Source organism: Phaethon aethereus (assembly GCF_964289735.1).
Source record: "Phaethon aethereus genome assembly, chromosome: W".
Classification (NCBI taxonomy): domain Eukaryota; kingdom Metazoa; phylum Chordata; class Aves; order Phaethontiformes; family Phaethontidae; genus Phaethon; species Phaethon aethereus.
In genome coordinates, this window is record NC_138581.1 from 37,354,071 (window position 1) to 37,597,087 (window position 243,017).

Below are 243,017 nucleotides of genomic sequence, written 5' to 3' on the forward strand. Positions count from 1 at the left end.
ACTAGTTAACAGCTGTTTGTGTCAATATTTTTATCAAATTCATATGCTACTTAATATGAGTACATTTTCGTCTCGGGGGGGATGACGACAATGACAAAACAAAACAACATCATCCTGGTTTAATTTAAAAGAAGCAACAGTGGAGATGAAAACAGCATCTTCAATATCAGAATATTGTTCAAGGAAAATGGTGACAAAGTCTGTCTAAAAATGTTAGATAAATAGTGTTTTCCTTAATTTTCAAGATAATAATTTTCTGGACTTTGAGGATGGAGGGATTTTTTTTTACAAAGTTTTTTGTTTTAATTACAGCTTGCAGAAAACAGCTTTCATTGCAAATTATCTTTGCAGAGAACTTATGATACAAGATTCATTTGGGGATTTGTATGATTGCTTCAGAATATAGGTGCAGAGATGGCCTGGCCATATAAATCCTGTCTCCTGGATTAGTAGCAGTGCTTTCTTATTGGCAGTTAATGAGGAAATTCTGTCTGAAGGGAATTATTAGGTAACAAACTCTAGGGTGGATTTTTCCCCTTTCTTTTTTTATGGAAGTTATGAAATGAATGAGAAGGAATTTGGTTCGTATTTGGAAGGTCTTGTAAAAATGTAAATGAAAAGACATTTTATGGTTTTTGGGGGGACTACCTTCTCCCAGAGAAATGCTGCAGAAATTTATTTTTTTTGGAAACTTGGAACTCTTCTATATAATATTCAAAGGTCAAATAGTTTTAATTCTGTTTTGGGCCTTGTTTGTGTTGTCTTTCAGCCAGCATTTTCCAGTGCACAGTAGTGACTTTTTTAATTTCCCCCCTGGTTTTGCTCAGTAGAAACAGTTCCTTTGTTGAGCCAAATATGGGTTCTTCCACCCTGTGTGCAGAGAGACAAAAAACCACACAGAGCCGAGATACTTGCTTTTATTCCAAATCTGCGCAGAGCTGGGTGCTAGGTGGTAGGCCCACAAAGCTAGCATGCCTCAGTTAACACACAGAAAATATTTATACACTTCGAGCAACAGTTATCAGTATTTTTTAAAAGTTGGCTCCATTACCCTTGTTCCCATTGGTTCTCGCAAGCCTTGTCTCCACTTAAAGTCACAGCGTCCTTCTTTCTTCCTAGGCATGCTCAGTGAGGAAGGGGCTTTTGTGAGGAGGGGGCTTTCCTCGCCCAGGGGCAAGTTTCTATTATGCCAATTATATGTTAATTATATGTTAATTAGGATAGTTCACTCAAGGTTCAGTAGTTGTGTTCCTTTTGTGATTATCTTGTTCCTTCCCTCAAGGTTGCACCTTGTTAACTGCTCACAAAGACTAAACAATACCCCCAGCTTCATTCCTTGCATGCCTTCAACAGATTCCCCTCTTTGAGACTTATTTGAAATATTGTTTATTTCTCTAAGTCTCACTTAGATCTTTTCATTTTAAAGTCCCTATCCTTGGGAGTCTTCAGAATTTTCCAAAATTGCTCTATGGTTTCTTCTCATTGCCATATGTCTTGCTGGAAATTTTTCTATCCTTTATAGGAAAGGTTTTAGGTCTGAGGAGTTTACTTTCCTCTGTGGTGAGCATGTCTACCTTGCATTAGAGCTATTTGCTTCATTATGAGCCAAACCTTAAAGTACAATATGATTATAAGCAATATACGTAAACATGTTAGTGGCAATAAGATCACAATGGGATGTCGCATGACATCAGAGGAGGGTTTCCCACCATCTATGTTCTCCATCTTTCTTCATTCGGTCTAAAACATGATGTCTCTCTTCTGCCTCATGGTGAACTGTGATTCAAGTCCTTTGTCCATCATCTCAGGTACATCCCAGCAACTGGCGTAGATCCTTATGTTGTAAAAGTGTTTTTCTTTTACCAGAGTGAGATTCATCCCAATGGGAGTAGGCAACAGATTTTTAACTAAAGTATAATTGAATTGTAACAGCTGATAAGACATAATAGAAGCTGCACAGTTAAACTCACATCCTATAATGTTAATAGTTACAAACACAAGTATTGGAATTTTCTTGCAAATTTGGCTGTGTTTTCCCAGATTATTTTTCAAGTTTCAGTGGGTAAGGTGCCATCTTCTCCTTCTCTTACAATTGCTGCTATTGTAGATTGCACCCACAGTTGAGCTTGGATGCCACTAAGAGCTAGAGAAATATTACTTTGAGCTACACCAAGTGCATCTAGGATTAATTGTTGATCCTTTTCAGTAACTCTTTCCCATTGAGGTAATATTTTAGATAAAAGCCACTGATGAGTTCCTAAAGCTGATAGGGAGGACCATAACAGATGTTCTAGTTTGTTTAGATCATGTGTGGCCGTACTAAGTTTGTTTGCAAGTATTTCAGCATTTATGCTGTTTAAGACTCCCAATCCTGTCCCTAAGGTACCAGTAACATCTCTCTCTGCTCGTTTTGAAGGGTAAGGCTCATGTAACCATGCTAACCACCCTGTATAAGATGTACTTAGGAATGATGAACTGGTTAGTTTAACTGCAGAGAGATTAATTTGCATTAATAGTTCTACTCATTTGAGGGACCATGATGGGTTAAACATCACTTGCTGTCATCCTACATATCTGATTCCATATGATCCAATTTCAGAGATCAATGGGCATATACTTTGTGTGGTTGTATAAGTAGCAGTATGAGGTTTAGGGGTGTTAGCATGATCTTTAAGGATAGTCCGTTTCCATTATCTTTCCCTGTACCTACCCATAAGCATACTACTGCCAGAGGTGTGTTGTTGAAGAAGCTAATGTTACAGTAGGGGTGTGAAAAGCAGCTTTCCCTTTCCTTTGATTGAGTTTGATTCATCATTTTGATGACTACAGAGGCGTGTCCCTTTAGACAGTTTGTCACATTACATTCAATAGAGATTCTATCACGTGGCTGGTGTAACAGAAATAAGGTACCTATTTGGTTTTGTCATTATACGATTACCAGTGATTGTTAGTGAAAGGTTTTGTATTGGCTTTCCCATTGTTCCTGTGTTTCCATCAACTCTGATCACATATGGTATAGCGTGTCTGATTAGCAGTAAAAGCAAGAGTATCTTCATTAATATTCTTATTGTCATTGTGATTTAGTTTGAAAAGATCAGTGTTACCATAAACCATATTATAACTATAAACAGTTCATTAGCCCATAGAGTTTTTAGAAATTCTTAGCTTTAGCGCTCCTTTTGGTACAGATGGCCACTGTTCCTCTGGTGGAGCTCCCTTCACTCTCATGTAGTGGATCCAGGAGCTGATCCCTTCTACATTTCTTTTAGTGGTTCATCCTTCCAGGTCCAGATGTAAACCCAATCTCCAGGCGTGATGTACTGAAGAGTCCAAAGGAAGCGGAGCCCGCTGATTGAGATACCTGTATAAAGAGGATAATACCCACGAGAGAGATAACAAATAATGTTTGAAAATTCCTTCACCTTTAATGTGAAATTCCTTCACCTTTAATGTGTATCTGATCACTCCAGATACCCACCTCATTGATGGGATATAGTTTTCCATATAATATTTCAAAGGGGCTTATTCCTTCTCTCACTCATGGAGTGAGCCTAATACTCATCAGGGCAATTGATAGGATATCTACCCATTTAAGCTGGGTTTCTTGACATGCTTTGGAAATTTGTGTTTTAAGGTTTTGATTCATTCTTTCTATCTTCCCACTAAACTGTGTTTTCCAAGGGGTATGTAGACCCCATTTCAATTGCAGGAATCTCAACACTCCTTGGATTATTTCTGAAATAAAATGAGGTCCATTATCGGACAGTAAGCCCACAGGGATTCTGAACTGGGGAATGTCCTGGTTTCAGCCGCGAGAGGTTGGAATATCACCAGAAGAGGAGGTGGCGCGTGCTGAAGAGGCTCCACCATATAATAAACTGCCAGAGAACGAAGGGCAATATGCCCTGTTTACTGATGGGTCCTGTCGTATTGTAGGCAAACATCGAAGGTGGAAAGCTGCTGTATGGAGCCCTATACGACGAGTTGCAGAAGCTGCTGAAGGACAAGGTGAATCAAGTCAGTTTGCAGAGGTGAAAGCCATCCAGCTGGCTTTAGATATTGCTGAACGAGAAAAATGGCCAATACTCTGTCTCTGTGCTGACTCATGGATGGTGGCAAATGCTCTGTGGGGGTGGCTACAGCAATGGAAGCAGAGCAACTGGCAACGCAGAGGCAAGCCCATCTGGGCTGCTGAATTGTGGCAAGATATTGCTGCCCGACTAGAGAATCTAGTCATAAAAGTACGTCACGTAGATGCTCACGTACCCAAGAGTCAGGCCACCGAAGAACATCAAAACAGCCTTCAGGTGGATCAGGCTGCTAAGATTGAAGTGGCTCAGGTGGATCTGGACTGGCAACATAAGGGTGAATTATTCATAGCTCAGTGGGCCCATGATACCTCAGGCCATCAGGGAAGAGAGGCAACATATAGATGGGCTTGCGATCGAGGGGTGGACCTGGCCACGGACGCTATTGCACAGGTTATCCATGAATGTGAGACGTGTGCTGCGATCAAACAAGCCAAGCGGTTAAAGCCCCTCTGGTATGAAGGACGATGGTTGAAATATAAATATGGGGAGGCCTGGCAGATTGACTATATCACACTTCCACAAACTCGCCAAGGCAAGCGCTATGTGCTTGCCATGGTGGAAGCAACCACCGGATGGCTGGAAACATATCCTGTGTCCCATGCCACCGCCCGGAACACTCTCCTGGGCCTTGAAAAGCAAGTCTTATGGCGACATGGCACCCCCAAAAGAATTGAGTCAGACAATGGGACTCATTTCCGAAACAACCTCATAGACGCCTGGGCCAAAGAGCACGGCATTGAGTGGGTGTATCACATCTCCTATCATGCACCAGCTTCCGGAAAAATTGAACAATACAAGGGACCGTTAAAGACTACACTGAGAGCAATGGGTGACGGGACATTCAAACATTGGGATAAACATTTAGCCAAAGCCACCTGGTTAGTCAACACTAGGGGATCTACTAATAGAGCCGGCCCTGCCCAATCAAAACTTTTACGTACTGTAGAAGGGGATAAAGTCCCTGTGGTGCACGTGAGAAATATGCTGGGGAAGACAGTCTGGGTTACTCCTGCCTCAGGCAAAGGCAAACCCATTCGTGGGATTGCATTTGCCCAGGGACCTGGGTGCACTTGGTGGGTAATGGTGCAGGATGGGGAACTCCGATGCGTACCTCAAGGAGACTTGATTTTGGGTGAAAATAGTCAATGATTTGAATTGTATTATGTTAATTGTTACACAATACAGTATGAACTTAGTACTATGGTTGCTATCTACCATATCAATGGCATTACAGTAAGAATCACCCAGACTGATGAAGAATGAGCTTCACTGAAACCAAGCAACATGCAGCAGTGATGGGACCAGAACGGGCTTCAGTAGCTTGCGCCCAACATTTCCCTCGAGATTGACATCTTCAACCTGCAGATCACAGACATGGACCGTGCCAGATGACAATCCAACACCACATACCATCTCCCCTGCCCTGAGAGACTGCTATGATGGATGAAGCCCGGAGTCATGGAGTGACTGAACTCCACAGGCATTTTAAAGTGATGGCCCATGGACTAAGAGAATGGTATCTGTGTGTGTATATATTAAAAGACAGGAAGAGTAATAATGAATAATTGGAATGTATTGAAAAGTATAGGACCCGAGCATGACGCAAATGGTGTGGAATAAGGGGTGGATACTGTCCTGGTTTCAGCCAGGATAGAGCTGGTTTTCTTCACAGAAGCTAGCGTGGGACTGTGTTTTGGATTTGGGATGAGGAACTGTTGATAATGTGCTGGTGTTTTGGGTTGTTGCTAAGCAGTCAAGGACAGTCCAGCTTCTTGTGCTGGCCTGCTAGCAAGGAGGCTGGGGATGCACGGGAAGCTGGGAGGGGACACAGCTGGGACAGCTGACCCGGACTGGCCAAAGAGATATTCCCTACCATCCGACGTCATGCCCAGTACATAAACTGGAGTTAGCCGGGGGGCGGGAATTGCTGCTCAGGGACGGGCTGTTGATCACTGGGTGGTGAGCAGTTGCTGTATTGGGCATCACTTGTTCTTGTACATTCCTTTGTTGGTTTTATTATTGTTGTTTCCTTCTCTCTTTCTGTCCTATTAAACCGTGTTTATCTCAACCCACGAGGTTTTTTTCCTAATTCTCTCCCCCGTCCCACTGTGGGAGGGGGAGTGAGCATGCGGCTGCGTGGTGCTTAGTTGCCGGCTGGGGCTAAACCACGACAGTCCTCTTCATTCTCAGGAAACCACTGCTTCACAGTGGAAAATTTTATGCTATATTGAGGTACTTTTTAGGCTCAATTCTACATTGTCTTCAATTTCTACCAACATGAGATTTAAGAACACCCCAGATGCTCCATATTTGAAAAAAACCCAGATTATCTTGAAATAAGCAAGAAGCATTGACACCATTGCTACTGCTGTCAGACTGAGCACTATTCTTCTGTATACTTTTGTGATACTGACGTGTGGAAACAAACTTCACAACTCAAAAGAGTTATAAAGCAGGTATGTTTATTACGGTGCTGGGTGCAAGGGGGATCGCTCCTCCTAACTTGCACACCGTTTTGGCGAGCAGGCAAATATTTATTACACAAAAGCATACATATTCATATAAGTATGCAATACAAAACATATATATGAAGTGAGGCGGAGTAGTTCAAAAGGTTTGCGTCAGTAGTTTATGTTATCAATGATCTGTCTCTGGTGGTCCTCTACTTCTTCTGGGATCTTATCTTCTTCTTTTGTCTTTTAGATGAACTTCATTCATTTACCCATGCTTTCTTCTTAATTGATGATTTCAACAGTTGTTAACAAGTTCTACCAGGTTCTGTGATAAGACTGTCATTGTAGTTCCTGTTATTACTTCCTTTGTTTAGCAAGTCAGTCCTTGACAAATATCAATATCTAAGTGTTTAAAAGCAGATAGTTATGTCTCTATATCAATATTGGTTATAAATATGGCATTGATTCAAACAAGCATGCTTAAGACCTAATAAACAGAACTCACTAAAAAAGGGCATGGAACATGAAAAATATCTTGAAAACACTAATATGTCATTTTTCCTCTTTAAATTCTACAGAAAAGGAGAAAGGACAACATTTATGAAATGAGTTTGGTGTAAAGTGAAATGTTTTCATTGTAAAATTAAAAATAAATTCACATGAGGCAGATTCTTTCATATCAGATTCATCAGTTCTGGAAAAAAAAAAGTTTCATCAGATCTGATCCATACAAATTTTCAGCACTGTTCATTAAAGCAGGAGTTAAGAAGGACACATGCTTCTCAAAAGCAAACACACTGGAGGTGTGTGACACCAACACCCTTGGAGGTGGTGACGACAGCATATCCAGCCTTTCGTTTTCCTTCTTGCACAAAGCTGCTTCCATCTGTAAATAATTCCAGATCAGGATTTTCCAAAGGTTTGTCTTTCAGGTCCAGTCTACTGGAATAGACTTGTTCAATAGTTAACAGGCAATCATGTTCTAAATTTCCTGTTGGATTTTCTGTTGATAAGAATATTGCTGGATTAACAATCAGTGTGGTTTTCAATTTCACATCATCTTGTTCCAGTAGGACAACCTGATACTTCAGCATTCTGCTGGGGGATAGCCAGTGACCCCCCCCTTTTGCTCTAGAACAGCTATTACCATATGTGGTGCATACACCACCATCTTTTGACCCATAGTAAATTTTCGAGCTTCTTGGATCAGCAATACTGTTGCTGCCACAGCACGTAAACATCCTGGCCATCCTTTACTCACGTTGTCAAGTTGTTTAGAGAAGTACCCCACTGGTCGCTTCCAGGATCCTAGCTGTTGTGTCAGCACTCCAAGAGCCAGATGTTGCCTTTCATGTGCAAACAACTCAAAAGGTTTGGTCACATCAGGTAATCCCAGAGCAGGTGCCATCATTAATGCCTTTTTCAGTTCTTTAAATGATCTCTGACATTCAGGTGTCCAAGTCAGATACCGAACCTTGGATTCCTTTAAAGCCTCATATAGTGGCTTTACATACAATCCATAATCCAAAATCCAAAGTCGGCACCACCCAATCATTCCCAGAAAAGCTCGCAATTCCTTCAGGCTACTAGGTTCAGGAATTTGACAAATAGCTTCTTTTCTTTCATTTCCTAATCGTCTTTGTCCTTGAGATATTTCAAATCCCAAATAAATCACTGTTTCTTTTCCTATCTGGGCCTTGTCTCTGGAAACTCTGTATCCTCCTTGGCCCAGAAAATTTAGTAAACTGATAGTAATTTCAAAACATTTTTCTTTACTTTCTGCCGCTATCAGAATATCATCCACATACTGCAAAAATGTGCCTCCCCCTTGGTTCTGTTTCTTCCATATCTCTAATTCCGTTGCCAATTGATTCCCAAACATCATAGGGCTATTTTTGAATCCTTGTGGAAGTACAGTCCATGTTAATTGGGTCTTTCGACTTGTGGCGGAGCTCTCCCATTCAAAAGCAAATATGTTTTGGCTGCCTATATCTAGAGGTGTGCAGAAGAAGGCATCCTTTAAATCTAGTACAGTAAACCATTTATGTTCCTCTTTTAAGGAAGTCAGTAGAGTGTATGGGTTAGCCACTACTGGGTGTATGTCTTGGACTATCTGATTTATAGCCCTTCGTGGGATTGCCTTTGCCCAGGGACCTGGGTGCACTTGGTGGGTAATGGTGCAGGATGGGGAACTCCGATGCGTACCTCAAGGAGACTTGATTTTGGGTGAAAATAGTCAATGATTTGAATTGTATTATGTTAATTGTTACACAATACAGTATGAACTTAGTACTATGGTTGCTATCTACCATATCAGTGGTATTACAGTAAGAATCACCCAGACTGATGAAGAATGAGCTTCACTGAAACCAAGCAACGTGCAGCAGTGATGGAACCAGAACTGGCTTCAGCAGCTTGCACCCAACAATTCCCTCGATATTGACATCTTCAACTTGCAGATCACGGACATGGACCGTGCCAGATAACAATCCAACACCACATACCATCTCCCCTGCCCTGAGAGACTGCTATGATGGATGAAGCCCAGAGTCATGGACTGAATGAACTCCACAGACATTGTAAAGTGATGGCCCATGGACTAAGAGAATGGCATCTGTGTGTGTATATATTAAAAGACAGGAAGAGTAATAATGAATAATTGGAATGTATTGAAAAGTGTAGGACCCAGGCATGATGTAAATGGTATGGAATAAGGGGTGGATACTGTCCTGGTTTCAGCCAGGATAGAGCTGGTTTTCTTCACAGAAGCTAGTGTGAGACTGTGTTTTGGATTTGGGATGAGAAACTGTTGATAATGTGCTGATGTTTTGGGTTGTTGCTAAGCAGTCAAGGACAGTCCAGCTTCTCGTGCTGGCCTGCCAGCGAGAAGGCTGGGGGTGCACAGGACGCTGGGAGGGAACACAGCCAGGACAGCTGACCCAGGCTGGCCAAAGAGATATTCCCTACCATCCGACGTCATGCCCAGTACATAAACTGGAGTTAGCCGGGGGGCGGAAATCGCTGCTCGGGGACAGGCTATCGGTCACCGGGTGGTGAGCAATTGCTGTATTGGACATCACTTGTTCTTGTACATTCCTTTGTCGGTATTATTATTGTTGTTATCATTGTTGTTTCCTTCTCTCTTGCTGTCCTATTAAACTGTTTCATGTCAACCTGTGTTTTTTTTTCCCAATTCTCTCCCCCATTCCACTGGGGGAGGGGGGAGTGAGCAAGCGGCTGCATGGTGCTTAGTTGCTGGCTCAGGCTAAACCACAACAGAGTGCTAGAGGTAAATGGAACAAAAACTAGCTAACTGGTCATAAGTGGTGATAGGATGAATGTGTGTTTTAATCTTTCAGGAAATGGGTATGTATCTCTATGGCAAGTTAATGGTGAATGAAGATGAAAAATAACAAGAACTTGCCTATAAATGCTGTGTCCTTCGCTGAAGCAGTGGCTGAGATATCGTTCTGAAAAGGTGATTTTTTTTTTTCATTTAAAACCCTGATTTTACCTCATACAGAATGAATATGCATAGCTGACTAAACAGTAAACTTTGACATACCATAGGATTTCACAGAATCACAGAATCACTGAATCACTAAGGTTGGAAAGGACCTTCAAGATCATCAAGTCCAACCATTAACCCAATGCCACTATGCCCCCTAAACCATGTCCTGAAGTGCCACATCCACACGTTTTTTGAATACTTCCAGAGATGGCGACTCCACCACCTCCCTGGGCAGCCTGTTCCAATGCCTGACCACTCTCTCGGTGAAGAAATTTTTCCTAATATCCAATCTAAACCTCCCCTGGTGCAACTTGAGGCCATTTCCTCTCATCCTTTTGCTGGTTACCTGGGAGAAGGGATCAACACCCACCTCACCACAACCCCCTTTCAGGTAGTTGTAGAGAGCGATAAGGTCTCCCCTCAGCCTCCTCTTCTCCAGATTAAACAACCCCAGTTCCCTCAGCCGTTCCTCATAAGACTTGTGCTCTAGACCCCTCACCAGCTTCGTTGCCCTTCTCTGGACAGGCTCAAGCACCTCAACATCCTTCTTGTAGTGAGGGGCCCAAAAGTGAACACAGGATTCGAGGTGCGGCCTCACCTGTGCCAAGTACAGGGGCACAATCACTTCCCTACTCCTGCTGGCCACACTATTGCTGATACAGGCCAGGATGCTGTTGGCCTTCTTGGCCACCTGGGCACACTGCCGGCTCATGTTCAGCCAGCTGTCAACCAGCACCCCCAGGTCCCTTTCCATTGGGCTGCTCTCCAGCCACTCCTCCCCAAGCCTGTAGCATTGCATGGGGTTGTTGTGACCCAACTGCAGGACCTGGCACTTGGCCTTGTTAAACCTCATTTGTGGATGCTTCACACAAGAAATAACTTTTGTTTAATATCTTGTTTTTAAACCCAGCTGCTGGAGCACTGAGTTAGATGCATGTAGGCACTAGCTGAAGAGCATAGAGGGGCTTTGTAATGGCCTGTACAATAGGCAACTGTAAGTCAGAACAGCCAGAAAAGGCCAGGCTCCACATGCAGTTGTTTTCCATTCTGTATTCTTAACTCTGTTTACAACACATCTTAAACAAAGTTGCTGTTGTGTGAGAAGCAGTCCTGTTTACCAAAGTTGCATGTTGACTTGACAAGTAGTACAATTTTTGAAAAGAATCTGCACCCATAATGGAATTATGAAATTGTGCAGATCTGTATCGTGTGAGAACAATTTGATAATTTAAATGATTTTGTGCTAAGTGTAGTCAGGTCTTTGAAGATGGAATATGAGGTAAGAAGAGAAACCTTGACAGTAAGAATCTGCTTAATGTCATACACAATCTAGCTTGTTACTGAAATTAATGCAACAGAGAAAATGCAAAATTGCAAGTAATATTCACAAAATAGAGATTGCTGCAGGTTATAAACTGGTCATTTGCAAAGATAGTCTCCATCTTTCATTCTGTTTGAATAGCTTGAGATAACCTTACATTATTTGTACATGTATGTTTAACACATAGCCAGTTAGGATTGATATGAAGATCTCTTCCAGTACACCATACCTCAGATTTTTGCCTAATGATATAATTCATCTGACAGGCTGATTGCCTTGGGTGTTCACATACCTTTATAGTTGATTTGTGATATCAAAATTCAGGCACCTAATTTAGCAAAATCATCATTTTGTAATCAGTACTGAGCAGGAATCTTAATTCTCTCACATTCAAGTCTCAACATGTAGGCAGTGCTTGATATTCAACGTGAATTTGTGACATTTACTTTATTTATATGGACAATGGCAGATACCATGAAAACAAATTTGTTTATGAATAGTCCTGTTCTGTATAGACAAGAACCGTGCCTGCCAGGAAATTGTGGTCAATGTGGATTAGATTGTAGAGGAACAGGATGTCAGCTGGGGGGGAAAGGGTCACATTCTAAAAACAGGCAGGGCTATAACAAGACTCTTTGCTTATGCACTTCCAGTTATCAAGAACCCACCCAAATTAGAGAGTTACATTCAACATTTCTGTAATCTGGTAAATGCTTTTTAAGTGTCTGAAGTGCAATGAAGGCCATAAAGATGCAGATGCAGTTTGTTCTTTACGTGGTGCTGTCTCCCTATAGTTACTTAAATATTAAAATGAAAATCAAAATTTCTACAAATTTCTGTTGGTAAGTATCTAGCATAGGAAAATTACATAAGATATGTGTTAGCAATAGTCTAGAATTTCTGGAGGAGAAGGGGAAGATGAAGGTGTCTCCCCCGTAGATTGGCTCTCCGAGTAGAAAAGGTAAAAAGTGTAATTATTAATAGTTTCTGAGAGATGGCTCCTGAACTACAGAGATGATGGCAATGCTGAGTACAAATACCAGATTAGTTTCACAACCCGCCATTTTATCATATTATAAGCCGGTGTTACAAAGTATAGCAAAATGATAACCTTGACCCACTTCCCAGAGATGATAAACAGCACAATGGGGAACATATACTGCAAGTAAGGTGTTACATAACACAACCCTGAGAACAAGCACAATAACTTTGAGAGCAAATAAATCAACATTGTGACCAGCGACTGTCAAACTGATATAATGAATGCTTATAACAAATTTGTTCTTAACATGCTGTGGTCAGGTTTGTCATTAACTCAACCTGTCGAGCCTCACGTTGGGTGCCCAAAAGGACTGTCGTGGTTTAACACCAGCCAGCAACTAAGCACCATGCAGCCGCTCACTCACTCCTCCCTCCGCCCAGTCGGGTGAGGAGGAGAATCGGGGGAAAAAAGGTAAAACTCATGTGTTGAGATAAAGACAGTTTAATAGGACAGCAAGGGAAGGCAAAATAATAATAATAATAATAATAAAATTAACTCTCTCCCAACCAAAACCAGGACACCCTGCATGCCATGTCACCTGTGGAGATACTGTCCTTTCAATTCTTTGAGAATGCATAGAGTTTTGTTCCGTGCTCGCTCCTGCAGGCCAGCCTCTAGTCTATCTGGAGTTTCCTTTGGAATTGGCCTTTTTCTGCTCAAAGGGAAGGGAACGGTACCCGTAGTACGGCACTACGGCAGTACCCGTGCCAACTTTTGGTTTTATCTTCAGGACTATGGCAAGAGCCCGAGCAATTGGGATGGTGCACCTACCTCGGAACTGGAATTCTGTGTACATGAATTGCAGGGAAAAACACATCCAAAAAGGGTCTTCCAGGAAGATTACTGCTCCAGTTGCCTTCAAGCATTTCACTAGACACAGTATAAGGTTTAGAATTCCTCTCCTCCTTCTGATACTGATCCATAGATGTATGTTCTTTTCTTTTTAAATCCCACTCCTGGTACCATGTTGAAGAGACTTCAGGTTTGTCTTTAGAGGAAGCAGGTAATGAATGCTATGATCAAGAATAGGGGGTCCTGCCTCTGGCCAGGCAGACAAAAGGCAAAACTGGGTTTACAGGACTGTATGAATTTGATGGCCTGGCACATCAGACCCAAGGAAATATAAGGCTTTGCTGGACAACTGTGTACACTGTACCCTAATGCTGTAAGTATACAAGGGGGAAAAACACATCTGGACTTCTGGAGTTACAGAACAGTTGTCTGTGTTGGAAGATGAGGTGAGTCTAACAGGGAACTAGTCACAAAAGCATCCTATTGTGACCAGTCTCATTCCGTGTGTATCCTTGGCAATGGCTATCTCAAAAGAAGGCACTTCAAGGATTGAAAAGGGTACCGTGGGCCTGTAGGAGTCAGCCTTCAGTGTAACCCAGGGTCAATACTGGGTCCAATCTTGTTAAACAATCATTAATGATCTGGAGGATGGAGCAGAGTGTACCCTCAGTACCACTGCTGAGTACTCCAGTATCAACCATGCTAGAACTCCAAGATGAACTGGAGTCAAAAGAAGCCGAGTGGTATGCCACAACTGATATTGCCAATGCATTTTTCTCTGTCAGTCTCCACTCTCCATTAGACTTTCGCACTGGCCATATGGGGCTGTTAAAGGGTGAGCGAGTCTTGCTGAACACTCCTTGGCTCTCCAGCCGACGAATCAGCTCATGGATGGGGATCAGGGAGTCTCTGTTGGTGCGATATTGCTGCCAGTGCACTGTTGTGGTAGCGATCGGCACCTGTTGTTCTTCGACCCTCAGCAACCCTGCAACAGAAGGGTCCTCTGAGAGACCAGGCAAGGTGGACAGCTGTTTAATTTCCTCCGTCTTCAAGGCAGCTTGTGGTGGGTTGACCCTGGCTGGATGCCAGGTGCCCACCAAAGCCGCTCTATCACTCCCCTTCTCCGCTGGACAGAGAAGAAAGTATAATGAAAAACCTATGGGTTGAGATAAGGATAGGGAAAGATCATTCAGCTATTACCATCAGGGGCAAAACACACCCGACTTGGGGAAATTAGTTTAATTTATTACCAATCAAATCAGAGTAGGATAATGAGAACTAAAACCAAATCTTAAAATACCTTCCCCCACCTCTCCCTTCTTCCCCAGCTCAACTTTACTCCTGATTTTATCTACTTCCTCCCCCCTGAGCAGAGCAGGGGGATGGGGAATGGAGATTGCAGTCAGTTCATCACATGTTGTCTCTGCTGCTCCTTCCTCCTTATGGGGAAGACTCCTCACACTCTTCCACTGCTCCAGCATGGGGTCCCTCCCACAGGAAACAGTTCTCCACAAACTTCTCCAACGTGGGTCCTTCCCACAGGCTGCAGTTCTTCATGAACTGCTCCAGCCTGGGTCCCTTCCAATGGGGTGCAGTCCTTCAGGAACAGACTGCTCCAGCGTGGATCCCCCACGGGGTCACAAGTCCTGCCAGCAAACCTGCTCCAACATGGGCTCCTCTCTCCATGGGTCCACAGGTCCTGCCAGGAGCCCGATCCAGCGCGGGCTGCCCATGGGGTCATAGCCCCCTTCGGGCATCCACCTGCTCCAGTGTGGGGTCCTCTACAGGCTGCAGGTGGATATCTGCTCCACTGTGGAGCTCCATGGGCTGCAGGGGGACAATCTGTGTCACCATGGTCTTCTCCACCAGCTGCAGGGGAATCTCTGCTCTGGCACCTGGAGCACCTCCTCCCCCTCCTTCTTCACTGACCTTGGTGTCTGCAGAGTTGTTTCTCTCACATATTCTCACTCCTCTCTCCGGCTGCAATTCCTGTGTGCCATTTTTTCCCATTCTTAAATATGTTATCACAGAGGCACTACCACCATCGCTGATTGGCTCGGCCTTCGCCAGCAGCAGGTCTGTCTTGGAGCTGGCTGATATTGGTTCTACCAGACTTAGGGGAAGCTTCTAGCAGCTTCTCACAGAACCCACCCCTGCAGTGCCCCCACTACCAAAACCTTGCCACGCTGTCACCAAAATCGGGAATAAACCTCGTAACACCAATGTAGTGTTAAAAGGCAGGCATTCTTTATTCACGGCACCGGGAACACGGGGGATAGCTCCTCCCAAATCGTGTTCACTCAATCAGTTCAAAGATCAAACATTTATAGGCATATGATTACAAGATTAATACATATTCATCAGGTTTCCATACAATGATTGGTTAAAAATTCTTTGCCTAACATGTAAATGACTACGCATGCTCACTATAATTTCTTGAGATTTTACTTCCTTAATCTTTTGCGTCAGAGGGTTTCTTGAGTGGGTGGTCTCTGAGTCGGTGGTCGCGATCTCCCCCTGCTGGAATTACCTTTCCTACAAAGTTCACTTAAGCTTGGCAACATTAAATAGACCTTCACGGGCTGTCGGTCCAATATGCAATCATTCACCCCACAGTCCTTTGTTTTAAGACAAGACTATAGAATGAATAATTACCTACCCACCAGACCGTAGAACTGACCAAGGTGTTCCTTCTTTCTGACTGCTCACTATTAAAATAAAACATAGTACCATGATCACAATGTTACACTTAACTCCTTGATAATTAAATCAAGATGGGAAGGGTTAGGTGGGTTCTCGAGCAGCATTGCTGGTGCATAACACTGGTGCGTAACCTATTCCTATAGTTACATCTTTTACAACTTATTACTAACCTATTTTCTAATTATCGTTTGATTCCCCCATCACCTTGGTTACAACACAAACCTAATACATAACTATACCAAAAGCCCACCGGTACCCTTTTGGGTCCCTGAAATACCCTCTCCTGAGGTAGCCTATGCCCAGGATGCACGGAGCCTCTGGGCCAGTCACAATGGGGTGCTTCTGCCACTTGTTCCCAGTTAGGCTCACTTCAGCCTCCAGTACAGTCAGCTGTTGGGATCCCCCTGTCACTCCAGAAATACAGATGGGTTCTGCCCCTATATGGCTTGATGGCATTAGGGTACGCTGTGCACCAGTGTCCACTAGGGCCTCATACTCCTGTGTGTCTGACATACCAGGCCGTCTAATCCATGCAGTCCAATAAACTCAGTTAGCACTCTCCTCCACCTGGATGGTGGCAGGACCCCTCTAGCCCTGGTCATAGAATTCACTACTCACTTCTTGTAAATATGAATCAGAAGTCCCTTCATTAAGATCAGGAGTAAGCCCTTCTACTCTGTCTGGGGAGCTGCCTGCTACAAACTGGAGTGGCAATTTTCCTGGAAAAAAACCCTTTTGTGATTGTTTTGTCTTGCAGCTCAATGTATCCATGCCTCTAGGGTCACGGTAGATTTTCCATCCCACTTCCTCATGTCCTCTCCATGGTCATGCACATAAAACCACAGGGTGGCCCATGGTGCATACCCACTGTATCCTCTCTCCTGAGCAAAGGAACATTTAATCCTAATAGCTGAGATACTGGTCCGTACAGGTGTGTCACCGAAATCGGGAATAAACCTTGTAACACCAATGTAGTGTTAGAAGGTAGGCATTCTTTATTTTCAGCGCTGGGAACACGGGGGATAGCTCCTCCCAAAATCGTGTTCCCCGATCAGTTCAAAAAATCAAACATTTATAGGCATATGATTACAAAATTAATACATATTCATCAGGTTTCTATACAATGATTGGTTAAAAATTCTTCACTCATTATGTAAATGATCAGACATGCTCAGTTCAATTTCTTAAGATATTACTTCCTTGATCTTTTGAGTCAGAGGGTTTCTTGAGTGGGTGATCTCTGAGTCGGTGGTCGCGATCTCCCCCTGCCGGAATTACCTTTCCTACAAAGTTCACTCCAAGTACAGCGTTTTGTCAAAAACATGACAGACCGTTGGCTCAGGGTAGTGAATATGCAGCTTATCGGCTCCATTGTACCTTCGAGTTCTCTATGTCTCACAGAGCCTGGCCGCGGTGTCTCCACTCCACTCCACCCTCCGTACAGTTTCTCCTAGAGTCAGCACACCAAGCTCCCCTGGTGTGGCAACATCTAAAGTTAGAGGCCTAGGGAACTCCCGTGGAATGGATTCCTTGCATACCAGCCGCACTACACCCTGGATGCTTCTTCAGTGCTGTACCTTTCTTTAAAATATGGATATAAGTAAGCAAAGTTCACTTAAACTTGACAACACTAGACCTTCACGGGCTGTCGGTCCAATAAGTAATTATTCATTCTACAGTCTTTTGTTTCAAGACAGCAAAATTACATTTCATCGAACCATTGACTAGGCAGAACTGACCAAGTTGTTCCTTCTTCCTAGCTACTCATTATTAAAACAAAACATAGTACTATGATCACAATGTTACACCTTAATTCCTTGATAATTAAATCAAGATGGAAAGGGTTAAATGGGCTCTTGAGCAGCATTGCTGGTGCATAACCTGTTCCTATAGTTACATCTTTACAACTTATTACTGACCTACTTTCTAATTATTGTTTGATTTCCCCATCACCTTGGTTACAGGTGGGGGGGGTAGGACATATCCTCTTTGAGTTGCTGGACCACTTTCTCCACAGCCAAGACGAGGGAGGAAGAGAGACTTCCTTCGTGTTTCCGGAGTTGGCCTGCCAATTCATCCACCAGTTGTCCCTCTCCATCTTTCCAGGTCATTACTGCCAATGAATGGGCATACAACGATGGTTCACTCCGTACAATCTTCCGCCACATGGATCATGTGCACTGGACTTCATCTGGGTCTTTGGATAACTGCTAGTCATTCAGATCATCATAAACCACCTCCAGCACAGCTAATTCCCTCAGGTACTGGATACCTCTCTCCATGGTGGTCCACTTGCCTGGGTGACACATAACATCTTCCTTGAAGGGATAGCTTTCCTTCACACCTGACAGGAGTCGCCTCCAGAGGGTGACGGCTTGTGTCCCTTTTCCAATCACTTTGTCAATGCCCCCTTCCCTAGAAAGGGATCCCAGCTGCTTGGCTTCCCTACCCTCTAATTCCAGGCTACTGGCCCCATTATCCCAGCATCGGAGCAGCCAGGTGACAATGTGCTTGCCTGGACAACTGCTGAAATCTGTTTGCATATCTCGCAGCTCACTCAGGGATAGGAATTGGGTGGTTATCGCCTCATTTATGATTCTTCCTCTTCCTGTTCTCTGATGGCCCTGATTTAGTCTGCCTCATCCACTTCTTCCTCCTGCTCCCTCTTAGAAGCAGCTTCTTCATCCCTTACTAAACGAGCTGACTTATGCTTCCAAGATTTCTTCTTTTGTACAGGGGCAACTGATACCAGGAGGGGTTGGTTCTCTGGTTCGGCTGCAGCGCCTGTCAACGGGGCTGGAGTAGCCACTGTGCCTGTCGTTGGCTTTGGAGTAGGCACAGAGCCTGTCGTTTTATTGTCAAATCCAGGGACCTTCTCTTCCCCTTGAGGGTATTGAATAGTGTTGAACAGGGCTAGGTAGGCATGGGCCAGGCCCCAGCACGTTGCAGTGATTTGTGTGTCTCTGGAATTGCCAAGGTGACAGCATACTTCTTCCAAATACTTCACTAGTTTTTCAGGATTCTGCACTTGTTCAGGACTGGAGTCCCAAAGCACTGGAGGTGCCCACTGTCCTAGGTACTTGCCCATACTATCCCACACACCCTGCCACTCATAACTATCCAGACTCAGGGTAGATCTCTGGGTGATATTCTTAAATAGTTGTTTAAATTTAAACAAAATTTGAAACACATTCAGGAGTAGGAGCAACAGGAACATGGAGAAGAAACCAGGACAAGTACCCAGAAGGGAGATCTCTCTAGATTTGTAGACCTACTACAACAGGTTTTGGAGAAGAGCCTATCAAGAATACACAAATATTCCTTTATTGTAACATGGTAATAATTTTTACTGCTATTTCTGCTGCCAGAAACATCACAGAGAAATGCTTTTAATATTTCTCCTACTAACCCCTGGTGATGCTAAGATTTCATTGACCCAAGATATCAAAGGAAGGATTATGTGACTGCTAAAATAATCAGCTAACATAAATGGTTACGCCTCAGTTATTTATGTTTTCCAGAGGCTCACTGTGACCAAGAACACTTAAAAACACACACAGACACACAAACACAAATGTCACATGCACAAAAACTACACATGCACATATGCTACTGTGACTCAAGGTAGTTCCTTAGTACAAACAATCTGGGTTTTATCTTTGCTGTTTGGTGATATAGCCATTGCAATTAGCAGCTGCCAAGGACTCTTTGAATGATTTTATGCACTTTGGTCAACATAGGAATCACTGAAATTAGATTAACCTGTATTTTTTTTTTGCAACTTGTGTGTCAAATTCAAAAACTAATATAAAATTAGCTGGAATGGGTGAAGGAGGGAGGGGCAGGGTTAATTTGAAGCTAGAAGTGACCAGCCATCATTCTGGTGATGGGATGGGACTGAGGGAAAAATTAAGATCAGTATTCTTACTGTCTTGTTAACTTTGCCATAAATGTCAGACCTTCTGTTTTTGAAAATGTTTCTATACCCCTGTGCTGCTCCTTTTGCACAGTGATTTATCAAGTATAGTTCCTCTCCTCCAGGAATGTAGTACTCCACTGATCACGAGACATCTTAATTGTTCCTTTCAGAGAATGAATCTTTAAAATTCAAAAATTTGTGAACATATTTCCCTTGTATGCCACTGTTTTATATCAAATATTTTTTAAAATGTGTAGTTTATCCATTGCACAGAAGTTCAAAGTTAATTTATAAACTTAAAAAACCCCACTCTGTTTCCTCTTTTACAGTAAGAGAAGCAGCTGAATGTGGTTAGATAACGGATATTAACAAGAAAAATTAAACATGAAAATCACTTTTTTTAAAGTTCCAGTACAAAAAAATCTGAAATAAGAGCCTGCCCAAATGGTGACTTCAGTCCACAGAATACAACTCATATTTACACCACTACAGTCCCTGAGCTCCCCACTTTGAGGCACAGTGTCACTACCTGAATTATGGGACAGTCAGCAACTTCTTTCATATGCAGCAAGAGTTAGTAAATTGTCCAAGAACATGCTGAGTTACTGCAATGGCTTCTAATGCAGTTACACTCACAGATGTCTCATTTCACAGATTTTTCTTGCAAAGGCCAGCAAGGGAAACTAACCTGTTTTTTGCTTTTTCTTTTGTGTAAGGGAAAGAACCCAGACCTGAATAAAGTTCTTCCACAAGGCACCCAGAATTTAAATGTTTTGTAAGACTTGAGTAGTTCAGTCAGTACTGTTAAAACTACATGGCAAATCAAGACAGTAAGATATTCCACACATCGCAAATATGACCAAGTTTTTGGTCTCTCAAAGCAATATCCTTTTCTTACTTTTTTTTAAATAGTGAAAAAAAAAATAGTTTAGTTCTCCTACTACAGCTTTTTGCAGTCTGTCTAAACAGTATTAACATGAGCAAGAATTTGAATAACGATTTATAGAATCATAGAATGACTTAGGTTGGAAAAGAACCTTAAGATCATTCAGTCCAACCATTAAGCTAACACTGACAAATCAGCCACTAAACCATGTTCCTAAGTGCGGGAGACGGATGGACTTCACAACTCTATGAGAGTTATATTCCGAAGCCGTTTATTGCCTTGTCTGACTCCAATATATATCATAATTTTTGCTTAGTCACTGCACACACACACTCATGATTGGTTACAACTTGTTACACACATTATTGCAATTGGCTAGATACAAAATATCACACGCTGTCCATGCGCCTCTCACACAGTCAGGATTCGCTGCCTGCAGGTGTCCACGCGCTCCTTTGCTTCCTCTTAGTTGTTTACCACAGCTCCTTCTACTCAAGGCCGAGCCGTGCAGATATCCAGCTGTTTACCAGCTTCTCAATGCCACAGCTCCTTCTCCTTAAGGTCGAGCCGTGCAGGGTGATCCCAACATCTCCCCCTTTTTGTTTATCTATAAACAAAACCTGATGGATCATTCGCAACCCAAGGACTGTGAGGAAGATGGACCATCTGTACATTCTTGTATCGTCCTGTGCCGCGAACTCAGCCCAGCAGTCGGTAGGTGCCAGCTTTACGTGGGCGTCCCCACGGAGGCAACGGTGGCCTTGCCGTACACCTGTCCACTGCCCTTCGGGAAATCCCGGTATTTATACATTTGCCAAGGAACGAGTTTCGACACACGTGGCCAGCGAGTGTCGGAACACGCCTCGGTTGTCACCTTTTAACACAGGGAGCCTATGGCGCATGCGCCCGCTGGCCAGACGTGCTGCACGCGCCACAGCCATCCCGTCTATTGGTTCGTAGGCTTTGTTCACACGGCATCTTACCATAATCCAGCAGTCACATATCAACTATGCTTAAGCCAATAGCAGAATGTTACAAGGCAAACAATTCTAGCTGTACTACTCCTAGCGATAGAAGCTACTTCTAGTGATGGAAAAAGTGCTTGTATAAAGCTATGAAAATCAATATTATATCTTACCAAAGGATTTGTAGTTATAGAGCACTTTGCCTTAAAAGCTTTCCATGTTTGTCTAATGATACTGCTAATTTCAGTGTGATTAATTATTTGCAAATTAGGAACTAGGACGCCCATGGTACAGTCCCCTGACCAGTTCCCGGGCAGCTGTTTCCCAGCCCATTGATCTCCACACAGCCACCATAACCCTTCTGGCAGATTGAAAAGGGATTGCCTGGGGAGGAAAGAGACAGACAGAAGGTGTCTTGTCCTGTTTGGTTTGCTAATGTTACCCATACATTTTCTTTTGGCTGAGGTGGCATCCAGATTGCAATGACACCTAACAGTGTCAAGATGTGTCCGACGATGATGATGGTGACTGTTCCACCCATGGTTTTACCCATTTTGCGGGCACCCAACGAGTTCCAGAATCTGTAATGACACAAGCATAACCTCGTCCCCAGGTTAGCAGTTGAAAAGGTCCTTCCCACATATTCTTTTCCAAATTTTTAACTTTTACTTGCACATTTTGTGTTAACTCAAACAGACTTCCTGTCATTCCTTTTACATGTTTCTCCTTCTGCTAGACGCAAATAATTTAACACATATAAGGCTTTATTCAAACGTTCTTGGGGTGGTGTGGTAGCCTCTCCCCCTTTTTGTTTTTGCATTAAACACTTCAGGGAATGATTCATTCGTTCAACAATAGCTTGTCCAGTTGGGGAATGCGCTATTCCAGTAACATGCGTCACTCCCCATTGAGCAAAAAATCTTTGGGTTGACTGGGCTACATAACAAGGACCATTATCGGTTTTAATTTGTAGGGGTATACCATGGGCTGAGAATGCAGCTCGCAAATGCTTTTGTACATGCCTACTAGTTTCTCCTGTTTGTGCAGCGGCCCAAACTACTGCAGAATAGCAATCAATTGAAACATGAACATATTTAAATCTTCCAAAGTCAGCGACATGTGTCACATCCATCTGCCATAGTTGTAGCGAATGCAATCCTCGGGGACTAACTGTAATCGCGATTCCTGGGCCTATTTGTTGACAATCAGCACAAGTCTGTATAATAGCTCTAGCGTCACCTGCACTTAGATTAAATTGTCTCGCTAAAACTTTGGCAGATTGATGGAAAAAGGCATGAGAGGCTTGTGCTTGACCTAAAAGGTCCAGGGCAGGTCCAGCCCATACTGCGGCAGTCAGCCGATCAGCTCTTGCATTTCCTTCCACCAATTCCCCTGGAAGGTTGGTATGGCTGCGTATATGCATAACATAATAAGGATGTCGTCTTTTCTGCAATAAAAAACAAAGCGTTCTAAATTGTTGATATAGCTGTTCCTGCTGTACCTGTCTGAGGATTGAACCTTCCAATCTTTGGAGAACTCCAACTACAAATAAAGAATCAGTAATTATATTCACAGGTTCTTCAGACCATAATTTAAAGGCTTCAATTACTGACTGTAGTTCTACCTTTTGAACTGATCCCGGCACGACAAGTACTCGTTCTTTCCATTCTCCATGCTCTCGCCATACTATTGCTGCCTTGCCTGTTTTCCCACCACAATCCATTAATACCGTGGCACCTTGAACTGGATATTGACAACACTTTGATTTTTCTTCTACTTCATGGTGGTGGTTTTTTTTTGTTTTGTTTTGTTTTGTTTTGTTTTTTTTTAAGGTAAACATTTTGTGTGATGGATAATGAATCTCAATGTCACCTTCAAATCCTGCTAATGCAGTTTGCAAGGGAACAGGGTGCTGCAAAGCCCAAGTCAAATATTCTTGTTGTAATGGTATTAAAATCATTTTCGGGTCCTTTGCTGATATATCAATAATTCCGTTGCACCCTTTCATAATCAAATTTGCAAAACACTCTACTTTCATGGTGATGGTTTTTCTCTGCTGCTGAGGCAAAAAGACCCACTCTAAAATTCTCAATGGGTCTGCTTTTGATTCTAGCTTTGTTATCCACTGTATTATAAGCGCATAGGGGTGTCGCTCGTGATTGATTACTGCCAAAGTGATCCCTATCGAGGGGTCTATCCTAGAACTAAATGCTTGAGTCACCTTTTCAGAAATGTTTGCTACTGCTTCCCAGGCTTCCTTGGTCAATTGCCGAGGAGAGTTTAACCTGCTATCCCCTCGCAAGAGCTGAACCAAGGGCTCCATATCTTGGTTTGTGATCCCACAAATAGGTCGAATCCAATTAACGTCTCCTACCAATTTTTGTACATCATTTAATGTTTTAATCTGAATTCTGAATTCAACCTTTTGGGGGGTCACCGACGTTTCAGTGATCATCCACCCCAAGTACCTCCAAGGCGCTTCAGCTTGTATCTTTTCTGGCACCACTTGCAGCCCACTTTGTCTTAAAAGCTCAATGAGCTCCCCGATCATTTCTTCCGGATTTAATTGATCACCGGCCAACAATATGTCATCCATATAATGCTAGATGAGATATTGAGGCCACCTTTTTCTGATTGGCTGTAAAGCCCAATTTACATAAATTTGACACATCGTGGGCGAATTTTTCATGCCTTGTGGCAATACTGTCCAATGATATCTTTGCATGGGTTGTGCCTTGTTTGTACTTAGGACTGAGAATGCAAAATGTTTGGCATCGTCTTCATGCAGAGGGATTGTAAAAAAGCAATCTTTGAGATCTATAATCAAAAGCTTCCAATACTTCAGTATCATACAGGGAGATGGTAGCCCTGGTTGCAAGGCTCCCATGTCCACTATACCTTATTGACTTCTCGCAAGTCATGTAATAGTCTCCATTTTCCACTTTTCTTTGGAATCACAAAAACAGGTGTGTTCCAAGGACTAGTGGTTGGCACAATATGGCCTTTTTCTAGCTGTTCTTTTACCAAATCTTCCAGGTGGGCGACCTTTTCTGCGGTCAGCAACCATTGATTTACCCACACTGGATCATCGGTTTTCCATTCCAGTTTGAGTGTTAGTCACTCCTCAATGGCTGCTCCACAAAATGTTCAGGAGTGATACTTAGAACACAACTCATTTGTCACAAAACGTCTCCCCCTAGCAAATTGATTGGGGTCGGAGCTACATATGGTTTTACTGTTACTGTATACACATCTGGGTTCTTACATTGCAAGAGTACTGAACTTTGCATGGTATTAGAGACGCCTCTGACCCCAATCAACCCATGGGCTGGATTATGTGTTGGTCAGGTTGCAGGCCAGTCCCTGCTGGAAATAATGGTTACATCTGCTCCCATATGTATTAGCATATGACAACTCCATTCTTTTGGGTCTGCTTGGTTGTTGCAAAAAGTCATTTTTAAGGTAGGTTGTTGTTGCCTTATTTCGAGCACCCAAAAAACTTCTGGCAGATTGCAAGTTACCCAAAAGTCTGTATCCCCCCAACTCTGTTACACTGTATACACCGCGGGGAGAGCGTCTTATTGAAATATACTCTTTGATTCCCTGCAAAAGAAATGATACATTTGTGACAATAATTACAACGACATAGAACAAACTGACAACACTGTTTTACAAATATGGTATATTGAAGTTCCTGCTCTTGAACGTCCAGGGAGTGCCGCTGAGACAGTCAACGAGCCATCATTTCCCATACAAAAGAGCAAAAGCGTCAGCTGGCGATACATTGGAGTCGGACTCCACGTCCATGGGATGTGTGACAGATCTTCTGGTCTTACCGCTGGCCGTACCAACCTGGCCGGTACCCACTTCGCTCCGTCCCCTCCCCCTACTGTGGGAGGGGGAGTGAGCGAGCGGCTGCGTGGTGCTTAGTTGCCGGCTGGGGCTACACCACGACAAGCTCCTTCTCCTTAAGGTCGAGCGTGCAGGGTGATCCCAACACCTAAGCACCACATCAACACATCTTTTAAATACCTCCAGGGATGGTGACTCAACCATTTCCCTGGGCAGCCTGTTCCAATGCTTGACAACCCTTTCGGTGAAGACATTTTTCCTAATATCCAATCTAAACCTCCCCTGGAGCAACTTGAGACCATTTCCTCTTGTCCTACCGCTTGCTACTTGGAAGAAGAGACTGACACCCACGTTGCTACAACCTCATTTCACGTAGCTGTAGAGAGCGATAAGGTCTCCCCTTAGCCTCTTTTTCTCCAGGCTAAACAATCCCAGTTCCCTGAGCCACTCCTCATAACACTTGTGCTCTAAACCCTTCACCAGCTTCCTTGCCCTTCTCTGGACACTCCAGCACCTCAATGTCTTTCTTGTACTGAGGGGCTCAAAACCGAGGTGTAGCCTCACCAGTGCTGAGTACAGGGGCACAATCACTTCCCTACTCCTGCTGGCCACACTATTTCTGATACAGGCCAGGACGCTGTTGGCCTTCTTGGCCACCTGGGCACACTGCTGGCTCATATTCAGCCAGCTGTCAACCAATGCCCCCAGGTCCTTTTCTGCCAGGCAGCTTTCCAGCTACTCCTCCCCAAGCCTGTAGCGTTGCATGGGGTTGTTATGACTGAAGTGCAGGACCCGGCACTTGGCCTTGTTGAACCTCATACGATTCGCCTCGACCCATCGACCCAGCCTGTCCAGATCCCTCTGCAGAGCCTTCCTACCCTCCAGCAGATCAACACTCACGCCCAACTTGGTGTCGTCTGCAAACTTACTGAGGGAGCGCTCGATCCCCTCATCCAGATCATCAATAAAGATATTAAACAAGACCAGCCCCAGTACTGATCCCTGGGGAACACCATTTGGGACTGGCCGCCAACTGGTTTTAACTCCATTCACCACAACACTTTGGGCCCAGCTGTCCAGCCAGTTTTTTTACCCAGCGAAGAGTACACCTGTCTAAGCCATGGGCCGCCAGTTTCTCCAGGAGAATGCTGTGGGAGATGCTGTCATAGGCTTTACTCAAGTCCAGGTAGACAATGTCCACAGCCTTTCCCTCATCCACTAGGTGGGTCACCTGGTCATTGAAGGAGATCAGGTTGGTCAAGCAGGACCTGCCTTTCATAAACCCGTGCAGGCTGGGCCTGATCACCTGGTTGTCCTGTGTGTGCCCTGTGAGCGCCCTCAAGATGAACCACTCTATAACCTTCCCTGGCACCGAGGTCAGACTGACAGGCCTGTAGTTCCCAGGATCCTCCTTCTGGCCCTTCATGGAGATGGGCGTCACATTGGCAAGCCTCCAGTCTTCTGGGACCTGCCCTGTTAACCAGCACTGCTGATAAATGATGGAGAGTGGCTTGGCAAGCTCCTCCACCAGCTCCCTCAGTACTCTCGGGTGGATCCCATCCGGCCCCATAGACTTGTGAGTGTCCAGGTGGCATAGCAGGTCCTTAACTGCTTCCTCCTGGATTATGGGGAGTTTGTTTTACTCCCTATCTCTGTCTTCCAGATCTGGAGTCTGGATTCCCCAAGCACAACTGGTCTTATTATTAAAAACTGAAGCAAAGAAGGCATTAAGTGCTTCAGCCTTTGTCACTTTGTTTCCCCTTGCATCCAATAAAGGATGGAAGTTGTCTTTAGCCTTCCTAATGCATTTATTTAAACATTTTTTTATTGTCTTTTACCGCCGTAGACAAATTAAGTTCTAGTTGGGCTTTGTCCCTTCTAATTTTCTCCCTGAATAACCCCACAATATCCTTGTAGTCCTCCTGAGTTCAGGTGCTTCTTGCTGCAGTAGTTCCTATAACATGCAACTCAAATCATGGGTTACAACAGTTTAAAGGTATTTCCATTACAATTTCCACCCCTGAGCCCTTTGGACTGGAGCATAGGATTTAACATTGCAATGAACTCCTCCCCTTGCCCCTGCTCCGGCTTGGATGTATCCACAGTCTGCTGTCCCTTCCATAAGCCACAGTCTCTCCAGGGGTATATCTGCTGCGGCATAGACTTATCAACAGTCACAATCACTTCTAGGTGCACCTGTTCCATAATGGACTCCTCCATGGGCCACAGTGACTTCAGAGATATACCTGCTGCGGCACAGACATAACCAGGGCCACAGATGCTTTGAGATATACCTGCTCTGTCATGGGCTTATCCACGGCCACAGACGCTTTGGGGTCTCCTGCTCCCACATGGACTTGTCCACAGGTCACAGTCCCTTCGACTCGAGTTCATAGTGCAGTTCCAGCCTGTCCAGTACAGCAGCACAGAAAAAGCAGCAATGCCCTGGCCATCTGCCAGCCCAGGTGCATTGCCATTGCTGCTATCAAAACATTCCCAGGCACAGCAGTGTAAGGTGATAAGTAGTACAGCAAGCAGCGAAAGCATAAAGCCACTAACGAGCACTAGACTCTAATATACAATAAGGAAAGCAAATCCATGGCAAGCACAGGAGCCTCACAATTAGTAGCTAAACTGCAACAGCAGCTATAAATTCTATCTATCTAGCATACTCCAATCAAATCTGTTGTTATCTCAAACCCTTCGTGCCCCATGTTGGGCGCCAAAAAGGACTGTCGTGGTTTAACCCAAGCCGGCAACTAAGCACCACGCAGCTGCTCACTCACTCCCCCACAGTGGGACGGGGAAGAGAATGAGAGGAGTAAAAGTGAGGAAATTCATGGTTTGAGATAAAGACAGTTTAATAAGTAAAGCAAAAGCCGTGCACGCAAGCAAAGCAAAACAGGGAATTCATTGACTATTCCCCATTGGCAAGCAGGTGTTCAGCCATCTCCAGGGAAGCAGGGCTCCATCACGCGTAATGGTTTCTTGGGAAGACAGATGCTATAACTCTGAACTTCCCTCCATCCCTTCCTTCTTCTTTGTCCCAGTTTTATATCCTGGGCATGACGTCATATGTTATGGAATATCTCTTTGGCCAGCCTGGGTCAGCTGTCCTGGCTGTATCCCTTCCCAGCTTCCCGTGCACCCCCAGCCTTCTTGCTAGCAGGCCAGCACAAGAAGCTGGACTGTCCTTGACTACTTAGCAACAACTCAAAACATCAGCACGTTATCAACATTTTCTCATCCCAAATCCAAAACACAGCCTCACACTAGCTTCTGTGAAGAAAATTAACTCTATCCCAGCTGAAACCAGGACAATAACAAACATCCTAGGCAGTGAATGTCTCGATTTTATAAAGTTCATAGTGACTATAAATACATGAAATTTAAACTGAAAGCTCAAGCTGTCCTGGTTTTGGCTGGAATAGAGTTAATTTTCTTCCTGATACCTGGTATAGTGCTGTGCTTTGGAGTTGGTATGAGAACGATGTTGCTCATACACTGAAGTTTTAGTTGTGGCCAAGTAGTTGTAGTGCTTATACTAAGTCAAGGACTTTTCAGATTCTCATGCTCTGTCAATGAGGACGTGCACAAGAAGCTGGGAGGGGGCACAGCAGGGACAGCTGACCCAGAATGGCCAAAGAGATATTCCCTACCATATAACGTCATGCCCAGTACATAAACCGGAGTTAGCCGGGGGCAGGAATCGCTGTTCGGGGACGGGCTATCGATCACTGGGTGGCGAGCAATTTCTGTATTGGGCATCACTTTTTCTTGTACATTCTTTTGTCAGTATTATTATTATTGTTGTCATCATTGTTGTTTCCTTCTCTCTTGCTGTCCTATTAAACTGTTTTTATCTCAACCCATGAGTTTTTCCTGATTCTATCCCCCGTCCCACTGGGGAGGGAGGAGTGAGCAAGCGGCTGTGTGGTGTTTAATTGCTGGCTGGGGCTACACCACAACAATTATCATTATTATTTTTCTTTTTTTTCACCATTGTCCTAGTAAACGGTCTTTATCTCAACCCACGAGTTCTACCTTTTTTTTCGCCCAATTCTCTTCCCATCCTGCTGATGGGAGGGAGGGTGAGCAAACAGCTCTGTGGTTGTTTTAGCTACCTGCTGGGTTAAACCGCAACAGTCCTTTTTGGCGCCCAACATGGGGCACAACTGCTTTAGATAACAGATCGGACAAGAGCACGTTAGAACAAATTTGTTATATGCATTCATTATATCAATTTGACCATCACTGGTGACAATGTTGATTTAATTGCTCACAAAGTTGTGCTTATTCTCAGCATTGTGTTATGTAACACCTTACTTGCTGTATATGTTCCCTGTTATACTGTTTATCATCTCTGGGAGCTGGATCAAGGTTATTATTGTTCTGCATTTTGTCACACTGGCTTATAATAATAATAAAATGACTGTTTGAGAAATTAATCTGGTATTTGAACTCAGCATTGCCATCATCTCTCTAGTTTGGGAGCCATCTCTCGGAAACTATTAATAATTACACTTCTTACCTTTTCTACTCAGAGAGCCAATCTACGAGGCACACACCTTCCTTCACCTTCTCCTTCTCCTCTGGGCTAGTTACAATAGCTCTTGAGAATCTTGAATATCTTTGGGATGTTCAAACAGGCATGTTCCTGTTGTTCCCACTCCTGAATGTGTTTCATGTCTTGTTTAAAGTTAAATGATTATTTAAAACTACCACCCCATCTGCTACTGGTGCTTGGTACAGATGTGGGCACACTACGGCTACTCAAACCCCTGCAACAGGCACTGCGGCTACTCAAACCCCGGCAACAGATGTTGCCCATGAACCAGAGAAGCAACCCATGCCTATACACAAGAAAAAAATCTTGGAAACAAAAGTCAACTCATATGGTAATGGATGCAGAAGCATCTTCTAAGAGAGAGTGGGAGGAAGAAGCATACTGATCCACCAGTGAAGAGGCACACTACTCTGAAACAGGGCCATCACGAGAACAGGAGGAGGGAAAGGAAGAATTATCCACTGCCCCCTCCCCAAAAAAACTCAGCAGGAGGGTTCCTCCTTTTCCTTGGATGAAGGGGAAGAACTCATAAAAGAATCACAGAATGGTAGGGGTTGGAAGGGACCTCTGAAGATCATCTGGTCCAACCCCCCTGCCAAGGCAGGATCACCTAGGGCAGGTTGCACAGGAACGCGTCCAGTCGGGTTTTGAAGGTCTCCAGAGAAAGAGACTCCACAACCTCTCTGGGCAGCCTGTTCCAGTGCTCCGTCACCCTCACAGTAAAGAAGTTTTTCCTCATGTTGAGGTGGAACTTCCTCTGCTGTTGTGGTTTAGCCCCAGCCGGCAACTAAGCACCACGCAGCCGCTTGCTCACTCCCCCTCCCGCAGTGGGACGGGGGAGAGAATTAGAAGAAAAACCTCGTGGGTTGAGATAAACACGGTTTAATAGGAGAGAAAGAGAGAAGGAAACAACAATGATAATACCAACAAAGGAATGTACAAGAACAAGTGATGCCCAATACAGCAATTGCTCACCACCCGGCCATCGACAGCCCATCACCGAGCAGCGATTTCTGCCCCTCGGCTAACTCCAGTTTATGTACTGGGCATGACGTCGTATGGTAGGGAATATCTCTTTGGCCAGCCTGGGTCAGCTGTCCCGGCTGTGTCCCCTCCCAGCTCCCCGTGCACCCCCAGCCTCCTTGCAAGCAGGCCAGCACAAGAAGCTGGACTGTCCTTGACTGCTCAGCAACAACCCAAAACATCAGCACATTATCAACAGTTTCTCATCCCAAATCCAAAACACAGTCTCACACTAGCTTCTGTGAAGAAAACCAGCTCTATCCTGGCTGAAACCAGGACAGTATCCACCCCTTATTCCATACCATTTACATCATGCCTGGGTCCTACACTTTTCAATACATTCCAATTATTCATTATTACTCTTCCTGTCTTTTAATATATACACACACAGACACCATTCTCTTAGTCCATGGGCCATCACTTTACAATGTCTGTGGAGTTCATTCGGTCCATGACTCTGGGCTTCATCCATCATAGCAGTCTCTCAGGGCAGGGGAGATGGTACGTGGTGTTGGATTGTCATCTTGTCGTTGCTCAGGGCCCCATTTAAAATCGTTCTTCTTCCGGGTCACTTGATAAAGAGGGCTTACAATCAGACTGTAATTTGGAATATGCATTCTCCAGAAACTCACAACGCCCAAAAATGCTTGTGTTTCTTTTTTGCTAGTTGCTGGAGACATAGCTGTTATTTTGTTGATCACATCCGTTGGGATCTGTCGACGTCCATCTTGCCATTTTATTCCTAAAAACTGGATCTCTTGTGCAGGTCCTTTGACCTTGCTTTGTTTTATAGCAAAACCAGCTTTCAGAAGGATTTGAATTATTTTCTTCCCTTTCTCGAACATGTCTTCTGATGTGTTGCCCCATACGATGATGTCATCAATGTATTGCAGATGCTCTGGAGCTTCACCCTGTTCCAGCGCAGTTTGTATCAGCCCATGGCAAATGGTAGGGCTGTGTTTCCACCCCTGGGGCAGTCGATTCCAGGTGTATTGGACACCACTCCAAGTGAAAGCAAACTGTGGCCTGCATTCTGCCACCAAAGGGGTTGAGAAAAACGCGTTAGCCATATCAATGGTGGCGTACCACTTGGCTGCCTTTGACTCCAGTTCATATTGAAGTTCTAGCATGTCCGGCACGGCAGCGCTCAGTGGCGGCGTGACTTCATTCAGGCCACGATAGTCTACTGTCAGTCTCCACTCTCCATTAGACTTTCGCACTGGCCATATGGGGCTGTTAAAGGGTGAGCGAGTCTTGCTGATCACTCCTTGGCTCTCCAGCCGACGAATCAGCTCATGGATGGGGATCAGGGAGTCTCTGTTGGTGCGATATTGCTGCCGGTGCACTGTTGTGGTAGCGATCGGCACCTGTTGTTCTTCGACCCTCAGCAACCCCACAACAGAAGGGTCCTCTGAGAGACCAGGCAAGGTGGACAGCTGTTTAATTTCTTCCGTCTCCAAGGCAGCTATACCAAAAGCCCACCGGTACCCTTTTGGGTCCTTGAAAGACCCTCTGCTGAGGTAGTCTATGCCCAGGATGCACGGAGCCTCTGGGCCAGTCACAAGGGGGTGCTTCTGCCACTCATTCCCAGTTAGGCTCACTTCGGCCTCCAGTATAGTCAGCTGTTGGGATCCCTCCCCCTGTCACTCTGGAAAACCAGATGGGTTCTGCCCCTATATGCCTTGATGGCATTATGGTACATTGTGCACCAGTGTCCACTAAAGCCTTATATTCCTGTGGGTCTGATGTGCCCGGCCATCTAATCCACACAGTCCAATAAACTCGGTTGTCCCTCTCCTCCGCCTGGCTGGAGGCAGGGCCCCTCTAGTCCTGCTCATAGTACTCGTTACCCACTTCTTGTAAATAGGAATCAGAAGTCCCTTCAAGAGGACCAGAGGTGAGATCAGCTCTTCTATTCTTTCTGGGAAACTGCCCACTGGAAAGTGGAGCAACGATTTTTCTGGAGGAACCTGAACCCCCTTTTGTAATTGTTTTCCCTTGCAGCTCGCGTACTCGTGCCTCTAGGGTCGAGGTAGGTTTTCCATCCCACCTCCTCATGTCCTCTCCGTAGTCACGCAATTGAAACCACAGGGTGGCTCGCGGTGTGTATTCTCTGTATCTTCTCTCTTGAGCAGAAGAGCGCTTACTCCTAATGGCTGAGACACTGGTCCGTATGGGTGGAGGGTAGGGCATATCCTCTTTGAATTGCTGGAACTCCCGGGACAGTTTCTCTATAGCAGAGACGCAGGCCCGTAGGGAGGAAAAGAGACTTTCTTCGTATTGCCGGAGTTGGCCAGCCAATTCATCCACCGTTGGTCTCTCTCCGTCTTTCCAGGCCGTTACTGCTAATGAGTTGGCATATGATGATGGTGCACTCCGTACAAACTTCCGCCACATAGGTTGCGTGCAATTGACTTCATCTGGCTCTTTGGGTGATTGTCCATTGTCCAAGTCACCATAAATCACTTCCAGCACCGCTAGCTCCCTCAGGTACTGGATACCTTTCTCCATGGTGGTCCACTTGCCTGGGTGACATAGAACATCTTCCTTGAAGGGATACCTTTCCTTCACACCCGACAGGAGTCGCCTCCAGAGGCTGAGGACTCGTGCACCTTTTCCAATTGCTTTGTCAATGCCCCCTTCCCTAGAAAGGGATCCCAGCTGCTTGGCTTCCCTACCCTCTAATTCCAGGCTACTGGCCCCATTATCCCAGCATCGGAGCAGCCAGGTGACAATGTGCTCACCTGGACGACGGCTGAAATCCTTTCGCATATCTCGCAATTCACTCAGTGATAGAGATCGGGTAGTTACCGTCTCTTTTATGAGTTCTTCCTCTTCCTCCTCTTCAAGCGATGACTCGCTCTCTTCCCTCTTCCATCCTTGTGATGGCCCTGCTTCAGAGCACTCTGCATCCTCACTCTCTTCCTCTGGCTCCTTCTTAGAAGAATCTTCCTCCTCCCTTACTAAACAAGCTGACGTCCCCCATACAGGGATGGGCTGGTTCTCTGGTTCAGCTGCCACAGTCTGAGTAGCTACAGTGCCCCCGGTGGGGGTTGGAGCAGTCACAGTGCCTGTCACATTGTCATCAGATCAAGAGAGCCTCTCTCCCCTTTGCATAGTGTTAAATAGAGCTCGGTAGGCATGGGCCAGGCCCCAGCACGTTGCAATGATTTGTGTCTCCTTGGAACTGCCAGGCTGACAGCATACTTCCAAATATTCTGCTAATTTTTCAGGATTCTGCACTTGTTCGGGAGTGAAGTTCCAAAACACCGGAGGTGCCCAACGCCCTAGGCATTTGCCCATGCTGTTCCACACACCCTGCCATTCATAACTATCCAGCCTTGGGGTAGATCTCCGGGTGATATTCTTAAATTGCTTGCCAACCTTAGACAAAACCGAAACAATGTTCCCCAGAAGTAGCAATAGAGGTATTTTAACTACCCAAGGGTGTTCAAAATACTGAAAAATTATTGTGATGAAGGAGGAAACGTTATGATAGAGGGTAGCAAAGGTACCATTCTGCATTTCCTCCATAAAAAGCCTTTCAGAGACAGAAGTATGCGGGAGAAGGATGGACTTCACAACTCTATGAGAGTTATATTCCGAAGCCGTTTATTGTCTTGTCTGACTCCAATATATATCATAATTTTCGCTTAGTCACTGCGCACACACTCATGATTGGTTACAACTTGTTACACACATTATTACAATTGTCTATATACAAAATATCACGCATTGTCCACGCGCCCCTCATACAGTCAGGATTGCTGCTTGCAGGTGTTCCTGTTTTCCTCGCTTCTTCTTAGTTGTTTACCACAGCTCCTTCTACTCAAGGCCGAGTCGTGCAGATATCCAGCTGTTTACCAGCTTCTCAATGCCACAGCTCCTTCTCCTTAAGGTCGAGCCATGCAGATCAACGCCACAGCTCCTTCTCCTTAAGGTAGAGCCATGCAGGGTGATCCCAACATCTCCCCCTTTTTGTTTATCTATAAACAAAACCTGATGGATCATTTGCAACCTAAGGACTGTGAGGAAGATGGACCATCTGTACATTCTTGTATCGTCCTGTGCCGCGAACTCAGCCCAGCAGTCGGTAGGTGCCAGCTTTACGTGGGCGGCCCCACGGAAGCAACGATGGCCTTGCCGTACACCGATCCCCCTGCTCTTTGGGAAATCCCGGTATTTATACATTTGCCAAGGAACGAGTTTCGACACACGTGGCCAGTGAGTGTCGGAACACGCCTCGGTTGCCACCTCTCAACACAGGGAGCCTATGGCGTATGCACCCACTGGCCAGACGTGCTGCACGCACCACAGCCACCCCGTCTATTGGTTCATAGGCTTTGTTCACACAGCATTTTACCATAATCCAGCAGTCACATATCAACTATGCTTAAATTAATAGCAGAATATTACAAGGCAAACAATTCTAGTTGTACTACTCCTAGCAATTAAAGGTATAAAGCTATGAAAACCAATATTATACCTTACCAAAGGATTTGTAGTTATAGAGCACTTTGCCTTAAAGCTATGAAAACCAATATTATATCTTACCAAAGAATTTGTAGGCATAGAGCACTTTGCCTTAAAATCATTCCATGTTTGTCTAATGACAATTCTCAAATTAGGAACTAGGACGCCCATGGCACAGTCCCCTGACCAGTTCCCGGGCAGCTGTTTCCCAGCCCATTGATCTCCACACAGCCACCATAACCCTTCTGGCAGATTGAAAAGGGATTGCCTGGGGAGGAAAGAGACAGACAGATGGTGTCTTGTCCTGTTTGGTTTGCTAATGTTACCCATACATTTTCTTTTGGCTGAGGTGGCATCCAGGTTGCGATGACACCTAACAGTGTCAAGATGTGTCTGACGATGACGATGGTGACTGTTCCACCCATGGTTTTACCCATTTTGCGGGCACCCAACGAGTTCCAGAATCTGTAATGACACAAGCATAACCTCGTCCCCAGGTTAGCAGTTGAAAAGGTCCTTCCCACATATTCTTTTCCAAATTTTTAACTTTTACTTGCACATTTTGTGTTAACTCAAACAGACTTCCTGTCATTCCTTTTACATGTTTCTCCTTCTGCTAGACGCAAATAATTTAACACATATAAGGCTTTATTCAAACGTTCTTGGGGTGGTGTGGTAGCCTCTCCCCCTTTTTGTTTTTGCATTAAACACTTCAGGGAATGATTCATTCGTTCAACAATAGCTTGTCCAGTTGGGGAATGCGCTATTCCAGTAACATGCATCACTCCCCATGGAGCAAAAAATCTTTGGGTTGACTGGGCTACATAACAAGGACCATTATCGGTTTTAATTTGTAGGGGTATACCATGGGCTGAGAATGCAGCTCGCAAATGCTTTTGTACATGCCTACTAGTTTCTCCTGTTTGTGCAGCGGCCCAAACTACTGCAGAATAGCAATCAATTGAAACATGAACATATTTAAATCTTCCAAAGTCAGCGACATGTGTCACATCCATCTGCCATAGTTGTAGCGAATGCAATCCTCGGGGACTAACTGTAATCGCGATTCCTGGGCCTATTTGTTGACAATCAGCACAAGTCTGTATAATAGCTCTAGCGTCACCTGCACTTAGATTAAATTGTCTCGCTAAAACTTTGGCAGATTGATGGAAAAAGGCATGAGAGGCTTGTGCTTGACCTAAACGGTCCGGAGCAGGTCCAGCCCATACTGCGGCAGTCAGCCGATCAGCTCTTGCATTTCCTTCCACCAATTCCCCTGGAAGGTTGGTATGGCTGCGTATATGCATAACATAATAAGGATGTCGTCTTTTCTGCAATAAAAAACAAAGCGTTCTAAATTGTTGATATAGCTGTTCCTAAATTGTTGATATAGCTGTTCCTGCTGTACCTGTCTGAGGATTGAACCTTCCAATCTTTGGAGAACTCCAACTACAAATAAAGAATCAGTAATTATATTCACAGGTTCTTCAGACCATAATTTAAAGGCTTCAATTACTGACTGTAGTTCTACCTTTTGAACTGATCCTGGCACGACAAGTACTCGTTCTTTCCATTCTCCATGCTCTCGCCATACTATTGCTGCCTTGCCTGTTTTCCCACCACAATCCGTAAATACTGTAGCACCTTGAACTGGATATTGACTACACTTTGATTTTTCTTCTACTTCATGGTTTTTAAAAAAGGTAAACATTTTGTGTGATGGATAATGAATCTCAATGTCACCTTCAAATCCTGCTAATGCAGTTTGCAAGGGAACAGAGTGCTGCAAAGCCCAAGTCAAATATTCTTGTTGTAATGGTATTAAAATCGTTTTTGGGTCCTTTGCCGATATATCAATAATTCTGTTGCTCCCTTTCATAATCAAATTTGCAAAACACTCTACTTTCATGGTGATGGTTTTTCTCTGCTGCTGAGGCAAAAAGACCCACTCTAAAATTCTCAATGGGTCTGCTTTTGATTCTAGCTTTGTTATCCACTGTATTATAAGCGCATAGGGGTGTCGCTCGTGATTGATTACTGCCAAAGTGATCCCTATCGAGGGGTCTATCCTAGAACTAAATGCTTGAGTCACCTTTTCAGAAATGTTTGCTACTGCTTCCCGGGCTTCCTTGGTCAATTGCCGAGGAGAGTTTAACCTGCTATCCCCTTGCAAGAGCTGAACCAAAGACTCCATATCTTGGTTTGTGATCCCACAAATAGGTCGAATCCAGTTAACGTCTCCTACCAATTTTTGTACATCATTTAATGTTTTAATCTGAATTCTGAATTCAACCTTTTGGAGGGTCACCGACGTTTCAGTGATCATCCACCCCAAGTACCTCCAAGGCACTTCAGTTTGTATCTTTTCCGGCGCCACTTGCAGCCCACTTTGCCTCAAAAGCTCAACGAGCTCCCCGATCATTTCTTCCGGATTTAATTGATCACCGGCCAACAATATGTCATCCATATAATGCTAGATGAGATATTGAGGCCACCTTTTTCTGATTGGCTGTAAAGCCCAATTTACATAAATTTGACACATCGTGGGCGAATTTTTCATGCCTTGTGGCAATACTGTCCAATGATATCTTTGCATGGGTTGCGCCTTGTTTGTACTTGGGACTGAGAATGCAAAATGTTTGGCATCGTCTTCATGCAGAGGGATTGTAAAAAAGCAATCTTTGAGATCTATAATCAAAAGCTTCCAATACTTCGGTATCATACAGGGAGATGGTAGCCCTGGTTGCAAGGCTCCCATGTCCACTATACCTTATTGACTTCTCGCAAGTCATGTAATAGTCTCCATTTTCCACTTTTCTTTGGAATCACAAAAACAGGTGTGTTCCAAGGACTAGTGGTTGGCACAATATGGCCTTTTTCTAGCTGTTCTTTTACCAAATCTTCCAGGTGGGCGACCTTTTCTGCGGTCAGCGGCCATTGATTTACCCACACTGGATCATCGGTTTTCCATTCCAGTTTGAGCACAGGTCGCGTTTCAATGGCCGCTACCGAAAACCCTGCGGATCGCTAGAGAGTGATACATTCATTTGACTCAGTACATCCCGCCCAAGCAAACGTAATGATAATGCGGCTACATAGGGTTGTACTGAACACACTAGCCCTTCTGGATTTTCACAGGTTAGGGTTGTTATGCTCTGTTGTGTTGCAGAAAACCCACCGACCCCTACAAGTCCGTGAGCTGGAGACTGAGCCAGCCAGCCTGGCGGCCACTCTCACTGACTGATTATGGTCACATCAGCTCCTGTATCTACTAACATATCGATGGTCCATTGTCACGGTTGCATGGTGGGGTCAGGATGCCTAAACTTCATTTTCAAAGTCGGTTTTCTTCTGCTGATATCTAATGCTAGAAAGATTTCTGGTCTTCCTGTTGAGCCAAACCCCCCATTCCCCCTCACTGATTGTGCTGCCTGAGGTACAGAAGCAGTAAAAGGCACCAATTGGGCAATACGTGTGCCTGCAGGAACCGCAACAGGAGGAGATGGAGTCCACAACATTACTTTGATGGTTCCCGTATAATCAGCGTCAATGACTCCAGGGAGAACAAAAAGTCCCTGCTTTGTTGCTGAAGATCGTCCTAATAACAAAGCACTCAATCCATATCCTAATGGTCCATTCGCATTAGTTGGGACATCATAAACTGATGTGTCCCATAAGGTAACTTCTACTGTTGTTTCCACGTCCATTCCGGCGCTCCCTCTGGTTTGGGCGCTGAGGCTTGCCAAGCAGCCTGGTGGTGCTTCCCATTTGTGTCATCGCGCGGGGTGCCTTTGCGCTCGGTCGCCCGTTTCCCAATTTCATACCATCCCAATGATACTTTGAACAGCATTCGGAGGCTTGGTGACCAAATTTTTGACATCGACCACATGGTGCTCCTGCTGGGCCTATTCCTTGCTGAAAGGGTCCTTGTTGGAAGGATTTATGACCTGTCTCAATCTGCCTAGGTCCTTTCCTTGTGGCCTTGCGCTGAGCTCTAAAATGGCCTGTTTTTCCACAATTAAAACATTTTTTCTCCCCTTTTCCATTTATAAATGGCTTAATTGCTGCTGCAAAGGCACTTGCGAGTGTTTCTGCCTGACGTGTGGCAGAGCCTACTCTGTTGCAGGCTTCTACCATTTGTACTAACGTTGCTTCTTTTGGCAAAGCTAACAAAATTCTTTTACAATCTACATTGGCATTTTCTACTGCCAAATTCAACAACACTGCTAGTTTTGAGTCTTCATTGGTATACACCTTATTCAAAGCGTCTCTCAGACGATCAACAAAAGACATATATGGTTCATCTCTCCCTTGTCTAATTTGAGTGTAAGATGGTTGCCTCTTTCCCTCCTCAGGGACTGTTTGCAACGCATTCAACGCTAGTCGCCCAACTAATTGCAAGGCTTCTAAAGGCAGCCGAGCTTGCAAGCTAACATCCACAAACGGTCCCTGGCCTGTCATTTGTTCCATAGTAATGTTCTGGAGTGGATCGCCGTCTTGACGCTCCAGGTTTCTCAGGGCTTCTTGCATACAGAGTTTATACCATCAGTCTGCCCACAATAACCTTTGGGTTGGTGTCAACAACATATCTATCATCTGCCGACAATCCCATGGTGTAAGAACCATTCCCGTGATTATGTTATCTAATAGAGCTTGCGTGAAAGGTGATTGCAAACCATAATTTTGTACTGCCTTCCGCACTTCCTTAATCAAGTCCCAATGAAATGGGTCCCAGCGATTGGGCCCGTGAGGCTGTACACTAACAGGAAATGCCATCGGTAACTCTGTTTCCTCGTCTTTCATCGCTCCTAAAAAAACGTCTTTCCACCGCTCCCTAGGGTCGCCTTTCATTCTAGGCTCTTGCCTCCCTATAGTCTCTACAACAGGCTCTTCTCCTTTGTCGCTGCTATCAGGCAACAGGGGCCGTAAAGGTGTCAGGGGCTCGGCTGAGGGCTTCAAATCTACGGCTTTCAATCGGTTAAGTCTGGGTGGTTTCGGGGGTGGTGAAGCCCGCCCCATCAATCTTTCACACGAGCACACAGGGGAACACTGAGTACATTGTTCTGGGCAGCTTTGTCCCGTCTTGCCCTCACATATATCATTGTAGACCTGTTTCTCTGACTTATCTGATGCAGCCAGTTCACCCTCGGGAGGTGCAGTCGGAGTCTCTGAAGGTCCTGGACCCTCTGACTCGGATAAAAAGGGATTGGTTGAAGGCGGTTTAACAGCCTCCTCCATACCAGCTGCAGCTTTTCTCTCTGCTTTCAAGGTTTTTAATGTGATTAAGATCAATTCCCATGCCGTCACTAACTGCGGCGGTTTTATCTCCATTCTCAATATGCTCCCATAACATTTTTCCTATCTCCTCCCACGTCTCTGCCTTAAACGCCACAGACGGATCGGAGGGGTACCCTTTCTTTTGGCACCAAATTAGGAGCCTTCTAAGTGTATATTCATCATATTTCAGTCCTCTCTTAGAGAGCATATGCAGCAGGAGTCTGACTATCGCCCCTTCTTCATGCGATGTGTTCTGCCCCATGCCGCCCCGGTTGCTCACCTCACCTCGCTGGGTGCTTCTCCGTTGCAACGTATTCCATTTTCTTTTTCCTTGCGTCAGTCCCGCTGACTGCAATTCTTCCAACCGGGCTTCTCCCGCGGCGTCCTCTGCTCTCGACCAGTGTTCAACGATGAGATCCCAGAGATCGTATCACGTCGGGGTCACCAGTTGCGGGAGAAGGATGGACTTCACAACTCTATGAGAGTTATATTCCGAAGCCCTTTATTGTCTTGTCTGACTCCAATATATATCATAATTTTTGCTTAGTCACTGTGCACACACTCATGATTGGTTACAACTTGTTACACACGTTATTGCAATTGGCTATATACAAAATATCACGCGCTGTCCACGCGACCCTCACACAGTCAGGATTGTTGCTTGCAGGTGTTCCTGTTTTCCTTGGTTCCTCTTAGTTGTTTACCACAGCTCCTTCTCCTCAAGGCCGAGCCGTGCAGATATCCAGCTGTTTACCAGCTTCTCAATGCCACAGCTCCTTCTCCTTAAGGTCGAGCCATGCAGGGTGATCCCAACAGAAGTATAATTGCTAATCGTCTCCACAAGAGAGCAGCCAAAATACAGTAACGGCTTTAGTACAGAGCTCAGATGATACCACATTAAGCTCAAGGTCAGTATTCTAAAAACAAATCTCGCAGGCGAGACATTGCTAATCATCGCAGAGTACAGCAGCCCGCAAAAACCAACACCGATCCTTAACATGTACAGCAAAGATGAGAGCATCACGCAAATCAAATAAACTGATATTGTGACCTGCAACCGTTATTATCTCAAGCCTCAAGCCCCACGTTGGGCGCCAAAAAGGACTGTCATGGTTTAGCCCCAGCCGGCAACTAAGCACCACGCAGCCGCTCACTCACTCCCCCACGGTGGGACGGGGGAGAGAATCGGAAGAGTAACAGTGAGGAAACTCATGGTTTGAGATCAAGACAGTTTAATAAGAAAAGCAAGAGCTGCGTATGCAAGCAAAGCAAAAAAAGGAATTCATTCACTACGCCCCATGGGCAGGCAGGTGTTCAGCCATCTCCAGGGAAGCAGGGCTCCATCACGTGTAATGGTTTCTTGGGAAGACAGACGCCATAACTCCGAACATCCCTCCATCCCTTCCTTCTTCTTTGTCCCAGTTTTATATCCTGGGCATGACGTTATATGGTATTGAATATGTCTTTGGTCAGCCTGCGTCAGCTGTCCAATCTAAACCTCCCCTGGCGTAACTTGAGGCCATTTCCTCTCATCCTATCACTGGTTACTCGGGAGAAGAGACCAACACCCTTGTCGCCACAACCCCCTTTCAGGTAGTTGTAGAGAGCAATAAGGTCTCCTCTCAGCCTCCTCTTCTCCAGACTAAACAACCCCAGTTCCCTCAGACGCTCCTCGTAAGGCTTGTGCTCCAGACGTCTCACCAGCTTCGTTGCCCTTCTCTGGACACGCTCCAGCACCTCAACATCCTTCTTGTAGTGAGGGGCCCAAAAGTGAACACAGTATTCAAGGTGCGGCCTCACCAGTGCCGAGTACAGGGGCACAATCACTTCCCTACTCCTGCTGGCCACACTATTTCTGATACAGGCCAGGACGCTGTTGGCCTTATTGGCCACCTGGGCACCCTGCCGGCTCATATTCAGCCGGCTGTCAACCAGCACCCCCAGGTCTTTTTCTGCCAGGCAGCTCTTCAGCCGCTCCTCCCCAAGCCTGTAGCGTTGCATGGGGTTGTTGTGGCCCTGCACTTGGCCTTATTAAACCTCATACAATTGACCTCTGCCCATCGATCCAGCCTGTCCAGATCCCTCTGCAGAGCCTTCCTATCCTCAGGCAGATCAACACTCCCGCCATTTTGGTGTCGCCTGGAAACTTACTGAGGGAGCACTCAATTCCCTCATCCAGATCATCAATAAAGATATTGAACAAGACCGGCCCCAGAAGTAAGCCCTGGGGAACACCGCTTGTGACCGGCCGCCAGCCGGATTTAACGCCGTTCACCACAACTCTCTGGGCTCGGCCATCCAGCCAGTTCCTCACCCAGCGAAGAGTAAACCCGTCTAAGCCACGAGCCGCCAGTTTCTCCAGGAGAATGCTGTGGGAGACGCTGTTAAAGGCTTTACTAAAGTCCAGGTAGACAACATCCACAGCCTTTCCCTCATCCACTAGGCGGGTCACCTGGTCATAGAAGGAGATCAGGTTGGTCAAGCAGGACCTGCCTTTCATGAACCCATGCTGGCTGGGCCTGATCCCTTGGTTGTCCTGCACATGCCCAGTGAGCACTCTCAAGACCAACCGCTGCATAATCTTCCCTGGTACAGAGGTCAGACTGACAGGCCTGTAGTTCCCAGGATCCTCCTTCCAGCCTTTCTTGTAGATGGGCGTCACATTGGCAAGCCTCCAGTCGTCTGGGACCTCCCCTGTTAACCAGGACTGCTGATAAATGATGGAGAGTGGCTTGGCAAGCTCCTCCACCAGCTCTCTCAGGTGGATCCCATCAGGCCCCATAGACTTGTGGGTGTCCAGGTGGTTTAACAGGTCCTTAACTGTTTCCTACTGGATTATGAGGAGTTTATTGTGCTATCCATCCCCATCTTCCAGTTCAGGGGGCTGAATACCCTGTGGATACCTGGGCTGGCTATTAAAGACTGAGGCAAAGGTGGCATTAAGTACCTCAGCCTTGTCCTCGTCCTTGGAGACAATGTTCCCCGCCATATCCAGTAGGGGATGGAGATTCTCCTTGCCTCTCTTTTTGTTGTTAATATATTTGTAAAAACATTTTTTATTATCCTTTACAACTGTGGCCAGACTGAGCTCTAGCTGGGCTTTTGCCTTTCTAATTTTGTCCCTGCTTGACCTAACGAGATCCTTGTACTCTTCGTGAGTTGCCTGCCCCTTCTTCCAGAGGTGATAAACTCTCCTCTTTTCCCTGAGTCCCAGCAAATCTCCCTGTTCAGCCAGGCCGGTCGCCTTCCCCGCCAGCCCTTCTTATGGCACATGGGGACCATCTGCTCCTGCGCCTTTAAGATTTCCTTCTTGAAGACTGTCCAGCCTTCCTGGACCCCTTTGTCCTTCAGGACTGTCTCCCAAGGGACTCCCTCAACCCGTGACCTGAACAGGCCAAAGTCTGCCCTCCGGAAGTCCATGGTAGCAGTTTTGCTGACCCCTCTACTTACTTCCCTCACAACCGAGAATTCTATCATGTCATGGTCGCTAAGCCCAAGACGGCCTCTGACCACCACATCTCCCACCAGTCCTTCTCTGTTTGTAAACAGCAGGTCCAGCAAGGCACCTCCCCTGGTGGGCTCACTCACCAGCTGTGTCAGGAAGTTATCCTCCACACACTCCAGAAACCTCCCAGATTGTTTCCTCTCTGCCATGTTATACTTCCAACAGTTGTCCGGTAACTTGAAGTCCCCCACAAGAACAAGGGCCAGCGATTGTGAGACTTCTGCCAGTTGCTTATAGAATGTCTCATCTGTCTCTTCGTCCTGGTTGGGTGGTCTGTAACAGACTCCCAGCAAGATATCTGCCTCATTGGCCTTCCCCCTCATCCTTATCCATGTCGTGACCACTTCAGCCAAGGCTACCCCCAACCTTTACGTCCGCAACCAGTCCTCCTTGTTTGTTAATATATGGTCCAGCAGCACACCTCTCCTCGTTGGCTCCTCCACCACCTGCGTCAGAAAGTTGTCATCAATGCACTGCAGGAACCTTCTGGATTGTGTGTGCCTAGCTTTGTGGCCTTTCCAACAAATATCTGGGTGATTCAAGTCACCCATAAGCACCAGGGCATGTGATTTTGAGGCTACTTCTAGTTGTTCGTAGAAGGCTTCATCTACTACTTCTTCCTAGTCTGGTGGTCTATAGTGAACACCCACAACAATATCGGCCATATTAGCCTGCCCCTTGATTCTTACCCATAAACTTTCAACAGGTACTTCATCCCCCCCAGGCAGAGCTCAATACATTCCAGTTGTTTACGTTCATAAAGAGCAACACCGCCTCCTCGCCTTCCTGGCCTATCTTTCCTAAACAGTACGTAGCCATCCATGACAACGTTCCAGTCATGCGAGCTATCCCACCATGTCTCTGTGATTGCAATGATATGGCCCTGTGACCGCACACAGATCTCTAGTTCTTCCTGTTTATTCCCAATGCTGCGTGCGTCAGTGTACAGGCATTTCAGGAAGGGAGTCGATCGATTGTCACAGATAATCTTGATGTTATTATCACCCTCTCCCTTCGCATCTAGTTTAAAGCCCTGTCAATCAGCCCCGCTATCTCTTGGGCAAAGACCCTCTTCTCCCTTTGAGAGGTGTCTCTCGTTTGATGCCAGCATTCCTGGTGCCGTGTATGCCATCCCATTATCAAAACCCCCAAAATTGTGGCGGTAACACCAGCCACGGAGCCATGTGTTGATGGACTGGATCCTCCTGTACCTTCCAGTGTCACTGCTTTCAACTGGAAGGACGGAAGAAAAAATAACCTGTGCCCCAGATTCTCTCACTAACCGTCCCAAGGCCCTAAACTCTCTCTTAATTGTTCGTGGACTACAAATTGCTGCTTCTTCTCCACCCACATGGACAATCAGTAGTGGGTAGTAATCTGTGGGCCTCACTAAGCTAGGAAGTTTCCTAGTGACGTCCTTAACCCGGGCTCCAGGGAGACAGCAGACCTCCCTGTGAGGAGGGTCTACGTGGCATATCGGACCCTCTGTTCCCCTCAGAGCAGAGTCGCCTACAACTACAACCCTTCTTTTTTTCCTTTTGTGTGTGGTGGTGATACAGGCAGTAGGCCTGTCTGACTGTGTAGACAACTCTGGTGTAGCTTGCCCGTCATCCACGTCCTCATTTGGCTGTTCTTTCTCAACCAGAGCCTCGTACCTGTTGCTCAGAGGCACCTGGGGGGGGCAAGGTGGGCACGAGGGGGTTTTGCCTGCTGTCCCTACCATGGACTTGCCTCCACTGACTCTTTTCATTTAGGCTTCTGCCTTTGGCTTGACAGGGGCAGGATACAGAGGCCCCTTGATCCTGGGTGCTTTCTGGTGGGTGCTCCCAATTCTGTTTCAAGGAGTGCAGAGCCTGGCTCCACCAGTCTATCTCCTGTTCAGCCTCCCTAATGCTCCTCAGCCTTTCAACCTCCTCGCGCAGCTCTGCCACCAGGCCGAGCAGGCCATCCACCTGTTCACAGCGGACACAGCAGTTTTCATCACTGCCACTTGTTGCCAGTGCAAGGCTCTGGCACTCCCTGCAGTCTGTGACCTGGGCAGCTGCATGTTTCCATGGGAGTTCTGTCTGGGTTCCCACATCCATTCTGGCAGGTGTGGAGATCACTGCCTTCCGCCTGGCCATGGCTGAGCTCTCCCGCGTGCCCTGCTCGCACTAACGGAGAAAGTGCTTATAGCAAGAAGGCCACTGCTTCGCTCCTTGCCAACTGGGAACTTACTGAACTTACCTCTTGCACTAGCAGAGCTCTTAGCACCCTGCCCGCGCTTCCTGCTGCACAAACTGCAACGCCTTGGGTGTGACGCCCCGGATATACCCTTGCGACGAGTGAGGGAAGGCAAGCAGTCGACTCAATATGAGTGATAAAGCAAGCTTCAACTTTATTGCAAAACCTTACACATATTTATACACTAAGTTCTACCTTATGCATACTTGTCTTACAATCATTGGCTTGGCTCTAAAGATTGCATTATCATACTCCTCCTACTTGCGGTTACTGCTACGTGGTCCGGGTTCCATCCTGTTTTTCTTATACAGTGCTGCTTCTTAGCTGTTTACCACAGCTCCTTCTCCTCAAGGCCGAGCCCTGCAGATGTCCAGCTGTTTACCAGCTTCCCAGTGCCACAGCTCCCTCTTCTCAAGGCCGAGCCGTGCAGATATCTAGCTGTTTACCAGCTTCTCAATGCTGCAGCTCCTTCTCCTTAAGGTCGAGCCGTGCAGAGTGATCCCAACATCCCCTCTCACTACTTGTTCGCTTGGTGCGCAGCGACCTGGTCACTGTGCTCCCTTGGGGCTTCTTTTATGAGGGGGGGTGTGGTCTCGGCAAGTGACCGTTAGGCGCGTTTACACCTGGTTTGGATCTGCCGCCGGTGGTGCCGGCTCCGCTCGTGCCATGTCAGCAGCCCGCCCACAAGCTGCTGGCCGCCAGCACAGGCGTTCCGCTTTCCCAGATTCAAAAAGCCCCAAAAAGAGCTCTCTGTTGGCCTTTTTTCCCGATTTTCCCTTCCTCGGTGCAGACTTACATACACTGGAGCTGGTCTCCTCGGCAAGTGACGGTAACCACCCTATCTCTATCCCTGAGTGAACTGCGAGATATGTGAAAGGATTTCAGCCGTCGTCCAGGTGAGCACATTGTCACCTGGCTGCTCCGATGCTGGGATAATGGGGCCAGTAGCCTGGAATTAGAGGGTAGGGAAGCCAAGCAGCTGGGATCCCTTTCTAGGGAAGGGGGCCTTGACAAGGCAATTGGAAAAGGGACACAAGTCTTCAGTCTCTGGAGGAGACTCCTGTCAGGTGTGAAAGCAAGCTGTCCCTTCAAGAAAGATGTTATGTGTCTACCCAGGCAAGTGGACCACCATTCGAGAGAGGTATCTAGTACCTGTGGGAATTAGCCGTGCTGGAGGTGACTTATAATGACCCAAATAACACAGATCCAGAGGAAGACCAGTGCACATGACACGTGGCATACTCAGGAGAGTGAATTTCAAGGAGCCAAAAGGGTATCAGTGGGCTTTTAGCATAGCTGCTTTGGAGATGGAGGAAATTAAACAGCTGCCTGCCTTGCCCAGTCTCTTGGAGGACCCTTCTCTTGCAGGGTTGCTGAAGGTCAAAGAAAAATAGGTGCCAAACGCTACCACAACAGTGCACGGGCAGCAATATCGCACCAACAGAGACTCCCTGATTCCCATCTATAAGCTGATTTGTCGATTGGAGAGCCAAGGAGTTATCAGAAAGAATTGCTCACCCTTTAACAGCCCCATATGGCCAGTGCGAAAGTCTAATGGAGAGTGGAGACTGACAGTGGCCAGAATGGAATCACACCGCCACTGAATGCTGCCATGCTGGACATGCTAGAACTTCAATATGAACTTGCAGTCAAAGGCAGCCAAGTGGTATGCCACAATTGCCATCACTAACGCATTTTTCTCAATCCCTTTGGTGGCAGAGTGCAGGCCACAGTTTGCTTTCACTTGGAGGGGTGTCTAGTACACGTGGAACCGACTGCCCCAGGGGTGGAAACACAGCCCTACCATTTGCCATGGACTGATCCAGACTGCACTGGAGCAGGGTGAGGCTCCAGAGCACCTGCAATACATTGACGACATCATCATATGGGGCAACACATCAGAAGTAGTTTTCGAGAAAGGGAAGAAAATAATTCAAACCCTTCTAAAATCCAGTTTTGCCATAAAACAAAGTAAGGTGAGGGGACGTGCACAGGATTTAGACAGATTTTAGGAATAAAATGGCAAGATGGATGTTGTCAGACCCCAATGGATGTGATCAACAAAATAACAGCTATGTCTGCACCAACTAGGAAAAAGGAAACTGTCCTGCTTTCAGCGTGATGGAGCCCTGCTTTCCTGGAGAGGGCTGAACACCTGCCTGCCAATGGGAAGTAGTGAATGAATTCCTTGTTTTGCTTTGCTTGTGTGCGCAGCTTTTGCTTTACCTATTAAACTGTCTTTATCTCAGCTCATGAGTTTTCTCACTTTTACTCTTATGATTCTCTTCCCAGTCCCACCATGGGGGAGTGAGCAAGTGGCTGTGTGGTACTTAGTCGCTGGCTGGGGTTAATCCACAACAGTGCTTTTTGGTGCCCAACATGGGGCTCGAAGGGTTTGAGATAACAACAGATTTGATTGGAATGTGCTAGATTGAATTTATAGCTGTTATTGCTCTTTAGCTATTAATTGGCAGGCTCCTGTGCTTGCCATGAGGCTTACTTGCCTTACTGTATATTAGAGTCTAGTGCTCGTTAATGGCTACTTTTTGCTTCTGCTTCTGTCGCGAATGAATAATTTAGGCCGCTTAAAGAATCAACGCTGAAGACATCAGAAAGCGAATGATTTTAATATAAATTTGTAAAAAGCGCGACTTCACAGAATTTGATTGCAAGGTCCACTCTATTACTTATTCAACATGGAAAAGGTATACAGAGAAACCAAATTACAATTAAATTGGAATGATTTACTCATGGATCGAATCAGGTTAATGTGTATATTGAGGAGAGAAAGTAGGGGAGACCCTCCCGTTGAGTCACGAGGTTGAGAGTGAACCGAAATCCACCCCTAGTCACAGACTTGGTCAACGGTTTATGACTAAGGTTAGGTAAGGGAAGTAAAGGAGTGCCCTCCCGTTGAGTCACAAGGTTCAGAGCGGACCCCCTTGCTTTCTTAACTCCTTCTCAGAGAGGAGTCTAGGTGTGGCTGAATCCACTCCTAGTCCCAGACTTGGTCAATGCTTTATGACTAAAGGGATAGAGTATCAGGGATTCTGGTGTGGTGATATATTTTCTGCTTGGTGTAACTTTAGGATGGCAACAATCTAATACAAAACAACAGCAATTAAATTCACTAATGCTATTGAGTTAAATCACAGTATCAAATCATATAAAACTTAGCAGCATAATCACCCTAAAACTTACTAAGATTCCTTAGTCACACACACACATATAGGTGTAGAGATAGAGACACATAAAGAGATGTAGAGAAAATATGTACAAAAGTACCTATTAAATATCCCCCTCAAATTTGGTCAAATACATCGAATGCTTTGCATTGCTCAACGGGTGAACAGTGGAGCCTCTGAGCTGATCACAATCTTGAAGTTTCACAGACTCTGAGAGGCATCCCCCTCAGAGGGAGGTGCTGGTCGCAGCCCGCTGTGGTCCAGGAGAGCTCAAAAGGTCTCACTTGGGACCACTTTTTATAGGACTGGGAGATGATTGACTTTAGGCATCAGTGAGTTTCCACAATCCAGGCAGGTGGTTTCTCAAGTTTTAGCAGTAAGGCTGCCAGGATTGTCTGGAGATAATTGATTAGTTCTGTTCTTGTTCTGTACCTTGTTTAGGCGATCGGTTCCTGATACACTCAGTGCCATTCTCCTCCCTGGCTACACAAGAGTGCTTGGAACAGTGGACGGGTTCTCAGCCACCAAACCCTTTGTTCGGAGGCCAAGGATTGTCAGTAAACTTAGAGTGGCCCAGGTACAAGGCGAGGCGGGGCGGTGGGATGGGTGGATGCACCACCACAGCTTCTTGCCGTACTGCTGTACTGCTGATCATCTTACTCCACAGTGCCTGGGAACATTTTGATAACAGCAATGGCGATGCGCCTGGGCTGGCAGATGTCCAGGGCATCGCTGCTTTTTCTGTGCTGCTGTACTGGACAGGCTGGAACTCCAGTGTGAACTCAAGTCAAAGGGACTGTGACCTGTGGATGAGTCCATGTGGGAGCAGGACACCCCGAAGCATCTGTGGCCATGTTTATGTCTGTGCTGCAGCAGGTATACCTCTGATGGGATTGTGGCATAAGGATCAGTCCATGCTGGAGAAGGTACATCTCGAAGCGTCTGTGGCTGTGGATAAATCCATGTTGCATCAGGTACACCTTGAAGCATCAGTGGCTGTGCATGAGGTCATGCTGGAGCACCTCAAAGTGTGTGGCCAAGGATAAGCCCTTGACAGTGCAGGTACATTCCTGGAGGGACTGGAACCATGGGTAAGGCCACACTGCAGCAGTTCCACTTCTGAAGGGACTGTGGCTGTGGGTAAGGCCAAGCTGGAGCAGGTATATCTCTGAAGTCATTGTGGCCCATGGAGGAGTCCATTTTGGAACAGGTATACCTCGAAGTGACTGTGACTCTGGATAAGTCTATGCCGCAGCAGATGTGCCCCTGGAGAGACTGTGGCTCATGGAAGGGACTGCAGACTGTGGATAAGTCCAAGCTGGAGCAAGGGCAAGGGGAGGAGTTCATGGCAATGTTAAACCTGATGGTCCAGTCCAAAGGGCCCAGGGGTGGAGACTGTAATGGAAGTACCTTTAAATTGTTGTAACCTATGATTTGAGTTGCATGTTATAGGAATTACTATAGCAGGAACCACCTGAATGAATGGAGGACAAGCCTTACAAGAAGCAGTGCAAGTGCAGCAGTGACCTGACCTGAGCTGGCTTTGGTGCCCAGTAACTCCATGCAACACACCATCTCTCCTGTGTTGAGTGATCACCATAAGAGATGGAGCCCAAAGTCATGGACTAAATGAACTCAATGGACATTTCACAGACATTTGTGGACATTTCACAGACATTTTACAGGGGTGGTCCATAGACTAAGGGAATAATATCTGTGTATTATATCAAAGGATGGGAAGTGGTGGTTAATGAGGTTGTATCGGATAGTGTGGTACCTGAGCATAACGTAAATGGTATGGAATAAGAGTTGGATACTGTCCTGGTTTCAGCTGGGATAGAGTTAATTTTCTTCACAGAAGCTAGTGTGAGACTGTGTTTTGGATCTGGGATGAGAAAATGTTGATAACGTGCTGATGTTTTTAGTTGTTGCTAAGCAGTCAAGGACTGTCCAGCTTTTCATGCTGGCCTGCCAACAAGAAGGCTGGGAGTGCATGGGAAGCTGGGAGGGGACACAGCCAGGACAGCTGACACAGGCTGGCCAAAGGGATATTCCATACCATATGATGTCATGCTCAGTATATAAAGCTGGGGAGAAGAAGAAGGAATGGTGGGGGGACGTTTGGAGTTATGGCATCTATCTTCCCAAGTAACCGTTACACGCGATGGAGCCCTGCTTTCCTGGAGATGGCTGAACACCTGCCTGCCCATGGGGAGTAGTGAATGAATTCCTTGTTTTCTTTGCTTGCATGTGCAGCTTTTGCTTTACCTATTAAACTGTCTTTATCTCAACCCACAAGTTTTCTCGCTTTTACTTTTCTGATTCTCTCCCCCGTCCCACCATGGGGGAGCAAGCAAGCGGCTGCGTGGTGCTTAGTTGCCGGCTGGGGCTAAACCATAACAACCAACTTGCAGGAAAATAAGCTGGTTTTGTGTATCCTTTCAATTTTTTGCCTCTCACGTTTTCATTACGCAAGGTCTGCTTCAGCCCTATGCTCCACATACCTGCCTTATATTGGCTTTGGCATTAAATAAGGTCATAGGGTAGCAACTTCCCTGTGTTTTGCAGAGTAGCGCACCTACTTGAATCTGCCACCTAAACCTCTCCATTCCTCTAAATAAATGCCCCACCCACTGAGTGCCCTACTTGCTACCTTGCATATGGGTTTTACAGTCCAGTGGTAGCGGTGTGCAGCAAGGAGCCACTCTGCAGGGCAGCCCCTCTGTAGAGTGCCTGCACTTGGGAAAGGACCCAGTAGCATGAAACAAGCCCTGCTCACTCCTTGCTCTCTCCCCCTCCTCAACACTGGAAGAAAGAGAACTGCTCGAACCAACTTGTCAAAATAATATGGCTAATAATCCCTGATCTCCTTTAATGGAAAGCTGTTCTGTATGGCACAAAGGAGCAAATGAGGGATCTATAGCACCAATCTAGGAGCACAGGCATTTTCTTCTACAGAGAGCTGCGGAGAAATGCAAATTCAGAGCCAACAAGTTTCTGTGCTCCTCCAGCACAGCAGCAGATTCTCAGGGGAGGGCAATCTAAGTTCACGGGGAGCTGCAAAGGACAGCAGCAGTAGCAGCAGTCCTTTCGCTCCAAAACCTGGAGGACATCCTGGCTCTAGCAGACCTTGTCATATTCCACAAAGGGCTTTAGTTTTATAAACCAGTGTCATCTTCAAAACAGATTCTTTTCCAAAAAAGTGCTTTGCCACTTCCAGGACTTTAATGTGCAGAAAGGGAGGAAAGTTAAGCTGAAAAGTTTTTAGAAAATCCAGACAACACTGAGTCTGTGTAATGATATAACTCAATTCATGCATTTGGAAGAAAGTAGGACATTCATTTTCGTGATCTCTGCCACCAGACCTTGCAGAAAAAAAAGCTGAGTGACATGATCTCTTTGGCCCACTGAAGGAGCAACAAATTTATTAGAGATATAGGTGTGAGAAATTAAAAGGAAGCAAAGCAATGCAGGCTTATTGTGTCTTTCTTTCATACTGCTAATTCAGTATACACATCGCTCCTACATGTCTCAAAAGGGCTTTATACACTATAGCAAAGGCAGAAGAAAGAAAAAAAAAAGGTGTGCAAGCACATATGTGTATGTGTGTGTGAAATAAGGATAAAAACAGAAAAGTCCAAGAAATGAATCCAGTGAGCCAGAAATTTTACATTTACTGGTTCTTGAAAGCAAATAGATTTTAAAGGATTCCTCTTCCTCCCCCTCCCTCCTCAGGCCTAACATTTCTCAAAAATATTAAATCCTCTTGAGATACAGTGTCAGATTATAATTCAGCCACACAGTGACTCTAATAGCCCTGACAAAAATGTAGATACAACTATGAAACTGGTGCTGAAACTATATTAAAGCCCTTGAACCGGAACTAAAACTTGTTGCCTGGTTAGAAGCTGGCAGATTTCAAGCTTGGCTTAAAAACAAAAATCTTTTAAAACTATGCTTAAACAACAGACATTTTGTCAATTCCTCTCCCCTCCCCATTCTCAGAAGCCAGGTATATGTCCCATACTAAGGCTAAGGCAATATACAAGATGGAGCTATATCACTGAAACCCTCTTAATTTTCTTAATTCCTTAAAAATTAAATACATCACATGAATGCTTGCTTTCTTTCTTTCCTTCCTTCCTTCCTCCCTCCCTCCCTCTTTCATCAAGGTACCACATGTAGATAAGCTATCTTCCACCTCCAGCTTCTCCAAGAAAATCTTCCTTTCTTATCCCCACTTACCCTGTGTCATGCTTTAACACCAGCTGGCAACTAGGCTCCACGCAGCTGCTCGCTCACTCCCTCCTCCCTCCTCCCGGTGGGGTGGGGAGGAGAATCGAAAAAAAAAGGTAAAACTTGTGGGTTGAGATAAAGAGAGTTTAACAGGACAGCAAGGGAAGAGAAAATAATAATAATAATAATAATAATAATAATAATAATAATAATAATAATAAAAAATATACAAAATAAGTGATGCACAATACAATTCCTCACCACGTGCTGACCAATGCCGAGCCAGTTCCTGAGCCATGGTCACCATCCCTCCCCGGCCAACTCCCCCAGTTTATATACTTAGCATGATGTTATATGGTCTGGAATATCCCTTTGGCCAGTTTGGATCAGCTGTCCTGGCTATGCCCCCTCTCAGCTTCTTGTGCACCTCCTCACTGGCAGAGCATGGGAAGCTGAAAAGTATAAACACTACTTAGCAAGAACTAAAACATCAGTGTGTTATCAACATTATTCTCATACTGAATCCAAAACACACCACCATACCAGATACTAGGAAGAAAATTAACTCTATTCCAGCCAAAACCAGGACAGTATCCACTCCTTATTCCATACCATCTACATCATGCCCAGGTTCTACACTTCCCAATACATTCCAATTAATCACCACCGCTTTTCCCGTCTTTTGATATATACACACAGAGATATCATTCCCTTAGTCTATGGACCATCCCTCTAAAAAGTCCGTTGAGTTCATTTAGTCCATGACTTTGTGTTGGGATCACCCTGCACAGCTCGACCATAAGGAGAAGGAGCTGTGGTGTTGATCTGCACGGCTCGGCCTTGAGGAGAAGGAGCTGTGGAAAACAACTAAGAAGAAGCGAGGAAAACAGGAACACCTGCAAGCAGCGAATCCTGACTGTGTGAGAGGCGCGTGGACCGCACGTGATATTTTATATATAGCCAATTGCAATAATGTGTGTAACAAGCTGTAACCAATCATGAGTGTGTGCGCAGTGACTAAACAAAGATTATGATATATATTGGAGTCAGACAAGACAATAAACAGCTTCGGAATATAACTCTCATAGAGTTGTGAAGTCCATCCTTCTCCCGCAACTTTGGGCTCCATCTGACATAACAGTCTCTCAGGTCAGGAGAGATGGTGTGTGGTGTTGAATTGTTGCATGCTGAAGCCAGTTCTGGTTCCATCAAAGCTGCTCGTTATTCGGTTTCATTAAAGTTCATTCTTTATTAATCTGAGTGATTCTTACTGTAACAACATTGATATGCAATATAGCAGCCATAGAAGAGATGCCATGCAGTATTATACAGGAATTAATATCATACAGTTCAAATTCTTGGCTATTCTCACCCAAAATTAAATCTCCTTGAGGTACACATCGGACTTCCCCATCCTTCCGCATTACCCACCAAGTGCACCCAGGTCCTTGAGCAAAAGCAATCCCACAGGTGGGTTTGTCTCTGCCTGAGGCAGGAATAACCCAGACTGTCTTCCCCAGCATATTTTTTATGCTCACTACAGGGACTTTATCCCCTTTTACAGTACGTAAAAGTTTTGACTGGGCAGGGCCGGCTCTATTAGTAGATCCCCTAGTGTTGACTAACCAGGTGGCTTTGGCTAAATGTTTATCCCAATGTTTGAATGTCCCGTCACCCATTGTTCTCAGGGTAGTCTTTAACAGTCCCTTGTATTGTTCAGTTTTCCCAGAGGCTGGTGCATGATAGGGGATGTGATATACCCACTCAATGCCGTGCTCTTTGGCCCAGGTGTCTATGAGGTTGTTTCGGAAATGAGTCCCATTGTCTGACTCAATTCTTTCGGGGGTGCCATGTCGCCATAAGACTTGCTTTTCAAGGCCCAGGATAGTGTTCCGGGCGGTGGCATGGGGCACAGGATATGTTTCCAGCCATCCGGTGGTTGCTTCCACCATGGTAAGCACATAGCGCTTGCCTTGGTGAGTTTGTGGAAGTGTGATGTGGTCAATCTGCCAGGCCTCCCCATATTTATATTTCAACCATCGTCCTTCATACCAGAGGGGCTTTAACCGCTTGACTTGTTCAGCTACAGTGCATGTTTCAGATTCATGGATAACCTGTGCAATAGTGTCCATGGTCAAGTCCACACCTTGATCATGAGACCATCTGTATGTTGAATCTCTTCCCTGATGGCCTGAGGTGTCATGGGCCCACTGAGCTATAAATAATTCACCCTTATGTTGCCAGTCCAGATCCACCTGAGCCAATTCAGTCTTAGCAGCCTGACACATCTGATGTACTTTTGATGTTCTTCAGTGACCTGACTCTTGGGTACGTGGGCATCAACGTGGCGTACTTTTACAACCAGATTCTCAGGCCGGTCAGCAATATCTTGCTACAGTGCAGCAGCCCAGATGGGTTTGCCATCCATGAGTCAGTATACAGATAAAGTATTGCCCATTTTTCTTGCTCAACAATGTCAAAAGCTAGCTGGATGGCATTCACTTCTGCAGATTGGCTCGATTCCCCTACAACTTCAGCAGTTTCTACAACTTGTCATATAGAACTGCACACAGCAGTCTTCCATGTCCGATGCCTTGCCACTGTGGTGGTTTGACCTAGGCAAGATGCCAGGTGCCCACCAAAGGGGGCTGAACAGGGAGATGTTGCTGGGACACAGGGAAAAGAGGAGAGTTTATCACCTCTGGAAGAAGGGGCAGGCAACTCACGAAGAGTACAAGGATCTCATTAGGTCAAGCAGGGACAAAACTAGACAGGCAAAAGCCCAGCTAGAGCTCGGTCTGGCCACAGTTGTAAAGGATAATAAAAAATGCTTCTACAAATATATTAACAACAAAAAGAGAGGCAAGGAGAAACTCCATCCCCTACTGGATATGGTGGGGAACATTGTCTCCAAGGACGAGGACAAGGTTGAGGTACTTAATGCCTTCTTTGCCTCAGTCTTTAATAGCCAGTCCAGGTATCCGCAGGGTATTCAGCCCCCTGAACTGGAAGATGGGGATGGAGAGCACAATAACCCACCCATAATGCAAGTGGAAGCAGTTAAGGACCTGTTAAGCCACCTGGACACCCACAAGTCTATGGGGCCTGATGGGATCCCCCCGAGAGTACTGAGAGAGCTGGCGGAGGAGCTTGCCAAGCCACTCTCCATCATTCATCAGTAGTCCTGGTTAACAGGGGAGGTCCCAGAAGACTGGAGGCTTGCCAATGTGATGCCCATCTACAAGAAAGGCCGGAAGGAGGATCCCGGGAACTACAGGCCTGTCAGCCTGACCTCTGTACCAGGGAAGATTATGGAGCGGTTGGTCTTGAGAGTGCTCACAGGGCATGTGCAGGACACCCAAGGGATCAGGCCCAGCCCGCACGTGTTCATGAAAGGCAGGTCCTACTTGATGAACCTGATCTCCTTCTATGACCAGGTGACCCGCCTAGTGGATGAGGGAAAGACTGGACATTGTCTACCTGGACTTTAGTAAAGCCTTTGACAGCGTCTCCCACAGCATTCTCCTGGAGAAACTGGCGGCTCGTGGCTTAGACAGGTTTACTCTTCGCTGGGTAAAGAACTGGCTGGATGGTCGAGCCCAGAGAGTTGTGGTGAACGGCGTTAAATCCGGCTGGCGGCCGGTCACAAGCGGTGTTCCCCAGGGCTCGGTTCTGGGGCTGGTCTTGTGCAATATCTTTATTGATGATCTGGATGAAGGTATCAAGTGCTCCCTCAGTAAGTTTGCAGATGACACCAAGTTGGGTGGGAGTGTTGATCTGCTGGAGGGTAGGAGGGCTCTGCAGAGGGATCTGGACAGGCTGGATCGATGGGCTGAGGTCAACTGTATGAGGTTTAATAAGGCCAAGTGCAGGGTCCTGCACTTTGGCCACAACAACCCCATGCAACGCTACAGTCTTGGGGAGGAGTGGCTGGAGAGCAGCCTGGCGGAAAGGGACCTGGGGGTGCTGGTTGACAGCCGGCTGAACATGAGCCGGCAGGGTGCCCAGGTGGCCAAGAAGGCCAACAGCATCCTGGCCTGTATCAGGAATAGTGTGGCCAGCAGGAGTAGGGAAGTGATTGTGCCCCTGTACTTGGCACAGGTGAGGCTGCACCTCGAATCCTGTGTTCACTTTTGGGCCCCTCACTACAGGAAGGATGTTGAGGTGCTTGAGTGTGTCCAAAAAGGGCAACGAAGCTGGTGAGGGGTCTGGAGCACAAGTCTTATGAGGAGCGGCTGAGGGAACTGGGGTTGTTCAGTCTAGAGAAAAGGAGACTGAGGGGAGACCTTATTGCTCTCTACAACTACCTGAAAGGGGGTTGTGGCGACGAGGGTGTTGGTCTCTTCTCCCAAGTAACCAGCGATAGGACAAGAGGAAATGGCCTTAAGTTACGCCAGGGGAGGTTTAGATTGGATATTAGGAAAAATTTCTTCACTGAGAGGGTGGTCAAGCATTGGAACAGGCTGCCCAGGGAGGTGGTGGAGTCACCATCTCTGGAAATGTTCAAAAAACGTGTGGACGTTGCCCTTCGGGACATGGTTTAGGGAACATGGTGGTGCTGGATTAATGGTTGGACTTGATGATCTTGAAGGTCCTTTCCAACCTTGGTGATTCTGTGATCCTGTGAAAGACGCTCTATCACTCCCCCTCCTCAGCTGGACAGGGGAGAGAAAATATAACGAGAAGCTTATGGGTCCAGATAAGGACAGGGAGAGATTATTCAGCAGTTATCACAGGTAACACAGACTCAACTTGGGGAAATTAGTTTAATTTATTGCCAATGAAAATCAGAGTAGGATAATGAGAACCAAAACCAAATCTTAAATCACCTTCCCCCTCCCTTCTTCATGGGCTCAACTTTGCTCCTGAATTCTCTACCACCTCCCCCCCGAGTGGCACAGCGGGATGGGGAATGGGGGTTGTGGTCAGTTCATCACACGCTGTTTTCTGCTGCTCCTTCCTCCTCAAGGGAAGGACTCACACTCTTCCCCTGCTCCAGTGTAGTGTCCCTCCCACAGGAGAGAGTTCTCCACGAACTTCTCCAACATGAGTCCTTCCCACAGGCTGCAGTTCTTCACAAACAGCCTGGGTCCCTTCCATGGGGTGCAGTCCTTCAGGAACAGACTGCTTCAGCATGGGTCCCCCATGTAGTCGCAAGCTGTGCCAGCAAACCTGCTCCAGCGTGGACTCCTCTCTCCATGGGTCCACAGGTCCTTGCTCCAGCTTGCTCCAGCGCAGGCTGCCCACGGGGTCACAGCCTCCTTCGGGCATCCACCTGCTTTGGCATGGGGTCCTCCATGGGTTGCAGGTGGATATCTGCTCCACTGTCGAGCTCCATGGGCTGCAGGGTGACAGCCTGCCTCACCATGGTCTTCACTGTGGGCTGCAGGGGAATCTCTGCTCCGGCACCTGAAGCACGTTGTCCCCCTCCTTCTTCACTGACCTTGGTGTCTGCAGAGTTGTTTTCACATATTGTCACTCCTCTCTCTGGCTGCAAATGCTGCTGTCATGGTTTAACACCAGCCAGCAACTAAACACCACACAGCCGCTCGCTCACTCCCCCACTGTGGGACGGGGGAGAGAATCGGAAGAGTAAGAGTGAGAAAACTCTTGGGTTGAGATAAAGACCGTTTAATAGGTAAAGAAAAAGCTGTGCACACAAGCAGAGAAAGTAATTCATTCACTACTCCCCATCAGCAGGCAGGAATTCAGACATCCCCAGGAAAGCAGGGCTCCATCACACATAACGGTTTCCTGGGAAGACAGACACCATAACTCCAAACGTCTCCCCACCCCTTCCTTCTTCTTTGCCCCAGCTTTATATACTGAGCATGACATCATATGGTATTGTTGAGAACACCTTGCAAGGTGTCCTGGTTTCAGCCAGGATAGAGCTGGTTTTCTTCACAGAAGCCAGTGTGACACTGTGTTTTGGATTTGGGATGAGAAAGTGTTGATAATGTGCTGGTGTTTTGGGTTGTTGCTAAGCAATCAAGGACAGTCCAGCTTCTCGTGCTGGCCTGCCAGCAAGCAGGCTGGGGGTGCACGGGGAGCTGGGAGGGGACACAGCCGGGACAGCTGACCCAGACTGGCCAAAGAGATACTCCCTACCATCCGACGTCATGCCCAGTACATAAACTGGAGTTGGCCGGGGGGCGGAAATCGCTGCTCGGGGACGGGCTGTCGATGGCCGGGTGGTGAGCAATTGCTGTATTGGGCATCACTTGTTCTTGTACATTCCTTTGTTGGTATGATCATTGTTGTTTCCTTCTTTCTTTCTGTCCTATTAAACCGTGTTTATCTCAACCCACGAGGTTTTTCCTAATTCTCTCCCCCGTCCCACTGCGGGAGGGGGAGTGAGCGAGCGGCTGCGTGGTGCTTAGTTGCCGGCTGGGGCTAAACCACGACAGTCCTTTTAGTGGCCCCACGTTGGGCGCCAAAAGGGACTGTCGTGGTTTAGCCCCAGCCGGCAACTAAGCACCACGCAGCCGCTCGCTCACTCCCCCTCCCGCAGTGGGACGGGGGAGAGAATTAGGAAAAACCTCGTGGGTTGAGATAAACACGGTTTAATAGGACAGAAAGAAAGAAGGGAACAATAATGATAATACCGACAAAGGAATGTACAAGAACAAGTGAGGCCCAATACAGCAATTGCTCACCACCCCGTGATCGACAGCCCGTCCCCGAGCAGCGATTTCCGCCCCCCGGCCAACTCCAGTTTATGTACTGGGCATGACGTCGGATGGTAGGGAGTATCTCTTTGGCCAGTCTGGGTCAGCTGTCCCGGCTGTGTCCCCTCCCAGCTCCCCGTGCACCCCCAGCCTGCTTGCTGACAGGCCAGCACAAGAAGCTGGACTGTCCTTGACTGCTCAGCAACAACCCAAAACATCAGCACATTATCAACAGTTCCTCATCCCAAATCCAAAACACAGTCTCACACTAGCTTCTGTGAAGAAAACCAGCTCCATCCTGGCTGAAATTCAGTCTCACACTAGCTTCTGTGAAGAAAACCAGCTCTATCCTGGCTGAAACCAGGACAGTATCCACCCCTTATTCCATACCATTTACGTCATGCCCAGGTCCTATACTTTTCAATACATTCCAATTATTCATTATTACTCTTCCTGTCTTTTAATATATACACACAGATATCACTTTCTTAGTCCATGGGCCATCACTTTAAAATGTCTATGGAGTTCAGTCAGTCCATGACTCTGGGCTTCATCCATCATAGCAGTCTCTCAGGGCAGGGGAGATGGTATGTGGTCTTGGATTGTCATCTGCCTACGGCCATACTGCCCTGAGAACACCCGATCTCGTCTGCTCTCAGAAGCTAAGCAGGGTCGGGCCCGGTTAGTACAGAGGATACACACCACGAGCCACCCTGTGGTTTCAATTGCGTGACTACGGAGAGGACATGAGGAGGTGGGATGGAAAACCTACCTCGACCCTAGAGGCACGAGTACACGAGCTGCAAGGAAAAACAATTACAAAAGGGGGTTCAGGTTCCTCGAGGAAAATCGTTGCTCCACTTTCCAGTGGGCAGCTTCCCAGAAAGAATAGAAGAGCTGATCTCACCTCTGATCCTCTTGAAGGGACTTCTGATTCCTATTTACAAGAAGTGGGTATTTCAAGGACCCAAAAGGGTACCAGTGGGCTTTTGGTATAGCTGCCTTGGAGACGGAAGAAATTAAACAGCTGTCCACCTTGCCTGGTCTCTCAGAGGACCCTTCTGTGGTGGGGTTGCTCAGGGTCAAAGAACAACAGGTGCCGATTGCTACCACAACAGTGCACTGGCGGCAATATCGCACCAACAGAGACTCCCTGATCCCCATCCATGAGCTGATTCGTCGGCTGGAGAGCCAAGGAGTGATCAGCAAGACTCACTCACCCTTTAACAGCCCCATATGGCCAGTGCGAAAGTCTAATGGAGAGTGGAGACTGACAGTAGACTATCGTGGCCTGAATGAAGTCACGCCGCCATTGAGCGCTGCCGTGCCGGACATGCTAGAACTTCAATATGAACTGGAGTCAAAGGCAGCCAAGTGGTACGCCACCATTGATATTGCTAACGCGTTTTTCTCGATCCCTTTGGCGGCAGAGTGCAGGCCACAGTTTGCTTTCACCTGGAGGGGTGTCCAATACACCTGGAATCGACTTCCCCAGGGGTGGAAACACAGCCCTACCATTTGCCATGGGCTGATACAAACTGCACTGGAACAGGGTGAAGCTCCAGAGCATCTGCAATACATTGATGACATCATCATCTGGGGCAACACAGCAGAAGACATGTTCGAGAAAGGGAAGAAAATAATTCAAGTCCTTCTGAAAGCTGGTTTTGCTATAAAACAAAGTAAAGTCAAGGGACCTGCACAAGAGATCCAGTTTTTAGGAATAAAATGGCAAGATGGACGTCGACAGATCCCAACGGATGTGATCAACAAAATAACAGCTATGTCTCCACCAACTAGCAAAAAAGAAACACAAGCATTTTTGGGCGTTGTGGGTTTCTGGAGAATGCATATTCCAAATTACAGTCTGATTGTAAGCCCTCTTTATCAAGTGACCCGGAAGAAGAACAATTTTAAATGGGGCCCTGAGCAACGACAAGCCTTCGAACAAATCAAACAGGAGATAGTTCATGCCGTAGCCCTCGGGCCAGTCCGGGCAGGACAAGATGTTAAAAATGTGCTCTACACGGCAGCCGGGGAGAATGGCCCTACCTGGAGTCTCTGGCAGAAGGCACCAGGAGAGACTCGAGGTCGACCTCTCGGGTTTTGGAGTCGAGGATATAGGGGATCTGAGTCCCGCTATACTCCAACTGAAAAGGAGATATTGGCGGCATATGAAGGAGTTCGAGCTGCCTCAGAGTGGTTGGTACTGAAGCACAGCTCCTCCTGGCACCCCGACTGCCGGTGCTGGGCTGGATGTTCAAAGGGAGGGTCCCCTCTACACATCATGCGACTGATGCTACGTGGAGTAAGTGGGTCGCGCTTATTACACAGCGGGCTCGAATTGGACATCTTAATCGCCCGGGAATCTTGGAAGTGATCATGGACTGGTCAGAAGGCAGAGATTTTGGAATATCACCGGAAGAGGAGGTGGCGCGTGCTGAAGAGGCTCCACCATATAATGAACTGCCAGAGAATGAAAGGCAATATGCCCTGTTTACTGATGGGTCCTGTCGTATTGTAGGCAAACATCGAAGGTGGAAAGCTCCTGTATGGAGCCCTATACGACGAGTTGCAGAAGTGGCTGAAGGACAAGGTGAATCAAGTCAGTTTGCAGAGGTGAAAGCCATCCAGCTGGCTTTAGATATTGCTGAACGAGAAAAATGGCCAGTACTCTATCTTTATACTGACTCATGGATGGTAGCAAATGCTCTATGGGGGTGGCTGCAGCAATGGAAGCAGAGCAACTGGCAACGCAGAGGCAAGCCCATCTGGGCTGCTGAATTGTGGCAAGATATTGCTGCCCGACTAGAGAATCTCGTCATAAAAGTACGTCACGTAGATGCTCACGTACCCAAGAGTCGGGCCACCGAAGAACATCAAAACAACCATCAGGTGGATCAGGCTGCTAAGATTGAAGTGGCTCAGGTGGATCTGGACTGGCAACATAAGGGTGAATTATTTATAGCTCGGTGGGCCCATGACACCTCAGGCCATCAGGGAAGAGATGCAACATATAGATGGGCTCGGGATCGAGGGGTGGACCTGACCATGGATGCTATTGCACAGGTTATCCATGAATGTGAAACGTGTGCTGCGATCAAACAAGCCAAGCGGTTAAAGCCCCTCTGGTATGAAGGACGATGGTTGAAATATAAATATGGGGAGGCCTGGCAGATTGACTATATCACACTTCCACAAACTCGCCAAGGCAAGGGCTATGTGCTTACCATGGTGGAAGCAACCACCGGATGGCTGGAAACATACCCTGTGCCCCATGCCACCGCCCGGAACACTCTCCTGGGCCTTGAAAAGCAAGTCTTATGGCGACATGGCACCCCCGAAAGAATTGAATCGGACAATGGGACTCATTTCCGAAACAACCTCATAGACACCTGGGCCAAAGAGCACGGCATTGAGTGGGTGTATCACATCCCCTATCATGCACCAGCTTCCGGGAAAATTGAACGATACAACGGACCGTTAAAGACTACACTGAGAGCAATGGGTGATGGGACATTCAAACATTGGGATAAACATTTAGCCAAAGCCACCTGGTTAGTCAACACTAGGGGATCTACTAATAGAGCCGGCCCTGCCCAATCAAAACTTCTACGTACTGTAGAAGGGGATAAAGTCCCTGTGGTGCATGTGAGAAACATGCTGGGGAAGACAGTCTGGGTTACTCCTGCCTCAGGCAAAGGCAAACCCGTTCGTGGGATTGCCTTTGCCCAGGGACCTGGGTGCACTTGGTGGGTAACGCGGAAGGATGGGGAAGTCCGATGTGTACCTCAAGGAGACTTGATTTTGGGTGAAAACAGTCAATGATTTGAATTGTATTATGTTAATTGTTCAGTATGACATTACTACTATGGCTGCTATCTACCATATCAATGGTATTATAGTAAGAATCACCCAGACTGATGAAGAATGAGCTTCACTGAAACCAAGCAACGTGCAGCAGTGATGAAACCAGAACTGGCTTCAGCAGCTTGCACCCAACAAATCCCTCGAGATCGACATCTTCGACCTGCAGATCATGGACATGGACCGTGCCAGATGACAATCCAACACCACATACTATCTCCCCTGCCCTGAGAAACTGCTATGATGGATGAAGCCCAGAGTCATGGACTGACTGGATAGCTGCGTGCCTGTTTTTTTCCCCTTCTTAAATACGTTATCCCAGAGCCGCTACCACCGTAGCTGATTGGCTTGACCCTAGCCAGTGACGTCTCCGTTTTGGGGCCAGCTGGCACTGGCTGTATCGGACACAGGGGAAGCTTTTAGCAGCTTCTGACAGAAGCCACCCCCCCCTCCCCCCCCCCAAACCTTGCCACACAAACCAAATACACCTGGTCAGGTTGAATGGGAACAGGAGCTCATTGGTTCCTAATGAGAAGCACAGGTATTTTCCCAAGCTGAAACTTGAATAAGAGGTTTCCAACTGAAACTGGCCTCTTGCTCACTTTAGGTTTCTTTCTCTCATGTTTGTGTACGTACAGGTGTGTGCTGCTCCTAGCAGTTTTCCTGGAGACAGCTCAGTAAAGAGCACAAGGCCTGGCCTTCAAAGATGCAGATTTCCGTTGCAATCAAAAGACAAGGAAGTGGGGGAAGGGTGAGGAAAGGAAAGAGGATCCCCTACTGGTGACAGTGACCCTGGAAAACCCTGTCAATGCACCACTATGTAATTTCACAAAAAGCCTCTCTGGTGGTGAGGTGTGTACGCCGCTCCTAGTGCTGGGGTTTTGTGGCTCGCAGCCCTGCCGGTGGAGCCCCGCTGCCGGTGCACAACCTCTGCAAAACAGCCCCTCCTGGAGAGAATGGCACTGACAGTGCCCCCAGGCTCGGAGGCTTTGCCCACGGCCGCAGCCCCGGGCGTTTGACGGATTGAATGGAAAGATGCCCGGTGCCCGCGGGCTTGGCGGTCCCGGTGTGGTACGGGACACAGTACCGGGAGAGACCTCCTCCGAGCACGTCCCGCGGCTTCCCCGGCAGCTCCGGCAATGCTGCCCGCGGCGCGGAAAGAGAGGGGACAGCGCCCCTCCGCGCCGTCCGACGAAATTGTTCCAGGCTCTCGCTCGCATGTTGGGTTCGATCCCGTCTCGTCCCGTCTCCCCCTCGACTTTTTTTTTTTTTAATGAACACACATCGGGCGCGCCTTAAAGCCGCGCTCCTTCGCTGCCGCGCAGCAATTCGCCTGCTCGGAGGCAGCTCCCAAATAGCCATCCCGGGCCAGGCGCGGAGCCGCGGCGGGCGAGTTTTCCTCTGTCCTCCGCGCGAGTGCGCCGGAAGGTCTGCCTGGAGCCGGGCGCGACGGAGCGCGGAGTGGAGCGTCCTCTGTGCTGTCCCCGCTTCCCGCGGCTCCTCCGCGGGGAGCCGCGCTGGGAGCCAATGCGCGCAACTCCAAGGCTGGACGGGAACGCGCGCAGCTGTAACGGCAGCAATTAATGGTTGATTCGCAATGAAGAGACGGGGAGGAGCAGTGCCAAAAAAAGTAAACAATTCTCTATAGTTTAAGAAGTGTTTAGCGCGGCCAGGCAGGCTTCATTTCATTAATTTTTACACTAAAATATGTTAAAATTGGCTGTCCTCCGGTTTCACTTTTAAAGAATGACCCCTAAGTTGAAACAGGCTAGCTACTGTGCGGCTTTAAATCCCATAATCTTCCACTGTTTTTCAAACTGGACAGGGTGTTTTTATTGCAAGGAACTAAGTCACCTTTTTAGTTAAAAAATAAAGTCAGAGTGAGAAAAATCTGACACTTCCTACCGCAGTATTCACCACCCTGTCATTATTTCTGCAAGCCTGGGAAATCACCTTGGACCTCCTAGTATTTGTTGCAGCTTGAGGCCAAGGTGCCCCTAAAAGGATCTTCTTTTACGGGCTTTAGAAATCGTTTAATGCTGCTTTTCTTCCGTTTTCCCCTCTCTTTTTTAAAAGAAAAAAAAAATCTATATATGGATCGCGACAAAGTTCTGGGCATGTATTTGTCTAAAAGCATCCCGAACGAAAAAAAATCTTGAAAAGAAAATTAAGCAGAAAGGAGGGAAGGCATTCCTTAATGGAAGTACTGCATGCAAAGAAGGCTGGATCTCTTTAAGGCTCCCCCTAAAGCTGGTGATGCACACACAAGGGTTGCCTGCCTGGGTGGTCTCTCTACTTTGGTGAGCTGTTGCTAAGCAGCTAATAATAGTCATGTTTGCTGAGTAATTTCTACCCTCCTCGAGCCAATCCACCTCGTAGAAACCCAAGCCATCTGACAGCTCCAGGGGCGGGCTTTCAGCTCTTTTTCTCTCTGTCTCTCATTTCCCCCCTTTCACTCCTCCTCATCTAAATGGAGAGTCCTTTTTTTTTTTTCTTCACCTCATCTCTTGAGCCGAGGGTGTTTTAGCTCGGTTCTGCTGCGCACATACACCGGGGAAGAGCGTCAGGCAGTTGCCTGCCCGCTGCCGCGGGGCAGAGCGCGGAGCTTCACCGGCCCTGCGGCTCGCGGGTAGTACCCGGACGCTGAGGCAGTATGGTGCAGCGCGGCGAGACAGCGCAGCAGCAGCAGCTGCAGCCCGCGCTGCCGCCCCGGCGCCGCTGAGCGCCGCCGCAGACAGCGGTTTTCCGGAGATAGCGGCGACCAGAGGAAGTGTTTTCAACGGGAGTGGAGGAAAGCGCAGCGGCAGGGGTCGCGTCTGCCCACCCACCCTCCCTGGGTGCGGGGAGCAGCCGCTAACACCTTGGGGACCGCACGCGATGTGGCAATGGGAGGCGCGGGGTGCGACTCGACAGGAGCGGCCGCGGCGGCAGCCACCACCCAACGCCCCGCGTGAAGGGGCCGCGCAGCGGTGGCGGCAGCAGCAGCAGCCCGCAGTCTGCAGCGCCGCCAGCCCCCCGCGGGCCCCGCCGCGCTCCGCGGGTCACTATTGGGCTCCGGGCCCCGCCGCAGTGGCGGCAGCAGCACCAAAGGCAACTCCCTCATCCTGCTGGCAGTGGCGGCAATATGGCCTCAGCCGTTAGCGTGTTGGATCCGGAAACGAACAGCGGTGCGGGGGGCGGCGTCCACTCCGGCCGGGCGGCGAGAAGCAATAGCGGGAGGCGGCGAAGGACCGGAGGGAACCAGCGCGCCGCGGCGCCCGACCGGGAGTATCTGCAGCGACCCAGCTACTGCGATGCGGCTTTCTCCTTGGAGCAGATTTCAAAGGTGCATTCAGTCTCTCAGACCTTTTTCAGAGCTATAGATATATGGTAGTACTATTATTATGGGGGAGGTGTTTTCTCGTGGGGGGTGGAAGGAGGAGATGGAAATGAAACAACCACTAATAAAATGCTGGGAAAAAGAGAGGGACGTCTGTGACTCTTCAGTACGGGAGAGAGTCCTCTCTTTCCCTTCTTGTATATGTTTTTCCTGGTGTGAGTTTGTGCTGCGGAGCGCTCCTCTAGTTAAATTTCCCGGAGGCAGTTTCACCTCTCTCCCGGCCTCCCCCGGGTAGTTTGTGGCCCGCTCTCGCTTTTCCTCTCCTCTCTCCGCTTCCTTTGCTTCTCTCTATTCCCTCATAGCACTCCGTAACTTCATTAACACCGGTTTCTAACCGGAAAAGGGGAAAAAATGAGCGGCTGCTTTCTTGGCAAAAGGTTGTGCTTTTGCGAAATTCTCTACCGAGTGCCGAAAACGCGCCTACCCTCAGAGGGGAGTTCTCATAGCAGAGAAAGTTTGTAACGTTTACCCCAGCGTTCGGAGGAAAAGTAAAAGTTGTAAATAAACTAGTACCGTAAATCTTCTGTGCCGGTCGTACCGAGTCTCCCCTGGCTCACTGGCTTTATTGTTAGCGTGGAAACGTCGGAGGTGCAGGAGCGTGCTGGAAGTCCGACTCGGGAAGGGGAACGGTCCCAACTGCTAACGTCTGCGAACCAAAATATATTCAAAATAAACAACCTCGAGAGACAATGCCTTTCTGCAAAGAGTATTTCATTTCGTGGAGCAGATGTCTAGGCTTTGTAAAAAGGGGAAAGGCAAAAAAATCCATGTGTCTGCCTTCTTCCGTTCACAAATATTGTCGTAATTTACAGATGGCTGCTCTGTTTCCTAATTAAGATCGCACAGTGTCTCCAAACTCTATGGAAATGAATTTTTTATGATCTTACAGCACTGCTTACCATGTGAATCATGCATTTACTACGAAGTTGTGCTAAGGGCTGGGAATGGGAGAAATAGCAACAAATTCCTACAAAGTAGTTTTCCTTCACCATCAACATCCCTCACTGCACCCTCCCTGCCATCAGCCCTTTAGAGGTCTAATGAGAACAGGGAAGGGGACTTATTTTTTTTCTTGACAGGCCTGTTGAGATTCATCAACATAAGTTATTTCTCACCTAGAGCCATGAATCTTGCCAGCATGAATGAGTGTGTTGCAACCTGAACTGGTATCCGTGACTTGAGTGCAAGACAGTGATGGGCAGCTTAGGCAGGGAGCAGGTGCACACACACAGTTTCATTTATATGGATTTCAAGCAGTGATGGAATCCCAAACCTGTGTGGTGGTTTAACAATAGGATGGTTACCAGCAGGTACGCATCTTGGCCTACAGGAATACTTAATGGTGGTTGCAAGCAGCTCAGCTGAGCAATGGGGTGAAGGCCCTTCATGAAGGACAGCATTATTGTCCTTACTCCAAGGGATACAGATATGAGCATTTATGTATAAATAACTGTTCTGCTTGTGTTAGTGCTTGGAGGGGGGGCTTTCCCCATATGTCCTCTTGGAATAAGTGTGCCTTGCCTGTGTCAGTGTCTGTCCTAGCCTCTTAACTACTAACCTTTCCTTGCCTTGTAGGGGAAAGCTACTGGAAGGAAAGCACCACTGTGGCTGAGAGCAAAGTTTCAGAGACTATTATTTAAACTGGGCTGTTACATTCAAAAAAACTGTGGAAAGTTTTTGGTTGTTGGCCTTCTCATATTTGGGGCTTTCGCTGTAGGATTAAGGGCAGCAAATCTTGAAACCAACATGGAGGAGCTGTGGGTGGAAGGTAAGTCTGATATCCCCTTTTTTCTGGTGCTGTTCTTCCCCACATTGCCCCTTCCACCTCAGGAGGTGGATAAAAAGAGCTTGAGTGTCAGAGACTTTAAGAGTGTGTGTGTGTGCACGTGCATGCATGCATGCATGTGTGTATACATATGTATATAATTGACCTTCTCCATGCTTAGGAGGGCCTGCTGACTGGGAGCAGTGCTGGCGGTCAGGGGAAGCCTACATAGCACTGGCTGTGCCCAGCGCTGTGATATTTTGCGGGGGTCTGTGAGGCTGGTGAACACGAGAGAGCATATAGTTTGGGAAGGGGCGGGCAGCAGGGCACGTGGCTCTGGGCAGCACATACCACTTCACCCTCCATGGAGGGCTGCAGGACAGTGGGCTGTGTGCTCTGGGTGAGTGCCTGGCCTTGTCGCTCCCAGCTCTATCGCTTGTCCACCCTCCAGCCCCTTTCTCTGGACATGAGGGCTGCTGGCAGCAGTGTCTTTCTGGCCCCGCTGCCAGAGACGGGAGGCTGTGCTGCAAGGAGGTCCTCCCTTCGCCATTTTGGGAGCACATATGCCCATGACAGGCCATGAGGAGCACAGCCTAGAGGGGTAGGTGCCTATGTGTGGTCCTGTTTTTTTGGACATCTTTCAACTGTGGGGGAGAAACATTTGTCTCAAGGTTTAATAAAAAAAAAAAAAGACTGCTGAAGTCATCTCTGCAGGTCATATGGTCCAACCCCCCCTGCTCAAGCAGGGCCACCTAGAGCCGGTTGCCCATGACCATGTCCAGATGGCTTTTGAATATCTCCAAGAAGGGAGATTCCACAAACTCTCTGGGCAACTGGTTCCAGTGCTCAGTCACCCTCACAGTGAAAAAGGGTTTTCTTATGTTCAGACGGAACCTCCTGTGTTTCACTTTGTGCCCATTGCCTCTGGTCCTGTCACTGGGCTCCACTGAAAAGAGCCTGGCTCTGTCTTCTTTGCAACCTCCCTTCAGGTATTTATATTCATTGATGAGATCTCTCCCTGAGCCTTCTCTTCTCCAGGCTAAACAGTCCCAGCTCTCTCAGCCTTTCCTCATATGTGAGATGCTCCAGTCAGTCCCTTAATCATCTTCATGGCCCTTTGCTGAACTCTCTCCAGTATGTCCATGTCTCTCTTGTACGGGGGAGCCCAGAACTGGACACAGGACTCCAGGTGTGGCCTCACCAGTGCTGAATAAAGGGGAAGGGTTACCTCCATTGACCTGCAGTTGGAACCTGCTGTGTACAACACGGGGCAGTCCATGATCTCCTACAGAGGTCTCCCCTGCAGCACACCCCACCCACCAAACCCCTGTCAATTATTTCAGTGCAGCTATTACATTCTAAATCACTGATAGGTCTCTGTCAAATTCTGTCTTGACAGGTATTCACGTCATTGCTCAGGGTTGATGCTCATTGCTGAAAAGCTCATGCATCAAAAGAATAACTTAAGTATTTAAAATTCCTCTTTCATCTTTAAGAGTTTTAACGCAGTGAAACTCTAGTTTAGTCTAGAATAGTGTGACTATTCTTCAGTCACTGAGAAGGTAAAGGGTGAAACCTGAACTCATTGAAAGCAGTGGCAGAACTTGGAATTACTTTAGTGTAGCCAGGCCTTCACCCAGCATTTGTACAAAACTGTACCAGACTAATACATGACAATTGCCCCCACTCTACATATTATGGGAAGGGCAAGAGGAGGATCTTGTTCTGTAGAACTGGCACTCCCCCTAAGTTGTAAGAACATGGTTCCTTTTGCCTTTCAAACTTCAGAGGAGTTTAATTTACTTGAGGCTCCAGAAAATTAATCTTCATTATTATTTCTAAACTTATTGTGCTGTGGCTAATGTCTGTGCCAGAATGTGCTCTATAAATCCTTGTTTGGAAGGGTCTATTTCCTTTTCTGTTGGAACATGTATGCTTAGACAGGGCACTGCCTTGGTTGCACCATTCCTTTCTTCTTCTCTCCTGAGCTTTGAGTGAATTCCTGCACCCTGGGGATGTTGCTGGTTATGAACAGGTTGAGATGGGCATTTTTGTAGTACTAGAGAGCCTGGAGATTTTGATGCATAAATCCAGGAGTGAAATAGAACAGTTGAAAGCCACATTACTTTCTTATTCCCTATGCCACTGCTGTTGAGCAGGAACAGAGGGAATGTAGGTAAGCAGTAGGGCAGGCTGTTGCTGGAGTTGTGGTGCCATGTGGAAGTATTGAGTGATTTGAAGTCTGCTAGTTCCTATTACTTGTTAAGTGGACTCTTTTGTAGAGAGTGGGCCTTCCTTTCTCATTATTCCTCATCAGACACTGGGTTCAGACAAGAGTGAACTCTCAAAGCCGTAGACACTCAAACTTAATTTCAACAGAGAATGCATTAAGAAAAACTCCTCACCCTGACTCCATCTATTTTCATGATTTATCTTTTCTGTGGGAAGAGATGGTCCAACAACTGTTACTAAATAGTATTTGTGGTGGCTCCTCAGAAAGGTAGTAATACCCACAATGTTCTTGACTGGTCAACAAATTTAAAGGATATTGCATAAAAGTGAGTGTTTCAGTTATGCATAACTGTTAGGAGGCTCCAAAATATGACAGCTTCCAGGTGTATGAACTGACTGATTCCTTTGTTTAGATTATGCTCCACAGCAGATGCCTAGATTAGTGCTGGCTGGACAAAACTATGGGAGATTTGTCTGGTTTCCACAATGCCATGTTTATATTTCATTTGGATTTCTCCTTCAAAGCTGACCTCCCTATGACCTGTTGGAGTTGTGTCCACTGGGATGCTAATTTTACCGTGTCTGCAACTGCTTTCCTTTTGGTGTCTAATGGAATATGTTCTCATCTTGATACTCATGGATTTTTATGCATGACTTGTTAACATAACAGTGAATTATGCACTTCAACCTATGAGCAGTCAGATAAAACTCTGCTTGCAAAGTTTTCTGCCCCACAGCTAGCTATTTAAGAATATTCCGATTGGTTAAAATACTGTTTTGATTATAGGCCTTGCAGTACTGTTCTTTGTCAGGCTTTTTCTCCTGTGTATAGAATTAAGTTCAGTCTTCCAGCCTTTGCACAGTGTTTTTTCTCTCCAAAGGTGATGATGTGGCTATACATGGTCCTAGCTGCTCTTTTTGGAGTTCAGTAGGAGCTAAAGTGCAGAATTTTACTGAGCAGTTCATTATTCTTTGTCTATCCCATGTGTCTACCCTACAGTTGTATATATTTTATCTTCCTTATTTATCTTCAATATGCCTTTGCTTCATTTCTCTAATCACTCCAGTTTTGTACTATGCAGGAAGTCTTTCCCTATTTGTGATTGTTAGTAATTCTATCTGTGAAAACCTGAAGAAGCCAGTAAAACTCCTTAATGGCTAAGTGACAGTTCTACAGTAAGGAGTGTAGTCTCCTGTCAGAGTTTAGAAAGATATACATACACAACTTCCGCTATTACTAGTAGAAACTATGAGTTTCTACTGTTAATGCTTTACTGAGGGAGCAGACTTCTGAGATGGTGCCTCACAAGAGAAAACTCAGTGCTATGGAGTATGATTTGGAATCTCCATCCTTGGAGATATTAAAAACCTGACTGGACACAGTTCTGGACAACCCACTGTAGCTGACCCTGCTTGAGCAGGGGGGATGGACTAGATGATCTCACGAGGACCCTTCCAACCTAAACGATTCTGTGATTTCTGTGTACTGAAAATGCATAGTATCTTATAATAGCCACTTTATTTCTCTGCCCATGAATCAAGAGGGAGAACAGGAAAATGTTTGGCTCCTGTCTTGCATGATCTCTGCTATTTATTTTTCTGTTTACAGTATGCTAAATATGAACAATGAATGCCAGATGTTCATCCTTGTTGTTCATCCAGTGATGTTGACTTGTAATAATTTTGACCCATTGTGTATTGTAGGGTCTTACTAAAAATAGGTGGGATGGAATGACAAGGAATAACTTTGAATTCAGAATTTTTTTTTTTTAAATCTTATTCGTAGCTGTATAAACTTTTTTCTTTAATAGGAAGGTTTAATAACCATAAATACTATTTTCTTGCGCTTTTTTCCTGTTATTTTTATTCAGCATCACCTCAGTTGCTGTAAACAACCTTAATTGGCCAGAAATAGCAGTTTTCTGAGATAAAAAGCCCTGTATAGAAACTGCTGGCCATATATATTTTTTCATGTATGGGAAGATTTTAATTTTGTTTCAGAATTAATGTCTTGGCTTTAACTTCTGCTTGTTTTTTTGAAAACTTAGTTGTTTCAGTCCTTGAGCAAAATATGAGGTAAGGGAATGAGGAAAAACATGACTCCTTCTACAAAGATGCTGATCCTTTAGAGAATTGTACAGAACTTCATTCCGGCTTCAAATATACAAGTCTTCGTTGTATATTTGAAATATCTGTATATTGCTCATGTGCAAGAAAAAACTGATATTTTAAGGCACTTGTATGATTCCCTTCACCCCCCAGAATCATTGCTTAAGGGCTTCTGGCCTCTAGCTCAGGAATCCTGCCCAAAAATGCCAGATGTATTACACAGTCAAGTATTACAATGTAGTGTTCTGTGCCATGAGATCAAGGTGGTCCATCTATTTTAAAAAAAGAAAAGAAAAGGGGAAAACCCACACACTCTGAAATAGGCACAGTAGTTGTAGTGTTATTTGTGTGTTTGGCTGCACAGACAGTATTTTGGAGCTGAAAGAGTGAAAATAAATTAGTGCTTTGAACTGGCAGATAATGATAACTGAAACAGATGCTAGAAATTGAGATATGGCTTGGCTGAGTCTGCTTAATTTAGTGAAACAGGCATGTAATATGTAAAATATTAGAGAAAAGTAAAGACCTTCACCATGTACTCACGCACATGGAAGCAGAGTGGACAAAGGATGGAAAGTAGGGAAGGCAGAGGCATAGGGTTCTTCCTGACCTCATGCTGTGTAATGGAAAGACTGAGTGTGTTACTGCATCTTCAAGAAGGAAATCTTAAAGGCGCAGGAGCAGGCGGACCCATGTGCCGTAAGAAGAGCTGGCGGGGAAGGCGACTGGCCTGGCTGAACAGGGGGATTTTGCTGGGACTCAGGGAAAAGAGGAGAGTTTATCACCTCTGGAAGAAGGGGCAGGCAACTCACGAAGAGTACAAGGATCTCATTAGGTCAAGCAGGGACAAAATTAGAAAGGCAAAAGCCCAGCTAGAGCTCAGTCTGGCCACCGTTGTAAAGGATAATAAAAAATGTTTTTACAAATATATTAACAACAAAAAGGGAGGCAAGGAGAATCTCCATCCCCTACTGGATATAGCGGGGAACATTGTCTCCAAGGACGAGGACAAGGCTGAGGTACTTAATGCCTTCTTTGCCTCAGTCTTTAATAGCCAGTCCAGGTATCCGCAGGGTATTCAGCCCCCTGAGCTGGAAGACGGGGATGGAGAGCACAATGTACTCCTCATAATCCAGGAGGAAGCAGTCAAGGACATGCTAAACCACCTGGACACCCACAAGTCTATGGGGCCTGATGGGATCCACCCGAGAGTACTGAGAGAGCTGGCGGAGGAGCTTGCCAAGCCCCTCTCCATCGTTTATCAGCAGTCCTGGTTAACAGGGCAGGTCCCAGATGACTGGAGGCTTGCCAATGTGATGCCCATCTACAAGAAAGGCCGGAAGGAGGATCCTGGGAACTACAGGCCTGTCAGCCTGACCTCTGTACCGGGGAAGATTATGGAGCGGTTGGTCTTGAGAGTGCTCACAGGGCATGTGCAGGACAACCAAGGGATCAGGCCCAGCCAGCATGGGTTCATGAAAGGCAGGTCCTGCTTGACCAACCTGATCTCCTTCTATGACCAGGTGACCCGCCTAGTGGATGAGGGAAAGACTGTGGACGCTGTCTACCTGGACTTTAGTAAAGCCTTTGACAGCATCTCCCACAGCATTCTCCTGGAGAAACTGGCGGCTCGTGGCTTAGACAGGTTTACTCTTCGCTGGGTGAGGAACTGGCTGGATGGCCGAGCCCAGAGAGTTGTGGTGAACGGCGTTAAATCCGGCTGGCGGCCGGTCACAAGCGGTGTTCCCCAGGGCTCGGTTCTGGGGCCGGTCTTGTTCAATATCTTTATTGATGATCTGGATGAGGGGATCGAGTGCTCCCTCAGTAAGTTTGCAGATGACACCAAGTTGGGTGGGAGTGTTGATCTGCTGGAGGGTAGGAGGGCTCTGCAGAGGGATCTGGACAGGCTGGATCGATGGGCAGAGGTCAACTGTATGAGGTTTAATAAGGCCAAGTGCAGGGTCCTGCACTTCGGCCACCACAACCCCATGCAACGCTACAGGCTTGGGGAGGAGTGGCTGGAGAGCAGCCTGGCGGAAAGGGACCTGGGGGTGCTGGTTGACAGCTGGCTGAACATGAGCCAGCAGTGTGCCCAGGTGGCCAAGAAGGCCAACAGCATCCTGGCCTGTATCAGGAATAGTGTGGCCAGCAGGAGTAGGGCAGTGACCGTGCCCCTGTACTCGGCACTGGTGAGGCCGCAACTTGAATACTGTGTTCAGTTTTGGGCCCCTCACTACAAGAAGGATGTTGAGGTGCTGGAGCGTGTCCAGAGAAGGGCAACAAAGCTGGTGAGGTGTCTGGAGCACAAGTCTTATGAGGAGCGTCTGAGGGAACTGGGGTTGTTTAGTCTGGAGAAGAGGAGGCTGAGAGGAGACCTTATCACTCTCTACAACTACCTGAAAGGGGGTTGTGGTGACAAGGGTTTTGGTCTCTTCTCCCAAGTAACCAGCGATAGGACGAGAGGAAATGGCCCCAAGTTGCGCCAGGGGAGGTTTGGATTGGATATTAGGAAAAATTTCTTCACTGAGAGGGTGGTCAGGCATTGGAACAGGCTGCCCAGGGAGGTGGTGGAGTCGCCATCTCTGGAAGTGTTCAAAAAACGTGTGGATGTGGCGCTTCAAGACATGGTTTAGGGGACATGGTGGCGCTGGATTAATGGTTGGACTTGATGATCTTGAAGGTCCTTTCCAACCTAGTGATTCTGTGATTCTGTGGTCTTCTGGATATAAACATTGCAGAGCTGTTCTTGTCTTTAGTTAAATATCCTTTGGTGTGTATTAACAATTAATTACCTTCCAGTGTGCTTATCTTCTTCTGATTCAGTAGTGAATATAGGAGGTTTATTTGCACATTTTTCCATTTTATATATGAACATGTAATTTCATAACACTTAAAAACTAGTTGAAAGGAGATTCCGCAAATCTGACCTGAAAGGGCAATTGCCAAGGGTGATGCAATAATCAGATTTACATTTGGGTTATTGGACAAATCTCTGAGTTCCTGTAGCTTCCATGGATGTGTGCAGAGGGGAAAGGAGTTATAGGAAGTTATTTGTATGTGATAAATTATATTTAAATAGCTACAGGAATGTAATCCCAATGCAGATCTGAGTGCAGTCTCCTTAGTAAGATAGCCAGAAGAAAAATAAACTTTAGGAACCAACTCTCTGTTGCCCAGAGAGGTGATAGATGCCCAGAATGCCTGGAAACATTCAAGGTCAGGTTGGACGGGGGTCTGAGCAACCTGATCTAGTTGAAGATGTCCCTGCTCATTGCAGGGGGGTTGGACTAGATGACCTTTAAAGGTCCCTTCCAACCCAAATTATTCTATGATTCTATGTTTAAGTGGTAAATAATAGAAAATATGATACTCTAGTGCAAGTTATTAAGACCGTGAAGCAAAATAAAACTAAAATGTGTTTATTATGACTATCAACTGTAGATAAAAGCTAGCAACTCGAGAGAATTGTGATCAGGCCTAAACATCTATCTAGAGATTTGGGGAAATAGGATGACCTTTTTTATTCCTTTTTTTTCTTTTTTTTTTTTTTTTTTAATAAGGTACAGTTTCACATGGCTGGCAAAAGAAATCTTTCCCCCTTTTTGTTTCCCACACCAATTGATTTATCATTTTGCTTGCAAGCAGACTTAGAATGTTAGGGCAGGAACACACTCATTTTTTTTTCATAACTTTTTTGTTAAGGACCAAAACCAGTTGACTTGAATAAATTTTTCTGTGGTCTGAATGAAGCCAGCAGCATGGAAAAATCTTGCCACTCAGGTCTATCTGAATGTACATTTCAGCCACACAGTAAGCTGTATTGGTAGGCAGTGGACTGCTAAATACAACCGTTTTTCACAGCAGAGTGTTAGACAGGTGATTAGCATAATTAGCACAGAGTAGGCTATACATATGGTAATGTTAAGTGTGTAAATGCCAGCTGCGATGTAAAATTTATGTCAGGGGATGACAGGGCTGTGCGAAAGTATTGTGTTACAGCTGCAGGTCAAAGCCTCCACTGCTTTACCTCCTTTTCCTGTGTTGGTGAATGTGCTAAACTAAAGAGGAAGACAGGCAGAAGTATAACAGATAAGGCTTTGCACAGAACTGGGCAGTTCAAGAGGGACTGCTCTTAAAAAAAAAAAAAAAGCTTCAAAACTACGCACACACACACACACGCAAAACAAACGTTCCCCTATTTCACTATAGATTTTTTTTTTGCATCATACAGGCTACAAATGTGTTCCTGTCTTTGTGTGATGCCCTTATGATGGGGGGAGGGGTATCTTTGGGGAAAAAGGTAAGAGTTTGGTAATTGTGTTTTAAGGAACAAAAACAAAAAATTGAATTCTGCTGCTCCTTTCTGCATTCCAGCCCACAGTTTCTTTTTTTTGTCTCTGTTACTTATTGTACTTAGGGTCTAGGAATTAAATAGCCTTGAAAGTAACAGCATTATATGTAATAAAATATCAACAGTGCAACAATCTTCAAGTTGCATGACTGGTTTTAGAGTAAGTGCCAAAAGTTCCTCTGTGGTTTTGTGTGTGGGTTGCTACACTTATTCCCCAGGTTCCTCCCACCTCCTAAACCACTAAATTTTTTATAAATTTAAATTTACTAATACAGATTTCTTGTTTAAGTAATACAGCATTGAAGTGTACACATCTTTTTAAACAGCTGATGGGGAAATCTGTACATTTCTTTTTTGCCATAAACTGTTCATTCATATATTTCACATTTGCAACTTTTTTCTTTTGTATTGTTTTGTAGTCAGCTATAAGGAGTGGTGGTGTTGACAGAATATAGTTCCCACCACACTGACCTTGTGATGACAGTTCCTCACAGCTGCAGGGAGTCCTTATGAATCAACCCCTAATCCAGATAATCCTGATCGCAAAAAAATCATGAAAGTGGTTCCTGGTGATGTGTGTTTCCCTGCACAGACGCGGTGAGAAGAAAGTGTTAGAAATAAATCAGTCCAGAGTGATGATTCTTCACAGGCTGGGGGAGCCCGAGTGTGAAGCTGGGGGCTTCCATTGTGTTCTGCCCCATGCGGCCTCAAGTGGAAAGACAATGAAAGGAGGGCTCGCTGTATAATGGTGAAAATAGTGCTCAGTGCCGAGAGGTGATGTCAACTCCACAGAAATTGAGGGAAAGGAGCTGGGGTTAATGTTATGCGACAAGCTGAATGCACTCATAGAAAGCGTATATTGCAAGCACTGACACTGCCTTTATACAGATTTTAGGAGGTCTTAACTAATTGTACAGAAATCAGTTTAGTAAAATCTCTAGTATTTTATGTATACTTGCTACAGCAGGGGCATTTTTCCTCCTATTTCTAATAATTTTGGGTTTAAAGGGAGAATAGATCAATTTTGTAATGTGGTAGGATTGGTAGTGAAGTAAAATTATCTGAATGATCAGGCTAGCCAAAAGTAGAAAGTTTTGTGGTGTTGGTTTGTTCATTCGTTTAACTTTCTTTTCCAGTTCTTTGTGTTTTAGAATAAACTTAGACATATGGTCATACTCTCAGTATATCTGACAGAAATTTCTAATTACAGTCATACACAAAGTCAAATGTGTTCTTTACTACTTGGTATGAATAGCAAGCAAACTAAGAGAAATGGACCTCTTGACAGATGCAGACTATCTTGGGAGCTGGTGGCCAGTAAGAAATATTGAGATGGGGGGACCTGTGACAGGCAGCAGGTTCAGTGCTGGGAGGAGCAGTGACCTGACCTGATTGTCTCCAACAGTGAGAGCAGTTTTGCTTCAGTGCAAAGCAATTCATAAGGAAGCTTACAACAGATGGTACAGCAAGCAGCTGGTAGGGAATACTTGGAAGAAACTGTACCCTGTTAGTTTTAAACTAACTTTAACCATGTTAGTTTTGATAACCAACAGTTATTTTTTTACCAACAGAAACTGTAACCATGTTAGTTTTGCTGTCTCCTAAAAACACCATTTAGGAAATGGTATCCCCTAAAAGGTTCTGGATAACAAATTTGTCTTAACTGTTTTCTGTTCCTTTAAAAATTTGTATTCAGATTTTGTGCTACTACATATACAGATAAAACTGTGCCATCCCAGGAGTATAGATGAAAAGGCTTAAAAAAGCTGCTTTTAATCACACAGGAAAACAATTACATATTTGAGGAAAAGGCATGGAGAGGTTAAATGAAAAGTTGGATCTCGAGGAAAACTGACATCTATGGAACAACACAACAAATTGGTTTTAACGTATTACCTAGCAGACGCTCTTAGTCAAGTTAAAGTAAGTTCAAACAATTATATTGTGGAGGGTTTGACCTTGGCTAGATTCCAGGTGCCCACCAAAGCCATTCTATCACTTCCCCTCCTCAGCTGGACAGGGGAGAGAAAATATAACGAGAAGCTTATGGGTCCAGATAAGGACAGGGAGAGATTATTCAGCAGTTATCACAGGTAACACAGACTCAACTTGGGGAAATTAGTTTAATTTATTGCCAATGAAAATCAGAGTAGGATAATGAGAACCAAAACCAAATCTTAAATCACCTTCCCCCTCCCTTCTTCATGGGCTCAACTTTGCTCCTGAATTCTCTACCACCTCCCCCCCGAGTGGCACAGCGGGATGGGGAATGGGGGTTGTGGTCAGTTCATCACACGCTGTTTTCTGCTGCTCCTTCCTCCTCAAGGGAAGGACTCACACTCTTCCCCTGCTCCAGTGTAGTGTCCCTCCCACAGGAGAGAGTTCTCCACGAACTTCTCCAACATGAGTCCTTCCCACAGGCTGCAGTTCTTCACAAACAGCCTGGGTCCCTTCCATGGGGTGCAGTCCTTCAGGAACAGACTGCTTCAGCATGGGTCCCCCATGTAGTCGCAAGCTGTGCCAGCAAACCTGCTCCAGCGTGGACTCCTCTCTCCATGGGTCCACAGGTCCTTGCTCCAGCTTGCTCCAGCGCAGGCTGCCCACGGGGTCACAGCCTCCTTCGGGCATCCACCTGCTTTGGCATGGGGTCCTCCATGGGTTGCAGGTGGATATCTGCTCCACTGTGGAGCTCCATGGGCTGCATGGGGACAGCCTGCCTCACTATGGTCTTCACTGTGGGCTGCAGGGGAATCTCTGCTCCGGCACCTGAAGCACGTCGTCCCCCTCCTTCTTCACTGACCTTGGTGTCTGCAGAGTTGTTTTCACACACTCTCACTCCTCTCTCTGGCTGCAAAATGCTGTGTGCTGTTTTTTTCCCCCTTCTTAAATATGTTATCACAGAGGTGCTACGACTGTTGCTGACTGGCTTGGCTTTGGCCAGTGGTGGGTCTGTCTTGGAGCCGACTGGCACTGGCTCCATTGGACACAGGGGAAGCTTCTAGCAGCTTCTCGCAGAAGTCACCCCTGCAACCTGCACAACTACCAAAACCTTGCCACGCAAACCCAATACGTATATTCATATGTTTTTAAATCATTAGGCTTAGACCTTGAAGCCCATTACATGCTTTGCTCAGAAGAACTCCTGGAAACTTTAGAGCAATGAAGCTGGTGAGGGGTCTGGAGCACAGGTCTTATGAGGAGAGACTGAGGGAACCGGGGTTGTTTAGTCTGGAGAAAACAAGGCAGAGGGGAGACATTATCACTGTCTATAACTACCTGAAAGGGGGTTGTGGCGAGGTGGGTGTTGGTTTCTTCTCCCAAGTAACAAGCGACAGAGCAAGAGGAAATGGCCTCAAGTTGGCCAGGGGAGGCTTGGATTGGATATTAGGAAAAATGTCTTAACTGAAAGGGTTGTGAAGCATTGGAACAGGCTGCCGAGGGAGGTGGTGGAGTCACCATACCTGGGGGTATTTAAAAGACATGTAGAGATGGTGCTTAGGGACATGGTTTAGTGGTAGGCTTGGCAGCGCTATGTTAACGGTTGGACTTGATGATCTTTTGCAATCTAAATAATTCTGTGATTCTATGATTCGGTCATTTTCAATATGATTGAGGATTTTGGCCTGCTATTAAGAACTCATGAACAGGGCGGGCGAACAGGGTGTGGCACATCAGTTTGCCCGGCAGTTCGCGCAGGCAGGGTGTGCAGGGAAGGCGTGTGGGTGGGGCACACTCCCCCGCCCCTGGCACTAGAGGCTTTCTCAACGAGTGGTCATCAGCCTCCCAGAAGAGGCTCAGCCATGGTCTCCACTTGGCTGAAAGCTGTGGCCAAAAGAATGTGGCGACCAAGACAGAGCTCCCACTCAAGCATGCGTCTGTCCAGGTGCAAAGAGTGCCTGAGTCTGTCACTTGTGCCGGAGGCTAGTGGAGACAACACCTGTGTGTGGTGTGATCAGGTGAATGATCTGCTCAGCCTGGTGGCAGAGCTGAAGGAGGAAGAGGAGAGGCTGAGGAGTATCAGGGAGTGTGAGAGGGAGATAGATTGCTGGAGCCACGCTCTGCCATCCCTGAGGCAAAGGCAGCAGGTGGAGGCTCCACAAGCAGCAGGGAATCCCCTGCCCTCTTGCTGCTGGGCAGGAGGAGAGGGCCTAAGAGACGAGGCGGAATGGGAACAGGTCCCTCCTCAGGGTACCAGGCGAATCCCCTCCCGGCCTCCCTCACCGTCCCAGCTGCCCTTACACAACAGGTATGGGGCTCGGGAACTTGAGGGCCAGGCAAATGAGGACTTTGATGAAAGTCCATCCAGGGGGTGCCTAGGGTGAGTCAGCCAGCCCCATGCATCAAGACTTCCTCTGCTAAGAAAAAAAGGAGGGTAATTGTCATAGGCGATTCCCTTCTGAGAGGAATAGAGGCCCCAATATGCTGACCGGACCCAACCCACAGGGAAGTCTGCTGCCTCCCTGGGACCCTGGTGAGAGATGTTACTAGGAAACTCCCTGGTTCGGTTCGGCCCACTGATCACTATGTGCTGTTGGTTATGCAGGTTGGCAGCGACGAGGTTGCGCAAAGAAGTCTAAAAGCAATTAAAAGGGACTTCAGAGTGCTGGGGTGACTGGTTGATGGAGCGGGAGCACAGGTAGTGTATTCATCAATCCCTTCAGTGGCAGGGAGGAATGCTGAAAGGAACAGGAAAACGCACCTGGTTAACACGTGGCTCAGAGGCTGGTGCTGTTGGCAGAATTTTGTTTTTTTTGACCATGGGGCTGTTTACGCGGCACCGGGCCTCCTGGCAGCAGACAGAGTTCAACTATCTCCAAGGGGGAAAAGGATTCTTGCTTACGAGTTGGCGGGGCTCATTGAGAGGACTTTAAACTAGATTAGAAGAGGGAAGGGGAAAAAACAGGCTCCCTAGAGATGAGTCTAGGGGTGGCATGCTGATGCTGGGAGTCAAATTGATAGCACAGCTCAAGTGCATCTATACCAACGCACGCAGCATGGGCAGCAAACAGGAGGAGCTGGAAGCCTTTGTGCAGCGGGACAGCTATTACTTAGTCGCCATCACAGAGGCCGTCTTGGGCTTAGCAAACACGAAATGATAGAATTCTCGATTCTTGGGGAAGTAAGGAGGGGGGTCAGCAAAACCACTACCATGGACTTGCGGAGGGCAGACTTGGGCCTGTTCAGGTCACGGGCTGAGAGAGTCCCTTGGGAGACAGTCCTGAAGGGCAAGGGGGTCCAGGAAGGCTGGACAGTCTTCAAGAAGGAAATCTTAAAGGCGCAGGAGCAGGCAGTCCCCATGTGCCGCAAGAAGAGCTGGCGGGGAAGACGACCGGCCTGGATGAACAGGGAGATTTGCTGGGACTCAGGGAAAAGAAGAGAGTTTATCACCTCTGGAAGAAGGGGCAGGCAACTCACGAAGAGTACAAGGACCTCTTTAGGTCATGCAGAGAGAAAATTAGAAAGGCAAAAGCCCAGCTAGAACTCAATCTGGCCATGGACGTAAAGGATAATAAAAAATGTTTTTACAAATATATTAACAACAAAAAGAGAGGCAAGGAGAATCTCCATCCTTTATTGGATATGGCGGGGAACATTGTCTCCAAGGATGAGGAAAAGGCTGAGGTACTTAATGCCTTCTTTGCCTCAGTCTTTAATAGTCAGACTAAGTATCCTCAGGTTATTCAGCTCTCTGAGCTGGAAGACGGAGACGGAGAGCAGAATAAACTCCCCATAATCCAGGAGGAAGCAGTTAAGGACCTGCTATGCCACCTGGACACCCACAAGTCTATGGGGCCTGATGGGATCCACCCGAGAGTACTGAGGGAGCTGGTGGAGGAGCTTGCCAAGCCACTCTCCATCATTTATCAGCAGTCCTGGTTAACAGGGGAGGTCCCAGAAGACTGGAGGCTTACCAATGTGATGCCCATCTACAAGAAAGACTGGAAGGAGGATTCTGGGAACTACAGGCCTGTCAGCCTGGCCTCGGTACCAGGGAAGATTATGGAGAGGTTCATCTTGAGAGTGCTCACAGGGCACCTGCAGGACAACCAAGGGATCAGGCCCGGCCAGCATGGGTTCATGAAAGGCAGGTCCTGCTTGACCAGCCTGATCTCCTTCTATGACCAGGTGACCCGCCTAGTGGATGAGGGGAAGGCTGTGGATGTTGTTCTGCCTGGACTTTAGTAAAGCCTTTGACACCATCTCCCACAGCATTCTCCTGGAGAAACTGGCGGCCCATTGACACGGAAGTCTCGGACACGACGCGTACGACCAATATAATCAGGTCAATGCCGTTTATTGTCTTGTCTGACTCCAATATATATCATAATTTTTGCTTAGTCACTGCACACACACTCATGATTGGTTACAGTTTGTTACACACATTATTGCAATTGGCTATATACAAGATATCACGCGCTGTCCACGCGCCCCTCACACAGTCAGGATTCGCTGCTTGCAGGTGTTCCTGTATTCCTTGCTTCTTCTTAGTTGTTTACCACAGCTCCTTCTCCTCAAGGCCGAGCTGTGCAGATATCCAGCTGTTTACCATCTTCTCAATGCCACAGCTCCTTCTCCTTAAGGTCGAGCCATGCAGGGTGATCCCAACATCTCCCCCTTTTTGTTTATCTATAAACAAAACCTGATGGATCATTCGCAACCCGAGGACCGTGAGGAAGATGGACCATCTGTACATTCTTGTATTGTCCTGTGCCGTGAATTCAGCCCAGCAGTCGGTAGGTGCCAGCTTTACGTGGGCATCCCCACGGAGGCAACGGTGGCCTTGCCGTACACCGATCCCCCTGCTCTTCGGGAAATCCCGGTGTTTATACATTTGTAGAGGAACGAGTTTCGACACACGTGGCCAACGAGTGTCGGAACACGCCTCGGTTGCCACCTCTCAACACAGGGAGCCGATGGCGCATGTGCCCGCTGGCCAGACGTGCTGCACGCGCCACAGCCACCCTGTCTATTGGTTCGTAGGCTTTGTTCACACGGTATCTTACTGTCGTGGTTTAGCCCCAGCCAGCAACTAAGCACCACGCAGCCGCTCGCTCACTCTCCCTCCCACAGCGGGACGGGGGAGAGAATTAGGAAAAACCTCGTGGGTTGAGATAAACACGGTTTAATAGGACAGAAAGAAAGAAGGGAACAATAATGATAATACCAACAAAGGAATGTATAAGAACAAGTGATGCCCAATACAGCAATTGCTCACCACCCTGTGATCGACAGCCCGTCCCCGAGCAGCGATTTCCGCCCCCCCGGCCAACTCCAGTTTATGTACTGGGCATGACGTCGTATGGTAGGGAATATCTCTTTGGCCAGTCTGGGTCAGCTGTCCCGGCTGTGTCCCCTCCCAGCTCCCCGTGCACCCCCAGCCTGCTCGCTGGCAGGCCAGCACGAGAAGCTGGACTGTCCTTGACGGCTCAGCAACAACCCAAAACATCAGCACATTATCAACAGTTCCTCATCCCAAATCCAAAACACAGTCTCACACTAGCTTCTGTGAGGAAAACCAGCTCTATCCTGGCTGAAACCAGGACAGTATCCACCCCTTATTCCATACCATTTACGTCATGCCCAGGTCCTATACTTTTCAATACATTCCAATTATTCATTATTACTCTTCCTGTCCTTTAATATATACACACAGATATCACTCTCTTAGTCCATGGGCCATCACTTAAAATGTCTATGGAGTTCAGTCAGTCCATGACTCTGGGCTTCATCCATCATAGCAGTCTCTCAGGGCAGGGGAGATGGTATGTGGTGTTGGATTGTCATCTGGCACGGTCCATGTCCATGATCTGCAGGTCGAAGATGTCGATCTCGAGGGATTTGTTGGGCGCAAGCTGCTGAAGCCAGTTCTGGTTTCATCACTGCTGCACGTTGCTTGGTTTCAGTGAAGCTCATTCTTCATCAGTCTGGGTGATTCTTACTATAATACCATTGATATGGTAGATAGCAGCCATAGTAGTAATGTCATTCTGAACAATTAACATAATACAATTCAAATCATTGACTGTTTTCACCCAAAATCAAGTCTCCTTGAGGTACACATCGGACTTCCCCATCCTTCCGCATTACCCACCAAGTGCACCCAGGTCCCTGGGCAAAGGCAATCCCACGAATGGGTTTGCCTTTGCCTGAGGCAGGAGTAACCCAGACTGTCTTCCCCAGCATGTTTCTCACATGCACCACAGGGACTTTATCCCCTTCTACAGTACGTAGAAGTTTTGATTGGGCAGGGCCGGCTCTATTAGTAGATCCCCTAGTGTTGACTAACCAGGTGGCTTTGGCTAAATGTTTATCCCAATTTTTGAATGTCCCATCACCCATTGCTCTCAGTGTAGTCTTTAACGGTCCGTTGTATCGTTCAATTTTTCCGGAAGCTGGTGCATGATAGGGGATATGATACACCCACTCAATGCCGTGCTCTTTGGCCCAGGTGTCTATGAGGTTGTTTCGGAAATGAGTCCCATTGTCTGACTCAATTCTTTCGGGGGTGCCATGTCGCCATAAGACTTGCTTTTCAAGGCCCAGGATAGTGTTTCGGGCGGTGGCATGGGGCACAGGGTATGTTTCCAGCCATCCGGTGGTTGCTTCCACCATGGTAAGCACATAGCGCTTGCCTTGGCGAGTTTGTGGAAGTGTGATATAGTCAATCTGCCAGGCCTCCCCATATTTATATTTCAACCATCGTCCTTCATACCAGAGAGGCTTTAACCGCTTGGCTTGTTTGATCGCAGCACACGTTTCACATTCATGGATAACCTGTGCAATAGCATCCATGGTCAGGTCCACCCCTCGATCCCGAGCCCATCTATATGTTGCATCTCTTCCCTGATGGCCTGAGGTGTCATGGGCCCACCGAGCTATAAATAATTCACCCTTATGTTGCCAGTCCAGATCCACCTGAGCCACTTCAATCTTAGCAGCCTGATCCACCTGATGGTTGTTTTGATGTTCTTCGGTGGCCCGACTCTTGGGTACGTGAGCATCTACGTGACGTACTTTTATGATGAGATTCTCTAGTCGGGCAGCAATATCTTGCCACAATTCAGCAGCCCAGATGGGCTTGCCTCTGCGTTGCCAGTTGCTCTGCTTCCATTGCTGCAGCCACCCCCATAGAGCATTTGCTACCATCCATGAGTCAGTATAAAGATAGAGTACTGGCCATTTTTCTCGTTCAGCAATATCTAAAGCCAGCTGGATGGCTTTCACCTCCGCAAACTGACTTGATTCACCTTGTCCTTCAGCCACTTCTGCAACTCGTCGTATAGGGCTCCATACAGCAGCTTTCCACCTTCGATGTTTGCCTACAATACGACAGGACCCATCAGTAAACAGGGCATATTGCCTTTCGTTCTCTGGCAGTTCATTATATGGTGGAGCCTCTTCAGCACGCGCCACCTCCTCTTCCGGTGATATTCCAAAATCTTTGCCTTCTGGCCAGTCCATGATCACTTCCAAGATTCCCGGGCGATTAAGATTTCCTATTCGAGCCCGCTGTGTAATAAGCGCGACCCACTTACTCCACGTAGCATCAGTCGCATGATGCGTAGAGGGGACCCTCCCTTTGAACATCCAGCCCAGCACCGGCAGTCGGGGTGCCAGGAGGACCTGTGCTTCAGTACCAACCACTTCTGAGGCAGCTCGAACTCCTTCATATGCCGCCAATATCTCCTTTTCAGTTGGAGTATAGCAGGACTCAGATCCCCTATATCCTCGACTCCAAAACCCTAGAGGTCGACCTCGAGTCTCTCCTGGTGCCTTCTGCCAGAGACTCCAGGTAGGGCCATTCTCCCCGGCTGCCGTGTAGAGCACATTTTTAACATCTTGTCCTGCCCGGACTGGCCCGAGGGCTACGGCATGAACTATCTCCTGTTTGATTTGTTCGAAGGCTTGTCGTTGCTCAGGGCCCCATTTAAAATCGTTCTTCTTCCGGGTCACTTGATAAAGAGGGCTTACAATCAGACTGTAATTTGGAATATGCATTCTCCAGAAACCCACAACACCCAGAAATGCTTGTGTTTCTTTTTTGCTAGTTGGTGGAGACATAGCTGTTATTTTGTTGATCACATCCGTTGGGATCTGTCGACGTCCATCTTGCCATTTTATTCCTAAAAACTGGATCTCTTGTGCAGGTCCCTTGACTTTACTTTGCTTTATAGCAAAACCAGCTTTCAGAAGGACTTGAATTATTTTCTTCCCTTTCTCGAAAACTTCTTCTGCTGTGTTGCCCCATACGATGATGTCATCAATGTATTGCAGATGCTCTGGAGCTTCACCCTGTTCCAGTGCAGTTTGTATCAGCCCATGGCAAATGGTAGGGCTGTGTTTCCACCCCTGGGGAAGTCGATTCCAGGTGTATTGGACACCTCTCCAAGTGAAAGCAAACTGTGGCCTGCACTCTGCCGCCAAAGGGATCGAGAAAAACGCGTTAGCAATATCAATGGTGGCGTACCACTTGGCTGCCTTTGACTCCAGTTCATATTGAAGTTCTAGCATGTCCGGCACAGCAGCGCTCAGTGGCGGCATGACTTCATTCAGGCCACGATAGTCTACTGTCAGTCTCCACTCTCCATTAGACTTTCGCACTGGCCATATGGGGCTGTTGAAGGGTGAGTGAGTCTTGCTGATCACTCCTTGGCTCTCCAGCCGACGAATCAGCTCATGGATGGGGATCAGGGAGTCTCTGTTGGTGCGATATTGCCGCCGGTGCACTGTTGTGGTAGCGATCGGCACCTGTTGTTCTTTGACCCTGAGCAACCCCACCACAGAAGGGTCCTCTGAGAGACCAGGCAAGGTGGACAGCTGTTTAATTTCTTCCATCTCCAAGGCAGCTATACCAAAAGCCCACCGGTACCCTTTTGGGTCCTTGAAATACCCTCTGCTGAGGTAGTCTGCCCAGGATGCACGGAGCCTCTGGGCCAGTCACAATGGGGTGCTTCTGCCACTCATTCCCAGTTAGGCTCACTTCAGCCTCCAGTACAGTCAGCTGTTGGGATCCCCCTGTCACTCCAGAAATACAGATGGGTTCTGCCCCTATATGGCTTGATGGCATCAGGGTACATTGTGCACCGGTGTCCACTAAAGCCTTATATTCCTGTGGGTCTGATGTGCCAGGCCATCTAATCCACACAGTCCAATAAACTCGATTGTCCCTCTCCTCCGCCTGGCTGGAGGCAGGGCCCCTCTAATCCTGCTCATAGTACTCGTTACCCACTTCTTGTAAATAGGAATCAGAAGTCCCTTCAAGAGGATCAGAGGTGAGATCAGCTCTTCTATTCTTTCTGGGAAGCTGCCCACTGGAAAGTGGAACGACGATTTTCCTCGAGGAACCTGAACCCCCTTTTGTAATTGTTTTTCCTTGCAGCTCGCGTACTCGTGCCTCTAGGGTCGAGGTAGGTTTTCCATCCCACCTCCTCATGTCCTCTCCGTAGTCACGCAATTGAAACCACAGGGTGGCTCGTGGTGTGTATCCTCTATATCTTCTCTCTTGAACAGAAGAGCGCTTACTCCTAATGGCTGAGACACTGGTCCGTACGGGTGGAGGGTAGGGCACTCCGTACAAACTTCCGCCACATAGGTTGCGTGCAATTGACTTCATCTGGATCTTTGGATGATTGTCCATTGTCCAAGTCACCATAAATCACTTCCAGCACCGCTAGCTCCCTCAGGTACTGGATACCTTTCTCCATGGTGGTCCACTTGCCTGGGTGACATAGAACATCTTCCTTGAAGGGATACCTTTCCTTCACACCCGACAGGAGTCGCCTCCAGAGGCTGAGGACTCGTGCACCTTTTCCAATTGCTTTGTCAATGCCCCCTTCCCTAGAAAGGGATCCCAGCTGCTTGGCTTCCCTACCCTCTAATTCCAGGCTACTGGCCCCATTATCCCAGCATCGGAGCAGCCAGGTGACAATGTGCTCACCTGGACGACGGCTGAAATCCTTTCGCATATCTCGCAATTCACTCAGGGATAGAGATCGGGTAGTTACCGTCTCTTTTATAAGTTCTTCCTCTTCCTCCTCTTCAAGTGATGACTCGCTCTCTTCCCTCTTCCGTGCTTGTGATGGCCCTGCTTCAGAGCACTCTGCCTCCTCACTCTCTTCCTCTGGCTCCTTCTTAGCAGAATCTTCCTCCTCCCTTACTAAACGAGCTGACTTCCGCTTCCAAGATTTCTTCTTTTGTACAGGGGCAACTGATACCGGGATGGGCTGGTTCTCTGGTTCAGCTGCAACAGTCTGAGTAGCTACAGTGCCCGCCGTGGGGGTTGGAGTAGTGGCAGTGCCCGCCGTGGGGGTTGGAGTAGTGACAGTGCCTGCTACAGACGTTGGAGTAGTCACAGTGCCTGCCACATTGCCATCAGACCCAGAGAGCCTCTCTCCCCTTTGCATAGTGTTAAATAGGGTTCGGTAGGCATGGGCCAGGCCCCAGCACATGGCAATGATTTGTGTCTCCTTGGAGCTGCCAGGCTGACAGCATACTTCTTCCAGATATTCTGCTAGTTTATCAGGATTCTGCACTTGTTCGGGAGTGAAGCTCCAAAACACCGGAGGTGCCCACCGCCCCAGGCATTTGCCCATGCTGTTCCACACACCCTGCCATTCATAACTATCCAGCCTTGGGGCAGATCTCCGGGTGATATTCTTAAATTGCTTGCCAACCTTAGACAAAACTGAAACCATGTTCCCCAGAAGTAGCAATAGAGGTATTTTAACCAGCCAAGGGTGTTCAAAATACTGAAAAATTATTGTGATGAAGGAGGAAATGTTATGATAGAGGGTATCAAAGGTACCATTCTGCATTTCCTCCATAAAAAACCTTTCAGAGGCAGAAGTATAATTGCTAATCGTCTCCACAAGACTGTAGCCAAAATACAGTAACGGCTTTAGTACAGAGCTCAGATGATACCACATTAAGCTCAAGGTCAGTGCTCTAAAAACAAAATTCACAGGCGAGACATTACTAATCATTGCAGAGTACAGCAGCCCGCAGAAACCAACACCGATCCTTAACATGTACAGCAAAGACGAGAGCATGATGCAAATCAAACTGATATTGTGACCTGCAACCGTTATTATCTCAAGCCTCGGGCCCCACGTTGGGCGCCAAAAAGGACTGTCGAGGTTTAGCCCCAGCCGGCAACTAAGCACCACGCAGCCGCTCGCTCACTCTCCCTCCCACAGCGGGACGGGGGAGAGAATTAGGAAAAACCTCGTGGGTTGAGATAAACACGGTTTAATAGGACAGAAAGAAAGAAGGGAACAATGATGATAATACCAACAAAGGAATGTATAAGAACAAGTGATGCCCAATACAGCAATTGCTCACCACCCCGTGATCGACAGCCCGTCCCCGAGCAGCGATTTCCGCCCCCCCGGCCAACTCCAGTTTATGTACTGGGCATGACGTCGTATGGTAGGGAATATCTCTTTGGCCAGTCTGGGTCAGCTGTCCCGGCTGTGTCCCCTCCCAGCTCCCCGTGCACCCCCAGCCTGCTCGCTGGCAGGCCAGCACAAGAAGCTGGACTGTCCTTGACGGCTCAGCAACAACCCAAAACATCAGCACATTATCAACAGTTCCTCATCCCAAATCCAAAACACAGTCTCACACTAGCTTCTGTGAGGAAAACCAGCTCTATCCTGGCTGAAACCAGGACACTTACCATAATCCAGCAGTCACATATCAACTATGCTTAAGCCAATAGCAGAATGTTACAAGGCAAACAATTCTAGCTGTACTACTCCTAGCGATAGAAGCTACTTCTAGTGATGGAAAAAGTGCTTGTATAAAGCTATGAAAATCAATATTATATCTTACCAAAGGATTTGTAGTTATAGAGCACTTTGCCTTAAAAGCTTTCCATGTTTGTCTAATGATACTGCTAATTTCAGTGTGATTAATTATTTGCAAATTAGGAACTAGGACGCCCCTGGTACAGTCCCCTGACCAGTTCCCGGGCAGCTGTTTCCCAGCCCATTGATCTCCACACAGCCACCATAACCCTTCTGGCAGATTGAAAAGGGATTGCTCAGGGAGGAAAGAGGCAGACAGAAGGTGTCCTGTCCTGTTTGATTTGCTAATGTTACCCATACATTTTCTTTTGGCTGAGGTGGCATCCAGATTGCGATGACACCTGATAGTGTCAAGATGTGTCCGACGATGACGATGGTGACTGTTTCACCCACGGTTTTACCCATTTTGTGGGTACCCAACGAGTTCCAGAATCTGTAATGACACAAGCATAACCTCGTCCCCAGGTTAGCAGTTGAAAAGGTCCTTTCTCCTTCCGCAAATAATTTAACACATATAAGGCTTTATTCAAATGTTCTTAGGGTAATGTGGTAGCCTCTCCCCCTTTTTGTTTTGAGCGTGTTTATCTAACAAAGCTCATTCATTGGGTGTGTAAGACACTCGTTTGAATTATTAGCTAGCCAGGCATTCCTTACTACCTTTTGAACCATTCCTTGTAGACAGTGTAATAAACACGGTACAATAAGCATTATTATTAAGATAACAAGTAGTAAAACGAGAGGAAAACCCATTCCAACACTTTCAAACTGTCCGCCGTATTTCCTAACTGCACAATCAGTCCTAGTGGATGTTTCTGTTCCCCTCCTGAATTAACTATCATAAGTGAGATACTGTCAGTAGGTGATCATCTGTGAGCACAGGCTGTTGCTATCTTCTCAGTAATTTTCTGCAATGCTTGCTGTTGATCCTCGTCCAGTTGACGACGCTCTGGAGCCTCCACTGAAGACCCCAGGAGCGGCATCAACGGCCTCAGATCATCATTAGTAACTCCGCAAATATTTCAAACCCACTGTATATCCCCCATTAATTTTTGGACATCAGAAAGATTTTCTATTTTTGAATTAATCTTTATTTTTTGTGGGCGGACCTCTCCACTGGTAATAATCCAGCCCAAATATTGCCATGGTCCCTTCTTTTGAATTTTTTCGGCACTATTTTTAAGCCCCGTTTTTCTAACTCATGCCCTAAGTGCTGTAAAATGTGGTCTGCATTCAATTGTGTCCCTGCTATTAGTATATCATCCATATAATGATACATTATTAAATCTGGATACTTTCTCCGCACTGGTTCTAGAGCCCATGCCACAAATGTCTGACACATCGTAGGTGAATTTTTCATTCCTTGCGGTAACACTACCCAATGATACCTCTTTGCTGGCTCTCCTTTATTTACCGATGGTATCGTAAAGGCAAAGTTCTCTGCATCCTCAGCTGCTAAGGGAATGGTAAAAAAGCAATTGAAATATACTCTTTGATTCCCTGCAAAAGAAATGATACATTTGTGACAATAATTACAACGACATAGAACAAACCCACAACACTGTTTTACAAATATGGCATATTGAAGTTCCTGCTCTTGACCGTCCAGGGAGAGCCGCTGAGATGGTCAACGAGCCGTCATTCCCCATACAAAAGAGTGAAAGCGTCAGCTGGTGGTACGTCAGAGTTGACTGCGTCCGTGGGACGTGTGACAGGATCTTCAGGTGTTACTGCTGGCCGTACCGACCTGGCTGGTACCCACTTCGCTCCGTCCCCTGCCCCTCTGCCAAGGCCTCTTGTCTCATGCCTCGCCAATGTTGGGCAGGGTCGTATCTTGACTTCGGTGAAGGATCACCCCAGGCAGCCCCCTCCTGTTGCAGCACGGGCGACCAGCGCTCATGTTCCAGGTCAGGAGGCGGGGGCCAAGGAGGACTCGCCACCTCCGTTGGTTGCGTTAGCGGAGGGGGGGTGGGGTGTGGGGGGAGGCGGGCAGGGGTCGCTCGTTCTCATCATCCCCAGCTCGGCCTCCCTTCTCTCCTGAGGTTGTGGCAGCGGCAGCTGCTGCCGCCGCTGTCCGCTCTAATTTTATCGCCTTTATAGAGTCTTTGACTAATCGCCAGGTTGTTAACACTTTCACAGCCGTATGATCCTCTTTAGAGGCTGCCTCAAACACCAATTTCCCTGCTTTCTCCCAGGTAGGTCACTCAAAAGCTGTTGCAGAGTCTGCTGCTAGCCCCTGGCTCTTCAAAACAGTCTCGAATAGCAATCGCCACGTTGTTGCTAGCTCCGCTGCTTGCCCATCTCCTTTCGAGACTCGCCCCATTGATCTTTCACACAGGGGAACATTGAGTACATTGTTCTGGGCAACGTTGTCCCGTCTTGCCCTCGCATACATCATTGTAGATCTGTTTCTCTGACTTATCTAATGCAGCCGGTTCACCCAGTGCATCTGGCACCTCAGGAGGTGCAGTCGGAGTCGCTGAAGGTCCTGGACCCTCTGACTCGGTTAAAAAGGGATTGGTTGAAGGCGGTTTAACAGCCTCCTCCATATCAGCTGCAGCTTTTCTCTTTGCCTTCAAGGCTTTTAATGTGTTTAATATCAACTTCCACGCCGTCACTAACTCTGCGGCGGTTTTATCTCCGTTCCCAATATGTTCCTATAACATTTTTCCTATCTCCTCCCACGTCTCTGCCTTAAACGCCACAGACGCATCGGGGGGTACCCTTTTCGGCACCAAATTAGGAGCCTTCTAAGTATATTCATCATATTTCAGTCCTCTCTTAGAGAGCATATGCAGCAGGAGTCTGACCATCGCCCCTTCTTCATGCGATGCGTTCTACCTTTAGTTCTTTTAATGTCTCTAGGATCAACCTCCAGAGCGTTGTAAATTTTATACTCTCTTTGTTGCTTGTGCTGACTTCATTCCTCAGTGCTGCACCAATTCCTTCCCAAATCGGGATCTCAAAAGCCTCATTTACTGAGGGGATTAGTCCTTTTTGCCGCGCCCATACCAATAATCTTTTTAGGCCGGCTTCCTCATACTGTACACCTCTCTTTGAGAGGATATGTTGGAGGAGCTTAACCACTGCTTCTTCCTCTTTTGTTAGCGTGGACCCCATCTCCTCCCCAGCCGCTCACCTGATCAGGGCGAGATTCCAACAGTTTCTTTGGTTGCGCTAGCGACTTCCAGGCACTGGGGCAGTGCCTGCTATGGCTGGCTTCTGCACCCCCTTTGCTGTCTCTTCTGCTCCGGGAAGCATCGACGAGAGGGTCCCTGTTCGGGCGCCACCTGACGCGGAAGTCTCGGACACGACGTGTACGACCAATATGATCAGGTCAATGCCGTTTATTGTCTTGTCTGACTCCAATATATATCATAATTTTCGCTTAGTCACTGCGCACACACTCATGATTGGTTACAGTTTGTTACACACATTATTGCAATTGGCTATATACAAAATATCACGCGCTGTCCACGCGACCCTCACACAGTCAGGATTCGCTGCTTGCAGGTGTTCCTGTTTTCCTCGCTTCTTCTTAGTTGTTTACCACAGCTCCTTCTCCTCAAGGCTGAGCTGTGCAGATATCCAGCTGTTTGCCAGCTTCTCAATGCCACAGCTCCTTCTCCTTAAGGTCGAGCCATGCAGGGTGATCCCAACAGCCCATGGCTTCGACAGGTACATTCTTCACTGGGTAAAGAACTGGCTGGGCGGCTGAGCCCAGAGAGTTGTGGTGAATGGAGTTAAATCCAGTTGGCGGCCGGTCACAAGTGGTGTTCCCCAGGGCTCAGTTTTGGGGCCAGTCTTGTTTAATATCTTTATCGATGATCTGGATGAGGGGATCGAGTGCTCCCTCAGTAAGTTTCCAGGCGACACCAAAATGGCGGGAGTGTTGATCTGCCTGAGCATAGGAAGGCTCTGCAGAGGGATCTGGACAGGCTGGATCTATGGGCAGAGGCCAACTGTATGAGGTTTAATAAGGCCAAGTGCTGGGTCCTGCACTTGGGTCACAACAACCCCATGCAACTCTACAGGCTTGGGGAAGAGTGGCTGGAGAGCTGCCCAGAGGAAAAGGACCTGGGGGTGCTGGTTGACAGGCAGCTGAACGTGAGCCGGCAGTGTGCCCAGGTGGCCAAGAAGGCCAACAGCATCCTGGCCTGTATCAGGAATAGTGTGGCCAGCAGGAGGAGGGAAGTGATCGTGCCCCTGTACTCGGCACTGGTGAGGCCGCACCTCGAATCCTGTGTTCAGTTTTGGGCCCCTCAATACAAGAAGGACATTGGGCTGCTGGAGCATGTCCAGAGAAGGGCAGTGAAACTGGTGAGGGGTCTGGAGCACAAGTCTTATGAGGAGCGGCTGAGGGAACTGGGGTTGTTTAGTCTGGAGAAAAGGAGGCTGAGGGGAGACCTCATTGCTCTCTGCAACTATCTGAAAGGCGGTTGTGGTGAGGTGGGTGTTGGCCTCTTCTCCCAAGTAACTAGTGATAGGACAAGAGGAAATGGCCTCAAGTTGCGCCAGGGAAGGTTTAGACTAGATATTAGGAACAATTTCTTTACTGAGAGAGTGGTCAAACATTGGAACAGGCTGCCCAGGGAGGTGGTGGAGTCACCATCCCTGGAAGTGTTCAAAAAACATGTGGACGTGGCACTTCAGGACATGGTTTAGTGGACATGGTGGTGTTGGGTTGATGGTTGGACTTGATGATCTTAAAGGTCCTTTCCAACCTTAATGATTCTGTGATTCTGTGAATGTTTTCTTAAATTACTGAAAAGTAAAAAATTTGGCTTTGCTCCTCAGCTGGTGTAAATTGTCATAGGACCATGAACTGTTAGAGAGTTACAAGTCTATACTAGCTGTAGACCTTCTCTTTGATTTCCAGTATATATCAGAGTCTAGTGTCCTATATTTCTTTGCTGCTGCACCCAGAAAAATTCTATAGTTCGGCTTCTCTACCAAAAACTGTGGCTCAACTCTGACCTGAATGGACCATGTCTTTGAAAGAAAGGATACTTTACTCTCCATATCCATTCATTTTGCAATCTCTTTGTTGAAAACAAGGATACCAAGTGTGATGGTGGTTTTCTATAATACGGACACCTGCCCACTAGGAAGTAGATTGAGACCATCAATTCATTTCACATGAGATACTAAGTAGCTGTCAGATTTTAAACAACTCGTGGTCACTATTGTTCCTGGTTGGATTGGAACTAGTGACCCAGGGGTGAATAGCTCATGTCCTGTTACTAAGAACATGTGTCCCAGCTCAGTTAGCAGCTACTGATTTTTATGTTTAATTGTAAAGTTTGAATTACATGTACAAGTTTTGTCTGGTTTGTATTCTTGTGCATTTTCTTGCTTCTTATATTTTTTTAATTCAGTTTGTACAGTTCTTTTTTTTTACTGCACTTTTTCATCCCAGTTTCTCAACCCAGAGAGGCACCAAGTGCATCCAAAATATATAATTATTTTTTTAGCTATAAATCTTTTTTACCTCATCAGAAATAGAATTTTTCTGCCTTTAGGTAATACAGATGTGTACATGTAAAATCATCTTTTATTTGATTTTTAGAAATAAAAGGTTTTCACCCTTGAAGTTGTAGAGAAAGATTCCTGATATGAGGTGAGGCAGCTGTTGTTGGACTGTCTTCCTGAGTCTGCAGACAGCTTTGTGTCCTTGTCACTGCCCTGAACTTTGTCAAGCTGTGACAAAATGTACACTGATCTTTGATGTCTGGTTTTATTTTTGCTATTTTTAACCATGTTAGCATTAATGAAATTTCTAACAGCAACATTAGAGTCATCCCCAGCATGTGTGAGGAATGTAACTTGTATCATATGATGGGTTGGGAAATAAAAAGTAGTCTTTGGAAGTGCTTTGGTGTTTTCTGTAACTTTATTTCATTTGTTGCAGGCAGTCTTTTTTCCCCTCTTTTTTAAAGCAGAAACTAAGAATCTTACATTATCTAATTCTTGGTGTGACAGAAATGGTTGAGATGGTCACGTTGCTTTTCCTAGAAGCCAATGGTGCTAAAGAGAGATCGGAGGTGGTTAAATCTTCATATTGGGATATGATGACGTTCTAGGCAGATGATGTCCTTTTTTTGGACCTTATCGGGGGGGGGGGGGGGAAGTATAGTGTCCATCTGGATGCTGGGAAAGGAAACGGTAGAGTGCAGGCTGTCTTAACCTGGGCAAGCACAACTGTTGCCATTACAGGTGAACTATACATATGTGGATATGTGTATTAAGCAGATAAGTGCCATGCAAGAGAACGTAAATGCAGCATGAGACTTCTGACTGTCCTTAGTCCAGTGCTAGCATAGATCATGTTTAATTACATGATAAAGATTATCTTTTTTCATTGACCTGTTTCACAGCCCATTGAATGATTATGTAATCTCTTTAAGACACCAGTTGCTTAATATTAGCTCCTGTAGTTCATCATTGCTAACTGACGTGTTTGTGGGGGGGAGTTGATAGCTCAATTTCAGGCACACACTATTAAGCCTTTATTTTGCACAATAAAATGAGTGGAAAAATCAGTGCAGGTAGCAAAAACATTAGAATATAACCCTGATGGACTTGTGAGATCTGTCCTTAGTATTGTTAGAATATCAGAACATATGTTATAATGTCTTACAATCAATAGTTAATAAATTCAGAGACTGACCATGTAAACCAAAATCAGTTCTGACTCTACAAGTAAACAGCATTTTTAAGAAGCATACATGCCAACTAGTCCTGTTTCTTTTACTGAATAACCTTAAATTTCAATTTAAGTGTTTTGCAAGTCTTCCAGACTAGCAGTTTTACCTCTGTACTCTGCCAGTCAGACCTAGAGAAAGTATTGTTTAAAATAATTCTAAGGAAGGTGCTGTCTTACCTGTTCTTCTGTTAGGAAAAATCAGGTTGCTAACTAATACTGTCTGTGTGCAGCAAAACTATATACTGTTTGCTGACAAAGAACATGATGAGCAGCACACACAAACTCAGATATCCAAGAGAACCCAAACACAGAACTCCCTTGAGATCAACAGGAAGCTTTAAATCAAAAGGCCATTATTTTTACATGCCCAATAAGAGGCAGGGTAATCTTCATAACCTGCCAGAGAACTTCAGCTCTTCTATCTTGATTTCTTTTTAGGAGTTTTCAATCCTGTGTGATCAATACTTGGCTGTTATATTTTGTTGTCATGTAGTATGTGCTCCTTTATCAATACAAATGGAAATTGTCATTGATGTCATGTGATGAGATTGCCTTCTGTTATGTGATAGATATAAACTTTTCTAATCCTGGTGCACACTTAGGACAAGGAGCTGAAGCTGTGGCTGTCTGGTTTATCTGTATATGATTGTAATGGACTGAAACTAGTTTTGTTCTGCTGATTTTGAGAAACACCAATATACACATATAATAGAGATGGCATATAGGAACAGTACAAAGAGAGACTAAGTGAGGAAGTGGAGCAGAAGGAAGCCCTTAGCAGCAGTCAAAGTTGAGAAAGACATACTATGTACAAGGCTGGGAAGAGAGGTAGAATAACAGACACCCTTCCTGGTTACCATTCCAGCAGGGAGAAGGTGCTGAATGGAGAGAAGGCAGGGTACTTGCCTACTGTGAAGTGCTGGAGGTAGCATGGCATAGGAGAGGCTGCATAGTCTCCCTGCAATTCCAGATTGGTTTTGTCTTCCTCTGCACACTTCTGCTTTTTGGGTTGGATACTAAAGATTAAGTCTCAAGTGACTGCACTGGGGTATATTTCTCAGTCTTTGCTTTTATATGGTTACCAAGTCATGAAGGTGGTGGTAGACATTATTTTATTCCTCTCTAGTCCCATTCTAGTGATAACAGGTATCGCAAATTGCATATGTTGCCTGCATTGGGCATTGCTCCAGCAGTAATTGAAACATTATAAGGGGCACTGATCTACACATCTGTTTTATCCAAAAGAGTCAGTATCCTTTTGTGATAAATGATTTAGTCCCAAACAGGATTCCAATTTAAGTTTACAATTTATTAAGCGAATAGAGGCAAGCAAACAGCGCTGGGTGCGCTGGGAGTCTCCGCTCCACCAAGACGCACGCGGTACAGTTCCTGTTCTTGGTTTATATCCTGTCTGCCAATACATATTCATGAATAGGCGTGTCTTCTTTGGAGCATGCCCTCTTCTCCTTCTAGAGTCTTCTCGAATCTTCCTCAGCGTGATCCTGTTTGCTAATACATATTCATGAATAGGTGTGTCTTCTTCGGCGCATGCCCTCTTCTCCTTCTAGAGTCTTCTCGAATCTTCCTCGGCGTACCCCCAGGATGACCCCAAACTTTATGCATGCACTTTACAAGTTTCTCTTTACACAATACTATGTGGTCAGTGGTCAAACTGGTTTGAGCTGATATACCAGCAAAGTAGTTTAAGTTTCTCCTGTAAAATACCCCTTTTTATGGTGCAGGAGAAATCCATAAAAGTACAGGTGGTTACACTTCATCACACGAATCAGATGAACATATTTCACAATCCCCCATCTTCTTTATAGTATTGATTCGTGTTTTCATTTCCAATCAAGTACTGCAGATATCTGCATTCCTTGTATAACCGAGTGGATTAATCTAGTAACAATCCCCCACATATCCCCAATACAACTATCCCGATTTTAGTAAGCCAATCACCACCCATAAAATCTCCCCAAAATTCTCCTAGATTGACTCCATTCCAAGTTTGTCTCTCAGGAGGCCATTTGTTATACACCTGGAATTCTAGTCGCTCTCCCCGATTTATGGGTAACAGGAAAAAACTATGTTTTATTGTTCCAATTCTTTGGCAAATATGCATATGCTAGCTTGCCACAAATCCAATAATGTCCTTCAAGAGTTGGCCAACCATTTGGTATTACAGGTACGGGCTGTACAATTAGAAAAGGTCCTCAGTTTTTCCATTTTTACCTCTAAGTTAGTTCCTACACACTTCTGGGGTAAACCCCAGCTGGACTTGTTCCAATACTGACTACAGTTATTTGCCGTAGTCAGAGTCCAAGGAAGTCACCCCAAGTAGAACTAGAAGAGGTCCGGTCAGGGCCATAGTGATCGGCGGTCACAGCCCGAAGGGGTTGCAGCCCTTGGCAGACCCTTTTTAAGCCGCAACACCAGTTCCCCTCCGGTCTTGCCCTCTTCCTTCCTTTAAGGGGGTGCTTTCTTAGTACCCAAATTAATTGAGAGAAAAAGAAAAACTACTTGCCAGAATCCAGCACTGCTTGTGAAGGCCAGAGCTTTGATAGATCAGTGGTTTGTCCAGACCTGAGCAGTTGCCCGAGCCTGGCGATCCTCTTTATTTGCAAGGCTTTATGGCTACAGAAAACTGCCAGTTAGCGTGCAACACTAATCTTACAAATACACACCACCTTCTACACAAAGGACAAATTCTAGTTCCAGCTCCTTTTTCGAGGTTTTATTTTGCCAACAACTCCTTCCAATTATACTCGTTTGGAGTACCCATTGTTGTTTCCTATTACCCTTTCCCATTGTTTTCCAAACTTGGGGATTACTTATATTGCTCTCCATAGCTTCCCATGGCCATCATTAACCTCGATTTGTTCCACCACAAACGTAACAATTAGTTATATTCAATGACTTAGCAATGTTTTCAGCAAGATTTACAAATAGATTTTTAGCAACTGTGGGAATTTCATGTTTTGCTCCTGTTTCTATTACAGGAGTAGCTGCGACGAGCGAGGGAAGGCAAGCAGTCGACTCAATATGAGTGATAAAGCAAGCTTCAACTTTATTGCAAAACCTTACACATATTTATACACTAAGTTCTACCTTATGCATACTTGTCTTACAATCATTGGCTTAGCTCTAAAGATTACATTATCATACTCCTCCTACTTGCGGTTACTGCTACGTGGTCCGGGTTCCATCCTGTTTTTCTTATACAGTGCTGCTTCTTAGCTGTTTACCACAGCTCCTTCTCCTCAAGGCCGAGCCCTGCAGATGTCCAGCTGTTTACCAGCTTCCCAGTGCCACAGCAACCTCTTCTCAAGGCCGAGCCGTGCAGATATCTAGCTGTTTACCAGCTTCTCAATGCTGCAGCTCCTTCTCCTTAAGGTCGAGCCGTGCAGAGTGATCCCAACAAGTAGCCGCAATAAAATTCCCACAGCAGTTTAGTCAGATGTGACTTTCCACTCCTTCACTGGACCTTTCACTCGTGACACATGTGTCCATCCTTTTTCAGCAGTTCTCACAGCTGTTTCTGTAGTTAATAAAACAAGGAAAGGTCCTTCCCAGAGGGGAGATAGGTTTCCTTCTTTCCATGTTTTTATCAGAATTTTATCTCCTGGTTCTAACTGATGAATTGCAAATCCTAAAGGTGGTGTTTGGGCCACCATCCCAATCTCTCTTAATTCTTTGAATCTTTTTCCAATGGTAATTATATATTGTTGGATACTATGATCCTCAATTACATTGTTCCCCAGAGGCATTCCTTGAAAATAAGGCATGCCATATACCATTTCATATGGTGATAATCCAGTCTCACTGTACGGTTTAGTTAAACATTTCATCCAGGGCATTTGTGTAAGTATTTTATCCTCCCTACCTTAGGCAATTCAGTGAAATCAACTTGTACTTTCTCAAAAGGTCTGTAAGCTGTTTTTCTCCCTCCCGTGGCTGCTTGTCAAAACACTGTCTTATTTACCTTTTGACAAGTTAAGCAACCTTGTGTAATTTGCTTTGCTATTTCAAAAATTCCAATACAACCAAATTGTTTAAGAAAATGATCACTTAACGCTTTTGTACCCCAATGTGTTTGCGCATGCAAACGTTCTAAAATGTGTGCCCTGGTCAGAATCAACGTACTGGATTATCCCATATCTAGGTATCAAATGTTCCAATAAAATTTTTACCACCATCTGTGCCGTCCTATTTTCTCCAATTTTGTTTGTTCTTCTGGCGTAAACTTCTTCTCTCTTTCCTCTCGTTCTTCTTTGCTGGTGTCCTCCTTTGTTTGTATTACATTAATTTTGGCAACTTTAGTCCTCAAGGCTGCTTCCTGGGCCTCTTTATCTGCTAAGTTATTTCCTCTAGTTCGGTAATCTAATCCCTTTTGGTGTCCCCTCACATGTACCACTGCTATCTCCTTTGGTTCTCTTAACGCTTTTAAAATTTTTACTATTAATTCTTGATGTATTAAATTCCTCCCTTGAGTATTAATCAAACCTCTTTCTTCCCAAATTTTTCATATCCCCATTTCCTCTTCCCTTCTACCACTCGGGAGGAGCCATCTATAAACAGCGCTTCTCCATTTTCCAACTCAGCATCTCTTAAATCTGGTCTCACCTTTGTCTGGGTCTCAATTACCTCTAAACAGTTATGTTGTAATACCTCTGATGGTTCTCCAAACAAAAATTGTGCTGGACTCTGAGCAGAAGTCACCCTCAGTTCTAAGCCAGGGGAGTCTATTAGTATTGCTTCATACTTTAGGATTTGGCTGTCCGTTAACCATTTTTCTGCTTTTTGTTGTAAAACATTTCTGACATTGTGTGGGGTATACACTTTTAAAGGAGCACTAAAGGTAATCTTCCTAACTTCCTCTATTAATAATGCTGTAGCAACCAAAGCTTGGAGACAAGCAGGCCATCCTCTGCTTACTGGATCAAGTAACTTAGAACAATACCCCACGGGTTTTTTGATTCCTGCCCAGTCTTGAGTAAGAACTCCATATGCTGTCTGGCTTGATGTATTCACAAAGAGATAGAAAGGTTTTTCTAGATCTGGGAGGCTCAATACAGGTGCTCGTATTAATGCCTTTTTTACTTCCTCAAATCTCTGATCATCTTCAATAAACCATTTAAGTTGGTTATTAGTTAATTTTTCATATAGGAATTTTACTTTTTCACTATAATTTTCAAGCCATGGTCTACAATATCCTAATAATCCCAGTATTTGCCTAATTTCCGTTTTAGTTTGTGGGGGTCTTAAGGATAGAATCCCGGATACCCTATCAGGATCTAACTTCTTCCTTCCCTTACTCAGCCAATGTCCTAAGTATTTTACTTCTTGTTCTACAAACTGTAGCTTTGATCGGGACACCTTTAATCCCTTTTCCCCTAGAAAATTTAACAATTTAATGGTGGCTTTTCGGATCCCCTCTTCAGTTTCTCCTGCTACTAATAAATCGTCCACATATTGCAATAATTTTACCTCCTTAGGTATTGTGAAATCTTGTAGAATTTTTTCTAAAGTTTGTCCAAATAGATTTGGTGACTCTGTAAACCCTTGTGGTAACACAGTCCATCTTAATTGTTGTTTTCGTCCTGTTTCGGGGTCCTCCCACTCAAAGGCAAAATAATCTCTGGATCCCTCATCCAGAGGACAGGCCCAAAAAGCATCTTTCAAATCTATTACACTATACCAAGTATGTTTGGGAGATATATGACTCAATAAAGTATAAGGATTTGCCACCACAGGGAATTTAGTGATTGTTCGCTGATTTACAGCTCTTAAGTCCTGCACCATCCTGTATGACCCATCCGGTTTCTTTACAGGAAGACATACATGGTTCTAGGGTTCCTTTTTCCAGAAGTCTGTCAACTACAGGTTTTAATCCTTTTCGACCCTCCATAGGTATAGGGTATTGCTTGATTCTAATTGGGCGGTGCGGATCTATTATTTGAACGCTTATGGGGTCCATTTTTATCTTTCCAGTTTCCCCTTCCTTATACCACACTGAGGGGTTAATAGCTTCTTCATCCCCTTGTGTTAAAGTGTATAATTTAACCTGCAATTTGTCCCCTTGACTCTGAATGCTCAAGATTAACTTCAAAATCAAATCCCTTCCTAATAAATTGTATTCCGCTTCAGGGAGCAAAAGTAAATCATTAAGACAAATTTTCTTTTCTGTTTCTACTTCTACATCTTTCAATATATTTACTTTAAAAGGCTCTCCTTTTGCTCCTACTACTGACATATAAATCTTCCCTTTTTCTATTCCTTTTGGAAGTTTTTGAACGGCTGATTTTTTTGGCCCCTGTATCCACTAAAAATAAAACTTCCTCTTTATGGGGACTAATTAATAATTTTATCCACGGCTCTGTTGATGTTTAAGTCCCCAGAAGATATAGCCCCTGACACCCGTAATCTTCTTTGAACATTTTCTATATCCTGTCCCCGCTTCTTCTGAACATGTCCCCTCTTGTTACAGTAGTAACAGACAGGAATTGTAAATCTTTCTCGATCTTTTGCTTTTTGTTTTTCTTCATCCCTCCTAACATAGACTTTCTGGGCTTCTCTAAGTAACTCCCCTAATCCTCTTTCTTGCCAATCTTCCAATTTTTCTAATTTCCTTCTTGTATCCCCCCCCAGGATTTAGCTACAAATTGTGTTCTAAGGAGTGCGGTCCCAGCCACTGTATTCGGATCAATTCCAGAATACATTTGTAGGTTTTTCCTCAACCTCTCCAACCATTCTGTTGGAGATTCATCTTTAGTAATGTTTTGCCCTCGGGGAACCGCTTCCCTTATTCCCTGTATGATTAACGTTCTCAAATCCCTCATATTTTGTCTTCCTTGGGGTTGTTGATGATCCCAGTGGGGATCCACATTTGGCCATTTCTGTTCTCCCGGGGGTCCTGCCTGATTCTGTCTTTCCCAAATTCTCATTCCAGCTTGTCTAATCATTCCCCTTTCCTCAACAGTGAATAGGATCCCTAAAATGGACTGTATTTCTTCCCAGGTATAAGTATTGGGGCCTAGGAATTGGTCCAATTTTTCAGCTACTCCGAGGGGATCATCTAATAGGGTCCCCATTTCTTTCTTGAAATTTCTTACATCTGTGGTATTTAATGGGACTGCCACAAACCCGATGCCTCCCTGATTGCCTCCGAGGGGTACTTCTCGTAAGGGATATAGAGAAGCTCCCTCAGATACAGCAGTCCTACTTCTCGTACATGCAGCCAGAGGTCGATCTAATTCCGGTGCCGTTGGTGGTGGAGGTAGGGGCAACGGTGGTACTGGTAGAGGTACTACAGCCACCGGAGGGGGAGCCGCCGCCAAAGATGGATTATTAGAATATGGAGGCGGTAGGTTATCCAGTGGCTCCCATTTATCATCTTTTTCCTTTTCACTTTTCTCCTCTTCTTCTTCCTCAAACTTTTCATCTGTTCTTAATGTAAGTATTGAGGCTGGAAAAGGATGTAAAGTTCTGTCCCATAATCCTGCATAATCACTTTCCTCCTGACTAAAAGGTTCCTTTGAATTAACATATATATTTAAGGCCTGGCAGACCTAGTCTTCAAAAGATCCAAAAATAGGCCAAAAGACATGTGGTCTCAAAGGTTCTTTTGGCCATTCTACCATACAATATTGAACTAATTTTAATTTACTTTTTCCTTTTCTGGGGCCCCTATCATTCCAATTTTTAATTATTATTCCTCATGGACTCTCTAGAGGTATTTTTAGTAATTCGCTCCCTTTCTTCTGGTCCTGGGTTCTCGATTTTGTCTGACCCATCTAGGAATTTTTACTGTGGCGATTCCTACAGCCCTTGGTTACCAGTAAGAGTGTCTTGCAGGGGATTTAGGACCTATCACCCACCCACGAATCCCATAGGAATCGCTTCGGTCCTTCACCGGCCAAGTCCCTCGCGGGAGATGGGAACTGCGGTTAGAAGACCTCCACAATCGCTTCGGAACTAGGTTCCGTCTCAGTCACACTCTTACACACACAGGCAACCGAATCCCACCCAACCGAACGGTATACACCTTAAATACTTACGACTCCGTCGTCTTCGTTCGGATCTTCACGCGCAGAATTACGGGCAAAATAAACTGCTGCAGCCAGCAAGGGAGCTCATAAAAAAAATCAAATTCTTTGCTTGCCCCTATTCAGGTTCAGGATGGCGTTAGTCCCGACCCGACCCGATGAGGAGCCACCAAATGGTGGGGCGCCCCTCCTAGATCAAGTCAGAATTCCGGAACCAAGACCATCCCGGATGAGCCCCCAATTGTTATAAATGATTTAGTCCCAAACAGGATTCCAATTCAAATTTACAATTTATTAAACAAATAGAGGCAAGCAAACAGCGCTGGGTGCGCCGGGAGTCTCTGCTCCACCAAGACGCACGCGGTACAGTTCCTGTTCTTGGTTTATATCCTGTCTGCTAATACATATTCATGAATAGGCGTGTCTTCTAATACATATTAATGAATAGGCGTTTCTTCTTCGGCGCATGCCCTCTTCTCCTTCTAGAGTCTTCTCGAATCTTCCTCAGCATGATCCTGTTTGCTAATACATATTCATGAATAGGTGTATCTTCTAATACATATTAATGAATAGGCGTGTCTTCTTTGGCGCATGCCCTCTTCTCCTTCTAGAGTCTTCTCGAATCTTCCTCGGCGTACCCCCAGGATGACCCCAAACTTTATGGATGCACTTTACAAGTTTCTCTTTACACAATACTATGCGGTCAGTGGTCAAACTGGTTTGAGCTGATATACCAGCAAAGTAGTTTAAGTTTCTCCTGTAAAATACCCCTTTTTATGGTGCAGGAGAAATCCATAAAAGTACAGGTGGTTACACTTCATCACACGAATCAGATGAACATGTTTCACACTTTGGTGGGATGAAATTTATATGAGTTGTCCACTGCTATTAGAGATATGATTCCAGTGCTTTGAGTTGTCAATGTAAAACTGTGGGACCAGACTGCTCTAATGATACACATTTACAATACTGAAAAAATGGAAAATGTGGTGTCTCTCAAAGTAGAAGTGTGTTCTCTCCCCCCCCAAGTCTCAAATAGAAACACCTTAAGGACCTAGACTTTAGAAGGGGGATTCTCCTGAAAATTTTGCCCTGTTCAGGCACCTCAAACTGATCACACAACTTAGGCTCCAAAACCAGTAGGTACTTCTGGAAATTTTGGCTTTGGTTTCTCTAAGTCTTCCACGTTGATGGGCGAATATTTTCATCCCAAGTGTTTGGCTCCCTGGAATGTTCCTTTTTATAAAGAGCTTGTTCTCTGTTAAACTATTTGTACTGCAGTTGTACACAAGGGAGCTATTGAATAGTTAGTAACAGTAGTGTTCATATCCAAAAAAATAAAAACACCTCAGGCTATATGTTGCAAGTCCAGTAGCTTGAAATGGAACATTGTAAGGTGTCCTGAAAAAGAAATAATTTAATTCATAGAATCATAGAATCATTTAGGTTGGAAAAGGCGTGTAAGATCATCAAGTCCAACCGTTAACCTAGCGCTGCCAAGCCTACCACTAAACCATGTCCCTAAGCACCATCTCTACATGTCTTTTAAATACCCCCAGGTATGGTGACTCCACCACTTCCCTGGGCAGCCTGTTCCAATGCTTGAGAACCCCTTCAGTTAAGACATTTTTCCTAATATCCAATCTAAACCTCCCCTGGCCAACTTGAGGCTGTTTTGTCTTGCCCTATCGCTTGTTACTTGGGAGAAGAGACCAATACCCACCTCGCTACAACCTCCTTTCAGGTAGTTGTAAAGAGCGATAAAGTCTCCCCTCAGCCTTGTTTTCTTCAGACTAAACCACCCCAGTTCCCTCAGCCTCTCCTTATAAGACTTGTTCTCTAGACCCTTCACCACCTTTGTTGCTCTTCTTTGGATGTGCTCCAGCACCTCAATGTCTGTCCTGTAGTGAGGGGCCCAAAAACCGAACACAGTTGTTGTGCTTTAACCCCAGCCAGCAACTAAGCACCATGCAGCTACTCACTCCCCCATGGTGGGGTGGGGGAGAGAATCAAAAGAGTAAAAGGGAGAAAACTCATGGGTTGACATAAAGACAGTTTAATAGGTAAAGCAAAAGCTGCACACACAAGCAAAGCAAAGCAAGGAATTTGTTCACCACTCCCCATGGGCAGGCAGGTGTTCAGCCATCTCCAGGGAAGCAGGGCTCCGTCACTCGTAATGGTTTCTTGGGAAGACAGACGCCATCGCTCCGAACGTCCCTCCACCCCTTATTTCTTCTTCATCCCAGCTTTATATACTGAGCATGATGTCATATAGTATGGAATATACCTTTGGCCAGTTTGGGTCAGCTGTCCCGGCTGTGTCCCCTCCCAGCTCCCCGTGCACCCCCAGCCTTCTCGCTGGCAGGCCAGCATGAGAAGCTGGACAGTCCTTGACTGCTTAGCAACAACTAAAAACATCAGCACGTTATCAACATTTTCTCATCCCAGATCCAAAATACAGCCTCACACTAGCTTCTGTGAAGAAAATTAACTCTATCCTGGATGAAACCAGGAGAGTATCCAACTCTTATTCCATACCATTTACGTTATGCTCAGGTACCACACTCTCCAATACAACCTCATTGACCCCCCCCTTCCCATCCTTTGATATAATACACAGATTATTGTCCCCTTAGTCCACAGACCACCCCTGTAAAATGTCTATAAAATGTCCACGAATGTCCATGAAATGTCCATTGAGTTAATTTAGTCCATGACTTTGGGCTCCATCTCTTATGGTGATCACTCAACACAGGAGAGGTGGGGTGTTGCATGGAGTTACTGGGCACCAAAGCCAGCTCAGGTCAGGTCACTGCTGCACTGGCACTGCTTCTTGTAAGGCTTGTCCTCCATTCATTCAGGTGGTTCCTGCTATAGTAGTTCCTATAACATGCAACTCAAATCATAGGTTACAACAATTTAAAGGTATTTCCATTACAGTCTCCACCCCTGGGCCCTTTGGACTGGACCATCAGGTTTAACATTGCAATGAACTCCTCCCCTTGCCCCTGCTCCAGCTTGGACTTATCCACAGTCTGCAGTCCCTTCCATGAGCCACAGTCTCTCCAGGGGCATATCTGCTGTGGCATAGACTTATCCACAGTCACAGTAAATTTGAGGTGCCCAACGTGGGGCACAAAGGGTTTGAGATAAAACCAGATTTGATCGGAATGTGGTAGATTAGATTGAATTTATAGCTGTTATTGCTGTTTAGCACTTAATTGGCAGGCTCCTGTGCTTGCCATGGGTTTGCTTTCCTTACTGTACATTAGAGTCTAGTGCTCATTAGTGGCTGCTTTTTGCTTTCACTGCTTGCTGTACTGCTATACTGCTTATCATCTTACTCTGCTGTGCCTCACACTAGCTTCTATGAAGAAAATTAACTCTATCCTGGCTGAAACCAGGACAACAGTGTTCGAGGTGCAGCCTCACCAGTGCCTCATACAGAAGGATAATCACTTCCATAGTCCTGCTGGCCGAACTATTTCTGATACAAGCCAGGATGCTATTTGCCGCCTTGGTCATCTGGGCACATTGCTAGCTGAGTATTCATCTGGCTGTCAACCAATACCCCCAGGTCCTTTTCTGCCAGGCAGCTTTCCAGACACTCTTCCCCAAGCCTGTAGCGTTGCATGGGGTTGTTGTGACCCAAGTGCAGGACCCAGCACTTAGCCTTGTTGATTGCTTGCGAACAACTAGACAGCAAATTAGCAAGTAATTACTTTTGGCTGTCACTCATTGCCTCCTTTAGGATCAAGATATGCTAGTGTAGCTAAGGTCATACTTAATCCTAAAACTACTCAGTATGAAATGGACTGAATTTTCTAGTAGCAGGTTCCAGATTTTTTCTAAGCATGTTAATGTAATGCCATGTAAATGTTGAACATTAATCATGAGAAAAGTATAGGTAAGAAAAATACATTTGAGGTAGAAATGAATAAATGAACCGAATGACCCAATAAATTCAAAATTTTTCATAAGTCAGTGGAAATCTGTCAGTCAGAAATTGTGCCAATGAGAATTATAAATAGTTTCACACTTGTGTCTTTGGAAGGTGCATCACTTATTCCCTCAGCAAGTCTGCAGATGACACCAAGCTGAGCAGTGCAGTTGACACGCCTGAGGGAAGGGTTGCCATCCAGAGGGATCTTGACAGGCTTGAGGGGTGGGCCCATGTGAACCTCATGAAGTTCCACAAGGCCAAGTGCAAGGTCCTGCACCTGGGTTGGGGCAATCCTCAATACAGAGGCAATCTTCAATACAGACTGGGGATGAATGGATTGAGAACATTCCTGCAAAGAAGAACTTGGGAGTACTGGTGGATGAAAAATTGGACATGAGCCGGCAATGTGCGCTTGCAGCCCAGAAAGCCAACCATATCCTGTGCTGCATCAAAAGAAGTGTGGCCAGTGGGTTGAGTGAGGTGATTCTCCCCCCTCTACTCCGCTCTGGTGAGACCCCACCTGGAGTCCTGCATCCAGCTCTGGGGACACCAGCACAAGACATGGACCTATTGGAGTGGGTCTAGAGGAGGGCCATGAAAATGATCAGAGGGCTGGAACACCTCTCCTATGAGGAAAGGCTGAGAGAGTTGGGATTGTTCAGCCTGGAAAAGAGAAGGCTCCAGGAAGACCTTATTGTGGCCTTTCAATATATAAAGGGGGCTTCTAAGAAAGATGGAGAGAGACTTTTTATCAGAGCCTATAGTGACAGGACAAGGGGCAATTGTTTTAAACTGAAAGAGGGTAGATTTGGACTGGACATAAGGAAGAAATACTTTATGACGAGAGTGATGAGACACTGGAACAGGTTGCCATCCCAGTGAAGTTGTGGATGTCCCATCCCGGGAAACATTCAAGGTCAGGTTGGAATGGGCTTTGAGCAACCTGATCTAGTTGCAGATGTCCCTGCCCATGGCAGGGGAGTTGGACTAAATGATCTTTAAAGGTCCCTTCCAACCATTCTATGATTCTATGATCAGTGTTGTGCCAGTGTATACTAGAGGTGAACAGTTTTGGTTTTCCGAGTGCTTCTCACTTAGATGCACCAAAACATTCTGTGTGTTGGCTGGGTGTCGTGGTTTAACCCTGAAAAAACACCCCTCAGTCTCCCCTTCTCTAAGCTGAACAAACCTACTATCCTCAGCTGCTCCTCATAAGTCACGCCCTCCAGTCCTTTCACCATCTTTGTTGCCCTCCTTTGGACATATTCTAATATTTTTATATCCTTCTTATATTGTGGAGCCCAAAACTGCACACAGTACTGGTGAGGCCACACCAATGCTGAGCATAGTGGGACAATCACTTCTATCAACACAGCAGCAGTACAACAAATATGATATATGGGTTTGCAAAGTAACTTTCAATCTAGAATATAATTTGATATGGAGTATGCTATTTGATTTGAATTTGCATTTAGTTGTGATTAATGTGCATATACTCAAACACTTAAGGCAAAGTCTAAGTGGTTTTAGGGTTTAATTATTGATGTAAATTAACAATAGCTTTTTTTTGCCATACATATGCAGTCTTATTTATTGTATATCCTGTCACTGTAATAAGATGGTTGTTAATAAGTTGTAAGGGGAATCTAGGTATGGAATTTATACTTTGCTTTTTATTTTTTGTTACTGTGGGCTGTTCATTGTTACATGATGTGAAGGAGGTAGTGCCACATATGACAGGGTGAGAAAATGGTTGGAGTGTGTTGTAGAAATACTTATTTCTTCAAAGAATTCTTGAACTAAAAATTAAGTGATGCTTTGTGCCAGAATGACTATAATTGTTGAGGGCCTGATTCTGACAGCTATATCCACGCTGGGGCCTAGCTTCTTGTCTGATGGTCCCATTGGCCCCAGGGGGGTTATGGGTAGAGTGAGGGTCCAACTGATTGAAAATGTATGTCCTAGGCTTGTTCAGACTTGAGAATGTCATCTCTCACGCTGACAACTGGTTACAGGTCAGTCTTCCATTATGTGGCCTAAGAAGAGAGAGATTTACATGTATAGTTTCTATTCCCACTGTTGCAGAACCAAACTTTAACAGTAATTCAGATCACCAGTGCCAAGGTGACTAGAACTGAAGAAAATGTAACAAATTAGACCAGGTCTGTAGCTTGGACCTAGCAGAGCAATAAAGTTAAGAAATTTTAAGGGATGGGAACTATATTGGTGGTGGTCTTGTTCTCCTCATCTGGATGTGGTCTTGATTCAGCTAATGGGCTGAATTAATTGAACCCCCTCCCACATGCATTTTCTAAAGAGACTATAGGGGTGGTTATATAAAGTATATCTACTCTAGCTGAATGCTTTTTTGTAAGTGGGAAGATAATTTTCCATTCTTATGTAATTTTCTCTGGCAAGGCAAGTTGAATATGGCTCCATCTAGAGTCTGTCTCCTTTGCAATCTCTCTCTGCCTTTTTCTTTTTTTTTAATCCATGGTTTGATATGGAGCATACCTGCTCAGCTCATGTGGGTTTAGAAACAGATGTTGTGTACGAATTATCCCCTGCATCACACCATGTTATGCAGGTACTGGACCACTAAGGCACATTGTTTCTAGATGGTCCTTTCTGCTACACTCTGTTGCACTCAGGACTGCATCTCTTTATGTGAATTTAATATTTTTTTACTTTATATAAGGCTGAAAGAAGTACTGAAGTACTCATGCTCACTTACTCTTTCCCTCTTCCCTTTTTTTAACTGAAGAGAAACATCCCCCTTCTGCCTTTGCAAAATTATTTAGAAGAGTGTAAATTGAAGCCATTTATCTTGAAATGTACTATTGGACCAGACTGTTTATACAAGTGAAAGAAATTGTAACATAAGAGTATTTGATTTGGTCCGCAAGGAAAAGGTTTTCTGTTTTTTTTACGTATGGAATATTGGTTCTAATATAGAAAAAACATGTTGTTTAAGAGGCTCCAATTTGCATATCAGTGTTTTAGTGAAGTAGGAACAATGGCATTTTTTTAATGGGGAATATGTTTTTTGTTACACTGTTATTTTGTTACAAAATAAATTTGATATTAGATTTAGAGCTACGCTGTAATCAGTTTGAGGTAGAATGTTCCATACACATGGTAAAGATTTTCTGACCAGAAAATGCTCATCATGTGAATCCAGAATAAGCTGTTATTAGCTAATACAAAGCTGTTAATATTTATCCATCAGTTGGTGGCCGAGTGAGTCTGGAATTAAATTACACACGGCAGAAGATTGGAGAAGAGGCCATGTTTAACCCCCAGCTCATGATTCAGACTCCACAGGAAGATGGTGCTAATGTACTAACAATAGAAGCACTCAGACAGCACCTTGACTCTGCACTTCAGGCCAGCAGAGTAGATGTTTATATGTACAACAGGTAAGGAGAAAAGCAAAACTTTTCTTGATCATCTAACAGCTAGAAAGTGGACAGATGTTTCCTTGCATATATTTTTAATGGATAGCACTTCAGAATCTTTCCCTTAGAACTGTGTTTTGATTTGAATGTCCCTAATTACTGATGCTTGAAATTGTGGCATGATAGCAGTGACCAGCTGACTTTTTAACAAATAAAATGGTATAAGAGGTGTTGGATGAGATTCTGAAAATGTACCCTTATGAACAGTGCTACAGTATCCAGCATTTTTCTTGGTAAAGAAGTGATAACTGTGCTCTTAAAAATAGGACTTTATTGATGGGATTCCTAACAATGAAAAGCCTTCCAGTAATTTGGGTTTAAAGGGGAAATGCAAATGGAAGAGAAATGGCAGCAGGTGGAATTACTGGGCTATTTAATAACAGATGCAATCATAGTAGAGTTGACCTTCAGAGTGTCTGTGTGTACATACTGAGGGTTGGGAGTTGTCTGAAAAGCAGGATATAAGAGTTGTCCAACAATAAAAATACTAAAAGTGCACCTTAATGAGGCACCAGTTTTGGGCTAGTGAGATCTCTCCATGACAAGTGGTTCCTCCAGGGTTGCTACTTATATGATGATGTGCCTAGGGATGCTATCTACGAGGCATGAAGCCTGCTGTCTTTCAGCACATCTTTTCAGCACATCTAACTGATGCCTAAATGAACTAATACCTAGGCTCCTGCCTTGTCTAAGGTGCTGTAAGTCACTACAGTGGAAGTTATAATACAGCTGAACAAGGAAAACAGAAATTCTAATGGTTTCTTTTCTCCTACTTGCATGAGTTAGAGCTAGTCTGAACCTGAAGCTGACTTCTCTCGTGTCACTGAGTGCTATCTTAAGTCACAAGTGGTCTTATTTATATAAAGACACATTTCTGTCCCTGTTAGTTGTGTCAACTAACCTATTAATCCAAAAGAAGCTCCATTATTTTTAATGACTTTTACAGAGACTGTTTAGCATAAATGAAATAAATATTTCTAGTTATAACTACAAAAAAAGAAAGGCCTTTTTTGTGAGGTTGTGTTATACCTACACTGAATAAAATTTGTCTTTCTCAGTGATTCACTACTTGAGGCCACCATGTCTATGTGAGTTGCAATTTTAATGTATGTTATATTTTAAAAATAACTTTTCAGTAATTGTGAAAAAAACTCCAACAACAAAAACTTATTCTTTATATTTATTACAGACAATGGAAATTGGAACACTTATGTTATAAATCAGCAGAACTCATCACGGAAGCAGGTTACATGGACCAGGTAGGCAAAACAGGCATTTGGTTATAAGCATTTTATATTCTCATGATTCAGCTTGTGTTGTTTAGATTATATTGTAGTCTGACTGTGTTTTTTTCCCCTTTCTGACTTTGACAGATCATAGAATATCTTTATCCTTGTTTAATTATCACTCCTTTGGACTGCTTCTGGGAGGGAGCAAAGCTACAGTCAGGAACGGCCTATCTATTGTAAGCATGCTGTTTTTATAACTTTCCAGTCTGTCTGATTTTAGTAGTAAAATGATGCATGATTTTGAGTTGCATCTCATTGCTTATTCAGATTCTGGCTTAACTAAAAAATAAATAAATTGTAGTGTCTTTGCAGAAAAGACACTGTGGTGGGTTGACCCTGGCTGGACACCAAGTGCCCACCAAAGCCACTCTAACACTCCCCTTCTCAGCTGGACAGGGGAGAGAAAGTATAATGAGGAGCTTGTGGGTTGAGGAGAGGGAGAGGTCAGGGAGGAGTCATTCAGCAGGACAGGGAAAGATCATTCAGCAATTACTGTCATGGGCAAAACAGACTTGACTTGGGGAAATTAGTTTAATTTATTACCAATCAAATCAGAGTAGGATAATGAGAACTAAAACCAAATCTTAAAACACGTTCCCCCCCCTTCTTCCTGGGCTCAATTTCACTCCCGATTTTTTCTACCTCCTCCCCCTGAGTGACGCAGGGGGACAGGGAATGGGGGTTGTGGTCAGTTCATCACACGCTGTCTCTGCCGCTCCTTCCTCCTCAGGGGGAGGACTCCTCACACTCTTCCCCTGCTCCAGCATGGGGTCCCTCCCACGGGACACGGTCCTCCACGAACTTCTCCAACGTTGCTATGTCTAATAATTAAAGAAACCAAAGATATCTTTTATGGCTGGTTTCTCACAATTTGCAAGTGTGATATTATATGCTCTACATCATTCAAAGAGTTAATTGTTAATCTGTGCAGGCATTTTCTGTTAATTATGCAAGAGTTAGCATTTGAGTTATTGTTTCTGACCTGGTTTGCACGTCTCTGTGAAAGCAATTTGCAATGGCTAATGTTTAGTGTACAGTTTTAGATGGGGAAATAAGGGGGGTTGTATTTTCTCGTTGGGAGATTTCAAATAAAGAATTAAGCCTTGTTAAGCAGATACAGTGTGGTTTGAATCACAGAATAAGGCAGCCAAAAGCCTTTGTAGTCTGCCAACATCACAAATTCAAAAGTGGGGGGTGGGAGATGTGACACTGATAGGGATGACAGCCATAGTAGCAGGAAAGCTTGATGGTTGGTAGTCAAGCAGCCAGGGCATTTGCAGGAGCACAGAATTGTTATAGATAAACAAAGATCAGCTACATTGATTGATTATGTTTGCAAGATGATTATTAGACTAGCAAGAAGTAATCTGATACTATGTGAAAGGATTTCTTTCTTCAGCCCCCTCCCTTCTTTCCCTCTCCCCTCCCTCCAAATTCTTTGAAGCAGCAGTTGACTGCTTTTTTGTTATTTAGGTGTGTGATGGTTTGTTTTATTTGGTTTGTAAATTAAAGTGTTTTTAACATGTGAATTAACATGTGAATATTCCCTTTCATACAGTAAATTGGTATATAAGTACTGACTATTTTTGTTAAAATCACCACAGGGCTACAAGAAAAGTATACATAACAAATATAATTAAAACATGCATTTCGTTTTATGAAACAACCTTACCAGAAAGGGTTATAGCTTGTAACAGAAAACAACCTCATCATTTGTGCAAATACAAATTAAAAAATTATGTTTCAGTATTTATTTTGTCTTTTTTTGTCATTTTTCCCTGATTTCTATTACAGAGGGAAACCTCCTTTGCAGTGGATCAACTTTGACCCCTTAGAATTCTTAGAAGAGTTAAGGAAAATAAATTACCAAGTGGAGAGCTGGGAAGAAATGCTGAATAAAGCAGAGGTTGGTCATGGTTATATGGATCGACCTTGTCTGAATCCTGCTGATCCTGATTGCCCGATCACAGCTCCCAACAAAAATTCCACCAAAGTAAGTTTGCTTATCTTTCTGTAGATCTTTTCAAGGGAGGCTCTGTATGTGTGGTGAGAGAAAAGGGTACCACTCCCTTCCAAGTAATATATCTTTTATGTTCTTCAGTGATTTAATTTTTCGGTTCCTATTATATACCATTAGTCCAGAGTCACTAACTTTCCCTCAGCCTGTGATGCAATATTAATCACACATATTTAGAGTGAGATTACAGTTCTCAGCTACTGGCTGGATGTGGCAATGTGGTGACACACCATTTCAGCAGGCAACATGCCTCAGGCAGACGCAATCACTCCTGGAATATGGCTGCTTCTGTACACTGACATCATGCAGCAAAGTCTTCCTTCAAGTAGAGCCAGTTTTGTTGACCCAACTTTATATATCCCTTTCTCAGTCACACTAGACTTTGGAGAAGTTGCTGTTTGGTGAACAAGTATTGGGATAGTTTGTCTACTCCATTTGTTGAACACATTTCTCTTTGTAGACTACCTAGTTGATCTTCAATATCTGTTATTTCAGTACACTAGGTGTTGATTTAGGATATGAGTTTGAAGTTGTGCAACTGATGAATTGCTTTAAAATTTTTTTCTAGCCTCTTGATGTGGCTCTTGTTTTGAGTGGTGGATGCTATGGACTGTCAAGAAAATACATGCATTGGCAGGAGGAATTGATTATAGGTGGTACAGTCAAGAATAGTTCTGGTAAACTTGTCAGGTAAGCAAACAAATGTTTACAGAAAATTTTAAAATTTTTCTTTGTTAGGGTTTGGGTTTTTTTTGGCAGGGGGCCAGATCATGCAAAATCAACTGCCTTTTGAAATCTGCGAATTATGAGTATTATGAACCCTGGTCTAGGAGGACATCCCTGATGAGGACAGAATTTAAAAGAGTGATTAGACAGTTGTTTAAATTTGAGGAGGTGTCATTGCTGCCTACTTCTAACCTAAGAATGATAGTGTACATTGCTCAGAAATAATTTTTTTCCTGGCAACTTTGTTTTTTTATAGTGTATGTATAAAGCATTGAACAGTATTTAAAATGAACAATTTTGTGTTTTTGAAATATGATCAAAGGAAAAAAGGGGGAAAATCAACTTTGGTAATGTGCCCACTCATTTGACTTTTCTCAGAATTCCAAAATCTCTATTGAACTGTTTGTTTAGGGTCAATACAGAGAAAAGTATATTCTTTATGTCACTGTATCTTGAATACTTTTTTGACTGATGAAATAAACCCCTTTGTTTCAGACTTCTTGAAGAAGTCATGGAACACTGCACTTCAGGGAGGAAACCCCTTGAAATAGAACTGTGTTAAAAAAATAGGACATATAAAAACATTTTTTAGATGTATACACATCTAAATCCAAATTTATATTAAACTAAAAGAAGTACAATTCTCACATATTTAATACAGATAATTTTACTAGAACTTTTGATATGTATTTTGATGTTTTTTACATTGACACTAAATATTGTTTAATTTCTTACTAATTTTGATTTATTCTGAAAAAGTGCACAGAAGTGTCTTCTAACAAATAGCCAAAGACTTTATTCTTGGTGAAAAATAAAACAGTTCCTTAAGCTTCTAAAATTCTTGGATACAGTTACATACTGTGGAAATTTACGATGGATAATTATCACCTTTTGTGTATTCTTTGCTGCTTGTCAGGTGTCAGAAGTTTAGTCTGGCATTTCTTTCTAAGGGATGAAAAAGACAAAGGTCTTCAAAAGAAATTTCCAACAGCATTTGCAAGATCTCATAGGAATAACTGTTCCTGTGTCCTCCTCATAGCAATCTGTCTGTCAGTCATGATCTTTATAACTGATTTGTAGGGTTACGTTCTTTGCTCCTGAAACTGATCCTATTGAAAATAATGACAAAACTCTCACTAATTTCAGTGAAAACACTTAGCCTCAACACTATATAGACCAATACAGCTGCACCAGATGCACAGTAGAATTATTATACTCTGTTCAATTTTAATGTCAACATGTGGCCTATATCAAGAACTTGTGCAAGCTCCTATTAGGCTCTCATTTGAGCCTTTATGCAGTGAAAAATCATTTCCTGAAAATGCTTATTTTATGCCTCTTTCTCCTCTCTCTTCTCTTCCTGTTATAGTGCCCAGGCTTTGCAAACCATATTTCAGTTAATGACTCCTAAGCAAATGTATGAGCACTTCAAGGGGTATGAATATGTTTCACATATCAACTGGAGTGAGGATAAGGCAGCAGCAATTCTGGAAGCCTGGCAGCGGATGTATGTTGAGGTAAAATTGAAAATAACCTAGATATCTTGCTTTAAAGTTTTACTAAGATCCACTGCCTTTAGTCGTGGCTTTTTATAGTATTTTCTCAAGGAAGAAGCTTAAACTAGAACTGAGTGTTGTCTCCTGGTTTTAATGTTATCCTTGCTCTGTAACAGACTATTTTAAAAGGCTGATTTCTTCTTTTTTTTAATTAAGAAGCTGCTTGCTTATTCACATATAAGAAGCCATGAAGGTTTTACTGTTTGCTGGACCTTGGATTAAAGGCAAAACTCATACAACAGCAAATCAATGGCAGAGTTATGGAAAGAAGAAACCTCGTTTACATTTCAGGAGTTAAGTTAAATGTTTTGAATGAGCTGTGAATGCAGTGGCCTTTCCTGGAGGATGCAAATTCTTGTTTGATAATCAGTAGCTTGCAGGAAATAATTACCAAAAATATTTATTTCATGTAACATCAGTGAAATCTCTTGTATAGGGTGTGTGCTTTAACAGGAACGTTAAAGGCAAAAGTAGTTGATTTCAGATATGTGCTGTAGAAGATGATAATGGGCTTTTTCTTTAGCCACACAAAGTTTTATTTTTCTTTCCATAGGTTGTTCATCAAAGTGTTGCACAAAACTCTACTCAGAAGGTGCTTTCCTTTGCTACAACTACCCTGGATGACATTCTAAAGTCATTTTCTGATGTCAGTGTTATCAGAGTAGCTAGTGGCTACTTACTAATGGTAAGAAAAAAGTTTATTTAATTGACTCCTGTAGTATAGCAGGGCTCAAATGGCTGCCTTGTTGTTACCAGTCAACAGTCCAGAACATTTTCAGAATACTTAAAATAAAAATTGCAGTTTGTAAACATTTTCCTCAGGGTTGTCACCTATTCCTCTATGTAACATCTCTGATGTGTCTGTTCTGTTCAAAAATGTTTGTAAGCTGTGTATGTTGTTGGGGGGAGATAGCCGATAGAGAAGGATCCATTCTAATCCAATCCCTGCTTTGCTTTCAGCTTGCCTACGCCTGTTTAACAATGCTGCGGTGGGACTGTGCCAAGTCTCAGGGTGCTGTGGGGCTGGCAGGAGTCTTCTTGGTTGCTCTCTCAGTGGCTGCAGGATTGGGTCTGTGCTCATTGATTGGAATTTCCTTTAATGCTGCCACAACTCAGGTATTAAGGAGCCATAAGTCTGCTGCTAAATTACAAGAACTTTGTTAGTAAATGAACACATCTGAATCAATCTTTGAGGAAAAACAAAAGCTGAGAAAGTATTTTGATGTTTAGATTTTTACCTGTGTCTTTCTCCTGTCTAGTAGCTTGTGCTGTGAGAAATTAAGAGAACATGCTGCCAAATGATTTTAAAGAAAAAGGCAGATATCTGCAGTTTGTTTAATTATGTAGATTCTAGGATATTTGTTTTTCCCAATATGAGTGTAAGTATACAGTTGTACATAAGAAGATGCAAGTTTTGTCCTTTACATCTGAATATATCAGGATGTTCATCTCCTAAAAATATTTTGAAAATAACTTGAAATATTATCTGATATTCTTTGCCTACCAAAAACTTAAATTACTTTTAGTAAGTTTTTGTACCTATAAATGGTATACTGCAAGTTCTTCATCAGTCTTTCAGAATAAAAGTTAATAGCTGTATTGCATCCTACTGATTTTCATTTTAACCTTGGATTTGTGTTCAGAGTGTAGTGTAAAGGTTATTTTGATTAGCCATGTAATGACTAGTTGCATGGTAGATCATAAGAATAATATAAAAATGTTCTTGGTTTTTTGCTTGTTTTGTTTTTCCCCCAAGGTTTTGCCTTTTCTTGCTCTTGGAGTTGGCGTAGATGATATATTCCTTCTGGTACATGCATTTAGTGAAACAGGGCAGAATAAGAGAATTCCATTTGAGGTAATGACAAAATGGGGAGTTGGGGGGAAATAAAAGAATAAAAGAAAAGAAAAAGCCTCATATAGGAAAATATGTTATACCTAGAATTAGTAATGATTTTTTAAAAAATCTTTTGTTCTAGAGATCTTTGTCCTAGGGCCTGGTTTTCTTTCCTTTTATTTATAATTAACCATGACATTCACATTGACATTATGAAGTCTAAGATCCTCCTCACTTTTATAATCCTTTCCTTTTATTGACCTTTTTATTCTCAGTCCAAAGTTCCATATCCAAAGCACAAACCTTTTAAAATCAGTATATATTTGCCAGTTCTGTTTTGTACGAGCAATGTCTTCCATGTGCTCTTTCCAGCTGGTTCGACATGCAGACACTACACACTCGTGCTATAACCTCCACATGCTCCAAAATAACCTACTGCGTTGCGAAAGGATCCTGTGTTTGATTCTCTCTGATTTTTTGTGTGGTTCCTGGGGTTTTTTTCTTACATGCTTCTTCAAGACATTATTCATCTATGCTGTTAATGCATGCTTATTTTGTCTGAAAAAAGTTGAGAACACCAAGTGACTGCACTGATACAAAAAAAATCCTACTTAATAACTGATGTTTTTGATATAATGTCAGTATCCATTTAGCTTTGAGTTTTGAAGGCAGTGTCAGCTTTGATAATGTTTGTTACCCTCAAAGGATGTAAGCACTTCATATGTCATTTGCTTTTCTCCTGGATAGTGTATGTAGTATATTGTTTACTCTTACATATTCTCAAATGCACACTTATATTCAGAATTTCCTTATAATAGTTTTCACTGTTACCATGTTATATCTGTAGGATGACCCCTTCATTTGCAGGACATCACCTTATTCACTTGACTTGTCCAATACATCATTTGTTTTGCAGGATAGAACAGGTGAATGTTTGAAGCGAACAGGAGCAAGTGTAGCCCTTACATCTATCAGCAATGTTACTGCTTTCTTTATGGCTGCCTTAATCCCTATTCCTGCTTTACGAGCATTTTCACTCCAAGTAAGTTTTTATGTTGTTTTGTTAGCTCTTGTAGATGATGTCATCATGGAAAGTGAATGATAACTGTTAGTGGTAGTGCTAAAACAGGGCTTCTGCAGTTCACTGAACCAATATGTCATCCTTGTTTACCATAGTTCTTGGTGATAACTGTGGAGTATTAAGGCACGGACTCTGGCGGGGATTCAGGCCAAAGAACTTTATTGTTAGAAAAGCTTGCTTTTTATACAAATACAGCCCGTTCACGTGCCTAAAAGTGCTACCCGATTGGCTATTGCTTTAAGTCCACGCGACTCTCACAGAGGCAGGACTGGTTGCCTCTGTATGTCCACGCGCTCCTTTGCTTCCTCTTAGTTATTTACCACAGCTCCTTCTCCTCAAGGTTGAGCCCTGCAGGTGTCCAGCTGTTTACCAGCTTCTCAATGCCACAGCTCCTTCTCCTTAAGGTCGAGCCCTTGCAGGGTGATCCCAACAGATAACCAACTGCTTTCTCCCCTTGATTCTGCTCCTTCCATTTCTCATGCCTTGAGTCTCTCACATCCTGTTCGTGGGTGAAAGAATATCCTGTCCCATCCCAACTAGGTTGAGTGCAAAAACCAAGAAGTATGCAACTAAGCACAAAGAAGTCTCCAGCAAGATTTGAGTTCATAAGGCAGTTGAGACCAGTAGACTGTACTCTAGTTTACACCATCACATTCCTAAGTAGGAATTTAATCCTTTCATTGAGGTTTGTCCAATTTGCTGCTATTGCAAACCATAACCAAAGTGCAGTGACAGCAGCGAGAATGCATTTGCCACGTTAATTATTACTGCAGCAGTTTGTACTGACTGGTTCCCAATGTAATTTTAGCAAAATGTTGGAGAAAACTTCATCGAGAATATTCTGTTCCGTTATGTTTTGAGGGAAAATGGGAATATTCTGTGCTGAAGCATGTATTGCTTTCTCTCTCTTTCTCTCTGTCTTCTCTTTTTTTTGTGTGTGTGATAATATTCCTTCAGGAAAATGAAATATTAGGGATGCTGAAAAAAGCTTCTTTGGAAAGCAAGGGCGCTTTGAAGAAAGCTCTGGGAAGTTCTCCTCTCACGCATTTTTAACACACAAGCAATTTACAGCATTGGCTGACCTTAGTACAGAGCAGGCAAACTAGTTCTTCAGTAGTCATTTTTCCTCTGTTATAGCCTGGCTCTCCAGTCATTTTTCATTCTCCTTGAGCCAGAGGAAGCAAGGGCTACATTTTTTCTTAATACCTGAGGCAATTATTGCTGTTTTCAGCAATTTAAGTATGCATACATTAAGCTATTAAATTGTAAAGTGTTCATGACTGCAGCTACATGACCAATATTAGTAACTTGTTTACCATTTTAGAATCATAGAATCTTTGGGTTGGAAGGGACCTTTTAAGGTCATCTAGTCTGACCCCCCTGCAATGACCAGGGACATCTTCAACTAGATCAGGTTGCTCAGAGCCCCATCCAACCTGACCTTGAATGTTCCCAGGGATGGGGCATCTACCACCTCTCTGGAAAACCTGTTCCAGTGTTTCACCACTCTCATTGTGACAAATTTCTTCCTTATACCAAGCCTAAATCTACCCTCTATTAATTTAAAACCATTACCCCTTGTCCTAGTCCATGTCTTTCCTGTGCTGAGGGCTCCAGAGCTTGACACAGTACTCCAGGTGGGGTCTCACCAGAGCAGAGTGGCAGAATCACCTTCCTCGACCTGCTGGCCGCGCTTCTTTGGAGGTAGCCCAGGATATGGTTGGCCTTCTGGGCTATGAGCGCACATTGCCAGCTCATGTCCAGCTTTTCCTCCACTGGTACCCGCAAGTCCTTCTCGGCAGGGCTGCTCTCGATCCCTTCATCCCCCAGCCTGTATTGATACTGGGGGTTGCCCTGACCCAGGTGTAGGACCCTGCACGTGGCCTTGTTGAACCTCATGAGGTTCACACAGGCCCATTCCTTGAGCTTGTCCAGGTCGCTCTGGATGGCATCCCGTCCCTCAGGCATGTCATCCGTACCACTCAGCTTGGTGTCATCTGCAAACTTGCTGAGGGTGCACTGAGGTCCCACTGTCTATGTCATTGATGAAGATAAACAGTACTGGTCCCAATATGGATCCCTGAGGGACACCACTCGTCACCGATCTCCGCCTGGATGTTGAGCCACTGACCACTACCTACCCTCTGGATGCGACCATCCAACCAATTCCTCATCCACCCAACAGTCCATCCATCAAATCCATATCTATCCAATTTAGAAAAAAGGATGGTGTGGGGGATGACGTCAAAGGCCTTACAGAAGTCAAGCTCTTCCCTTATCCACTGGTGTGGTCACTCCATCATAGAAGGCCACCATGTTGGTCAGGCAGGACTTGCCCTTGGCGAAGCCATGCTGGCTGTCTCAAATCACCTCCCTGTCCTCCATGTGCCTTAGCATAGCTTCTTGGAGGATCTGCTCCATAATCTTCCCAGGCACAGAGATGAGGCTGACAGGTCGGGAGTTCCGAGGGACCTCCTTGCTACCCTTTTTAAAAATGGTTGCAGTGTTTCCCTTTTTCCAGTCTCCAGAGACTTCACCTGACTGCCATGATGCCGTGGTTTAGCCCCAGCTGGCAACTAAGCACCACGCAGCCACTCGCTCACTCCCCCACAGTGAGACGGGGAAGAGAATGAGAGGAGTAAAAGTGAGGAAATTCATGGTTTGAGATAAAGACAGTTTAATAAGTAAAGCAAAAGCCATGCACGCAAGCAAAGCAAACCAGGGAATTCATTCACTACTCCCCATGGGCAGGCAGGGGTTCAGCCATCTCCAGGAAAGCAGGGCTCCCTCACGTGTAATGGTTTCTTGGGAAGAGATGCCATCACTCTGAACATCCCTCTACTCTTTCCTTCTTCTTCGTCCCAGTTTATACGCTGAGCATGATGTCATATGGTATGGAATATCTCTTTGGCCAGTTTGGGCCAGCTGTCCTGGCTGTGTCCCCTCCCAGCTTCCTGTGCACCCTCAGCCTTCTTGCTGGCAGGCCAGCACGAGAAGCTGGACTGTCCTTGACTACTTAGCAACAACTCAGAACATCAGCACATTATGAACATTTTCTCATGCCAAATCCAAAACATAGCCTCGCACTAGCTTCTGTGAAGAAATTAAACTCTATCCCAGCTGAAACCAGGACACGTGACTTGAAATATCATGGAGAGTGGCTTGGCAACTACATCAGCCAATTTCCTCAGGACTCTGAGATGCATCTCGTCAGGTCCCATAGACTTCACAGAATCACAGAATCACTAGGTTGGAAGCCACCGAGGCGAAGGGCTACGGAGCGAAGGATCGCGCCGGGGGAGCCTTCCCGACGCGGCCAAACCGCGAAGGCGGCAGCACAGGGAGCGAGAGAGTGCCCCAGCTTCCCCCCCCGACCCCCGGCTGGCGGAGCGGGCTCCTAACGAGCGGCAGCTCTGACTCAGCGTGGGCGGGGCCCAGGGCGGCGGCGGCCAAAACCCGTCGCCTACAAGAGCAGCCCCCGGGAGCGCGGCGAACAGGGCGGGCAAACAGGGCGTGGCGCGGCAGGAGGGCGTGGCGCGGCTGTTTGCGCGGGCAGGGCGTGCAGGGGAGGCGTGCGGACGGGGTACAGTACAAGTGGCCATCGTCCTCCCAGAGGAGGCGCAGCCATGGTCGCCACTCGGCTGAAAACCGGAGCCAGAAAGACTGTGGCGACACAGACGGAGCTCCCGCTCAGGCACGAGGCTGTCCAAGTATCTGGCTGCAGAGAGTGCCTGAGCCTGTCGGTTGTACCAGAGACCGACGGGGACACTACCTGCGTGCGGTGCGACCAGGTCAGCGACCTGCTCAGCCTGGTGGCAGAGCTGAAAGAGGAAGTGGAGAGGCTGAGGAGCATTAGGGAGTGTGAGAGGGAGAGAGATTGGTGGAGCCACACCCTGGCGGCCCTGAGGCAGGGGCAGCTGGTGGAGGCTCCACAAGCAGCAGGAGATCCCCTGTCCTCTTGCTGCCGGGCAAAAGGAGAGGACCTAAGAGATGAGGGGAAATGGAAGCAGGTCCCTCCTCGGAGAGGTCGGCGAATTCCCTCCCGGCCTCCCTCACCGTCCCAGCTGCCCTTACACAACAGGTATGGGGCTCTGGAACGTGAGGGACAGGAACATGAGGACCCTGACGAAGGTCCGTCCGAGGGGGTGCCTAGGGTGAGTCAACGAGCCCCACGCATCAAGACGTCCTTAGTTAAGAAAAAGAGGAGGGTGATTGTTGTAGGTGACTCCCTCCTAAGGGGTACAGAGGGCCCAATATGTCGACCAGACCCAACTCACAGGGAAGTCTGCTGCCTCCCCGAGGCCTGGGTGAGAGACGTCACCAGGAAACTCCCTGGTCTGGTTCGGCCCACTGATTACTACCCGCTGTTGGTCATGCAGGTTGGCAACGATGAGGTTGCGCTAAGAAGCCCAAAGGCAGTCAAAAAGGACTTGAGAGCACTGGGGCGACTGGTCAATGGAGCGGGAGCACAGGTAGTGTTTTCGTCAATCCCTTCAGTGACGGGGAAGAACGCTGAAAGGAACAGGAAAGCACACCTGATCAACACGTGGCTCAGGGGCTGGTGCCGTCGTCAGAATTTTGGGTTTTTTGACCACGGGGCGGTTTATACGGCACCGGGCCTCCTCGCAGCTGATGGAGTGCAACTGACGTCGAGGGGCAAAAGGATTCTTGCTCATGAGCTGGCAGGCCTCATTGAGAGGGCTTTAAACTAGATTTGGAGGGGGGAGGGGCTAAAACCGGGCTCACTAGAGTTGAACCTAGGGATAGGTTCAACGTGCCAGAGTTGAAATCGATAGCCCAGCTCAGGTGCATCTACACCAATGCACGCAGCATGGGCACCAAACAGGAGGAGCTGGAAGCCATTGTGCAGCGCGACAGCTATGACGTAGTTGCCATCACAGAAACATGGTGGGATGCTTCTCATGACTGGAGTGCTGCAATGGATGGCTATAAGCTCTTCCGAAGGGATAGGCAGGGAAGGAGAGGCGGTGGGGTGGCTCTGTATGTTAGGGAGTGTTTTGATTGCATAGAAATCGAAGATTGTGAAGACCAAGTAGAGTGCTTGTGGGTAAGGATGAGGGGGAAGGCCAATGAGGCAGATATCCTGCTGGGAGTCTGTTACAGGCCACCCAACCAGGATGAAGAGACGGATGAGACATTCTGTAAGCGACTGGCAGAGGTCTCGCATTCGCTGGCCCTTGTTCTTGTGGGGGACTTCAACCTACCGGACATCTGCTGGAAGTTTAACACGGCAGAGAGGAAACAATCTGGGAGGTTCCTGGAGTGTGTGGAGGATAACTTCCTGACACAGCTGGTGAGTGAGCCCACCAGGGGAGGTGCCTTACTGGACCTGCTGTTTACAAACAGAGAAGGACTGGTGAGAGATGGGGTGGTCGGAGGCCGTCTTGGGCTTAGCGACCACGACATGATAGAATTCTCGGTTGTGAGGGAAGTAAGTAGAGGGGTCAGCAAAACTGCTATCATGGACTTCCGGAGGGCAGACTTTGGCCTGTTCAGGTCACGGGATGAGAGAGTCCCTTGGGAGACAGTCCTGAAGGACAAAGGGGTCCAGGAAGGCTGGACAGTCTTCAAGAAGGAAATCTTAAAGGCGCAGGAGCAGGCGGTCCCCATGTGCCGTAAGAAGAGCTGGCGGGGAAGGCGACCGGCCTGGCTGAACAGGGAGATTTTGCTGGGACACAGGGAAAAGAGGAGAGTTTATCACCTCTGGAAGAAGGGGCAGGCAACTCACGAAGAGTACAAGGATCTCGTTAGGTCAAACAGGGACAAAATTAGAAAGGCAAAAGCCCAGCTAGAGCTCAGTCTGGCCACAGTCGTAAAGGATAATAAAAAATATTTTTACAAATATATTAACAACAAAAAGAGAGGCAAGGAGAATCTCCATCCCCTACTGGATATGGCAGGGAACATTGTCTCCAAGGACGAGGACAAGGCTGAGGTACTTAATGCCTTCTTCGCCTCAGTCTTTAATAGCCAGTCCAGGTATCCACAGGATATTCAGCCCCCTGAAATGGAAGATGGGGATGGAGAGCACAATGTACTCCTCGTAATCCAGGAGGAAGCAGTCAAGGACATGCTAAGCCACCTGGACACCCACAAGTCTATGGGGCCTGATGGGATCCACCCGAGAGTACTGAGAGAGCTGGCGGAGGAGCTTGCCAAGCCCCTCTCCATCATTTATCAGCAGTCCTGGTTAACGGGGGAGGTCCCAGAAGACTGGAGGCTTGCCAATGTGACGCCCGTCTACACGAAAGGCCGGAAGGAGGATCCTGGGAACTACAGGCCTGTCAGCCTGACCTCTGTTCCAGGGAAGATTATGGAGCGGTTGGTCTTGAGAGTGCTCACAGGGCATCTGCAGGACAACCAAAGGATCAGACCCAGCCAGCATGGGTTCATGAAAGGCAGGTCCTGCTTGACCAACCTGATCTCCTTCTATGACCAGATGACCCGCCTAGTGGATGAGGGAAAGGCTGTGGACGTTGTCTACCTGGACTTCAGTAAAGCCTTTGACAGCGTCTCCCACAGCACTCTCCCGGAGAAACTGGCGGCTCGTGGCTTAGACGGGTTTACTCTTCGCTGGGTGAGGAACTGGCTGGATGGCCGAGCCCAGAGAGTTGTGGTGAATGGAGTTAAATCCAGCTGGCGGCCGGTCACAAGCGGTGTTCCCCAGGGCTCGGTTCTGGGGCCAGTCTTGTTCAATATCTTTATTGATGATCTGGATGAGGGAATTGAGTGCTCCCTCAGTAAGTTTGCAGATGACACCAAGTTGGGTGGGAGTGTTGATCTGCTGGAGGGTAGGAGGGCTCTGCAGAGGGATCTGGACAGGCTGGATCGATGGGCAGAGGCCAACTGTATGAGGTTTAATAAGGCCAAGTGCAGGGTCCTGCACTTCGGCCACAACAACCCCATGCAACGCTACAGGCTTGGGGAGGAGTGGCTGGAGAGCAGCCTGGCGGAAAGGGACCTGGGGGTGCTGGTTGACAGCCAGCTGAACATGAGCCAGCAGTGTGCCCAGGTGGCCAAGAAGGCCAACAGCGTCCTGGCCTGTATCAGGAATAGTGTGGCCAGCAGGACCAGGGAAGTGATTGTGCCTCTGTACTCGGCACTGGTGAGGCCGCACCTTGAATCCTGTGTTCACTTTTGGGCCCCTCACTACAAGAAGGATGCTGAGGTGCTGGAGCGTGTCCAGAGAAGGGCAACGAAGCTGGTGAGGGGTCTGAAGCACAAGTCTGATGAGGAGCAGCTGAGGGAACTGGGGGTGTTCAGTCTGGAGAAGGGGAGGCTGAGGGGAGACCTTATCGCTCTCTACAACTACCTGAAAGGGGGTTGTGGCGACGAGGGTGGTGGTCTCTTCTCCCACGTAACTAGCGATAGGACGAGAGGAAACGGCCTCAAGTTGCACCAGGGGAGGTTTAGATTGTATATTAGGAAAAATTTCTTCACTGAGAGGGTGGTCAGGCATTGGAACAGGCTGCCCAGGGAGGTGGTGGAGTCGCCATCCCTGGAAGTGTTCAAAAAACGTGTGGATGAGGTGCTTCGGGACATGGTTTAGGGGGCATGGTGGTGCTGGATTAATGGTTGGACTTGATGATCTTGAAGGTCCTTTCCAACCTAGTGATTCTGTGATTCTGTGTGACCTTCAAGATTCTGTGATACTGTGTGCCACCCCACCGCCTCTCCTTCCCTGCCTATCCCTTCGGAAGAGCTTATAGCCATCCATTGCAGCACTCCAGTCATGAGAAGCATCCCACCATGTTTCTGTGATGGCAACTACGTCATAGCTGTCGCGCTGCACAATGGCTTCCAGCTCCTCCTGTTTGGTGCCCATGCTGCGTGCATTGGTGTAGATGCACCTGAGCTGGGCTATCGATTTCAACTCTGGCACGTTGAACCTATCCCTAGGTTCAACTCTAGTGAGCCCGGTTTTAGCCCCTCCCCCCTCCAAATCTAGTTTAAAGCCCTCTCAATGAGGCCTGCCAGCTCATGAGCAAGAATCCTTTTGCCCCTCGATGTCAGTTGCACTCCATCAGCTGCGAGGAGGCCCGGTGCCGTATAAACCGCCCCGTGGTCAAAAAACCCAAAATTCTGACGACGGCACCAGCCCCTGAGCCACGTGTTGATCAGGTGTGCTTTCCTGTTCCTTTCAGCGTTCTTCCCCGTCACTGAAGGGATTGACGAAAACACTACCTGTGCTCCCGCTCCATTGACCAGTTGCCCCAGTGCTCTCAAGTCCTTTTTGACTGCCTTTGGGCTTCTTAGCGCAACCTCATCGTTGCCAACCTGCATGACCAACAGCGGGTAGTAATCAGTGGGCCGAACCAGACCAGGGAGTTTCCTGGTGACGTCTCTCACCCAGGCCTCGGGGAGGCAGCAGACTTCTCTGTGAGTTGGGTCTGGTCGACATATTGGGCCCTCTGTACCCCTTAGGAGGGAGTCACCTACAACAATCACCCTCCTCTTTTTCTTAACTAAGGACGTCTTGATGCGTGGGGCTCGTTGACTCACCCTAGGCACCCCCTCGGACGGACCTTCGTCAGGGTCCTCATGTTCCTGTCCCTCAAGTTCCAGAGCCCCATACCTGTTGTGTAAGGGCAGCTGGGACGGTGAGGGAGGCCGGGAGGGAATTCGCCGACCTCTCCGAGGAGGGACCTGCTTCCATTTCCCCTCATCTCTTAGGTCCTCTCCTTCTGCCCGGCAGCAAGAGGACAGGGGATCTCCTGCTGCTTGTGGAGCCTCCACCAGCTGCCCCTGCCTCAGGGCCGCCAGGGTGTGGCTCCACCAATCTATCTCCCTCTCACACTCCCTAATGCTCCTCAGCCTCTCCACTTCCTCTTTCAGCTCTGCTACCAGGCTGAGCAGGTCGCTGACCTGGTCGCACCGCACGCAGGTAGTGTCCCCGTCGGTCTCTGGTACAACCGACAGGCTCAGGCACTCTCTGCAGCCGGATACTTGGACAGCCGCGTGCCTGCTGCGCGGAGGCCTGGTGTCGTGTAAATCGCCCCATGGTCAAAAAAAACAAATTTCTGCCGACGGCACCAGCCCCTGAGCCACGTGTTGACCAGGTGTGCTTTCCTATTCCTTTCAGCATTCCTCCCCGCCACTGAAGGGATTGATGAAAACACTCTCTGTGCTCGCACTCCATTGACCAGTTGTCCCAGCACTCTGAAGTCCCTTTTAATCGCTTTTGGGCTTCTTAGCGCAACCTCATCGTTGCCAACCTGCATGACCAACAGTGGGTAGTAATTGGTGGGCCGAACCAGACCAGGGAATTTCCTGGTGACATCTCTCACCTGGGCCCCAGGGAGGCAGCAGACTTCCCTGTGGATTGGGTCCCGTCGGCATATTGGGCCCTGTATACCCCTCAGAGGGGAATCACCTATGACAATTACTCTCCTTTTTTTCTTAACAGAGGACGTCTTGATGCATCTTGATCTCTTGCAGCTCACTCAGGGATAGAGATTGGGTGGTTACCGTCTCTTTTATGAGTTTTTCCTCTTCATCTGAAGAAAAGGAGGAACCCTGCTGCAGAGTTTTTTACAGCGTGGGGGGTGGGTAGCAGGTAGTTCTTTCTCCCTCTCCTCCTGTTCTTGTGATGACCCTGTTTCAGAGTAGTGTGCCGCCTCGCTGGCAGAGCAGTATTCTTCTTCCTCCCGCTCCCTCTTAGGAGAAGCTTCTGCATCCCTTACCAAATGAGTTGACCTTCCTTTTTCAGGATTTCTTCTTGTGTATAGGGGCAACTGATAGTGGCATGGGTTGATTCTCTGGCTCAGCTTCAGTGCCTCTTGTGGGGGTTGGAGTAGCCGCAGTGCCCTTTTTCAGGGTTGGAGTAGCTGCAGTGCCCGTTGCGGGGTTTGGAGTAACTGCAGTGCCTATTACGGGCGTTGGAGTAGCCGCAGTGCCTGTCAGTGTGTTTTCCCTCTCTTCTCCCTGAGGGTGCTGCATAATAGCGATACTGGCCAGTGCCCAGCACAGTGCAGTAAGTTGTGCCTCTTTGGAATAGCCACAGCATTTTTTTTTTCAAACATTCTATCACTTCATTAGGGTTCTGTAGGTGTTCAAGAGTAAAGTTCCAGACCATTGGAGGTGAGAACTTCTCTAGATACCTGCCCATATTCTCCCACATGCCATGCCACCCATGACTGTCTCACCTTGGGGCAGATCTCTGTCTGATATTCTTAAATGGTTGTTTAACCTTAAACAAGTACAAGGCCTGAAACACATTCAGGAGACCTAGCAATAGGAACATGCTGGTTTTAACATCCCAAGGATATTAAAAATTCTCAAGAGTTATTGTAATTAGCTTGGAGGTGAAGGGGAAGATGAAGGAAGGTGTCTCCTCCATGGACTGGCTCTCCGAGGAGAAAAGTGTAATTACTAATAGTTTCCAATAGGTACCTCCCGGAGTAGAGAGGTGATGGCAATACTGAATAGAGATATGAAATTAGTCCCATGGCCAGTGTTACATAATACAGAAACATGGTAATCTTGACCCAGATTCCAGGGATGATAAGCAGTACAAAAGGGAGCATGTACAGCAAGTAACTCGGAACAAGCACAACAGCTTTGAGAGCAAATACCACAGCATTATGATCGACAACGATTAAACTGATATAATGAATGCTTAAAACAAATTTGTTTTCACATGCTCTGGTCAAATCTGTCATTATCTCCAACCCTTCGAGCTCCATGTTGGGTGCCAAAAAGGACTATTGTGGTTTAACCTGGCAGGTAGCTAAAACAACCACACAGCCATTCGCTCACCCTCCCCCCAACAGCCGTATGGGGGAGAGAATAAAAAAAAAAAAAGAAAAAAAAAGGTAGAACTCATGGGTTGAGATAAAGACAGTTTAATAGGATGGGGGGAAAAAGGAGAATAATAATAATGAAATAATAATAATAATTGTAAAAGAATATACAAAACAAGTGACGCACAGTACAGTTGCTCACCATGCGCTGATCAATGCCCAGTTAGTTCCCAAGCCGTGGTCCCTCCCCAGCCAACTCCCCCAGTTTAGATACTGAGCATGATGTCCTATGGTATGGAATAATCCTTTGGCCAATTTGGGTCAGTTGTCCTGGCTGTGTCCCCTCCCAGCTTCCTGTGTACCCTCTGCCTTCTCGCTGGCAGGCCAGCACAAGAAGCTGACCAGTCCTTGACTGCTTAGCAACAACTAAAAACATCAGTGTTTTTTTTCATCCCAAATCCAAAACACAGTACTATACCAGCTACTAGGAAGAAAATTAACTCTATCCCAGCTGAAACCAGGACAGCTTGGCAGGATATAAGTATCACTGGGCTGAATTCTTTCCTCAGACAGAATATTCAGACACCCTTATGTAATAAATTTTGCCCTGGAAAGAGAAGACAGCTTCATAAAAATTCACCTAACTTCTTGCATGCACCAGAAATTTCCTCCCCTAACAGCAGAGGAATAGTATAGACTCACTAATGAATAAGGGTAGAACTTTGCCCAATAAGTTTTAGCAGTAACTTTTTTTTCCTCACAGTAGGAACAATAACTTTTTTTCCAAAATATAAAAGTGATTACCAGGTGGTGGTGGTAGGTTTGAGGGGAGAAAGAATATAAGTTTTTAAGCTCACTCATTATCTTACTCTGCTGAAGCAGTTTTTCCCCTTCCTCTTACTCAAGTCTTTTAGCTTTCACTGCTTCTGATACGAGAATTTAACAAGCAAAAATAAAGCCTAAGGAGAAGATGCGGGGAAAATCTGAGTCTGTATGTTGTCAGGAGGGAGCTACAGGTAGGTAGCGTAGGGTGGAAGTTTCCCTGACAGACCTCCTCATCTGTTCAGCACCTCTGGCTATACAGCACACCCATTCTCCTTGAGTGGGCTGCCAGGAATGGCAAATAGCAACACATACCATTGTCAGGGCCCCAGTCTATCATCCTGACTTGCTTCTTCCTTGCTGTGTTCAGCACAGACTGTCATTATTCTTGTTTCATTTGACAGCTGCAGCAACAGCAATAATATTTTAGGTTGTGCATTATTAAAAAATGCAAAATCAGAGCATGTTTCTCAGAAAGTGTTCAAGTTTTGTCTGCTTAATGGATTATTTTTTTTACTTCTCTCTGATATTCTCATTTCACTGAACTCCTTCAGTTAACACCTTTGAGTAAGTAAGTCCCATGTTTTTCCCCGCTTTAGTACTAATCTTACCTTTATTGATTTTTCAAGGAAAAGGCCTAAGGTCCTTTCCTCTCCCATTTGACCATTCCTCTCTGAAAGGGTGAAAGCAGATGCCCTGCCTGTTCCCAAAAATCCTCTGCTTGCTCTCAGCTCAGCTGCTGATATACATGAATACAAGTCAGGATAGAGAGGCTTGTTTAGAAATATTTGTTTTGCAGGATCAGTACATCAACATCAGTAGGGCACAATGGAAAATCTAGTTGCTCTAAAAAGAGATGCCATTTCAATAGGTAGTTTTACTATGTGTTGCTGGGATACTTTTGATTCTCCTTTAAAAAGCAAATGTAAATATAACTAATGGCATCTCTGCCATGCATTTAAGTGTTAGTTTTGGGTTTAGCAGCATTTTGAATTCAAGGTTGCTGGGGTCTACAAAGAACTGATAAGGCAGGAAGTGTTTACAGAAGTAAGTAGAGGACTTCAGTTAGTTTTTCAGGCATGCTGAGAGGAATAAGAATTCTTAGACGAGGTCTCAGCTGATTTTTCCAAATCTCAGCAATTCATAGCTGATACTTGATGGAAGCTCTGGGTTAGACACAATTAATTACTCATGATTTATGGGTAATTCAATTTTCACTGGTTTAGCAGCAATAAGAGAGTGGATGTATGAACTAGGTGCAACAAACACCTTGCCTGCAACACCAGATGTTTGTTTTCCTGACAGATTCAGTCTGTCTGTGAAGGACAACCAAGAGATCAGGCCCAGCCTGCACGGGTTCATGAAAGGCAGGTCCTGCTTGACCAACCTGATCTCCTTCTATGACCAGGTGACCCGCCTAGTGGATGAGGGAAAGGCTGTGGATGTTGTCTCCCTGGACTTTAGTAAAGCCTTTGACAGCGTCTCCCACAGCATTCTCCTGGAGAAACTGGCGGCTCGTGGCTTAGACAGGTGCACTCTTCGCTGGGTAAAAAACTGTCTGGACGGCTGAGCCCAGAGAGTTGTGGTGAATGGCGTTAAATCCGGCTGGCGGCCGTTCACAAGCGGTGTTCCCCAGGGCTCGGTTCTGGGGCTGGTCTTATTCAATATCTTTATTGATGATCTGGATGAGGGGATCGAGTGCTCCCTCAGTAAGTTTGCAGATGACACCAAGTTGGGTGGGAGTGTTGATCTGCTGGAGGTTAGGAGGGCTCTGCAGAGGGATCTGGACAGGCTGGATCGATGGGCAGAGGCCAACTGTATGAGGTTTAACAAGGCCAAGTGCCGGGTCCTGCACTTGGGTCACAACAACCCCATGCAATGCTACAGGCTTGGGGAGGAATGGCTGGAAAGCTGCCCGTCTGAAAAGGACCTGGGGGTGCTAGTTGACAGCCAGTTGAATATGAGCCGGCAGTGTGCCCAGGTGATCAAAAAGGCCGACAGCATCCTGGCCTGTATTTCTGAATAGCGTGGCCAGCAGGACCAGGGAAGTGATCGTGCCCCTGTACTCGTCACTGGTGAGGCCACACCTCGAATCCTGTGTTCACTTTTGGGCCCCTCACTACAAGAAGGATGCTAAGGTGCTAGAGCATGTCCAGAGAAGGGCAACGAAGCTGCTGAGGGGTCTGGAGCACAAGTCTTCTGAGGAGTGGCTGAGGGAACTGGGGTTGTTCAGTCTGGAGAAGAGGAGGCTGAGGGGAGACCTTATCGCTCTCTACAACTACCTGAAAGGGGGTTGTGGTGAGGTGGGTGTTGGTCTCCTCTCCCAAGTAACTAGTGATAGGACGAGAGGAAATGGCCTCAAGTTGCGCCAGGGGAGGCTTAGACTGGATATTAAGAAAAATTTCTTCACCGAGAGAGTAGTCAGGCATTGGAACAGGCTGCCCAGGGAGGTGGTGGAGTCACCATCTCTGGAAGTGTTCAAAAAACGTGTGGATGAGGTGCTTCGGGACATGGTTTAGTGGGCATGGTGGTGTTGGGTTAACGGTTGGACTTGATGATCTTGAAGGTCCTTTCCAACCTTAATGATTCTGTGATTCTGTGATTCTATTGCAGAGAGTATCAAAAGGGAATCACTTAATTCTGAAGTCTTGTCTATGACCTTACATACCTTTCTGTGTCGATAGTCCTAAATCATGAAATGATCATGGGATCTTTTCTCTCAAAGATTAAAGTAATGATTAAATGCTAATTAGGCTTTAAACACTAAATAAACTCTATTTTAGTAGTTATGTCTCCAGCCAATCAGCAGGACCAAAATCTTACTTTAAGCAGGCTGGAGACAACAGAAGACAAACATCAGTAAGAACCACTTTTGTGTTCAATATATTTATGATTGAAATAACTATAAAATGTTTACATACGTAACTGATTCTGTCATTCTCAGAAAAGTAAAAGCAGCAACTAGTCATTTTATCATACCTTATGGCTTCAAAACCCTAAAAATCGTTCAGTAGGTTACTATGATTTTCACAGATGAAAGACACAAAAATACAAAATTGCATTATTTAGGGTCACATAAGTTGAGCATTTTTAAAACATGAATTTTGGATGTCTCATCTTTTGAGTTGCAAATTTTAAGGCCTGATTTTCAACATCAAAAACATCCATTGATCTGTTTTGGAAAAAGGAGGGCTCATTTAGAATCATAGAATCTTTGGGTTGAAAGGGACCTTTTAAGTTCATCTACTCCAGCCCCCCTGCAAAGAGCAGGGACATCTTCAACTAGATCAGGTTGCTCAGAGCCCCATCCAACCTGACCTTGAAAGTTTCCAGGGATGGCGCATCTACCACCTCTCTGGGCAACCTGGGACAGTGTTTCACCACCCTCACTGTTTTTTTCCTTATATCCAGTCTAAATCTACCCTCTTTTACTTTAAAACCATTACCCCTTGTCCTATCGCAACAGGCCCTGCTAAAAAGTCTGTCCCCATCTTTCTTATAGGCCCCCTTTAAGCACTGGAAGGCTGCAGTAAGGTCTCCCCAGAGCCTTCTCTTCTCCAGGCTGAACAACCCCAACTCTCTCAGCCTTTACTCATAGGAGAGGTGTTCCAGCCCTCTGATCATTTTTGTGGCCCTCCTCTGGACCCTCTCCAAGAGGTCCATGTCTTTCCTTTGCGGAGGGCTCCAGAGCTGGACGCAGGAGTCCAAGTGGGGTCTCACCAGAGCGGAGTAGAGGGGCAGAATCACCTCCCTCGACCTGCTGGCCACATTTCTTTTGATGCAGCCCAGGATACGGTTGGCCTTCCGGGCTGCAAGCGCACATTGCCGGCTCATGTGCAGCTTTTGATCCACCAGTACCCCCAAGTCCTTCTTGGCAGGGCTGCTCTCAATCCCTTCATCCCCCAGCCTGTATTGATACTGTATTGATACCACTACCCTCTGTATGCAACCATCCAACCAATTCCTCATCCACCCAACCGTCCGTCCATCAAATCCATCTCTCTCCAATTTAGAGAGAAGGATGTTGTGGGGAACCACGTCAAAGGCCTTACAGAAGTCCGGATAGATGACATAGGTAGCTCTTCCCTTGTCCACTGATGTGGTCACTCCATCATAGAAGGCCACTAAATTGGTCGGGCAGGACTTGTCCTTGGTTAAGCCATGCTGGCTGTCTCAAATCACCTCCCTGGCCTCCATGTGCCTTAGCATAGCTTCTAGGAGGATCTGTTCCATGATCTTCCCAGGCACAGAGGTGAGGCTGATGGGATCAGATCAGGCACTTAATTTGTGTAATCCAGTTTTAGTCCTTTTTTTGAGTGAACCCAAGTGTTGTTTACTTCAGAAGTTACACGTAGAGGCACTTGATAATTTATATGCTTTCCTCAGCCTGAAACTGGGCTACTGTAGAGATGCCTACTGATTACGTAATGAATTCAATATAAGGGTTTCCTTTTTTTTAATCTATTCATGGGTCAACTATTTTTTTCCCCTTTTTTTTGGGGAAAAAAAAAATCCTCAATGACTTATCCTTATCTCTAGTACTATCTTCCAAATCCATCAGTGCCCAAGTTTTCCCTTTGTAAGGCTAGTGAACTTAGCTATGTTTTATTGCAAATAAATACTATTGGCAATAATGATAGATGCCGCACCATATATGTTTATAGAGATTCTTTGGGAATCTCTGTGTAGGAAAGGGTTATGGTTTGAAGGGGAGGTTGTTGCTTTTCTTTAAATAGCACTCACTTTGCAAATTAACTTGACTATTCTTGTTCCAGTTTAATACTCATCTTGGTAGACTGGCTCATTAATCAAGTTCTGTTAAACACAAGCAGGAGAGTTCAACAGATAATCCCAAAAAGTTACTCTTTTTTGCTAGACTTCAAGTACATCAAATACATAGTATTTTACTAAATAGAGCAGTTTCATTAAAATTTAATTAAACCTGTATTTTGTTGCTTATTTAATAATGTACTTTAATGTTATTGTGATACTTAAATTACTTCAGATCCCTTAAATGTGAGAACTTCAGTCCTAGTTCCTAGTTCCACATTTGCTTTTGGTTCTATCTTTTTGTACTTTGAGATGCTAAATAGGGCAGAGTCTCATATAGAAGTGTAATTTATTGACGACTCTTGTTTTTCCCACTTTAAAAATCTTGGTGCCACCACATCTCTAGGTATAGAGATATTAAAATAATATGAAAATTAATATTAGAAGAAATTAATTAACAACAGTAGGCCCACCATAATGGAACTGGGATGTAAAAATATACCTCCCAGTTCCCTCAGGGAGAAGCTTGAAAGGGTCTGATGGGTAAATGTCGTGGTTTAGCCCCAGCCAGCAACTAAGCACCACGCAGCCGCTCGCTCACTCCCCCACGGTGGCACGGGGGAGAGAATTGGAAAAGTGAGGAAACTCATGGTTTGAGATAAAGACAGTTTAATAGGTAAAGCAAAAGCTGCGCACGCAAGCAAAGCAAAACAAGGAATCCGTTCACCACTCCCCATGGGCAGGCAGGTGTTCAGCCATCTCCAGGGAAGCAGGGCTCCGTCACGCGTAATGGTTTCTTGGGAAGACAGACGCCATAACTCCGAACGTCCCTCCACCCCTTCCTTCTTCTTTGTCCCAGCTTTATGTACTGAGCATGACGTTATATGGTATGGAATATCTCTTTGGCCAGCCTGGGTCAGCTGTCCCAGCTGTGTCCCCTCCCAGCTCCCCGGGCACCCCCAGCCTGCTCGCTGCAGGCCAGCACGAGAAGCTGGACTGTCCCTGAGCACCTAGCAACAACTCAAAACATCAGCACCCCATCAACACCCCCTCATCCCAAATCCAAAACACAGCCTCACGCTAGCTTCTATGAAGAAAATTAACTCTACCCTGGCTGAAACCAGGACAGTAAACATGATAAATGGGTGGATGGGTGAGAACCAAAAGGAGGTTTTATGCTTTGTAAAGCCAATGCCTTAAATGAAGCTTAGTAATGACTTTGCTTCTTTTATGATTGATCTCTCTAGGCAGCAGTTGTAGTGGTATTCAACTTTGCTATGGTTTTGCTGATTTTTCCTGCTATCCTGAGCATGGACCTTTATCGTCGGGAAGACAGGAGACTGGATATATTCTGCTGTTTTACAAGGTGAGAATGTTTGATAAAATTACAGTATATGAGGGATTTTTGTGATCACCAATCAGTGCTACTACCCCTTGTCAGGAATGGGAGTTCTTCACTGCAGCAGGACAGCAGCAGGGTCAGTATGTTATTGTCATGGTTTCATTGCTAGTGACTGAATTACATTTGCTACATTTTTTTTTATAATCTGAGGGGAAAAATTAAAAGGCATTTCACACACACATTTTTTCCTTTATTCATACGTACATCCATTTTAGCCATTTCTGGAAGCATGTAAAAAAGCCATACTTTAGTAATATCTGTATTTTTAGGATTTTATGGGGTACTGCATTGTGTCCAGTGCTGGTATTGGGTAAGCTTGGAAGACTTAATTCCAGTCTCTTATGGAAGACTGTAGATAACTCGGAGTACTCAGAAGCCTTACTTATACTTAATCACTATGTGCTAATTTTTATGGTTTTTATGCCTTGAAACTTAAATGCATAAAAATAATGTAAAAACTATAAAATTACCTCCCTTTAGCCCAGTTTTTCATAGGACTATGAGGAATTCAGAATGATTAGTACCATTGCAAGATAGTAATTGATAAACTTTCTGTTATGGCTCCAATAGTCATTTAGAATGATAGTATGCACACTCTTACCTAATACACATCCAGTTCTGAGGGCAGGGTCAGACTAGGAGGAAGCTATTATCATCAGCAGAGCCATAGTTTAGAGATAAAGCATATTTTCTACATTAGTTTTTGCTTTTGCCTGCAATTAAGAGGATAAGCTGCATTTCTATATATGTACTCTCACATGCATATCATAAGCAGGATGTAGAGTGTCCTGGTTTCAGCTGGGATAGAGTTAATTTTCTTCACAGAAGCTAGCGTGAGGCTGTGTTTTGGATTTGGGATGAGAAAATGTTGATAATGTGCTGACGTTTTCAGTTGTTGCTAAGCAGTCAAGGACTGTCCAGCTTTTCACGTTGGTCTGCCAGCGAGAAGGCAGGGGGTGCACAGGAAGCTGGGAGGGGACACAGCCTCCTGGTAAAGCAAAAGCCGCACGCGCAAGCAAAGCAAAACAAGGAATCCATTCACCACTCCCCATGGGCAGGCAGGTGTTCAGCCATCTCCAGGACAGCAAGGCTCCATCATGCATAACGGTTACTTGAGAAGACAGATGCCATAACTCTGAACATCCCCCCCTTCCTTCTTCTTTCCCCCAGCTTTATATACTGAGCATGATGTCATATGGTATGGAATATCTCTTTGGTCAGCCTGGGTCAGCTGTCCTGGCTGTGTCCCCTCCCAGCTTCCCGTGCACCCCCAGCCTACTTACTAGCAGGCCAGCACGAGAAGCTGGACTGTCTTTGGCTGCTTAGCAACAACTCAAAACATCAGCACGTTATCAACATTATTTTCATCCCAAATCCCAAACCTTGTCTCATACTAGGTTCTATGAAGAAAATGAACTGTATCCCAGCTGAAATCAGGATAGTAAGCAATAGTTTCTTCCTTTTTGTAGGATTTTTTTCCACTTGGTGAAAAATCTCCGATACTGTTTTCTATCAGGAATTTGTTTTTATTTACAGAAGGTGGCTTGTTTATGACTTTTTTTTAATAAACTAGGTATCCATTATGTTCTTGCACAGACTACAATATAGGGAATTCTTTACAACATGCTTCTGTAATTTTGTCTCTTCATGTTGCCTGACCTTCCTGGGAATTAATCATTGTATATGTTTACTTTAATTTTAAAACATGCAGTCAGGGTATGGGCAAGTGGTTTCAGCCTGCTTCCCAATAGTTCTAAACAGAAGAAGTCAGCATGTCATGGATTTATGTTTTGATCTTCTAAATAGTTTAATTCTCAGAATGGTCGTGTAAATGTAAAATCACACACACATATCATGCATTCAGCCTGTGTGCAACTGCCTGGCTATTGACCTGATTAGCATGTGTAATTAACAGAGGGTTGTGAGTGGATGCCAGTGTCTTCAGACAAATGCTGGTTCCTTCTTTCTTGGGCACAAGAAATGTGCAGAAACAGGCTGAGGCCTGCACTTTAAACCATGTCTAAGAAATATTTCCTCAAAGTACAGAAGGAAATCCTCATCAAAACATTATGCTTAATTAACATAAACAATTTAATAATAGTAGAAGCAGTCTCAGATGGAAGCAGATTATCCTATCTAATCTAGCCTGATTAAAATAAAGACCTATCTAAATGTGAACAGATGTTTTTCTCTTCTCTTGCAGTCCATGTGCCACTAGAGTGATACAGATTGAGCCTCAAGCATATGTGGAAAACAGTGATACTACTTGCTACAGTCCTCCACCCCCATACAGCAGTCACAGTTTTGCACATGAAACTCGGATTACAATGCAGTCTACAGTGCAGGTGCGCACAGAATATGATCCTCATGCACAGGTGTACTACACCACAGCAGAGCCTTGCTCAGCAATATCTGTGCAACCGGTGACAGTGACACAAGATAATCTCAGCTGCCAGAGCCCAGAAAGCACAATCTCGACAAGAGGTTTGCTTTCCCAGTTCTCAGACTCCAGTATGCATTGCCTTGAGCCACCCTGTACTAAATGGACACTCTCATCTTTTGCAGAAAAGCATTATGCTCCATTCCTGCTAAAACCAAAAGCTAAGGTAATCAGAAAAATATTTACCTGTTTTTCAAAAATAGACTTCTGCCTTGCCCAGTAGGGAAATTATCCTGATAATAGTATTAAATATCAGGAATAAATGGAATTATTTTGGAATTACAATTCTTAATAATTTTACATCTAATTGCATACTTTAAATGTTTTATATTGGTAGTGCTGTAGTGACATACTTTTCAAATCTAAGTTATGAGTAAGGGTTTTGGTGTCTTTCAGTAACCTAAGCACAGTGAAACTAAATCTACTTTTTAACTTCATCACCATATAAATTTCCTGTTCATGATCTAGAGCCCCTTCACTAAAACACAAATTAGGTTTGGCCTTGTAATGTGTATGTGCATAAATATATAAAAGCTTCAAAGTATAGTGATGGGTATTAATTTTGAACCTAGTTCTGCATGCCATTATGAGTTATTAATTTCTTTAGGAACATAAAACCAAATGCATTTCCATTTTCTGTTGCAGGTTGTGGTTATTTTTCTTTTTCTGGGTTTACTTGGGCTCAGCCTTTATGGAACTACCCGGGCTGGAGATGGACTGAATCTCACAGACATTGTACCACGAGAAACCCAGGAATATGACTTTATTGCAGCACAGTTCAAGTATTTCTCTTTCTACAACATGTACATAGTGACACAGAAAGCAGACTATCCCAATGTCCAGCACTTACTTTATGAACTTCACAAAAGTTTCATTAATGTGACATATGTTTTGTTGGAAGAGGATAAGCAGCTTCCCAAAATGTGGTTGCACTACTTTCGAGACTGGCTGCAAGGTAAGAGAGAATTGCATTAACTTTTCTTTTTAATTCTACAGTAGCAAGCAGTTATTCACTGTAGTAATGCTTTCTTCTTCCAATATGGTCACATGGTTTAAAGCATGCTAGCAGGAGGGAAAATACCTAGGTTCTGATCCAAACTTGGACATCAATTCGCTGTTTCTCCAACAGTTCACTTAAATTCTTTGTGGCTAAGTTTACTCCCCAATAAAGCAGTTTTGGAGCTTTAAAAGTTTATATCCATGAGAAGTGTCGTGGTTTAGCCCCAGCCGGCAACTAAGCACCACGCAGCCGCTCGCTCACTCTCCCTCCCACAGTGGGACGGGGGAGAGAATTAGGAAAAACCTCGTGGGTTGAGATAAACACAGTTTAATAGGACAGAAAGAAAGAAGGGAACAATAATGATAATACCAACAAAGGAATGTACAAGAACAAGTGAGGCCAAATACAGAAATTGCTCACCACCCCGTGATCGACAGCCCGTCCCCGAGCAGCGATTTCCGCCCCCCGGCCAACTCCAGTTTATGTACTGGGCATGACGTCGGATGGTAGGGAATATCTCTTTGGCCAGTCTGGGTCAGCTGTCCCGGATGTGTCCCCTCCCAGCTCCCCGTGCACCCCCAGCCTGCTTGCTGGCAGGCCAGCACAAGAAGCTGGACTGTCCTTGACGGCTCAGCAACAACCCAAAACATCAGCACATTATCAACAGTTTCTCATCCCAAATCCAAAACACAGTCTCACACTAGCTTCTGTGAAGAAAACCAGCTCTATCCTGGCTGAAACCAGGACAAGAAGTCATCTCATGTCATTAATTTCTAAGTGGCTAATGAGGAGTTTGCTTTATAATTAATGTCCAAATACGTCCCAGTTTCTTGGGAAGATAAATGTTTGCTGAGTGTTTTGAGAACAGTAAATTAAAAGCCCCGGTCCAGAAATGTATTTTGGTACAGGCTTAATTTTCAGCATATGAGTGGTCCTGTTGGCTTCAGCTGGGACTGCTGGCATGAAGAAAGTTCAATGGGACTTGGGCATTTTATTGGATTGGGAGATTACTACACATTCTAGACTTCCAGTCAAGTATCCTCACTCTTTCTATGGTGCTACTTTTTCTGTGCTGAACTGTAACTGGGAGGGGGGTGTTATAGGTAGTATGATGTAATTATATTAAAGTGGGCTTATTAGAGGCATGATATTATAATTATTCATGTTGAGGCAAATAATTCTTCTGTATTTAAAATAAATAGTAATGTTACATCTTAGCTAATTTAACAGTTCTCTCCTGTGAGCAAACACATCCTGCCCAGAAATATTTCTGTCCTACCTCTGTCTCTCTGTTGGAAGAATCTTCAGGAAGCTTTTGCAAACAGAAAAATAAAGTGTGCTGACCTACCGAGACTGTAAATTTTAACCTTAACTGTTTACAGATGGCCAATGCAGCCAATGATTCTTAGAAAACATGCACATAACTGCCAGTATTTGGAGTGCCGTCAGCCTGACGCACCTCTTTTTTCAGAGTCTCACTTGTATTTTGCTTCCTGGTACCAAATCATGTTAACATTTTCTATTATCTGAAAATGCAACAGAAGATAGTTAACACTAATCATTTGTTTAAACTGTAAATGTTAACTTTATTTTTGTAAGTGACTGAATGTAAATTCCCTGATGGCTTTTAATTAGGCTTATTTTTGCAAACAGTAATCTTATCTCGTGTTTCACGGTGCCAGCTGTTCACATGAGTCAGTAGGAATTCCTCCCTCACCCCCATTCCTGCATCCAACATACTTTTGGAGGATTTTAAATTCTTCTACATAATATTTTAAAAATTGCCTTAGTTTGTATAATTTATCTGCAGAAAGGGGTCAACAAGTTACTTTTATCTTTCTGCCCAGAAACAGGTCTGAACGTCCCCCCCTTCCTTCTTCTTCCCCCAGCTTTATATGCTGAGCATGATGTCATATGGTATGGAATATCCTTTTGGTCAGTTGGGGTCAGCTGTCCTGGCTGTGTCCCCTCCCAACTTCTTGTGCACCCCTAGCCTACTCACTGGTGGAGTGGTGTGACGAGCAGAAAAGGCCTTGACTCTGTGTAAGCACTGCTCAGCAATAACTAAAATATCCCTGTGTTATCAGCACTGTTTTCATCACAAATCCAAAACACAGCCCTATACAGGCTACTATAAAGAAAATTAACTGTATCCCAGCCACAACCAGCACAGTAATAAATGCAAATATGATTATGGATTTTGAGTGGAGTGACTCTGTGTCGTGGTTTAGCCCCAGCCGGCAACTAAGCACCACGCAGCTGCTCACTCACTCCCCCTCCCGCAGTGGGACGGGGGAGAGAATTAGAAAAAAACTCGTGGGTTGAGATAAACACAGTTTAATAGGACAGAAAGAGAGAAAGAAACAACAATGATAACAACAATAATAATACCAACAAAGGAATGTACAAGAACAAGTGATGCCCAATACAGCAATTGCTCACCACCCCGTGATCGATAGCCCGTCCCCGAGCAGTGATTTCCACCCCCCAGCTAACTCCAGTTTATGTTCTGGGCATGACGTCATATGGTAGGGAATATCTCTTTGGCCAGGCTGGGTCAGCTGTCCTGGTTGTGTCCCCTCCCAGCTTCCCGTGCACCCCCAGCCTCCTTGCTGGCAGGCCAGCACAAGAAGCTGGACTGTCCTTGACTGCTCAGCAACAACCCAAAACATCAGCACATTATCAACAGTTTCTCATCCCAAATCCAAAACATAGTCTCACACTGGCTTCTGTGAAGAAAACCAGCTCTATCCTGGCTGAAACCAGGACACTCTGGAACTGTAGTTCATGAAGAAAAACACTGTTTATTCTAGAGAACCTTGACTGTGTACAAGCGGAGTGCTAGGTTGCGCTCTCACATCCAGCCTTGCGCTGAGGCAGTGATGAGACTATGTGAACTCAGGAATGGCTCTGAGAAGGACAGTGGACTTGAGAGTCCTAATCTCATCCACACTATCCCTTTTGCCTTGAGGGGAAACTGATTATTCCAGTGGAGATTGCATCTCCCTTTTGCTAGCTCACTTTTCCTGGTCAGCAATGTGGGAAGAGTCTTGAGGCTTTTCCCTTGCACCTTCTTGCTTCTCCTGCCTTTCTTAGGAGGAAGAGGATCTTTGCTCACAAGCCAGTGGAACTTATTGACAGGGCTTTAAACTAGACACAAAGGGGGGGGGGGGGGGATAATCACAGAATCACAGAATCATTAAGGTTGGAAAAGACCATTAAGATCATCAAGTCCAACCATCAACCCAACACCACCATGCCCACTAAACCATATCCTGAAGTGCCACGTCTACACGTTTTTTTAATACTTCCAGTGATGGTGAGTCCACCACCTCCCTGGGCAGCCTGTTCCAATGCTTGACCACTCTCTCAGTAAAGAAATTTTTCCTAATATCTAGTCTAAACCTCCCCTGGTGCAACTTGAGGCCATTTCCTCTCGTCCTATCACTAGTTACTTGGGAGAAGAGAGCAACACCCACCTCACCACAGCCCCCTTTCAGGTAGTTGTAGAGAGCGATAAGGTCTCCCCTCAGCCTCCTCTTCTCCAGACTGAACAACCCCAGTTCCCTCAGACGCTCCTCATAAGACTTGTGCTCCAGACCCCTCACCAGCTTCGTTGCCCTTCTCTGGACATGCTCCAGCAACTCAATGTTTTTCCTATAGTGAGATACTTGTGTATCGAATCGGGTTAATGTGTATATTGAGAAAGTAGGGGAGACCCTCCCATTGAGTCACGAGGTTCAGAGTGGACTGGAATCCACTCCTAGTCCCAGACTTGGTCAATGGTTTATGTCTAAGGATTGGGAAAAGGGAAAGAAAATAAGGGAGACGCTTCTGTTGAGTCACAAGGTTCAGAGTGAACCGAAATCCACCCCTAGTCCCAGACTTGGTCAGCGGTTTAGGACTAAGGTTAGGTAAGGGAAGTAAAGGAGTGCCCTCCTGTTGAGTCACAAGGTTCAGAGGACCCCCTTGCTTTCTTAACTCCTTCTCAGAGAGGAGTCTAGGTGCAGCTGAATCCACTCCTAGTCCCAGACTTGGTCAATGCTTTATGACTAAAGGGATAGAGTATCGGGGATTCTGGTGTGGTGATATATGTTGTGCTTGGTGTAACTTTAGGACGGCAACAATCTAATACAAAACAACAGCAATTAAATTCACTAACGCTATTGAGATAAATCACAGTATCAAATCATATAGAACTTAGCAGCATAATCAACTTAAGCTTACTAAGATTCCTTAGTCACACACACACATATAGGTGTAGAGATAGAGACACATAAAGAGATGTAGAGAGAAGAGGGAGATATATACAAAAGTACCTATAAAATATCCCCCTCGCATTCGGTCAAATACTCACATCGAATGCTTTGCGTCGCTCAACGGGTGCACAGTCGAGCCTCTGAAATGATCACAAACTTGAGGGTTCATGGACTCTGAGAGGCGTCCCACTAAGAGGGAGGTGCTGGTCGCAGCCTGCTGCAGTCCAGGAGAGCTCAAAGGGTCTCACTTGGGACCACTTTTTATAGGACTGGGAGATGATTGACTTCAGGCATCAGTGAGTTTCCACAATCCAGGCAGGTGGTTTCTCAAGTTTTAGCAGTAAGGCTGCCAGGATTGTCTGGAGATAATTGATTAGTTCTGTTCTTGTTCTGTACCTTGTTTAGGCGATCGGTTCCTGATACACTCAGTGCCATCCTCCTCCCTGGCTACACAAGAGTGCTTGGAACGGTAGAGGGGCTCTCAACTGCCAAACCCTTTGTTCAGAGGCCAAGGCTTGTCAGGCAACTTAGAGTGGCCCAGGTACAAGGCGAAGGCGGGGGGCAGTGCACCACCACAGGTGCCCAAAACTGAACACAGGATTCAAGGTGTGGCCTCACCAGTGCCGAGTACAGGGGCACAATCACTTCCCTACTCCTGCTGGCCACACTATTTCTGATACAGGCCAGGATGCTGTTGGCCGCCTTGGCCACCTGGGCACACTGCCGGCTCATATTCAGCCGGCTGTCAACTAGCACCCCCAGGTCCCTTTCCGCCGGGCAGCTCTCCAGCCACTCCTCCCCAAGCTTGTAGCGTTGCATGGGGTTGTTGTGACCCAAGTGCAGGACCTGGCACTTGGCCTTATTAAACCTCATACAGTTGACCTCTGCCCATCGATCCAGCCTGTCTAGATCCCTCTGCAGAGCCCTCCTACACTCCAGCAGATCATCACTCCCACCCAACTTGGTGTCATCTGCAAACTTACTGAGGGAGCACTCGATCCCTTCATCCAGGTCATCAATAAAGATATTAATATCAGGCTTACCCATGACAAGCTGTGGGATGAGACACAAAGATTAGAGGAACGGGGGGCTAGCAAGGCCCCTCAGCCTGTTGCACAAGCGAAAGACCTCAAAGGAACTAAGGGGTGCTCCTCTAAGAGGGTGACATGGCCAACAGCCCAGATGAAGTGCCTCTACACCAATGCACACAGCATGGGCAACAAACAGGAGGAGTTGGAAGTCACCAACTGCTAAAAAGCTACAACCTGGTTGCCATTACTGGAACTTGATGGGACAAATCCCACGTCTGGAGTGGGGCTTTCGATGGATACAGGCTGTTCAGCAGGGACAGGTGAGGAATGAAGGGCGGAGGCGTTGCCCTCTACATCAAGAAATGGATAGTGTGTGAAGAGCTGTCTCTGAAGAATAGCTAGGAGCAGATCAAAAGCTTATGGGTAAGAATCATGGACCAAGGCAACAAAGGGAACCTTGTGGTTGGTGTTTACTACAGGCCACCCGATCAAGGGACGTCTACTGATGAAGCCTTCTTACTCCAGCTACAGGAAGCATCGCGCTTGCAGGCTCTCATCCTGCTGGCGGACATCAACCACTCCGACATCTGCTGGAAAAGTAGCACGGTGAGCTGTAGGCAATCCAGGAGACTCGTGGAATGCATGGAGGATGACTTCCTAAGCCAGGTAATAGTCAGCCCTACCAGAGGGGATGCTGTACTGGACCTGTTGGTCACCAAAACATGTGAGCTTCTTGGTGGCATCAAGATTGGAGGCAACCTGGGCTGCAGTGACCATGCACTGGTGGAGTTCGCAGTCCTGAGGGATATGGGACAGGCGAAGAGTAAAGTCAGGACCCTGAATTGTAGGAAAGCAAACTTCCAGCTCTTCAGGGAGTTAGTCAATAGGACCCCCTGGGAAACCACCCTCAGGGACAAGGGAGCAGAACAGAGCTGGCAGATCTTTAAGGATGCTTTCCGCACAGCACAAGAGCTCTCAATCCCCAGGTGTAAGAAATCAGGTAAGGAAGGCGAGAGGCCGGCATGGCTGAGTCAAGACCTGCTGGTCAAACAAAAGGGCAAGAAGGAAATGCACAGGCAGTGGAAGCAGGGACAGGGATCCTGGGAAGAGTACAAACACGCTGCCCGGTTGTGTAGGGATGGGGTTGGGAAGGCCAAGTTGTGGCTGGAGCTGAACTTGGCAAGGGATGCAAAGAATAAGAAAGGTTTCTACAGGTATGTCAGAGAGAAAAGGAAGGTCAGAGAAAGCGTATCTCCCTTGATGAGCAAGACTGGCAGACTGGTAACAATGGATGAGGAGAAGGCTGAGGTACTCAATGACTTCTTTGCCTCAGTCTTCAGTGGCAGTGTCTCTTCCCACACCTCTCGAGTGGATGGACCGCAAGACGGGGACTGGAGGAGCAAAGTCCCTTCCACTGTAAGAGAAGATCAGGTTTGAGACCACCTGAGGAACCTGAACATCCACAAGTCTATGGGACCTGATGAGATGCATCCCAGAGTCCTGAGGGAACTGGCTGATGTAGTTGCCAAGCCACTCTCCATGATATCTGAAAAGTCCTGGCAGTCAGGTGAAGTCCCTGGAGATTGGAGAAAGGGAAACATTGCACCCCATTTTAAAAAGGGTAGAAAGGAGGACCCTGGGAACACCTGACCTGTCAGCCTCACCTCTGTGCCTGGGAAGATCATGGAACAGATCCTCCTAGAAGTTATTCTAGGGCACATGGAGGACAGGGAGGTGATTTGAGACAGCCAGCATGGCTTCGCCAAGGGCAAGTCCTGCCTGACCAACATAGTGACCTTCTGTGATGGAGCGACCACATCAGTGGACAAGGGAAGAGCTTGACTTCTATAAGGCCTTTGACGTGGTCCCTCACAACATCCTTTTTTCTAAGTTGGAGAGATATGGATTTGATGGATGGACTGTTGGGTGGATGAGGAATTGGTTGGATGGTCGCATCCAGAGGGTAGGTAGTGGTCAATGGCTCAACATCCAGGTGGAGATCGGTGACGAGTGGTGTCCCTCAGGGGTCCATATTGGGACCAGTACTGTTTATCTTCATCAATGACATAGACAGTGGGACCTCAGTGCACCCTCAGCAAGTTTGCAGATGACACCAAGCTGAGTGGTGCGGTTGACACACCTGAGGAATGGGATGCCATCCAGAGGGACCTGGACAAGGATGAGGAATGGGCCCGTGTGAACCTCATGAGGTTCAACAAGGCCACGTGCAGGGTCCTGCACCTGGGTTGGGGCAACCCCCAGTATCAATACAGGCTGGGGGATGAAGGGATTGAGAGCAACCCTGCCAAGAAGGACTTGGGGGTACTGGTGAATGAAAAGCTGGACATGAGCCAGCTCTGGGGAGACCTTATTGCAATCTTCCAGTGCTTAAAGGGGGCCTATAAGAATGATGGGGACAGACTTTTTAGCAGGGCCTGTTGCGATAGGACAAGGGGTAATGGTTTTAAAGTAAAAGAGGGTAGATTTAGACTGGATATAAGGAAAAAAACAGTGAGGGTGGTGAAACACTGTCCCAGGTTGCCCAGAGAGGTGGTAGATGCGCCATCCCTGGAAACTTTCAAGGTCAGGTTGGATGGGGCTCTGAGCAACCTGATCTAGTTGAAGATGTCCCTGCTCACTGCAGGGGGGTTGGACTAGATGACCTTTAAAGGTCCCTTCCAACCCAAAGTATTCTATGATTCTATGATTCTATGTACTATTGGACATGCAACTGGTTCTTTTACCTTCCCACACACAGACCGTGAGGTGGGCAGCCCGAATTTAGGAGGCAGCAGATGGATAGTTTTCTTCCTGGTTCAGCTATAAATTGTCACAGTTTATATTACAAAGAATCATTATTATTGTTTCTTCCTACTGAAATTTGTTTCAAAGGTCGTTTTCTTATCTGCTTCTTCTATCTTCCTCACACCTTCCTTAACTCTTTAGGACTTCAGCATGCATTTGACAGTGACTGGGAAGCTGGGAAAATCACTTACAACAATTATAAAAATGGATCTGACAATGCTGTTCTGGCTTACAAACTCTTGGTGCAAACAGGCAACCAAGCAAAGCCCACTGACATCAGCCAGGTACTGTAGCAGAGTCCATACTGGTTTGTACAGGAGCGCACAATCCATCAGGAGTTGGGGGAGATGCAAGGAGCATGCCATAGCCCCCTTTGCCATCTTGATGAATTTAAATTCCCGAGTTGTACCTAATTACGTAGCCTCGCTGATTTTGCTTGAGCTATACGTTAGCTGCAGAGTCTGGTCTGTGTTGAGAAGTATTTAAAATCAGCACCAGGAATGCCTGTCCTTGGTGATTATTGGCTGGCATGCGTTAAATGCTGTTCCCGTCTCATGTACACACGTACACACACATGCACACACACGCGCACGTATGCAGTTTCCACTGCAATTGGTGTGGAAGATGCTACTCTGCACCCATAGGTAGATGGAGCCTGGTCCTATGCCAGACATACAGCCAATGTTAGCCTTGTTGCCCTAAGTGGCATCGTTCCTGATTTGTTAATAGGGATGACCTTTGCTCAGCCTTCTGCTGTGACTAAATTTGCATTTGCAATTATTTGGTTAGTTCCTACCAATTTATTCAAAGCACACATTTTAAAGAAAGATGTTTACAAATTATAGTGAATAGAAGGGGGCTGAAATAAATAACTTTATGCTGTACAATATTATTGTACTGTCATTACTAAATATAGATATACTGTCATAGAACTGAGAATGACAGTTGGTTGAGCTGCCTAAATAAAATACATCTGAGCTTCTTTCATAAGGTTATTGCAGCATATGACTGCATTTGCAGCTTTTTATTATCACATAGGGCAGGTGAAACATGCTGGGTTTGACTCCTTATGCCAAAATTTTACTTTAAACCGCTTAAGAAAAAGTTCTGCAGTAACCTAGCTTCTCCTCTCCTAGAATCATCATTGACTGTCTGTGCTTTCAGGCAGAAAATAGTCTCTCTAGCGAGCTTCTCGGCAGATCTGCTTATTTTCTTTTTTTGCTGGCACTAAAGGTGAGAGATTTATGGATTACATTGTTCAATTACTATGGTTTGTAAAACACATTGCTATATGGTAATATGCAGCATGCTGTCAGGTTTGAATGATGCTTCAGCTATGCATTTAGCAAAGGTAGGGAGCCAAAGAGAAAACCTTTAGTGAGATTTTGTTTAGCAGTGCGTACCACATACACTGCAGAACAAATGTGATTGGACTACGACTGCTGATACAATTTCCTGTGCCTGGGAGGGAGAAAAGTGTGGTACACCCACAAGGGCTGAGTGCTGTACTATGCAATTCCAAAGCCAGCTTGAAGACATACAGTTGTTGCATATCTTGTGGATTAATTGAACCCAGATCCTTGGAATCTGGGGGGGGGGTTTGCCTTTTTTTTTTAAGTGCTGTCACTGTTGCTCTTCATTTCATTAAAAAGACCTGAAACTGTAGCCAAGCCAGAATTTTGAATAAACAAAGAAAAACAAACAAAAAAACCCCAGTAATACTTTTAATCCACAGAGTCCTCTGAGAGAGCTCTATCTGTGCAGTATTTGGCTGCAGAACCCTAGAAGCGTACCACTGCTTTTTACCCCACAGATACATTTGCCAACAGTGACCCAAATAACACAGTGCACTTTGTTTATTTTGTCACTGGGCATTTTCTGAAATACATAGGTTATAGGAGACAAGTGTTAGAAAAATTTATACAGATGTTGTTTCATTTTTATAACTCTCCTCCATTTACTGGGTGGCATTTCCTTCAGTGTTAACAACAGAGGTTAACTGCACACAGGCATGTATAGGGACTCTTGACAAGTTTTTTTCCCCTTTCTTTAAAATATGTTTCTCCAATTTGTTTGGGTTTCACCCTTGGCTACAGACAGTCTTTTGGAATTCAGATTTAATTGGTTCAGTCTATTCTGCTGATATAGTGGTTATTATAAGTATTATATAAATATTAGTTTATAAATAACCACTTTCCACTGTCACTGTAGTTATTTAGATTTTTCTTCATTGTCAAACAATAGTTTTCTGGTAAGTCACTTCAAGTGAAAGTTCATGTTGTTTGTCTTTTTCTTTCCCCCCTTCCTATATGTGTGTGTTGCATCTCTAGGCTTTTTGTCATCAGCTTTGCAGCAAGAGACCTGAAAGCAAAACTCATTCTGAATGGCTTCTAATCTTTCGATTTTGCAGTTGACTAAACAGCGTTTGGTGGATGCAGATGGAATCATTAACCCAAATGCTTTCTACATCTACCTAACAGCCTGGGTTAGCAATGACCCTGTGGCCTATGCTGCCTCACAAGCCAACATCCGTCCTCACCGCCCAGAATGGGTCCATGACAAAGCAGACTATATGCCAGAAACAAGGCTGAGAAGTAAGTAACATTTCATCTTAATGTCTTACAGTTTATATAGGTGCTCTCACTCCTTCCTTCAAGACCTAGTAACTCTATAGTTGGGTGATGCTGTATAGGGCTCAGAAGCATAAACAGAACAACATATTGTGTTACTCTCTAGCCTCGGGAGGCAAATGTAGTTGTGGAATCTAGTGTAATGTGGCACCACTGAAATGTTTTATCATGTTGAAAAATGAGATTTATAACAGTTTCTAGCAAAGCTCTAAAAACTTATAATAAGCATTGCTTTTTAATGTCACCTGATAGTTACATATGTGAGAGAAACCTGGAGATTGCATAAAATTCCTGAATTGCATCACTGATATTACATCATGTTTATCCCCTTTTTTTAATATATAAGGAAATTTTATCAAGTTAGCTCATATGTACAAGCTACCAACACCAATATGGTACAAGAGTTATTTAGGGGAGCAGTCTGTGTTGAGTGGGTGTTCTCCTTCTGTCCCTCCTGCTCTGTGCTGTTCACTGTTTTGCATCCTGAGCAGTAATGCTGGTTCACCTTGCTTTGCTTCAGCTTTGAATTTATTTATTGGGAGGATTGCTAGCTGGACACCAGTGGGGAATGGGAGAGGACATGCGGGGGAGGACTGTCACTCTTGAAAATGTGCTTGGGTAACAATCTAGCTGTGCTTCAGTGTATCTGAACCCTAGGACAGGTATTCAGTAAAAGGCTGGTGAAGATTAAATACATATATTGAAATATATCTGTAGTTGTTAAATTATAAAGAATTGTTTGGGGACTTGATACAGGCTGTGTTTATCCCAAATATATAGTAATCTCCTGTATTTAGAGTTTTTTCAAGTGTCAGTTGTTCCAAAGATGCAAAATTTAAATTCAACACCTTTAAGCATTTTGCTATAGAGAACAAGTGTCTTAATCATGCTCTCTGTGTATCTCTTTCTTCCCAAACACATTAAAACATTGCTATCCTTTTCCTAGTTCCACCAGCTGAGCCCATAGAATATGCTCAGTTTCCTTTCTACCTCAATGGATTGCGTGAAACTTCTGACTTTGTGGAAGCTATCAAGAAAGTGAGAGCTATCTGTAATAACTATGCTGGCCTGGGGATTGCCAGCTACCCAAATGGTTACCCATTTCTATTTTGGGAGCAGTATATTGGGCTTCGTCACTGGCTCCTCTTATCCATTAGTGTGGTTTTGGCTTGCACGTTTCTGGTGTGTGCCCTCTTCCTCCTGAACCCTTGGACATCTGGCATCATTGTAAGTTTATTATAAGGGTCTTTGTTGAAGTCAAATTCCTTTCAGCATAGCTCTTGCTGTAGTCAGGATGGTTTTGTTTGTTTGGGCGTCTAATGGAGTATGTATATTGCATCATTCATTATATATTTATTCAATTTGAGAGGGTAGAGTTCATGATAAAGGTACAAACCTTAATAACCTTAATCCTTTGGCCACCTTTTTGCAGCTTTAAAGGTTTCTTATAAGGATACATGAACTTTTGCCCTTGTTCAGATGCACATTAATATGAGAAATAAAGACACAGAGGAAAATTAGGAACATGATTAAATATTAAAGTTATTTCTATTTAGTTTTTCCTTCCTCCTTTTTATCAGACAATGTTATTTTTCAAGGCAGTTGCTTGTGACTAACTTGCCTGTAAATTTGCCCACTGATTTCTGAATGCAGTCTTTCTGGAAAGACTGAAATGGTTAGGTTGTACAGTACACACTGAGAAAAGAGTGTAACTGAGCTACTGAGGAGAAAGAGTTATAAAATTATAGACTGAAGAGAATACTCCTCCATGCTTTCTGCAAGGCACCATGAGCCTCATAGTAAACATTCAAGTTAAATTGGATGATGATGTTCCTGTGTTTAAATTCCATAAACTGTTGTATGGTTTATAAAATGTGTATGGTTTTATAAATGTTGTATGGTTTAGAAAAGAGTAAAACAGTTACTAGTTTTTGTAACTAGTGTTTATATGGCAAGTATGTTAAAAGGTAAATGTTTAGTCTAGAATATTTTTCATAGCACTTAAGCAATTTATGTTATTTTTCTTGATTCATTAGCTTATAAAATAATTTATTATAGTGCATACTTTTTTCCTTTGGAAAGGTGGTTTATTTTCAGAGTCCACCATTGCTTTTATAAGTTTATCTCTTTTTTTCCTGCTTGGCTTTATAAACTTTGAAGTTGATTCCATGGATTTCCTCCTCTCCCTTGTTATTTTTTACAAGGTAGATGAAAGAAAAATAAAAGCTTTCCCTTAAATATTTGCATTGTCCATGTCAATCCCTCCAAGTATCTTTAAAGCTCGAAAGCCCTCTGTAACCTGAGACTCATCAGCTAATTATGACATTCACTTTCTTCTGGGCTTTAAACCTACTCTGGAGTCATCCTCACTTACATTTGGAGTACTACAAAAAGAATTCGAATGCAGTTATTTGAAAGTTAGTTTTTCTAGAAGGATCATCAGAGAAACAGGTGAAAAAGAAAATTTATCTTCCGGCGAGTATCCATGAGAAAGAAGAAAAAAACTATTTTTCAAATCACATTGATAAATTGTTACCAATAGAAAAGCGATGCTTGATCTGTTAACTGGTTCTTGGGATAATAATTTAAATTGACTCTTTAGAAGGTTGTTGCTATTGAGCACAATGAAACAAGGAAAAATGGCTTGTCTTTGGGGATAAGAGAAGGACTGATCTGAGGGATATATTTTATAGCCCCTATGTTGTTTTGAAATATCCTTCCTCTTTGTCTAGAGTATGAGAAGTTACTAACGGCTGTTTGAAATCATCTAGGTGGTGGTGCTGGCCCTGATGACTGTGGAGCTGTTTGGCATGATGGGTCTAATTGGAATAAAGCTAAGTGCAGTGCCTGTGGTTATCCTGGTTGCTTCTGTTGGCATTGGTGTGGAATTCACTGTTCATATTGCTTTGGTATGTAAAAGTAGAAAGCATTTTCAAAGTATTTTAAAATAAAATGGTGACTGTTATGATTCCATATCCTTATTTAGACTCCTAAGTCAGTGACATGATTCTCAGAAGAGTATCAGTCATAAACCTCACACAAAGTTTTGTGTGCCATTTGGATTGTCATTGTACATGTGATCTGATGAAATAGTTCCTAACTATTGAGTCAGTCTCCTAAGAGATAAGAGGGAATACATAATAGTATTTTAGTATTTGATAATGCTTTTTGAAGACTGTGATTTAAGATCATGGATAAACGTGGTATCTAGTTGTGTGAGCCATACAAATACATAGACAAAGCAGAGCTCTTAATATTCATTATTTCAGGCCATACTCTCCCAGTCATTATCTGCAGCCTCACTGTTGTTGACTCTCAGTGTCATGTAGCTGTTTATGCCCTCTTGTATGTAGATTTTGTATCTTGTGGTAAAGAAACCTTTGAAGGGAGATATTCAAAATCATATAATATCATTTAATCTCTCTGAACCACTAAAATTTGAATGATTTGAATTCTTCGTGTGAAAAATCTCCACCTTCTTTTCAAAACCCATCAGGTATTAATAATGGGCTCAAATGCGCAATCTGTAGGGAAAGAGTTTTCCAATGTAATAAAGAGAAGCAGAGAGGAAAAAAATGTTTGAATGTTTTATATAAACATTTTCAACATATTCAAAGTTTGGTGTCCAAATCTAGAGTGCCCCTAATCATCCAACTTAGTCAACCTGATGTACGGAAGTGCAGAGAAATGACAGTTCTCTTGCAAGGGAGAAGTTGTGGATGCTCGTTATGCAACACTCATCCTGCTTTATTTGGTGACCAAGACTGTAGTAAAGGGCTATTTTTCTGTGTTCACATTTGACAGTGGCAGTGCTGATCTATGCAATGTTAAGGATAAGCTTAGACAAAGGCCTGATTTCTATTTTCCGCCAATTAAGCAATTTTGATACTAAGTTGGAGTTCTTAGATATTGTCTTAGAAATTGGGGAATTTCAGAATTTAAATGTTTATATACTGCAAATGAAAAGCTACCCATGTTTTAAAACATTTTCCATTTACCTGTTCTTAGTAATGTTATATCTCAGGACCCTCAACATTATATACACAAAGGTCTCTTAACGCACTCAACATAAATCATTTTCCTAAAAAACTATTCTAATACATTTTTCAGAAGAATGTTATTTATAGAATATCATTGTCTTCGTGGATTTGAATCTTACTGTATTAAAAAGTAAGAATGGGTGAGTCTGGTCAATATAATATCATCTCAGGAAAAAGATGTTTGTAGCCTACTATAATCTCTAGTATATTAGTACCATAGCAATCAAAAAAGAAATGAAAGGAGGGGGCTGGAAAATGGGGTGAGAGATGGAGAGAAATTGGATGGGGATGTAATAGACCTTTTAGACTCAACAGGAGGACTGGTAGACTACTGAGAGGATCTGGTGACAGTGAAAAGGAGCTGAGAAGTAAAGGGGATCCTAGCACACTGGAGATGGACAAATATTGGGAACATAGAATCATAGAATCACAGGACGGTTTTGGTTGGAAGTGACTTTTAAGGGTCAGCTAGTTCCAACCCCCCTGCCATGGGCAGGGACATCTTTCACTAGATCAGGTTGCTCAAAGCCCATTCGAACCTGACCTTGAACACCTCCAATGATGGGCCATCCACAACTTTGGTCAAACTAGTGTCTGCCACTGAAAAGCTGTGAAAAGCAGAGCAAGAAAATAAGGACCAAGAGCTAAATAAGGATTTAACACTTAGACTCTTAGACTCTATAGTTTTCAGAAGTCAGATTTTTTTTTTTTGTTACACAAAGTAGGAACAAATAGACTATTTCTCTAATCCAGTTTAAGGAAGAACCACAGAGAAGGAAACAGGCAAAATATTTCTACCCACCTCTAAGCAGAAGTAACCTGTATGATAAACTGCCTTACCCAAGTGCTGAATGTTTACACAAAATGCTTCATTTCAGAAAGAGAATGAAATGTATAATCCAGCCCTATACCAATCCCCCAGAGACATAAAAAGGGCAACAGAATCAACAGACAAGCACCTACATTTTACAATTTGTCTATGATTTTAGAATTAGCTCCTTCTCCAAAACAGGCCAAATCTCAATCTTCCAAAAATCTCAAATTCGTGCTCCAAATTATGGAAGTTCCAGATTTGGGGTTGAGTTTCCTGAACTAAGAAATAAGACTATGTTTCAAGTTGGATTTAGGCTCAACCCCAACTATGAAAGTGCAAACTGACATATGATACAACAACTATTTGACTACAGTATGTAGCAGACTTACCAATAATATAGCATGCGCCCTGAAGGATGATTGCTACTCCATAGCAATCAGTATAATTGCTTGATTGTATCTGCATAGTTGACCAGTACATTAAAAAAATTTTCTATAAACAACAAAATCCATAACCAATAAGTTATACTTTTTTATTCATGTTAGAATGTCTATCAGTGTTTGAACATTAACATTTAGAGTTTGTACGATTTCCTTTCAACGTTTAAAATGAGAACCACACTAGATCACAAATGGTAACTAAAACACAATCCAGAACTGTATGAATATTCACACTCTCTTTCTCTCTTAATGCTGTTTAACACTTTCTTTTCTGCCATGGGGTTTTCAAGGAAAAGTATGCACCATAATCACATTTCAGCAGTGTTCTAAAACATAATGCTATCATCACTGCATATAAACTCTTTAAAAATATACTTCTGTCAAAAGACTTGAGGACTACTATGTACACTACAAAAATAAATTTTCACATAAATAAATTATATGTCATAATTTTATCTTTGTAACTGAAATGACACAAACCCACTCCTACCAAAATAGACAGGTGATAAGACCCAGTTTGAATATTTTTTCCTTTTAACTCCTTATGCTAAAAGCTTTGATGAGTCTTTAATGTGTTATATACTCTTTCCTATTTAACATTAGTAAGCACTCTATACAAATAAAAATACATTAAAAAGGAAAAACATAGCTGTAATAGTGTTTCCAATAGAAACAAAACCCCTGCATCTTTAAAGGTCCCTTCTAACCCAAAGATTCTATGATTCTATGATTTTGTTTGGTATAAACTGGCATGACAAATACTGCAAGAAAGCATTCTTATGATACAAAATATAAATATCACCCACAATTAAAAACGGTTTTGAAAAAACCCAACCCAAACCAAAATAAATGTTGCCAGCCACTGAGTTCTCCCTTTGCCAGTGTGACTATCGAAGTGTGAAGCAGCAGACAGGCCACCCGCACATAACATACAGAACAAGGAATCGGGCAGAGGCAGATGGGAGACATCACAGCTCTTCCTTGCCCCTTTCCCTCCTGTTGTCACCTCAGAGGAAGAGGAGGGAGAAAGGGAGCACACGCCTGTGGGCTGCACCAGCATTGTCAGTGGGAGCTCTGCCGACCTCTGACACAGGAGCACACACACCTGGCAGTTGAAGGTAGTTTCCATTTAGTATCATACTGTTTTGCTGCAGAGTTTTTATGACCTGAGGTCACTATGCTGCTAGTACTAAATTGAGGCCCCTTGTCTTTTTGTCATTAAGACTTTTCATGTTAGTGAACTGGACCAGTAGGCAATTACAACATTATCCCCTAGCATGCATCGAAACAGTAGCTTATGTATTATGGGAACAACATCAGGCTCTCACCGTCTCTTCAAGTGTTCACATTGGAGATCTGTAAACAAGTGTCTCATATCAAAGTGTTTTCAAGTGAGTGAAAAAGGCATGAAAATTTGTGCATTCTGGTTATCCCCATTCACTGTGCTGGGAAGGTCTGCATGCAAAGACGGACTCCCTGAAGCCACTGGAGAAATACACCTTCCCATCAAAGAATTTGCAGCTGCTGTTCAGGCACTGTATTTAAAGAAAAACCCCATCATCACTGGGTTTAAAAATAGAATGTTGGTTGCATGTGTTTGGCTCTGAATACATATTTGATCATCTACCTGCTCTAAAAAAACAGCTTGGAGAAGGACAGAAAAAAGATGGAGAAAGATGAAGAGAGGAGAACTTTTGTTCTAGTATTTTAAATTAAGGTTCTCCATTCTTAGGGTTTGGTTTCAATCAGAACACAGAGATTTTAGCATTTTTCCAGGCCCTTCACCTGCAGCAATCCATCTTTAGTTTAAAAATAACCAAAAAAAAGCTAAATTAGTTTCACAAAGAGATCCCAGTTTAGCTGTTTTAATTAAAAGTGACAATGCAGCATGGGAAAAAACAACTTGTGGCAAAGAGATGAATATACAATAAGTACAGAGCAAAACCAATATTGTCCCCACTCTATTAACTGGAGGCAAATGACTCCAGATTATACTACTTTACAATGTCCTTTTGTATATTACGTATCTGTACATCTTTAAATACTTACAGAAATATTTGACAAAATAATACAATAAGTTACAGTAACAGTGAATAGTCGTCCTGATGCTGCATGCATGTCCTTTTCTACAACACTGAGCAGTTCTCTTTAAGCAGTTCTGGAAATACAGTTTTCCATCTTTGGCCTCTTCTTTGCTTCTGTTATTACCCTTTACAAATACAGAGGAAAAAAAAATACAAAAATTAATTAAAGTTCAAGAAAAAGAAACAAATCAAGCTAAGCCAACACTCATTTCATGATTCCAGTGGTTACAGTCAGGCAATGTGGACTCTTTTTCCATCAGTCATGGACTTCTTGGTAAAGAAATCCTGATGCCAGTTAGAAAAAATGTGGAAGCCTTGATTTCTGAATGCCACAAATGCAGTCAAAACCAATGAACACTTCAGAGAGAAAAAAGCTATATCTGATACTGGACACAGTTAAGATTCTCATGTTAGCCTGCTATTCAGCTTGGAAAATATGAGCCTGAACATTTCCTTATTCTGAGGATACTATTACTTAAAGCCCGTTCGAACCTGACCTTGAACACCTCCAATGATGGGCCATCCACAACTTTGGTCAAACTAGTGTCTGCCACTGAAAAGCTGTGAAAAGCAGAGCAAGAAAATAAGGACCAAGAGCTAAATAAGGATTTAACACTTCTGCTTTTTCCCCCAAATGAGGGGAAAAAAAAGGAGTTGAAATAATTAAATCGGTTTTCAACCACAAGCCCCAAAAAGCTTTAGGGGTAAAACACCTCAATTTATTCCTCCCCTTCAAAGCATTCCCCATAAAAATAATGTTTTTTTCCAAGAAAATGAACAGCTTTAGTCTTCCCCAAACATCTAAAATAACCTGTCTGTTCTGAACAGCACTACATCCTGTAACTTCCCATTGCTAGCCTAAGGAGAGATAATGATTTAAGTTTCAAAACGCACAAATTCTTGGATGAACCAGCAGAATATTATTTCACAGGAACATATTAAATGCTCTGTTAAGTCAGCTTTGACCTATATGAATCTGTGATAGCCACTGCAACTGCCCCTGGCAAAACAGAGTGCTTGGCCCAGGGACTCCTCCAATCTGGGAGCTTGCTGGGCAGTTCTCCGAATACAGCGCTGCATCCCCAAAGCGCAGGGGCACCCCACAACGCAACACCGCACTAGGTAAGGTGGAGCTTTCCCATCTCTCTCACTCAGCCCATCTCCCAGAGGGATTTAGTCCTCACTATGGACTTCAAATTCTTTTGATGAATTTTATTCAAAAAAGGACAATTCTTGAAGTAACTGTCAATTTTACACTTTCACTGTCATTGCTGTGTGACGTTTTAGAAGATAGCCTGGTTCAGTGATCAGAGCACAGAGAAACAACTGAAAGTTCGCTTTCCTAAGGTTTCGGGTCTTGACTATAATTTTCGCCTGGTATATATCCCCCGAGATCATGAATTCCACCAGGGCATGATCACTGCAGCTCAGGCTACCTACCAGTCTTGACCTCTCCAATAAGTTCCTCTGCGTTGGTGAGCAACAGGCCCAGTAATGCATCTCCTCTGGTTGGGCTTTCTATCACCTGGATTAGGAAGTTATCCTCAATGCACTCCAAGAGTCTCTTAGACTGCTTGCAGCTTGCTGTGCCACTTTTCCAGTGGATGTCAGAGTGGTTGAAGTCCCCCAGCAGGATCAGAGCCTGTGAGCATGATGCTTCCTGTAGTTGAAGCAAGAACGCTTCATCAACATCCTCCCCTTGATCAGGTGGCCTGTAGCAAACACCAGCCACAAGGTTTCCTTTGTTGGCATGGTCTCTAGTTTTCACCCATAAGCTCTCAACCTGTGTACTGCTGTTTTTCAAAGACAGCTCTGTGCAATCAATCCATTTTTTTGCATAGAGGGCAATCCCCCCAGCCCTCCTTCCTTGCCTGGCCCTCCTGAACAGTTTATAGCTATCGATTGCAGCACTCCAGTCATGTGATTCATCCCACCAAGGTTCAGCGATAGCAATCAGATCATAGGTTTCCAGCTGCACAGTGGCTTCCAGCTCCTCCTGTTTGTTACACATGCTGCGTGCATTGGTATAGAGACACTTCAGTTGGACTGTCGACTGTCTCACCTTTTTGGCGGAACCTTTCTGGAGGGCTGGGGGGCATTCCTCACTACTCCGGTAGGTGCGCTCATCCACCCTGTTGCTTGTGAGTACACAAGTGTCACGGCTTTGGATCCCACCCCCTAAGTTCCTTAGTTTAAAGCGCGATTCACTAATTCAGCCAATCTGCCAGCAAAGATTCTCCTTTCTCTTCTAGATAGGTGGATCCCATCTCTCCCCAGTAGGCTGTATTCATCAAAGAATGTCCTGTGATCATAGAAGCCAAAGCCCTGGTGATGACACCAGCCACAAAGCCAGGTGTTGATCTGCATGATGCGTCGACTTCTGCCTGCACCCCCATCCCTGACTTGCAAGACAGAGAAGATCACTTGGGCCCATGTCCCCTTCACTTGTGCCCCCAGGGCTCTGAAGTCTTGCTTGATCTTGCCCAGGTTATGCTTTATCGTGTCATTGGTGCCCACATGGAAGAGAAGTAGGGGATAGTAGTCTGCGCTTTTAACCAGTTGTGGCAGTCTCTCTGTGACAACCTGGATCTTGGCTCCTGGCAAGCAGCAAACTTTGCTTGACTGTACATCAGGCCGGCTGATGGGTGTGCCTCAGTGCCTCTCAGCAGAGTCACCTACTACTAGCACTTGCTGCTTCCTCTTGCAGTTTTTAGAGTGTGCAACTGGTGCGGTTTCTCCCTGTGAGTCTTGTTCACTGGCTTCACCCACTGCCAAGACTTCGTATCTGTTGCTGGTTGGTACATACAAGGAAATGGGGGAGGAAGTGATATCCTGTTGCCACGAGTCACCAGAGACTATGGCACCTCCTTCTCCAAGGTGCTGTCTGTTCGCTGTTGACACTCTTTGTCTGGTAGTCCTTGGAGGTCAGTGCCACGGGGACCAAGTATTTCTTCTTGCAAAGTCTCGAATAATACTCTATCTATTTCTTGTTCCCCCTCCCTAATACAGCGTAGCCTGCTGACTTCCTCCTTCAGCTCCTCCACTCACTGCCTGAGTGACTCCACCAGAGCACACCTTGCACAGATGGAGCTTGCACCCTCCTCCACCCAGGAGTGTGGGGTACAGACTTTACAGCCCTCCAGCTGGACAGCAGCTTCCCTGATAGGAAGCTCCATCTGGGTGGTTGCCTCCACTCGTCCCAGGCTGGCCTGGCTAGGTAGATTGTTCCCGGCTGCTGCAGAGTGCAGCCCTTGCCGAGTCTCTGCCACCATGCTTCCGACGATCCCAAAGCACCGTCTAATAAGCCCTTCTAATTCCCTGGAGACCTCAAGCTGCTGGATAGGTTTGCACAGCCAACAGCTAGCTGGGGTGATCGTCGGGGCCACAGCTGAAGCCTGCGGGTAAGCAGAGCAGGCAGCAGCCTGACAACTGGTAGAGTGCGCCGCCCTTCTCACGCACCCTTCCATGCAAACATCCACACTGCTCCTCTCAGATGACGCTCCCTGTTTGCACACCTTGTTTGCAGCACTCCTGGTTGCTGGAGCTCCCTAGGGGCTGGTTATATGTGGATTCCCAAGGTTTAAACTGGCTGCAGGGGCAGCCGGCACCACCCAGCATCTACATGTTGTAGATGTACACAACAACTCATGGTACAGAGTTGGGCATATATAGTGCTGCTAGCTAAGTATGCTATATAGTTGGGTGTAGTATAGTGCTGCTAGGTTTGAAGTAGAAAAAATTGCAAAAACATTCATCTTGAGTGAAATAGGAATGTAAAAAAAGCAGCACATGACTTAGTAGTGTTACTTTATACTGGGCCTGTTGAATACACTGGCAACTTTCCATCAGTAGTGTGGATCCTCAGACCTGTGAGGAGAAATGCACTGTATCAGTGGACACTTCTGTGTAAAGTGACAGAAAGACCTGATCCACTAGTAAATGCTACCATGGATGTGACTGTGTGCGTGAGCATAAGTTGCAAGCCCTTGGTCTGTTCCAAGTGTATTCAGGAAAACCTGAATCAGTATTGGCTAGTTTTACAGCAAACTTCCCATGACAGTCATGGAAGCTATGCCCTCATGAGAGTGACAAGAACAGCCCTATAATTTTTACACCTGAAGTGCTTTTACTATAAAATGAATTCTTTGCGTGTGGAAACAAGCAAACCGAGAAACAAATTAAAAGCCTACTGGTACAGGCGTGCATTGTTTCCAAAATTATTACTATGGCTCCAACTCTGTAATCAATGCTTACTCTGGTCATGTGACTTCAGCAGCAGTTATATGGTCTTGAAGTCCAGCCAGCTATAGAGATACTTTAATGGACTGTAAATTGAAGTAATTAACTGGTGAAAAACTGCATACTAAGAGAGAGGCTGTTTGAAAGGCTGTACGTCTCTAATGAAATGGATTTCATTGTTTTACAGGCATTTTTAACTGCCGTAGGAGACAAGAACCGTAGGGCTGTCCTTGCATTGGAACATATGTTTGCACCAGTGTTGGATGGAGCTGTGTCCACTCTGTTTGGAGTGTTAATGCTCGCAGGATCGGAGTTTGATTTTATTGTCAGGTAAAGCATTTGTGTCTCTTGCCTTTTCTTTTTTTAATAAAAATAAGTATGCTTTTAATATTTAGACATTTCAGTGTATCTGTCATTTTATTACTTTGTATGGTGTGTCAAGCATGCTTACGTCATGGTCCTGTTTCCCCTATGTTTTATTAACTCCTTGTCACATGCTAGACATAGTATTATTTTCATTGCTGGTATTAAAATCTGTTCCAGGAAAATCTGACTCCCAGCATGAAAGGAAACAAAAATGGTCCTCTTCAGCAAATTTTGCTAATTCTGGAATTAAGTCAGTTCGAAGCAGCTGGTATTGTCCAATATTTTACCTTTAACCTTCCAGATATAGGTCTTCCAGATTTTTCATATGCACAATGATTTGCCTGGAAAGGACACACGGAGCCACAAACATGTTGCAATTACACTGCAACTGATGTTCTCTGGGCCTTCTCCTGCTATCTTTACATGAGGTTTACAGCAATTTACAAATGGGTGAGGAAAAAAGCCCTGTTTGGGAGCTAGGGAACCATAAGTATGAACACAGAACTTCATATTAAAATTTTGTAAAGCAAAGTCCAAAGGCTCTTCTGTTTAGAACTACAGGCACAGTTTCTTGTGGATTTAATTAAGAATGTGAATTTGTCAAGTATGAGAGGAGAGCAAGTTTTTCGTTTGAGGGGAATTTGAGAAGTACAATGAAACAGATCCTAATCCATTCCAAACAACCTGTGGAGCTCTGCAAAATCACTAATCTTAGAAGTAACACAGGTTCTCTGTGGCAAACTGCAGCACACCCCCCCCCCCCCAAAAAAAATATATCCTAGCCCTAAAAGAACTGAGGTAGAACTGGGCCAAATAAAAATGCTCTGAAAGATGACTTAACTGCTTAGGTAAACATAAACTGGATAGGTGATCAGACTTAGCTGACATCCATTTGAAAACAACAACAACAAAATGTCGGAGGCAGGAACTGAGAGAATGATTGCTAAATCTCATTGGGATTTTTTGTTTATGTATGTAAGAGATTTGCAGAAAGCAGAGAGTAGGAGGTTTACACTTAGGTCTAAACACATTAAACCTACATGGGGATTATTACTATACAGATATTGCATGCCCTGAAATAGAACTTGTATTTTTTTCAGGTCAGTATATTTTATTTCATTTCATTTCATTTCATTTCATTCAACCTGACCTTGATTGTTTCCAGGTATGGGGCATATACCACCTTTCTGGGCAACCTGTGACAATGCTTCACCAACTTCACTGTGAAATTTTTTTTTCTTATGTCTAGACGAAATATACTATCTTTTACAGAATCACAGAATTACAGAGCATATTTCTGGTATCATGGCAAATGGAATACTGTAGCAGCCCTTCATTCAAAATTTGGAGTGGATATTCTCTTAGTATATAAAATGAGCATTTCAACTTTTCAGCCTCTTTTATTTTACTTTTTTGCCCATCAGTTTCTTGTTTTCTAGCACAATCTGACTTTAGTTCACCTTGTTTTTTTTTTAAAAAAAAAAAAAAAGTCAGAGCCTGAACATTTGTTATAGTGGGTGGGGATGACGCCAAACTTCCAGAACAGGATAGATTAGTCCAACAGTGTGGCATATTAAGTGAATTAACAGACATTGTATACACCAAGTGGTCAGAGCTATAATCTTCTTGTTTATCCTAAATGTTAGATGGATGAGATGCAAATGTTTTAATGCCTGTTGTTGATCTCTGTCCCAGGATAAAATTCTGGTGGTTTATCTGAGTGGAGTGGATTGGTTCACCAAGTTTTGCTAATGCAGATCAGGAACACCAAAATGTTTACAGTAGCAGGATATTTGCTGTTTTACAGGAGTCTGATACGTTTAATGAGATTTAGAAACATGGAGGCAATACTGTTTATTGCCAGCTAATGTCAGCAGAGCTATTAGTAGCAAACCTGCCCTCAGTTCTTCTCTTACTCCTTCTCCTCCAGGAATTTACCCAAGACTGAGTTCTTGAAACCATTAGTTATAATGCAGCCTTAATTTACGTCTGAGCTCCATCTGTGCTGAATACCAACCAGCAATGCTTTCCTTTTAGTGACAGGTTTACCTTGGTATTCATGAAAGATCCCAGACCTTAGCTTTCAGTGGTGGGAAAGGACAAACACTTGTGCACTTTCCTCTTCTTCCATAGTACTTTAGCCTTTATGTTTGAATTGGCTGGTGCAAAACAACAGTATTCAGAGGTATTAAATTGTTCAACAAAAGATTAGCCTGCAATGCAATTGTGCTATTCTGGAGTGCTATTACTCAGTAGGATGCTGAAGCTTATTATAGAATGAGCAGCATTTTCTTTGTGGAAAGATGGTTCTTGTGTTGTAAAAAGGTTGTAATTTGAGCTATTTGGTAAAACTGTAACTCAAAATTGCAGGTGGAAACTTGTGATTAATGAATAGGAAGGGAAAGCCTTACCTTATGCTAGAGGTTTAATTAGAGATTCCACTGTAAGATGCAGAAGTATTTCACACTCGATTAGCTGCTGGGAGAAGTGGGCTTCTTTCCATTCTAGTATAAATTGTTTAACTTCTACACCCTTCACTTCATTTGTTTGCTTCTGCTGGGTTTTTGCTAATGGGGGCTTCTTTTCATTACATTCAGCCATTCACTGCACATTCCATATTTTTGTATTTGTGTAACACGTTCATAAATAACATTATGTGCTGCCAGATTCTGGGAAATGAACAAATTTAATTTTCTTTTTTTCTTTTATCAACTAATACTTTGGGTTGGTTGATATACATTCTCTAATCCAAAGGGTAAAAAGCAAAACCAAATGTCGTGGCTTTAGTACAGATGATACCACATTAAGCTCAAGGTCAGTGCTCTAAAAACAAAACTCGCAGGCGAGTACAGCAGCCCGCAGAGACCAACACCGATCCTTAACATGTACAGCAAAGACGAGAGCATGATGCAAATCAAATAAACTGATATTGTGACCTGCAACTGTTATTATCTCAAGCCTCGGGCCCCACGTTGGGCGCCAAAAAGGACTGTCGTGGTTTAGCCCCAGCCGGCAACTAAGCACCACGCAGCCGCTCGCTCACTCCCCCTCCCACAGTGGGACGGGGGAGAGAATTAGAAGAAAAACCTCGTGGGTTGATATAAACACGGTTTAATAGGACAGAAAGAAAGAAGGAAACAACGATGATAATACCAACAAAGGAATGTACAAGAACAAGTGATGCCCAATACAGCAATTGCTCACCACCCGGCGATCGACAGCCCGTCCCCGAGCAGTGATTTCCACCCCCCAGCTAACTCCAGTTTATGTACTGGGCATGACGTCGTATGGTAGGGAATATCTCTTTGGCCAGTCTGGGTCAGCTGTCCCGGCTGTGTCCCCTCCCAGCTCCCCGTGCACCCCCAGCCTCCTTGCAAGCAGGCCAGCACAAGAAGCTGGACTGTCCTTGACTGCTCAGCAACAACCCAAAACATCAGCACATTATCAACAGTTTCTCATCCCAAATCCAAAACACAGTCTCACACTAGCTTCTGTGAAGAAAACCAGCTCTATCCTGGCTGAAACCAGGACACCAAAAAAACTATATAAAGTGATTTAATTATTTAGCACAATATTAGTATTATTTGAGATTTAATTTAGCATATGTATTTTTAAATATATTTAGCAGTAGTATATAATCCCTTTTTTCTAACAATATTTGTGCCTTTTCTCTTCCCCCTCCCACACCCTTAAACCCTACTTCAGGTATTTTTTTGCTGTTTTGGCAATATTAACCATTTTGGGAGTTCTCAATGGATTGGTGCTGCTTCCTGTTCTTCTTTCACTCTTTGGACCATACCCTGAGGTCAGTAAAACTTATGGTGAGCAGAAGAAATGATAATATTAATCTCTCTCCCTGCAACCAACCCCCTTCTCTAGAAACTCTATTTTTAAAATTCTCTTGGATTTTTTAAATTTTTACTTTAAGTTTCTTGCTCTAGTTTTAATTTAAATCTTTATTAAATGTTATGTTTGTTATTTATTTGATATTATTCTACTTATACTTTTAAAGTACCTTTTTTAATAAGTATTGTTTTAGAGGCTGCAATCAACAAGCTAGATACAAATGTAGATATTAGGTAAGCTTTTAAAAGAAGAATGTCATATGCAAATATAAAACCAGGCTTTTCCCCAAGACTTTGCAAAAGACAGCTCCTTTTGTACACACACCTTCTCCTTAATAATACAATTACTCAATACAGTATTAATAAAACAGTTTTGACAAAAGTACATAATCGCTTATATTCCTAACAGTATATATGGCCTGTCCCTTATTCAAACTATATATGTATGTATGTGCATATATTGCAATTATGTGTGTGTCTCTACAACTAGACACTGAACCATACTATACATACACATCTGAGATGTTTTATGAAATCACACTTAATATATGCTGAGGGGGGAGGCAAGTCCAGAAATTATTTGCATATTTATAAGTGTAAGTGTGCATGTTCATGTACATATATGCACTTGCTGAGACAATGATACATAGAGGAATATGTATAATCCTATTTGCATACATCTCCAGAGATGGAGATCATGTCTCTCTTTCTTTCATGCATTTTTTCAGTGTAATACAGGTGTTGATCAGAAAACTAGTGCTAAATTTCTCATGGCATGGAAAGATGTATTTGGCTAAAGAATATTTCTATCAAGTGCTAATAATAATAAGGGTAATGCTAATTGAATGATACTGAACGCTTGTTATTATAATTATCATTGTCATTATCAGGTTTCTCCAGTCCATGGACAAAACAGATTACCTACTCCATCTTCTGAGCCAACCCCCAGCATCATGAGGTTTGTACTGCCACCCAGGGACACAAATAATGGGTCAGATTCTTCTGATTCTGAGTACAGCTCTCAAACTGCAGTGTCAGGCATCAGTGAAGAGCTCCATCATTATGAGGCTACTCAAGGCTCTGGGGCACCAGTCCATCAAGTAATAGTGGAAGCCACTGAGAATCCTGTCTTTCCAAGATCCACTGTAAGTAGCTCACATATTGACTGGAGGAAGGGCAAGAATATTTTTTATTTGGTTGGGGTTTTTTAATTTATATCTATTTCTGTGGGAAGGCTGTAATATTTTTTTCACACTTCTGGCTGATTATGCTTTGTGACTGTGCCAAAATTTGGAGCATTTGGAGACAGGACATGAAAGCTTTCCTTTAGAATCAAGTTGGGGGTAAAATTATGGTACCAAAGCTGAGGTCTTCAGCACATGTAATTGCTATTATATTAGCACCAGCCACAAGAGAGAGCTCTCAGTCTATTCAATGGTTGTTCTGGGTGACCTCCAGGAAAGAAAGTGGGGAGAGGTTTAAAAGATCCAAACCTCTTCCACACAGCTCCCTGTGGGTCACCATCTCATATACCTCTTCTCTGGACAGCTCACTTGGGGAGAAAGATTGATAGAGTTTAGAAAAAGTTTCAGGGTTGTATCAAATCTTGGGTCTGTTCCATCTTGCTACTGGGTTGGCATAACTGCGATTTCAAAGAAAAGTGAAAAAGCTCCGTCTCCTGCTCCCCATGATGCTGCATGCTGAGCTGCAATGTAGATATCTTTTTGTTCAACAGAGGCCTAAAAATAGGTACAAGCACAGCCACATTTGAAGTTGGTCATGGTTTATTGACTGATGTGGCTGCTGTGCTTCACGCTTTTCAAAGAAATCCAGAAAGATTCCTACAGTCTGTACAAACTACCCCACTAACATCCTGTGTGTGTACCCTGGGTGGAGCCTTTTCCAAATGCCTGCAGTTCTGCTTGTTGAACCAGTTAAGATTAAGTGCTTGCTATCCATCCCTTTGAAAAGATGGAGCAGTATGTAGGAGGTGCATATATTTTCAGCTGTAACCCTGTGTTTATCTGAAGTTATGCTTTCCAGGTTTTAACAACTTCAGACAAAAAATGTCTGGAAAAATCAACAGTTCTAAGACTCCAGAACACTACGTTTATAGAGTTAGAACCAGGACAATACCATTATAAATGTTGTTCCTGGGATAAAATATAAAAAAAGTGTAGTATTTGTTTGCCTTGCTTTGTCAGTGGCATAACCATGTGTCTCCCTTTAAGGTAGTTCAGCCAGAGACAAGGTATCAGTCGAGTTCCAGAGTGCAATTGAATCCAGAGGCTGGCAATCAGCAGGTGCTGCATCAGGGCAGACAACCAAAATGGGAAACAAGGGAATGGCTGCGACCACCTCCTTACTGTCCATGCAGGGATGCTTTTGAAATTTCTGCTGAACGACATTCAGGACCTAGCAATAGGGGTTGCTTGGGCCACAAGGCTCATTCTAATAACATGAGAAGAATGGTGTTTGGTGCCATGAGTGCCTCACGACCAGCCTACTGCCAGCCTATCACTACTGTGACTGCCTCAGCTTCAGTGACTGTTGCTGTCCACCCTGTTGTGCATGACCACAAGTCTTCGGGAGGGAGCTTTCTGTCTTACAAGGGATACTATGAAGCTGACCCTGGGACATTTGAGGACCCCCACATGCCTTTTGATGTGTGGTATGAAAGAAGAAATTCAAAAGTAGAAGTTATAGAACTGCAAGATGTTGAATGTGAAGAAAGGATACCTGGCAACAACTCAGAATAAGGTAGATCTGTCTGCTGTAACAGTAGATTTGCCTGTCTTGGGTAATGCTGTGATCAGAAGAAAGGGGAAAGATAAGAATTCTCTGGAGTAATTTTCCTTCAGGTATATTTACTCCTTAGTCCCTCATCATCTGGAATCTGCTGACCATGAATATAGTAAATTTTGTACTAGAAGTTAGGTTGGATAAGATGGTGTGGAGTAACAGGGCATGGACTCTGGCGGGGATTCAGGCCAAAGACCTTTATTGCTACAAGTGTCCGCTTTTTATGCAGTTACAGCTCTTTCACGCGCCACAAAATACGTCCTGATTGGTTACCACACACAGTCCACGTGCTTCTCACAGTCAGGATTCGCTGCCTGCAGGTGTCCACGCGCTCCTTTGCTTCCTCTTAGTTGTTTACCACAGCTCCTTCTCCTCAAGGCCGAGCCGTGCAGATGTCCAGCTGTTTACCAGCTTCTCAATGCCACAGCTCCTTCTCCTTAAGGTCGAGCCCTTGCAGGGTGATCCCAACATCTCGCCCTTTTTGTTTATCTATAAACAAAACCTGATGGATCATTCGCAACCCGAGGACTGTGAGGAAGATGGACCATCTGTACATTCTTGTATCGTCCTGCGCCGTGAACTCAGCCCAGCAGTCGGTAGGTGCCAGCTTTACGCGGGCGTCCCCACGGAGGCAACGGTGGCCTTGCCGTACACCGGCCCACTGCCCTTCAGGAAATCCTAGTATTTATACATTTGCAGAGGAACGAGTTTCGACACACGTGGCCAGTGAGTGTCGGAACACGCCTCGGTTGCCACCTTTTAACACAGGGAGCCTATGGCGTATGCGCCCGCTGGCCAGACATGCTGCACGCGCCACAGCCATCCCGTCTATTGGTTCGTAGGCTTTGTTCACATGGCGTATTACCATAATTCAGCAGTCACATATCAAATATGCTTAAGCCAACAGCAGAATGTTACAAGGCAAACAAAATTGTGAATTGTGCTTTATATTCCTCCGTTACTGCACGTCTTCCACATCCTCCCCTAACCTTGATCAACTTTCTTATCTCTGTGGGCTGTTTTCTCTCACCCAGCATAGTATCTATTTCTTACCCAGCCATCCGTTTCCTCCTATGCTAACTGCAGTTTTCTCACAGGCCAAAATTCCATCTGTTAACCCCTCCGTATACAGCTGCAAGCCTAAAATCGCATCTACAGTGCGATTAGCAATAATTTCCATTTCTGCCGACAAGTTAACTATTGCTTTTTCTAGCTGTACTACTCCTAGCGATGGAAAAAGCACCTGTACGAAGCTATGATAACCTTTATTATATCTCACCAAAGGATTTGTAGTTATAGAGCACTTTGCCCTAAAAGCTTTCCATGTTCCTCTAATGATACCGCTAATTTCAGTCTGATTAATTATCTGCAAATTAGGAACTAGGACGCCCATGGTACAGTCCCCTGACCAGTTCCCGGGCAGCTGTTTCCTAGCCAATTGATCTCCACACAGCCACCATAACCCTTCTGGCAGATTGCAAGTGGTATTTATCCTTTTGCTGTTGTTGGTGGTGCTTCGTCCTCAGAAATAGTCCGCCCATGGCTGCACCCTTATCATGAACTTACTGCCTCCCTCCATCATCGTTGCCCGATATATCATTCTATATTACAACAGAAATATCGAATATACCCAAAATTCTCTATCTTCCCAACTCTGTTATACCATATACACCGTGGGGAGAGTGTCTTATTGAAATATACTCTTTGATTCCCTGCAAAAGAAATGATACATTTGTGACAATAATTACAACGACATAGAACAAACCGACAACACTGTTTTACAAATATGGCATATTGAAGTTCCTGCTCTTGAACGTCCAGGGAGTGCCGCTGAAACGGTCAATGAGCCGTCATTTCCCATACAGAAGAGCGAAAGCATCAGCTGGCGATACGTCGGAGTCGGACTCTGCATCCGTGGGACGTGTGACAGGATCTTCTGGTCTTACTGCCGGCCGTACCAACCTGGCCGGTACCCACTTCGCTCCGTCCCCTCCCCCTCTGCCAAGGCCTCTTGTCTCATGCTTTGCCAATGTTGGGCAGGGTCGTATCTTGACTTGGGGGAAGGATCGCCCCAGGCAGCCCCCTCCTGTTGCGGCATGGGTGACCACCGCTCATGTTCCAGGTCAGGAGGCGGGGGCCAAGGAGGACTCAGCACCTCCATTGGTTGCGTTAGCAGGGGGGCGGGGGCGCGGGTGGGGAATCGCTCGTTCTCATCATCCCCAGCTCGGCCTCCCTTCTCTCCTGGGGCTGTGGCAGCAGCAGCTGCTGCCGCAGCTGTCTGCTCTGATTTTATCACCTTTATAGAGTCTCTGACTAATCGCCAGGTTGTTAACACTTTCGCAGCCGTATGATCCTCTTTAGAGGCTGCCTCAAACACCGATTTCCCTGCTTTCTCCGAAGTATCTAGCTCAAAAGCTGTTGCAGAGTCTGCTGCTAGCCCCTGGCTCTTCAAAAATGCTAACAATAATTGCAAAGTTTGTTCATCATAACTAATCCCCCTTTTCTTCAAAATTTTTACTATAATACAAAGGACTGCTTTTTCTTCCGAAGATATTTGCGACCCCATTACTTAACGTCCCCAGCTGCTCACCTCTTTGGTGATTATTTGTCTGGACTGCAGCTCTCTGTCCCGCTGCTACTTTCTCCTGCAGCTCTCTGGTCCGCTGCTATTTTCTCCTTTCAGCTGGGCCACTCCACCGGTTGTTCTCTTCCCATGATTCAGGTCCCCGTTCGGGCGCCATTTGTGGAGTAACAGGGCACGGACTCTGGCGGGGATTCAGGCCAAAGACCTTTATTGCTACAAGTGTCTGCTTTTTATGCCGTTACAGCTCTTTCACGCGCCACAAAATACGTCCTGCTTGGTTACCACACACAGTCCACGTGCTTCTCACACAGTCAGGATTCGCTGCCTGCAGGTGTCCACGCGCTCCTTTGCTTCCTCTTAGTTGTTTACCACAGCTCCTTCTCCTCAAGGCTGAGCTCTGCACGCGTCCAGCTGTTTACCAGCTTCTCAATGCCACAGCTCCTTCTCCTTAAGGTCGCACCCTTGCAGGGTGATCCCAACAAGATGGTGCTTTCCAGTGCTAAGAAGTTACAATGATCCAAACATAAACGACTCCAAAGAGCCTTTCAAACTGGGTGAGTACCTATTATGATCCCAGTTTACCAGAAGAGGAAAATGAAGCAGAGATGTTATGTAGCGCATTAAAAGTTGTGTGATTGCATTTCCTGTTGATAGATCATAGAATCATATAATCACAGAATGTTTTGGGTTGGAAGGGACCTTTAAAGATCATCAAGTCAAACTCTTCTGCCATGGGCAGGGACATCTTTCACTAGATCAGTTTGCTCAAAGTCCAGTCCAACCTGGCCTTGAACACTTCCAGGGATGAGCATCCACATCTTCTCTGGGACAGCAACCTCTTCCAGTGTCTCACGACCATCATCATAAAGTATTTCTTCCTTATATCCAATCTAAATCTACCCTGTTTCAGTTTAAAACCATTGTCCCTTGTCCTGTCCCTATAGGCCTTGGTAAAAAGTCTCTCTCCACCTTTCTTAGAAACCCCCTTTATATGTTGAAAGGCTGCAATAAGGTCTCCCTGGAGCCTTCACTTTTCCAGGCTGAAGAACCCCAACTCTCAGCCTTTCTTCATAGGAGAGGCGTTCCAGCCCTCTGACCATTTTTGTGGTCCTGCTCTGGACCTGCTCTAACAAGTCCATGTCTTTCTTGTGCTGGGGACCCCTGCAAGGCTCTCAATCCCTTCATCCCCCAGCCTATATTGATACGGGGGGTTGCCCCGACCTAGGTGTAGGACCTTGCACTTGGCCTTCTTGAACTTCATGAGGTTTGCATGGGCCCAGTCCTCAAGCCTGTCAAGGTCCCTCTAGATGGCATCCCTTCCCTCAAGCGTATCAACTGCACCACTCAGCTTGGTGTCATCTGCAAACCTGCTGAGGGTGCACTCAGTCCCACTATCTATATCGTTAATAAAGATATTGAACAGTACTGGTTCTAACACAGACCATTGAGGGTCACCGCTTGTTACTGATCTCAGAATCGCAGAATCATTAAGGCTGGAAAAGACCTTTAACATCATCAAGTCCAACCATCAACCCAACACCACCATGTCCACTAAACCATGTCCTGAAGTACCATATCTACACGGTTTTTGAATACTTCCAGAGATGGTGACTCCACCACCTCCCTGGGCAGCCTGTTACAATGCTTGACCACTCTCTCAGTAAAGAAATTTTTCCTGATATCTAGTCTAAACTTCCCCTGGCGCAACTTGAGGCCATTTCCCCTCGTCCTATTGCTAGTTACTTGGGAGAAGAGACCAACACCCTCATCGCCACAACCCCCTTTCAGGTAGTTGTAGAGAGCGATAAGGTCTCCCCTCAGCCTCCTCTTCTCCAGACTAAACAACCCCAGTTCCCTCAGACGCTCCCCATAAGACTTATTTCTCCAGACCCCTCACCAGCTTTGTTGCCCTTCTTTGGACACGCTCAAGCACCTCAATGTCCTTCTTGTAGTGAGGGGCCCAAAAGTGAACACAGTATTCAAGCTGCGGCCTCACCAGTGCCGAGTACAGGGGCACAATCACTTCCCTACTCCTGCTGGCCACACTATTCCTGATACAGGCCAGGACGCTGTTGGCCTTCTTGGCCACCTGGGCACACTGCTGGCTCATGTTCAGCCGGCTGTCAACCAGCACCCCCAGGTCCTTTTCCGCTGGGCAGGTCTCCAGCCACTCCTCCCCAAGCCTGTAGCGTTGCATGGGGTTGTTGTGGCCAAAGTGCAGGACCCGGCACTTGGCCTTATTAAACCTCATACAGTTGACCTCTGCCCATCGATCCAGCCTGTCCAGATCCCTCTGCAGAGCCCTCCTACCCTCCAGCAGATCAACACTCCCGCCCAACTTGGTGTCGTCTGCAAACTTACTGAGGGAGCACTCGATCCCCTCATCTAGATTATCTATAAAGATATTAAACAAGACTGGCCCCAGAACCGAGCCCTGGGGAACACCGCTTGTGACCAGCCACCAGTTGGATTTAACTCCATTCACCACAACTCTCTGGGCTTGGCCATCCAGCCAGTTCTTTACCCAGCAAAGAGTGCACCTGTCCAAGCCACGAGTCGCCAGCTTCTCCAGGAGAATGCTGTGGGAGACGCTGTCAAAGGCTTTACTAAAGTCCAGGTAGACAACATCCACAGCCTTTCCCTCATCCACTAAGCAAGTCACCTGGTCATAGAAGGAGATCAGGTTGGTCAAGCAGGACCTGCCTTTCATGAACCCGTGCAGGCCGGGCCTGATCCCTTGGTTGTCCTTCACATGCCCTGTGAGCACTCTCAAGATGAACCTCTCCATAATCTTTCCCGGTACAGAGGTCAGGCTGACAGGCCTGTAGTTCCCAGGATCCTCCTTCCGGCCTTTCGTGTAGACGGGCGTCACATTGGCAAGCCTCCAGTCGTCTGGGACCTTCCCTGTTAACCAGGACTACTGATGAATGATGGAGAGTGGCTTGGTAAGCTCCTCCACCAGCTCTCTCAGTACTCTCGGGTGGATCCCATCAGGCCCCATAGACTTGTGGGTGTCCAGGTGGCTTAGCAGGTCCTTAACTGTTTCCTCCTGGATTATGGGGAGTTTATTCTGCTCTCCATCCCTGTCTTCCAGCTCAGGGGTCTGAATACCCTGAGGATACCTGGTCTGGCTATTAAAGACTGAGGCAAAGGCGGCTTTAAGTACCTCAACCTTGTCCTCGTCCTTGGAGACAATATTCCCCGCCATATCCAGTAAGGGATGGAGATTCTCCTTGCCTCTCTTTTTGTTGTTAATATATTTGTAAAAACGTTTGCTGTTATCCTTTATGACTGTGGCCAGATTGAGTTCTAGCTGGGCTTTTGCCTTTCTAATTTTGACTCTGCTTTACCTAACAAGATCACTGTACTCTTCTTGAGTTGCCATTTGGACTCTTTGGATGTGGCTATCCAGCCATTTCCTTCGTGGTCAAATAGTACGTCCATCAAACCCATATCTCTCCAAGTTAGCGACAAGGATATTGTGGGGGGATCATTTCAAAGGCCTTACAGAAGTCAAGATAGATGACATCACTTGCTCTTCCCTTATCCACCAAGGCAGTCACTCCATCGTAGAAGGCCACCAGATGATTCAGTCAGAATCTGCCCTTGGTGAAGCCATGTTGGCTGTCTTGAATCACCTCCCTGTCATGCATATGCCTTGACATAGCTTCCAGCTAGCAACATTGCTGGCAACAAACTACTGCCTCCAGGATTCTGCATCTGATCAAATATATCAGACTCCTGTAAAACTAAAAATATCCTGATACTGTATATATTTTGGAGTTCGCAGTCCTGAGGGATATGGGGCAGGTGAAGAGTGAAGTCAGGATCCTGGACTTTAGGAAAGCAAACTTCCATCTCTTCAGGGAGTTAGTCAATAGGATCCCCTGGGAAACTGCCCTCAGGGAAGAGGGAGCAGAAAAGAGCTGGCAGATCTTTAAGGATGCTTTCCATAGAGGGCAAGAGCTCTCAATCCCCAGGTGTAAGAAATCAGGAAGGCCGGCAAGAGACTGGCATGGCTGAGTCAAGACCTGCTGGTCAAACTAAAGGGCAAGAAGGAAATGCACAGGCAGCGGAAGCAGGGACAGGGATCCTGGGAAGAGTACAGACACACTGCCCGGTTGTGTAGGGATGGGGTCGGGAGAGACCAAGTTGTGGCTGGAGCTGAACTTGGCAAGGGATGCAAAGAAGAATAAGAAGGACTTCTACAGGTATGTCAGAGAGAAAAGGAAGGTCAGAGAAAGCATACCCCCATTGATGAGCAAGACTGGCAGACTGGTAACAATGGATGAGGAGAAGGCTGAGGTACTCAATGACTTCTTTGCCTCAGTCTTCAGTGGCAGTGTCTCTTCCCACACCTCTCGAGTGGATGGACCGCAAGACAGGGACTGGGGGAGCAAAGTCCCTTCCACTGTAAGAGAAGATCAGGTTTGAGACCACCTGAGGAACCTGAACATCCACAAGTCTATGGGACCTGATGAGATGCATCCCAGAGTCCTGAGGGAACTGGCTGATGTAGTTGCCAAGCCACTCTCCATGATATCTGAAAAGTCCTGGCAGTCAGGTGAAGTCCCTGGAGACTGGAGAAAGGGAAACATTGCACCCCATTTTAAAAAGGGTAGAAAGGAGGACCCTGGGAACACCTGACCTGTCAGCCTCACCTCTGTGCCTGGGAAGATCATGGAACAGATCCTCCTAGAAGTTATTCTAGGGCACATGGAGGACAGGGAGGTGATTTGAGACAGCCAGCATGGCTTCGCCAAGGGCAAGTCCTGCCTGACCAACATAGTGGCCTTCTGTGATGGAGCGACCACATCAGTGGACAAGGGAAGAGCTTGACTTCTATAAGGCCTTTGACGTGGTCCCTCACAACATCCTTTTTTCTAAGTTGGAGAGATATGGATTTGATGGATGGACTGTTGGGTGGATGAGGAATTGGTTGGATGGTCGCATCCAGAGGGTAGTGGCCAATGGCTCAATGTCCCAATGGAGATCAGTGATGAGCAGTATCCCTCTGGGGTCCAAATTGGGACCAGTACTGTTTAATATCTTCATCAATGCCATAGACAGTGGGATCTCAGTGTACCCTCAGGAAGTCTGCAAATGACACCAAGTTGAGTGTTGCAGTTGGGGATACAGTACAGGTTGAGAGGATGAAGGGATTGCGAGCAGCCCTGCCAAGAATGACTTGGGGGTACTGGTGGATGAAAAGCTGGACATGAGCCGGCAATGGTGAGGCCTCATTTGGAGTATTGTGTCCAGTTCTGGGCTCCCCAGTTCAAGAGAGACAGGGAACTTTTGGAGACAGTCCAACGGAGGGCTACGAGGATGATTAAGGGACTGGAACATCTCTCGTATGAGGAAAGGTTGAGAGACCTGGGGCTGTTTAGTCTGGAGAAGAGAAGGCTGAGAGGGGACCTTATCAATGTCTATAAATATCTGAAGGGTGGCTGTCAGGAGGATGGAGCCAGTCTCTTCAGTAGCACCTAGTGATAGGAAGAGGGGCAATGGGCATAAAGCAGCATAGGAAGTTCCACCTCAACATGAGGAAAAACTTCTTTACTGTGAGGGTGACAGAGCGCTGGAACAGGCTGCCCAGAGAGGTTGTGGAGTCTCATTCTCTGGAGACCTTCAAAACCCGACTGGACGCGTTCCTGTGCAACCTGCCCTAGGTGATCCTGCCTTGGCAGGGGGGTTGGACCAGATGATCTTCAGAGGTCCCTTCCAACCCCTACCATGCTGTGATTCTGTGCTGCAGTGTGCGCTCGCAGCCCAGAAGGCCAGCCATATCCTGGGCTGCATCAAAAGAAGCGTGGCCAGCAAGTCAAGGGAGGTGATTCTGCCCCTCTACTCCACTCTGGTGAGACCCCACCTGGAGTACTGCATCCAGCTCTGGAACCCTTAGCAGAGGAAAGACATGGACCTGTTGGAGCAGGTCCAGAGGAGGGCTCAATAAGTGATCAGAGGGATGGAACACCTTTCCTATGAAGAAAGGCTGAGAGTTGGGGTTATTCAATCTGGAAAAGTGAAGGCTCTGGGGAGACCATATTGCAGACTTCCACTACTTCAAGGGGGCTTGTAAGAAAAATGGCGATAGCCATTTTAGCAGGACCTGTTTCAATAGGACAAGGGGTAATGGTTTTAAACTAAATGTGCTCACGGGGCATGTGAAGGACAACCAAGGGATCAGGCCCAGCCAGCATGGGTTCATGAAAGGCAGGTCCCAAAAAATCCCAATGAGATTTAGCAATCATTCTCTCAGTTCCTGCCTCCGACATTTTGTTGTTGTTGTTTTCAAATGGATGTCAGCTAAGTCTGATCACCTATCCAGTTTATGTTTACCTAAGCAGTTAAGTCATCTTTCAGAGCATTTTTATTTGGCCCAGTTCTACCTCAGTTCTTTTAGGGCTAGGATATATTTTTTTTGGGGGGGGGGGGGTGCTGCAGTTTGCCACAGAGAACCTGTGTTACTTCTAAGATTAGTGATTTTGCAGAGCTCCACAGGTTGTTTGGAATGGATTAGGATCTGTTTCATTGTACTTCTCAAATTCCCCTCAAACGAAAAACTTGCTCTCCTCTCATACTTGACAAATTCACATTCTTAATTAAATCCACAAGAAACTGTGCCTGTAGTTCTAAACAGAAGAGCCTTTGGACTTTGCTTTACAAAATTTTAATATGAAGTTCTGTGTTCATACTTATGGTTCCCTAGCTCCCAAACAGGGCTTTTTTCCTCACCCATTTGTAAATTGCTGTAAACCTCATGTAAAGATAGCAGGAGAAGGCCCAGAGAACATCAGTTGCAGTGTAATTGCAACATGTTTGTGGCTCCGTGTGTCCTTTCCAGGCAAATCATTGTGCATATGAAAAATCTGGAAGACCTATATCTGGAAGGTTAAAGGTAAAATATTGGACAATACCAGCTGCTTCGAACTGACTTAATTCCAGAATTAGCAAAATTTGCTGAAGAGGACCATTTTTGTTTCCTTTCATGCTGGGAGTCAGATTTTCCTGGAACAGATTTTAATACCAGCAATGAAAATAATACTATGTCTAGCATGTGACAAGGAGTTAATAAAACATAGGGGAAACAGGACCATGACGTAAGCATGCTTGACACACCATACAAAGTAATAAAATGACAGATACACTGAAATGTCTAAATATTAAAAGCATACTTATTTTTATTAAAAAAAGAAAAGGCAAGAGACACAAATGCTTTACCTGACAATAAAATCAAACTCCGATCCTGCGAGCATTAACACTCCAAACAGAGTGGACACAGCTCCATCCAACACTGGTGCAAACATATGTTCCAATGCAAGGACAGCCCTACGGTTCTTGTCTCCTACGGCAGTTAAAAATGCCTGTAAAACAATGAAATCCATTTCATTAGAGACGTACAGCCTTTCAAACAGCCTCTCTCTTAGTATGCAGTTTTTCACCAGTTAATTACTTCAATTTACAGTCCATTAAAGTATCTCTATAGCTGGCTGGACTTCAAGACAAGGTCTGATCCTGCAGTTATACCATATAACTGCTGCTGAAGTCACATGACCAGAGTAAGCATTGATTACAGAGTTGGAGCCATAGTAATAATTTTGGAAACAATGCACGCCTGTACCAGTAGGCTTTTAATTTGTTTCTCGGTTTGCTTGTTTCCACACGCAAAGAATTCATTTTATAGTAAAAGCACTTCAGGTGTAAAAATTATAGGGCTGTTCTTGTCACTCTCATGAGGGCATAGCTTCCATGACTGTCATGGGAAGTTTGCTGTAAAACTAGCCAATACTGATTCAGGTTTTCCTGAATACACTTGGAACAGACCAAGGGCTTGCAACTTATGCTCACGCACACAGTCACATCCATGGTAGCATTTACTAGTGGATCAGGTCTTTCTGTCACTTTACACAGAAGTGTCCACTGATACAGTGCATTTCTCCTCACAGGTCTGAGGATCCACACTACTGATGGAAAGTTGCCAGTGTATTCAACAGGCCCAGTATAAAGTAACACTACTAAGTCATGTGCTGCTTTTTTTACATTCCTATTTCACTCAAGATGAATGTTTTTGCAATTTTTTCTACTTCAAACCTAGCAGCACTATACTACACCCAACTATATAGCATACTTAGCTAGCAGCACTATATATGCCCAACTCTGTACCATGAGTTGTTGTGTACATCTACAACATGTAGATGCTGGGTGGTGCCGGCTGCCCCTGCAGCCAGTTTAAACCTTGGGAATCCACATATAACCAGCCCCTAGGGAGCTCCAGCAACCAGGAGTGCTGCAAACAAGGTGTGCAAACAGGGAGCGTCATCTGAGAGGAGCAGTGTGGATGTTTGCATGGAAGGGTGCGTGAGAAGGGCGGCGCACTCTACCAGTTGTCAGGCTGCTGCCTGCTCTGCTTACCCGCAGGCTTCAGCTGTGGCCCCGACGATCACCCCAGCTAGCTGTTGGCTGTGCAAACCTATCCAGCAGCTTGAGGTCTCCAGGGAATTAGAAGGGCTTATTAGACGGTGCTTTGGGATCGTCGGAAGCATGGTGGCAGAGACTCGGCAAGGGCTGCACTCTGCAGCAGCCGGGAACAATCTACCTAGCCAGGCCAGCCTGGGACGAGTGGAGGCAACCACCCAGATGGAGCTTCCTATCAGGGAAGCTGCTGTCCAGCTGGAGGGCTGTAAAGTCTGTACCCCACACTCCTGGGTGGAGGAGGGTGCAAGCTCCATCTGTGCAAGGTGTGCTCTGGTGGAGTCACTCAGGCAGTGAGTGGAGGAGCTGAAGGAGGAAGTCAGCAGGCTACGCTGTATTAGGGAGGGGGAACAAGAAATAGATAGAGTATTATTCGAGACTTTGCAAGAAGAAATACTTGGTCCCCGTGGCACTGACCTCCAAGGACTACCAGACAAAGAGTGTCAACAGCGAACAGACAGCACCTTGGAGAAGGAGGTGCCATAGTCTCTGGTGACTCGTGGCAACAGGATATCACTTCCTCCCCCATTTCCTTGTATGTACCAACCAGCAACAGATACGAAGTCTTGGCAGTGGGTGAAGCCAGTGAACAAGACTCACAGGGAGAAACCGCACCAGTTGCACACTCTAAAAACTGCAAGAGGAAGCAGCAAGTGCTAGTAGTAGGTGACTCTGCTGAGAGGCACTGAGGCACACCCATCAGCCGGCCTGATGTACAGTCAAGCAAAGTTTGCTGCTTGCCAGGAGCCAAGATCCAGGTTGTCACAGAGAGACTGCCACAACTGGTTAAAAGCGCAGACTACTATCCCCTACTTCTCTTCCATGTGGGCACCAATGACACGATAAAGCATAACCTGGGCAAGATCAAGCAAGACTTCAGAGCCCTGGGGGCACAAGTGAAGGGGACATGGGCCCAAGTGATCTTCTCTGTCTTGCAAGTCAGGGATGGGGGTGCAGGCAGAAGTCGACGCATCATGCAGATCAACACCTGGCTTTGTGGCTGGTGTCATCACCAGGGCTTTGGCTTCTATGATCACAGGACATTCTTTGATGAATACAGCCTACTGGGGAGAGATGGGATCCACCTATCTAGAAGAGAAAGGAGAATCTTTGCTGGCAGATTGGCTGAATTAGTGAATCGCGCTTTAAACTAAGGAACTTAGGGGGTGGGATCCAAAGCCGTGACACTTGTGTACTCACAAGCAACAGGGTGGATGAGCGCACCTACCGGAGTAGTGAGGAATGCCCCCCAGCCCTCCAGAAAGGTTCCGCCAAAAAGGTGAGACAGTCGACAGTCCAACTGAAGTGTCTCTATACCAATGCATGCAGCATGTGTAACAAACAGGAGGAGCTGGAAGCCACTGTGCAGCTGGAAACCTATGATCTGATTGCTATCGCTGAACCTTGGTGGGATGAATCACATGACTGGAGTGCTGCAATCGATAGCTATAAACTGTTCAGGAGGGCCAGGCAAGGAAGGAGGGCTGGGGGGATTGCCCTCTATGCAAAAAAATGGATTGATTGCACAGAGCTGTCTTTGAAAAACAGCAGTACACAGGTTGAGAGCTTATGGGTGAAAACTAGAGACCATGCCAACAAAGGAAACCTTGTGGCTGGTGTTTGCTACAGGCCACCTGATCAAGGGGAGGATGTTGATGAAGCGTTCTTGCTTCAACTACAGGAAGCATCATGCTCACAGGCTCTGATCCTGCTGGGGGACTTCAACCACTCTGACATCCACTGGAAAAGTGGCACAGCAAGCTGCAAGCAGTCTAAGAGACTCTTGGAGTGCATTGAGGATAACTTCCTAATCCAGGTGATAGAAAGCCCAACCAGAGGAGATGCATTACTGGGCCTGTTGCTCACCAACGCAGAGGAACTTATTGGAGAGGTCAAGACTGGTAGGTAGCCTGAGCTGCAGTGATCATGCCCTGGTGGAATTCATGATCTCGGGGGATATATACCAGGCGAAAATTATAGTCAAGACCCGAAACCTTAGGAAAGCGAACTTTCAGTTGTTTCTCTGTGCTCTGATCACTGAACCAGGCTATCTTCTAAAACGTCACACAGCAATGACAGTGAAAGTGTAAAATTGACAGTTACTTCAAGAATTGTCCTTTTTTGAATAAAATTCATCAAAAGAATTTGAAGTCCATAGTGAGGACTAAATCCCTCTGGGAGATGGGCTGAGTGAGAGAGATGGGAAAGCTCCACCTTACCTAGTGCGGTGTTGCGTTGTGGGGTGCCCCTGCGCTTTGGGGATGCAGCGCTGTATTCGGAGAACTGCCCAGCAAGCTCCCAGATTGGAGGAGTCCCTGGGCCAAGCACTCTGTTTTGCCAGGGGCAGTTGCAGTGGCTATCACAGATTCATATAGGTCAAAGCTGACTTAACAGAGCATTTAATATGTTCCTGTGAAATAATATTCTGCTGGTTCATCCAAGAATTTGTGCGTTTTGAAACTTAAATCATTATCTCTCCTTAGGCTAGCAATGGGAAGTTACAGGATGTAGTGCTGTTCAGAACAGACAGGTTATTTTAGATGTTTGGGGAAGACTAAAGCTGTTCATTTTCTTGGAAAAAAACATTATTTTTATGGGGAATGCTTTGAAGGGGAGGAATAAATTGAGGTGTTTTACCCCTAAAGCTTTTTGGGGCTTGTGGTTGAAAACCGATTTAATTATTTCAACTCCTTTTTTTTCCCCTCATTTGGGGGAAAAAGCAGAAGTGTTAAATCCTTATTTAGCTCTTGGTCCTTATTTTCTTGCTCTGCTTTTCACAGCTTTTCAGTGGCAGACACTAGTTTGACCAAAGTTGTGGATGGCCCATCATTGGAGGTGTTCAAGGTCAGGTTCGAACGGGCTTTAAGTAATAGTATCCTCAGAATAAGGAAATGTTCAGGCTCATATTTTCCAAGCTGAATAGCAGGCTAACATGAGAATCTTAACTGTGTCCAGTATCAGATATAGCTTTTTTCTCTCTGAAGTGTTCATTGGTTTTGACTGCATTTGTGGCATTCAGAAATCAAGGCTTCCACATTTTTTCTAACTGGCATCAGGATTTCTTTACCAAGAAGTCCATGACTGATGGAAAAAGAGTCCACATTGCCTGACTGTAACCACTGGAATCATGAAATGAGTGTTGGCTTAGCTTGATTTGTTTCTTTTTCTTGAACTTTAATTAATTTTTGTATTTTTTTTTCCTCTGTATTTGTAAAGGGTAATAACAGAAGCAAAGAAGAGGCCAAAGATGGAAAACTGTATTTCCAGAACTGCTTAAAGAGAACTGCTCAGTGTTGTAGAAAAGGACATGCATGCAGCATCAGGACGACTATTCACTGTTACTGTAACTTATTGTATTATTTTGTCAAATATTTCTGTAAGTATTTAAAGATGTACAGATACGTAATATACAAAAGGACATTGTAAAGTAGTATAATCTGGAGTCATTTGCCTCCAGTTAATAGAGTGGGGACAATATTGGTTTTGCTCTGTACTTATTGTATATTCATCTCTTTGCCACAAGTTGTTTTTTCCCATGCTGCATTGTCACTTTTAATTAAAACAGCTAAACTGGGATCTCTTTGTGAAACTAATTTAGCTTTTTTTTGGTTATTTTTAAACTAAAGATGGATTGCTGCAGGTGAAGGGCCTGGAAAAATGCTAAAATCTCTGTGTTCTGATTGAAACCAAACCCTAAGAATGGAGAACCTTAATTTAAAATACTAGAACAAAAGTTCTCCTCTCTTCATCTTTCTCCATCTTTTTTCTGTCCTTCTCCAAGCTGTTTTTTTAGAGCAGGTAGATGATCAAATATGTATTCAGAGCCAAACACATGCAACCAACATTCTATTTTTAAACCCAGTGATGATGGGGTTTTTCTTTAAATACAGTGCCTGAACAGCAGCTGCAAATTCTTTGATGGGAAGGTGTATTTCTCCAGTGGCTTCAGGGAGTCCGTCTTTGCATGCAGACCTTCCCAGCACAGTGAATGGGGATAACCAGAATGCACAAATTTTCATGCCTTTTTCACTCACTTGAAAACACTTTGATATGAGACACTTGTTTACAGATCTCCAATGTGAACACTTGAAGAGACGGTGAGAGCCTGATGTTGTTCCCATAATACATAAGCTACTGTTTCGATGCATGCTAGGGGATAATGTTGTAATTGCCTACTGGTCCAGTTCACTAACATGAAAAGTCTTAATGACAAAAAGACAAGGGGCCTCAATTTAGTACTAGCAGCATAGTGACCTCAGGTCATAAAAACTCTGCAGCAAAACAGTATGATACTAAATGGAAACTACCTTCAACTGCCAGGTGTGTGTGCTCCTGTGTCAGAGGTCGGCAGAGCTCCCACTGACAATGCTGGTGCAGCCCACAGGCGTGTGCTCCCTTTCTCCCTCCTCTTCCTCTGAGGTGACAACAGGAGGGAAAGGGGCAAGGAAGAGCTGTGATGTCTCCCATCTGCCTCTGCCCGATTCCTTGTTCTGTATGTTATGTGCGGGTGGCCTGTCTGCTGCTTCACACTTCGATAGTCACACTGGCAAAGGGAGAACTCAGTGGCTGGCAACATTTATTTTGGTTTGGGTTGGGTTTTTTCAAAACCGTTTTTAATTGTGGGTGATATTTATATTTTGTATCATAAGAATGCTTTCTTGCAGTATTTGTCATGCCAGTTTATACCAAACAAAATCATAGAATCATAGAATCTTTGGGTTAGAAGGGACCTTTAAAGATGCAGGGGTTTTGTTTCTATTGGAAACACTATTACAGCTATGTTTTTCCTTTTTAATGTATTTTTATTTGTATAGAGTGCTTACTAATGTTAAATAGGAAAGAGTATATAACACATTAAAGACTCATCAAAGCTTTTAGCATAAGGAGTTAAAAGGAAAAAATATTCAAACTGGGTCTTATCACCTGTCTATTTTGGTAGGAGTGGGTTTGTGTCATTTCAGTTACAAAGATAAAATTATGACATATAATTTATTTATGTGAAAATTTATTTTTGTAGTGTACATAGTAGTCCTCAAGTCTTTTGACAGAAGTATATTTTTAAAGAGTTTATATGCAGTGATGATAGCATTATGTTTTAGAACACTGCTGAAATGTGATTATGGTGCATACTTTTCCTTGAAAACCCCATGGCAGAAAAGAAAGTGTTAAACAGCATTAAGAGAGAAAGAGAGTGTGAATATTCATACAGTTCTGGATTGTGTTTTAGTTACCATTTGTGATCTAGTGTGGTTCTCATTTTAAACGTTGAAAGGAAATCGTACAAACTCTAAATGTTAATGTTCAAACACTGATAGACATTCTAACATGAATAAAAAAGTATAACTTATTGGTTATGGATTTTGTTGTTTATAGAAAATTTTTTTAATGTACTGGTCAACTATGCAGATACAATCAAGCAATTATACTGATTGCTATGGAGTAGCAATCATCCTTCAGGGCGCATGCTATATTATTGGTAAGTCTGCTACATACTGTAGTCAAATAGTTGTTGTATCATATGTCAGTTTGCACTTTCATAGTTGGGGTTGAGCCTAAATCCAACTTGAAACATAGTCTTATTTCTTAGTTCAGGAAACTCAACCCCAAATCTGGAACTTCCATAATTTGGAGCACGAATTTGAGATTTTTGGAAGATTGAGATTTGGCCTGTTTTGGAGAAGGAGCTAATTCTAAAATCATAGACAAATTGTAAAATGTAGGTGCTTGTCTGTTGATTCTGTTGCCCTTTTTATGTCTCTGGGGGATTGGTATAGGGCTGGATTATACATTTCATTCTCTTTCTGAAATGAAGCATTTTGTGTAAACATTCAGCACTTGGGTAAGGCAGTTTATCATACAGGTTACTTCTGCTTAGAGGTGGGTAGAAATATTTTGCCTGTTTCCTTCTCTGTGGTTCTTCCTTAAACTGGATTAGAGAAATAGTCTATTTGTTCCTACTTTGTGTAACAAAAAAAAAAAATCTGACTTCTGAAAACTATAGAGTCTAAGAGTCTAAGTGTTAAATCCTTATTTAGCTCTTGGTCCTTATTTTCTTGCTCTGCTTTTCACAGCTTTTCAGTGGCAGACACTAGTTTGACCAAAGTTGTGGATGGCCCATCATTGGAGGTGTTCAAGGTCAGGTTCGAATGGGCTTTGAGCAACCTGATCTAGTGAAAGATGTCCCTGCCCATGGCAGGGGGGTTGGAACTAGCTGACCCTTAAAAGTCACTTCCAACCAAAACCGTCCTGTGATTCTATGATTCTATGTTCCCAATATTTGTCCATCTCCAGTGTGCTAGGATCCCCTTTACTTCTCAGCTCCTTTTCACTGTCACCAGATCCTCTCAGTAGTCTACCAGTCCTCCTGTTGAGTCTAAAAGGTCTATTACATCCCCATCCAATTTCTCTCCATCTCTCACCCCATTTTCCAGCCCCCTCCTTTCATTTCTTTTTTGATTGCTATGGTACTAATATACTAGAGATTATAGTAGGCTACAAACATCTTTTTCCTGAGATGATATTATATTGACCAGACTCACCCATTCTTACTTTTTAATACAGTAAGATTCAAATCCACGAAGACAATGATATTCTATAAATAACATTCTTCTGAAAAATGTATTAGAATAGTTTTTTAGGAAAATGATTTATGTTGAGTGCGTTAAGAGACCTTTGTGTATATAATGTTGAGGGTCCTGAGATATAACATTACTAAGAACAGGTAAATGGAAAATGTTTTAAAACATGGGTAGCTTTTCATTTGCAGTATATAAACATTTAAATTCTGAAATTCCCCAATTTCTAAGACAATATCTAAGAACTCCAACTTAGTATCAAAATTGCTTAATTGGCGGAAAATAGAAATCAGGCCTTTGTCTAAGCTTATCCTTAACATTGCATAGATCAGCACTGCCACTGTCAAATGTGAACACAGAAAAATAGCCCTTTACTACAGTCTTGGTCACCAAATAAAGCAGGATGAGTGTTGCATAACGAGCATCCACAACTTCTCCCTTGCAAGAGAACTGTCATTTCTCTGCACTTCCGTACATCAGGTTGACTAAGTTGGATGATTAGGGGCACTCTAGATTTGGACACCAAACTTTGAATATGTTGAAAATGTTTATATAAAACATTCAAACATTTTTTTCCTCTCTGCTTCTCTTTATTACATTGGAAAACTCTTTCCCTACAGATTGCGCATTTGAGCCCATTATTAATACCTGATGGGTTTTGAAAAGAAGGTGGAGATTTTTCACACGAAGAATTCAAATCATTCAAATTTTAGTGGTTCAGAGAGATTAAATGATATTATATGATTTTGAATATCTCCCTTCAAAGGTTTCTTTACCACAAGATACAAAATCTACATACAAGAGGGCATAAACAGCTACATGACACTGAGAGTCAACAACAGTGAGGCTGCAGATAATGACTGGGAGAGTATGGCCTGAAATAATGAATATTAAGAGCTCTGCTTTGTCTATGTATTTGTATGGCTCACACAACTAGATACCACGTTTATCCATGATCTTAAATCACAGTCTTCAAAAAGCATTATCAAATACTAAAATACTATTATGTATTCCCTCTTATCTCTTAGGAGACTGACTCAATAGTTAGGAACTATTTCATCAGATCACATGTACAATGACAATCCAAATGGCACACAAAACTTTGTGTGAGGTTTATGACTGATACTCTTCTGAGAATCATGTCACTGACTTAGGAGTCTAAATAAGGATATGGAATCATAACAGTCACCATTTTATTTTAAAATACTTTGAAAATGCTTTCTACTTTTACATACCAAAGCAATATGAACAGTGAATTCCACACCAATGCCAACAGAAGCAACCAGGATAACCACAGGCACTGCACTTAGCTTTATTCCAATTAGACCCATCATGCCAAACAGCTCCACAGTCATCAGGGCCAGCACCACCACCTAGATGATTTCAAACAGCCGTTAGTAACTTCTCATACTCTAGACAAAGAGGAAGGATATTTCAAAACAACATAGGGGCTATAAAATATATCCCTCAGATCAGTCCTTCTCTTATCCCCAAAGACAAGCCATTTTTCCTTGTTTCATTGTGCTCAATAGCAACAACCTTCTAAAGAGTCAATTTAAATTATTATCCCAAGAACCAGTTAACAGATCAAGCATCGCTTTTCTATTGGTAACAATTTATCAATGTGATTTGAAAAATAGTTTTTTTCTTCTTTCTCATGGATACTCGCCGGAAGATAAATTTTCTTTTTCACCTGTTTCTCTGATGATCCTTCTAGAAAAACTAACTTTCAAATAACTGCATTCGAATTCTTTTTGTAGTACTCCAAATGTAAGTGAGGATGACTCCAGAGTAGGTTTAAAGCCCAGAAGAAAGTGAATGTCATAATTAGCTGATGAGTCTCAGGTTACAGAGGGCTTTCGAGCTTTAAAGATACTTGGAGGGATTGACATGGACAATGCAAATATTTAAGGGAAAGCTTTTATTTTTCTTTCATCTACCTTGTAAAAAATAACAAGGGAGAGGAGGAAATCCATGGAATCAACTTCAAAGTTTATAAAGCCAAGCAGGAAAAAAAGAGATAAACTTATAAAAGCAATGGTGGACTCTGAAAATAAACCACCTTTCCAAAGGAAAAAAGTATGCACTATAATAAATTATTTTATAAGCTAATGAATCAAGAAAAATAACATAAATTGCTTAAGTGCTATGAAAAATATTCTAGACTAAACATTTACCTTTTAACATACTTGCCATATAAACACTAGTTACAAAAACTAGTAACTGTTTTACTCTTTTCTAAACCATACAACATTTATAAAACCATACACATTTTATAAACCATACAACAGTTTATGGAATTTAAACACAGGAACATCATCATCCAATTTAACTTGAATGTTTACTATGAGGCTCATGGTGCCTTGCAGAAAGCATGGAGGAGTATTCTCTTCAGTCTATAATTTTATAACTCTTTCTCCTCAGTAGCTCAGTTACACTCTTTTCTCAGTGTGTACTGTACAACCTAACCATTTCAGTCTTTCCAGAAAGACTGCATTCAGAAATCAGTGGGCAAATTTACAGGCAAGTTAGTCACAAGCAACTGCCTTGAAAAATAACATTGTCTGATAAAAAGGAGGAAGGAAAAACTAAATAGAAATAACTTTAATATTTAATCATGTTCCTAATTTTCCTCTGTGTCTTTATTTCTCATATTAATGTGCATCTGAACAAGGGCAAAAGTTCATGTATCCTTATAAGAAACCTTTAAAGCTGCAAAAAGGTGGCCAAAGGATTAAGGTTATTAAGGTTTGTACCTTTATCATGAACTCTACCCTCTCAAATTGAATAAATATATAATGAATGATGCAATATACATACTCCATTAGACGCCCAAACAAACAAAACCATCCTGACTACAGCAAGAGCTATGCTGAAAGGAATTTGACTTCAACAAAGACCCTTATAATAAACTTACAATGATGCCAGATGTCCAAGGGTTCAGGAGGAAGAGGGCACACACCAGAAACGTGCAAGCCAAAACCACACTAATGGATAAGAGGAGCCAGTGACGAAGCCCAATATACTGCTCCCAAAATAGAAATGGGTAACCATTTGGGTAGCTGGCAATCCCCAGGCCAGCATAGTTATTACAGATAGCTCTCACTTTCTTGATAGCTTCCACAAAGTCAGAAGTTTCACGCAATCCATTGAGGTAGAAAGGAAACTGAGCATATTCTATGGGCTCAGCTGGTGGAACTAGGAAAAGGATAGCAATGTTTTAATGTGTTTGGGAAGAAAGAGATACACAGAGAGCATGATTAAGACACTTGTTCTCTATAGCAAAATGCTTAAAGGTGTTGAATTTAAATTTTGCATCTTTGGAACAACTGACACTTGAAAAAACTCTAAATACAGGAGATTACTATATATTTGGGATAAACACAGCCTGTATCAAGTCCCCAAACAATTCTTTATAATTTAACAACTACAGATATATTTCAATATATGTATTTAATCTTCACCAGCCTTTTACTGAATACCTGTCCTAGGGTTCAGATACACTGAAGCACAGCTAGATTGTTACCCAAGCACATTTTCAAGAGTGACAGTCCTCCCCCGCATGTCCTCTCCCATTCCCCACTGGTGTCCAGCTAGCAATCCTCCCAATAAATAAATTCAAAGCTGAAGCAAAGCAAGGTGAACCAGCATTACTGCTCAGGATGCAAAACAGTGAACAGCACAGAGCAGGAGGGACAGAAGGAGAACACCCACTCAACACAGACTGCTCCCCTAAATAACTCTTGTACCATATTGGTGTTGGTAGCTTGTACATATGAGCTAACTTGATAAAATTTCCTTATATATTAAAAAAAGGGGATAAACATGATGTAATATCAGTGATGCAATTCAGGAATTTTATGCAATCTCCAGGTTTCTCTCACATATGTAACTATCAGGTGACATTAAAAAGCAATGCTTATTATAAGTTTTTAGAGCTTTGCTAGAAACTGTTATAAATCTCATTTTTCAACATGATAAAACATTTCAGTGGTGCCACATTACACTAGATTCCACAACTACATTTGCCTCCCGAGGCTAGAGAGTAACACAATATGTTGTTCTGTTTATGCTTCTGAGCCCTATACAGCATCACCCAACTATAGAGTTACTAGGTCTTGAAGGAAGGAGTGAGAGCACCTATATAAACTGTAAGACATTAAGATGAAATGTTACTTACTTCTCAGCCTTGTTTCTGGCATATAGTCTGCTTTGTCATGGACCCATTCTGGGCGGTGAGGACGGATGTTGGCTTGTGAGGCAGCATAGGCCACAGGGTCATTGCTAACCCAGGCTGTTAGGTAGATGTAGAAAGCATTTGGGTTAATGATTCCATCTGCATCCACCAAACGCTGTTTAGTCAACTGCAAAATCGAAAGATTAGAAGCCATTCAGAATGAGTTTTGCTTTCAGGTCTCTTGCTGCAAAGCTGATGACAAAAAGCCTAGAGATGCAACACACACATATAGGAAGGGGGGAAAGAAAAAGACAAACAACATGAACTTTCACTTGAAGTGACTTACCAGAAAACTATTGTTTGACAATGAAGAAAAATCTAAATAACTACAGTGACAGTGGAAAGTGGTTATTTATAAACTAATATTTATATAATACTTATAATAACCACTATATCAGCAGAATAGACTGAACCAATTAAATCTGAATTCCAAAAGACTGTCTGTAGCCAAGGGTGAAACCCAAACAAATTGGAGAAACATATTTTAAAGAAAGGGGAAAAAAACTTGTCAAGAGTCCCTATACATGCCTGTGTGCAGTTAACCTCTGTTGTTAACACTGAAGGAAATGCCACCCAGTAAATGGAGGAGAGTTATAAAAATGAAACAACATCTGTATAAATTTTTCTAACACTTGTCTCCTATAACCTATGTATTTCAGAAAATGCCCAGTGACAAAATAAACAAAGTGCACTGTGTTATTTGGGTCACTGTTGGCAAATGTATCTGTGGGGTAAAAAGCAGTGGTACGCTTCTAGGGTTCTGCAGCCAAATACTGCACAGATAGAGCTCTCTCAGAGGACTCTGTGGATTAAAAGTATTACTGGGGTTTTTTTGTTTGTTTTTCTTTGTTTATTCAAAATTCTGGCTTGGCTACAGTTTCAGGTCTTTTTAATGAAATGAAGAGCAACAGTGACAGCACTTAAAAAAAAAAGGCAAACCCCCCCCCCAGATTCCAAGGATCTGGGTTCAATTAATCCACAAGATATGCAACAACTGTATGTCTTCAAGCTGGCTTTGGAATTGCATAGTACAGCACTCAGCCCTTGTGGGTGTACCACACTTTTCTCCCTCCCAGGCACAGGAAATTGTATCAGCAGTCGTAGTCCAATCACATTTGTTCTGCAGTGTATGTGGTACGCACTGCTAAACAAAATCTCACTAAAGGTTTTCTCTTTGGCTCCCTACCTTTGCTAAATGCATAGCTGAAGCATCATTCAAACCTGACAGCATGCTGCATATTACCATATAGCAATGTGTTTTACAAACCATAGTAATTGAACAATGTAATCCATAAATCTCTCACCTTTAGTGCCAGCAAAAAAAGAAAATAAGCAGATCTGCCGAGAAGCTCGCTAGAGAGACTATTTTCTGCCTGAAAGCACAGACAGTCAATGATGATTCTAGGAGAGGAGAAGCTAGGTTACTGCAGAACTTTTTCTTAAGCGGTTTAAAGTAAAATTTTGGCATAAGGAGTCAAACCCAGCATGTTTCACCTGCCCTATGTGATAATAAAAAGCTGCAAATGCAGTCATATGCTGCAATAACCTTATGAAAGAAGCTCAGATGTATTTTATTTAGGCAGCTCAACCAACTGTCATTCTCAGTTCTATGACAGTATATCTATATTTAGTAATGACAGTACAATAATATTGTACAGCATAAAGTTATTTATTTCAGCCCCCTTCTATTCACTATAATTTGTAAACATCTTTCTTTAAAATGTGTGCTTTGAATAAATTGGTAGGAACTAACCAAATAATTGCAAATGCAAATTTAGTCACAGCAGAAGGCTGAGCAAAGGTCATCCCTATTAACAAATCAGGAACGATGCCACTTAGGGCAACAAGGCTAACATTGGCTGTATGTCTGGCATAGGACCAGGCTCCATCTACCTATGGGTGCAGAGTAGCATCTTCCACACCAATTGCAGTGGAAACTGCATACGTGCGCGTGTGTGTGCATGTGTGTGTACGTGTGTACATGAGACGGGAACAGCATTTAACGCATGCCAGCCAATAATCACCAAGGACAGGCATTCCTGGTGCTGATTTTAAATACTTCTCAACACAGACCAGACTCTGCAGCTAACGTATAGCTCAAGCAAAATCAGCGAGGCTACGTAATTAGGTACAACTCGGGAATTTAAATTCATCAAGATGGCAAAGGGGGCTATGGCATGCTCCTTGCATCTCCCCCAACTCCTGATGGATTGTGCGCTCCTGTACAAACCAGTATGGACTCTGCTACAGTACCTGGCTGATGTCAGTGGGCTTTGCTTGGTTGCCTGTTTGCACCAAGAGTTTGTAAGCCAGAACAGCATTGTCAGATCCATTTTTATAATTGTTGTAAGTGATTTTCCCAGCTTCCCAGTCACTGTCAAATGCATGCTGAAGTCCTAAAGAGTTAAGGAAGGTGTGAGGAAGATAGAAGAAGCAGATAAGAAAACGACCTTTGAAACAAATTTCAGTAGGAAGAAACAATAATAATGATTCTTTGTAATATAAACTGTGACAATTTATAGCTGAACCAGGAAGAAAACTATCCATCTGCTGCCTCCTAAATTCGGGCTGCCCACCTCACGGTCTGTGTGTGGGAAGGTAAAAGAACCAGTTGCATGTCCAATAGTACATAGAATCATAGAATCATAGAATACTTTGGGTTGGAAGGGACCTTTAAAGGTCATCTAGTCCAACCCCCCTGCAGTGAGCAGGGACATCTTCAACTAGATCAGGTTGCTCAGAGCCCCATCCAACCTGACCTTGAAAGTTTCCAGGGATGGCGCATCTACCACCTCTCTGGGCAACCTGGGACAGTGTTTCACCACCCTCACTGTTTTTTTCCTTATATCCAGTCTAAATCTACCCTCTTTTACTTTAAAACCATTACCCCTTGTCCTATCGCAACAGGCCCTGCTAAAAAGTCTGTCCCCATCATTCTTATAGGCCCCCTTTAAGCACTGGAAGATTGCAATAAGGTCTCCCCAGAGCTGGCTCATGTCCAGCTTTTCATTCACCAGTACCCCCAAGTCCTTCTTGGCAGGGTTGCTCTCAATCCCTTCATCCCCCAGCCTGTATTGATACTGGGGGTTGCCCCAACCCAGGTGCAGGACCCTGCACGTGGCCTTGTTGAACCTCATGAGGTTCACACGGGCCCATTCCTCATCCTTGTCCAGGTCCCTCTGGATGGCATCCCATTCCTCAGGTGTGTCAACCGCACCACTCAGCTTGGTGTCATCTGCAAACTTGCTGAGGGTGCACTGAGGTCCCACTGTCTATGTCATTGATGAAGATAAACAGTACTGGTCCCAATATGGACCCCTGAGGGACACCACTCGTCACCGATCTCCACCTGGATGTTGAGCCATTGACCACTACCTACCCTCTGGATGCGACCATCCAACCAATTCCTCATCCACCCAACAGTCCATCCATCAAATCCATATCTCTCCAACTTAGAAAAAAGGATGTTGTGAGGGACCACGTCAAAGGCCTTATAGAAGTCAAGCTCTTCCCTTGTCCACTGATGTGGTCGCTCCATCACAGAAGGCCACTATGTTGGTCAGGCAGGACTTGCCCTTGGCGAAGCCATGCTGGCTGTCTCAAATCACCTCCCTGTCCTCCATGTGCCCTAGAATAACTTCTAGGAGGATCTGTTCCATGATCTTCCCAGGCACAGAGGTGAGGCTGACAGGTCAGGTGTTCCCAGGGTCCTCCTTTCTACCCTTTTTAAAATGGGGTGCAATGTTTCCCTTTCTCCAATCTCCAGGGACTTCACCTGACTGCCAGGACTTTTCAGATATCATGGAGAGTGGCTTGGCAACTACATCAGCCAGTTCCCTCAGGACTCTGGGATGCATCTCATCAGGTCCCATAGACTTGTGGATGTTCAGGTTCCTCAGGTGGTCTCAAACCTGATCTTCTCTTACAGTGGAAGGGACTTTGCTCCTCCAGTCCCCGTCTTGCGGTCCATCCACTCGAGAGGTGTGGGAAGAGACACTGCCACTGAAGACTGAGGCAAAGAAGTCATTGAGTACCTCAGCCTTCTCCTCATCCATTGTTACCAGTCTGCCAGTCTTGCTCATCAAGGGAGATACGCTTTCTCTGACCTTCCTTTTCTCTCTGACATACCTGTAGAAACCTTTCTTATTCTTTGCATCCCTTGCCAAGTTCAGCTCCAGCCACAACTTGGCCTTCCCAACCCCATCCCTACACAACCGGGCAGCGTGTTTGTACTCTTCCCAGGATCCCTGTCCCTGCTTCCACTGCCTGTGCATTTCCTTCTTGCCCTTTTGTTTGACCGGCAGGTCTTGACTCAGCCATGCCGGCCTCTCGCCTTCCTTACCTGATTTCTTACACCTGGGGATTGAGAGCTCTTGTGCTGTGCGGAAAGCATCCTTAAAGATCTGCCAGCTCTGTTCTGCTCCCTTGTCCCTGAGGGTGGTTTCCCAGGGGGTCCTATTGACTAACTCCCTGAAGAGCTGGAAGTTTGCTTTCCTACAATTCAGGGTCCTGACTTTACTCTTCGCCTGTCCCATATCCCTCAGGACTGCGAACTCCACCAGTGCATGGTCACTGCAGCCCAGGTTGCCTCCAATCTTGATGCCACCAAGAAGCTCACATGTTTTGGTGACCAACAGGTCCAGTACAGCATCCCCTCTGGTAGGGCTGACTATTACCTGGCTTAGGAAGTCATCCTCCATGAGGTTCACACGGGCCCATTCCTCATCCTTGTCCAGGTCCCTCTGGATGGCATCCCGTTCCTCAGGTGTGTCAACCGCACCACTCAGCTTGGTGTCATCTGCAAACTTGCTGAGGGTGCACTGAGGTCCCACTGTCTATGTCATTGATGAAGATAAACAGTACTGGTCCCAATATGGATCCCTGAGGGACACCACTTGTCACCAATCTCCATCTGGACATTGAGCCATTGACCACTACCCTCTGGGTGCGACTATCCAACCAATTCCTCATCCACCCAACAGTCCACCCATCAAATCCATATCTCTCCAATTTAGAGAGAAGGATGTTGGGGGGACTGTGTCAAAGGCCTTACAGAAGTCCAGATAGACGACAGCTGTAGCTCTTCCCTTGTCCACTGATGTGGTCACTCCATCATAGAAGGCCACTAGGTTGGTCAGGCAGGACTTGCCCTTGGGTGAAGCCATGCTGGCTGTCTCGAATCACCTCCCTGTCCTCCATGTGCCTTAGCATAGCTTCTAGGAGGATCTGTTCCATGATCTTCCCAGGCACAGAGGTCAGGCTGACAGGTTGGGAGTTCCCAGGGTCCTACTTTTGACCCTTTTTAAAAATGGGTGCAATGTTTCCCTTTTTCCAGTCACCAGGGAAAAATAACCTGTGCTCCATATTCCCTTACCTCTTTTGATTGCCCTTGGATTATGCATTGCAGCTTCATCTCCACCCACATGGAAGAGCAGTAGTGGGTAATAGTCAGAGGGCTGCACCAGGCTAGGAAGTTTCCTAGTGATATCTTTAACACAGGCTCCAGGGAGGCAGCAGACTCCCCTAAGAGAAGGGTCTGTCCAGCATATTAGACCCTCTGTTCCCCTCAGAAGGGAGTCGCCTACAACTGTAACCCATCTTTTCTTCCTTGCGGAGGTGGTCATGATACAGGGGGTAGGCCTTTCTGACCCTGACAACACCTCTGGTGTAGCTGGACCGTTATCCACATCATCCATGGACCGGCCTTCCACATCCAGAGCCTCATACCTGTTGTACAGAGGCACCTGGGGAGGCGAGGTGGGCAAGGAGGGGGTTTGCCAGCCACCCTGAGCATGGACTTGCCTCCATTCACTTTTTTCCTTTAAGCTACTGCCCTTCAGTCTGGTGGGGGGAGAATACAGGACCACTTTGATCTTGGTTTTTTCCTGGTGGCTGTTCCTGCTTCTGTCTCAGGGAGGGCAGGGCATAGTTCCATGAGTCCATCTCTTTCTCAGACTCCCTGATGCTCCTTAACCATTCTACCTCCTCTTGTAGCTCTGCCACCAGGCTGAGCAGATCATCCACCTGGTCACACCTCACACAGCTGTTCTCATTACTGCCACCCGTTACCAGTGAGAGGCTTTGTCATTCCCTGCAGCCTGAGACCTGGATGGCTGCATGTTTCCGTGGGAGCTCTGTCTGGGTTGCCACATCCATTCTGGTGAGTGCAGAGGACATGGCTTTCCACCGCATGGATAGAATAGCTAAGCTCCTTCTGAGAGGGTGATGACCACCAACTGAACTCACCCCTTGAGCTGGTAGAGCAACTATGCCCTTCCTGCACACCCTTCTGCGTAAACTGTAGAGCTATGCCCTGGCTGACGCACCGTGCACTAGTCGCTAGGAACCCTGGTCACTAGCACTCCCCAGGCTGCTTTTTTATAGGTGTGGGGGTGGGCTGCCATTGCTCTGGCAACGTCCAGGCCTCGTCAGCATCTCCCGTGAGAGCTGCTGGCTCCTGGCGGGTCTCTCCACTGCCCTGGCTTCTCCCTGCCTCAGGAACTCTCCCTGTGCACCTAGATCTGCAGCTCCGCTGCTGATTGGGCCGGCTCCAGAGCAGCTCCCCTTGGCGACTGACTGCTAGTTTCCGTTACATGACTGCTAGTTTCTGTTACACTGGAAGCCTGTTCCAGTGTTTGGTCACCCTCTCTGTAAAGAAATTCTTCCTAATGTCAAGGCTGAACCTCCCCTGGCACATTGAACCATTCCCACGTGTCCTGTCACTGGATACCAGGGAGAAGAGATCAGCACCTCCCTCTCCACTCCCTCCTCAGGAAGCTGTAGAAAACAATGAAGTCGCCCCTCAGACTCCTTTTCTCCAAGCTAGACAAACCCAGAGTCCTTAGCTGCTCCTTGTAGGACATGCCTTCCAGACCTTTCACCCGCTTTGTTGTCCTCCTCTGGATGCATTCAAGGACCTTCACAGCCTTCTTAAATTGTGGGACCCAGAACTGCACACAGTACTCAAGGTGAGGCCGCACCAACACTGAATACAGTGGGATAATCACCTCTTTTGACCAGCTGGTTATACTGTGTTTGATGTACCCCAGGATGAGGTTTGCCCTCTTGGCTGCCAGGGCACACTGCTGACTCACACTGAGCCTGCTGTCAACCAGCACCCCCAGATCCCTTTCTGCAGGGCTTCTCTCCAGCCACTCCTCTCCCAATTTATCCTTGTGCCTGGCATTACTCTGTCCTACGTGCAGAATCTGGCATTTGGATTTGTTAAATTTCATGCAACTGATGATTGCCCAATGCTTCAATCTATCTAGAACCCTCTGCAAGGCCTCTTGTCCCTCAAGAGAGTCAACAGCATCTCCCAGTTTAGTATCATCGGCAGATTTGCTAATGGTGCATTCAACCCCTGCATACAGATCATTGATAAATATATTGAACCAAACTGGCCCTAGAATTGAACCCTGAGGAACACCACTGGTGACTGGTTGCCAGCCAGGTATAGCCCCATATCTATTATCTATCTATATCTGTTCTGGATTGCAAATTTTTGCAGAGACTGGGCATCATTAGCTTCAATAAATTTCTCAGAGAACTTTCTACACATTTAAAAATTCTCCAAATGGGAAAATAGAGTATTGGAAATGATGCATGAATTTTTCCAGGGAATTATATGGCCACAGGAGATCAATGTAATTTATTAAATTACAATAACAGTCTCTCACGGCCTTATGTATTGAGTGTATGTCAAAAGGGTTTAGTAGTGCAGGGGGCTGCAGGGGTGGCCTCTGTAAGAAGAAGCATAGGGCTGCCCCACACCAGACACAACTGGTTCCAGCTGGCTTAGAAATGGACCCACTGCAGTGGGTGATAACATATTTAAGAAAAGGCAAGGCGTTGCATGGTGCTAAGGAGTGAGGGGAAAAAAGTGTGAGGAACAAGCCTGCAAACACCAAGGTCAGAGAAGAAGGAGGGGGAGGAAGTGCTCCAGGTGCCAGATTCCACTGCAGCCCACGGAGGGGACCGCAGTGGAGCAGATATCCACCCCGCAGACTGTGGTGGACCCCACGCTGGAGCATGTGGATATTCCATGAAGGAACTGTGGCCCGTGGAGAGCCCATGCTGGAGTTGGTTCTCCTGACAGGAACTACAGCCCAGGGAGGACCCACACTGGAGCAGCTTTATCCTGAAGGACTGCAGCCCATGGGAAGGACCCACGCTGGAGCAGGGGAAAAGTGTGAGGAGGAAGGAGCAGCAGAGAGGAACCATTAGTAACTGACCACAACTCCCCATTCCCCCTGTGCTGTTCGGGGTGGGGGGAGAAGGTAGAAGAATCAGGAATGAAGGAGTGAAGTTGAACCTGGGGAAAAAAAGGTGGGGAGGGCAGAGGGGAAGGTGTTTTTGGTTTTGTCTTTGTTTCTCACCATCCAACTCTATTTGAATTGGCAATAAATTAAAGTAAGTCGAGTCTGTTTTGCTCAGGAAGGTAAATTGGTAAGTGATCTCCCTGTCCTTATCTCAACCCAGGAGTTTTTTCATCTTATTTTCTCCCTCTGTCCTGTTGAGGAGGCTGAGAGAGTGGCTTGGTGGGGCATCTGGCAGCCAGCCAAGGACAACCCACCACACCTTAAAATCCATTAAATCTAAATAAATTTAGAAAGAAGTTCAGTTAGAGAGAGGAGATGAACCACAGTTTTGGTGAAGTTGGTTTTTGCTGCTGTTAATTTTCCACCAAGTAAGCTGGAATTCATGTTGAACTCATCAAGCTGTTTTAGTCACACAGAGAAAAACAAAAGTCCTTTTAAGTGTCCTAAATCACAATTCTAGAAGGTTTTTTTGTCATTTTGAAGTGACATTCTGTTTAGAAATTTATCTGTCTCTAATTTAAAAGAAATAAAAATTGTTGTAATGAAAAATTTAAATGAAATTTTGCGTTTTGGTGTTAAATAACATCTTGTTCATTCTCCTGAACAACACTTTTCCAACTTCTTAGTTTGCCTGAGCCCAATTTATCCTACAGGTGGATTACAGGAATATGCAGATTTTTAATGAAATCTCATGCAACAAGACCAAATCCTTCCAGAACACAGAAGTAGGGACGAATGCATGCACAAGAGCATGCAGATAAATTTCAGACAACATTCTTAGAAACAGGAAGGTTGTGTGGTACCCAGTTCACCGTATATGCCCCCTCTATTTCAGAAATCAAGGCAACTGATGAGCTTAGACTGTATAAAGTGGAAATACATTTCATCTTCACTGTATTTCTGTTTTCCCAAATATGGGTTCTTTCACCCGGTGTGCAGAGCGCCAAAACACACACAGTCTCAAGATCACAGAATCATAGAATCATAGAATCATAGAATCATTAAGGTTGGAAAGGACCTCTAAGATCATCAAGTCCAACCATCAACACAACACCACCATGCCCACTAAAAGATGTCCCGAAGTGCCATGTCTACACGTGTCTTGAACACCTCCAGGGATGGTGACTCCACCACTTCCCTGGGCAGTCTGTTCCAATGTTTGACCACTCTCTCACTAAAGAAACTTTTCCTGATATCTAGTCTAAACCTCCCTTGGCACAACTTGAGACCATTTCCTCTCATTCTATCGCTAGTTCTTTGGGAGAAGAGACCAACACCAACCTCATCACAACCCCCTTTCAGGTAGTTGTAGAGAGCGATAAGGTCTCCCATCAGCCTCCTCTTCTCCAGACTAAACAACCCCAGTTCCCTGAGCCACTCCTCATAAGACTTGTGCTCTAGACCCCTCACCAGCTTCGTTGCCCTTCTCTGGACATGGTCCAGCACCTCAATGTCCTTCTTGTAGTGAGGGGCCCAAAACTGAACACAGGATTTGAGGTGCAGCCTCACCAGTGCCGAGTACAGAGGCACAATCACTTCCCTACTCCTGCTGGCCACACTATTTCTGATACAGGCCAGGATGCTGTTGGCCTTCTTGGCCACCTGGGCACACTGCCGGCTCATATTCAGACAGCTGTCAACCAGCACCCCCAGGTCCTTTTCCTCTGGGCAGCTCTCCAGCCACTCCTCCCCAAGCCTGTAGCGTTGCATGGGGTTGTTGTGGCCAAAGTGCAGGACCCTGCACTTGGCCTTATTAAACCTCATACAGTTGACCTCTGCCCATCGATCCAGCCTGTCCAGATCCCTCTGCAGAGCCCTCTTACCCTCCAGCAGATCAACACTCCCGCCCAACTTGGTGTCGTCTGCAAACTTACTGAGGGAGCACTTGATCCCCTCATCCAGGTCATTGATAAAGATATTAAAGAAGACCGGCCCCAGAACCGAGCCCTGGGGAACACCGCTTGTGACCGGCCACCAGTTGGATTTAACGCCATTCACCACAACTCTCTGGGCTCGGCCATTCAGCCAGTTCTTTACCCAGCAAAGAATACACCTGTCTAAGCCACGAGCCGCCAGTTTCTCCAGGAGAATGCTGTGGGAGATGCTGTCAAAGGCCTTACTAAAGTCCAGGTAGACAATATCCACAGCCTTTCCCTCATCCACTGGGCGGGTCACCTGGTCATAGAAGGAGATCAGGTTCATCAAGTAGGACCTGCCTTTCATGAACACGTGCGGGCCGGGCCTGATCCCTTGGGTGTCCTGCACATGCCCTGTGAGCACTCTCAAGATGAACCTCTCCATAATCTTCCCCGGTACAGAGGTCAGGCTGACAGGCCTGTAGTTCCCAGGATCCTCCTTCCGGCCCTTCTTGTAGATGGGCATCACACTGGCAAGCCTCCAGTCTTCTGGGACCTCCCCTGTTAACCATGACTGCTGATAAATGATGGAGAGGGGCTTGGCAAGCTCCTCTGCCAGCTCCCTCAGTATTCTTGGGTGGATTCCATCAGGCCCTATAGACTTGTGGGTGTCCAGGTGGCTTAACAGGTCCTTAACTGCTTCCTCCTGGATTATGGGGAGTTTATTCTGCTCTCCATCCCCGTCTTCCAGCTCAGGGGGCTGATTACCCTGAGGATACCTAGTCTGGCTATTAAAGACTGAGGCAAAGAAGGCATTAAGTACCTCAGCCTTTTCCTCATCCTTGCAGATAATCTTCCCCCCCACATCCAATAAGGGATGGAGATTCTCCTTGGCTCTCTTTTTAGTGTTAATATATTTGTAAAAACATTATTTGTTTTCCCTTACAACCGTGACCAGATTTAGTTCTAGCCGGGCTTTTGCCTTTCTAACTTTGTCTTTGCTTGACCTAACAACATCCTTGTACTCTTCTTGAGTTGCCTGCCCCTTCTTCCAAAGGTGATTGATAAACTCCTTTTTATTCTGAGTCCCAGCAAAGGCTCCCTGTTCACCCAGGCCAGTCATCTTCCCTGCCAGCTTTTCTTGCGGTACATGGGGACCGCCTGCTCCTGTGCCTTTAAGATTTCCTTCTTGAAGAATGTCCAGCCTTCCTGGACCCTTTTGCCCTTCAGGTCTGTCTCCCAAGGGACTCTCTCGACCAGTGACCTGAACAGGCTGAAGTCTGCCCTCTGGAAGTCCATGTTCTGCTGTTCTGCTGACCCCCCACCTCCTTACTTCACTCAGAATCGAGAATTCTGTCATTTCATGGTTGCTAAGCCCAAGAGGGCCTCCTGCCACATCTCCCACCAGTCCTTCTCTGTTCGTAAACAGCAGGTCAAGCGAGGCGTCTCCCCTGGTAGGCTCACTTACCAGCTGTGTCAGGAAGTTTTCTTCCACACACTCCAGGAACCTCCTAGACTGTTTCCTCTCTGCTCTGTTATACTTCCAGCAGACGTCCTGTAAGTTGAAGTCCCCCAGGAGAACAAGGGCTAGCGACTGCTAGACTTCTGCCAGTTGCTTGTACAATGTTTCATCTGCCTCTTCGTTCTGATTGGGTGGTCTATAACAGACACCCAGCAGGATATCTGCCTCATTGGCCTTCCCCCTCATCCTTTCCCATAAGTACTTGACTTGGTCATCACAATCATTGATTTCTATACAATCAAAACACTCCCTAACATACGGAGCCACCCCACCGCCTCTCCTTCCATCCCTATCCCTTCTGTTATAAATGATTTAGTCCCAAACAGGATTCCAATTCAAATTTACAATTTATTAAGCGAATAGAGGCAAGCAAACAGCGCTGGGTGCGCCGGGAGTCTCTGCTCCACCAAGACGCACGCGGTTCAGTTCCTGTTCCTGGTTTATATCCTGTCCGTTAATACATATTCATGAATAGGCGTTTCTTCTTTGGCGCATGCCCTCTTCTCCTTCTAGAATCTTCTTGACTCTTCCTCAGCGTGATCCTGTTCGCCAATACATATTCATGAATAGGCGTGTCTTCTAATACATATTAATGATCAGGCGTGTCTTCTTCAGCACATGCCCTCTTCTCCTGCTAGAGTCTTCTCGAATCTTCCTCGGCGTGCCCCCAGGATGACCCCAAACCTTATGCATGCACTTTCTTTACACAATACTATGCGGTCAGTGGTCAAACTGGTTTGAGCTGATATACCAGCAAAGTAGTTTAACTTTCTCCTGTAAAATACCCCTTTTTATGGTGCAGGAGAAATCCATGAAAGTACAGAAGATTACACTTCATCACACGAATCAGATAAACATATTTCACAATCCCCCATCTTTTTCTTTATAGTATTGATTCGTGTTTTCATTTCCAATTGAGTATAACCGAGTAGATTAATCTAGTAACAATCCCCCACATATCCTCAATACAACTATCCCCATTTTAGTAAGCTGATCACCACCCATAAAATCTCCCCAAAATCCTATTCCATTCCAAGTTTGTCTCTCAGGAGGCCATTCGTTCTACCTAATTTATGGGTAACAGGAAAAAACTAGGTTATATTGTTGATTACAGTTATGCGCTGTACAACTAGAAAAGGTCCTCACTTTTTCCATTTTTCTGGGGTAAACCCCAGCTGGACTTGTTCCAATATTGACTACAGTTATGTGCCATAGTCAGAGTCCAAGGAACTCACCCCCAAGTAGAACTAGAAGAGGTCCGGTCAGGGCCATAGTGATCGGCGGTCACAGCCCGAAGGGGTTGCAGCCCTTGGCAGACCCTTTTTAAGCCGCAACACCAGTTCCCCTCCGGTCTTGCCCTCTTCTTTCCTTTAAGGGGGTGCTTTCTTAGTACCCAAATTAATTGAGCACTGCTTGTGAAGGCCAGAGCTTTGATAGATCAGTGGTTTGTCCAGACCTGAGCAGTTGCCCGAGCCTGGCAATCCTCTTTATTTGCAAGGCTTTATGGCTACAGAAAACTGCCAGTTAGCGTGCAACACTAATCTTACAAATACACACCACCTTCTACACAAAGGACAAATTCTAGTTCCAGCTCCTTTTTCCTGTTCTTCTTTTGCCAACAACTCCTTCCGATTATACTCGTTTGGAGTACCCATTGTTGTTTCCTATTACCCTTTCCCATCGTTTTCCAAACTTGGGGATTACTTACATTCCTCTCCATAGCTTCCCATGGCCATCGTTCACCTTGATTTGTTCCACCACAAACGTAACAATTAGTTATATTCAATGACTTTACAAATAGATTTTTAGCAACTGTGGGAATTTCATGTTTCACTCCTGTTTCATTACAGGAGTAGCCGCAATAAAATTCCCACAGCAATTTAGTCAGATGTGACCTTCCACTCCTTCACTGGACCTTTCACTCGCGACACATGTGTCCATCCTTTTTCAGCAGTTCTCACAGCTGTTTCTGTAGTTAATAAAACAAGGAAAGGTCCTTCCCAGAGGGGAGATAGGTTTCCTTCTTTCCATGTTTTTATCAGAATTTTATCTCCTGGTTCTAACTGATGAATTGCAAATCCTAAAGGTGGTGTTTGGGCCACCATCCCAATCTCTCTTAATTCTTTGAATCTTTTTCCAATGGTAATTATATATTGTTGGATACTATGATCCTCAATTACATTGTTCCCCAGAGGCATTCCTTGAAAATAAGGCATGCCATATAACATTTCATATGGCGATAATCCAGTCTCACTGTATGGTTTCGTTCTTGTTTGGAAGTGCCAGTGGTAAACATTTCGTCCAGGGCATTTGCGTCTCAATCATTAATTTAGCCAATTGTTGTTTTATTGTTTGATTCATTCTTTCTACCTTCCCCGAGCTTTGTGGATGCCACGGAGTGTGGTATTCCCACTGTATACCTAATGATTGACATAACAGTTTTATTATTTTAGAAGTAAAATGTGTGCCCTGGTCAGAATCAATGTACTGGATTATCCCATATCTAGGTATCAAATGTTCCAATAAAATTTTTACCACCATCTGTGCCGTAGCTCGTGCTACAGGGTACGCTTCTACCCACTGTGTTAAATGATCTACTATTACCAATAAATATTTTATCCTCCCTACCTTAGGCAATTCAGTGAAATCGACTTGTACTTTCTCAAAAGGTCTGTAAGCTGTTTTTCTCCCTCCCGTGGCTGTTTGTCGAAACACTGTCTTATTTACCTTTTGACAGGTTAAGCAACCTTGTGTAATTTGCTTTGCTATTTCAAAAATTCCAATACCACCAAATTGTTTAAGAAAATGATCACTTAACGCTTTTGTACCCCAATGTGTTTGCGCATGCAAACGTTCTAATATTCGCCTGGTGTAGGCTTTTGGCAACATTTCTCGCCCATCGGGCAGTGTCCATTTTCCTTGTTCTAATTTAGCTCCTATTTTCTCCAATTTTGTTTGTTCTTCTGGCGTAAACTTCTTCTCTCTTTCCTCTCGTTCTTCTTTGCTGGTGTCCTCCTTTGTTTGTATTACATTAATTTTGGCAACTTTAGTCCTCGAGGCTGCTTCCTGGGCCTCTTTATCTGCTAAGTTATTTCCTCTAGTTCGGTAATCTAATCCCTTTTGGTGTCCCCTCACATGTACCACTGCTATCTCCTTTGGTTCTCTTAACGCCTTCAAAATCTTTACTATTAATTCTTGATGTATTAAATTCCTCCCTTGAGTATTAATCAAACCTCTTTCTTCCCAAATTTTTCCAAAAGTGTGGACCACCCCATATGCGTATTTAGAATCTGTAAATATAGTCCCATTTCTTCCTTTTAATAATTCCAGGGCCCTACATAGGGCATACAGCTCAAAAGCCTGAGCTGACCATGATGGACTCAGAGGTCCTGATTCCACAAGTTCCAAGTCCTTATTAATTACTGCATAACCCGATTTTCTCTTCCCTTCTACCACTCGGGAGGAGCCATCTATAAACAGCGCTTCTCCATTTTTCAACTCAGCATCTCTTAAATCTGGTCTCACCTTTGTCTGGGTCTCAATTACCTCTAAACAGTTATGTTGTAATACCTCTGATGGTTCTCCAAACAAAAATTGTGCTGGACTCTGAGCAGAAGTCACCCTCAGTTCTAAGTCAGGGGAGTCTATTAGTATTGCTTCATACTTTAGGATTCGGCTGTCCGTTAACCATTTTTCCGCTTTTTGTTGTAAAACATTTCTGACATTGTGTGGGGTATACACTTTTAAAGGAGCACTAAAGGTAATCTTCCTAACTTCTTCTATTAATAATACTGTAGCAACCAAAGTTTGGAGACAAGCAGGCCATCCTCTGCTTACTGGATCAAGTAACTTAGAACAATACCCCACGGGTTTTTTGATTCCTGCCCAGTCTTGAGTAAGAACTCCATATGCTGTCTGGCTTAATGTATTCACAAAGAGATAGAAAGGTTTTTCTAGATCTGGGAGGCTCAATACAGGTGCTCGTATTAATGCCTTTTTTACTTCCTCAAATCTCTGATCATCTTCAATAAACCATTTAAGTTGGATATTAGTTAATTTTTCATATAAGAATTTTACTTTATCACTATAATTTTCAAGCCATGGTCTACAATATCCTAATAATCCCAGTATTTGCCTAATTTCCGTTTTAGTTTGTGGGGGTCTTAAGGATAGAATCCCAGATACCCTATCAGGATCTAACTTCTTCCTTCCCTTACTCAGCCAATGTCCTAAGTATTTTACTTCTTGTTCTACAAACTGTAGCTTTGATCGGGACACCTTTAATCCCTTTTCCCCTAGAAAATTTAACAATTTAATGGTGGCTTTTCGGATCCCCTCTTCAGTTTCTCCTGCTACTAATAAATCGTCCACATATTGCAATAATTTTACCTCCTTAGGTATTGTGAAATCTTGTAGAATTTTTTCTAAAGTTTGTCCAAATAGATTTGGTGACTCTGTAAACCCTTGTGGTAACACAGTCCATCTTAATTGTTGTTTTTTTCGGGGTCCTCCCACTCAAAGGCAAAATAATCTCTGGATCCCTCATCCAGAGGACAGGCCCAAAAAGCATCTTTCAAATCTATTACACTATACCAAGTATGTTTGGGAGATATATGACTCAATAAAGTATAAGGATTTGCCACCGCAGGGGATTTAGTGATTGTTCGCTGATTTACAGCTCTTAAGTCCTGCACCATCCTGTATGACCCATCCGGTTTCTTTACAGGAAGAATGGGCGTGTTATGAGGTGACATACATGGTTCTAGGGTTCCTTTTTCCAGAAGTCTGTCAACTACAGGTTTTAATCCTTTTCGACCCTCCATAGGTATAGGGTATTGCTTGATTCTAATTGGGCGGTGCGGATCTATTATTTGAACGCTTATGGGGTCCATTTTTATCTTTCCAGTTTCCCCTTCCTTATACCACACTGAGGGGTTAATAGCTTCTTCATCCTCTTGTGTTAAAGTGTATAATTTAATCTGCAATTTGTCCCCTTGACTCTGAATGCTCAAGTTTAACTTCAAAATCAAATCCCTTCCTAATAAATTGTATTCCGCTTCAGGGAGCAAAAGTAAATCATTAAGACAAATTTTCTTTTCTGTTTCTACTTCTACATCTTTCAATATACTTACTTTAAAAGGCTCTCCTTTTGCTCCTACTACTGACACGTAACTCTTCCCTTTTTCTATTCCTTTTGGAAGTTTTTGAATGGTTGACTTTTCGGCCCCTGTATCCACTAAAAATAAAACTTCCTCTTTATGGGGACCAATTAATAATTTTATCAAGGGCTCTGTTGATGTTGAAGTCCCCAGAAGATAGAGCCCCTGACACCCCTAGTCTTCTTTGAACATCTTCTCATCTTGTTCCCGCTTACGGCAGTTCTTCTGAACATGTCCCCTCTTGTTACAGTAGTAACAGATGGGAATTGTAAATCTTTCTCGATAAGGCTGTCCCCGGGGTGTCTGCTCTATTCTTTTTTCCCTTTTCTCTCCAGGAGTCGTCTTATTTTTCTGACTTTCCCTTACTGCTGCTTCTCTAAGTAACTCCACTAATCCTCTTTCTTGCCAGTCTTCCAATTTTTCTAATTTCCTTCTTATATCCCCCCAGGATTTAGCTACAAATTTTGTTCTAAGGAGTGCGGTCCCAGCCACTGTATTCGGTGCCCTCGGGGAACCGCTTCCCTTATTCCCTGTATGATTAACGTTCTCAAATCCCTCATATTTTGTCTTCCTTGGGGTTGTTGATGATCCCAGTGAGGATCCACATTTGGCCATTTCTGATCTCCCGGGGGTCCTGCCTGATTCTGTCTTTCCCAAATTCTCATTCCAGCTTGTCTAATCATTCCCCTTTCCTCAACAGTGAATAGGATCCCTAAAATGGACTATATTTCTTCCCAGGTATAAGTATTGGGGCCTAGGAATTGGTCCAATTTTTCAGCTACTCCGAGGGGATCATCTAATAGGGTCCCCATTTCTTTCTTGAAATTTCTTACATCTGTGGTATTTAATGGGACTGCCACAAACCCGATGCCTCCCTGATTGCCTCCGAGGGGTACTTCTCGTAAGGGATATAGAGAAGCTCCCTCAGATACAGCAGTCCTACTTCTCGTACATGCAGCCGGAGGTCGATCTAATTCCGGTGCTGTTGGTGGTGGAGATACTATGGCCACCGGAGGGGGAGCCGCCACCAGAGATGGATTATTAGAATATGGAGGCGGTAGGTTATCCAGTGGCTCCCATTTATCATCTTTTTCCTTTTCACTTTTCCCCTCTTCTTCTCCCTCAAACTTTTCATCTGTTTTTAATGTAAGTATTGAGGCTGGAAAAGAACGTAAAGTTCTGTCCCATAATCCTGCATAATCACTTTCCTCCTGACTAAAAGGTTCCTTTGAATTAACATATATATTTAAGGCCTGGCAGACCTAGTCTTCAAAAGATCCAAAACCAGGCCAAAAGACATGTGGTCTCAAAGGTTCTTTTGGCCATTCTACCATACAATATTGAACTAATTTTAATTTACTTTTTCCTTTTCTGGGGCCCCTATCATTCCAATTTTTAATCATTATTCCTAATGGACTCTCCGGAGGTATTTCTAGCAATTCGCTCCCTTTCTTCTGGTCCTGGGTTCTCGATTTCGTCTGACCCATCTAGGAATTTTTACTGTGGCAATTCCTACAGCCCTTGGCTACCAGTAAGAGTGTCTTGCAGGGGGTTTAGGACCTATCACCCACCCACGAATCCTCTAAGAATCGCTTCGGTCCTTCACCGGCCAAGTCCCTCGCGGGAGATGGGAACTGCGGTTAGAAGACCTCCACAATCGCTTCGGAACTAGGTTCCGTCTCAGTCACACTCTTACACACACAGGCAACCGAATCCTACCCAACCGAACGGTATACACCTTAAATACTTATGACTCCGTCGTCTTCGTTCGGATCTTCGCGCGCAGAATTACGGGCAAAATAAACTGCTGCAGACGGCAAGGGAGCTCATAAAAAATCAAATTCTTTGCTTGCCCCTATTCAGGTTCAGGATGGCGTTAGTCCCGACCCGACCCGATCAGGAGCCACCAAAAGGTGGGGCGCCCCTCCTAGATCAAGTCAGAATTCCGGAACCAAGACCATCCCGGACGAGCCCCCAATTGTTATAAATGATTTAGTCCCAAACAGGATTCCAATTCAAATTTACAATTTATTAAGCGAATAGAGGCAAGCAAACAGCGCTGGGTGCGCCGGGAGTCTCTGCTCCACCAAGACGCACGCGGTTCAGTTCCTGTTCCTGGTTTATATCCTGTCCGTTAATACATATTCATGAATAGGCGTGTCTTCTTTGGCGCATGCCCTCTTCTCCTTCTAGAATCTTCTTGACTCTTCCTCAGCGTGATCCTGTTCGCCAATACATATTCATGAATAGGCGTGTCTTCTAATACATATTAATGAACAGGCGTGTCTTCTTCAGCACATGCCCTCTTCTCCTGCTAGAGTCTTCTCGAATCTTCCTCGGCATGCCCCCAGGATGACCCCAAACCTTATGCATGCACTTTCTTTACACAATACTATGCGGTCAGTGGTCAAACTGGTTTGAGCTGATATACCAGCAAAGTAGTTTAACTTTCTCCTGTAAAATACCCCTTTTTATGGTGCAGGAGAAATCCATGAAAGTACAGAAGATTACACTTCATCACACGAATCAGATAAACATATTTCACACTTCTGAAGAGCTTATAGCCATCCATTGCAGCACTCCAGTCATGAGATTCATCGCACCTTGTTTCTGTGATGACAACTACATCATAGCTGTCCTGCTGCACAATGGCTTCCAGCTCCTCCTGTTTGGTGCCCATGCTGCGTGCATTGGTATAGAGGCACTTGAGCTGGGCTATCAATTTCACCCCCAACATCGGCATGCCACCCCGAGGCTCCTCTCTAGTGAGCCTGGTTTTATCCCCTTCCCCCTTCGCATCTAGTTTAAAGCCCTCTCAATGAGGCCTGCCAGCTTGTAAGCGAGAATCCTTTTCCCCCTTGGAGATAATTGAACTCCATCTGCTGCCAGCAGGCCCAGCCCCATGTAAACCGCCCCATGGTCAAAAAACCCAAAATTCCACCGATGGCACCAACCCCTGAGCCACATGTTAACCAGGTGTATTTTCCTGTTCCTTTCAGTATTCCTCCCTGCCACTGAAGGGATTGATAAAAGCATTACCTGTGCTCCTGCTCCATCAACCAGTCACCCCAGCGCTCTGAAGTCCCTTTTAATTGCTTTTAGACTTCTTTGCGCAACCTCGTCGCTGCCAACCTGCATGACCAACAGCGGATAGTAATCGGTGGGCCGTACCAGACCAAGGAGTTTCCTAGTAACATCTCTCACCCGGGCCCCAGGGAGGCAGCAGACTTCCCTGTGGGTTGGGTCTGGTCAGCATATTGGGCCCTCTGTTCCCCTCAGAAGGGAATCGCCTATGACAGTTATCCTCCTTTTTTTCTTAACAGAGGCAGTCGTAATGCGTGGGGCTGGCTGACTCACCCTAGGCAACCCCCTGGATGGACCTGCATCTATATCCTGCTATTAGGAAGAAAATTTACTCTATCCTGGACGAAACCAGGACAGAGGTGGGACAGGGCCCCAATGAAAATTCATCAGCCTTTTACAAGAGGTTATGTGAAGTAGCTAGAAAATGAATGGACTTGAATCCGTATGATGAGGCAGATCAGAGGATGTTCAATACGCTGGTCATTGGGCACCCACTCAGGACAGAACAAGAAAGTTGAGGGAGCTGGGGGAATGTCGATTTCACAGTCGATAGAAATAGCGTATATAGAGCGTATAACAATTGGGATGAGAGAGAAAGAAAAGGAAAACAGAGCAGAATGAGGTTGCAAGCATCTTTTCTGGCAGCAGCAATAAATGGAAATGATGTCAGAGGAAAAGGTTAAGGAATAGGGGGACATGGTGGGATAATGCAAGTAAGAGGCCCACAAAACCAAAACCTTTAGGACCGAATCGGTGTGCGGCCTGTAGACAGGAAAGGAATTGGAAGAACGAATGCTCAAACCGAAAGGGGCCAGAGGAACAAAATCATGCAGGAAATGCTAATCTTATTATGTTAGAAGATTCAGACAATGAATGAAGAGGACCGGGGGAAAACATTAAAGTCTGTGTCCACACAGCTGAGTGGAGACCATTGTGGAGTATTAAGGCACGGACTCTGGCGGGGATTCAAGCCAAAGACCTTTATTGCTACAAGTGTCTGCTTTTTATGCAGTTACAGCTCTTTCACGCGCCACAAAATACGTCCTGATTGGTTACCACACACAGTCTGTGCACTTCTTTCTTACACAGTCAGGATTCGCTGCCTGCAGGTGTCCACGTGCTCCTTTGCTTCCTCTTAGTTGTTTACCACAGCTCCTTCTCCTCAAGGCTGAGCCCTGCAGGTGTCCAGCTGTTTACCAGCTTCTCAATGCCACAGCTCCTTCTCCTCAAGGTCGAGCCCTTGCAGGGTGATCCCAACAGACCATAGCTGGGACTCTTCTGGGAGGGCGATGGCCTCTCGTCAAGAGAGCCTCTAGAGCCGGGGGGGAATGCACCCTGCCCACATGCCTTCCCGGCGCAAAATGCCTCTGGTTCCAGTCAAGCTGGGGAATGAAATAAGAGATTTTTTGACTGATAGTGGGGCCACCCATTCTGTAGTGACTAGTCGTAAGGGACCATTAAGCAAGACTAAGATAAGCGTTGTTGGTGCGACAGGGAAAAGAACTTTAAGGCCATTTTTACAGCCTATGGAGCTCTCAATTGGGGATACAAAATTAACACATAAATTCCTCTATATGCCAGAATGCCCTTTACCATTACTCGGATGAGATTTAATTTATAAGCTAAATGCACAACTAACTTTCTCTGAAGATTCTGTCCAGCTACATATTCCTCCAGAGAATGCGTGGAAAGCCCAGACATGTCTGTTAACTGAGAAGAATCACGCGGAAGGAGGAGGCATTCCAGATGAAGTATTGGATGCAGTGATACCTTTGGTATGGGCTTCAGGAATGCCAGGACAAGGAAAAAACATGACACCGGTAAAGATCAAGCTAAAACCAGGATCCCAGACAGTAAGAAAGAAACAATGTCCTATTAAATTGGAAGCTCGGAAGGGACTGGAACCTATAATCAATTCCTTTTTAGAGCATGGACAATTAAGGGAATGTCAATCGGAGTTTAATATCCCAATCCTGCCTGTAAAGAAACCTCATTCTCATGAATATAGGTTGGTACAGGATCTATGAAAGGTTAATGCAAGGACTATAGACATGCACCCTGTGGTTCCGAATCTATATAAACTCCTCGCCTCAGTTCCTGATAGTAATACCTATTTTACTCTGTTGGACTTGAAGGATGCTTTCTTTTGTATACCTGTAAACGAACAGAGCCAGACCATTTTTCCTTTTGAATGGGAAAACCCGACCACAGGATGGAAAATGCAACTCTGCTGGACAGTCCTCCCTCAAGGATTCAAAAATAGCCTCACGCTGTTCGGTAATGCATTGGCAAAAGAACTAGAGCAATGGCACTGTGAGTATGATAACATAACATTACTACAATATGTGGATGACTTGTTGATTGGGTCTGATACCTATGAGGAATGTTTAGAAGCCACAATTAGATTATTCAGTTTTCTAGGTTTAGCTGGTTACTGAGTATCTAAGAAAAAAGCTCAGATCAGAAAAGAAAGAGTCCAGTATATGGGATTTGAGGTTACAAAAGGAAATAGAGAATTAAGTGCTGAAAGGAAGGAGGCTATTTGTAGGATTGCAATACCAACATCAAAGAAGCAGTTAAGGGGATTTTTAGGAATGGCCGGATGGTGTCAGCTATGGTTTCCTATTTTCAGACTAATTGCCAAACCGTTATATGCTGCTATAAAAGAACCTGAGTTAATCTTGGAATGGACAGCAGAATGCCATAAAAGCTTTGATGAGATTAAGAGAAAACTGATGGAAGCCCCTGCTTTGGTTTAATAGGACAGAAAGAAAGAAGGGAACAATAATGATAATACCAACAAAGGAATGTACAAGAACAAGTGATGCCCAATACAGCAATTGCTCACCACCCTGTGATCGACAGCCCGTCCCCGAGCAGCGATTTCCGCCCCCCGGCCAACTCCAGTTTATGTACTGGGCATGACGTCGTATGGTAGGGAATATCTCTTTGGCCAGTCTGGGTCAGCTGTCCCGGCTGTGTCCCCTCCCAGCTTCCCGTGCACCCCCAGCCTCCTTGCTGGCAGGCCAGCACAAGAAGCTGGACTGTCCTTGACTGCTCAGCAACAACCCAAAACATCAGCACATTATCAACAGTTCCTCATCCCAAATCCAAAACACAGTCTCACACTAGCTTCTGTGAAGAAAACCAGCTCTATCCTGGCTGAAAGCAGTATGATCCCCCAAATTTGGGCACAAAATCTTTGGGACCATGCATTGCTAAATTATATTGCAAGTGCTAAATCTGACCAAAAGATAAGGCAAACCTGAACCTTGCTACTTTAGTCATGCATGGAAATGAGGCATATCTAAAAAGTGACTGGATCTGTATAATCAGATATTGAAATCTCTCATAACCACAACATTTATCAAATATTATCACTTCAGGCCGCACCAGAGGAAGAAATAAAAATAGGGTGTCATGCAATCAATGAATCAACCTATAGAAAACCCACCAAAATTAAAATATATTATACTGATTTTTCTAAACTAAAAGACAATGAAAAATCTTATTATAAGATACCAGAACCAGTTTGCTGGTACAATATCACTTTCACACAACCTGTCAGTGCACTCTGCCTCTGGGGTAATCGTCATGCAGAACTATTGTTTGATTTCATGATTACTGAACTTGAAATGTGGAATTCATGTATGACGGGGTGGATTGTGGTGGTGCATTTCCCCCGCCCTCTCCTCGCCTTGCATTTGGGCTGCTCTACAACCTGAGAAATTCAGTTGCCTGGCAAGCTTTGGCCTTTGAACAAAGAGTTTGACAGTTGAGAGCCCCTTGACCATACCAAGCACTCTTGCGTAGCTGAAGTAGAGAATGGAACTGATTGTATCAGGAACGCAGTTGCCTGACCAGGGTGAGGAACGAGAACAGGACTAACTAATTATCTCCTGACAGCCCTGGAAAGACGGGTGCCAGTACTACTGGAGACTTGAGAAATTACCTGCTTGGGTTGTGGCCAGGATGGAAATTCACTGATGCCTAAAGCCAGTCATCTCCCAACCCTCTAAACAGCGATCCCAAGTGAGGCCCTTGGAGCTCTCCTGGACCGCAGTGGGCTATGACCAGCATCTCCTTCTGAGTGGGACACCTCTCAGAGCTTGTGAACTCTTAAGTCTGCGATAAATTTGGAGGACTGTTGCCAAAGACCGGCACGAACCTGGGCTGAAATCCCTGTTGAAGCTCAACTCTTCGCCTGTTGAGAAATGCAAAGCATTCAATGTGAGTATTTCACTGGATTCAAGGGGAACTTTTAATAGGTACCTTTGTATATATCTATATCTATAACTATCTCTCTTTTCTTTGTATCTCTTTATATGTCTCTATCTCTATACTATGTCTGTGTATGTATGCATGAATAATTAGAGAATCTTAGTAAGTTTTAAGTTGTTATTTTGCTAAGCTTTATTAGGAAATTGTATGATTTAATACTGTGATTTACCTTAATAGTGTTAGTGAATTTTAATTGCTGCTATTTTATATTAGATTTTTACCATCCTAAAGTTACACAAAGCACAAAATCATAGACTACATCACCACACCAGAATCCCCGATACTTGATTCCTTTAGTCATAAACCGTTGACCAAGTCTGGGACTAGGAGCAGATTCACCTGCACCTAGACTCCTCTCTGAGAAGGAGTTTAGAAAGCAAGGGGGTCCACTCTGAACCTTGTGACTCAATGGGAGGGCATCCCTTATATTTCCCTATACCCAACCTTAGTCATAAACCATTGACCAGGTCTGGGACTAGGGGTGGATTTTGGTCCACTCTGAACCTTGTGACTCAACAGGAGGGTCTCCCTCACTTTCTTTCCCTAATCTACACATAAGTCACACCAACCCAATTCGATTTCCCTGACTCTGCATAAATCATTCCTCCTGATCCACGTGTAAATCATTCCAACTTAACTGTAATTTGGTTTCTCTTTGTATACTTTTTCCATGTTGAATAAGTAATAGAGTGGACCTTGCCATCAAATTCTGTTAATAAGTCACGCTTTTTACAAATTTGTATTAAAATCATTCGCTTTCTAATGTCTTTGGTGGTGATTCTTTAAGCGGCCTAAACCACTCATTCACGACAGTATCTCTTCTGATAATGGGCCGCATTTTATTGCAGAAGTAGTGCAAGGAGTTTCTAAGTTTTTACAAATTAAGTTGGAGTTGCACACCCCTTGGAGGCCATAATCCAGTGGGAAAGTAGAAAGGATGAATCAGACTCTCAAAAGACAAGTTGCTAAACTTTGTCAGGAAGCACATCTTAAGTGGACAGAGGCCTTACCATTAGCTCTTTTGAGAATTCGAATAATCCCTAGGGTCAAGGAAAAAGTAAGTCCCTTTGAGATTGTATATGGGTGTGTAGAGTAATTGCTGAGGGGTACTTTGGAAATTTACCCTCTAAGAACAGCCTTGAAACCAGGTGGAACGTAGCACTCATGTACAACGGGCCTGTACATGGAGACTCCCTGAATGGCCTTGGATGTTGGCAACATCAGGGGCGCCTGGTGTGCTGACTCTGGGAGAGATTACATGGAGGGTGGAGCAGAGTGGAGACATGGCGGCCACGCTCTGTGAACAGGGGAGTTTAGGGATGCACAGGATGTACATTGATAAGCTGCGCTTACAATGTCCTGGGCCAAGGACCTGCCAACTTTGATGAAGTGCTGTACTTGGAGTGAACTTTGCTAATTATAATATCATTATAATACTAAAACGCACACCCCTCTCAAAGGCTACCACCCCCCCAAGGTGCAACCCCTCCTCAATGAGCGTGCGCACTGAATTTTTCCTAGTCTGTACCTTTAAACGCGAAGCGAGAGAATTCTGAACCAGTCCTGATAAAGGCATGTATGACTAGAGTCACTCAAGCTCCACCTGCAAAGTAAAACACTATAAAATAATGTTTTAAGAGCTGGATGTTAGGGAAGATACCATTGTCGTGTACTACTCTAACTTCTGGGATCAGTCGACGGGCTGAGCCTCTCTTCCCCCCCATCGGGACGCCGTTGGGTAAGATTCGAACCATTGGTCATACCAAGTGCCTCCCCGGGAAACTTAGAAGTCTCTATATAGGGTCACTTTACATCTTTTAACGCGTTTATAGCCAAGTAGTGTCCCTCGTAGTTTTAGCATTTGCACGTGCTTTATAGGTAGTGAATTTATCACCGGCAATCCAAAGAACCTGTATATCTGTTGCTTCAATAAATCGCACTATTGATTGACTCAGCCGTGTGTTGTCCCTGAACGCGACCGTACCTCTGAGTGCGGCCGTGTCAGTTCAGGAGGTGTCCGGCTGAGCAGGTAGTGTGATGTTAGTAGTGCATCCGGACCCGTGATAGTCCAACGAAGGTGTTGGGCGCGACCGGACTACTAACGCTGACTTTGGGCATCATTCAGAACCTAAGCTCAGCCGCCCCCAGTCCCTCTGATATCTGAGGATCGACTGGAAAGCAAGGGGGTTTAGTTTCTGCCAAATTGCTCTGCCTCTTAACGCAACAGGGTGATTCAAAGAAATTCAAACTTAAGAAATTTAAACTCAATAACATCAAAGTGTTATTAAGTAGACATCCTTATTGCAGTGCTGGGCGCATGGGAGATATCTCCTCCTAACATGTGTGTGCTGAAACAAAAGTTCATCCTTTATATACCTTAAAGACATGAATATTCACACATTTTCCGAGAAATCACCGCCTCCTTGCTTATCTACTACATTTACATAACGCTGGCATTGCAAGACTACACTACGCATGCGCAGGGGTCTCAGGTGGTCATCGGTGGTCGTTTGGGGAGTTAGCCCCCTACTCCTTTTTCCCTTTTATAGTCACAGGTCTCCTGAGGATAGTTTCTTCTCCTTAGATGTTTGCCCCTTCTGTTGTCCAGCCAAGCGGTTCCTTCTTATCATCCTTGTTAGAGCATTCCTGCCAGTCTGTCCCTACCCTCAAGGTTAAGATATCGTCTCTGTTCTCTTTAATCTCTCAGCCCTTGCTCTTAACTCTTCTTTGTTTTAATTTTCATGAGGCCTGCTTTCCTCGTGATTAACCGTTTACACATAGTTACAATGTTAGCATTGAGGCAAATACAGCCTAAGGACTGTGAGAGTAGGCTGTTAAACATAATCACACAGTTATTAGACTAAAGTTAAACTAATCATGTAATCAATAACCTTCCATATGTTAAGAAATTTGCAAAACTTACAGTTGATTAGTGACACATGCTAAAACCTTGTAATTGTTTTAGGTCCTTGTGTCGTGGTTTAGCCCCAGCCGGCAACTAAGCACCACGCAGCCGCTCGCTCACTCCCCCTCCCACAGTAGGGTGGGGGAGAGAATTAGGAAAAAAACCTTGTGGGTTGAGATAAACACGGTTTAACAGGACAGAAAGAAAGAAGGAAACAATGATCATACCAACAAAGGAATGTACAAGAACAAGTGATGCCCAATACAGCAATTGCTCACCACCCGGCGATCGACAGCCCGTCCCCGAGCAGCGATTTCCGCCCCCCGGCCAACTCCAGTTTATGTACTGGGCATGACGTCGTATGGTAGGGAATATCTCTTTGGCCAGTCTGGGTCAGCTGTCCCGGCTGTGTCCCCTCCCAGCTCCCCGTGCACCCCCAACCTCCTTGCTAGCAGGCCAGCACGAGAAGCTGGACTGTCCTTGACTGCTCAGCAGCAACCCAAAACATCAGCACATTATCAACAGTTTCTCATCCCAAATCCAAAACACAGTCTCACACTGGCTTCTGTGAAGAAAACCAGCTCTATCCTGGCTGAAACCAGGACAGTATCCACCCCTTATTCCATACCATTTACGTCATGCCCAGGTCCTGTACTTTCAATACATTCCAATTATTCAGTATTACTCTTCCTGTCTTTTAATATATACACACAGATATCACTCTCTTAGTCCATGGGCCATCACTTTAAAATGTCTGTGGAGTTCAGTCAGTCCATGACTCTGGGCTTCATCCATCATAGCAGTCTCTCAGGGCAGGGGAGATGGTATGTGGTGTTGGATTGTCATCTGGCACGGTCCATGTCCATGATCTGCAGGTCGAAGATGTCGATCTCGAGGGATTTGTTGGGCGCAAGCTGCTGAAACCAGTTCTGGTTCCATCACTGCTGCATGTTGCTTAGTTTCGGTGAAGCTCATTCTTCATCAGTCTGGGTGATTCTTACTGTAATACCATCGATATGGTAGATAGCAACCATAGTAGTAATGACATACTGTATTGTGCAACAATTAACATAATACAATTCAAATCATTGACTATTTTCACCCAAAATCAAGTCTCCTTGAGGTACACATCGGACTTCCCCATCCTTCCGCATTACCCACCAAGTGCACCCAGGTCCCTGGGCAAAGGCAATCCCACGAACGGGTTTGCCTTTGCCTGAGGCGGGAGTAACCCAGACTGCCTTCCCCAGCATATTTTTTACGTGCACCACAGGGACTTTATCCCCTTCTACAGTACGTAAAAGTTTTGATTGGGCAGGGCCGGCTCTATTAGTAGATCCCCTAGTGTTGACTAACCAGGTGGCTTTTGCTAAATGTTTATCCCAATGTTTGAATGTCCCGTCACCCATTGCTCTCAGTGTAGTCTTTAACAGTCCGTTGTATCGTTCAATTTTCCCGGAAGCTGGTGCATGATAGGGGATGTGATACACCCACTCAATGCCGTGCTCTTTGGCCCAGGTGTCTATGAGGTTGTTTCGGAAATGAGTCCCGTTGTCCGACTCAATTCTTTCGGGGGTGCCATGTCGCCATAAGACTTGCTTTTCAAGGCCCAGGAGAGTGTTCCGGGCGGTGGCATGGGGCACAGGGTATGTTTCCAGCCATCCGGTGGTTGCTTCCACCATGGAAAGCACATAGCGCTTGCCTTGGCGAGTTTGTGGAAGTGTGATATAGTCAATCTGCCAGGCCTCCCCATATTTATATTTCAACCATCGTCCTTCATACCAGAGGGGCTTTAACCGCTTGGCTTGTTTGATCGCAGCACACGTTTCACATTCATGGATAACCTGTGCAATAGCGTCCATGGTCAGGTCCACCCCTCGATCCCGAGCCCATCTATATGTTGCATCTCTTCCCTGATGGCCTGAGGTGTCATGGGCCCACCAAGCTATAAATAATTCACCCTTATGTTGCCAGTCCAGATCCACCTGAGCCACTTCAATCTTAGCAGCCTGATCCACCTGATGGTTGTTTTGATGTTCTTCGGTGGCCCGACTCTTGGGTACGTGAGCATCTACGTGACGTACTTTTATGACCAGATTCTCTAGTCGGGCAGCAATATCTTGCCACAATTCAGCAGCCCAGATGGGCTTGCCTCTGCGTTGCCAGTTGCTCTGCTTCCATTGCTGTAGCCACCCCCACAGAGCATTTGCCACCATCCATGAGTCAGTATAAAGATAGAGTATTGGCCATTTTTCTCGTTCAGCAATATCTAAAGCCAGCTGGATGGCTTTCACCTCCGCAAACTGACTTGATTCACCTTGTCCTTCAGCAGCTTCTGCGACTCGTCGTATAGGGCTCCATACAGCAGCTTTCCACCTTTGATGTTTGCCTACAATACGACAGGACCCATCAGTAAATAGGGCATATTGCCTTTCGTTCTCTGTCAGTTCATTATATGGTGGAGCCTCTTCAGCACACGCCACCTCCTCTTCTGGTGATATTCCAAAATCTTTGCCTTCTGGCCAGTCCATGATCACTTCCAAGATTCCTGGGCGACTGGGGTTTCCTATTCGAGCCTTCTGTGTAATAAGCGCGACCTACTTACTCCACGTAGCATCAGTCGCATGATGTGTAGAGGGGACCCTCCCTTTGAACATCCAGCCCAGCACCGGCAGTCGGGGTGCCAGGAGGAGCTGTGCTTCAGTACCAACCACTTCTGAGGCAGCTCGAACTCCTTCATATGCCGCCAATATCTCCTTTTCAGTTGGAGTATAGCGGGACTCAGATCCCCTATATCCTCGACTCCAAAACCCTAGAGGTCGACCTCGAGTCTCTCCTGGTGCCTTCTGCCAGAGACTCCAGGTAGGGCCATTCTCCCCGGCTGCCGTGTAGAGCACATTTTTAACATCTTGTCCTGCTCGGACTGGCCCGAGGGCTACAGCATGAACTATCTCTTGCTTAATTTGCTCAAAGGCTTGTCGTTGCTCAGGGCCCCATTTAAAATCGTTCTTCTTCCGGGTCACTTGATAAAGAGGGCTTACAATCAGACTGTAATTTGGAATATGCATTCTCCAGAAACCCACAACACCCAGAAATGCTTGTGTTTCTTTTTTGCTAGTTGGTGGAGACATAGCTGTTATTTTGTTGATCACATCCGTTGGGATCTGTCGACGTCCATCTTGCCATTTTATTCCTAAAAACTGAATCTCTTGTGCAGGTCCTTTGACCTTACTTTGTTTTATAGCAAAACCAGCTTTCAGAAGGACTTGAATTATTTTCTTCCCTTTCTCGAAAACTTCTTCTGCTGTGTTGCCCCAGATGATGATGTCGTCAATGTATTGCAGATGCTCTGGAGCTTCACCCTGTTCCAGTGCAGTTTGTATCAGCCCATGGCAAATGGTAGGGCTGTGTTTCCACCCCTGGGGAAGTCGATTCCAGGTGTATTGGACACCCCTCCAAGTGAAAGCAAACTGTGGCCTGCACTCTGCCGCCAAAGGGATCGAGAAAAACGCGTTAGCAATATCAATGGTGGCGTACCACTTGGCTGCCTTTGACTCCAGTTCATATTGAAGTTCTAGCATGTCTGGCACGGCAGCGCTCAGTGGCGGCGTGACTTCATTCAGGCCACGATAGTCTACTGTCAGTCTCCACTCTCCATTAGACTTTCGCACTGGCCATATGGGGCTGTTAAAGGGTGAGCGAGTCTTGCTGATCACTCCTTGGCTCTCCAGCCGACGAATCAGCTCATGGATGGGGATCAGGGAGTCTCTGTTGGTGCGATATTGCCGCCGGTGCACTGTTGTGGTAGCAATCGGCACCTGTTGTTCTTCGACCCTGAGCAACCCCACCACAGAAGGGTCCTCTGAGAGACCAGGCAAGGTGGACAGCTGTTTAATTTCTTCCGTCTCCAAGGCAGCTATACCAAAAGCCCACCGGTACCCTTTTGGGTCCTTGAAATACCCTCTGCTGAGGTAGTCTATGCCCAGGATGCACGGAGCCTCTGGGCCAGTCACAATGGGGTGCTTCTGCCACTCATTCCCAGTTAGGCTCACTTCGGCCTCCAGCACAGTCAGCTGTTGGGATCCCCCTGTCACTCCAGAAATACAGATGGGTTCTGCCCCTATATGGCTTGATGGCATTAAGGTACATTGTGCACCGGTGTCCACTAAAGCCTTATATTCCTGTGGGTCTGATGTGCCAGGCCATCTAATCCACACAGTCCAATAAACTCGGTTGTCCCTCTCCTCCGCCTGGCTGGAGGCAGGGCCCCTCTAGTCCTGCTCATAGTACTCGTTTCCCACTTCTTGTAAATAGGAATCAGAAGTCCCTTCAAGAGGATCAGAGGTGAGATCAGCTCTTCTATTCTTTCTGGGAAGTTGCCCACTGGAAAGTGGAGCGACGATTTTTCTGGAGGAACCTGAACGCCCTTTTGTAATTGTTTTCCCTTGCAGCTCGCGTACTCGTGCCTCTAGGGTCGAGGTAGGTTTTCCATCCCACCTCCTCATGTCCTCTCCGTAGTCACGCAATTGAAACCACAGGGTGGCTCGCGGTGTGTATCCTCTATATCCTCTCTCTCGAGCAGAAGAGCGCTTACTCCTAATGGCCGAGACACTGGTCCGTACGGGTGGAGGGTAGGGCATATCCTCTTTGAATTGCCGGAACTCCCAGGACAGTTTCTCTATAGCAGAGACGCAGGCCCGTAGGGAGGAAGAGAGACTTTCTTTGTATTGCCGGAGTTGGCCAGCCAATTCATCCACCGTTGGTCTCTCTCCGTCTTTCCAGGCCATTACTGCTTATGAGTTGGCATATGATGATGGTGCACTCCGTACAAACTTCCGCCACATAGGTTGCGTGCAATTGACTTCATCTGGATCTTTGGATGATTGTCCATTGTCCAAGTCACCATAAATCACTTCCAGCACAGCTAGCTCCCTCAGGTACTGGATACCTTTCTCCATGGTGATCCACTTGCCTGGGTGACATAGAACATCTTCCTTGAAGGGATACCTTTCCTTCACACCCGACAGGAGTCGTCTCCAGAGACTGAGGACTCGTGCACCTTTTCCAATTGCTTTGTCAATGCCCCCTTCCCTAGAAAGGGATCCCAGCTGCTTGGCTTCCCTACCCCCTAATTCCAGGCTACTGGCCCCATTATCCCAGCATCGGAGCAGCCAGGTGACAATGTGCTCACCTGGACGACGGCTGAAATCCTTTCGCATATCTCGCAGTTCACTCAGTGATAGAGATCGGGTAGTTACCGTCTCTTTTATGAGTTCTTCCTCTTCCTCCTCTTCAAGCGATGACCTGCTCTCTTCCCTCTTCAGTCCTTGTGATGGCCATGCTTCAGAGCACTCTGCCTCCTCACTCTCTTCCTCTGGCTCCTTCTTAGCAGAATCTTCCTCCTCCCTTACTAAACGAGCTGACTTCCGCTTCCAAGATTTCTTCTTTTGTACAGGGGCAACTGATACTGGGATGGGCTGGTTCTCTGGTTCAGCTGCAACAGTCTGAGTAGCTACAGTGCCCGCCGTGGGGGTTGGAGTAGTGACAGTGCCTGCCGCAGGGGTTGGAGTAGTCACAGTGCCTGCCACATTGCCATCAGACCCAGAGAGCCTCTCTCCCCTTTGCACAGTGTTAAATAGGGTTCGGTAGGCATGGGCCAGGCCCCAGCACATTGCAATGATTTGTGTCTCCTTGGAGCTGCCAGGCTGACAGCATACTTCTTCCAGATATTCTGCTAGTTTATCAGGATTCTGCACTTGTTTGGGAGTGAAGCTCCAAAACACCGGAGGTGCCCACCGCCCCAGGCATTTGCCCATGCTGTTCCACACACCCTGCCATTCATAACTATCCAGCCTTGGGGCAGATCTCCGGGTGATATTCTTAAATCGCTTGCCAACCTTAGACAAAACTGAAACAATGTTCCCCAGAAGTAGCAATAGAGGTATTTTAACTACCCAAGGGTGTTCAAAATACTGAAAAATTATTGTGATGAAGGAGGAAATGTTATGATAGAGGGTAGCAAAGGTACCATTCTGCATTTCCTCCATAAAAAACCTTTCAGAGGCAGAAGTATAATTGCTAATCGTCTCCACAAGACTGTAGCCAAAATACAGTAACGGCTTTAGTACAGAGCTCAGATGATACCACATTAAGCTCAAGGTCAGTGCTCTAAAAACAAAATTCACAGGCGAGACATTACTAATCATCGCAGAGTACAGCAGCCCGCAGAAACCAACACCGATCCTTAACATGTACAGCAGACGAGAGCATGATGCAAATCAAATAAACTGATATTGTGACCTGCAACCATTATTATCTCAAGCCTCGGGCCCCACGTTGGGCGCCAAAAAGGACTGTCGTGGTTTAGCCCCAGCTGGCAACTAAGCACCACGCAGCCGCTCGCTCATTCCCCCTCCCACAGTGGGACGGGGGAGAGAATTAGGAAAAACCTTGTGGGTTGAGATAAACACGGTTTAACAGGACAGAAAGAAAGAAGGGAACAATAATGATAATACCAACAAAGGAATGTACAAGAACAAGTGAGGCCCAATACAGAGATTGCTCACCACCCCGTGATCGACAGCCCGTCCCCAAGCAGCGATTTCCGCCCCCCGGCCAACTCCAGTTTATGTACTGGGCATGACGTCGGATGGTAGGGAATATCTCTTTGGCCAGTCTGGGTCAGCTGTCCCGGCTGTGTCCCCTCCCAGCTCGCCGTGCACCCCCAGCCTGCTTGCTGGCAGGCCAGCACAAGAAGTTGGACTGTCCTTGACTGCTCAGCAACAACCCAAAACATCAGCACATTATCAACAGTTCCTCATCCCAAATCCAAAACACAGTCTCACACTGGCTTCTGTGAAGAAAACCAGCTCTATCCTGGCTGAAACCAGGACAGGGTGAAAAGAGCACCAGAACTGGATCAAGAAAAGTGGACCTCCACACTGTCCATAAAACTCAAGCTTTGACTCACCAGAGACCTTCAATGAATAGTATCTGGGAAATAGGACTTGCTTACGTAGAGGTTGAATGTCTACAAGGACAATTGTTTTAGTGTTGAGGAATAATAATCTTGTTACCTATTGTGAGCGTTGGATAAATCGATACTACTCTTGAGGAAATGAAAATCTTGGGAGTGGTTTTGATTTGCTTAATGTTCACTGTGTGCAAAAGAAATTTGGTCTTGCGACTTATCCAGTCATTTGGGAGAATCCATAATAGTAGTAGTGTGACTGCATGTTTACCATTACCAAAATCAGCAATTGACCCCTTGGAATGGGGAATTCTAACCTTGGATTTAAATCATACTTTTGACCTGATGCTAAACTACAGTTCAGGAACTTTATCCCTTCCACTCAATGATAAGTGACATATTTTAGGACTTTCTTATTGGCTTAACGACACCATAACCCAAAGTTATAATTTTCCTTCAGGCACGTGTTGGAAGGTATAAAAAAATCAAACTGATCCATATGTGAAGAGCACAGGCTACGGTAAATTTAATATCCCTTGCACACAGCATAGAGGGGCTGCACCGTGTACAAGGTTTCCATGGGAAATGGACCTACCTAAGGTATGGACCAACCCAGAAGAGGGTGAATGGCATTATATGCAAAACACACCTTGGTGTATTGAGTGGACTGGAAAAGGGGAATCAAATCCAAAGAATAAAGATAGTCCAGGTATTAAACTATTAACAAACATAATGGCAGCAAGAATTAAGGGGTCACAATATTTTAGGTGGAACTGCACGCAAGTTTTCAATTGTTCTATATTTGATTACAGGATTCAGTGGTTGGGGCCAATCGCCCGAGCCCTGCAATTGGGATGTCTCTGTAGAAATTATACCACTCATATAAATGACACCTGGACAGGTACTATGATTCAAGATGATACTGTTAATTGTAATAAGGCAATGGTGCCATCCATGGGCCACACTCTGTAGATTAGTAGTGATGGAACATGGACTACCCAATTACCTCTAGAAGGAAAAGTACATCAGCACACATTAGGCATGCTAACATTATGCCCGTTATGGAGGAAAAGGCCATTGGGTACTCAATGGAAATGGGATGGCTAAACAAAATATTACATGGATTAGGATTCTCCCTAACTGGATGGTTGGCAAGCTTACTGCAAACTGGAATCGTGACTATAATTGTCATAATTATAGTTTGTATTGCCTTGGGCTGTGTTAAAAGGTTAATTATACAAATTGCCATGGGAAACTATGTGATGTTAATGAAAAGAAATAGTGAGACATATGAGACCTATAAAAGACGATCTCATAGTCTCAAAGGGGGAAAATGATATCTGAGGCAAATGGAAAGCTCTAGTGTGCAGGTGGGTAGGAGTTAACAATACCACAATGGTTACAACATTAGAGTGAAACCAGATCTTGTGGTCAAGAAGATAAGGAAGCATTTGTACTTAAGCAGTAAACTGTTGGGATCACCCTGCATGGCTCGACCATAAGGAGAAGGAGCTGCGGCATTGAGAAGCTGGTAAACAGCTGGATATCTGCACGGCTCGGCCTTGAGGAGAAGGAGCTGTGGAAAACAACTAAGAAGCAGCAAAGGAGTACAGGAACACCTGCAAGCAGCGAGTCCTGACTGTGTGAGAGGTGCGTGGACAGCGTGTGATATTTTGTATATAGCCAATTGCAATAATGTGTGTAACAAGCTGTAACCAATCATGAGTGTGTGTGCAGTGACTAAGCGAAAATTATGATATATATTGGAGTCAGACAAGACAATAAACGGCTTCGGAATATAACTCTCATAGAGTTGTGAAGTCCATCCTTCTCCCGCAGTAAACCATGAAAATTTGTCTGTTCTTGCACCTTTGAAAAATGTCGGCAAGATCCACAGTAGCTAGGGTAAAGGTAAAGGCGTCAAGGGGGAGATCACGACCACCAACTCAATTAAGGAGCTATGCAAATTACCCCCCCCACTTTCTAGGAGCATGCACGCTAATCTAAATATGTGTAACTAATAACAAGTGATGTGGTAAGTACTAACCAATGAGTGTAAACTTGGGCAGGTTTTCCACTGTTTTACTGATCATGTAACATTGTGTGAAAGGCAAGGTTTTGGTAGCGGGGTGGGGGTGGGGGGGCTACAGGGGTGGTCTCTTGTGAGGAGAGACCAGGGGCTGCCTTGTGCTGAACACAGCAGGTTCGGCAATGGACCTACCACTGGCCAAAGCTGAGCCAATCAGTGTAGTTGGTGATGCCCCTGTGAAAACATATTCAAGAAAGGGCAAAATGCTGCACAGGCAGTGAGTATTGAGGAAAAAAAAGTGTGAGAAATGACCCTGTGAACACCAAAGTCGAAGGAGGAGGGGGAGGAGGTGCTCCAGGCGCTGGAGCAGATATTCTCCTGCAGCCCATGGAGGACTCCATGCTGGAGCAGTTGGATATTTTCTGAAAGAACTGCAGCCTGTGGAGACCCCACGCTGGAGCAGATTTTTTTCCTTAAGGACTGCAGCCCGTGGAGAGGACTCACGCTGGAGCAGGGGAAAAGTGTGAGGAGGAAGGAGCAGCAGAGAGGAACTGTTAAACACAACTCCCCATTCCCCATTCTGCCTGCATCACTGGGTGGGGGAGTTAGAAGAGTCAGGAATGAAGGAGTAAAGCTGAACCTGGGAAAAAGGGGGAGGGAAGGTGGTTTTAGTTTTTCACCATCCTACTCCATTTTTAATTGGCAATAAATTAAATTAATTTTCCCCAGGTCGAGTCTGTTTTGCCTGTGATGCTAATTGGTAAATGATGTCCCTACCTTTATCTCAACCCACAAGCTGCTTCATCTTATTTTCTCCCCTTGTCCTGCTGAGGAGGGGAAGTGAAAGAGCAGCTGAGTGGGTGTCTGGCAGCCAGCCAAGGTCAACCCATCACACCATCTCTAGATTAAAAATGCTTCAAGAAGTTCTAGGCACTACTTGCTTACTTTTTTTGGGCTGCCACATCACATCAGATCTGTGCTTTGTTTCAAAGGAATTCTCAAAGTTTTGGTCAGAGAACTACTAAAAAAAATTGGCCTCTCAACATGCTTGAGGTTAACATGTCAAATTTCAACAAACAGGAAACATAAATACCTATATGTTCTATGACATCTCAGAGTGATAGGATTATAGCAATGAGGAAGAGAAGCATTAAGATTTACCAGACACCACTGAAGGGGAAATTCAAATTGTAACTGCTCAGCAGTGGTAATTTCTGACCAAGGAATGATCTGGCATGGAGGGCAAGAAAGCCCAATTGCAGAAGGGGTTAAACTGGCTGGAAGCAGGAATGACAGAGACAGAAGGACTCCCTGTAAAAGGAGTGAAATTTCTTGGTGATGAGATAAGAAAGAGCCTCAGCATAGTCTTGTGGTGACATGCGGAAACAAACTTCACAACTCAAAAGAGTTATAAAGCAGGCATGTTTATTATGGTGCCGGGTGCAAGGGGGATCGCTCCTCCTAACTTGCACACCGTTTTGGCGAGCAGGCAAATATTTATTACACAAAAGCATACATATTCATATGATTGCACAATACAAAACATACATATGCATAAGTGAGGCAGAGTAGTTCAAAAGGCTTGCATCAGCAGTTTATGTTATCAATGTGCAGGCTCAGATCTGTCTCTGGTGGTCATTTACTTCTTCAGGGGTCTTATCTTCCTCTTCTGTCCTTTAGATGAACTTTAGTCCTTTATACATGCTCTCTTCTTACTTGTTGATTTCAACAGTTTTTAACAAGCTCTAGCCAGTTCTGTGATAAGACTAACCTTGCAGTTCCCATTATCACTTTCTTTGTTTAGCAAGTCTGTTCTTGACAAATACCAGTCCCAGATAAGCTTAACCCTTAACAGACATCACAAGTGCCAGCCTTGGTAAGTGAGTTTTAAAGAATAAACAAAAGACAGTATCGAAGTGGTTTAAAAGCAGATAGTTATGTCTCTATATCAATTCCCCGCTTTTCTTTCCCCTAAGCAAATTCTTCTGCTTTTAAAAGTGGTTCGTAGTGTTTCATCATTATTTTTAGGGCCCATATTTGTCCAATAAGTTCCTTTAGTTTACACCAAAGGATAAGATTTACTATTGTTAATGTTGTCGTAACTATTGGTAATACCAATATAGGGTGGGTCATTATGTTTAAGATTTTAGTAGCTGAGGGGGAATAACCCCTAAACATATCCCACCAATTGTGTTCTTTGTCTGACTTCACTTGTTCCACTATTTGGTGTATTTCCTCTGGTGTCTGTAACCGAAATTTAAAAGTTAGAGCTTGGGCCCCCTTTTGAGTTGACCCCAGACATACAATGGACACTGTTTGAGTTATATTAAAGGAATATCAACAAACCTCCTTTTCTCCACATACCGTGCTGCCTGTTATACTGTGGGAATTATTGCTCCGGACAGTAATTTGGATCTGGAGAGGAGGCGGGTTACTTACATTAAGGAGTCTACAACCTATCTGAACCTCCTTTCCTTTCTCAGTCGTCCAGGTATGGGCCGAACCTAATTTTTTTTCACAACCAGTTGGTTGCAATGTCATGTTGTTGTTATGTTTTATCACAGTTGCCAAATTCAACCCTTTTAGACCATTTCCCAAGCTTCCCGTATACCCAAAATAAGCATCTGTCCAAGGCCAATCCCAAGCACTTATTAAGTTACAGTTTAGCAGAGTCATAAAAATCCATATCATCGCTTTTGAATGCGAACCTTCAATGGTCCCATAGGTGTCGATTCCCATTGTGGCTTAGGGGCTTTCTTCACTCTGGTGTGATGCACCCACGAGGTCTGTTCTTTAATCTTGATCGCTGTATGGGATGTCAGCAGCACCTGGAAGGGGCCTTCCCACTTCGGTTCCAAAGGTGGATCTGTAAAGGACTTCACATACACAAAATCACCAGGCTTAATATCATGCACCGGCCCATCAAGACCTTGGGCTCTGGTTCCTAAAACCAGTTTCTCTATCTCCTGAAGTTGTTTTTGCAGGCTTATCACATAATCAGATAACGTTTCGTCTCCAATCTGAGTTGATATTCCCACCTGTACAATATAGGGTCTCCCGTACAATATTTCAAAAGGGCTTAACCCTTCTTTAGTTCTGGGCTTAGTTCTAATCCTCAGGAGTGCCAAAGATAATGATTGTGGCCAAGATAATCTGGCCTCCTGCCCTAATTTTACAATCTGTAACTTAATTAAGTGGTTCATTTTTTCCACTTGACCACTTGCTTGTGGCCTATATGAGGTATATAACTGCCAATCTATTCCCAGGAGTTTACTAACTTGAACAATTTTTGCAATAAAATGTGGTCCTCTGTCCGAGGAGATTGTTGCAGGAATCCCAAATCTCGGTATTATTTCCTGTAGTAGTGCTTTGGTTACCTCCCTAGACTTATTAGTTTGGCAAGGGAATGCTTCTGGCCAGCCTGAAAAGGTGTCTGTTAGAACCAACAAATATTGGAACCCCCCTTTTCTTGGAAGTTCTGAGAAGTCAATTTGCCACTGCTGCCCTGGATAGTTTCCTTTCCCTATTTGTCCAGGTTGGACTTTAGGGCTTAATTTAGGATTATTTTGCAAACATATTTCACACTGCTGTGTCACTTGTCTAACAGTGGTGTAGAGGTTCCGGGCAACTATACGCTGACTCAAATGTTTATACAATGCCTCAGCTCCCCAATGAGATTTCCTGTGTTCTGCTATAACTATGGCCCACAATAACGCAGATGGGATTATTATTTTGCCCTGCGGTGTCTTTGCCCACCTATCTTTCTCTATTTCTCCACCTAAGTCTTCAACTAATTTCTGATCCTCTTTGGAATACCTGGGTACACAATCAATTTGTATTTTACCGTCTGGGACCAAAGACTGCACCTCCAATTCACCTTTCTCAGCTGCTCTTTTGGCTTCATGATCCGCCATAGCATTGCCCAACTCTTGGGCGGCATTTCCTTTCTGATGAGCCTTGCAATGCATGATAGCCACCTTTTCGGGTAGCTGCACTGCTTCCAGGAGCCTAAGAATTTCTTCAGCATGTTTTATATGTTTTCCTTGGGTGGATAGGAGTCCCCTTTCTTTCCATATGGCTCCATGGGCATGGACAACCCCAAAAGCGTATTTGGAGTCCGTCCAGATATTAATCTTCTTGCCCTTGGCTAGCTCCAACGCTCGGGTTAAGGCTATTATTTCTGCCTTTTGTGCCGAGGTATTTGGGGCAAGGGCTTTGGATTCTATTACCTGATCAGTAGTGGTTACCGCATACCCTGCTTTGCGGATGCCTTGTCGAACAAAGCTACTTCCGTCTGTGTACCAGGAGTCTTCAGCATCTTCCAGCAGCTCCTCTTTTAGGTCGGGTCAGCTGGAATAGACTGCTTCAATTGTTTCCAGGCAGTCGTGGGATACCGGTTCTCCCGTGGTTCCACTGAGGAAAGCTGCTGGATTGACCATGTTAGTAACCATTATTTCCACATCATCCTGTTCTACCAGAACAGCCTGATATTTAAGGAATCTCTGTGGTGAGAGCCAGTGCCCCCCTTTTACCTCAAATACTGTAGATACAGTATGAGATATCAGTACTGTAATCTTTTGGACCAATGTAAATTTATGTGCTACTTGAATATTTAGCACCAATGCTGCCACCGCCCTTAAGCAGCTAGGCCATCCTTTACTTACTTCATCAAGTTGTTTGGAGAAATATGCCACTGCTCTTCTATATGGTCCCAAGTTTTGGGCTAGGATTCCTAGGGCTATTCCCTGCTTCTCAGGGGAGAACAGCCAGAATGTCTTAGTAATATCTGGTATCCCCAAGGCAGGGGCGTCCATTAGTTTCCTTTTCAGTTGCTGGAATGCTCTCTCTGCTTCCCCATTCCAGGTGAGGTCTCTTGGATTAAGTTTCAACAGTTCATAGAGTGGCCTTACCAAGAGTCCGTAGTTATATATCCATAGGCGACACCATCCCATCATCCCTAAAAACATATGGAGTTCTTTAGCCGTCTGTGGTCGAGGAGTTTGGCAGATGGCCTCCTTTCTTGCTGTTCCTAGGGTCCTCTGGCCAGCAGTTATCTCATATCCGAGGTAAGTTTCCTGCCGCTGAGCCATTTGGGCTTTCTGTGGAGAGACTCGATAGCCATTAAGTCCAAGGAAATTTAGCAGACTGACTGTCCATATTATACATAGTTCTTTTGTTTTAGTGGCTATCAATAGATCATCTACATATTGTAATATTATTCCATCCCCATGTGGTCGCTCCCACTGCTCCAAGTCCTTGGCTAGTTGGTTTCCAAAAAGAGTGGGGCTATTTTTAAACCCCTGTGGTAACACAGTCCATGTTAGTTGTGTCTTTCTCCCAGAGTCGGGGTTTTCCCACTCAAATGCAAACAGCAACTGGCTCTCTGGACTCAAAGGTAGGCAAAAGAAGGCGTCTTTCAGGTCCAATACAGTAAACCAGGCTAATTCAAGTGTCAATTTAGTTAATAATGTATATGGTTTTGCTACGACAGGATGCAGATCTGCAACAATTCTATTAATGGCTCTGAGATCCTGTACTATTCGATAATTACCATCCGGCTTTTTGACAGGTAAAATGGGAGTGTTATATTCTGATTCACATTCTATTAGTAGCCCATATTTGATAAACCGGTTGATTATTGGTTGGATTCCTTCCCTATCTTCTGTTCTGAGGGGATATTGCTTAATTCTTACAGGTTGCACCCCTGACTTGAGTCTGACCATTGTTGGGGAGGCGTTTTTTGCTTTTCCTGGTATTTCTGAGGCCCATACCCCTGGATATACTTGGCTCTGGATTTCCTCAGGTACTTCTGAGCCAACAGGAGTATCTATGAGGGCCAGACTCAGAAGTTCAATTAGCTGGTCATCCCCCACTCGAAGTTCTACTTTTCCTTTCTCAAATTTTATCTCTGCTTTTAGTTGTTCCAATAAGTCTCGCCCCAATAGAGGTTTTGGTGAGTTAGGCATATATAAGAATTTGTGTATTCCCAATTGTTTTCCCAATCTAAATTTAAGAGGTTTTAAAAAGTACGCCTTTTCACTTTGGCCAGTAGCTCCCTTTACCGTTACAAAATCATCATCCGTAGGTGTTAAAGCTTGGTTTAAAACCGAAAATGGTGCTCCAGTATCAACTAAAAATTCTATACTCTGTTGTTGTTTCCCTAGCTTCAGTATAACCAGTGGATCTGCTAGGGTAGATTCCCCAGGTCCCTGTCAATCTTCTTTGACATGGGCCTGTATTCCCCTTTTCCCTTTCCGTCTCTCTGGACATTAATTTCTCCAATGTCCCCTTTGTTTACACCACGCACACTGGTCCTTTTCCAAAAGTCTCAGTCTCCCAGGTCCCATATCTCTAAACCCCTTACTCTCTTGCAGCGCTGCTACCAGTGCCCGTTTGTCCTTCCTCCGATCCTCCTCTTCTCTATTGCTAAACACTCTCCAAGCTTCATCTAATAGAGTCTCCAAATTTCTGCTTTCTGCCGGTCTCAATTTCTGCAGCTTTCTCCGGATATCACTTGCTGACTGCCCTATGAATAGAGACGCTAACTGCTGTATCCCTATTTCCAATCCTGGGTCCAGAGGAGTGTGCCGCCTCATAGTGTCTCGTAGCTTGTCCAAGAATTCTGAGGGGGTCTCCTTCGGGCCCTGCCGAACGGCATATAAAGCTGACCAGTTAATTGTTTTTGGGATGGCTCGTTCCATACCTCTTGTGACCCAATCCCTGTATTTATTCAATAATTCCACATGGGCACTTCTGTTAGGGTCCCAATGTGGGTCTTGTAGGGGAAAGTGATCCTTTACATCTTCTCCCGTATTCTTAAGTTGGTCACTAGCTAAATCATGGGCCGTTTTTAGTATCAGCTGTTTTTCAGTTTCCGTCATGTGGTCCAGTAACAATTGAATATCATTCCAATCGGGGTTATGTTGCTTTATTAGAAATTGGAAATGTTTAGTGACCCCTACAGAATCACTTAGGTAACTTTTTGCTACCGCTTTCCATGTTTCAAGATCAAATGAGGAGAAGGGGACCTTTATTATGACAGGGCCTCCCTCTGGTCCCACCGCCTCCCTGAAGGGTGCTTGCACCACTGTCTGCTCTTTCCTACTTCGGGTGCGAGAGGATACTGGACTATCTAAAGAGGCTTCCGGATCTGAGCTTTCACTTTTTTCCTTGTTGTACTCCTACCGGCGATTTATAATGCTCGGGCAGATCTCCCATCCCAGGGTCCCTTATTTTCCCTAACTTTGTACATCTCTGCCCTATGCTGCACGCCAAACACCACCTCCTCATCTTTCCTTTTCCCTTTCTCTTATTTTCCTTCTCCAAAACCATTATCATTGAGTCCTGTGGGGGTATTAATCCACAGTCCTTTTGATATTCGGGATGATTTTGGAGAGTGAAAAACATGTCTGCATATAAGACCTCATTCCATTTCCCTTCTCTCCTCAGAAACAACATCAATTGCAGCAAGGTATTATAATTCAAGGTTCCATTGAAGGGCCATTTCTCCTCATCATCCAATTTATACAAGGGTCACCATTGATTACAATATTTCATTAAAGTCTTTCTGTTCACGCTTCCTCCTGGCGGCTCTCCTATCTCCTTCCAGTGAGCTAAAATACAGCCCAGAGGGCTCCTTTTCAATATTCCGCCACTTTGTTTACCTCCCATAATGAACACCCTGCCCGCAGGGGTTTATTCCTCAGCCTAAGAATACAACCTGATTGAATTGACAACAATAATACCTTATCCAAGGCAAAAGATGCAAGGGCGTACTCGCCCCACAGCAAATGCACCTAAATTCAAGACAATTGTCGAGACGAAACTCCTGTCTCCCGTTAAAAGAAATAATGTACTTATGACACTCCAAACACTTAGTGCAAACAAACAACATAACAAAACAAAACAAAAAAAGCAACACTGATGGCAAAGCGGACAGGCACTTGTCCGTGCTCCACACCAAATAAACCCGTCACTACTTTCTTCTACATTTCTCCCCATATACCAGCGGCATTCTTACTGATTCCTTACACCTTCTAAGTCTCCACAAAATACCTGCTTAAGCTGATCTGAACACTCAATCCTATCTCAGTCAGACCAGTTACCTCAACATTCACCACACCAAAAATCGTCCGCAAACCACACCCAAACATTCTGTTTACAACCAGAACATTCAAAAACATATATTGGGTTGCATGATGTCCACGTATAGGACAGTAAGGGTTAACAATCGGTTCGACTAACACAGTTCCAAAGTCTGTCATACGCTTCATCTGTCTCCGGCCGCTCTCCTCACGGAGAACACGGAACTGCAGATCAGGACTCCGCACTTGCCCCGCAGTCTGACTGCATCTCACTTACTCAAACACTCACCCAACTTGCAACAACATTACTTGTACAATGAAGCACTTTCACAGAATACACGGTACCGGGCACAAAACTTCTTAAGTATTCAGATTGTAATGACTATCATCAAAATCCCAATTATAGCCACAATAATATAAATTTCAATTCCCATGGGTTACAGTAGTTGGTCCAAATGATAGCTATCCCATACTCCCGCAATTTCAGCGAAGAGCACCCATCACGTAATTCCCTTTATCAGGAATTCCGATGTTCGCGTGGGATTCCTGCACCACTGCTGGATTCGAATCCTAACCACCCAGGGGCGAGCGCCAATGCTCTTTACCTTGCGTAGGACGTCTCCTCACGACTTACAGGTTCCCCTTCCAAATTAACATACCTGGTACACTGATGGTCCTTGTCTGTCCCTGCAGTGATCGGGCGGGCGAGCGAGGGAGGTCCTCCGAGAAATCTCAGGGCGCGCCAAGGACGTCCCACTCTCAGCCGGTCCCGCAGCCGGGCAGAGAGGGTCCCATCTGCGTCGCCAAATTGACGTGCGGAAACAAACTTCACAACTCAAAAGAGTTATAAAGCAGGCATGTTTATTATGGCGCCGGGTGCAAGGGGGATCGCTCCTCCTAACTTGCACACCGTTTTGGCGAGCAGGCAAATATTTATTACACAAAAGCATACATATTCATATGATTGCACAATACAAAACATACATATGCATAAGTGAGGCAGAGTAGTTCAAAAGGCTTGCGTCAGCAGTTTATGTTATCAGTGTGCAGGCTCAGATCTGTCTCTGGTGGTCATTTACTTCTTCAGGGGTCTTATCTTCCTCTTCTGTCCTTTAGATGAACTTTAGTCATTTACACATGCTCTCTTCTTACTTGTTGATTTCAACAGTTTTTAACAAGCTCTAGCCAGTTCTGTGATAAAACTAACCTTGCAGTTCCTGTTATCACTTTCTTTGTTTAGCAAGTCTGTTCTTGACAAATACCAGTCCCAGATAAGCTTAACCCTTAACAGATATCACAAGCGCCAACCTTGGTAAGTGAGTTTTAAAGAATAAACAAAAGACAGTACCGAAGTGGTTTAAAAGCAGATAGTTATGTCTCTATATCAGTGGCAATCCTGGAATGCAAGTGCTCAGGGGCCACCTTTGGGCAGCAGAACCGGCTCTGGGGGATGAACCCAGTGCTGGGCCAAGGCACTCCATGCCTACACTCATGGGACTGGGACTGGTGCAAGTGTATATAAGGAATGGGCTTGTGACGCATCTTTGCAGACTCCTTGTAGAACTGCTTATGGCAGTAGGACCGTCCAATGCATTGTTTTGTTTTTTTTTATTTAAGCACAAACATGTGTTTAATTTGCCTCAAGGGGTACAATAAAATTTCCCCAACACTACACACACGTAAACTAAAGTTGAAAGTTAAATAAACTTTTTATTCAAAACACCTATTAAAATGACAGCACATTTACTCTTCTGCTGTTAAGTCATGCCAAACTACAGCTTAATCTTATGAAGCATAGAACACAAATATTTCTTGTATGCAATCACTTTTTAATAAAAAAAAATAGTCTTGCACCTCAGGTTTTTTACTTGTTATTTTACCCAAAATTTGTTACTTACACAAAAGTACTTGAGTTGTCTGAATTTTTTTCTACAGCTACATAGAATTCAGTGTACTTGTCATACTGAAAGAAGTATTGTGCAAGTTGTCAAAAGCATTACAGCTGATTGGGAAAATCAGTTCTATTGAATTAAGTTATGACTTGGATCTGCAACTGGCTGGTGATTAGTCTTGTGCCCTGTGAAATACCACTCACAAGCAATTCCAAGTTATGACTCACAACAGATTCATGCTCAAGGCTCATTTTAGGATCAGACTATTTGTATACAGCCAACTGAACAGTCAAAAGCATGCAACTGAGAAATTCTAAACCCACACCCATGAATTGCCAGGTAGTTTTCCATAGGCTAAGCAGCCTGAAATTACTATGAAGTGTTTCATTTTTTTAAGCCCAAAAGACCAAAACCGAAGTGCATAAATACATTATTTTAAACAAACTGGGTTAATACCATTTTCTACCACAACAGGTATCAATTATCAGAGAACATAACCCAACAGTTACAGTTTCTGCTGTAGAATTAGACTACTTTTTTGAAACAGCTGTATGCATCTAGTCAGTCTATATCAAGTAATTGAACAATTTTTTTCTTCTCAAGAAAGAGGGAAAGTCTGAACTCTTATCTGAATTTCCTGACCTTCAATGAGAGGGAGGAGTTAAGAGCAAGTGAGTCAGTAAATATGACTTAACATCCCCTAAAGCAGTAGCTCAACTAAAGAGTTTATCCAATTTGGGAACAAAATTTCCGTAGCATATTAGGGATCTCTGGTTGCTTTCCAAGCAAAATACAGAAAGAGATCACCATGAGACAATGGCATTTGAAATTACACAATACTCATGAGGTGACAAGATGTACTGCTAAATGTTTTTTATCTGCATCTTAGAGCACTATGCAGTGTTCTGTACCTTCATTTATTTGGGAAATATATGAAATCACACGGTTAATATACTCAAAACTACCTTTGGAAGCCTATTTTCTGGTTATATAGTATTCATACTTTTTTGCCATGATTAATTGATAGCTGTGCTAGTTAGTGAACACAAAATTGGCATGTTATCCTGAAGTAAAGCAATAAGGCGGCTTTATGCACAGCAAGTATGGAGGCTTCTATTTGCTAATAATCATATAAGAGCAATACTTTAAAACTTAGTGTTTTCTAATAGGAGATCTAAAACAGTTTAGTACAAATCAATACCACCCTGTCAATACCCCCTTTATTAACAAAAGCAAGTGCCAAATCATTAAAGGGTCCAAAAATATCTAAAAAAAATTACCGGTTGTTTACCTTTGTCTAGACTTTGCAAGACTAATCATTTTCATATAAACCCAACAATGTGCAAAAGTTCCTAACATCATACATTAGGAATAACAAGTGCTACTCAAACCAAAAGATTCTGCTGAGATCAAATAAAAACCCATAAAATAGCGAAGTCAAGTCTCATATCTTGAGCAGTCGCAGTGAAGATCCTGAACTATCTTACAATTTCCTGCATGAAGAAGTTTCTTTCCCTCTACAAGTTGAGATATCCAAGCTTTGTCTTCTGCCTTAGTGATAATAGGTAAAAATATACTGACATTAGAAAACTCGGTTCCATTGCTGCTTACAGTAATCTTCAGACCTACCACTTAA

The 243,017-nt window shown here is 45.0% G+C and overlaps 1 protein-coding gene across 1 annotated transcript; it reads left to right on the top strand.

The window, feature by feature from the left end:
- Nucleotides 1-67,539: 67,539 nt before the first annotated feature.
- Nucleotides 67,540-173,364, top strand: LOC309415215 (protein patched homolog 1-like; the record flags this gene model as incomplete). Its single annotated transcript, XM_082012666.1, has 23 exons — nt 67,540-67,887; nt 69,517-69,709; nt 114,124-114,313; nt 115,542-115,611; nt 115,726-115,817; nt 117,436-117,634; nt 118,227-118,348; nt 119,754-119,901; nt 120,494-120,625; nt 120,901-121,056; nt 121,697-121,795; nt 122,691-122,816; nt 140,458-140,576; nt 142,816-143,218; nt 143,698-144,007; nt 152,289-152,431; nt 154,558-154,741; nt 155,724-156,004; nt 157,549-157,686; nt 166,582-166,724; nt 170,466-170,565; nt 171,496-171,754; nt 172,841-173,364. Exons 1-23 carry the CDS (start codon nt 67,687-67,689, stop codon nt 173,362-173,364), a joined length of 4,332 nt encoding a protein of 1,443 aa, XP_081868792.1. The 5' UTR covers nt 67,540-67,686.
- Between the last annotated feature and the right edge of the window lie 69,653 nt (nt 173,365-243,017).